General features: G+C 45.7%; 2 protein-coding genes, 1 long non-coding RNA gene and 1 pseudogene across 4 annotated transcripts; 3 read left to right on the top strand and 1 right to left on the bottom strand.

The window, feature by feature from the left end:
* Positions 1 to 284: 284 nt before the first annotated feature.
* On the bottom strand, positions 285 to 61,880 carry LOC120674766. The gene is made up of 4 exons (XM_039955894.1): positions 61,716 to 61,880; positions 28,924 to 28,928; positions 3,065 to 3,145; positions 285 to 1,359 (listed from the first exon to the last, which is right to left on the bottom strand). Exons 1-4 carry the CDS (start codon positions 61,878 to 61,880, stop codon positions 444 to 446), a joined length of 1,167 nt encoding a protein of 388 aa, XP_039811828.1. The 3' UTR covers positions 285 to 443.
* Positions 61,881 to 77,564: 15,684 nt separating this feature from the next.
* Positions 77,565 to 81,578, top strand: LOC120673328 (annotated as a pseudogene). The gene is made up of 5 exons (XR_005674614.1): positions 77,565 to 77,755; positions 79,173 to 79,315; positions 79,454 to 79,583; positions 80,145 to 80,336; positions 81,072 to 81,578. The product of XR_005674614.1 is annotated as a protein usf-like (transcript).
* A 4,838-nt stretch (positions 81,579 to 86,416) lies between these two features.
* On the top strand, positions 86,417 to 142,641 carry LOC120674765 (clumping factor A-like). The gene is made up of 5 exons (XM_039955893.1): positions 86,417 to 86,560; positions 86,666 to 86,958; positions 141,955 to 142,223; positions 142,316 to 142,446; positions 142,516 to 142,641. The coding sequence occupies exons 1-5, from the start codon at positions 86,417 to 86,419 to the stop codon at positions 142,639 to 142,641; spliced, it is 963 nt and encodes a 320-aa protein (XP_039811827.1).
* A 37,506-nt stretch (positions 142,642 to 180,147) lies between these two features.
* Positions 180,148 to 180,525, top strand: LOC120672010. The gene is made up of 3 exons (XR_005673937.1): positions 180,148 to 180,203; positions 180,289 to 180,390; positions 180,471 to 180,525. It is a non-coding gene; the product is annotated as an uncharacterized LOC120672010 (long non-coding RNA).
* The last annotated feature ends 63,268 nt before the right edge of the window (positions 180,526 to 243,793 follow it).

Here is a 243,793-nt window from a genome sequence, read left to right as displayed (position 1 = left end):
ATCTATCCACTGATTGGCTGCGTTTGACAAGTCACGTCCAATACACTGTTCATGTGCAAGACATGTTAGTAATCATTGGGGAAAATTTGAATAAGATAACAATTGTCAATTGACATATATGTCAATTGATGATAGTTTATATGACCACTGCACGCATGACAAAGTATGTACATATGAGCGGTTAGAATGAATGAATGAATGGATTGGATGGAACACCTACGGCAATGAAAAACCAGTCGCACAGGCATCACAAGAAAAACAATTGCTTGCCCTTTTGGCTGGATTCAGACTCTGGGTAACATCATATTTCTTTTATCCCAACTGATCGATACAAAATCTAAAATTCTAAACAGATTGCTTCCACACCAAAATTACTTTGTCGTTCTTAGCAGATCCACCGATGAAGAAACACTACAATGTGGGCAAAAACTGTAACACGTGGCTTATGGCATGAAGAAGGGGATTACAAAGTTACCCATCTTCTCCTTCCTCTCGAGCTCATCCTTTTCAGCTATCTGTTTCAGCGTCGTCCACCCTTTCCTTGCCCGCTTCCTTGAACTACCGGAGACCGGAGCAGAATCACTTGATGCACATTTTGAATTCTTCCGTGAGTCATTTGGGGCAGACTTGATTGAGCTTGAAAGGGTGTTGCCAGTAACTGAGCCAGGATTCTCTCCTTTCTTGCCTGTCTTACTTCCTGTTGAATTCAACGGTTCCGCCGAATGTTTAGTATCAGTCACCTCCGCAAGTTTCTTCTTCTGAGGCGTCACAAATGTCGATGCAACTGGAAGCTCTGCTTGGGAAGTAGCATTGGCTTCACATATTTTAACATTCTCGCAAGAAATAGGCTCATTTTCATGCATCTGTTCATCATTTGTATTTTCTATTACTTGTATGCTACCCTCTTCAGAAGTAGAGGCTGCTAAATGACCAGACTTCACCGTTGACAAGACCACTCCCTCCATTTTGGAACCTATAAGAGAGAGACTACATTTTAGCCTTTCCCCATGTTCACCCCTCTCAGAAGTTGACTGTCTCAACTCAGATGGCGGATCCACTTGCAAACTTGCTGCTTGAGAATGCTCAAGTACTTTTTTCATACCTTGTGTTCTTGTGTTGCTACTGTTTCCTCTCAAAATTCTACGGGATGAGTCCATGGTTGCATGCTCTCTTGATGGTAACAAGCTCTTAACTACACCCTTTCCACTACCCAATATTAGATTCTGATCTCCACAGAAATGGCATGCATAGGAAATGCTGTTCTGACAGCAGTTTGATTTCTTCCGTCGCCTAGCTTTATTTCTCTTATTCCTTATGCGGACAGTGCAGTTGAAGCCTGGCCTTAAAACTGTCTCACACCTGCAATTTTGGAAAAATCTGTTACATATTTTTTTTTGAAAAGAAAATCTGTTACAGATCTGTGTAAGGCTTTAAGCTGAAACAACACCAAAACTTACCAAATAGAAACAATCAAAATAGCATGACTATCATCTAAATCAAATACCACAGTCTACCACAATATACAGATAATTTCACTATTCTTGGGAATTTCTGAATCATTCTGGCCTGGCCACTAGTATTGTATTGCATCATATCTGGGATAGTTTCATTATTTTTATTTCAGTTTCCTTCTAAATGGGGAAAGGATTCTTAGCTATTAACCTACACATCTAATTGTATTGCATCATATCTGGGATAGTTTTATTATTTTTATTTCAGTTTCCTTCTAGCAGAGGAAATGATTCTTAGTTATTAGATACAAATAATTTACGCATGTAATAGATCTGAATTTCAAAAACAATTATTGAACAAGATGAAAATATTATCAGCAGCTCATGCTACATTCAAAAGGAATATAACATTATTGTTATCACAACATTTTCATTTTACTTTGCTGGTTGTAAACTAATGAGGTTTGTGCAGACACATGTTTGTCTCACAGCTGACTAGTTGCAGGACACAAGGAAGAACACCAGGGGCAATGCAACCTTTTGCTTCTACGGTATTATGAATATTAACCAAGAACCATCTTGGCAAGCAGTGAGTTAATAAGCAACAGGATTATAACTACTCATGATCAATCATACATTTGAACCACCCAATCAGAGGTTATCAGCACATGCCACATGGCTAGCATGAAACATTATCAATGAAATATGGATTTGTGAGCAAATCACTGAAATCACTGAAATATATTAATTGTTCCTCCAGATGTATGTCAATAGAAATTGATATCGGTGATTGAGTGGAGTTTAGCACAAAGTTAAGTTGAACATAAGAGTTGAGAAAATTCTATTTGCAAAGACAAATGTTGAGAAAGATAAGTCCCAAGACTTTGCAATAACCCAATTAAACGATGTGATGATTACAGGGGTTCTTTTTATCATTTCCAACCGACATTAAAAATCTTCGCTAACTCTTCATACAAGTGAGTCATACATATTGGTTTGGCTGTTTACAACAAAATACAACCCCTTCACTAGCATATAAACAGTGCACTAATCAAAACATAAAAAAGTCATGAGATATTAATAACAATATATGTAATGAAAAATAAGATCAGCATTCTGACAAAGCAGCCAGTCAGCAGGACGTCTCTGTGGTGCAAAACCTAGAAGAACAGTTATGGTTTGTATACCCCTTAGAGTTATCTAAACAAGGGGGAAAAACGTAGCATAGAACCTACATTTTTCACTAGAATTATCAACTGCATGTTGACTGCCATAAATTATCAACCTACATTTCCCTAAATGCTTTTAGATCAATGATGATTTTGTTCTATCATTGATCTAAAAGCATTTACATTATCGAAGATATGCACATATATACAGACTAACTAGCAGAACAACAATTTGTCTGACAACAATACATTTCCCATTGTACTTTACAGAAGCTAACAGCCAATACAAGTTAATTCGTGGGAAAAGGAGCAAATTGGTTTTGACTATAGTATGCAACAGTAGGAAAGGAAGGAAGATTAGGAAAAAATACACGGGCAAATTATGGTAGCTAAACGTGCTAAGAGGATGAATAAGGCGTAGTAACTAGTAGCAGTAACTCCCACCTCTGGCATAGGAAAGTGACGGCGCCGAGGGGTACTCCAGCGGCCTCGGCGCTCGCGGCGAGGCGGCGCCCCTGCAGTGCACTGTCCGGGTGTCAGACCCGGGGCAGCGGGACTGATTATAGTCATAGAATGTTCTAGAGTAAGGGATATCTCATGGATGTACCTTACCTCTCTTGTAAACTACCCGAATAGGCGTAGAACTAGCTGCAGTACAAAGAAAACTACCCGATCGTGCTGTAGTAGGACTCCATCTGTACTCGGCTAGGACTTTCCATGTAATCCTGTCCCCCCGGATATATAAGAGCGGGAAGGGACCCCCTCGAAACACATCAACACCTAAGGCAATACAAATCACCACACAAGACGTAGGGTATTACGCAACTCGCGGCCCGAACCTGTCTAAATTTTTGTGTTCCTTGTGTTGGAAATATGCCCTAGAGGCAATCATATTTCCTTGTATTCATGGTTAATAAAGTGTACCTTGAATATTCATAGATGACAACTTATATTGATTAATGCTTATGTGAAGTATTTGTGAAACTCTATACTTGTATGAATATTCTAAAATGTTCCTAGTCGGAGTTCATGTGAGGACACACATGAATATTAGACTAGCACATGTATTAGTTGATTGACTACGTTTCACAAGTCATGGACATGAGGATGTCAAACTAATAATGTGGGCTCATGTGAGACATGAGATTGAACTGACCCAACACGAGATGATGACTTCTCATTACACAATATGTACGCTGTGTCCTAAGACCTGAGATCGTCGTATGTATTCAAGATGTGAACCGACTTACTTAGGAGCCATCAAACGCTGCACCGTAACTGGGTAGTTATAAATGTGGTTTTCGGGTCTGTCAAGAAGCATGCCGTGAGACATAGTCGGTCAAGATGGGATTTGCCCCTCTCTACAAGAGAGATATCTCTGGGCCCCTCGAGTGATTCGGATCAAGAAATGCATGGCCATGCTAGGGTTAAGAGTTAACCAAGGATTCTAAATCATAGGATCGAGAAAGAGTGGTCGGCTTCAAGCAAGACCAAATATCGTGAGGCAAAGGGAACAGCATGTATATGATATTGTGGCGGCTCGTCTGATATGATCTTTGTGTGCGTATAGGAGTTGACATGTCTTGCTAGAGGCTACTGTCTACTATTGGGCCGAGTAAGAGTACTCGGGTCATGTCTATTCGCATGTGAGCCCATAGCGTCACACACTTAATGGAAAGAAGCCTGATAAGGATGAGATCCGAATTAGACTGGGCTTAGGTGCACTAATGGGCCTTTTAGGCCCAAAAGGGGCCCCCAAGGTGGGGCCCAAGGCAGCCCACCTAAGGGGCTATATAAACAGAAGGGGGGCGCCTAAAAAACCCTAACTGGTGCTACAGTACCAGCGTGTGAACAGTACCACGCAGGTGACAGTGCGCGCTACAGTAGCCGCCGTGAATAGTGCCGCCCCCTCCTGTGCGCCAAGTCCTAGGTCGCCTTCGCGGATCTAGCAGTCCGGATCGCGACGCTTCTTCCCGTACGTGTGGATGCCTTGGATGTGCCGCATCTGCTGCACAAGGACGAGCCATTCGAGAGGAGGTTCACGCAACTGCACTGCCGGCTTCCATCTGCACTACACCGACGCGCTACAGAAGTTCCGCAACAGCGCGTCTAGTGGTAATCCCGTGATCTATAACTGCAGTAATCCTGGTTTATGTGGTAGAAAATTTTTGTTTCTGCTACCCCATATTCCTACACCTTGCATCATCAAGTTCCAGAGCAGTCGATCCCTACCTACAAACCTTAGTGCTAAGGGTATTCCTGAGCAGGCTTGGCGGTAAACACCGACAGCTGGCGCGCCAGGTAGGGGACTCGGCGAGTTCATCGGCGAGTTCGATGGACACCTTCGCTCTCAGCACCATGACGCTTCCCCGAGGTGCCACCTTCATCTTCAGCTCGTGGGTCTGCGTCGCCAATGGTTTGGGCGGTTTCGACAGCCACCTAACCAACTCTCCCACACTGAAGATCTCTACATCGGAAGATTCCAACAAACTCACTAGATCTCACGATCGTAGCGTTATGTTGCTTCCCGACCTCGCCAAGGAGATCGAGACGGAACTCGAAAACAACTCGAGTTCCACTCGAACTCAGATTGATCTCAAACCGAAATCTACTCGAATTGGGACTCCTCTTGCACAACGCATCTTCGGCTTGCGCAATTCATCATTTGCTTACAAATAGATGATTAAATCCATCTATAAAAATAGCTTGGATCATCTACTCCGCGTCGAAAACTACTCAGTCACCGCTAGTCGGGAGGCACCCGTTTTCGATGTATACCTAGATCCAGTCAAGTCACCTCAAGATAGCCTGGATTTCATCACCAATGCGCTAGCTAAGATGCAACTCAAATCTTGCCAAAGCCATACCCACGCAGAACTACTCGACAACCTGCGAGAAGTCGCCAGCATCGAGGATCTTCCGTTCCAACACGGTACTCCCCTCGCTACCGAGAGGGAAACTGGGTCCGGAGGAACTGTCCTAGCTGACTACGATTCAGACATGGAAAGCTTCTCTACCGAACGACTGGTTCCAGTGATCATCCAACAACCGGAACCTAGCCAGCACGATCCAAAACGAAGCCTTGGATCAGATTTTAGCAGACAATCTGACCCAAGATGCTCCACCAGATGAAGAAGAAGCCACTCGCACGGCCCACAGGACAAGGAATCGACGCAAAGAGGAGCGCAGGGTTAATGTAGCTGAACGCGCCGTCTTCCCCCCCGCAACCTCAACCACGAATTCAACAATGTCGCTGACCCTGTCTTTAGAACACCAACTGCTGCGATGACAGAAGTGACCCTGCGACTCATGCAGTTGTCTCAAAACCCAGAGATAGAGCGTGTCATACACCTTGCCAAGAACGCTGTTGAACAACTCGAGAGACAAAACCCGTTATCCTCACTCCATGGCACCCAGTCAAGGGCCACTGCAACAGTCATACCTCAAGCAAGTCGCACTCCTGGAGGCCATCACCGACAACAACAGTTGGAGGAGCAAAATCAAAGAAACTAGGAGGATCAAGAAGTTGCATGTAACCATCGATCCAGGGCAAACCAAGCCCCTGGGCCTCAGCCAAATCGCAACAACAACAACCGCGGGCCCAACAGGGAGGAAGTAGCCGATTCCATAGTGGACGCACGGGACATCATCAACGCAAGACGCAGATTGCAGCTCGCACACAACTCCGACCGCTTCCAAGCCCTTAGCAAAGTCTTCGACAATGCCTAGTACCCGAAGGATTTCAATCCCATGAACATCCAAAAGTACGATGGTAAGCAAGACCCTACCCAATGGTTACGTTTATATTCGACCGCTGTTAGTGTTGTAGGGGGAGACACCAACACCAAGGTCCTCTACTTCCCGATGGCCCTGGAGCCTGCACCCCTCACGTGGCTCGAAAGCTTGGCGCGCGAATCGATACACTCGTGGGAGGACCTCAAGAAGGCGTTTGTCGACAACTTTCAAGGGTCACAACATCAAGTGGCTACTCGCCATGCCCTGTCCATGTGCAAGCAGGAGCAAGGCGAGTCGATCAGATCCTACGTCAAGCGCTTCTTCGACACAAGGGCCACCGTCCCCAACGTCGCCGATGACGACGTCATCGACTACTTCTAGAGTGGCAACACCGTCCAGTCTTTATACCGTGATTTTGGGCGTAATCGCCCCAAAACGGTAGTGGAGCTACGAGACATGATGCAGCGCTGGGCGGATGAAGAAGAGCAAGAATGCAGCCGCTTCCCGAGTCGCAACAACGACAACAATGGGAAGCACCACATCGACTGTGGAGGGCCTAGCAACTAGCGGGATCCTACACGCAAGCGTAAGCCTGACGATACAGTCGGCACTATGGATCACACCCCGTATGGTAAGAAGGGTGACAAGCCGCAGGACCAGTTCGACAAGATTCTCTACAACAAGAGATGCCCAATTCACCCCAAGAGCAATCACTCGATGTGGGAATGCACGATCCTGCGCAAGTCCTTCCAATCGGCACCAGCAGAAGCTCCTAAGAAAAAACAAGACAAAGATGACGAAGAAGACAAGAAAGACCATGACAGTTTCCAACAGCAACAAAACATCGTCAATGTCATATTCGGAGGAGATCCCAGCTTCTCCAAGTGAGCTCAAAAGCTCCTACTCTGAGAGATCCTCTCAGTCAAGCCAGCAATTCAGAGGCCACTTAAATACAGCGAGGTCCTCATTACCTTCTCCAGGGAAGATCAATGGTCCAGCTTCTCTGAACCTGAAAATTTTCCGCTAGTACTCGATCTAGTCGTCCAGGGCTCCAAACTTACTTGAGTACTCATTGACGGTGGAAGTGGGCTCAACCTGATCTTTGCAAGTACTTTGGCAAAGATGGGTCTCAACTACATGAGGCTGCTTACTCCAAGAAAGGCTCCATTCTACGACATCGTCCCCGGGGATTCCTCTACACCAATCGGCTCGGTTACTCTCCCAGTTACATTTGGTACAGAACAGAACTTCCAGACAGAATACATCAAATTCGAAGTAGCTGACTCCGAATCTTCTTACCATGCTATCTTGGGAAGACCTGCTCTAGCCAAGTTCATGGCAGTACCGCACTATGTCTACCTGCTCCTCAAGATGCCAGGCAACCAGGAGTACTTTCATTATGTGGAGACCTCCTCAAGCCCTTCGAGTGTGACAAGGAAGCAATAGATCATGCTGCCACAATCCGGGTCCCTAGCTCTATCAGTGAAATACTTGCTGCTGCTAAGGAACTCTCACTCAAGGAGTCGATGCCTTCCAAGAAGCCAAGCCAATCATCGGTTAAACCAACTGATGATGTGGGCACCAAGACTATCCAGCTACAAGAGGGAGACGACTCCAAAACAGCAATCATCGGAGCAGGACTGGGCGACAAATAGGAACTCGAGCTCGTCAACTTCCTTAGGACCAACCGAGACGTGTTCGTGTGGAAACCAGAGGATATGCCAGGAGTGCCCCAGGAGTTGATCGAGCATGCCTTGAAGGTCGACCCTAAAGCCACGCCAAAAAAGCAACGGTTGCGGCGTTTCTCACCGGACAAGCGAGAGGCCATTAAGAAAGAACTGGCAAAACTACTCGCAGCAGGGTTTATCAAAGAAGTCTACCATCCCGAATGGCTGGCTAACCCTGTGCTCGTCCAGAAGAAAAACAACAATGAGTGGAGGATGTGCGTCGACTACACCGATCTAAACAAGCACTGCCCAATGGATCCTTTCGGGCTACCACGAATCGATCAAGTAATCGACTCGACAGCAGGATGTGTCCTATTATCCTTCCTCGACTGCTACTCAGGGTATCATCAGATCACCCTGAAAGATGAAGACCAAATCAAGACAGCCTTCATCACACCCTACGGGGCATATGCCTAAAAGACCATGTCCTTCGGGTTGAAGAACGCTGGTGCCTCCTACTAGCGTGCGATACAGCTGTGCTTTGCCGATCAGCTACATCGCAATGTTGAAGCCTATGTTGACGATGTCGTTGTCAAAACCAAGACCCAGGATCAATTCATTACTGACCTGGAAGAGACCTTCGACAGCCTCCGAAAATTCCGCTGGAAGCTCAACCCAACCAAGTGCATCTTTGGCGTACCCTCTGGAAAACTACTCGGATTTATGGTCAGTAACTGAGGAATTGAGGCTAATCCAAAGAAGATCAATGCCATCATGGCCATGGATGCTCCAGCTACCATCAATTACGTTCAGAAGCTTACAGGCTGCATGGCAGCTTTGAATCGATTCTTGTCCAGGCTTGGCGAACGGGCCTTACCCTTCTTCAAGCTCCTAAAGCGACAAGATAAATTCGAGTGGACTACAGAAGCTGCGGCAGCACTCGAGAACTTCAAACATCATCTGCAGTCACTGCCGATTCTAATAGCTCCACTACCCGGTGACGAATTACTCCTCTACATCGCTGCGACTACCCATGTAGTTAGTACGGCGATAATAGTCGAACGCCTGGAGGAAGGCCACGCCTACGGCGTTCAGAGACCGGTCTATTTCATCAGCGAAGTACTCTCTAAATCAAAGATTAGATATCCATCAATTCAGAAACTTCTGTATGGAATTCTAATCACCTCCAGGAAGCTCCGGCATTACTTCGACGAGTACAAGATCTCAGTCATAACTGACTTCCCATTGGGGGATATACTCAACAATCGAGATGCCACTGGACGAATTTCAAAGTGGGCAGTTGAACTGGGAGCCTTGGAAATCAACTTCAAGCCAAGAACATCAATCAAGTCATAGGCACTAGTCGACTTCTTAGCTAAATGGCGGGAAAATCAAATTCCAGCACCCCAGAACGCTCCAGAGCATTGGGTGATGTATTTCGATGGCTCACTTAAGCTCGACGGAGGCGGCACGGGAGTTCTATTCATCTCCCCCAAGGGAGAGTAATTGAAGTATTTGTTTCGAATCCTGTTCAAGGTCTCCAACAATGAAGCTGAATATGAGGCACTACTACATGGTCATCGACTAGCAGTTTGTCTTGGCATCAAGCGACTACTCGTTTACGGTGATTCTCTACTCGTCGTCCAACAAGTCAATAAAGAATGGGACATCAACAAGGATACAATGGATGCATACGTTGAAGAAATCAAAAAGCTCAAAAATAAGTTCTCAGGATTGGAAATCCACCACGTAGACCGAGACAACAATGTGGGAGCCGATAAAAATCCCTCCATCATGGCCGTTCTCCTGTTGGAGTTTGGACATGATCGGACCTTTAACCGTAGCTGAAGGAGGATTCAATCATGTGCTGGTAGCAGTCGACAAGTTCACCAAGTGGATCGAGTACAAGCCCATTGTCAAGATTTCATCCGACAGGGCAGTGGATTTCATCTCTGACATTATCCACCGATTCGGCTTTCCTCACACTATTATCACAGATCTTGGCTCTAATTTCACGTCACAATCTTTTTGGGATTTCTGTGATAACTCCTGCATCGAGGTCAAATTTGCTTCAGTGGCTCATCCTCGAGCAAACGGTCAAGTTAAGCGCATCAATGGTTTAGTACTCGATGGCTTGAAGAAAAGACTATACGACGCCAACACCAAGAAATGTGGCAAGTGGATTCAAGAATTACCTCATGTAGTCTGGGGACTGCGAACCCAGCCAAGCAAAGCAACTGGACAATCTCCTTTTTTCCTCACTTATGGGTCAGAGGCTATACTACCCGCTGATATTATGTGGAAATCTCCAAGAGTAGAAGCCTACCAAGAAGGAGAAGCAGATGAAGCTCGACAACTCGAGCTGGATTCAGTCGAAGAAGCCAGAGTCAATGCTTTAACTCAATCGGCTTGATATCTTCAAGGGATCAGACGCTATCATGACCGCAATGTCCAGTAAAGATCTTTCAATGTCGGAGATCTGGTATTACGAAGGATCCAAGACGAGACGGGACTGCACAAGTTAAATTCCAGATGGGAAGGTCCTTTCATCGTAATCAATGTTACAAGACCAGGATCATACAGAATCACTGATGCAGATGGCAATGAAGTACCGAATTCCTGGAATATTGAGCACTTGCACAAGTTCTATCCTTGATCCAAGCAATATGGTGATGTCAGTTGATTTCTTTAATAAAGCAAGGGTCTTTACCAGCATATCGACTACATTAAAGACAATTTCTCTATCTGACAGCATCACCAGTCTAGGATAGTGTCAGACCCGGGGCAGCGGGACTGCTTATAGGCATAGAATGTTCTAGAGTAAGGGATAGCTTATGGATGTACCTTACCTCTTTTGTAACTACCCGAATAGGCATAGAACTAGCTGCAGTACAAAGGAAACTACCCGATTATGTTGTAGTAGAATTCCAACTGTACTCGGCTAGGACTTTCCATGTAACCCTGTCCCCCCGGATATATAAGGGCGGGCAGGTACCCCCTCCAAACAATCATCAACACCTAAGGCAATACAAACCACCACACAGGACGTAGGGTATTATGCAACTCACGGCCCAAACCTATCTTAATCTTTGTATTCCTTGTACCATCGAGTTCTAGAGCAGTCGATCCCTACCTACAAACCTTACTTCTAAGTGTATCCTTGAGCAGGTTTGGCAGTAAACACCGACAGCTGGCGCGCCAGGTAGGGGATTCGGCGAGTTCATCGGCGAATTCGATGGCCGGATCAAGCGATGCCAATAACGCGCCTAAGGGCACAACTCTCTTTTTTGGTTCCTGGGCAAGCAAAGCTGACGGATCGGGTGGCTTCTCCAGCCACCTTGTCACACCTGACTCGCCTAAATCGAAAACCACTCCCCAACTCGCCGACATCTGCAAGTCCGCGGATCTCGACGAAAAAAGTGTTCTATCCGAACTCGACTCGAACAACTCAGAAAACGTGAAAACTCTAACCCGAACTCTTGGTTCAGTCGAGTTCGACACAAACTCTGATTCCGAAAAACTCCACTTTTCCGAAACCCTTGGAAAATACTTGAGTCATCTCAAAACGATCAAACGCCCCAAGATCAACAACTTAGAACTACTCGGTGGAGTAGGACAAGTTTGACGATCAATCGAGGGCTGCATCAAACTTGCAGAAGCTGCTCTGGGCTCATCTACATCACAGCAGAACCCAGAAGTATCGTACCCGCCACAGAAGAGGCCGGGCGATATACTCTCAGGAATCGATCGAGTGAATTCCAAGCTCGCCGATTGCATTAAAATAGCTGAAGGCACCCTGCAAAACAAGGAGCAGAAAATGGGAGGAGAAAACTGTGGGGGATCTGGTGAGACAAACCCCCGGCTTGTTCGGATGGGACCGTCTATCTCTAGGATACCTCAGAGCCCTTCACCGAAACCTGCTCACATTCGGACTCCTCAACCAGTCGAGTCCCCATTCGATCAAGATTTTGATCAATTCATGAACGGTCTCGACAACTTTGAACCATTCGATGATCTCGAAGACTGGTCTAACAACGTCGACTTGTTCATGGATGCTATGGCCAATCTACCCGAGCATGCTGATGCTCTTTGGGAACTAGCCAAACTTAAAAAGGGAAAATCCAAAGCTCCAGAACAATCTAGCAAGTCAATTTTCGACAAACCCTGGATCAAGGAGCCTGAAGGGCTGACTCCCTATTGACACCATTTTTTGACACGTGTCAAGGAAGGTGATTTCGGTGAAGGAAAGGTGGCCGATTCAAAAGAAACCAAAAGATGCATAGAGTTGGGATCGGCTGATGGGAGTCCGTTCGATGGACCAGAGGAATATGCCGTGAAGATGCTGATTTGTCCGTTCTGGTGTTTGACCGATGGATAGTTGCCAATCAAATCAAAGAAGGAGGAGAGGATCTGGACAAATTGACTGGCACGCTTGGTTGACTTTCCGTGACTCGGCGAACACTTGCCCTCGGATTCCAGTGTGTTGATTTTTGCGTCAATACATCTTTTGGCATGCCCGGTGGGACCCGATAAGCTTCAACATGGTGGAACTTACTGATAAATCTGCAGTTAGTGAAGAAAACTATATTTCTATTCCTGAAGATAAGCTCAAAGAAGAACAAAAGAAGGAAAATGAAGAGCTGGTGGAGAAATTCAAACGTGAATGCCTCAAGTCGTACAGCGTTAACAGATCTGGTGAGGTGATCAAGAAGTTTAATCTTCCATCTTTTCAGCCATTAACAGAGGCTCAATGTGAAAGCAAGATGATAGACACAGTTGGCCAAGTTGTGGCACAAGCCTTCATCAAGAGTGCAACAGTTATGGGCAACACGGTGCATAATACAGTGGTCAAGACTTTTGCTGAAGGCATGTTACCAGGGTGCATGGGTCCTTGCTATATACAACCAGGGGCGGCTGACCTCCTCCGCCGCCCCTGAAAATGGGTGCCATTTTTAGGGGCGGCTCACCCCCATCCGCCCCTAAAAATGCCCTCATTTTTAGGGGCGACTGAGCGTTAACAAATTTGGAGGTGTCTATGGAAGCAGCCTTGTCGGCTCAAAATAGCCAGGCAGGAACAAGCAACAGTCAAACTCCACCCCAGATGACTACTGCAACATCGGCGGGTATGGCAGATCCTATGTACTCGATCACGTCGCCGATTGCTACAACTGTGCAAGGTGTATCTGCGTCCATATTTCCTAAAGGATGGGATCCTTCTACTGGGTATGGTATCCATCCGGATTTATTTTCTACGCCACCAAAGATGCAGTTTAATGCATCGGCTTCTCAGCCGATAGCCTCTCAGCCTGATCCATCGGCCGTTCAGCCGATGGGTGCACAACAGGATGCATTGGCAACACAGCTGAATGCATAAGGAGCATGGAGTCCATAACAGATGGCACAAGCTAATGCATCGGTGCCACCGCCGATGACCCCACAGCAGCGTCTTGCTATCCTGCTCCAACCCCAGTCTCCTTCAGAAGTGTTATTGTCGCAATCTCCGCATCAGAAGGGAATCAAATGGGTATTCCACAATCAAGCAACTGGACAGATACGGTATGCCAATGTGCCGTACATGGATATTACTGGTCAACAATCGGCTAACCCATCAGCTACACAACCGTCGATGACTCAGCAGACACCTAACCGGATGGCTCAGCAAGCACAACAGATGCAATCGGCTGGACAGCCAATGAACCATGTAGCTCAACAACTTGCGATGATGACCAATGCAGCGAGTACGGTTTCCCCTCAGCAAATGCCAATAGTTGAGCCGCAAGTTGATTGGAGCACGAAGATAGCTAAAGTGATGAGGGAGCAGTTTGGTTTGAGGCCAAAGCAACAATCCATTATGTACAGGACTCCCTATCCTCCGGCTTATGATTAGATTTCTCTTCCACACAAGTACAAGATGCCTGACTTCACGAAGTTCTCAGGACAGGAAGAAGTTTCTATACAGTTGGGAGAAGCGGGCAACCAGGATGCACTCAGAGTCCGTTTGTTCTCCTTGTCTTTGTCTAGATCGGCCTTTGCTTGGTTCACCACTTTGCTAGCAAACTCCATATTATATTGGGCCGATCTACAGAGACAATTTCATCAGTTCTTCTTCTCTGGGATTACTGAGTTAAAGTTGACCAATTTGATCGGCTTGAGACAAAGAAATGATGAATCGGTTGTTGGTTTTATCCAAAGATTCAGAGATGTCAAGAACCGATGTTACAATTTGGTTCTGTCCGATCAGCAGTTGGCCGATGCAGTATTTAATGGACTATTGCCGCACATTAAAGATAAATATGCATCACAAGAGTTTGAGAGTATTAGCCAGATTGCAAGTCGAATGAAAGGAGAGACTCGATCCTACGAGTCCAAGAAGCCCTTTCAGAAGAAGATCAACTATGTGGAATATTCTGCTAATGATGAAGAGGAGCAAGAAACGATCGCATCGGCTGAGTGGATACAGAAGAGCAAAAAGCCGGTGACGTGTCCATTTGGGAAGAAAGAGCCTAAGTCGTATGAGTTTGACATCACCAAAGCCGACAAGATCTTTGACTTATTATTGTCGGAAGGGTTGATCAAGTTGAGGCCATATCACAAGATTCCATCGGAGGACGAGCTCAAGAATATAAACTACTGCAAGTGGCACAACACCACATCGCATGATACAAATGAGTGCAAAGTCTTCCGACAGCAGATTCAGATGGCTTTCGAACAAGGGAGATTGAAGTTAGCTCCCAAGAAGACGATGAAGATTGACGGACATCCTTTCGCCATGAACATGGTTGATGTGGCCAGAGATGTAGGTTCTTCTCAAGCTAAGATTCTGACATCATCGGCCAAGAAATCTGGAGCTGTTGATCCTAAAGCGCAGATAGCGGCCAATGAGGTCAAAGGAAAGGGTCCGATGAGGGATGCTGAACGTTCATCAGCACCACGCATACATCTAACATCTCAAATGCTGTTGAACAAGTTTCAGCGTGATCGTGAAAGGCGGCAGCGTAGAGAAGAAGAGGAACGACGCGAGCAAGATCATTAGAGGTGTCCTTTCTTTGTCTACTTCCGGAAAGAAGGGTTGACATTGCCATCGGCATATGATTGTCCCGAATGCAATGGTCAAGGCAGCCGATCACATGAAAGGTCGTGTCATGATCCCTATCAGCGTGAGTGCACTCCTGTACATGATCGGCTAGGAAAAAGGGTATCGATGCATGATTGACTGGGGGGCAGGACAATGCTATGTGATCCTGCTGGGAGAAGAGTGCCTGTATACGATCGGCTAGAACAGGTGGCCGATGACAGAGTACAAGATGATCAACCGATGCAGAGAGATCTAGAATGTGAGCCTGATCGCACGGATCAATCTCAATGGTGCCCAGGAGGTCTGACCAGGTCTCAGAAGCGACGTGTTCAGAGGTTACGACGGCTAGAGATCATTGAAGAAGAGCAAGAACAGACTCTGGACAAGAAAGGAGTCAAATCACAAGTCTGGCGTGTCAAGGCTAAGGCCGATGGTGAATCGACCAGTAACAGTTCCACACCGATCCAAGCAGTCGGTTCTTCAGAAAGTTCCTGATGGATGAGTTCCTAGAGGAAGAAGGGAAGTTGGGGCATGGGTTTACGTCGGCCGATTTACTAGAGGAAATTGACATCGGGGATGGTGATAGACCGAGGCCGACGTTTATTAGCGCCAACTTAGATCCCAAATACAAGCAGGAACTAAAAAGTTTATTAAGAGAGTACAAAGATTGCTTTGCTTGGGAATACTATGAGATGCCTGGCTTGGATAGATCTATTGTGGAACATCGTTTGCCTATAAAACTGGGATATCGGCCATATCAACAAGGAGCGAGCTGATGTAATCCTAAGATTTTGCCAGATATAAAGGCCGAGATTACACAGTTAATTGAAGCTAATTTTATTCTGCAGTGTCGTTATGCCGAATGGATTTCTAATGTGGTTCCTGTTTACAAGAAAAATGGAAAACTACGAGTGTACATTGATTTCAGGGATCTCAACAAAGCTACGCCGATGGATGGTTACCCTATGCCAATAGCTGATATGTTGGTAGATGCTGCTGCTGGGCACAAAGTGATCAGTTTTATGGATAGAAATGCTGGATACAATCAGATTTTTATGGCAAAAGAAGACATTCACAAGACTGCATTCAGATGTCCAGGACATCTCGGTTTATTCGAGTGGGTAGTCATGACCTTCGGATTAAAAAAATGCCGGTGCTACGTACCAGAGAGCCATGAATTATATCTTTCATGAACTCATCGGCAAAATTGTGGAGATATACATTGATGACGTGGTTGTAAAGTCAAAGGGGCACCAAGAACATTTGGTCGATCTTCGTAGAGCTCTGGAATGCACCAGGAGACATGGTTTGAAGATGAATCCAAACAAGTGTGCTTTTGGCGTATCAGCTGGCCAATTCTTGGGTTTTATGGTACATGAACGAGGAATTGAAATTAGTCAGAAGACTATATCAGCTATCGACAATGTTGCAGCCCCTACAACGAAGGTTGAATTTCAGTCATTGATCGGCAAGATTAATTTTATTCGAAGATTTATATCTAATTTTTCAGGAAAAAATTAGCCGTTCAGTTCTTTACTGAAATTGAAGGCCGATCAGGAATTTGTATGGAGAGAGGAACATCAGAAGGCATTGGATGAAATCAAACATTATCTGGTAAATCCTCCGGTGTTGGTTCCTCCTCAAAAGCACAAGCCGTTTAAATTGTATTTATCAGCTGATGAACGTGCTATCGGATCAGCCCTTATTGAAAAATTTGAAGGAAAAGAAAGAGCTATTTATTTTGTGAGCAGAAGGTTGCTGGATACTGAAACCAGGAGGAATAGGGAAATGGATTTTGGCATTGTCAGAATTTGATTTGAGATATGAATCGGTTAAAGCAGTTAAGGGTCAAGCCGTAGCCGATTTTGATATGCAACATTGTGGACCAGAGCTAAACATGGTAGATCTTATTCCTTGGGCTTTATTCTTTGATGGATCTTTATGTGGGAATGGTTCTGGAATTGGTGTGGTGCTGATTTCCCCTCGGGGGTCAAATTTTGAGTTCTCGTTTCCAATTGAAGCATCTGCAACCAATAATCAAGCTGAGTATCGTGCTATTCTCAAGGGAATTCAATTACTTTGAGAGATCAAAGCCGATGCTGTTGAGATTTTTGGAGATTCTATGCTGGTGATTAATTAGTTAGTTGGGGAGTATGAATGCAAAGATGATATTTTACAATTATATCATGAAGAATGTCTCCGGCTGCTGAAAGAATTCAAGAAGGTAACCATCGAGCATGTTCCCAAATTTGATAACAGTGATGCAAATCGGTTGGCTCAGCATGCTTCAGGATATCGGCCGATGGAAAGAATAATGTCATCGGAGTTAACAGCCGATGACTGGAGGAAAGAGATTATTGATTATTTGAAAGATCCATCCAAAAAAGTGAGCAGAAAAATCAGATTCCAGGCAATCAACTATGTATTGTTGGAGGGAGATTTATATTATCGGACGATTGATGGAGTCTTGCTCAAATGCATCGATAAAGAAGAAGATAAGGTATTAATGGGTGAAATTCACGAAGGTGTCTGTGGATCCCATCAATCGGATTATAAGATGAAATGGGTGATCAGGAGGAACATATATTTTTGGCCGACGATGCTGGAAAATTGCTTCACATATTACAGAGGTTGCCAAGAATGTCAGAAGTTTGGAAGCGTGCAAAGAGTTCCTGCGTCAGCCATGAATCCCACAATCAAGCTGTGGCTATTTAGAGGATGGGGAATTGATTTGATCGGCCAGATATATCCTCCATCTAGTAAAAATCATAAGTTTATCTTGGTGGCCACTAATTATTTCACCAAGTGGGTTGAAGCAATTCCTCTGAAGAATGTTACGTCGAAAGAGATGATTGAATTCGTTAGAAAACATATTATCTATCGGTTTGGTATTCCACAAACCATTACTACCGATCAGGGTACTATGTTTATGTCAGATGAATTTGAGGAATTTGCCACTGGAATGGGGATTAAATTGTTGAATTCTTCTCCATATTATGCCCAAGCTAATGGTCAAGCAGAAGCATCTAACAAAGGAGTCATCAAATTGATCAAAAGAAAGATTGATGAATATCCTAGAAAGTGGCATATTGTACTTCATGAAGCTTTATGGGCATACAGAATGGCTTGTCATGGTGCTACAAAGGTGTCTCCATATCATTTGGTATACGGACATGAAGCTGTTCTCCCATGGGAGTTGAAACTTGATTCACGGCGTGTCACGTTTCAGAATCAATTGACAGCTGATGAGTATTCTGCTCTGATGAAAGATGAATTGGAAGATTTGGCTGGTCATTGGCTGGAGGCTCTTGTAAATGTTGTGGCGAATAAAGCCAGAATTAGCCGGTGGTATGATAAAAAGGTAAAAGCCAAAACTTTTGATCAAGGAGAATTGGTTTGGAAGTTGATACTGCCGATAGGAACAAAGAGTTCAAAATTCGGCAAATGGTCGCCAACGTGGGAAGGACCATTCAGAGTAAACAGATGCGTTCATGGCAATGCCTATATTTTAGAGACACTCGAAGGGGAAGAGTATTCTAGAGCTCTTAATGGGAAGTATCTGAAGAAATATTACCCAAGCGTTTGGGTAGATGCATAGCCGATTAAGTAAAAAGATCGGTTGAATTCAAGATAGCCGATGCAGGGAGTGTATCGCCTTTAGCACGAAAAATAAGAAAAGGCTTGATCGTATCGTAATGCGTTCAAGTGTTTTTGTGGCTGATATGACATGTATCGCCCTTAGATCAAAAAATCTAATCCAGAGATTCATGGTTTAGGTTTGACTTGGTTTTGTGGTTCGATTGTGATCGCAACAAGGTATTGGTATATTTGGAGCGACTGCAAGATAGAAATTAATGCAAAATATAATAAAGACAGAAGACAAGAGCCAACGAGAGGAGCCATTCATTGATTACATTTACAAAAGCCAGAATAGGCTATTACATGCTACAACCTAGTCTGACTCTTCCCCGAAGAGGTTGCTAATGACCCCCTCCGAGCTGACGTCACGGGCGATGGCATCAGCAGGGTAGTAGAGGTCCTCAACAAGCTCCTCGAAGGCATCGCGCTGCGGCCCTGGCTCGGGGAAGGTAGGCGCCCATTGCCGGTAGTCCGCCCCAGACATGGTGGAGACGACGGCGATGGCTCTGGCGGTGCCCTCGTGAGCCCTGTACTCGGCGACCTCGGTGATGTGGGCTGGAATGTTCTGGAGGCGTGCGGTGACGGTGTCCCTCTCACATTCATCGAGTCAATGGCGACTCGGGCGGCGTCTAGTAGAGACTGGACTTGTGCCTCCAGCTCTAAGAAAGAGGAAGGGATTAGAGTGGAAGATCTGAAGGTCCTTAAAGAAGACATGGTTCCAAAACTTACTTGCGGCCTTGGTGTCGGCGCTGGTGAGTTGGCTGCGGATGATGACCTGGTCTATCCGTGCCCGGTCGAGGTCACTACGAGCCTCGTTGAGCTGGCGGAGGAGGTCACGGATGTACTCTTGGGTGCCTGCATCCATGATCCGGAAGTTTGGGGGGGGGGGAGTTCCATGGCGGCGTATCTACAGAGAAGAGCAGATGATCAAAAGCAGATCAGAGATGCAGCATTGATAAAGAAGAAAACAATGACTTACCCCAGACGGGGGCGGAGCAGCGGAGGAGCATCGGAGGAGCCCTCACCGATGCGCTTGTTGTTGGCCATCTGTCTTGAAGAAGGAGATGAGGCTAGGGTTTTTTGGGCTGGACGAAGAAGAAGGCAAAGAAAGCTTTGGCCGATGAAAAAAATACAGTGCTGATGGGGTGATTTATAGCCCAAGGCAGGGAAGGTGAATCGGTTGCATGCCCCAGCATAGCCTTTACTCTTGGATCTAATCGAGGGACGCGGGGGGTAAAAAGACGGAAGTTGAATCGGCAGATTCCCATTGTGCGGACGAGAAGATGAAGGGTTGAGGGCAAAGAAGAGATTTTCACTCGCCACCCGCACGGGAAGCGAAGCTGCATGTGTTGACACTGTTTTTTTTGACACGTGTCAAGAAAGGTGATTTCGGTGAAGGAAAGGTGGCCGATTCAAAAGAAACCAAAAGATGCACAGAGTTGGTATCGGCCGATGGGAGTCCGTCCGATGGACCAGAGGAATATGCCGCGAAGATGCTGATTTGCATCTTATAATAAATTTTATAATAAATTTCAGCATTTTATAATAAATTTAATTGGCTTTATTTAAATTTTCTAATGTTTATTGTGCTAGACTTGCATTTAATCTCAATTTTTGTTCTATAAGCAATTAAAATTTTATCATAGGTTTAAATTTTGTTGTTGCATTCATGCTGGTGCATAGTTTTAAATTGTTTTGAGTGTGGTTTGAATTCAAATTTTGATTTGAATTCAAACTTTGTTTGAAGTAGAAATAGAAATTAGAAAAGAAATAGAAAAGGAAAGGAACCCAAAACCCCAGCCCAACCCAACAGCCCAAACCCACTCCTCCCACTCCCTTCCCATGGGCCCAGTTCACCCCTCTCCTTTTTCCCGCGGCCCAGCCCGCAACGGCCCACTCCCTCCCTTGCGCCACCCCTTCTTCCCACACCCCAGGCCCAGCTCGCGCCGGCCTGCTCCCGCTAGCGCCCTCTCTCGCGCGTCGCCACCTGCCAGCGCTGGGCCCACCCGCCAGCGCGCAGCGGCCCCGCGTGCGCGACACGCTCGCCCCGCGCCCCCGCCTTCTCCTCACTGACGTCGCGGCCCCACCTGGCAGCTCCATCTTCTCCGTCGTGACGCCCGCAGCTCTGCTCTTCCCCGCAGCGCCGCGACCCGCTGCCCATGGACCACTCTAGCCCCGCAAGGTCCACTGGCCGGCCTCCTAGAACCCCTCCTCCTTCTAGAAACTTCACCCGAGCCGGAATTCCGCAGAAATCGCGATGAGATCCGCCTTCCCCGTGCTACAACCGCTCGCCGCGATCCCCGCGCTGCGCCAGCCAAGCGGGCACGCCGAGATTAGCGGGCTCTTTTTCTTTAAACCCACCCCGCACCCCTGCGCATCCCATCCACGCCGCCGCCGCTGCCCAAGCCCCGAAAACAGCCCTCTCGCCGTTGTTTTCCGCCCGGAGGGCCGCCGCCGGTAAGACGCGCCGCCCGCTCGATTCCTAGCCGCCGGCGAACCACAGGCCGCACTGACCCCTGTAACATCTCCGCAGGAACCCCGCGCATCGATCCGTGAAGCCTGGGACGCCCGAGGACCCTCTGCTTCGCCTCCTCCACGAGCCCGTAACGACCTCGCCGCCGGTCTTCGCCGTCGGACCCCCTGCACGACTCCCCACGCTCGTTTTGAACCTCGGTGAGCACCCCCGAGACCCCGCCGCACCTTTACGCTAGCTATCCTAGCTTGTAGTACTCCCCAGCAGCCGCGCGAGCGCACGCCGGTGAGTCTCCGCCGCGTGGACCCGCCGCCGCCCATGCTGGCGCCACCCCGAGCCTCCCCGAGCTCCGTTTAGAGCCCAGGTGGACTACACGCGCCCCGTAGGTCACCCCAGACCCAAAAACGGGTCGATTTGACCCCTGGACGGCCAAGTTCGGCCAAGTCCGGCGAGCTTCCGCGCAGCGCCGCCGCAGAGCCTGGTCTCCGGCGACTAGCGCCGCTGACCCGCGCTCTGTTAAATCCCAGCCGCCCGATCTGCCTTGGACGCACGAGATTAGATCCAACTTACCTCTCCGTCCTAGGCCTTTAGATCTAGATCCGACGGATCTGATCTGTCCATACCGGTTCGCCCTGGACATTTTGTTAAAGACCCCCCCCAGCTTTCCTAGAATCCACCCGCCGTCCCAGCCAGTTCAATTTTAATTCCAGTTAAGCCCCTGCTTTTACGATTTAAACCCTGAGCTCTCCAGAAATTGAACCCGCCGTCCACCCTTGGTAGTTTTACGCGTTAGCCCCTGAAACTAAGGTTTAATTGCGTTTAGGCCGTCGGTTTTTGCAGAAAATCCCCTGGAACTTAGTTTTTCTCGCAGATAGGTCCCTGGAACTTGTTTTAGGCCTAGATTATGCGTTTTAGCTCCGTTTTAAGCGTTCTTTATGTCCACGCGATCATTGTAGCGTGTAGAATAGTTTTAGACTAGTTTAGTGTGCTGTTTTTATGTATTGATGTACTGTTTCTTTGTTTTTATTAGTGTTTGCTTGTATGCTTATTATTGTGCTTTGTTTTGGCCATGTGTTCGTGAGTAGATGTTGATCCATCTGAGGAGCCCCAGTACCAGTACCAGGAGCAGCCGTCTTCCGAGCACTTTGAGCAGCAGCCAGAGCAGTATGAGGAAGGCAAGTATAACATGAACAACCTATCATCTTTAAATACAATTTCATACTGCATTTAATACTGTATGCCTATAAGGATTTCCTAGCCACATTTATCCTTTATATAATACCTTGGGTTGCATTTTGGTTAGTTGTGCTAGGTGCCGCGCTATAACACACTCTGGTCCTTTTTAATTAATTTGATTAATGGTTTACTTGAACTTAATTCTGAGAGTGGCCCTCTGTGCTTCGTGCTTGGGTGGCTCACATCTCGTTAAAATATGGTTTTTGTAGAAACATGGTTTAGGGGGCCAGCACGGTGCTTAGTGCTTGGTTGGCCACTCTCCATAAGGACCGGTTCATAGAGCGACAACCTGGGACAACAGCGCTACCACAAGGCTAGAATGGGATAGACTTGGCGTAATAATTAGATCTTTTTGGTTTGGAGTAACTTACCTGCGGGGCAGGGGCGGTAAGCTTCTATGGCCCTCGTGCTGAGTGGCCTCGTCTGTGCTTCGTGTCTTGACGCCCACTAGACCTGCTCCATAGTCGCCGATCCACCCTCGCGGTTACTCCCTACCAACGAGATTCTTTGTAAAGGCCTCGTAGTGAGTCGCTAGTCATCTCACCTAAGGAAGTGTGATGAACATCTGGCGTAGCTCACGACTTGTGGGGTAAAGATGTGCAACCTCTGCAGAGTGTAAAACTGGTATACTAGCCGTGCTCACGGTTATGAGCGGCCCAGATCCTCCTTTTGATTAGTGGGGTTGTCTCCTTCCGACGAGGGAGGTGCCTCTCGGAGTTACCTTGGTGGCTTGGTTTCGGTTTGGTTCTCAGTAGTATCATGATTAAATTTGACTAATTACTATGTAACCGGGTTAATGGTAATTCATCAACTTGTAGTAAATAGTTTTAATAAAATTTTGCCAACACTTAAAAGCTAATGCAGTTGAGTCAGCCAGCCTAGAGCCTCATAGTTTGTGTTATACTTGTTGAGTACAAGTTGTGTACTCACTCTTGCCTCTTCTCTACTTTTTCCTCTTGGCTACGCTACTGCTGCTCAGTTCCTGCCAACACGAGGGAGTTCGTCCAGCGCTACCAGGACTACGAGGACTTCTAGGTGTTCGTCTCCCAGTCGACGTCCCTGTGGCGCCCTGCTTCAGCTTCGGAGAGCTTTATTCGTATTTTGTACTTCGCTTCCGCTGTATCAGACATTTTGTCATTAATGTAATAAATAACATTCGTATTCGCTTTATTATGTCTTTTTACGTGATATGTGCTATGATATACTGTTCATTCTGTTGTATATACGTGTGACTTGATCCTGGCACGTATATGATTGCTCGGTTTATGTTCTTTTATAAACCGGGTGTTACAGAGTGGTATCAGAGCCATATCGACTGTAGGACAAAGCCTAGATAGAACTGGTTGAGTTTTAGGACTTCTTCTCTCCAATCCTTGTCTGCTGAAACTATTTTACTATTATACCCCTTGAATTCTATGACTTTTACCCGTCTTGCCTTGATTTCTCTCTCTGAAGAATAGTTTTCGTAGATTTGGCCTGAATCAGTCATCTGACCACCATGAGTTAGCTAGGTGACCCTTTTATAATAACACGATAGCACGTTCTGCGACGCGTCGTGTTAGTCGAGTCGTATGTTAAACTCGGCTAAGTCGTGAAAATTGACTGCTTGTTATTATGCTATATGTTTGATTTAGATTTTTGAATGATTGCATAGCTTAGTAGTTTAAATTTGTTTAAAGAAAATCACTCTTATGCTAAAGTTAACTAATTAATAAAATGAGTTAGATCGTTGGGGGTAAAACAGTCCACTCTATCCTGTCTACTTTATCATGGCTGAGTCTTTTTCCGCAAAGAGTTATCATATCCATCTGAGTTTATTCCTGCAATATCCTTACTTGTGAAATCTTTTGTCCAAAATCAGATGGTGAACACCAGGCGTGGTTCTGACCAGCAGGGGCAGAACAACCAGGGTCAGAACACCCAGGGGACCGGGATACCGATGCCGCCGCCTTTGACTCCGGAGCAGTACTTCCAGCTCCAGATGCAGATGATGGCTACCCTGAACAACACGGTTCAGGCTCTTCAGCAGGCTCACACTCAGCCTCCGCCTCCTCCACCGCCGCAGCCTCGCGATAGGCGTGCTGAGTTCCTGAGGGGTCACCCGCCGACGTTTTCTCACACGTCCGACCCTCTTCAGGCTGACGACTAGCTCCATGCAGTGGAGCGTCAGCTGGACATCGCCCAGTGCGATGATCGGGAGCGAGTTCTGTACGCAGCAGGACAGCTGCGAGGGGCAGCTTTGGACTGGTGGGAGTCCCACCCAGTTCACGACTGTGAGGCTCTCACTTGGCTCCAGTTCAGGGAGCGTTTCCGCAGTCACAACGTCCCCGCGGGCGTTATGAAGATGAAGCAGAAGGAGTTCCTTGCTCTGAAGCAGGTAATATTAAATATAATCATTCAGCGGTTTCTTTTGAGCTAGTGCCCCTTGTTCTATCCTTATGAATCTTGAGTTAATCTTCCGATATCTATCTGTCTTTGTGAATTCAGGGGACTATGTCGGTCACGGAGTATCGTGATCGCTTTCTGCAGCTTGCTCACTACGCCCCTGCCGATGTTGCGGATGACCGCAAGAAGCAGGAGCACTTCATGGAGGGTCTTGAGGACTACCTCCAGTACGCGCTGCTCAACCTCCGCTTCGACGACTTCAACCATCTAGTTGACAGTGCGCTCAACACTGAGCGCAAGCACCTAGAGATGGAGGACAAGAAGAGGAAGGTTGTCCCCGTTGCTACCGGCAGCAACACTCGTCCTCGCCTCCAGCCGCCCCAGTAGTACCAGCAGCAGTACCGGCCTCCTCAGCAGTACCAGCAGAGACCGCAGCAGTACCCGCCTCGACAGCAGCAGGCAGGTCAGGGCCCGAGGTTACCGGCACCTCCGGCTCATACTGCTCTACCAGCTCCGCCAGCACCTCAGGATCCACGTCCGGCAGCTCCTACCGGACAGCAGGCTTCGACACTTGCACGCGTCTGCTATCACTGCGGCCAGCCGGGGCACTACGCCAACACTTGCCCCCGGAAGGCGCAGGCGGGACAGCAGGGGCGCCCAGCTCAGCCCAGGGCGCCTGCACAGGGTCGGGTGAACCACGTGACGGCCGAGTCAGCGGCCGAGGCTCCTAACGTGGTTATTGGTACGTTCATGGTCAACTCTCACCCCGCTACAGTGCTTTTCGATACCGGTGCTACCCATTCTTTCATTTCCAAGTCATTTGCCGAGCAGCATGGTATACCGGTTTCTTGTATGAGGACAGCTATGGTAGTTACCTCACCTAGGGGGTCAGATTCGTACATGCTCTATATGCTCCAGAGTTAGTATTGTCATAAAGGGGGTAGAATTCCGCACTGGCTTGATAGTTATTGACTCCTCGGGGATAGATGTGATCTTGTGCATGGAGACCCTTACCAGATGGGAGTCCGTATTGATTGTGCTCAGCGGACAGTTCACTTATCGACATCTGATGGCCAAGAGGTGACAGTCAGTGCTTCAGAGCCTTCTGGATTTCTTCATCAGATGGAGGCTAGACCCACGGACGGTATTCGCGTGGTGTCTGAGTTCCCGGATGTCTTTCCGGATGATCTGCCAGGTATGCCGCCTGAACGTGCCATTGAGTTTTGTATTGATCTCTTGCCTGGCACAGCTCCTATTGCAAAGCGGCCCTACCGTATGGCACCTATAGAGCATGAAGAAGTCAAGAAAACTATTGATGAGTTGCTAGCCAAGGGCTATATCCAGTCGCAGCTTCTCTCCTTGGGCTTTCCCATTATTGCTGGTAGATAAGAAGGATGGCTCGAAGAGGATGTGTGTGGATTATCGGGAGCTGAATGCAGTCACTATCAAGAACAAGCATCCACTGCCCCGTATTGAGGATCTCTTTGATTTGCTTCGAGGTGCTCGTATATTCTCGAAGATTGATCTTCGCTCGGGTTATTTTCAGCTGAGGATCCGTCCTGGGGATATTCCGAAGACGGCATTCACATGCAAGTATGGGCTATATGAGTATACGGTCATGTCCTTCGGCTTGACTAATGCCCTGGCTTTCTTCATGCATCTGATGAACATGGTCTTCATGGATTATCTGGATGTCTTCGTGGTGATTTTCATTGATGATATTCTGATCTTTTCCAAGACAGAAGAAGAGCATGAGGAGCATCTGAGACTCAGTATTGCAGAGATTGAGAGAGCATCAGCTGTATGCCAAGTTCAGCAAGTGCGAGTTCTGGATTGACGAGGTTCCATTCCTCGGTCATGTTATCTCTCAGGGAGGCATTGCTGTTGATCCGAGTAAGGTGAAGGATGTACTCGAGTGGGAGACACCACAGACAGTGAAGGAAGTCAGGTCATTCTTGGGCTTAGCTGGATATTATCGGAGGTTCATTGAGAATTTCTCCAAGATCGCGAAGCCTTTGACTTCCTTGCTAGAGAAGAATGTGGCTTTCGTATGGACTGAAGGGCGACAGTTGGCCTTTGATGAGCTGAAGAAAAGGTTGACTACGGCGCTAGTCCTGACTCTGCCAGACCAGACGAAGAGGTTCACGGTATATTGTGATGCTTCGAAGGATGGTCTTGGGTGTGTTCTGATGCAGGAGGGCAGAGTGATTGCTTATGCTTCACGGCAGTTACGTCGGCATGATTTGAATTATCCCACTCATGATCTTGAGTTAGCCGCAGTTGTGCATGCTCTGAAGATTTGGAGGCATTACTTGTATGGACAGTGGTGTGATATCTACACTGATCACAAGAGCCTCAAGTACATTTTCACGCAGAATGAGCTGAACATGCGGAAGAGAAGATGGCTAGAGTTGGTCAAGGATTATGATCTGGAGATTCACTATCATCCGGGCAAGGCCAATGTTGTAGCAGATACTCTGAGCAGAAGAAGTTATGTCAACATGGCCGTGGCATTCCAGATGCCTCCAGAGTTATGCGAGGAGTTCGAGCAGTTGAGTCTGGGCTTCTTGCATCATACTTCCAGTGCAGCATTTGAGGCGGTACCGACTCTAGAGTCAGAGATCCGGCAGCATCAGAAAGATGATGAGAAGCTGCAGGAGATTCGTGAGTTGCTCAAGAAGGGCAAGGCTCCTCATTTCAGAGAGGATGATCAGGGTACTTTGTGGTACAGGAACCGGATCTGCGTGCCTGATGTGCATGATCTTCGGAAGTTGATTCTGAGTGAGGCCCATGATACAGCTTATTCTATTCATCCGGGCAGCACGAAGATGTATTATGATCTGAAGGAACGCTTCTGGTGGTATGGGATGAAGCGTTCAGTGGCAGAGTACGTGGCTATTTGTGACACCTGTCAGCGTGTCAAGGCTGAGCATCAGAGGCCAGCAGGTCTGTTACAGCCTTTGAAGATTCCAGAGTGGAAATGGGAAGAAATCACTATGGACTTCATTGTTGGATTGCCTCGTACTCAGAAAGGGTACAACTCCATTTGGGTAGTAGTGGATCGATTGACGAAGGTTGCTCACTTCATTCCGGTGAACACTACTTACTCCGGTGCTAAACTGGCAGAGTTGTACATCTCTCGGATTGTCTGCTTACATGGTGTGCCCAAGAAGATCATATCTGACAGAGGGTCTCAGTTCACTTCTCGGTTCTGGGAGCAGCTTCATGATTCTTTGGATACGAAGCTGCGTTTCAGTACGGCTTATCACCCTCAGACAGATGGGCAGACAGAGAGAACCAACCAAGTGTTGGAGGATATGCTGAGAGCTTGTGCCATTCAGTACGGTACTAGCTGGGATAAGTGCCTGTCATATGCTGAGTTCTCATACAACAACAGCTATCAGGCTAGTCTGAAGAAGTCCCCCTTTGAGGCATTGTATGGCAGAAAGTGCAGAACTCCTCTCTATTGGGATCAGATTGGTGAGAAGCAGCTCTTTGGCCCTGAGATCATAGATGACGCAGAGCAGATGGTTCAGGCTGTGCGAGAAAATCTGAGGATTGCACAGAGCAGACAGAAGAGCTATGCTAATGGCAAACGGAGGGACCTGACTTTCAGTGTTGGTGATTATGTGTACCTGAAGGTGTCTCCGATGAGAGGAATCCACAGGTTTAATGTCAAGGGGAAGTTAGCACCTCGTTATGTGGGACCATTCAAGGTGCTAGAGTGGAAAGGCGAAGTTGCTTATCGCCTGGAGTTACCTCTCAGCCTCTCAGGAGTTCATGATGTCTTCCATATATCTCAGCTGAAGAGGTGTTTGCGAGTACCCGAGGAGCAGGCACCCCTGGATGGAGTCGATGTGCAGGAAGATCTGACTTTTACTGAGCATCCGGTGAAGATTCTGGAGACATCAGAGAGGGTTACTCGGAACAAGCACATCAAGATGTGCAGAGTTCAGTGGAGTCATCACAATGAAGCTGAGGCTACTTGGGAGCGAGAAGATGAGCTGAAGAAGACCTATCCAGATCTCTTTGCTAGCCAGCCCAGCTAAATCTCGGGGACGAGATTTCTTTAAGGGGGTAGGGTCTGTAACACCCTAGCTTTCAATTTCAGCATTTTATAATAAATTTAATTGGCTTTATTTAAATTTTCTAAGGTTTATTGTGCTAGACTTGCATTTAATCTCAATTTTTGTTCTATAAGCAATTAAAATTTTATCATAGGTTTAAATTTTGTTGTTGCATTCATGCTGGTGCATAGTTTTAAATTGTTTTGAGTGTGGTTTGAATTCAAATTTTGATTTGAATTCAAACTTTGTTTGAAGTAGAAATAGAAATTAGAAAAGAAATAGAAAAGGAAAGGAACCCAAAACCCCAGCCCAACCCAACAGCCCAAACCCACTCCTCCCTCTCCCTTCCCATGGGCCCAGTTCACCCCTCTCCTTTTTCCCGTGGCCCAGCCCGCAACGGCCCACTCCCTCCCTTGCGCCACCCCTTCTTCCAACACCCCAGGCCCAGCTCGCGCCGGCCTGCTCCCGCAGCGCCCTCTCTCGCGCGTCGCCACCTGCCAGCGCTGGGCCCACCCACCAGCGCGCAGCGGCCCCGCGTGCGCGACACGCTCACCGCGCGCCCCCGCCTTCTCCTCACTGACGTCGCGGCCCCACCTGGCAGCTCCATCTTCTCCGCCGTGACGCCCGCAGCTCTGCTCTTCCCCGCAGCACCGCGACCCGCTGCCCATGGACCACTCTAGCCCCGCAAGGTCCACTGGCCGGCCTCCTAGAACCCCTCCTCCTTCTAGAAACTTCACCCGAGCCGGAATTCCGCAGAAATCGCGATGAGATCCGCCTTCCCCGTGCTACAACCGCTCGCCGCGATCCCCGCGCCGCGCCAGCCAAGCGGGCACGCCGAGATTAGCGGGCTCTTTTTCTTTAAACCCACCCCACACCCCTGCGCATCCCATCCACGCCGCCGCCGCTGCCCAAGCCTCGAAAACAGCCCTCTCGCCATCGTTTTCCGCCCGGAGGGCCGCCGCTGGTAAGACGCGCCGCCCGCTCGATTCCTAGCCGCCGGCGAACCACAGGCCGCACTGACCCCTGTAACATCTCCGCAGGAACCCCGCGCATCGATCCGTGAAGCCTGGGACGCCCGAGGACCCTCTGCTTCGCCTCCTCCACGAGCCCGTAACGACCTCGCCGCCGGTCTTCGCCGCCGGACCCCCTGCACGACTCCCCACGTTCGTTTTGAACCTCGGTGAGCACCCCCGAGACCCCGCCGCACCTTTACGCTAGCTATCCTAGCTTGTAGTACTCCCCAGCAGCCGCGCGAGCACACGCCGGTGAGTCTCCGCCGCGCGGACCCGCCGCCGCCCATGCTGGCGCCGCCCCGAGCCTCCTCGAGCTCCGTTTAGAGCCCAGGTGGACTACACGCGCCCCGTAGGTCGCCCCAGACCCAAAAACGGGTCGATTTGACCCCCGGACGGCCAAGTTCGGCCAAGTCCGGTGAGCTTCCGCGCAGCGCCGCCGCAGAGCCTGGTCTCCGGCGACTAGCGCCGCCGACCCGCGCTCTGTTAAATCCCAGCCGCCCGATCTGCCTTGGACGCACGAGATTAGATCCAACTTACCTCTCCGTCCTAGGCCTTTAGATCTAGATCCGACGGATCTGATCTGTCCATACCGGTTCGCCCTGGACATTTTGTTAAAGACCCCCCCAGCTTTCCTAGAATCCACCCGCCGTCCCAGCCAGTTCAATTTTAATTCCAGTTAAGCCCCTGCTTTTACGATTTAAACCCTGAGCTCTCCAGAAATTGAACCCGCCGTCCACCCTTGGTAGTTTTACGCGTTAGCCCTTGAAACTAAGGTTTAATTGCATTTAGGCCCTCGGTTTTTGCAGAAAATCCCCTGGAACTTAGTTTTTCTCGCAGATAGGTCCTTGGAACTTGTTTTAGGCCTAGATTATGCGTTTTAGCTCCGTTTTAAGCGTTCTTTATGTCCACGCGATCGTTGTAGCGCGTAGAATAGTTTTAGACTAGTTTAGTGTGCTGTTTTTATGTATTGATGTACTGTTTCTTTGTTTTTATTAGTGTTTGCTTGTATGCTTATTATTGTGCTTTGTTTTGGCCATGTGTTCGTGAGTAGACGTTGATCCATCTGAGGAGCCCCAGTACCAGTACCAGGAGCAGCCGTCTTCCGAGCACTTTGAGCAGCAGCCAGAGCAGTACGAGGAAGGCAAGTATAACATGAACAACCTATCATCTTTAAATACAATTTCATACTGCATTTAATACTGTATGCCTATAAGGATTTCCTAGCCACATTTATCCTTTATATAATACCTTGGGTTGCATTTTGGTTAGTTGTGCTAGGTGCCGCGCTATAACACACTCTGGTCCTTTTTAATTAATTTGATTAATGGTTTACTTGAACTTAATTCTGAGAGTGGCCCTCTGTGCTTCGTGCTTGGGTGGCTCACATCTCGTTAAAATATGGTTTTTGTAGAAACATGGTTTAGGGGGCCAGCACGGTGCTTAGTGCTTGGTTGGCCACTCTCCATAAGGACCGGTTCATAGAGCGACAACCTGGGACAACAGCGCTACCACAAGGCTAGAATGGGATAGACTTGGCGTAATAATTAGATCTTTTTGGTTTGGAGTAACTTACCTGCGGGGCAGGGGGCGGTAAGCTTCTATGGCCCTCGTGCTGAGTGGCCTCGTCTGTGCTTCGTGTCTTGACGCCCACTAGACCTGCTCCATAGTCGCCGATCCACCCTCGCGGTTACTCCCTACCAACGAGATTCTTTGTAAAGGCCTCGTAGTGAGTCGCTAGTCATCTCACCTAAGGAAGTGTGATGAACATCTGGCGTAGCTCACGACTTGTGGGTAAAGATGTGCAACCTCTGCAGAGTGTAAAACTGGTATACTAGCCATGCTCACGGTTATGAGCGGCCCAGATCCTCCTTTTGATTAGTGGGGTTGTCTCCTTCCGACGAGGGAGGTGCCTCTCGGGGTTACCTTGGTGGCTTGGTTTCGGTTTGGTTCTCAGTAGTATCATGATTAAATTTGACTATTTACTATGTAACCGGGTTAATGGTAATTCATCAACTTGTAGTAAATAGTTTTAATAAAATTTTGCCAACACTTAAAAGCTAATGCAGTTGAGTCAGCCAGCCTAGAGCCTCATAGTTTGTGTTATACTTGTTGAGTACAAGTTGTGTACTCACTCTTGCCTCTTCTCTACTTTTTCCTCTTGGCTACGCTACTGCTGCTCAGTTCCTGCCAACACGAGGGAGTTCGTCCAGCGCTACCAGGACTACGAGGACTTCTAGGTGTTCGTCTCCCAGTCGACGTCCCTGTGGCGCCCTGCTTCAGCTTCGGAGAGCTTTATTCGTATTTTGTACTTCGCTTCCGCTGTATCAGACATTTTGTCATTAATGTAATAAATAACATTCGTATTCGCTTTATTATGTCTTTTTACGTGATATGTGCTATGATATACTGTTCATTCTGTTGTATATACGTGTGACTTGATCCTGGCACGTATATGATTGCTCGGTTTATGTTCTTTTATAAACCGGGTGTTACAGTCTGCTTTACCAAAAACGGGCGTTCAGGTGCCAGCGCCTAGCCAATAGTTAGCAGGAACAGCAGGGCGACAACTACGACTACTCCAACTACGACCTCCGCAACGTGATCAACGTTGGTCGTGACGTGTGCAACGTCATCATCTCAAGGAGAAAGGAACGCGAGAAAGTCGAGGCTTACAACCCTTCATCCAACTACCGCATCCCACCAAAGGCTTCCGCATCCTTCAAGAAGTACAAGCCGTTAAACACCCGTCCTCAGGGTAAACCGCGCACCTCACATCATGGAGAAACATCTCTTAGCGGAGCCAGGGTCAACAAGACTCTACAGCGCAAGTGCTTCATCCACCTGAAGAGCTCTCACATGATCTTTGACTGCGACTCACTCCGCAAGGCCTTTGGGGCACCCCTCCTAAAGGAAACTCTACCTACAATCTAGTCGAACCACCGTATCGACTAGTTTTATCCTCAAATAAGTTTTTCATGTAAACCATTGCTCACGTCTAACGAGCAAGGGGTAGGTCTTAAGAGTCAGAGTCTGTCATTTTACAACTATTGTAATCTCGAGAAATCCAAAATAAAAGTTGATTCCCTCCGTAAATTGACCACTTGGCTCTCGCTCACAAGACAGAATACCCCATATCAAGCACTACCCCGAAAAGCTGCATCAAGGCAGCTATCGAGTAGTTGTCATGGTTTACCCTTGGATATCTTTTCGACATTTACATCTTGGGCAACCTGACGGGGTTCGTACCTAACAGTTCTGTCTTAAGGATTACTCCAGTCCTTGGTTAAAGGACACCTTACTCGCCTCGCTCGAGTAAGTTTTGGATATCACTTCGACATTTATGTCTTGGGCAACCCGACGGGGTTCGTACCTAACAGACTTGTCCGAAGACTTACTCCAGTCCTTGGGTAGGACACCTTACTTGCCTCGCTCGAGTAAGTCTTGGATATCCTTTCCACATTTACGCCTTGGGCAACCCGATGGGGTTCTTACCTAATAGTTCTGTCTTAAGGGTTACTCCAGTCCGTGTTTAGAACACCCTACTCGCTAGCTCGAGTAGGTTTTGGATATCCTTTCGATATTTATGTCTTGGGCAACCCGACGGGATTCGTACCCAACAGTTCTGTCTTAAGGGTTACTCCAGTCCGTGTTTAGGATACCTTACTCGCTGGCTCGAGTAGATTTTGGATATCCTCTCGACATTTACGTCTTGGGCAACCCGACGGGGTTCATACCTAACAGTTCTGTCTTAAGGATTACTCCAGTCTGTGTTTAGGACACCCTACTCGCTGGCTCGAGTAGGTTTTGGATATCCTCTCCACATTTACATCTTGGGCAACCCGACGGGGTTCGTACCTAACAGTTCTGTCTTAAGGATTACTCCAGTCCATGTTTAGGACACCCTACTCGCTGGCTCGAGTAGGTTTTGGATATCCTCTCGACATTTGTGTCTTGGGCAACCCGACGGGGTTCATACCTAACAGTTCTGTCTTAAAGATTACCCCAGTCCTTGGTTAAAAGGACACCCTACTCGCTGGCTCGAGTAGGTTCTGGATACTTTTTCGGCATTTTCATCTTGGGCAACTCGACGGGGTTCGTACCTAACAGACTTGCCCTAAGAGTTACTTCGAGTCCTCGGGTAGGACACCTTACTTGCCTCGCTCGAGTAAGTTTGGGATATTTCTAGAATATTTACGTCTTGGTTAACTCGATGGAGTTCAATCCTAACAGTTCTATTCTAGAAATTAATCCAGTCCATGTATAGGACATACTACTCGATAAGATCGAGTAGTCCGGGATATTTTCACAACAGCTTGTATACTATCTGGGTGACCAAGCAAGGTCCTTCCTAACTGGTCAACTACGAAAATCCCTCAAGGAGTACGAATAAATTCTTGATACTCTAAAATAGGTTGACAAGAGCCTCCTGTTCACCTATCTATCAAGGAACATCTCCAACTCCAAATACTCAACAAGAGTTTTTTCTTGGTGGACAACCAAACCCATATGAGCCTTCCTCAGACAAAGTTTTCCTTACGAAAGGAAATCTACACCAAGCTATGGCTTTTTACACTCTTTCAGTGCTTTTCCCACTTGGTTAATCCTGCGGGATTCATTCCTAATCGGTCAGCACTAGAGTTCTGATTCAGAATCATATAAACTCGACTCTATTCGAGAATACTTTGCTTTCTAAAGGCACTTACGGGTACAAATCCTTGTATCTACTATTATAACTGAGTGGGCGCGATGCTGCCTCCACTCAGGACCTTCGAGTACAACTATTCGACACACCAAAGGATTCCACAATCCTAAAAACACAGTACAAGTACTTGATATTACACAAATATTTAACATTTGTCTCAAAGTACTTCTGGCCTACACGCCAACTCAATTACAACAAAAAGTTCAAGGAGTCTCAGACTTGCTCAAGGACTCTACAATCTGGTCGGCCACAGTGGAAGTTTCTACCAAATATTTACGAAACTGATCGTCTGTACAATCAGCCTTGGCTCCCTTTCCAAGAGCGTCCAGACGAGTAGATGGCCAGTAGGACTTCACCAACCTGAGTACGTGACCCACGTACTGTCGGGTGACGGTGGAAACATACCTCTCGAAGGCCCCGGACACTTTACGAAGTCTCCCCGCCAGCGTGAGCACTTCATCTCCATCCCTCTCTGGGATATCCATGGTCTCGGCTACCTCCAGGGCAGCATCCCTGACTCCTCTCAGCTCCATGAGCTCCTGCTGCATCGAGTCTCGGGACTCTGACAATGTCTTGAGCTGTTGTAGAATCGACGCTGCCTCCAGATCTGAGTCTTCCTTGATCTTCTTGAGCTTCTCTATTTCATCTGTGTTTCGGTACATAAGAATCTTTAGATCCAGTACCAAGCTTTCCTGAATCTTTAAAGATTCTGCACAAGCTATGTACTCGATTGAAAGAAAGTCTTATAAACACCAAGCAGATCTACTAGTCGAATGCACAGCAAATGCTAAGGACTAACCTTTCTTGGACTGGGAGAGCTTTTTAAGCTTCCCCTCGAGAGCAGACTTCTCGGATGAGAGCGTCTTAACCCTCTCCTTCAGAGTATTCAGCTCTGTTTCATCCTGGGACCGGTCATCCTCCCATCCCAATGCCTCCTGCAAATAAAAAGATCAGTATACTACTCGATCTAAGATAAAGTACTCGAAGTATTCGACTACTTACTTCCAGCAGCTTGAAAGCAAGCTTCACCTTCTCACACGACAAGCCACTTCTCGATGTGACTTGGGAAGTACTCACCAGCACCTCAGAAACAGCCCTTTTGGGCACATCTGCAATCTTCCCTACAATATTCCCTGTATTTTGGGAATTTAGAGAAAAAATATGCTACTTAATCAAATTAAGAGTAGTAAAAAGATACCTTTCTTACAAGGTGGTACAAGATTACCTGCAGGAGTCTCCTCGGGCTGATCCTTGCCGCCTCCCCCAGGAAGCTTCACGCCTTCTCCCTCCTCCGGAAGTTTGTCGCTTTCGCCATCCTCTAGGATCTCCTCATTGCCCCTTTCGGAATTCGGCAAGAGAGAATCCAGAAGCATAGCATTGGCCATGGCCTCCGCATCTTGAGCACTCAAATCAGGAGTGTTCGGGGGCTTCTCCTCCACCGATATGGAGATCGAGGATTCAGTCTCCACATTCCCCTCCAGGACTGCATCGCTAAAAAGACAAAGTAGTTAAAGACTACTAGACACAAAAGCAGATCCTATAGCCACAAGTTCTGAGGAACTTACGAAGGAGCTCTTCTCAGAGCAAGACCCTTGAAGCCAAACTTGCGGGCAGGCTTCACAACCATGGCCTGTTTCCCCGCATCGATGATTTTATTTACATCAGAACTACTCGCCGAAGGAGTAGCCCCGGTCCCACTTGACGGGTCCACTGTGGTGGAAGGGACAGTCTGCTGCACCACAGTATCATCCCCAGATGACGATATCCGTGGCATTTTAGCCGCCGGACTTAAAAAAGCAAAACACAAATTAGCAAATCGAAAACAAAGAGTACTCGATTCCAAAATAACTAGCTACTTGTCGCTAGCAGTTTGGGAGGAGCTGCGACGCTTCTTCGCCACGGATCGAGTACTCCTGGGATGCCCAGTTTGGGTATCGGTACTCGAAGTAGGGCTGAGATCCCTATCACTCCTTTCCCCAGCTTCCTCCTCATCTACACAACCAAGACTATACATAAGTACTGTTTGTATGAGACTTTATATGAACATATTTGGACTTGGTTAACAGATCGAAAAGTTTGGAAGAACAAAAGGGCGGATAAATGCCTGGCAATGAAGGACTACTTTTAAAGTGCTCCACGTCCTCCTACAGAAAGCAAAATCCTTTCAGATTTGTACTATGATATAGTACTCTACAGTGCACGCATTCACGAATGCATTCATAGCAGTATTCATGGAGTGATTCACGTGTGTAGTCAAGGACACAATAATTCTCCAAACAGTTATTGACACTCACTAACGACCATTTCTAGGCGTCAACTTGATCAGAAAATCATGAGAGTTTGCATTTGTTACACGCATCCTTATCCAATAAATTACCTAAACCACACTTTACCTTTTAGAATATGCAAGTTGTGTTTTCAAGCTAATATGCAGGTTACAAGCACACTTTGGCCCGACATAAAATCACAGAAATTATTAGAGCACCGATTCAGGCTCAGATGGACCAAAAGTGATGCAAGAACCCAATTCAAACAAGTCAAGACAGGCCAACCCCAACGTGGATCAGACGAGGAGGCCCAAGACAGCCTGCCAAACAAAGTTGGGGGCGGTTGGTGGCCCGGGCATGGTGGGGGCCCCGCATAGGACACTAGAGTATCCCTTACTAGTGTAGACGTGGTGTCTACATTAGCTAAGAGTTGCTAGATGTCAACTATACCCACGGTTTGTAGAGGTAGCCGACAGTTGGTGACAACCCTGTTCGAGCCTTTTAGTAATCCTCCATGTTTGGTATGGGGGGTAGGAGGTACATAAAGTCGCCGGGGTGTACGGGCTCCTCCCGTTACTTCGATAGCGATCTCCCTGTTGTGTTGTTTAATCTCTGACAAGCTAACCAATGAGAAAGTGTAGATATAGCTAGCCTAGCATAGCTGACTCGAGCTCTGACTTTTACCTTGCTCCCGTCCTAAAGCATCGTTTATCTTTTATTTATCCAAGAGGGTAGTTTGTGTGTGTGTCACACTACCTCCTACTATATTATTATCTTACCCCTGTTATGCATGAGAATATCCAATCTAGATAGAGTTCACCAACTAATCTATATATCTTCTCACTCATCGCCTTCCCTGCGGAAATATAAATGATACCCCGGTATACTCCCGGGAAAAATGCTACAGCAGTATTCCGTGCGCTTGCGGATTTATTCGTAGTTTATGAAATACTGCCACCCCAAATTGGCGTCTGCGGGCGTCATCGCTGGTGACATTGGTAGGCGCCAACAAGCATTTTTGGCGCCATTGTCGGGGATGGCACAGAGTGAAATATATAGACAAAGTTGTGAACAAAATCGAAATTGGTATTCGCTTGCTAAACAGGCTAACTTTGCTTTGTTTTCTTGTCTTTGTTGATATGAAAACTGGGTAGTGTATGACCGGTTTCGACTTGCCGCAAAACTTTCATTCCGATCCAGAGTCACTTTTGAGGAGGACGCGAGCTCGTCTCATATCACCTCGGAGATCACTCTCGGCAGTTGATCCAGTCATCGCATCGTCGTCAGCTCCTAGAGCTATGGCCCAGAAGACACTCCGTGATTACTCTGCTCCGTCTTCTAACCAGGTCCCCATCGGGCCCGAGGTTAACACTGGTGGAGAAAATTTCGAGATCAAGACGGGTCTCATTACGATGGTGCAGGCCAACCCATTCTTGTGGCAAGGCCAATGAGGATGCCAGCGCTCATCTCCAGCAGTTCCTGGAGCTCTGCAGTACTTTTGTTATCAAGGGTGTATCGCAAGATGCAATCCGGCACCGTCTATTTCTATTCTCTCTCTTGGGGAGAGCGAAGTAATGGTTTTATGCTAACAAAGCTGCTGTGGATACTTGGGACAAATGTGCCATGGCGTTCCTCTCGAAGTTCTTCCTGACGGTCAAAATCAATGCTCTTCGTGGTCGGATTTCGAACTTCCAGCAGGCATCAAATGAGTCAATTTCGGAAGCTTGGAAGAGGCTTCAAGTATACATTCTGGTGTGTCCGCACCATGGAATGGATAATTGGCTCATTCTACAGAACTTCTACAACGGGTTGACACAGTCATCCCGTGATCTTGTGGATGCCGCTGCGGGTGGAGCTTTCTTCTCGCTGACCATTGAAAGAGCTACATCATTGATCGAGAAGATGGTTTCCAACCAAGGTTGGAGCGATGATCGCCTCCAACCGCGCCAGCGAGGTATGCACTCTGTCAAGGAGGCCGACATGCTCACTATGAAGATTGATCTCCTCCTCAAGAAATTTGAGGAATATTCCCAAGATAAGGCTCAGATGCAAACACTCCAAGCCTTGGAAACTCGCATGATGTGCGATGTCTGCGGGAATGTTGGACATTCGGGCGATAATTGCCTAGAAACCCAAGAAGAAGCTCTATTCCTCAATGGCAGCAATGGGTTTCGTCCGCTATAGACAAATCTATGGAGACTGTCCATGCCAAGATGGATGGATTCTCCACGGCTATGAAGAACCAGCTGAGTTTCAATAAGGCGCTAGAAACTTAATTGGCTCAACTAGCTGCTGCTACACCTGCTGCTGAACTAGGGAAGATTCTGGGGGCAACCCGAGTCTACTCTAGAAAGCGTGAATGTCATCAATGATATGTGGAAAGAGCCCCTTAGCAGGACACCCCTCAGCTATGCAGAGAAGCTCACACGCCCAAGAAGAGGTGCGTGGGGCAAGTTAGCAGCCACAATAAGAGAAGATCCCGGAACCCCAGTGATCAACTGCTCAATCTCTGATTATGAATTTGATCATGCCCTTTGTGACCTTGGAGCCAGCGTCAACATCATGCCCAAGGTAACTTTCGAGAAGCTAGGCTATCCATCAATTTCCCCTACCACTATGTGTGTTCAGCTAGCAGATTCCACGATAAGATATCCAGAAGGAGTTGTAGAAAGGTTAATGGTAAAAGTCAAGAATACTTACATATTGGTGGACTTCATAGTCCTTGATATGGAAGGCGATCTTGGAATTCCGCTCATACTTGGGCGACCATTCCTCAAGGATACAAATGCCAGAATTGATGTGGGGAGAGAAAGAATCAGCCTCCATATCATGGGAAAGACCATGAAATTTAAGTTCCAAAACAAGAGTGAGGTATTCCTGATTCATGAGGATAGTGAGAAATAAGGGCTGTGGGTAGAGCCCGGCTGGGATGATCAAGACTATCACCCCTCTTCCAAGCCAGCTTGGGAGGATTGGGAAATTCATACTCCACCAACCGAGCCAGTGGAAGATGATCAGAAGATCCCTGACTTCATCGCCAATACAGTATGGGAAGATCTGGAAACCGTCTATCCAGCATCCGAGGATCCTGTTCCTGCGTCGCCTACGCTACCAAAGAAGACCAAGAAGGTGTGGCGCAAGAAGAACAAGACGTCATCAACCGCTACTACTTCTCCAGGTACGGACGAAACGACCTCAACCTGATCAGGAATGGAGAAAGGTCCTGCTTTTTGGACCCTAAACCAAGAGCTAGCTTGGGGGAGGCTCCCTCCCCTAAGTCAACTGTATCCCTTTATTTGCTTTCAATAAAATTTGATAAAAACTTTTAAAAACAAAATAAAAATTTACTTTTTTATTTCCCTTTTGCATGAACCGCGATAAGAATGTTTTAACTCCCTTTTGATAAGTTGAAAGGATGAGTTTTGCTTTGCTCTATCATGTCTGTTGCTCTATCATTGGTTATACAAATATCTTGCCAATAAACCAGAAAGTTCTGTGGGTTGCATATGCTTGATCCGAGTATAAGTTGTTGTGAGTTTAGATATGGTAAATAAGGTTACGCAAGCTTGTACTAGTGATGCTTGAAGTATGGAGTTGTTTTTGAAAAAAAATTAAAAGGCAAGTTCCCCAGCGATATGAAATGTCCTACCAGAGCCATATGTCATATTCCATGAAAAAACCCTTATACATATGCTACTTGATGTTCTGTTGAGTTTTGTCAAATTGGGTGACCCTAGTGAGATACTCTTCATGCTTTCTCGATCATAAGCACGTACACGTCCCATCCATTTGCTATATTCCTACACTGGGAAGTAGCACCACCATCCGTTCCACATCAATAAATGTTCCATATCTTGGTGATCTCTCTCGTAGAACATCCCTGAAATAAAATAAAGTCAGATTATGGTTGCCCCAAAAAGATGGCATGCCAAAGAAGCATGACCCAAAAAAAAAGAGAGAGAGAAAAAGGGGTAACCTTGTCTCAAAAAAGAGAGAGAGAGAGAGACATGGATGATTCGAGAGAGCAAAGCCATTACCTCAAGGAGTGTTGACGGTCTCTATCGACCCATTTTGACCGTCAACTATCGTGCAAAAGTCGAGCATCAGAAGGAATAAATGTTAGCATAGGATGATTATTTGACAAATTCCACAAATGCTGGTCTGAGAATTTGTGCAGGTGAATTTGGGCCAAAACTGCATGAAACAAGCATATTATCCAAGGCATAAATTCCTAGGCCAAGCACAAGCAAGCTCAAAGGCCAAAAGGGCCCAATTTGCAGCTGCACATGAGAGAGAGACGCAGCCCATAAGCAAGGCGACACGTCATCGATCCGGGGCAACACCTTCTCAACGAATCAGACGCGTTCACGAGGATCCAAGGGCCCACCAGAGTTACCAAACCAACTTAAGACTGGCCCTCACCCATATACATGACATGGGGGCCCACCTAGTAGCCACCTGACTGAAGACTGAGGCAAACAGAGCCAGCCCACGGTCGGCTGACCAGCTAGGTCGGCCGGCCCAGTGGTGACGGCCCACGGGCCCCACCGCCTCTCAGATGACGCGTGGCGAGGTGTGGTTGATCCCCAATGGCAGTTTGGGGTGATTGTCGGGCGAATGGCTGGTGGTTTCCTCCTGTAAATACAAGGGGAGGGGGTCCAAATGAAGACACACACCACACACTCACACAACACACCACACCATCTCTTCTCGTGAGTTCTCACTTGAGTGAGAGTAGTCTTAGGGATTTTAGGAGTAGAGGTACTCAGGAGGGGCGCCGGTAACGGCGCTCTTCTCCAAATTGTACCTCTACGAGAATGAGGGAGATATTCGGGGGATGTGCCGGGCTTGTCGGCGCTCTTCTCCGCTTGTACCTCGATGGATGCTTATTTGGTTGTAAGTGTTCGAGACATTCTTTGTTTATTTAGAATTAGAGTCTAGATCGTAAGTTATTATCTCTTCCTTATATTAGATGATGTGTATGCTAGCGAGTAGCATTTGACTCTAGAGTGGGCTCCGGATAGAAAAGGATAACCCTGTACGCCTCTAGAGTTAGTAGGAAAAGGCGTAGACGTGGTGTCTAGGCTGGACTATACCACTCAGTTGTCTGATAGTCCCACGGTTTGTAGAGGTAGCCGGCAGGTGGTGACAACCCTGTTTGAGCCTTTTAGTAATCCTCCACGTTTGGATATTGGATAGAGAACATATTGGAGCTATCGGCTTGTATAAGCCTGTCGATACCTTTAGCTCGAAGTATAACGGCGACGTGATCTCTTCTTCTAAACATAGATTCTAGATCTTAGAAAGTCCTCTATTTCCTATCCTCCTACACCAGTGTGTGTGTCATTGGACAGCCTGAACCCGTAGGTAGTGTACTCACGTTCCCTACTGGATACGATACCCTGGAATACTCTTAGGTGAAAGCTACAGCGGTATCCGTGCGCTTGCGGATTTTATTCGTGATGTTACAAAATACCAACAAGGAGTAAGCCATATTCATCCATCCATCCATCCACTCATACACTTGCACCTTTTGATCGAGATTGCATGACTTGTTTCTCCATGGATCCTCTCTTTGACTTTACAATAAATAGAATACAAGTGTGCCCTATTCTTATCCTACCTTGAGCTCCACGAAGGCTTGTAGTAGTAGGGAAGATCAAAGGCAAACACTACCCTGGTAAGGAAATACAAGATGAGTGCCTCGAGAGAGTTATCCCGGGAGCTTTGCCATGTTTTCAAAAATCTTTCAAAAAAGTGTCTCCAGATGGATTGCGGATCTATGAACAAGTAAGTACTACTTTATGCACTGTTCTAACTCTCAACAGCCCAAGACAAGGAGACAGCTAAAAACCCCATGAGGGAGTAAGGTAATTGAGCAAATGTATGCTAACCAACTTATTTAAGCTTATAGATGAATCTCTTTGCTTCAGACTATGACATGACAAGTAAGGTATGAGTCAAAGTGATTTTCTGATCAACAACCTGATTTGTCCTACTTTGCTCGGGATGACCAAAGGACAGCTTGGGGAATCTTGTTGATGCTCACTAACGACCATTTCCAAGCGTCAACTTGATCAGAAAATCATGAGAGTTTGCATTTCTTACACGCATCCTTATCCAATAAAATCCCTAAACCATTCTTTACCTTTTAGAATATGCAAGTTGTGTTTTCAAGCTAATATGCAGGTTACAAGCACACTTTGGCCCAACATAAAATCACAGAAATTATCAGAGCACCGATTCAGGCTCAGATGGACCAAAAGTGATGCAAGAACCCAATTCAAACAAGTCAAGACAGGCCAACCCCAATGTGGATCAGACGAGGAGGCCTAAGAAAGCCTGCCTGTAACACCCGGTTTATAAAAGAACATAAACCGAGCAATCATATACGTGCCAGGATCAAGTCACACGTATATACAACAGAATGAACAGTATATCATAGCACATATCACGTAAAAAGATATAATAAAGCGAATACGAATGTTATTTATTACAATAATGACAAAAATGTCTGATACAGCGGAAGCGAAGTACAAAATACGATAAAGCTCTCCGGAGCTGAAGCAGGGCACCACAGGGACATCGACTGGGAGACGAACACCTAGAAGTCCTCGTAGTCCTGGTAGCGCTGGACGAACTCCCTCGTGTCGGCAGGAACTGAGCAGCAGTAGCGTAGCCAAGAGGAAAAAGTAGAGAAGAGGCAAGAGTGAGTACACAACTTGTACTCAACAAGTATAACACAAACTATGAGGCTCTAGGCTGGCTGACTCAACTGCAATAGCTTTTAAGTGTTGGCAAAATTTTATTAAAACTATTTACTACAAGTTGATGAATTACCATTAACCCAGTTACATAGTAATTAATCAAGTTTAATCATGTATCTACTGAAAAACCAAACCAAAACCAAGCCACCAAGGTAACCCCGAGAAGCACCTCCCTCGTCGGAAAGAGATAACTTCACTAATCAAAAGGAGGATCTGGGCCGCTCATAACCGTGAGCACGGCTAGTATACCAGTTTTACACTCTGCAGAGGTTGCACATCTTTACCCACAAGTCGTGAGCTACGCCAGAGGTTCATCACACTTCCTTAGGTGAGATGACTAGCGACTCACTACGAGGCCGTTACAAAGAATCTCGTTGGTAAGGCGTAACTGCGAGAGATAGGTCAGCGACGATGGGGCCCACCTCCGGGGGTACAAGCACAGGAGCGCAATCCAAGCACAGACCAAGCCGGAGGAGCAGGGACCATTGAAGCTTACTAGTCTTGCCCCGCAGGTAAGTTACTCCAAACCAAAAAGACCTAATTAATAAGCCAAGTCTATCCCATTCTAGCCTTGATGGTAGCGCTGTTGTCCCAGGATGTCGCTCTATGAACCGGTCCTTATGGAGAGTGGCCAACCAGGCAGTAAGCACCGTGCTGGCCCCCTAAACCATGTTTCTACAAAAACCATCTTTTAACGAGACGTGAGCCACTCAAGCCACACAGAGTGCCACTCTCAGAATTAAGTTCAAGTAAACCATTAATCAATTTAATTAAAAAGGACCAAAGTGTGTTATAGCGCAGCAACCTAGCACAACTAACCAAAATGCAACCCAAAGGTATATTTAAAGGATATAAACTAGCTAGGAAATCCTTAAAGGCATACAGTATTAAAATGCAGTATGAAAATGTATTTAAAAGTGATGGGTTGTTCATGTTATACTTGCCTTCCTCGTACTGCTCTGGCTGCTGCTCAAACTGCTCCGAAGACGGCTGCTCCGGGTACTGGTACTGGGGCTCCTCAGATGGATCAACGTCTACTCACGAACACATGGCCCAAAACAATGCACAATAATAAGCATACAAGCAAACACTAGCAAAAACTAAGAAACAGTACAACAATACATAAAAACAGCAAGAAAAACTAAGCTAAAACTATTCTACGCGTTACAACGATCGCGTGGACATAAAGAACGCTAAAAACGGAGCTAAAACGCGTATTCTAGGCCAAAAACAAGTTCTAGGGGCTTATTTGTAAGAAAAACAGGGTTCCAGGGGCTTTTCTGCTAAAACCGAGGGCTAAAACATAATTATCCATTAGTTCCAGGGTCTAACGCATAAAACTGCCAAGGGTGGACGGCGGGTTTGATTTCTGGAAAACTCAGGGGGGTTCGTGCAAAATTTTGGGCTTAACTGCAATTATTTTTCAAAGGCGGTGGACTGCGGGTTAATTCAGCAGAAGACTGAGGCCTCTTTAGCAAAAAGTCAAGGCCAAACCGGTATCTTTGATTCCAGGCCATTGGATCTGGATCTAACGGTTTAGATCTAAGGTCCTCGGGATCTAATCGTGGCCATTCATCCGAGATCGGGCGGCTGGGGGTTTTGGGCGCACGGGGCGGCGGCGCAAACCGCCGGAGACCAAGCTCCGCGGCGGCGCTGCGCGAGAGCTCACTGGACCTGGCCAAACGTGGCCGTCCGGGGGTCAAATCGACCCGTTCTTGGGTCTGGGGTGACCTACAGGGCACGTGTAGTCCACCTGGGCTCTAAACGGAGCTCGGGGAGGCTCGGCTGGGGTTCCTCGACGGCGAGGGCGGCTTGACGGCCACGGAGTTCGCCGGGGTTAACGTGGTCTGGCCCCTACGGTGCGCCAAGGGCGAACCCATCTAGCGCAAAAGGGATGGCGGGGCTTGGGTTGCTTACCAAGGGTTGGTCCGGGTGGGGCGTGACGCAGGTGGCGCCGGCGGCGAGGTCCGGCAGCGGATGCGGGTGGAGCTTCGCGGTCCGAGCGGCGCTGGGCTCCTCCGGGCTTGGATCCCCTCGAATCAAAGTGCCTAGATGCTGCAGAAGTGGAACGGGGTCAGGGAGGGCATGAACGTCAACGGCGGCGAGGAAACCAGCGGCGGCGCAACTCACCGGCGACGATGCGGGTCGAAATTCCGGCCATGGTAGGGGCGGATTCGGGGCAAGCGGGCTTGGGGAAAGCTCCTGGTGGCACGGCGGAGTTGTTGCGGGGTCTTGCGGAGTTGGTGGCGCAGCGGTGTGGCGTGGCCGCGGCGGCGCTGAGGGCTCTGCGCGGCGGAGCGAGTAGAGCGGGATGGAGGCGGCGCTAGGGTTCGTGGGGCGGCGCTCTGTTGGATTGGGAGAGGCGCAGGGGGGTCGTGGGGTGCTAAATAAGGGCCGGCGGGGATCCTGGGGGGGGGTGCGTGCTTGGCGGAGCCACGGCGGAGATCGCGGCGGTTTCCGTTGAGCGCGCGGGGGATGCGGGAGGAGGAAGGCGACTCTGACTAGCGGGCCCGGCGTGTCGGTGGCGGAGCGCGCGGCGTGGGCTGAGCGGGGTGACGCGCGGAGCGGGCCGGGGCGCGTGCGCGCGGAGGAGAGGAGTGGGCCGCGTGCGAGCTGGGCCGAAGCGGAACGCGGGCCAGGCTGAGGTGGAGTTCGGGCCGCGGCGCGAGCTGGCCGAAGTGGGCCCGCGGGAAGGGAGAGGGAGGAGTGGGCTTGGGCGGTTGGGTTCTTGGGCTGGGTTAGTGTGGGGTTTGGGTTTGTTTTTTTTTCTATTTCTATCTCACTTCTATTTCTAATTCAAACAAAGTTTGAATTCAAATACAATTTGAATTCAAACCACACTCCAATAAAAGTATGCACCAGCATGAATGCACAAAAAAATTTAAACCTATGATAAAATTCTAATTACTTATAGAACAAAAATTAGATTAAATGCCAACTAAACACAATAAACCTTAGAAAATTAAATAAAGCAAATTAAATTTATTAATAAATGCTGAAATTTAAATTAGGGTGTTACATACCCTACCCCCTTAAAGAAATCTCGTCCCCGAGATTTAGCTGGGCTGGCTAGCAAAGAGATCTGGATATGTCTTCTTCAGCTCATCTTCTCGCTCCCAAGTAGCCTCAGCTTCACTGTGGTGACTCCACTGAACTCTGCACATCTTGATGCGCTTGTTCCGAGTAACCCTCTCTGATGTCTCCAGAATCTTCACCGGATGCTCAGTATAAGTCAAATCTTCCTGGACATCGACTCCATCCAGGGGTGCCTGCTCCTCGGGTACTCGCAGACACCTCTTCAGCTGAGATATATGGAAGACATCATGAACTCCTGAGAGGCTGAGGGGTAACTCCAGGCGATAAGCAACTTTGCCTTTCCGCTCTAGCACCTTGAATGGCCCCACATACCGAGGTGCTAACTTCCCTTTGACATTGAATCTGCGGATTCCTCTCATCGGAGACACCTTCAGATGCACATAATCACCGACACTGAAAGTCAGGTCTCTCCGTTTGCCATTTGCATAGCTCTTCTGTCTGCTCTCTTGCAATCCTCAGATTTTCTCGCACAGCCTGAACCATCTGCTCTGCATCATCTATGATCTCAGGACTGAAGAGCTGCTTCTCACCAATCTGATCCCAATAGAGAGGAGTCCTGCACTTCCTGCCATACAATGCCTCAAAGGGGGACTTCTTCAGACTGGCCTGATAGCTGTTGTTATATGAGAACTCAGCATATGACAGGCACTTATCCCAACTAGTACCATACTGAATAGCACAAGCTCTCAGCATATCCTCCAACACTTGGTTGGTTCTCTCTGTCTGCCCATCTGTCTGAGGGTGATAAGCCGTACTGAAACGCAGCTTCGTATCCAACGAATCATGGAGCTGCTCCCAGAACCGAGAAGTGAACTGAGACCCTCTGTCAGATATAATCTTCTTGGGCACACCATGCAAGCAGACAATCCGAGAGATGTACAACTCTGCAAGTCTAGCACCGGAGTAAGTAGTGTTCACTGGAATGAAGTGAGCAACCTTCGTCAATCGATCCACTACTACCCAAATGGAGTTGTACCCTTTCTGAGTACGAGGCAAACCAACAATGAAGTCCATAGTGATTTCCTCCCATTTCCACTCTGGAATCTTCAAAGGCTGTAATAGACCTGCTGGCCTCTGATGCTCAGCCTTGACACGCTGGCAGGTGTCACAAATAGCCACATACTCTGCCACTGAACGCTTCATCCCATACCACCAGAAACGTTCCTTCAGATCATAGTACATCTTCGTGCTGCCCGGATGAATAGAGTATGCTGTATCATGGGCCTCACTCAGAATCAACTTCCGGAGATCCTTCACATCTGGCACACAGATCCGGTTCTTGTACCACAAAGTACCCTAATCATCCTCTCTGAAATGAGGAGCCTTGCCCTTCTTGAGCAACTCACGAATCTCCTGCAGCTTCTCATCATCTTTCTGATGCTGCCTTATCTCTGCCTCTAGAGTCGGTACTGCCTCAAAAGCTGCACTAGAGGTATGATGCAAGAAGCCCAGACTCAACTGCTCGAACTCCTCGCATAACTCTGGAGGCATCTGGAAAGCCACGGCCATGTTGACATAACTTCTTCTGCTCAGAGATCTGCTACAACATTGGCCTTGCCCGGATGATAGTGAATCTCCAGGTCATAGTCCTTGACTAACTCTAGCCATCTTCTCTGCCGCATGTTCAGCTCATTCTACGTGAAAATGTACTTGAGGCTCTTGTGATCAGTGTAGATATCACACCGCTGCCCATACAAGTAATGCCTCCAAATCTTCAGAGCATGCACAACTGCGGCTAACTCAAGATCATGAGTAGGATAGTTCAGCTCATGCCGACTGTAACTGCCGTGAAGCATAAGCTATCACTCTGCCCTCCTGCATCAGAACACACCCAAGACCATCCTTCGAAGCATCACAATACACCGTGAACCTCTTCGTCTGGTCTAGCAGAGTCAGGACTGGCGCCGTAGTCAACCTCTTTTTCAGCTCATCAAAGGCCCTCTAACGCTCATCAGTCCATACGAAAGCCACATTTTTCTCCAGCAAAGAAGTCAAAGGCTTCGCGATCTTGGAGAAATTCTCAATGAACCTCCGATAATATCCAGCTAAGCCCAAGAAAGACTTGACTTCCTTTACTGTCTGCGGTGTCTCCCACTCTAGCACATCCTTCACCTTGCTCGGATCAACAGCAATGCCTCCCTGAGAGATAACATGACCGAGGAATGGAACCTCGTCAATCCAGAACTCGCACTTGCTGAACTTGGCATACAACTGATGCTCTCTCAATCTCTGCAATACGAGTCTCAGATGCTCCTCATGCTCTTCTTCTGTCTTGGAGAAGATCAGAATATCATCAATGAAAATCACCACGAAGACATCCAGATAATCCATGAAGACCATGTTCATCAGATGCATGAAGTAAGCCGGGGCATTAGTCAAGCCGAAGGACATGACTGTATACTCATATAGCCCGTACTTGCAGGTGAATGCCGTCTTCGGAATATCCCCAGGACGGATCCTCAGCTGAAAATATCCCGAACGAAGATCAATCTTCGAGAATATACGAGCACCTCGAAGCAGGTCGAAGAGATCCTCAATACAGGGCAGTGGATGCTTGTTCTTGATAGTAACTGCATTCAGCTCCCGATAATCGACACACATCCTCTTCGAGCCATCCTTCTTATCTACCAGCAATAATGGAAAAGCCCAAGGAGAGAAGCTGCGACGGATATAGCCCTTGGCTAGCAACTCATCAATAGTCTTCTTAACTTCTTCATGCTCTATAGGTGCCATACGGTAGGGCCGCTTTGTAATAGGAGCTGTGCCAGACAAGAGATCAATACAAAACTCAATGGCGCGTTCAGGCGGCATACCTGGCAAATCATCCGGAAAGACATCCGGGAATTCAGACACCACGCGAATACCGTCCGTGGATCTAGCCTCCATCTGATGAAGAAATCCCGAAGGCTCTACTGCAGTGATAACAACCTCTTGGCCACTGGAAGCTGATAGCAAGACTGTCCTCTGAGCACAATCTATCCGAACTCCCCATTTGGCCAGAGTCTCCATTCCCAGAATGACATCAATGCCCTTGGTGTCTAGCACCATCAGATCAGTACAGAACTCTACTCCCCTCAAAGAAACACTGACTCTCGGGCAGTAAGTGTGAGACCTCATCTGTCCTCCCGGTGAAGATACTAACAGGCACCTCTTTAATGTGCTAGTATGAATACCATGATGCTCGACAAAAGACTGAGTAATGAAGGAATGCGTAGCACCAGTATAAAAAAGCACTGTAGCTGGATATGAATTAACCATGAACGTACCAATAACCACGTTGGGAGCCTCGGCCGCTGACTCGGCCGTCACGTGGTTCACTCTGCCCTGAAGTGGCGCCCTGGGCTGAGCTGGGCGCCCCTGCTGTCCCGCCTGCGCCTTCCGGGGGCAAGCGTTGGCGTAGTGCCCCGGCTGGCCGCAGTGAAAGCAGGTGCGAGGAGGTCCCTGAGCCTGCTGTCCGGTAGGAGCTGCCGGACGTGGAGCCTGCGGTGCCGGTGGAGCTGGTAGAGCAGTACGAGCCGGAGGTGCCGGTAACCTCTGGCCCTGACCTGCCTGCTGCTGTCGAGGCGGGTACTGCTGCGGTGGCCTCTGCTGGTACTGCTGAGGAGGCCGGTACTGCTGCTGGTACTGCTGGGGCGGCTGGAGGCGTGGACGAGTGTTGCTGCCGGAAGCAACGGGGACAACCTTCCTCTTCTTGTCCTCCATCTCCAGGTGCTTGCGCTCAGTGTTGAGCGCGCTGTCAACCAGATGGTTGAAGTCGTCGAAGCGGAGGTTGAGCAGCGCGTACTGGAGGTAGTCCTCAAGACCCTCCATGAAGTGCTCCTGCTTCTTGCGGTCATCCGCAACATCGGCAGGGGCGTAGCGTGCCAGCTGAAGAAAGCGATCACGATACTCCGTGACCGACATAGTCCCCTGAATTCACAAAGACAGATAGATATCGGAAGATTAACTCAAGATTCATAAGGATAGAACAAGGGGGCATTAGCTCAAAAGAAAACGCTGAATGATTATACTTAAGATTACCTGCTTCAGTGCAAGGAACTCCTTCTGCTTCATCTTCATAACGCCCGCGGGGACGTTGTGGCTGCGGAACCGCTCCCTGAACTGGAGCCAAGTGAGAGTCTCGCGGTCGTGAACTGGGTGGGACTCCCACCAGTCCAAAGCTGCCCCTCGCAGCTGTCCTGCTGCGTACAGAACTCGCTCCCGATCGTCGCACTGGGCGATGTCCAGCTAACGCTCCACTGCACGGAGCCAGTCGTCAGCCTGAAGAGGGTCGGACGTGTGAGAGAACGTCGGCGGGTGACCCCTCAGTAACTCTGCACGCCTGTCGCGAGGCTGCAGCGGAGGAGGAGGCGGGGGCTGAGTGTGAGCCTGCTGAAGAGCCTGAACAGTGTTGTTCAGGGTGGCCATCATCTGCATCTGGAGCTGGAAGTACTGCTCCGGAGTCAAAGGCGGCGGCATCGGGATCCCGGTCCCCTGGGTGTTCTGACCCTGGTTGTTCTGCCCCTGCTGGTCAGAACCACGCCTGGTGTTCACCATCTGATTTTGGACAAAAGATTTCACGAGTAAGGATATAGCAGGAATAAATTCAGATGGATATGATAACTCTTTGCGGAAAAAGACTCAGCCATGATAAAGTAGACAGGATAGAGTGGACTGTTTTACCCCCAACGATCTAACTCATTTTATTAATTAGTTAACTTTAACATCAGAGTGATTTTCTTTAAACAAATTTAAACTCCTAAGCTATGCAATCAGGCAAAAATCCAAATCAAACATGTAGCATAATAACAAGCAGACAATTTTTTTTTCACAACTTAGCCGAGTTTAACAAAAGACTCGACTAACACAACGCGTCGCAGAACGTGCTATCGTATTATTATAAAAGGGTCACCTAGCTAATACTCATGGTGGTCAGATGACTGATTCAGGCCAAAATCTACGAAAACTATTCTTCAGAGAGAGAAATCAAGGCAAGAAGGGTAAAAGTCATAGAAGTCAAGGGGTATAATAGTAAAATAGTTTCAGCAGACAAGGATTGGAGAGAAGAAGTCCTAAAACTTGACCAGTTCTATCTAGGCTTCGTCCTTACAGTCGATACGGCTCTGATACCACTCTGTAACACCCGGTTTATAAAAGAACATAAACCGAGCAATCATATACGTGCCAGGATCAAGTCACACGTATATACAACAGAATGAACAGTATATCATAGCACATATCACGTAAAAAGATATAATAAAGCGAATACGAATGTTATTTATTACAATAATGACAAAAATGTCTGATACAGCGGAAGCGAAGTACAAAATACGATAAAGCTCTCCGGAGCTGAAGCAGGGCACCACAGGGACGTCGACTGGGAGACGAACACCTAGAAGTCCTCGTAGTCCTGGTAGCGCTGGACGAACTCCCTCGTGTCGGCAGGAACTGAGCAGCAGTAGCGTAGCCAAGAGGAAAAAGTAGAGAAGAGGCAAGAGTGAGTACACAACTTGTACTCAACAAGTATAACACAAACTATGAGGCTCTAGGCTGGCTAACTCAACTGCAATAGCTTTTAAGTGTTGGCAAAATTTTATTAAAACTATTTACTACAAGTTGATGAATTACCATTAACCCAGTTACATAGTAATTAATCAAGTTTAATCATGTATCTACTGAAAAACCAAACCAAAACCAAGCCACCAAGGTAACCCCGAGAAGCACCTCCCTCGTCGGAAAGAGATAACTTCACTAATCAAAAGGAGGATCTGGGCCGCTCATAACCGTGAGCACGGCTAGTATACCAGTTTTACACTCTGCAGAGGTTGCACATCTTTACCCACAAGTCGTGAGCTACGCCAGAGGTTCATCACACTTCCTTAGGTGAGATGACTAGCGACTCACTACGAGGCCGTTACAAAGAATCTCGTTGGTAAGGCGTAACCGCGAGAGATAGGTCAGCGACGATGGGGCCCACCTCCGGGGGTACAAGCACAGGAGCGCAATCCAAGCATAGACCAAGCCGGAGGAGCAGGGACCATTGAAGCTTACTACTCTTGTCCCGCAGGTAAGTTACTCCAAACCAAAAAGACCTAATTAATAAGCCAAGTCTATCCCATTCTAGCCTTGTGGTAGCGCTGTTGTCCCAGGATGTCGCTCTATGAACCAGTCCTTATGGAGAGTGGCCAACCAGGCAGTAAGCACCGTGCTGGCCCCTTAAACCATGTTTCTACAAAAACCATCTTTTAATGAGACGTGAGCCACTCAAGCCACACAGAGTGCCACTCTCAGAATTAAGTTCAAGTAAACCATTAATCAATTTAATTAAAAAGGACCAAAGTGTGTTATAGCGCAGCAACCTAGCACAACTAACCAAAATGCAACCCAAAGGTATATTTAAAGGATATAAACTGGCTAGGAAATCCTTAAAGGCATACAGTATTAAAATGCAGTATGAAAATGTATTTAAAAGTGATGGGTTGTTCATGTTATACTTGCCTTCCTCGTACTGCTCTGGCTGCTGCTCAAACTGCTCCGAAGATGGCTGCTCCGGGTACTGGTACTGGGGCTCCTCAGATGGATCAACGTCTACTCACGAACACATGGCCCAAAACAATGCCACAATAATAAGCATACAAGCAAACACTAGCAAAAACTAAGAAACAGTACAACAATACATAAAAACAGCAAGAAAAACTAAGCTAAAACTATTCTACGCATTACAACGATCGCGTGGACATAAAGAACGCTAAAAACGGAGCTAAAACGCGTATTCTAGGCCAAAAACAAGTTCTAGGGGCTTATTTGTAAGAAAAACAGGGTTCCAGGGGCTTTTCTGCTAAAACCGAGGGCTAAAACATAATTATCCATTAGTTCCAGGGTCTAACGCGTAAAACTGCCAAGGGTGGACGGCGGGTTTGATTTCTGGAAAACTCAGGGGGGTTCGTGCAAAATTTTGGGCTTAACTGCAATTATTTTTCAAAGGCGGTGGACTGCGGGTTAATTCAGCAGAAGACTGAGGGCTCTTTAGCAAAAAGTCAAGGCCGAACTGGTATCTTTGATTCCAGGCCATTGGATCTGGATCTAACGGTTTAGATCTAAGGTCCTCGGGATCTAATCGTGGCCATTCATCCGAGATCGGGCGGCTGGGGGTTTTGGGCGCACGGGGCGGCGGCGCAAACCGCCGGAGACCAAGCTCCGCGGCGGCGCTGCGCGAGAGCTCGCCAGACCTGGCCAAACGTGGCCGTCCGGGGGTCAAATCGACCCGTTCTTGGGTCTGGGGTGACCTACAGGGCACGTGTAGTCCACCTGGGCTCTAAACGGAGCTCGGGGAGGCTCGGCTGGGGTTCCTCGACGGTGAGGGCGGCTTGACGGCCACGGAGTTCGCCGGGGTTAACGTGGTCTGGCCCCTACGGTGCGCCAAGGGCGAACCCATCTAGCGCAAAAGGGATGGCGGGGCTTGGGTTGCTTACCAAGGGTTGGTCCGGGTGGGGCGTGACGAAGGTGGCGCCGGCGGCGAGGTCCGGCAGCGGACGCGGGTGGAGCTTCGTGGTCCGAGCGGCGCTGGGCTCCTCCGGGCTTGGATCCCCTCGAATCAAAGTGCCTAGATGCTGCAGAAGTGGAACGGGGTCAGGGAGGGCATGAACGTCAACGGCGGCGAGGAAACCAGCGGCGGCGCAACTCACCGGCGACGATGCGGGTCGAAATTCCGGCCGTGGCAGGGGCGGATTCGGGGCAAGCGGGCTTGGGGAAAGCTCCTGGTGGCACGGCGGAGTTGTTGCGGGGTCTTGCGGAGTTGGTGGCGCAGCGGTGTGGCGTGGCCGCGGCGGCGCTGAGGGCTCTGCGCGGCGGAGCGAGTAGAGCGGGATGGAGGCGGCGCTAGGGTTCGTGGGGCGGCGCTCTGTTGGATTGGGAGAGGCGCAGGGGGGTCGTGGGGTGCTAAATAAGGGCCGGCGGGGATCCTGGGGGGTGCGTGCTTGGTGGAGCCACGGCGGAGATTGCGGCGATTTCCGTTGAGCGCGCGGGGGATGCGGGAGGAGGAAGGCGACTCTGACTAGCGGGCCCGGCGTGTCGGTGGCGGAGCGCGCGGCGTGGGCTGAGCGGGGTGACGCGCGGAGCGGGACGGGGCGCGTGCGCGCGGAGGAGAGGAGTGGGCCGCGTGCGAGCTGGGCCGAAGCGGAACGCGGGCCAGGCTGAGGTGGAGTTCGGGCCGCGGCGCGAGCTGGCCGAAGTGGGCCCGCGGGAAGGGAGAGGGAGGAGTGGGCTTGGGCGGTTGGGTTCTTGGGCTGGGTTAGTGTGGGGTTTGGGTTTGTTTTTTTTTCTATTTCTATCTCACTTCTATTTCTAATTCAAACAAAGTTTGAATTCAAATACAATTTGAATTCAAACCACACTCCAATAAAAGTATGCACCAGCATGAATGCACAAAAAAATTTAAACCTATGATAAAATTTTAATTACTTATAGAACAAAAATTAGATTAAATGCCAACTAAACACAATAAACCTTAGAAAATTAAATAAAGCAAATTAAATTTATTAATAAATGCTGAAATTTAAATTAGGGTGTTACACTGCCAGAAGAAGTTGGGGGCGGTTGGTGGCTCGGGCAGGCCGACCGACCTACCTGGTCGGCCGACCTGGCCCGTGGGCCCCACCACCTCAACCTTGGCACGTGACATCTCCCCATTGGTCCCCTACGTCGGTTGTGAAGGCTTCACCCCGTGGCTCCCTGCTATAAATACAAGGGGGGATGGGGGGTGGAGAATAGGACACATACACACACCTCTCATCTCCTCTCTTGCATTCCTTGCATAGTCTTTAGGCTTAGTGGAGTTTAGGAGAAGTCTTTGAGTCATCGAGTCGCCGGAGTTGCTCGAGAGTCTGGTATGGGTTCATCGCTAGCCCTCTCTTGTAATATTCGGTCGTTTGTAATAGAATTAGACTATGGTTACTGATATCTACTTGAAGTATATTCTAAGTTATCAAGTATATGCTTCTTGTCATGGTTGTGTTATTATTCAATGCTTGCATTGCATGATCGCCCTGTGCTGGAGATGGTTAGTCTTTTGTTCTTAGAACTCTATCAACTGCTCCAGTATTCGTATGATTGCTCTAGTGTGATGTCTGTCCATCCGAAGGGTGGGGGCTCCGCGCGGGACACTAGAGTATCCCTTACTAGCATAGATGTGGTGTCTAGATTAGCTAAGAGTTGCAGGATGTCAACTATACCCACGATTTGTAGAGGTAGCCGGCAGGTGGTGACAGCCCTGTTCGAGCCTTTTAGTAATCCTCCACATTCGGTATGGGGGGTAGGAGGTACATAAAGTCGCCGGGGTGTACGGGCTCCTCCCGTTACTTCCATAGTGATCTCCCTGTTGTGTAGTTTAATCTCTGACGAGCTAACCAATGAGAAAGTGTAGACATAGCTTGACTAGCACAGCTGACTCGAGCTCTGACTTTTACCTTGCTCCCGGCCTAAAGCATCTTTTATCTTTCTTTTATCTTTTATTTATCCAAGAGGGTAGTTTGTGTGTGTGTCACACTACCTCCTACCATGTTATTATCTTACCCCTGTTATGCATGAGAATATCCAATCTAGATAGAGTTCACCAACTAATCTATATATCTTCTCACTCGTCGCCTTCCCTGTGGAAATATAAATGACACCCCGGTATACTCCCGGGTAAAATGCTACAGCGGTATTCTGTGCGCTTGCGGATTTATTCGTGGTTCATGAAATACTGCCACCCCAAATTGGCGTCTGCGGGCGTCATCGCTGGTGACATTGATAGGCGCCAACAATAGTAACATCCCATGTGAGCACTGAATAAAAGCCGTACATCTCGGGTTTTTTTTTCTGAAGTTATTTCAGGTGCAATCAGTGTGGCGTATCCAATTGTATTATTTTTCTGGGATTCTACCCGAAAAAGAGGTCTTTTCAGATACCGGATCTGATCAATCCTACAAATAATCTGAAGGATGAAATCTGATGCCACATCTTAAATCCTTAATTCCAAATCTATGCTCGGGGGCTACTCGCGGCAAAATGGATTTTGATTTAAGGCTCAGGGGCTGCGGGATATGTGCATCAGAGATTTATTTTTCAATTTTTTTTTGAAAAATAAAGAAGGAAAAAGACTGAAGTGACCCTCAGCCTAATTCTGCGATTCAACCTAAGGCTCGGTGTCTACTCCATATGGAGCGCGAGTACTTCGTGCACCATATATGATCAGGATTTCGGGGCTTGAGCACCTCACAGTCTCGGAGCAACCAGAAGTACTTGAAGGACTACTCGACGTATTGGAAGGAAGGCCCAGAAGCAACCAGAAAGGATGTTCTGGCTACTTGAAGTACTCGAAGACGCCCAGCCATGTCTTGACGACTGCAGGACTCGGCTACGAAGAGCTCGGGGGCTTGTCAGATCCGGGGCAGCGGGACTGCTTATAGGCATAGAATGTTCTAGAGTAAGGGATAGTTTATGGATGTACGTTACCTCTTTTGTAACTATCCGAATAGGCGTAGAACTAGCTACAGTACAAAGAAAACTACCCGATTGTGTTGTAGTAGAATTCCAACTGTACTCGGCTAGGACATTCCATGTAACCCTGTCCCCCGGATATATAAGGGCAGGCAGGGACCCCCTCCAAACAATCATCAATACCTAAGGCAATACAAACCACTACACAGGACGTAGGGTATTACGCAACTCGCGGCCTGAACCTGTCTAAATCTTTGTGTTCCTTGGACCATCGAGTTCCAGAGCAGTCGATCCCTACCTACAAACCTTACTGCTAAGGGTATCCCTGAGCAGGCTTGGCGGTAAACACCGACAGATAGCTTACATAGTTTTCCATCAGGAAAACTACACAAGCCGCATCCTTGTCCTTAATATAAGGGCACAACCTACTCGCCTAGCTCGAGAAGGTGTATGGATACCTTTACTAGTTGTCCATCTTGGGTAACTCGACGGAGTTCATCCTCACAGGTCAACTATAAGGAACTCTAGCCTTGCTGTAAAGGCAAAAGTACTCGCTTGCTCGAGTATGTTATGGATACTACTACATTTTGTCCATCTTGGGCAACCCGACGGGGTTCGTCTTAATAGGTCAATCTTTGCAGTTACTCCAGTCTAAAAGTTAGACACCTTACTCGCTCCGCTCGAGTAATTTTTAGATATCTTTCTGGCATTTATGTCTTGGATAGCCCGACGGGGTTCATACCTAACAGTTCTGCCTTAAGGATTACTCCAGTCCTTAGATAAAGGACACCTTACTCGCCTTGCTCGAGTAATTTATGGATATCTCTTCGACATTTACGTCTTGGGCAACCCGACGGGGTTCGTACCTAACAGTTTTGTCTTATGGATTACTCCAGTCCTTGGTCAGGACACACTACTCGCTGGCTCGAGTAGTTTATGGATATCTTTACATGTTTTTTCTATTTGGATAGTCGGACAGGACTCATCCTAACTGATTAACTTTAAAGATTACTCCATACGAGTATTCTACTCGATTGATCGATTAGTTCATACTTATCCTACGATATCAGAACTTACTTCTGAAGACACACCAATAGGATACAAGCTATGAACAGCAACGAAATCTTACTGAAGATTACAAGAGTTGTTACAAGCAATTTACTCTATCATATTCTTCAGAATTTCCTCAGCAATCACATCTGATTCTTTACAATAGTCCCAGAATTTCTCATCAGAGCAATTGGGAGCTATTCCTTTAGCTATCGGAGCTAAATTAAACTGAGACAAGTAAGATTTGACAACTCCTATCATATGGGTCAGATAATTCTTGGAGGTAGCTGTCATAACATCAAAAATCTTCTTGGGAGCTTCTTCTAAGCGCTCCACCAAGGACTTGCTATTTGACGACCCCTCTTCAGAATCAATCGTCTCCACAAGGACTTGAGCTGCTGCTACCAATCGAGCGTGGTCATCTGGAGAACTTGGTGGAAGGATATTTCAGTAATTATTATTGACAAAGCAAATATCAAGACAACAGACCGAGTTCTCACAAGCTTGAGCAGTCTGCAATTGTTCTTGAAGCCTGGAATTTTCTTCTTGAAGCTTTGACCTTTCTTCTTCAAGGCTCTTAATTTATAGCCTCATATCACAAAGTTCTAGATGATGCTATTGGTTTGCTTCATAAAACTTGTTCTGAGCAGCAAGAGATTCATCCAGTCGTTTGGCAATCATGGCATTTTGGTTCTCCAGGGTTTTCCGATTACCTATAGTCTTATACAAAGCCTGAGACTTCAAGAAAGATTGATTGGCAACATCCTATGACATACAAGGCAAGACTGGTCAGATGTCAATAACTACTCGAGAAAAACAAATAGCAACAGAATACTCACCTTGGTATATTTGAAGCTCCATTGCATATAATCAGCAAGCTTCTTCACGTTGTCTATAGACAGCAGTGGATCATCAAACAGTTCTTTCGCCATCTCCTCCTGGGTTGACTGAGGCATAGATTGAAAAGGCACTAGTCGAATGGTAGGACCTCTCGATCCTTCAGCTGCACTACTACCAGTCCCACCGGCAATGGAGGCTCCTTCAGCAGCCGCAGGAGTATGATCAGGTGCTTCAAGGTTTGGCTCCTTTGATTTTCCAGCCATGTCTACATTTGGCAAACCGGCAACTGGGTTCTCGATTAACCCAATTACAGGTGACTCAGGGGCTGATCGACTAGTTCCCTCTGAACTACTCGACACCCAGTTGCGGAAATCTTGAATCTGTTCCTTCTCATGCGCCGGGAGATATTGGATCCTAGCCAAGCAAGATTCTGAATTAAAAACTATGGCAAACAGGATGAAATCAAAAGAATATCAGATCCTTACTGGCCGGCATCGAGACGAGGAACTTTCCTCTGCAACAAAGATCCGGGAGTTGCCTTCCGTTTCTTACTGCCATCAGAGTCAGAATCTATAGACGTCGGAGGCATACAATACCAGGACTTATAATTTTTCTGCAAAAGAAGCAAAGAATTCGTCAGAAGATCAAAAATGTTAACTACAAGTACTAGACATGGTTTTCAATCCACATACCCATGCATTCTCGGGAGGATTGTTTGCCCAGAAGAGCGTTGGAAGCTTTAGAGACTTGTCAAAGTTGTCGAGTACCTTGCAGCACCTCTTGACTACCTCCGACTGAGTCATTGGTTCTGGAGACATTCTGGTAGGGTCTTGTGTGCCTTCATATCTGAACGCGGGATGCTTCCGATGCTGGATAGGCTGGACCCGACGGCTTACAAAAGAAAAGACTACATGATCACCAGTGATTCATTTATTTTTCAAATGAGCAATGGCTTTCAGGATGCAATCAACTTGCTCGCCACTAGGTCCTTTACTCGACCAGCTCTCTTGGACTTGGGGGCCCCAGGAATTCTTTCTGGTAGGGGAGATTCGAAGTTTCCAACATGAAACCAGAATTTTTTCCACTAGACTCCTTTGCCCGATGGATAAGCCAAGTACTCGTCTCGAGTCTCAGGACAGAGTACTAATTCACAACCCCCGACAACGGTGGGTTTGGTGGAATTCGGAATGGGGACAAGGGTGAAAAAGTGTTGGAAAAGGTGAAAATGCAGAAGAATGCCAAGGAATGCTTTGCAGAAATGGGTAAAAATGGAAAGATACAAAATAGAATGAGGAATCAGATGATGCAGTTGGATTCCCCAAAACTGCAGAAGAGCATAGAAAAATTCCGATACGGGAAGCACAAGACCATGTTCCACAAAGTCACGGAATACAATGGTCTCGAGGGTACCTTCCATGGGGTAATCCTCTCCTTCCCCTGCACGCCATTGGATCACACCTTGAGCCTGGAGGACACCCAAATTCTCCAATTCCTGCACTGTTGCTTCAGACATTTTGCTCTTGTACCAAGCGGTTGATATATTGGCGACGGATTCCTCTTCAACCTTGGATTTGTTCTTCTTGGGAGCCATCTCAAAGTCACGAGTTTTGACTCGGGGGCTACGAGAGGGGCTATGAATCTCACTGAGAAGGGACAAGTGTGAATCTAGGTTTGACGGCGGCCACGAGTTCAAGGGGTAAAATCCTCAGAAGTTTTTAGACGGATTTATATGGTCTCTGGTGACAATTCTGTGAATATTTGGAATATCAACGGATGCTTTCCTTTTCAGGAAAGTTTCCATTTTACCACGAGTTTACTTTGATTCTTAAATCTAAATGGAGATATTTAAATTCAAGACTCGGGGGGCTGCGGAATATATGTATCAGAGATTTATTTTTCAAATTTTTTGGGAAATAAAGAAGAGAAACAGACTGAAGTGACCCTCAGCCTAATTCTGTGATTCAACCTAAGGCTCGGGGGCTACTCCATATGGAGCGCGAGTGCTTCGTGCACCATATATGATCAAGATTTCGGGGCTTGAGCACCTCACAGCCTCAAAGCAAACGGAAGTACTTGGAGGATTGCACGACATACCTGGAGGAAGGCCTGGAAGCAGCCAGAAGGATATTCTGACCACTTGAAGTACTCGAAGATGACCAGCCAAGTACTCGACGCCTGCAGGACTCGGCTACGAAGAGCTCGTGGGCTTGTCAGACCCGGGGCAGCAGGACTGTTTATAGGCATAGAATGTTCTAGAGTAAGGAATAGCTCATGGATGTACCTTACCTCTCTTGTAAATTAACCAAACAAGCGTAGAACTAGCTGCAGTACAAAGGAAACTACCCGATCGTTCTGTAGTAGGACTCCATCTGTACTCGGCTAGGACTTTCCATGTAACCCTGTCCCCCCGGATATATAAGGGTGGGAAGGGACCCCTCGAAACACATCAACACCTAAGGCAATACAAACCACCACACATGACGTAGGGTATTACGCAACTCGCGGCCCGAACCTGTCTAAATCTTTGTGTTCCTTGCACCATCGAGTTCTAGAGCAGTCGATCCCTACCTACAAACCTTACTGCTAAGGGTATCCCTGAGCAGGCTTGGCGGTAAACACCGACACCGGGCCCACCCCAACCTCCGTGCCTGCCCAGGCCGCAAGCCGTTGAAGGTGCTTGACCCTCAACATTGAGGCCTCATCGACGCACGTCCTTCTGGAGGTCACCTCGCGAAGCGACACGGCCTGGTTGGCAGCCTTGGCTGAGGCGCCGCTATTCTTCTTGCCCATACCCAATGGCGGACCCAGGAATTGAAACTAGGGTAGTCCTGACAAAAGAAATTCAAAGCACAATCTGTATAGCACTTTGGTAACAATATGGTATATAATGATCAAATCTATAATAACATAAGTAAAAAAATTCCTATAATACATTCAATTCGACAAATTGGTTTAGAACTCGAATAATTTACAATATAAAAGGTTGCAGCATCAATAAGTCTTTACATAAATAGAAGATGACAATACTAGTCTAGCCTAATGCTTTTGCTATATGATTCCTCGTGGCCATGAAAGTGTGAATTATGTCAACCTCACTTACATCAGAGAAAATTTCACCGTCAATAAAAGTGACCAAACAATCATTCATTAACTCATCACTCATGCGATTTCTCATTTAAGTCTTCACTAGATTCAATCCAAAAAATACTCTTTCGACAGTTGCAATTGCCACTGGTAGAATCAATGCCAATTTAAGGATCAAGAACACACAACAACAATTCAAATGGATGCACCAAATATTCAAATAATCACTCAATGTCTGAATTCAGAAACAATACAAATGGAACCAGTACTAAATGGAATCAATGGATTAGAGTGAGAGATAAAGAAGTACGGACCAGCAGTACCATCGGCAGGGGTGGGCCCAGGATTTGGGCGGTGGGTATTCGAAATTTCAAATGTTGGCCAAATTTTTTTTTTGAGTGCTCAAAGTACACACATGCATTCCGCTGTTGCATGTAATTGAGAACCGATAACATAAATTGTTCATAATTTGAAAATTATTCAACACATAGATAATAGATGTACAAAATATTCAACCTATCAAAGTGGGATTATCTGAAATAAATAAAGTAGCAAATGACAATGATAAGGATGCTTACACATCTATACATTTTTCTATTTTTTCACAAATTCATGACCATAAGTAATAAAAAATTGTGAATGGATTTGTCAATCCTCTATTCACCTTGGTTCGCTAGTATGGCTCCTTGACACCTTGCTGTCTTCTCGGGCCGGCCTGTTCGGCTGCTCTCCGCGGCCCGGCCTCCACAGGCGGCCATGCCTGCGCCTCCCCCTGCTGGCTGCAGGCTGCTGCTCCTCCCTGGGGCCTGGGCGTCGCTGCGCAGCAGCTTGGCAGCAGCGCAGGCAGGCAGGCACCCAGGCAGGCACCCGACGGCCGGCAGGAGCGGGGGAGCGGTGCGCCCAGGCAGGGGCCAACGCTCGGCGGGACGCAGGAGTCAAGGGTCGAGACTGCGCGGCGTGGGATTGACGGTGGTGTCCGGCGCTGGTGGTCAGCGGCCGGCAGTGGGACGGGAGTTGGGGAGTTGGACGTCTGGTAGCGCGCACGTGGGCTGAGGTATGAGTGACAGACTCAGAGTTATTTTTCAAAGAAAAAAAGGACTCAGAGTTGGACTAGGTTGATTGTTGGGCTGTTTTATCCAATCTGGACCAAAACATCTCAGTACTAAAAATTTTAGAAGAAAGTTTTTTTCCTTCTTAATTTTGCGCCGAATCTGCTTTTCCTCCCTAAATCATGAAACCATTCGTCCAGCCCTATCAGACTCATGAAAGTGTTCACATAACCTCCCTAAACGGTTTGAGCTGGAGGTGGAAGCAGTTTTTCGCCTTTCCTTTTACTTTTATTTTGACTAAATTTTTAAAAAATCATAGTAAATCATAAAAACATAAAATAGAAAATTCAATTTTGTTGGACTCCACATAAATAGATCTATGCAGTGGTATACTTTAGTACAAATGTTTTGTTGTAGCTTTAGATATATACTTTTCTATAATTAATTTATAGCTACAGTCTCTATCGTTCAATTATTATGAAATTTTATGGTGAGCTAATAATTATATGGTTGAGCTATAGTAAAAATCTTATGATTATTGGATCATGTATGACAGAATTATTGATTTATCTAGATTTATCTATAGATCAGTCTAGATTTATCTATGTTTATATAGATAAATCTATAGCTTAGTCTTCAGCTCAATCATATAATGATTAGCCCACCATATAAATTTCACAATAACCGGACGAATGATACTATAGCTATAAATTAATTATAAAAAAGTATATATCTAAAGCTACAGCAAAACATTTGTATTGGAGTATACCATATAATATGTTCACTGCGTGGATCTATTTATGTGGATTTCAACAAAATTGGATCATGTATGACTGAGTTACTGATTTATCTAGGTTTATCTATAGATCTATCTAGATTTATCTAGATTTATATAAATAAATCTATAGCTTAGTCAAAGATGATCCAATAATTATTAATTTTTTACTATAGCTCAATCATATAATAAAATATTCTTTTATTTATTTTCTTAATTTAGTTTTCTGTTTCTTTGATAGTTGGAAGTTCCCCAAAAGTATGAAAGGCAGCCAAACATGATCCAATAATTATAAATTTTTTACTATAGCTCAATCATATAATGATTAGCCCACCATAAGAATTTTATAATAATTGGATGACAAAAATTGTAGCTATAAATTAATTACAGAAAATCATATATCCAAAACTATAGCAAAAAATTTGTTCTAAAATATACCATATAATATGTTCATTGCGTAGATCTAGTTATGTGGAGTCCAAAAAAATTAAATTTTTAATTTTCTAATATTTTCATTTACTATGATTTTTCAAAGATTCAGTCAAAATAAATATAAAATAAAAGGAGAAAAAGTGCTGCCACCTTAGCCGCAAACCGCTCAAGGAGATTATCTGAACGGTTTCATGAGTCTGAGGAGGCTGGACGAATGGTTTCATGTCTAGAGAGGAAAAGCAGATTCGACCTAAAGTCGAGGGAGGCAAAATAGACTTTTTTTTTTCAAAACTTTCAGATCAAAATTTAGGTTAGTTCTGAGCTTGAGAATCCTATATACTTTTGAAAAGATTTTTTCCTACCCTTCTTTCACTGTTTGAGATTCTTGCAATACTTACTAGCCATCTGATTTAGCTCCACCCCCATCTCGTCTTCCTCCTCTGGCCGCCCCTCCGCTGCCTCGTCTTCGTCCTCTGGCCGCGCGATTCGACTCCCTGCTCCCCGCTGTGCGCTGCTGCCGCGGCCGTCTCCACGCCTAGCTCCCCGCCGCGCGCTCCCGCCCTTCTTCCCATGCGTCCATCTATCCTAACGCGCTGTAGCTGCGCTCGCGCGCCGCCGCCACGGCAGTGCTCCGCCCAAGCATGTTGTCGTTGTGGCCGCGCGCCCCATCCCCTGCGCCTCCGTGGTTTCTTCTCTATGTTGCCGTCGAAAAAGACAAATTAAAAAAATATAAATCTAGATTTTGAGAAATATTGAATCTATTCTATTAAGATGTTGAATATATTATTCTTAAATGTTGAACTATTTTTTTTTTGAAAATATTGAATCTAATTTGGGACTAATGGGGATTATAAATATATAGGTTATACATCTTCCGGAAGTTATACAGGAGCCTGCATCCTGAGCCTACCCAAACTACCTATTGGGTCCGCCACTGCCCATACAGTTGTCGGTGCAGAAGATGTTTCACGCCTACCTGTGATAGCGCGAATGAGTTTGTCGTCCCTGAGCTTGCACATTTGTTGACGACCAAAATTGGCAACAACCGGTCTAACCGGTATTCACAAGCAGTCTGATCGGTCTGGAGTAGTGGACCGCCCGTGACCCACAGGCGGACCGTCCGCAAGTTTGAACATCCGAACGTTTTGGCTTGGTCATAGTGGTGTTCATGTTGGGATGTCTGAATCCGCGGACCATCCATAGGCGGACAGTCCGCCAGAGCAGTGGTGGAGCTCCTCATGCGATTGGGTCGGGCAGTTGCCCCGGCTACCTGCCGTTTCGGTGACACCCCCTCTCCCCTTGCTCATCTCATCCCTAAGTCCCAGCAATTGATGTATGTTCGTGGTGGCCGTCTGCGCATCGTTAACGACTCGCCGAAGGAAGAAGATGAACAGGACCATCAAGTGGTCGGCAGGGCGGCCGATGAATGGTCTGGGCCTTCTGACTAGATGGCCCAACGTAGACAGCAACCCAGGAGTGTAACACTATCCAATAGCCAACAGGGCCCAAGGGCAAAGGCCGAACTAAATAAAAGGCCCAGCAGCCAATCCCCGTTGCTTCTCTTGACCCGATGTCTCGATGATGCCAGACGAACTAGCTACAGTCAGCAGTGGCACACCCGCACATAACTAGCTAGAGCATGGAGAATTTAAGATAGGGAGAAGTGGAGATTACAAGAGGTCAGAGGACGGCTCTACACCTCCGCTTGCATTCGCCCATGGTTACAGCTTGCTTGTGCTGCGTTGGTAGCCTCATGGAGGTGGATGGATCAAAGAGCAGGGGAGCATTACCGTGCTGGAGCCCTAGACGGTGCTACTGCAACCTATAGGCACAGACACGGACGACATTCGGTGACTGAAATTGAGCAGCAACTTTTTGCCGCTTACGAGGTAAGATTAAATCTCGACCCTAGTATTGGCTTGGGTTCTGCCCCACCTAAATTTATGACCGAGCTTCACCACTACGGCAGTGAGATGTTCGGAAATCCAAACGCGTTGGCCTGTTCACAGTAGAGTTCCACGATCAGACATCCGAACCAAGTCGCGGACCATCCATGGTTAGTAGGCAGACAGTCCACCTAAGACCAACCGGTTTGACCAGTGGGTCTGACCGGTCCAATATAGAATCCGAGTATGATTAAAAAATTTCATAGATTTAGATCTATAAAAAAATTTGCAGGGCAATTCCTTCCCACCTATAAATATAAAAGCCATGACCGATTGAAATGATCCAATTGATCAAATACAGAATCTTTTATCCTTTTATTGTTTGCCCAAGCTTTTCCAATCTCTTACTTGATGTCCCTCCTTCGTCTCTGCGTCAATTGAGAGCATTCTAGGTGGCCTGCCTATCCTAGAACAAGCCTGCTGAAAGCATCTAGACCCCTAGTTTGTGTTTTGGTAATTAATGACAATGTTTATGGACTAACGATTTCATTTGAGATGATGAGCATAGGTTAGTCCATATATGAATGAGGTTTTGTTGATATCGTGGAATGTGTTGGTGATGATGTGCAAGGCATAAGCTCAAGGCAAAAGTATAACATCAGGCTTTTCTATTTTTGCCGGTCAAAAGGCAATTAGTGGATGAAATTGACCAGATTAATAGAAAAAATAGTCGTACTATCAAGAGGGGGTCTTTGTGCCTTTGCATGAACGTTCTCTAGTCCCATTTTGCTCAAATATTCTTGTTGCATGCATGAGGGCTAACAACGGTTGACAAAATGGAAACTTAGTTTCAAAAAGTTGTGTTGACTGCCTTGTGCGGACAGTCCGGCCTAGATAGGCGGACGGTCCACCACTCTCTGATATATTCGTCCAGAGACATGTTTGTCTCTGGTGGGCAAAACATTTGTAGAGCAGACGGTACGACCCTACTAGGCGGACGGTTCGCCCCTGTGTTAGAAAGTTCTCTAGAGACCTTGTTGACTCTGTAAGGAGCAAAATGTCAAGGGTGGACGGTCCGGCCCTTGTGGGCGGATGATCCGCCCTTCTAATCTGAAATCTTTACAGAGGCATGGTTGCCTCTATATGCGCTGAGATGTTGAACAGCGGATGGTTCACCCCTAGGGTGCGGACGGTCCGCCGGTCATTTGTCAAAAATGTCCAGAGACGATCGTCTCTGGTGGTCAAAAACTTTGTACTGTGAACGGTCCGCCCCTAGGGCGCGGACGGTCCGCCAGGGCTCCAACGGTCATTTTTGACACGCAATCATTGCACTCTGACTCACGGTTTTTGAACGGCGGACAGTCCGGTTTTTGAACTGTTGATTGTCGGCGATTGCGCAGTTTTCATGAGTTTAGAGTGTAACGACTGGATTTTGTGGGGAGGGCCATATATATCCCATGCCCGGCCTTGAGAGGCTGCTCTTGGCCACTTTGAAAGCTTACTTGATATACTTGGGCTGATTTTTCCCTCTCTCTCCCTCACTCTTTACTTAGGGATTGCATCTTTGTGAGTGTGAGAGCTTCCTAGTGCATTGCATGAAGAGTTTGAGCTTTGTGGTACTAAGAAATCTTCAAGCAAGCGTCATCGACTTGTTACTCTTGGGAGTTGCTGCTCCCTAAAGGGCTTGGAGAATGTGATTTCGTGGAGCCCTCCAAGGAGATTATTGAGGCGCTCCGAAATTGATTGTGAGAGGTTCTTGTGCTCACCTTGCCGGAGCGGTGAAGAGCAACTCTAGTGGAATCGAGGTTTGGAGAAGTTCATTGATTCAAGCCGGCTCAGGATCAAGAGATTTCTTGATAGAGGAGCGGTTGACTCTTTAGATCCACCTCAACGTGGATTAGGGGTGACCGGCAAGTCATCGACACTACGAAAAAAAATTCTTGTGTCAAACTTGGTTACTTCTCTAGCTCATTTCATTTATTGCAATTTACTTGAGCTCTTTACTTTACTAGTACATGAATTGTGCCTTGTCATCCTAGGTTGCAAACCAAACTAGTGATAGTTGTAGCTTGACATAGAGCTCTCTTTTAATTACTAATTAATTTTTTTAGTGTTTGTGATTTTAGTTTAAACCGCCTATTCACCCCCCTTTAGTCGGTGTTCTTGATCCTACACCTGCGTGCGCCTGCCCCAACGGGTCTTCCCGGACGAGCATTCGTTGGTCCTTCGCTTGTCTGCCCGGTGAAACTGGTTTGACCGCTTCCTATAATCGGTCTGACTGGTCTACACAAGAGGTGCTGCAGGAAGCTCCTCCTCGCGCCGCACGAGCGAGTGTGTTCATCTGTTGACCTCCAAAAATGTCAACATACTTTTTGGTGACTCCGCTAGGGAAAAGAAAAAATCAATCGGATACTATAGCCGGTAATATACCTAAACCTAGATGTCGCCAACATCCAGAGGTTGACTTTTGAGCAACTTTCGGCCGAGCATCAGAAAGCTATTGATGACATCTAGAAGAAGATCAGAGAACAAAGTGAGAAGGAGATCCAAAGATGTGAGAAAGAAGCCATGAAGCATTATATATCGCACTTCTCCAGCGATCGACAAGGGAAGGTCATGAAGCTCAAGAATGTCACCTTCGACTCTTCACAATTTGAGGTAAAATTCGATGGGAGTAAATAGCCTATTCTTGATTTAGAAGTAGCTAATATGATCGATAATGTTGTTGCTTCTCATGTGAATAATAAGTTGGAATTTGTGGGTCAGAATATTCATAGTATGTTTGATGATCACATTAGCCAAATAGAAGCTAATCGTGGTATGAAGTCTATCGGTATCAGTAATGGTAAACATGCATCTACATCTAGTACCGATAAGACAACGGGCGGTTCAGCTAGTGAAAAAATTCCAACTACTATTGCTATGGTGACTAATTCGGCTAACCAGCATTCCCGAAATAATGAGCCAATACCACATCATACAACATTGTATAGCTCAACACCTAATGCAAATACGCTATCTGGGTTGGCAAGTTCGTTGCAATATATTCCTGCACCACCGAACTTTTCTCAACCCTATGATACACCTACTGTAAATTGGCCTAGGGCCGAAGATTTTGGATCTGGCAGCACTAAAGATGAAGTTATTAAGATCTTTAGACAAACTTTTGGTGTAGATCCGAAAGGTAAATGCTGATCATATCAGAAACCATACCCTGATGAATATGAGTATGTTGCATATCCTCAGGGGTTTAAAATTTCTAAATTTGTTAAATTTACTGGTGATGATAGTAGAACTACATTAGAGCATATAGGTCAATTTATTATACAATGTGTGAAGCTAGCACTAGTGATATCTACAAATTGAGGTTGTTTTTTTTATCTCTATCGGTGCTGCATTTACTTGGTTTATTTCATTGCCACCCACTTCATTTCACACTTGGGCACATTTAGAGCAAAGATTTCATGATTATTTCTTTATTGATGAAACTAAATTGAAATTGTCACATCTTACATCGGTTAAGCAGAAGTTGCATGATGGTATTTTTGAATATATTAGAAGATTTAGAGATATTTGAAACCGATGCTATAGTTTTACAATTTCTGATAGAGATTTGGTTGATCTAGTTTTTGCTGGTTTACTTGATTTTCATAAAGAGAAGCTATATCGAAAAGAATTTCTAGATGTTAGTCAAGCTTTGCAAAAAGCTCTGGCTAATGAAAGCCGAGCTAATGAAGCTAGAAATTTGCAAAAATCCAATGAAAAGCCTAATCGTCATGTTTATGCACTTGCTTGTGATTCAAATTGTTCAGACAGTGAGGGTAAAGATGTTTATTCTGCTGAGTTTATATGGCCTTCTAGCGATAAACCTTGCACTTGTGGTTCTCTCAAGCTGATTCAGAAAAATCGCCAAGATAATATTAAGTTTACCTTTGATGTGTCCAATTGTGATAGCATATTTGATGAATTATTGAGAGGACACATTAAATTGTCTCATGCTATCCTGTCACCTAATGAGTTTAAGCGGCATGCTTACTGCAAATGACATAATTCATTTTCTCATGCAACTAACAATTGTAATATATTTCGGAGACAAATTCAATCGGCCGTTAATGAAGGTCGATTGGTCGTTCCACAAATGCAAGTTGATCATAATCCTTCCCCATTGCAAACTATTGAATTGCAGAATCCTAAGAAATCAAGGAAGTTCTACAAAGATCTGAACCTACAAAGAGGAAAAATGTAATAGTTGGTGAAGCAAGATCTGTACCTTTGAAACAGGACAAGGAAGTTCTAGTGAAGAAATTCCTTAAAACTTCATCAAAAAAATTTAACGCTCGGGGGGCAAGGACTGAAGAGAAGCTCCAAATCTGCAAAGACCGGTCTGACCGGCCCCTCTAGGGGTTCTGCAAGACTTCTTAGGAACAAGAAGGAGGGAAGGCCGAGTTTTGAGGAACTACTGGCCAAGTATAAGAAGGAAGGAGCCACTCAAAAGCAGAGTAGGCGGCTAAGTCAAGCTAAGAATATGAAGCCATCACCAGGACATCGTGAGCAACCAGATTCTCATTCACGTCAAGGTAATTATGTTGTTGTGCCATATTCATTTGGTGAGCCAGTTGTTCCCTAGTTTTGGTCGTATCCTTGCTATTATACCCCTTTGGTCTATGGTAGCATGTATATGCAGCCATATTTCATTCAATATCCTTCTACATATCCAAATTATGGTACTTCACAAAGACCGATTGTTACTAGCAATAATCTGGTCGAAAGCAATCTTGGTTGCAACAAGGAGGATGAGAAGAACATGAAGCAAGACTTAAAGTATTTACAGCCAAGGTGGCGTCCCTCAGGTTTGTCTCATACTCAAAAAAGAAGGCTGCAACGGATTCACTTGAAAGAGTCAATGGAACAATAAGTGGAGGTTGTGCCAATGAAGTCAGCAACCACAAAGAAAGTATGGCAGCCTAAGCAGATTGTTTCAATATCAACTTCAATAAAGCAAGTCATGGCTGATAGTGTCTATCGTCCTCGGAACGAAATATGGCCGATGAAGTGTTAATCATTGTTCTTAGACAATTTTGGTCCTGAAGATTATTTTTTGGCATGCAAGCATTGCCATAAAAAATATGGGGCGCATATGTTGATGATCAAAATTGGCAGCAACATGTCTAACCTGTATTCACAGGCGATTTGACCAGTCTGGAGTAGCGGACCATCCGCGACCACAAGTTTGGACATCCGAACGTTTTTGCTTGGTCACAGTGGAGTTCATGTTCGGACGTCCGAATCCGCATACCTTACGATTCTTATAGGTAGAAAGTTCGTGATTCTTATAGGCAGAAAGTTCGTGAGAGAGATGTTCGGATATCCAAACGTCTTGGCCTATTCACATTAGAGTTCCACGATCGGACATCCGAACCAAGCCGCGAATCGTCCGCGGTCTGTAGGCGGACAGTCCACCTAAGGCCAACCGGTCTGACAGGTGGGTTTGACCGGTCCAATACAAAATCTGAATATAATTAAGGATTTTCATAGATTTAGATCTGCAAAAGGATTTTTACGGGCCAAGTCCTTCGTACCCTATAAATATGAAGGGCCACGACTGATTGAAGGGATCCTATCGATCAAATACAGAATCTTTTATGTTTTTATCTTTTCTTCTAGCTTATTCAATCTCTTGTTGTTCCTACTTTGTCTCTACGTTGATTGAGGACGTTCTAGATGGCCTGCCGATCCTATAACAACCCTGCATGCGCTTGCCCCGACAGGTCTTCCCAGGCGAGCGAGCGTTCGTTGGTCCTTTGCCGGTCTGCCCGGTGAAACCAGTCTGACCGCTTCTCATAACTGGTCTGACCAGTCTACGCAGGAGGTGTTGCAGCATGCTTCTCGCGCTGCACAAGCAAGTGCATTCGAGTGTTGACCTCCAAAAAATGTCAACACACATCCCCTATCCCCGGTGGCAAGGCGGGGCCACGAGGGCAGCTGTGGTGGAGCTGAGGCCTGAAGTCAAGCGGCGGAGGCACGGCGCGGCGCGGCGCTCTAGTCGGGCCACGGTTGGATCGAGCCGAAGAGAGGTGTGAGATGGATGGCCTAAAAGTTGCGGTTGTTGGACAAGATTTATTTTTTTCTTAATGTTGGTTAGTTAGCATCTGCTGACTATCTTGCCCTTAATATATCATTTAATACTCAACTTCATGAACATAGGGCATGATGTCCGTCCACCAAATTTTAAATTACAACATAATAACAAGTCATATGAAGCGAAGTGATCAAGTTTTGGTAGTTGTGAGGTAAGGTGAGATGTGTTTACAGGTTATCCTGGACCCTTAAAATTTTAGGAATAATATTTTTTTTTTGCGGAGGATGTAATGTGTTTCTGTTCCTCTTCGGCTTGCAGCCTACTTTCTTCTTGACTTTGGCCATAGCATGCTTAGAGACCTCACATGCTCGCACACTGGAGTTCTCACCATACTCTCATTGACCTCTTACCTCAGGCCACAACCATATTGGTGAGACTTTGTCTCTGATGCACAATTGCATACTAGACTACAGTAGGTAATAGCCCGTGTGTTGCCACAGGCATATATTTTAAATGAAACAACAATAATTTACTAAAAAGAAATAATACAAAACACTTGATGATGAGGTCAGCATGGATACGCACAAACATAAGATGCTGGCCAATAGGCTAAAACACACAATCCAAATTGCTAAGACAAATTGTCATCATGTTTTGCCTTGGTCAAAACATATTTACAATCCACTTACAACAAGAAGAACTCCATTTCTAGCCTCATTTTTTTCATGTTATTTTATTAATAAGATATATTTACAAAATTTACCATTTATATGCACTTTCAATTTTCTTAATTATTGGAATAAATGATTTATTTAAAATTTGGAAAAAGTCTATTTTACTCCCATCACCTATTCACTCTGTGCATCCCGCCCCCTCACCAAAACTACAGCTTAATCCCTCCTCCTAAAAATAATGGCCTAATTTACCTCTAAACCGGTTTCCTACCCTGATTTCCCTGCATGGCACAGTTTTGACCGAGTCAATTCTGAATTAGAGGCCAACTAATCTAGCGACTGTTCCGTTCCATCGAGCAAGACAGGCGGCGGCGTTGTGTATCTCCTTATTTTCTCGGGAAAATTGGTCCTGTACTATCAAAAGATCACCACACCCGTAAAAATACCACTAAAAGATGACGACCCTGTAAAATACCACTGAAAGGTGCAACCGTTATCAGAAATTAGCATTCCGTTAGAATTTCTCATGGAAAACTTTGATTTGGCTCGTTTCAGTAGAAAACACAAATATGAAATGACTCTTCTGCCCTTCTCTCATGACCAACAAAAAAACAAGCCCGAGCTGGCTTGTCTTAGGGCATGTACAACCCATAGACAGCAAGTTGTCTATATGATGATGTCACAACATATAAAGATGACTCAATAGACAGCACATACAACCCATCATCTATTTAGTTGTCTGTATACTATTTAATGCTTATATGTGCACATAACATCATGGTGATCAAATGTACCCTTTATCTTCGTATGCTATAATGTTGCTCCCTTGATATAATTGTTACTTGCTTGAGAAAATATATATATATACAATATATATAAGTTTATAGACTTATATAGACTAATAGAAAATATAAAAATAAAAAAAATACGCCTCCAACCTTATCTTTAATGTGCCGGCGCCTCCTCCTCCCATTGTCTCACTCCCAGGCCAGCACCTTCCTCCCCGCGCCCCTCCTCCGGCCTCTGCCACAGCCGCCTACTCCGGCCTCCCCGGCGCAGATGGGGCATCGATGGCTGCGTATCAGGCTGCCCTGCCCCCTCCACCCCCATCCCCTGCTCGCGGGCGGCGCGAACGGCGTGTGATGAGAGGAGCAGGAGGGCGCGGACAGCGTTGGCGGATGAGCGCGAGGGCGGGGTGGGGCAAGCCGGCTGCTCTGCCCCACCAGCTCGCGCGCGCCAGGCGTGGCGACAAAGCTCCTGTCCTGTCTCCCTTTTTACTCCCTCCCTGTCTCTCTCTCCAACGGTGGAGGTTCCGGCTTCTCTTTCCCCATCCGGCGGCCTCCTCTGGTGTCGGCCGCCTCCTCGCCGCACCTCCTTGCTGCCTCCGCATCGCCTCCGCGCTCGCCACCGCCTCCTCTGCTTTCTTTGCCGGTGAGCCGCAGGTCCATGTCGTCCCCCTCCCATGCTCTCTCCGGTGGCGGCGGCGAGTGCGGGGGAGGGCAAGGGCGGCGCCAGCAGCTCCGCAGCAAGATGTGGGGCGCGCTGGTCGTGGCAGCACCGGTTCCTCGGATTCGCGGTCTCCGCGGCCTCGGCGGGAGTCGGTGTCGGTGGGAGCGAGGGGGCGGCTCGCTACAACAAGGTGGAGGGTGGAGGTCGGGCGGTAGGACGCGAGATGTGCGGGGCGGGAGGCGGGGTCGGGAAGGAGGGGGCCCACCATGGTTCTGCCGGCAGAACCAGCCCGTGTGGACAGTACAAGCTTTTTAGTAGTAGAGATAGAGATTTGTATCTTTACTAGATTCATACCCGTGCGATGCTACGGATAGCAAAATATTCATAGTGCATTACAAATAGCATTCAGTGAATCCAATTTCAATACAAACAATCCAGAATGCTTGATTTAAAAATATAGTTTCCAAATTAAATCAAATCTTTGCAACAACCAGAGATTTGATCAAGAACACTAGCAGCTAACCTCATGATAAATCCCTACCAGCACTTCCAACTGCTTAATCACATATTTTTTATATCCCACTGAGTATACAAACAAATGTTCAACAAATTCTATTTTATATCCTAGCCTATGACATGGCTACGATAATTTTTTTTACATCAGTAGGAAATAATAGTTTTCAATAAGCATTCGCTTCTTATGCCAACACATCGATGATGAACTTCTGCCGCATAGTAACACGATCATGCGAACAATTTGGCTACATAAATAAGCATCCCATATGTGATCGATAGTAACAATAATTAAAGATCACAAGATATTTTTTTTACACAAACTAGTATGCTCACCTTATAAATTTTTACTGCAGAACCAAGTAGCCCGTAGAATACCTGCAATACCTTTCCTATCAACTATATTGTATAGGATAGATAAAACATTTTTTTGCCGGAAAAGATAAAACAATTAATGATTACTAATCTATAATAAGTTACCCTTCTTGGACTTCAACAATACCGTCCTCCCGGGTAAACGACCACATGAATATATCATCACCCCTCCTAGGACTATTTACATTCATTGCAGCCATATATTTTAGAAAGAAATATGTCATGGGATATCCATATTTCTTGATGGCATATCTTCACACTACTTCGGAATAGGTGTCTGGTCAATCACGACAAGTTTTTATTAGAATGATAGAAGACATAGAATGACGTTTTCCCCGCTGACCCATGGTTGGAGAAACTACACAAAATATATTGTAGAAAGATATACAGTAACAATATTAAGCTGTTCATACCAGTGGGATGTTCAATGATTATAGGAGCACCGGTGATGGGTGCACGTGTAAAATATGACTGTCAATTATGCTTATTAATAAATGAAAACTATACGTGTTACTCATATATTTGTATCGCTAATCTAGTTTCACAATTATTTTGGATATCTAGCCATTTTAGGGTTATAAACATGGAATAAGAGGAAAATATGACAAAGTTGCAGACAAATTATATAGAAGATCCCGTCCTACGTCCCATTTATAATAAGAACTCATTTGGTAGACCAAACCAATAAAGAAAGATGACAAAAACACCCAAAAGATAAGGGCCTAGCCCATGTGTCAGTGCCCTGTCCAAAAGCGGTGGCCAGCGATGATCGGCAGACCCCGGGCGTCGATTAAAACTATCCTGACTTCAATCCAGGTGCATTTTAGCGGGAAGTTTGATCTGATCCTCTTGAAGTCGGTGGCAAAATGTTTCCCTATAAAAATGGCGGCAACCACCCTTAAAGAGTATAACTTAAAGAGTATAAGAGGAGGAGAAGGACCTCACTCACGTGTATGGACACCGATCTCATCTCACTCCCTGACTCACCCCTTGCCTCCTAAAAAGGAAAAAAAGGAAAACAAAACAAGGACAACCAAAAATTACGGAAGTAGCCTGAATAGGTGCGGTGCGTGTAGGGATGCAAGCGGGGCGGGCTCTGCCACAAATCCGCTGGGCACACCCGCGCCGCATACCCGCGTAGCGCCGCAAATTTGCCCGCATCGCTGACGCGGCACTTCGCGGACAGCCCGCGAGGCCCAGCGGCACCGCGAGCCCGCAAAAAGCGCATCGGGGTACAGGAATAAGAGGAGCACAAGCTGCGATTGAGAGAGGGGGGACGGTGCCGGCGCGCCGCCATGTCGCATGCGTCGGCGGGTCGCACCCATGGCGTCTCCATCGCTGGCTCGTGTGCTGCCACCACCAGTTACCGATGGGTGAACTGCAATCCGTGCTTCCATCTTGCCTCTTCCCTCTCGCTGCCATCCAACCCCCAGCCCCGTCCGCAAGAACAAGGTGGAATCAGTAGCCATGGCAGGGGTCACGCACTCCTCGGCAGGACGGCGGCGCACCCCGTGATAGGCCGGCGGCGCAGCCACGTGCGGCGGAGCGGCGACGCACCCCCGCGCGGACCGCCGGAGCAGCCAGGCAGTGGTCGTGGCCGCCGCTGCCGTTCTTCACCGCTCTGGCACCGCTCACGCTCGATTCACCGGCTTCAATTCCTCCGAACGTTCGAACGGGATCTCGTTTCGTCATAGCTCAAGGTCACAACGGGCTCCGCGCGGCTCGTAGTGACCGATGGTGGAGGTTGCTTGCGCAGCCAGGGCAGCGGAGATTGCAGCTCACGACAGCCCGCGGCAGTGGAGCGCGCACACCTCCCACCCGCTCGCCGGCAGCGGCGGACCTCAGCTCCCTCCCGCAGCGCCCGCAGGAGTCTCCTCCCCGAAACTCGCGGCTCCTACCCAAATCGCCTGGCGACGCCCCCACATGCCGGCGGCTCTGCTAGCTTGCTAGCACGGACATCAATCTCGCGGTCACGGCGGCATGCGCGGGTTGCCGCAAAACCCGCAAAAGCTTGCGGCGCTATGCGGGCTGCCGCAACTGCCCACGTGATAGCTTGCGGCGTGTGCGGACGGGAAGCGGGCAGCCGCGACCCGCCCCGCTTGCATCCATAGGTGCGTGGGAGACACGCGGGCCTGCGCCCTGCGGGCTGCGGGGAAGGAATAAGGAAAAAGGGATGGCCACAGCGCACCTGCTCCGACGCGCCTCTCCGCCTTCCTCTCCAGCACCACCACAGGCCCTTTGAGCTCGCGCTGCCCTCTCCCCCGCCGCCTCCGGCAGCCCCGCGCCGCCATGGCCACTGACTCCTCCGCCGCCCCGTTCCAGAAGATCCAGATCCAGCGCGAGGACACGGTTCGTGGCCCTGCACTCACTCTCTCCCCTCCCCTCCTCTGCCCTCTCGTCCGTCTCCTATCTCTCGACTCACAAAACCCGTCGGCTCGGAAGGGCTTTTCTAGGGTTTTCCGCACTCACCTCCGCTCTGTCCGGGCACTCATGGTTCGAATTTGGCTCGCGTTTCGCGGCGATTGAGAGGGTGTAGCGCCTGTTTGTACGGATTTTCCAATCCTTTGCCCCCCGGATCAATAAGAGGCTGCGTCCTTCGTTCGATAATTTACTTACGAGGATGAAATTACCTACTATGTTGTGGTCGTTGCATATTTCTGGGTGGATTATCTAGTGCAGGAACGCTGCAGTTTCACGAATTCTAAGCCGACAGATGCTCTTGATTTCTTCTCATATCCCTAACTTTTGCTTTTTTCTTCAACTTTGCCTTTCTTCTCTGGGATGCCCTGCTTTGCCACTTTATTTTTGTTCCCTCCGGTTCCCTCTTTTCCATTTTCTTTTATTCATCACAAGGGGGCCCGAGATGAATTTTTGTTTGAAATTGGACAAGAATCAACCACTGCCAAGGGCAATTTATTTTTATCTCATTGACTGCTGTTTACACAGGCTCCTAGACGTTTATAACCTTATGTCAGTATTGGAATTCGCAATGTTTTCTCGTCTAGCTATTTCTCAATAGGATAGACTATGGTAGTACTTTCAACTACATGGATGATTTAGTTGACTAAAAAGTACATGAGATTCCTGTTTGGTGAATTTTACAGAACCGCTATTATTCACTACCATAGCTATGTGTTTTTTTTATCCTATGTGTCTGTTCTTTTACAGATTCCTATTATTGATTAAGGAGTATAAGCATTTTGACGGAGTTGGGTGTCTTAGTTAGAACTAATAACCTTGAGCTTGATATTCACATTGTCATAAAAACAACCAAGTATGTAGTGCATGGCGGATCCAAATATGAATTGTGAATTTGTGATAGTTTGTGGAGGCAGGATGTCAGTCAGATAAGTAGGACAAAATAGTATAACATGTTTTTCCTATTGACATGTGCAGCAGGTTTGCAGTTTTGTGCCTAGTTGTTACTAGAAGGTTTGTGCATTAAAATAATGCTAGATATTGATGATTTAGCTTTCCTCAGACTATGTCATATGGATTGGTATCAAGCAAGTTTCAAGTAATAACTGCATAAGTTACCCTGATAAACAATAACTGCATATACCTTGATACTAACCAAGCTTGTTAATAGAGAAAAAATTTTCTTCCCCTATTTGGAACAGAATATATATGGGATCTACCAATAGCGTATATCAGCCATTACGGAAAGTAACAGGCTTGATGTTTTTTTGTTAATTCTTATGAATATGAATATGATCCCGTCTTTGATCTGTTATCTCATGTTCTAATGCTGCCTTGTGTTTTGTAGACATTTGATGCCTATGTTGTTGGCAAAGAAAATGCTCCTGGAATTGTGGTTTTGCAAGAGTGGTGGGGAGTAGATTATGAGATAAAGAATCATGCAATCCACATCTCCCAACTTGGTGGAGGATACAGAGCACTTATTCCAGAGTAAAATCATTTCCTTTGTTGCTTTCTGTTTAATTGCTTCGGTATAGAATTAGTGTTTCATAAGATGCCAACACTTCCTATAAGATTGTTACTCTGTCAAGCACAGCATTTCTTGATGTCATTTTTTTTCCTTCTCAGTTTGTACCGTGGCAAAGTTGCTCTGGATGTCGCTGAGGCACAGCATCTGATGGAAGGTCTGGATTGGCAAGGCGCAGTTAAGGACATTCAGGCTTCAGTTAAATGGCTCAAGTCAAATGGATCACCCAGGGTAGAACCTTTCGTCTTTGTTCTTGTTTGCTCATTTGTTCTCTGTATTGGTGTATGCATTCAAATTTTTATATAATCTAAGTAGCTGGAAAATCATTTTGATTAACTTTTATGTTTCAAGATGTTTATGTACCCCTGGAAATTATGAGATGTTGTAATCCTATTTGTCTGCATAGAGAAACAATTGAAGTTTCCTAATAAAATGCTGAGGAATGATCTATGTTCTAGATATTTTTGACCAGAGTATTATGTTCTATTGTCTGAATAACTGGTGCATCATCCCTGAGTCACAAATTGCCAAGCAGCAGTAAGGGGTAAGGGCTAAAGGAGAAGTTGCCGACCAGTAACGAAAAATTATGATGCAATTTGTGTAAGCATATTAAACATGTCTAAATAAATTAGATTCACCAGGCTGAACATCCTGCAGGCCTACAAGCATTTATGCTGTGGAGTTGTCTTATATATTAACAAGTTTACATATGTTCTGTTGAAAACAATGCAGTGCAGGTAATCAATTGCTTAATGATAATCTGATAACCTTGTTCATCTTTTTTAAAATTAGGTTGGTGTTACCGGCTATTGCATGGGTGGTGCTTTATCGATTGCAAGTGGAGTTTTAGTCCCAGAGGTTGATGCTGTTGTTGCTTTCTATGGGACACCATCTTCTGAACTTGCCGACCCTTCTAAGGCTAAGGCTCCTATCCAGGCCCATTTTGGAGAGCATGACAGTTTTGTTGGGTTTTCGGATGTCACTGTAAGGCCATCCTTCACACGATACTTATCTCAGTTGTTTCGTTGTTATGATATATGGTGAATACATAATCTCACTTTCTGATTTATTTTTTTCAACGCATGGTTTTCACTGTTTGATACTGCTAGTTTGCCCTTACTGTAATCTTTACTAAGACGTTACCCAGGTTTTTTTTAATTTACAAGGTAGGTTATAATGTGGCAAATGTTGATGAGCTGGTTGTTGGAGCTTGCCCTAACACCATGTAGGACCTTGCCAATTGCCACTAACCGTAAATGTATATAATAGGATCATGACTGCAATGCTAAAATGATTCAGCCTACATAATGCCTGTAACTACAAGAGCAAGAGCAATGCGAACCAGGTTTCACAAATCTGTTTTTCGATACTGTCTAGACCCAAGCTGGAGCAAGGAATTACCATTTTAGTCTTTGTCATCGTTCTATATGTTTTAGCCGTTTTCTTTATGTATACACTTTTCTGACATCATGATCAAAAATGAAGTTAATGTTTGTAACGTTATGTGACTATACCTGGCATTGTTTGATAACAATAAGCCTAACCAAACAGAACTTATGTCTTAGTAATGTGTGAACGTGATTGCAAATGATAGTATCCATATCTATAATCTTGGTGCTCTATATTTATTAATGCTCCATCTATTAAAATTATAAGGAATACCATATTCTGCATATATTGGACATGAGAATCTAACACTGCTCTTACATGATGTTTCAGGCGGCCAAGTCCCTGGAGGAGAAGCTCAAGTCTTCTGGAGTACCATTTGAAGTCCACATATACCCTGGATGTTCGCACGCCTTCATGAACACTTCCCCCGAGGCCCTCAAGAGGAAGAAGGGAATGGGTCTGACTGATGAGAACCAGGAAGCCGTCGACCTGGCCTGGTCTCGCTTCTCTGCTTGGATGGGCCGTTTCCTTGGATCTGCTTGAGTCATTCCCCAGTTCATGTGCTGTGTGATTATGTGTGGAGTCAGGGTCCCATGAATAAAATGTCCAGATCCAGGTTGCTGTATCCAAACCATACAAATGGACTGGGTTGTACTGCGCTCTGGATTTGGTTGTCGTTCTGCAGTTGCACTGTGGTGTCTTGTGATTTCTTTGGATAGATACATATTGTGCAGTAGTTGGAATTCGTTGATGCCGTTTGGTTGGTATCAGCGAGAAGGCAACTTTTACTACTGAACTCGAAGTATAAACTAGTCAAAAACGCCGGATCATTCTCTCCGCCCGTCGTTCTAAGTTCGTGAGGCTCCCGTGAGGCTCCCTCTGGTTTCGATGTCAATAATCGATATCAGCCTAAACTGAGATGTTGGCAAATTTAACCTGTTTCTCAATTCAACAAGGATATATGCACAATATAACTAATCGTCGATAGCTTGTCAAAAACTACAATTTTTATTTTGAAGATTCAGCATTTAGTTCGACTATCAATTATTCAAGCAGTGTTTACTTTGCAATATGGAAAACGTACCATTAAATTTGAAGAAATTTTATGGTTATAATTCATTTTTAAAAAAGATTATAATAATGTAAGCCACATTAATGGTTAAAAACTCCTCTAACTTAGCTTAGCAAAGACTTCGAACAGCAAGTGTGAAAACTTGATTATACATTCAAAGTCTAGTTGTGCTCTTTTTTTTTGTGAAAAGACTAGTTTTGATTTAGTTCAAATTTAAATTATGAGTTCGTACATTGAGTTTTCTCAAATCCAAAGTTGAATAAACTTGGCTGTCTCATGTGAAAAAACAAAACTATGGGTTGAAGCTCAAAGTTCGTGGTTCACTCAGTTCAAAGCTGGGCAGCCACGGGAACCTATGAATTTGAAATTCCGTATCCCGTAATTATAAGTATTCGGATGATAATTCTATCACAATAAGTACTTGTTTAATATCCCCAATTCAAAATCTTTTTTTTTCAAAATATAGTATAGATGTAAACGCTCACATATCTTACATATGCACGCACACTCACTTCTATCAATACATGTGTACAACCCTACCTCGATGAACACTCCGAGAGACTCGGCCGGTAGATCCTTAAACTTGACAAAGTTACCACAGTCTATAGATGGCCAAACGGTCCGTACATGATGGGCCGCACGAGGCATGATACTAATAAAAACACGACACAAACACGACTCGACATCGTGGGCTTAGTGCCAGTTCGGTACGGCCGTTGTGTCACGCATGAGCCGAAGCCCGACCATGTAGTGCCGACACGGCCACGACACGACTAATGACTATCTAGCACGGTTCGACCCATTACAACACATAACTTCCATATAAATATTCCCCTCTAAAGCCTAACCCCATCACTCCCTGCCTCTAACCGTCCGCCGCCATTCTCCTCTCTCACGCGCGTCTGAGCTCCAAGTGTGCAACGACCGATGCCCTCGCCACCCTAGACCTCGGATGGCCTCCCTCGTGTCCGATCGTCGTCGCAGCCGACTCACCTGGCCTCTCGCATCCATGACGCCGCCAGCGGCCTCGGCCTCCACGTCGCCAGTGTCGGGCTCGGGCCAGCACAGAAACGCTGGGCACTGTTCCCACCTTGCCGGCACAGCATGTCCACCCGTGCGTAGTGCCATATCTGGGATGCGGCGGCAGGCATGTCGTGTTGGCATGGCACGACATGACTAGCTAGTTGTGACGCCCATCTAGCCATTTATACCACAGGTGTCTGGTAGTCGATGGGCATGTCACCTAGTTGAAAAAATAAGACTAGTTAAATATTAAAATAAATCCAAAAACATTCGAGCACTTGATGGACATGTACTATATAAGAAGACAACATATCAAGTGGAAACTACTCCACCTGTGCAAACTTTCAAACTTAGTTCCTGTCCACAGGTTGCTCATCCGATGGCTCTCGGCAGAGGTGTGTTCTTTTTGCACTTAAGCTCTCCCACCATTAGCAAAGGTAATCATGTTTTTGCCAAAACCACCCTTCAACCCTACCGCATCGGCTCGTACGTCTCAACGTCCCCAGCGCAGCGCCTTGCGCTCCGCCAGACGCCACCATGGAGACGCGAGCGGGCGCCATGGAGACCGACGCCAATGCCACCTCCTTGGATTCCGCCGCCGCCGCCGCCACCTTGGACCCTACCGGCGCCGCTGCCTCATTTAGGATTTCCGCCGCCATGGTTGATGACGCCGGCACCGCCGCCCTGAAGACCGATTGGGATTCCCTGACTTGCTGAAGGCAAGTCAGGGAACTGTTGTCGGTCAAAACCCACCGGCGAGTAGCGACAGGCAACACGAAGAGCCGGGAGGTCACCGGGGCGCTGGCAGGCACTGCTCCCTCATCAACGGCCCGCAAACCTGGCACACGCCGCGGCTTTCTAAGACGCAGGGCGTGCCACCTGACCTATTGAAAGTGATCGGGTGCTCTAGCCTAAGAGGGGGAGGGGGTGAATTAGGCACTCTAAAAACTTAGACCTATGGCTCCAACTAGTTTGCACAAAACTTAAACTAAAACATGCTATCTAGATGTGCAACTAGGTTGTTCTAGTGTGAAACCCCTATCCCAAAAGAGTTTAGCAACCTATAGCCTTTCCTATCAAGAAACTATTCTTATGAAAGTAAAGGCACACAAATTACTAGTATGAAATACGGAAGCTTAAAGAGCGGGATAGGAGATAGCAAACTCTTGACGCGGGTGTTTATCCCGTGGTTCGGTTAGCCACAAAGGCACACCTACATCCACGTTGTTGTAGCACTCACTAAGAGTATTGCTACTCGGCCACCAAGTCTCTTCTGTGAACACAATCACGGTCATCCTTGGCCCCGGGTTCCACTAAGGAGCTTCTCCATAAAGGATGGGGGTCTCCACGTCCCCCGCACAAAGTGTCATCGCCGCTCCACACCAAGTCGGAGGGTCGATGACTGTTGCCGGTGAGCTTCACGCTCCAAGGTGCCGGCGCACCAAGCTCTTGTTTTGGTTCACTAGAGAACCATAGCACAAAGGCTCAAGGCCTTGCAATCACACTCACTAAGAGCTAATCTAGCACTCACACTTTACAAAGCTAGTGCTATAAGCTAAGGATATGATCTATGAGCTCTTGTATGGCTTGGAGATGTTCTTGGATGTGTATGAGGTGTCTTGGGACTCCAGCAAGCTTCAAATGGCCGGGGTGAGGCGTATATATAGGCCACCAAGTCTTGTAGCCGTTGCTCCAACGGTCAGCTGAAAATCTACGTATCACCGGAAGAACCGATGCCTCTGGCAGGGGTAGCGTCGGTTCTTCCGGTCACTCATAAACCGAAGTATGCCGTTGAAGTCCTGACAGCTGACGCAGTGACCACCGGTTGAACCGATGCTTTGTACCGATGCATCACCGGTTCATCCGGTGCTTAAGAATCTTCTACTGGGCGCTGACGTCATTGCACCGACGCAATACTCCGATGCACCGTCGGTTGAACCGGTGCTGAAGAATCTTCTCCTGGGCGCTTGACATCGTCTCTGGAACATAGGACGCCCAATGCACCGATGCCCCTTTTTGACCTGTCGGTTCAACCGGTGCCTATAGACTGACTTGGCTTCGATTCCCTTCTGCACCAGAATTCTATAGCGTCGGTTCTTCTGACTACCATCAGATGCTCTGATGCTCATGGCGTCGGTTCTCTTTCTCTTTGTCATCACTTGAACCTAAAAGCCTGAGAATGATCATCTTAACAATCATATTAGTCCAAGTGTTGTGTTGTCATTCGATCACCAAAATCACTTGAAATGGCATAAAAGGTGCCATGTTCCTTACACCTATACCTGATCAGGAAGGTGCGGACGTGCTTGCAACGATTTACCTGCATACACAAACACGTGTAAACATTAGTCCGAGCCGTGGTCGGCTCCCCGGGAAGACTCTTGCATCGGCTTTAAAGAGCCGATCGAGTCCCGGTGTCAGATTGGATCTGCATATCTAGATGGTGATGGATAAAGCAAATAACTGCAAAAACTGCTTCAATTAAATCTAGCTAATCTAATCCACGACGGTAAAAGCTTCACTACTAGATCGGAACATCCTACGTGTAATTAGGCCTAACGAGCGTAAAAGATAACCGAACCTTAACCAGAAAAGAGGCCTAAGAACAAGCGAAAGCCGATTCCCGGATCAATCCCTATTAAGATCAAGGCAGAGCATCTAATACGTCGCCGAATCGTCCAACCCGTTTGCAAGGCCTAAACTAGCAGATATTACGCCAATTCTTAAGTATAAGAACAAACCATAACAGATTAGATCTACTAGATAGAAAAGAAGCAGGGTGTTGTTTCCGCGCAACTAATTCTATGCAACGAGAATTAGCATAAGATTAGAACGTGACTGCACAGAAACAACATGATATTCGTAGATGGTAAGTAACAAAAGCATGATAGATCTACTAAAAGTCATGCTACGAACATCAGGATAACTAGCATTACTCGCCATAAAAAACGCTTCAGCACGAGAAATACTAAGGTAAAGGCAAGAACAATGCTGCCCTGATCGCTCATTGCTTGGATGAAACCCTAGAATTAGGGGTGGCGATACGCCGAGAGTTGTTGTTTGCGAAAACGCGATGACGTTCTTCCTTACAAATATCATAAGGTACATATTTATAATCCGGAGACTTGAAAAACAATCTAAACTAACGTGTCCATATCGGACTCTATCTCTAAGTCAAACTGAACTAAATCTAAGGATACATGGCCCACACGGCCCAAATGCTCATGCAGGAGCCGATTCGCAAGCCTCCTTCAATTTCTTCATTAAGCCCAACTCACTTGCGGCCCATTAATTAACCTGATAATTTATGGTGATAACACATGCCCCCCCCTTGTTTTGGCAATGATAATTCTAAAACCACTCCGTCGCTTCACCTTCCTGTTGATGCTCCATTAAAATGCACAACAACCGCCATGGAAGACACAACGTCTCTGCAACTGGCTTCTCGTAGAATGTGAAACTGCCGATCCGTCTTCCACTTTTTTATTATTTAATCTCATCCCGAATCGAATCCTTTCACCACAAACTCATCTTCTTCCCGAAGCCAAACAGCGCAGAAAACCCCAAACCTTCAGAAGCCATGGCGATCTCTTCCTCATCCGGCTCCAACTTCATCGACTATCCTCCTTCCCCTTCTTCTTCAAGCTCCTCCGCCTCCTCCCTTGACTCTATTTCTGAGAGCCGGGAACCGACGCCGGAGTACGACCCGATGGCGGCGTACGAGGCGCTCGCTCCTCTGCACTGGGATGCAGAGGAGTTCGACTTCGGGATCGTCTCCGAAGACGACGAGCCCAAAATCGATGGCGAAGACCTCCGACTCCTGTTCCAGGAGGAACCGGAGAGCGGCAGTGACGAGGGCTTCTCCTGGGATGGAGCCGATTCCTCCTCGGAAGAGGAGATCGGCTCCTCCTCTAGCGACGACGACCTGACGGATGGGAACAACTTCCTGTTCCTCGGGTCCTCCGAAGAGGACAGTGAAGAAGAACGCAGCGGCGGTGGCGGTCGGAGCAGCGACGCCGAGACCGGTGGCGGCAGCAACGCCGCCAACGACGACAACGACAGCGACGGCGACGACAACAACGACGGCGGAGATGCACAGGCGCGAAGCCCAAAGCGCCGTAGGTACTAGGTACCTATGAGCGGTAGATGTAGGTAGTACTGTAGAAGCAGTACTGTAGGAATAGCATTGTAAAGCCGAAGGATTCATCCTTTGTAAGATCGGCTCTTCTGCTTGTAAAAATCCAACTTTTTAATGAAGTCTTTTATCTTTCAACTCGTTTGCTCGGATTCCTCCCAAAAAAGCCGATGGCATCGCACCAGGCTTTACTAATATCCAAGAGCCGATGAAATTCAAAATTGGAAGCAACCCGCATAAGAACAGAACACCATTTCCACTTTGAATCCAACTCGAAATAGACACTCCAAATCCGAGCGTAATTCGAGAATCCTGCTCCATAAGTTCGAGCAAAGACTCGCAAAGCATCCAGAATTCGAACCAGAGCCCGCAAAACGACCAAACCCTAAGTCAGCAGATCTGAACCATGGCGAATTCTGCAGCTCAAACAGCGAATTCTTCAATCGACAATGCGGCAATCTGTAGCCAGAAGGTAATATTCAGCCTGCCCCTTTAACTTTCTTCAGCTCATTAAGCCTCCAACAAATTAAACTCTGAAATATGACACCATATGTAAATTTCTGAATCTCTGAACTCCAGGTATCAGACATCATTCTGTCGCATCCTTCCAATCCCAAATCCTTTTGTCTTGGCCCGCGAACTTATGAAAATCCCACAGATTTAATCTCCTGTGAAACGAATAGAATCGCTTTCATGAGTCAAGGCATTGATTTAAATTCCTAGGCCGACTGCTTAAGAGCCTGACCTAATCCACCCGAAAGCTGGACTACATGGTATAGCAGAGTAGCGAAAGCTCATATGCCCTTGTGGCAGGAATTGAACATAGCTGATGCATTTAGTTTATCACTATCACCCCTTGATAAAGATGAAAACCTTCTGAAAACCATCGGCTATTTTTGGTCCGACGCTATGAACTGCTTCCTCTTTGGTCATGGACACATGACCCCTACCCTGCTGGATGTTACCATGATCACTGGCCTTGACATTGGATCCCCTGATCCTGCAGCTCACAGAATGGTAGAAGTCCCCTTCAAACTTTCATCTAAAACAGACTGCACAAACTGGAGCACTTACATAAACCAGCACATGAAAACGAAAGGTCCAATAAGTAAAAAGGAACACACAGCCTTTCTAAATCTTTGGTTAGAACATTTCATCTTCTGTGGTCCCTCCTTAGCCCCAACCAAGAATTATCTTCCTTTGGCTTACCATCTAGCCCATGGCAACCGCACCAGCCTAGGCAAGCTTTTCCTCGGAGAAACATACAGATGTCTCCATTTGATGACAACTAGCTTGCTCAGCCAAAGGAAACTCAGAACTGGAGGCCCTTGATGGTTCATTCAATTATGGGCACAACTCTACTTCCAGCATCAGATTCCAAACTTCCAAAGCTTAGCCAAGAATTCCTTCCCTGACGAGAATGGCAAACCAATTAGATGCACCAGCTATGGCCAAGCCCTATTCAGCCTCCCTGGCAGTAAACTGAACTCAACAGATGTAGCAAAATGGTTTAGAGTTTTCTACAAAGGCATAGAGAATCCCCTCTTCTTTCCATTCACTGAATCTGAAGCTTTTGAAAATCCATCTACCTTCAGGCTGGATAGCTTTGCCGATGACAACAGCACTCGGCATCTATATTCTCTAATGATCCGACCCGGCTTCCTTCCTGTCGGCACAATCGCTTCCAACAGAATCATCAAACTAGGTTATGAAACCTATCAACCAGTCATAGCAGCTCGGTAATTCGGCCTAGGACAAGTCCCTCCCCACTTCCATATTCTCCACTTGGTGGAGAGTAGAGCCGATCTACCGGACGGTCTTACCAGTTCAAGATGCTACAGCATGTTTGACAATCTCCACATTCCAATACCAGCCGATCTATCCTTTACTCCCTCATCAATCAGTTTTAACACTTGGTGGGAAATGTGGAAAACTCATGTATTCAGAAGAGCTTTAGGCCCTTTACTGCAGCAAATTGATCCTAAATATGCAATCCCCGAGGAAGAGGTACTGAATCCGTGCTCTTATTTTTTCTGAGCCCTCTCCCATTTCTCTTGGCTAACCTTGCCCACCTTGCTTGCAGCAACAAGATGGTCCAGAACCCATGACAAATAACGGGGAGCCATTCCACTTTCTCCCAACCGCCCCTGATATTCTCTTTTGCAAGGGATCACCGCCGCCAATGAAGAAAGTGATAATGACTGTTCAACCAGACTCACCCCAGTCGGCCTCTAAGAGGAGACAAACTTCTGGAAGTACTGCCCCCCGAGTCCCAACTAAGAAAAGGAAGATCTTCACGAGACGGGTCATCAAAAAGACAGCACATCCTTCCTCAAGTCCATCAGACTCCAACACCAACCAGGTAATTCATCTATCTGAAATCTCCCGAATGTTTTTTTATACATGCACATATACTCTGGTTGATTGCAATCCTTTCTCCAGGACGCAGTTGAAGACATCCTTAGCACCGGAAGCCCATCACAACAGGGAACCACTGTTCATGAAGTCAATACCGGAACAACTGAAATCCCTGAACAGCAAGAACCAACCATCGTCCAAGTAGAAATTCGCAGCGAAGAAACTGCAACAGATGACGTGACGATGGAAGCACAACCCGTAACTCCCGATGCTCCAGTAGAGGTGCGTGACGAACAAACTGGCTTAGCCGATGCTACTGTCGCTGCCCCAACTGAGCCGATCACACTAGGACCGACCATCGCTTCTTCCTCACAACAGGTAACATCGCATGAACCGATTCTAAATCAGCCAATAACCCTGTTGATATACCTTACTCCCAAAACTAACTATGGTATCTCCACAGGGCTTCAACATTTCAGATTTACTCTCCTTTGACCCGGCATCAATGGGTCTGATCGCCCCTGGAGCGAAGGTACCGCCACCACAGCAGCCGATTGACCTCGCGGATCAGCTTCAACACATCAAAAATCTGCTATCTGCTCCACTCAGTACCCTGGTCAATGACTCCAGCGAAATACAGAAAGTCTTCAAGCAGATAGAATCCCAACTCCTAGAGTCACTTCGGATCAAACTCTAGCCAGCTGGCCATCTTCCCTTCTTTCGGGCAGAGGTGAAAGCAGCACGACAGAGGATTGCACTAAGACATTCTCAAATCCCTCTGAAAGCCGACATCGCTGAAAAGTGCAAGATGCTAAACCAGAAGAAAGCAACTCTGGATGCCAAAGCCGATATCTCAGCGAATACAAGGCGACTTAGCCTCCTGGAGAAAGAACTGGCAGAACTCGAAGAAAAATGTCCGCACTACACAGAGACTGATCCAAGAGGAAAAAGCCTCGATTGCAAACTCCAAGCAAGAAGCCCAGGAAATAACCGAGCAGATACGAGCAGAGTTTGCAGAAATCAACACCTTGAGTCAACAGATAATAACGGGCGATGACAAAGACGACGAAGCAGCCATAGCAAAAGCCGACACCATACGCGCAGAAGCCATCCATGCCATAGAAAGATTCTTCTCATATAATGTTGGCCAACTCAACGTGTTGGCCTCTCTCACTTTCTTTTTTTTACTGGCCAACTCAACGTGTTGGCCTTTCTCATTGTTTTTTTTCTCTCTGGCCAACTCAACGTGTTGGCCTTTTATAATTCAGCCAGACGGATCTCATCGGCTCTTGTTAGTCGCCTTCCCACATGCTCGAAAAATATTTCTTGAGGTGTTGGCCATTGATGGCTACAGGAAACTTGACATCATCTAATTCTTCAAGCATGTACGCATTTCCAGGCAGGACCTGATCAACCTTGTACAATCCATGCCAAGTAGGAGACCACTTACCATACTTCCTGTCTTTAGATCCCAATGGTAGCACTGCCTCCCAAACTAGGTCTCCAACCTGGAATTCTTTCGGCTTGACCTTTTTGTTGTATGCACGAGCAACTTTAGCCTTGTTTTCCTTGATCTTCTCAAGTGACCAAAGTCTTAGCTCTGTAAGATCCTCCACATTATCGCTCATCAAGGCTGAATACTCTTCAGCCGATAGATCATTCTGAAACTCAACACGCCTTGATCCGGCCGTGATCTCCCATGGTAACATAGCGTCTTGACCGTAGACCAGATGGTATGGTGACGTCTTGATGGATCCGTGACACGAAATACGATATGCCCACAAAGCCTCTGACAACACCTCATGCCAGCGCCTAGGATGTTCATCGATCTTCCTTTTGATCAGCTTGATAAGGCTCTGGTTGGATGCTTCAGCCTGTCCATTAGCCTGGGCATAATATGGGGATGATCTGATCAGCTTGAACCCCGTGTCATCGGCAAACTTTCTAAATTCCTCCGATATAAAGATCGATCCTCCATCGGTCGTAATGGTCTGAGGAATCCCAAACCTATGAATGATGTGCTCTTTAACGAAACTGATCACATCTTTCGATGCCACCGACCTCATGGGTACCGCCTCCACCCATTTTGTGAAATAATCCGTGACAGCTAACACCCATTGGTGACCTTTGCTAGATGGCGGGTTAATCTGGCCAATCATATACATGGCCCAACCCCTGAACGGCCATGGCTTAATGATAGGATTCATTACTGATGCCGGCACCATCTGAATCTTGCCGAATCTCTGACATGCCTGACATCCCTTGTAATATTTAAAGCAATCCTCAAGTATGGTAGGCCAGTAATATCCCGATCGTCTAATCAGCCATTTCATCTTATGAGCCGATTGATGAGTACCGCAGGCTCCTTCATGAACCTCATGCAAGAGGCGATTCAACTCCGAAGGCCCCAAACATTTAAGCAGCAGTCCTTCCAAAGTCCTGTAGAACATGTCGTCCCCTATCAGAACATACTTCATAGCTTTGAGTCTTATTCTTCTGGGTGCCCCCCGAGCCGAATCCTTCCAATAATTGAAGATATCGGCTCTCCAGTCTCCAGGCTCTAGAAACTGAACCTCTACATCGACCCCATCGGCTGTTTCCTTGTATCTAGAAGCCATCTGTGCCAAGTCATTGGCTTCACTGTTCAAAGTCCTTCGTATCCAGTGGAAATTAATGTACCTGAATTGTGACATCAACTCACGGCACTGCATCCATATCGGAAAAAGAGCCTCGCTCTCACATTTATATTCCTCAGTGAGCTGAGAAATCACCAGTTTCGAATCCCCAAATATTTCCACCGCTTTTGTACCAGCTTCCAGGAGTAATTCCATCCCCTTGCGAACGGCCTCATACTCTGCTAAATTATTGGTGCACGGAGTAGTCATCCTGATGGAAAAAGAATAAGTCGCGCCACGAGGCGATACCAAAAGAATTCCTACGCCGCACCCATCATCACAAGCCGATCCATCAAAAAACATGGCCCAGGCACGTACAAAAAGTGCAGACACGTTAGTGTTGACCCTGTCTGCAATGAGATCCGCTAGTGCCTGACCCTTGACTGCCTTTGCAGGTTGATATCGGATATCGAATTCTGACAACGCAAACATCCATTTTCCTAGTCGGACCTTTTAGAATAGGAGCCGACAGCATATGCTTGATGACATCCGATTTACATATGACGATCGTTTCCGCCGAGAGCAAAATATGTCGAAGCTTTGTACATGTAAAGAATAAACAAAGGCAAAGCTTTTCAATCTCAGGATACCTGGTCTCGGCGTCCAACATGCGCCTGCTGAGGTAGAAGACAACCCTCTCCTGATCGTCATGCTTCTGGATCAGAACCGAGGCGATGGAAGTGTCACCCACGGACAGGTACACATAGAAAGGCTTGCCCTGTTGAGGCGGAACCAATACTGGAGGCTTTGACAAATATTCCTTGATTTCATCAAAAGCCTGCTGCTGTTCTGCCCCCCAGTGAAACTCATCCTCAGACTTGGCCTTCACCAGACCCATGAACGGCTCGATATGCCCAGGCAAATTGAAGATAAATCATCTAACAAAGTTGATTTTGCCGATGAGCTTCTATAACTCCTTCGTAGTAGGCGGCTTCATTGTCTTTACCACTTCTTGACTCTTCAAGCCGATCTTGATTCCTCGCTCATGTACTAGGAATCCTAAGAACTGACCGGCCGATACGCCAAAAGCACATTTCTTCGGGTTCATTTTGAGCCCGAACTTCCGAGTCCGCTCCAAAACCTTATGCAAATCTTCCAGATGCCCCCAGCCGATGTGGACTTGACCACGACATCATCAATGTAGATTTCTACCAGTTTGCCGATGAGATCATGAAAAATGTAATTCATGGCGCGTTGATACGTTGCACCGGCGTTTTTCAGTCCAAAGGTCATAACCAAGTACTCGAACAAGCCGACCGCGCCTGGTACTCTGAACGTGGTCTTGCTTATATCCTCTAGGGCCATGAAGATCTGGTTGTAGCCGGCATTACCATCCATAAAACTCAGCATTTTGTGACCGGCAGCGGCGTTGATCAATGTTTCTGCAACGGGCATCGGATATTCGTCCTTTGCCGTTGCTCTGTTGAGGTCTTTTAAATCCACACAGACTCTCCATCGGCCATCCTTCTTCTGTACAGGGACCACACTGGAGATCCATTCTGCATACCTACATGGCCTGATGAACCCTGCGTCTAACATCTTTTGCACCTCTTTCTTGACCTCCTCCAGGACTTCAGCCTTCATCTGCCTTGCTCGTTGTTGAAACGGCTGAAATCCTTTCTTAAGCGGGAGCCGATGTTCGACGATGCTTCTATCCAGACCAGGCATTTCAGTATAATCCCACGCGAAACAATCTCGGTATTCCTTCAACAATGCTATCATCGGCTCACGTAGGCTCGAGTCTAGCTTCTTGCTGATAAATGTTGGTCGCGGCTTATCCCCGAGATCGATATCAACTTCCTCCAAATCGTCAGCTGATGTAAACCCGTACCCCAACTTGCCGTCGCCTGTAAAATCGACTGTGGACGTAGGCGACTCGTCATCATCTGCCACGTCGACAGCAAATAGGGGGAGATGACAAAAGAAAATTTTCGGCCGACCGCACGGGCCGGCCGTCTCTATATTATCCCTCGAAACTGAATGCTCATTAATTAACCAACTGCCAGAGCGGGCTAAAGTCTGTCCGCAATGTAACAGTTTTGACTCTAAACAATGATTGACTATTTTTTGGGGCCGATCGCCGGGACCGGCCTCTCTAAACTTGCTAGGCTCCGTAGCGTGCCAAGATGTATTTATTCTGTGAGGCCAGTGGATAAGACCAGCCTCAATCCATTTTTTGTCGCTTCGATCCGATCACAGTCTTCTAGCGCGATCCATGAGATCGGTTCTTGCCCTTTCGCGTCCCAAGCATTCATGTCTGCGAGCGAAACCTCGCTGGAGTCATCTGCACGGACCACCTCCACTTCATCGCCATCCCATTGGACCAAACACTGGTGCATCGTGGAAGGAACACAACAATTGGCGTGAATCCAATCCCTCCCAAGCAGCACTGTGTACGTACTCTTACTGTTGACGATGAAGAACGAGGTTGGGACGGTCTTGCGGCCAACTGTCAACTCCACATTGAGGACACCCTGTGCCTCCGACGGCTGGCCACTGAAATCATTGAGCATCATGTTGGTCTTGATGAGATCAGCAGCAGAACGACCCAATCGGCGCAGCACTGAGTACGGCATCAGATTGACCGCGGCGCCAGTGTCGACCAACATCCTATTCACGGGCTTGCCATCGATGAGGCCCTTGAGATATAATCCCTTCAGGTGCTTGTAGCTTTTCTCCTTGGGCTTCTCGAAGATGATCGGCTGTGGGCCAAGATCCAGCTGCGCGACGGCCAATTCCTCCGGTTGGGGCGCCCGAAACTCCGACGGGAGTACGAACACCATATTCACATCAGCCGATGGCTTTTCATCGGCTCTTGCCTGCTTGGGGCGCCACTCTCTCCTTGGACGGCGCCTTTCCACCCTTCGCGGGTGCCTGGCTTGCTCCGCGAGATCCGGACGCGCTTTCCTCAGCACGTCGAGGTACCTTGCTTTTGCCTCCTCGAGATTGCGTAAGCACTGCACTCTTCGCTTCTGTGAGCGGCTGAGCCCGTCAGGACACCATCGTGGACGATGATACTTGTCTTCCCCTTCTAGCTCAAGATCATCCCTGGATGGCTGCTCGATATAGTCGGCGTGACGTAGTTTGGGCCCCAAGCGTTGGAACACCGATGTCCCGCCTGGCTGGCGCCCCGATAGTAGGCAATCGGCTCATGCCGGAATTCCAACTGTACTTGAAGAACGGGCAATGCCAGTGGTCGCGTATAGCCTGGTGCCTCCCCAACGTCCTCCATGTATGGTGCTCATACTCCTCCTCTTCCGATTCATATCGGCGGCGCAACTTGTACTGATACTGGTATTTTTCAAGAAGCCGATTGGAAGCTGGGAGTTGATTGCGGATGTGACACACTTGTTCTTCAATAACATGTTGCTGCTCCGGCTCGTCTTCATCCTGGGGCCTTTTGCCAGAAGCGGCCTCTTTCCTCTGCTCGTCACGGTGGCGCATGGGTCCCGCCATGTGTAATCTGGAATGCCAAATTCTGGCCCTTAGGTCCAAAATCCGACAGCTCCACCATGTTAGCTTGTGGGAATCGTTGACTGTCCACCTTCATCGTGTGTTGGGCCAGAATTAATCGGCCTTGCTTGATAGCCGATTGGATCTGCCGACGCAGCTCCTTGCAATCATTCGTGGCATGGGTGAACGAGTGATGCCATTTGCAGTACAGCCTCCCCTGCAGCTCTTGCGTCGTTGGCAGCTTGTGATTCTCTAGGAGCTTCAACTGCTTTTCCTTGAGCAGTAGATCGAATATCTATTCTGCCTTGGCCACGTCAAAGTCAAAGCCCTTCACAAGCCCCTTCTGTTTGACCCACTTGCACGGGACGGGGTTTGCCCCCCAGGTCCATTATGCCACAGCCACTTCTTGTTCCCCGCCAGAATCATCGGAATCATCTGCTTGGGCCATGTTTACATGGCGCTTGAATTTTTCTTGGTACAGCTCCGGGTGATAGTGTTCATATGTCGTGAGCTTCTGCACCATGTGCGCCAGAGAAGTGAATTCCAACTGAAAAGCCAGATCCTTGATCGGCTTAGCGAGCCCCAAACCTGCCAAATCGACTGCCTCCTTTCTCTGTGATGCGCGATGAGTAGAATCGATTCTTAACTTCTCTGAAGCACTGCACGTACTCCGACACACTTTCCCCTCGCTTCTGCTTGACTTGGGTGAGGTTAGCAATCCCGGCTTCAGCAGCCTCTGAATGATACTGGGTGTGGAACTGATCTTCCAGCTGCCTCCAAGTCCGGATCGAATCTGGGGGCAGTGACGTATACCACCCAAAGGCTGAACCCGTGAGAGACTGGGAGAAGAAACGGACCCTTAGAGGATCCGACACTGAGATCATCCCGTGATGCGTTAGGTATCGGCTCACATGCTCGATAGAGCTGGCCCCTTCTGACCCGCTGAACTTGGTGAACTCCGGGAGCCGGTAGTTGGGTGGCAACGGGATCAAGTCGTAATCACTTGGATATGGCTTAGAATAGCCGATCGCCTTTCTCTTGGGCAGGATGCCGAACTGGTCCCTTAATATTGCACTGACCTGCTCCACACTCAGAACTCCTGGGGCCGAGGGCTTAGCACTCGGCCCGGTAGCATACTTCGCTAGCCATGCCTGTTTCTCCGCATCTGCTCCTGAAGCTACTGTACCCACCAGATGTCTCGTGCGCGTTGGACTGATGCTGTCAGGTATGTACACGCACATGTAGCCGTGCGGGATCTCCTTAGGCGGCTCGTAGACGACGATCTTGTAGACGACGTAGATCGGCGAACCTTGCGGTCCTAGGGCCGTGAGCGAGTACGATACTGGTGGCCTAGACTGAAGTGAGGCCTCTCCCCTGTGACTCCCCATGATTGGTCCTGATGGGGAGTACTGGTTCTTGATCACCTCCTGGATGACACGACGTGCCACACGCTCGAGCTCATTCACCAGGCTTTTTGAGTGCCGATGAAGCGTGTGAGCCACCATGTAGTTCATCTCCTGGCGCAGGGCTCTGGTGCGCTCCTCTGATGGTATGGACATGTCAATGTTGTCGAGAGCGCCTTCGGGTGAGAACCCCTTCCACCTGATGCCGTGGTTGCGGGTCCTCTCGAAAGAGCCGATGAGATCGGCTTCGAAGTGAGCTTTGATCTCATCATATTTTTGCTTGTGTTCTGGAGTCAGCTCTTCATACATGACAGGTTTGGTGACTGGCAGAATCGGTGCTTGGTCCTGAGGTCCTGTCATCTCTGCGGCGAGCGTTGTTGCTGATGAGGGTCCTACCAGGCGTGCCAGAATGTGTTGTCGGTCAAAACCCACCGGCGAGTGGCGATAGGCAACACGAAGAGCCGGGAGGTCACCGGGGCGCTGGCAGGCACTGCTCCCTCGTCAACGGCCCGCAATCCTGGCACACGCTGCGGCTTTCTAAGTCGCAGGGCGTGCCACCTGACCTATACCTGATCAGGAAGGTGCGGACGTGCTTGCAACGATTTACCTGCATACACAAACACGTGTAAACATTAGTCCGAGCCGTGGTCGGCTCCCCGGGAAGACTCTTGCATCGGCTTTAAAGAGCCGATCGAGTCCCGGTGTCAGATTGGATCTGCATATCTAGATGGTGATGGATAAAGCAAATAACTGCAAAAACTGCTTCAATTAAATCTAGCTAATCTAATCCACGACGGTAAAAGCTTCCCTACTAGATCGGAACATCCTACACGTAATTAGGCCTAACGAGCGTAAAAGATAACCGAACCTTAACCAGAAAAAAGGTCTAAGAACAAGCGAAAGCCGATTTCCGGATCAATCCCTATTAAGATCAAGGCAGAGCATCTAATACGTCGCCGGATCGTCCAACCCGTTTGCAAGGCCTAAACTAGCAGATATTACGGCAATTCTTAAGTATAAGAACAAACCATAACAGATTAGATCTAGATAGAAAAGAAGCAGGGTGTTGTTTCCGCGCAACTAATTCTATGCAACGAGAATTAGCATAAGATTAGAACGTGACTGCATAGAAACAACATGATATTCGTAGATGGTAATTAACAAAAGCTTGATAGATCTACTAAAAGTCATGCTACGAACATCAGGATAACTAGCATTACTCGCCATCAAAAATGCTTCAGCACGAGTAATACTAAGGTAAAGGCAAGAACAATACTGCCCTGACTGCAATGAGCAATCAGGGCAGCATGGCGCTTACTTGGATGAAACCCTAGAATTAGTGGTGGCGATACGCCGAGAGTTGTTGTTTGCGAAAACGCGATGACGTTCTTCCTTACAAATATCATAAGGTACATATTTATAGTTCGGAGACTTGAAAAACAATCTAACCTAACGTGTCCATATCGGACTCTATCTCTAACTCAAACTGAACTAAATCTAAGGATACATGGCCCACACGGCCTAAATGGTCACGCAGGAGCCGATTCGCAAGACTCCTTCAATTTCTTCATTAAGCCCAACTCACTTGTGGCCCATTAATTAACCTGTTAATTTATGGTGATAATAGGAACACTATTCCCGTGACTTTTGAGCCTTTGTGGGCCGTCCGCTCTGAGATGGATGGATAGGATCGATTGCTACAGTACCATGGCACTACAATCGCGATAGGGAGCACTGTTCAGCCAGACTCAGAACACTGTTCTTCAATGTGACTTCGCTTCATGAAGTAAGAGAAGCTGAATCCCCAGAAGACTGCCCCCGGCGCCTCCGCCTTGGAGTCCCACGTCACCGCCATGGAGTCAGACGCCGCCACCGCGGATATTCAGGTGAAATTGACCTACCGTTATACTGTATTAGCTGTCTCTACTGATTGCATTGTGCTGATGCTAGCCTTGTACTGAAACACGTTTTTTTTTGTAAACAGCTGGTATCCTTGTACTGATTGCATCAGAGTCTCATAGTACTGTTATACTGTATTAGCTAGTATACACTGCTAACTGCCTTGTTGAAGTTGTAATTCTCTAATCTGAAAAGAATCCCTTTCAGTTTAAATCTGAAAAAACAAACCTATCTGTTAGGCCTTTGTTAGGCATGTGTTTAGTTGGTGATAAAGTTTGGGTTTTGGTACTGTAGCACATTTTATTGTTATTTGACAAATGATGTCCAATTATGGACTAATTAGGCTTAAAAGATTCAGTTTGTGCTAATCAGTTAGACTGTATAATTAGTTATTTTTTCAACTACATTTAATGCTCCATGCATGTGTCTGAAAATTCTGTACAAAATTTTTTGGGAACTGAACTGGGCCAGTCATATGAATGGATGGATCTCGGAAAAACCCCATATTGATCCCTTTTGCAGTCATCCCTTTTCATCAGTTTGTTCTCATTTGACACAGCTCTGCTTGCCTGCCTGATGTCCTCATTTTGCTTGTTCAGACGATAGCTCAGCTTAGCCTGAATAAACTGTAACATTACGTTGTGTACTTCTGCTTGCCAGATCATATGCCATATGAAATGGGCCATGCGATCGGGCGCTGGGAACCTTTGTAGCAGTACTGCAGAGTTCAATTTCATCCAATACAAATGTTGTGGACACTTTCTTTGGCAAGAAATATCAGCGCAAGAAGAAGGAAAGTGTGCCTCCAGTCGCAGCATAGTTAGTTTTGCTTTATTTCCTACTCCCTCCGTTTCAAATTATAAGTCATTCTAAGAATCTTGGAGAGTCAAAGTTTTTTAAATTTGACCAAATTTATATAATAAAATGATAATATTTATGATATCAATTAAGTACTGTTAGATTCTTTATTAGCTATATTTTCATAGTGTATCTAATTGATGTCAAAAAATTTTATGTTTCTCTCTATAATTTTGGTCAAATTTTGTGATGGTTTGACTCTCCAAGATTTTTGTAATGACTTATAATTTGGTACGGAGGGTGTATTTATTCGGCTGTAATTTATGAAGTCTTTGGTTATTGTCGAGACTCTATATATTGTAAGGGCTGCGGCTCATTAGGGTTTTAAGCAGAAAGATAATCCTTGTGTGCTCAGAGCCTCTGGCGAGGGCGAGCCAGGGCGTTATCAATCTGCTATCTGTGCCTCCCATCCATAAGCCATATCAACAAAAGCATTCCGTGCTAAGGCATCAGCTACGACATTAATGAATTCAGACCATGCCCATTCACAAGAAGTTCACAGATAACAACATTCATATTCACAAAGCTGCTCACAGATATCTCAATTCACAGAATTTTACTTCTCGTGCTAGGACATAAAACAACACAGAAAACTTGCTACGACAGCAGCAGCAGAATCTTGTCAACATCTTCAATCTTCAGCAGCAGCTCCCAAATGCCTCTTATCTGACTGTGCAGTAGCAGACCGGCGACAGAGGCAACGGCAGGGCTGGGCGTAGTTCGGCACGAGGAGGTCACCACGGCAGGCCTGGAGAATGGCGTCACGCGGAGGTCAACCGAGGAGGCTGCCGCGGCTGGGCTCGGCGGAGGAGGCTGCAGCGGCGAAGGCAGGGGCCGGGGCTGCTGCGGGCGAACGGCGACTCACAGGCGCGCAGGGTTGATTCACGGGCGGCCGTCGACGGCGAATCGCGGGCGAGGTCGGTGGTGTTGACAGTCAAAATTGGCACCAACCGGTTTGACCGGTATGACCGAGCGGTCTGACCGGTCGAGGCACTGTAGCCTGTCCGGTAGGGACTTACCGGTCGGTCTGACCGGTCTAGGTAGAGTCCGAGTACAACTAGGGTTTTGCATAGATTTAGATCTGTAAACAGGATTTCTTGCGGGATAAGTCCACCCCACCTATAAATATAAAGGGTCACGGCCGATTAGGGGATCCAATCGAACAAAATCAATACAAACTCTAATTTTTATCCTCTTCTCCAAACCCTAGCTTTTCCAACCCCCTCTGCTGTTCTTCCTTCGTCTCCGTGACGTTTGAAGGCGTTCTAGGTGGCCCGCCGATCCTAGAACAACCCTACGTGCGCCTACCCTGACGGGGTCCCTCCCGGGTTCGCGTTCGTCGGCCGTCGCCGATTTTCACCAGCGACCGGTCTGACCGGTCCCTTAGACCGGTCTGAGCGCTCCATGCAGGAAGAGCTGCATCGAGCTCTTTCTCGCGCCGCACGATCTAGTGCACGATTAGCCGATGAACCTCCATCTGTTTCTACTTCTGAATTTTATATTCCTGAACCATCGGCAGCATCTCCTACGAGTCAACCTCAATATGGGATGCCGATGAATTATTTTAGTAGTCAAATTGTTACACCCACGTACACCGATCCTATTATGAGTATTCTTGGTTCGGCCAACATTAGCCGAACAAACGAGATTGTTCAGTACACACCACCAGAAATCTCCAGGAATTCAGTGCCACACACCGGTCCTATCTTCGACGAGATGTTCGACCGATATGTGCAGCGTTGGCAAAACTGGCAGAGACCGGTCAGACTGGTATATCAGTCCGGTCAGACCGGTTCCCCCCAACCGGCCCGACTGGTCGTACCAACCGGTCCGACCGGTCAGTTTGTTCCAAACCAGTGTGAGGTATCTACATCCACACAGCCAAATTCTTTAGGTAATTTCGATAAAATGCTTACTGATTATAAGAATGATTTGGCTAATCTATTTAGAGAAAGTTTTGGAGTGGATGTTAGAAGTAAAACCCGCACATACCAAAAGTCGTATCCTACTTCGTTTGATTCGGTTGCATACCCTGCTGGTTTTAGGTTGTCTGAGTTTGTTAAATTCAGTGGGGAAGATACTAGGAGTACTTTTGAGCATATTAGTCAGTATCTTGCCCAATTAGGAGAAGCTGGTTCAATAAACGAGTTAAAAGTGCGTTTATTTTCTTTATCTCTAACTGGAACCGCTTTCTCTTGGTTTTCATCTTTGCCATCTAATTCTATTGGCTCATGAGAATAATTAGAGCAGAAGTTCCATGAGCACTTTTTCTGTGGGCATGATGAGCTTAAATTGTCTCACTTGACATCGGTTAGACAATCGCGTGATGAATCTGTCAATGATTATATAAGATGATTCCGCGATACAAAAAAACCAATGTTTTAGTGTGAATATTGCAGAAAAGAATTTAGCTGATTTGGCTTTTAATGGCTTGCGCTCTCATATTAAAGAAAGATTAGAGGGCTATGATTTCTTTACTGTTACTCAGGTGCATCAAAGAGCTTTGGCTATAGAAAGCCGAAGCAAAGAGTCTCAAGAATCTCATCGGCATCATCGTTCTAGTGTGCATGCTTTAGAATGCAATTCAAATTGTTCGGACAATGAGTCTAATGATGTGTATGCTACTGAGTTTGCTTGGCTATCTCAAGCTAAACCATTTACTTGTTCTGCTCTTAAGCCGATTCAGAAAAATCGGCAAGATGAACGATTTACTTTTGATGTATCCAAGTACGAGAGGATATTTGATGATTTATATAGGATTGTATATGTCAAGATGTCACATACTCCACCGCCGCTTGAAGATTTGAAGCGGTGAGCATATTGCAAATTTTATAATATTTTTTCACATGCTATTAATGATTGCAATGCGTTACGTAGACAAATTCAACCGGCCATTAATAAAGAACGATTGGTTATTCCTAATATGCAGGTTGATCAGAATCCTTTCCCAGTGCATGTGTTGGAATTGAATAATCCTAAAGTGCTAGTTCGGCCGAGTCAAGCCGAATCAACCAAGGGGAAGAATGTAGTTACTGGTGATGAAAGACCTGAAAAGAAGCTGACACAAAAGATCCCTCAAGGCGCAAAAACACTCGGGGGGCAAGACAAGAAGAAGAAGGCCGACAACAAGTCGACCGGTCTGACCGGCCACAACGGCGGTCTGACCGGTTCGACCGGTCTGACCGGTCATGGGACCGGTCTGACCGGTGCGCCTAGTAAATCTGTGAACTCCTCCAAAATCAAGACAAAGCCGAGTTTTAAGGAACTCTTGGCCAAATATGAGAAAGAAGGGAGTGCTTAGAGACATAAGGGGCCACCAAGCGAAGTCAAGGATACGGGATCATCGTCAAGACATCAAGAGCAATCGAGTAAGGTAATTATACTTCATCTAGTGGACCGATTGCTCCATGGTATTGCTGGTATCTTTACTTTTATACACCTATGAATTATAGTAGGATGCATATGCAATCATATTATATTCAATATCCTCCTATGTATCCATATCATGCATTACTACAAAGACCGATTGTTGCTAGCAATAATCCGGTCAAGCAAAATGTTGATTGCAGCAAAGAAAATGAGAAGAGCAAGGAGCAAGATTCAAAGTATTTACAGCCGAGGTGGTGTCCCTCAGGTTTGTCTCATACTCAGAAGCGAAGGCTGCAACGTATGCGCAAGAAGGAGGCAATGGAACAACAAGTGAAGGCTGTGCCAAAGACGTCAGCGACAATGAAGAAGGTTTGGCGGCCCAAACAAGTTGTTTCAACATCGACTTGAGCAAAACATGGCCGATAATTGTTTATCGCCTTTAGTACAAAAAATGGCCGATGTAGTGTTAATCATCGCCCTTAAACAATTTTGGCTCAGAAGAATGTTTTTTGGCAAGCAACCTTTACCAAAAAATAGAGGGGCATATGTTAACAGCCAAAATTGGCACCAACCGGTATGACCGAGTGGTCTGACCGGTCGAGGCACTGTAGCCTGTCCGTTAGGGACCGACCGGTCTGACCGGTCTAGGTAGAGTCCGAGTACAAATAGGGTTTTTCATAGATTTAGATCTGTAAACAGGATTTCTTGCAGGATAAGTCCACACCACCCTATAAATATAAAGGGTCACGGCCGATTAGGGGATCCAATCGAACAAAATCAATACAAACTCTATTTTTTATCCTCTTCTCCAAACCTTAGCTTTTCCAACCCCCTCTGCTGTTCTTCCTTTGTCTCCGCGATGTTTGAAGGCATTCTAGGTGGCCTGCCGATCCTAGAACAACCCTACGTGCGCCTACCCTGACGGGGTGCCTCCCGGGTTCGCGTTCGTCGGCCGTCGCCGATTTTCACCGGCGACCGGTCTGACCGCTCCATGCAGGAAGAGCTGCATCGAGCTCTTTCTCGCGCCGCACGATCTAGTGCGTTTGTGTGTTGACCGAGATTTGCGTTAACAGGCGGTGAATCGCAGGTGAGGGCCGCGAGGACTCGTGAGCGGAGGGCGCCGTTGCAGAAAAGAATCGACGCGGGGCGGGTGGGCGGACTGGAGTTTGGGGTTTGCAGGGGCGATTTGCAAATAATCACGATTAGCATGGCTAATGGCAGGCATTTAAGTGCAAAATTCCCCCACCTCTATCCTAGCCATCAGATTAGCATCCGGTGGTCTTCATTGATAGTTTCCAAATTTGCACATCTTATCAGGTTTCCACAGGATACCTCCCATATAAGAAGGCAACGTATGCTATGGAAACCAGTCTACTGTAAAAACTCGTGCAAACCATAGCAGAAAAGTCGTCTAAATTTACCAAAAGAATCACACATGCAGATGATATGATGATACACAATTTGTAAAATATCTTGTCCAAACTCGACTTCGTTTGTGAGATATAAAAATAACAAATTTCAAGTCAGAAAGTTATCAAATGATTTGTTAGAAATTTATTATTTTTATATCTCACAAACGAAGTCGAGTTTGGACAAGATATTTTACAAAGTTGTGTATCATCATATAATCTGCATGTGTGATTTTTTTGTTAATTTAGATGAATGTTTTATCATGGTTTGCATGGGTTTTCACAGCAGACTGGTTTCCATAGCATATGTACCTTACAAGCTCAGTTCGCACTCCAATATCTTCCTTTGATTCCATCTTGTACTATCTACTAAACACTAGTAAATATTTTTTGGCATTGCAGTGAAGGTCATATTTATATATTATCACATTATAATGCTAACCGGATTTTATATAATGCTAGTGGAATTCCAGTTTAGAAACACTAATATGCAATGGAAGCAATTGCATAATTTTAGGTGTTTAACATTATTTTCCATATGAGTCAAATAATCTTTAATGGTCATAAAATTTCAATGAAAGAAACAGAAACACTTAAACGAGTCAAAGCTAAGATAGCCTCGCGTCGGCCGATACGCAAATTTGGCCCACACTCCCTGCATCCCAACTTCAACGGCCTCAATCTCAACCAGGCAATTGAATCGGACACCTGCGATGCGGCCGACATCGAACAAAGCCCAACATTAGGAGCCTGGTCACTCCGGCACTGCTACCTCGACCTTCAACTTTGGGCTCTCAGGGCCCAATCATCCTCTGCGCGTCTTTTATAGATAATCTTCGTCTGGCTTCCGAGGCCTTTGTTTTTTTTTCTTGTCTTTGGTTCCCTTGGAACCTTTGGTGGCAGGCCCCCTAACAAAATAATTTTTATTAAGTTTCTTTTAATCTTATCTTAATATTAGCTTAAGTTTTACGTATTCTTTAATCTCAGCTTAATCTTAGCTTAAGTTTTCAAATACCCTTTAATCTCAACTTAATCTTAGCTCAAATTTTTTAGTATATCTTAATTTTAACCCACTTCAGCCACAACAAAAGCTCACAATATCAATTGGTTCCTCAAAAGTCCAAAATCCACCCTGATGTCCAGCCTCGGAAGTTCTCTCCGTTCTCCGTGTGTGTTTGCTCGCTAGTCACAGCTCATCAGCGTCTTAATGGATGGTGCCAGCAGATTCACGTCTCATGATTGGCATCGCGCGAATGCACGACAAGATGCCAATAGCAAGCTGTCAGGCAACCACAACTGAAGCAGTCACAACCGAGATGGACAGCAACAACAAACCAACCTGCTCCACTAATGCAATCGCATTAGCATGAAAGTCATGGCTTCTGTCAACTTGCTGTGTTGCATAAATAATTCATGTTGTGTATGACTCACATCAGCCATGGCGAGATTATGACTCACATCAGCCATAGCGACTTAGATCAAGTTTCTAGTACATTTTAGCAAGTTCATTCAGCAAATTAGTAGGGATAATACGGCATAAAAAAATCTTTAACCTATATATGTCCAGTCACCCTCCTAGTTTCAGAACATAAATGCAAAGGAGATTCTCCAATGGTGTCAATGACAAATAAAGGTCATCTACTCTTTCCTCTTTATCCATTTTTGCAAAAAGGAAACCTAGGGTTAACCTAAATAAGTTATAGTAGAACAAATAAGGCAAAGTTACAGGTAGTTACTTGATCAACTCGTCCAAGACCTCGTTTAGTTGTAGCTGTAAAGTTTTTGAAATGAGATCTTTGCACATTTGAAGTATTAAACATAGACTAATCACAAAAATAATTATAGAACTCGTATGTAAATTACGAGACAAATTTATTAAGATCAATTAATCCATCATTAGCATATGTGTACCGTAGCAATTACTGTAGCAATTTAGTGTCTAATCATAGCCTAATTAGGCTCATTAGATTCGTCTCGCAATTTACAAGCAAACTATGCAATTCGTTTTTTTATTTCGTCTAGATTTAATACTCCATGCATGTAAGATTCTCTTTCTGATGTGATAGTTTTGGAATTTTGACTTTTGCAACTAAACAAGGCCCAAGTCATCCATGTTAAGATTACATTCCTTACCCAAGACATCGGTTATAACATATTTTTCAACTCATGTAAAACTAGGGGCGGATCCACGGGTGGGGGCTCCAGCCCCCTACTCCCATGGTCCCATGGAGCCCCCCCCCCCCAAAGTCCCCCACCCTCTCCAAAAATTTTCAACCATGAATGAAGGAGAGAAGAAGAAAATGAGGAGGAAGAAGAAGAAAAAGAGAGAAAGGAGGAAGAAGAAAGGAAAATGAGCCCTCCCTAATTTTACATCCTAGATTCGCCACTGGGTAAAACAACCACAAAATGGGCACCCTCACATTTTGTCTACAAGCAGAAAAGAAGATAGTTCATCTAAAGAAAGGAAAAGAAATTGATCACAGCAAAAATGCAACTATAATTTGATGTAGAGGAAGATCTGATTTACCTGGCTAACACGACCTTTTTGGAGGACTTCCGGGTCCAATTGGCATATTTTAGGAAAGCAGCTGCATGCCCTCGCCAGCAGTTATCACCTTCAATTCAAGTATTGGTCCTCTACAGAAGTAAAGTTCTACAAGCATGATTATGCAACATTCAACATATGAAACATCATTTGGAGCCTCAACTTGTCGGCTCTGATGCAAATGCAAATTCTCTCTCTCTCTCTCTCTCTCTCTCTCTCTCTCTCTCTCTCTCTCTCTCTCTCTCTCTCTCTCTCTCTCTCTCTCTCGTATAGAAGCCGTTTTTTTATGAAACAGGAGGGGATGCCTCTACTGGTTATATTATATTAAAAAGGAACCAAAAGATATAAAGTGTTACAAAAAACAGCTTCAAGAAACAAAGAAAGAAAGGAAGAAAATATGAATGATTACACAAAGGCTTCTAGCCATTCAGACATAGCAGTTTTATATTTTGATTTTGCTTGTAGGATAACTAGAGCAAACTCCTTCCTGAAATTCTGTAGACAATTCGAAGGTGAAGACAAAATTCCTTTGAAAAAGGAGTCATTCTGTTGCATCCAAATACTCCAGCAGAAGAGCATTATAATCTCCATGAAGAATGGTAAATGAAGTTGTTCTCTGATTTCTCCAAGCGCTAGAATGGGATCTGACTCAGTTACAATGATGTTTGCTCTTATCCAGCAAGCCTATCCAAAAGGGCATGTGAAGAAATAATGGGAAAGAGTTTCGTCACTTCCTGTTGAGCAGCAAGCACAATGGTAAGAAGGCAGATGTATATGTCTCCTTAAAAGTTCTCTTGTGCTAATTCTATCTCGAAGCAAAAGCCAGAAGAAAACTTTATGCTTATTCTGACAAGAAGATTTTCAGAGCCATCAAAATAGGGGATTAGTAGGCATGTGACCAGTTAGGTGGATTAAGCCTTTGAAGTTGAAAATATTGGAGATCCCTATATGTAAGACCATATGTCATTTTCCTCTGATAGAGGGAGTGTCAGACCCGGGTCAGCGCGACTGTTTATAGACATAGAATGTTCTAGAGTAAGGGATAGCTCATGGATGTACCTTACCTCTTTAGTAACTACCCGAATAGGTATAGAACTAGCTGCAGTACAAAAAAAACTACTCGATTATGTTGTAGTAGGACTCCAACTGTACTTTCCATGTAACCCTGTCCTCCCGGATATATAAGGGCGGGCAGGGACCCCCTCCAAATAATAATCAACACCTAAGGCAATACAAACCACACAGGACGTAGGGTATTACGCAAACTCGCGGCCCGAACCTGTCTAAATCTTTGTGTTCCTTGTACTATCAAGTTCTAGAGCAGTCGATCCCTACCTACAAACCCTATTGCTAAGGGTATCGCTAAGCAGGCTTGGCGGTAAACACCGACAGCTGGCGCGCCAGGTAGGGGATTCGGCGAGTTCACCAACGAATTCGATGGCCGGATCAAGCAACGCCAACAGCGTGCCAGAGGGCACGACTTTCGTTTTCGGTTCCTGGGCTTGCACGGCTGATGGAACGGGAGGCTTTTCCAGCCACCTTGTCATGCCTAACTCGCCTAAATCGAAAACCCGCTCCCAACTCGCCGACATCCGCGACTCCGCGGATCTCGACGAGAAAAGAGTGCCACTCGAACTCGACTCGGACAACCCAGGAAATGTGACAACTCAAAACCAAACTCTTGGTTTGGTCGAGTTCGACACAAATTCTGATTCCGAAAAGCCTTACTTTTCCAAAAAATCTTGGAAAATACCTGGCCCATCTGAAGACAATCAAACGCCCTAAGATCAAAAACTAAGAACTACTCGCCGGAGTGGATCAAGTTTCACAATCGATAGAGGGCTGCATCAAACTTGCAGAAACCGCTCTCAGCCCATCTGCGCTACAACAGAACCCTAAAGCACTAAACCCACCGCAGAAGAGGTCGGGCGACATGCTCTTAGGGATCGATCGGGTAAATTCAAAGCTTGCTAACTGCATTAAGATGACTGAAAGCACTCTGCAAAACAAAGAGCAGAAGTCGGGAGGTGGAATCTGTGGGGGAGCTGGTGAGACAAACCCCCAGCTTGTTCGGATGGGACCGTCTATCTCCAGGATACCTCAGAGCCCTTCACCGAAACCTGCTCACTCTCGGACTCTGAAATCAGTCGAGTCTAAATTTGATTAGGACTTTGATCGCTTCATGAACGGTCTCGAGAACTTTGAACCGTTCGACGATCTTGAAGAGTGGTCAGACAACGTCGAGCTGTTCATGGACGCTATGGCCAAACCAAATGAGCATGCTGACGCTTTTTGGGAACTAGCCAAGCTTAAAAAAGGAAAAGCCAAGGCTCCAGAACAATCTAGCAACTCAATCTATGACAAACCCTGGATCAAGGAGCCTGAGGGGCTAACTCCTACTCAATCATGGCTACACTGGATGAACGAGAACGCCTCACTGGATGAACGAGAACGCCCTCCATATAGAGATGGGCATACCGCTTCTCGCTCATCCAAAGCATACATACTCAAAAATCGGTGGGCTAACCAATTCCGAATCCGAGTACTCCTCCGATCCGGAGGAACAGCTAGACGACCTAATCCAGTATAATAAACAAGTCGAGTCTAACACGGCTAAGAACTCCAAGTCCGAACAGGACTCCCTCCCTAATTTGATTATATGTGCAACGCCGCAAGGACGGACAGTACACCTCAGGAAGGCACAAGATCCCAATGCTTCTGCCTCACAGCTAGCGGATCTGCCTTACCAACAGAGCACTCCTTTAGACCCGTCCTCAAGCAAACAAGACCAAGAAATTCAAGACCTCTGCCGTGAAATCCTCATGGTTCGTATCGCCGAAGAACCTGAGGGCGATCCCACGGAGCGTCTTAACCTCGACGATTACAATTCTGTTGATTTCAACGAGTACCTTTCCAACAACACGAAAACTACTCCTCCTACAATCACAGAAGCACAAGTTACTACCAAGGAGAATCTACCTGCTCCTCCTCCTCCTCCTCCTCCAGCGGTGACCGTCATCGTCCAACTGGACGAGCAGCATCCAGCAGATGATCTCTATGAACATCGCCGCCATCTCAACCAGAAGAGGGCGTTCAGGCGTCAGCGCCTCGCTAACACCCTACAAGAACAACAAGGCAACAACTACGACTACTCCAACTGCGACCTCCATAGTGTGATCAACGTTGGGAGTGATGCGTGCAACGTCATCATCTCAAGAAGAAAGAAACGGGAGGAAGTCGAGGATACAACCCTTTTTCCAACTACCGCATCCCGCCAATGACTTCCGCATCTTTCAAGAAGTACAAGGCGGCAACTTTCACTACCCGTCCTCAGGGTAAACCACACACCCAGCATCAAGCTGAATCATCTCAGAATGGAAACAGGATCAACAAAGTACAGCTACGCAAGTGCTTTATCCACCCAAAGAGTTCTCATATGATCTTCCAGTGTGACTCACTCCGCAAGGCCCTTGGGGCACCTTTCCTAAAGAAGACCCCACCAATTAATCCAGTCGACCTCCGCATCGACTAGCTCTACCCCAAATCTAGTCGACCTCCATATCGACTAGTACTATCTTCGAATAAGTTTTATTCAGTTATTTAAACCATAGCTCACGTCCAGCGAGCAAGGGGTAGGTCTTAAGAGTAAGAGTCAGAGTCTGTCACTTTACAGTTATTGTAATTTTGACAAATCCAAATAAAGTTGATTTCTCCTATATCGACTACTTGGCTCTCGCTCACACGACTAATACCCCACCTCGAAAGTCTTGCTCAGCATTAGAGCAGCTATCGAGTAGTTTTTATGGTTCTCACTCGAGTGCTTTTTTGACATTTACGTCTTGGGCAACCCGACGGGGTTCGTACCTAACAATTCTGTCCTAAAAGACACTCTAGTCCTCTGGTAGGTCACCCTACTCGCCCTGCTCGAGTAGGTCTTGGATACTCTTTCGGCACCTTCATCTTGGGCAACCCGATGGGGTTAGTACCTAACAGATTTGCCCTAAGAGTTACTCTAGTCCTTGGTTAAAGGACACCTTACTCGTCTTGCTCGAGTAAGTTTTGGATATCTTTCTGACATTTACGTCTTGGGCAACCCGACGGGGTTCGTACGTAATAGTTTTGTCTTAAGGATTACTCCAGTCCTTGGTTAAAGGACACCTTATCGCCTTTCTCGAGTAAGTTTTGGATATCTTTCTGACATTTACGTCTTGGGCAACCCGACGGGGTTCGTACCTAACAGTTCTGTCTTAAGGATTACTCCAGTCCTTGGTTAAAGGACACCTTACTCGCCTTGCTCGAGTAAGTTTTGGATATCTTTCTGACATTTATGTCTTGGGCAACCTGACGGGGTTCGTACCTAACAGTTCTGTCTTAAGGATTACTCCAGTCCTTGTTTAAAGGACACCTTACTCGCCTTGCTCGAGTAAGTTTTGGATATCCCTTTGACATTTACGTCTTGGGCAACCCAATAGGGTTCGTACCTAACAGTTCTATCTTACGGATTACTCCAGTCCTTGGTTAAAGGACATCCTACTCGCTGGCTCGAGTAGGGCTTGGATACTCTTTTGGCACCTTCATCTTGGACAACCCGATGGGGTTATTACCTAACAGACTTGCCTTAGAATCACTCCAGTCCTCAGGTAGGACACCTTACTCGCTCTGCTCGAGTAAGTTTGGGATGTTTCTAGAATATTCACGTCTTGGTTAACTCGACGGAGTTCAATCCTAATAGTCCTATTCTAGAAATCAATCCAGTCCATTAATAGGACATACTACTCGATACGATCGAGTAGTTAGGGCCATTTTTGTAAACAGCTGCCTACTATCTGGGTAACCAAACAAGGTCTACCCTAAATGGTCGACTATGAAAACCCCTCAAAGAGTATAGATAAGCCCTTGATACTCTAAAATAAGTTGACACAAGTTTCCCGCTTGCTTGGATTACTATGGGAATCTCCGTTACAAAATCTTTTTGCCTCGAGTACTTGACGGGTACTACTCGCTTGCTTGAGATACAAAAAGAACTCCTGTTTTTCCTTAGTACTCTGAGTAGTTGTCGAGAGCTGCCTGTCTTCTTATCTATCAAGAAACTTATTATACCTCCTAAAATACTCAATAAGAGTTCTCCCCCCGATTGGACAACAAAGTTGATATTAGCCACGTGCTAATTAAAAAATTTTCCTCCAAAAAGGAAATTCATACTAAGCTACCACTTCTCACACCTTTAAGTGCTATTCCCACTTGGTTATTCCCGCGGGATTCAATCCTAACTGGTCAGCACTATGGTTATGATTCAGAACCATACAAACTCGATTTGATTCGAGAATATGTTGCCTCCTAAGGCACCCACGGATACAATGCATCGTATCTACTATTATGACTAAGCGAGCCCAATGCTGCCTACACTCAGGACCCACAAGTACAACTACTCGACACATTAAGGGATTCCACAATCCTAACAAGTACTTGACTTTACACAAACATCCAGCATTTGTTCAAAGTACTTCTGGCACACGCCAACTCAAATACAAGAAAAGCTTAAGGAGACTCTGCTCTGCTCAAGGCTTCTACAATCTGACCAGCCACCTCGGAAGTTTCCGCCAAATACTGACGGAACTGATCATCAGTACAATCAGCCTTGGCTCCTCATCCAAGAGCATCTAGATGAGTGGTTGGCCAATAAGATTTCATCAACCCAAGTACGTGACCCACGTACTGGCGGGTGATGGTTGAAACAAACCTCTCAAAAGCTCCGGGAACTTTGCGAAGCCTCCTTGCTAGTGTGAGCAGTTCATCTCCATCTCTAACTGGGATATCCATGGCCTCGGCTACCTCCAGGGCGGCATCTCTAATTTCTTTCAGCTCCACGAGCTCACACTGCATCGAGTCTTGAGACTCTGAAGTCTTGAGCTGTTGCAGCACCGTCGCTACCTCACGCTCAGAGTCCTCCTTGATCTTCCTAAATTTCTCTATTTCATCTGTGTTTCGGTATATAAGAATCTTTAAATCCAGTACTAAGCTTTCCTGAATCTTTAAAGATTTGGCACAAGCTGTGTACTCGATTAACAAGAAAATCTTATAAACACCAAGCGGATCTACTAGTCGAGTGCATATCAAATACTAAAGACTAACCTTTCTTAGATTGGGAAAGCTTTTTCAGCTTCCCTTCAAGTGCAGTCTTCTCAGATGAGAGCGTCTTAACCCTCTCCTTGAGAGCATTCAGCTCTGTCTCATCTGGCGACTGGACACCCTTTCGTCCCAGTGCCTCCTGCAAAACAAAAAGATCAGTATACTACTCGATCTACTCTAAAGGTACTCGAAGCATTCGACTACTTACCTCCAGCAGCTTGAAAGCTAGCTCCACCTTCTCTCTTGGCAAGTCACTTCCCGATATGATTTGGGAAGTACTCGCCACAACAACAGCCTTCTTGGGCACTTCTTCAATCCTTCCTACAGTATTCCCCGTGACTTGGGAATCTAAAGGAAGAACATGCTACTTAAATCACACTAAGAGCATACAGAAGGATACCTTTCTGCAAGGCACTACAAGCTTACCTGCAGGGGTCTCTGCAGGCTGTTTATCATCGCCTCCCTCAGGAAGCTTCTCGCCTTCTCCTTCTCCTTCTCCTGTAAGCTTGCTGTTTCCACCATCCTCCGGGATCTCCTCATTGGCCCTCTCAGGATTGGGCAATGGAGAATCCAGAAGCATACTATTGGCCATTACCTCTGCATCATGAGTACTCATCTCAGGAGTACTCGGGGGCTTCTCCAACCCCGGCTGAGAATCCGAGTGGCTCTCAGCCCCCACGTCCTCTCCCAGGATGCATCTCTGCAAAAACAAAGTAGTTACAAACTACTAAATTCAAAACAGATCCTACACATATAAGTTCTAAAGAACTTATGCAGGAGCTCTTATTAGGGCAAACCCCTTGATGCCAAATTTGCGGGCAGGCTTTGCGATTATGGCCAGCTTACCCGCATCGACGGTCTTATTTATATCGGAACTACTCGCTGAATGAGTAGCCCCGATCCCACTTGATGGGTCCACTGTGGTGGAGGGGACAGATTGTCCCACCGCAGTATCATCCCCAGATGGTGAGGTCCGTGGCATCTTAGCCACCGGACTGGGAAAAGCAAAAACACAAATCAAAACTTGCAAATGGACAACTAGAAAGTACTCGATTGCAAAATAACTAGCTACTTACCTGTCGCTAGTGGTATGGGAGGAGTTGCTACGCTTCCTCGCCGTTGACCGAGTACTCCTTGGGCGCTCGGTCTGGGCATCAGCACTTGGAGTGGGGCTGTGCTCCCCATCACTCCTTTCCCCAGACGCTGCCTCATCTGCACAACCAAGTCTGGATATCAGTATTGTTTATATGAAACCTCATATGAGCATACTAAGATTTGATTAACAAATCGAGGAAATTAGAAGAACAAAAGGGCGAATAAATGCCTGGTAACGAAGGACTACTCTTAAAGCAATCCACGTCCTCCTACAAAAAGCAAATCCTATCAGATTTACACTATGGTAAAGTACTCGATTGCTATGAATCGACTACTCTTATCAAGTACCTGCTTCGGTGGATTCGCAGCAGAAAATGTACCAAGAACAACTGGGATTTTATTTACATTCTTCAGAAGTCGTTGTATTCGACTAAAAACTATATCATCCGAGATCTCTTCCTTCGAGTATCTTGACGGATCAGTTGTTCCTTGATACTGGAATCCAAGCGATTCCCGAGCCTGCAATGGCTGAATTCTTCGCTTCATCCAGTCAAACATGACTGTTTCCCCAGTCAACATATTTTGCCTTAGAATGGGAATTTGCGTGAGTAGTTCAGAGATTTGACTCTCGTCGACTGGTTTTTTATTCCACTCGGGCCATTGGATTGGAGGGCCGAGAGTAATAGATGGAAAACTTCTCGACTGGTTCTCGACATGGAACCACTTGGGTTTCCATTCGATTACTTTATTACTAAGGTCATAAGGGATATACACTCTATCCTTCCTTTGCCTAAGTTGGAGACCCGCGCCCCCTACTACATCTAAGATGAATCTGTTGGGCTGCTGTTTCAAATGAAAAAGAAAGTGAAAGAGCTCAAAATGGGGCTCGATGCCCAGAAAAGCTTCGCATAAATGCACGAACATGGAAATATGGACAAAGGAATTTGGGGTCAGATGATGCAATTGGATCCTGTAGTAGCGCAGGAGTCCAGAAAAGAAAGAAGAGCAAGGAAACCCCAATCTTCGTTCCAAGTATGAGGTGAAAGCAATGATTTCCCCCGTATTTTCATATGGATGATCTGAACCCAAGGCAGGATGCCATTGGATAACAGATTTGGGAACTAAAAGACCCTGCGACACCAGAGAATCTAAATCAGATTGAGAACACTTACTTGTGTTCCAACCCTCATCACGGGTTGGCTCTGCAGCCACACCCTTCCCCTTGGTCACTTTCTTGGGGGCCATCCGAAAATCTACGGATCGCTTCACACGCATATACTAGTGGAAACCCTAGGGAGAAAGTGGGGAGCAAATAAAGCAAGAACTTTGGATCTGGGAGCTCGAGAGCAGAAAGACAGATCTAAAGCAGTAAAAACAAGTGGCGGCCAGTTGGGTAAAACCTAAGTTACCGCTCCATTTTATAATGGCGGTGGCAACATGGTAAAAACACCCAATAGGCCAAAAGTCCGTTACAAAACACAGAAAACAGAATTTTTAAAGAGACATTCCTTGTTCTGAGATTACATTCTGGAAAAGAAAACACTCACATCCCTAGTTGATTACTCGACACCCTTTTTCTTAACTGGGATTACATTCCAAAACAAAGATAAGTACTCGACATTACAACTCGAGTACTTTTTATTACATAACTTTACAAATGACTCGGGCTTGCATGCTTGCTGCCTGGATCTCCTAGAGCTTCTAGTCGACGCCTACTGCAGCTAGATTGGCCCGAAGCTATGACAAAGTACAAACTTGTTATTCTCATTTTGGGAATAAAAATATTTGTATTCAGGGAGATAAGCTACAAGAGTATGGAGGCAGATTACAGTAATCACCTCGCAAGTCCTCTTGTAGCATCTTGCAAAGAAATTTCTCCTTCTCCCTGAACACTTTGTGGCAAGATCAAGCTTCCCCGCCAGAGATGTCAGTTCTTTGGGCACCCAGAAATAGGCAACCCCAAGGATGTGACACAACAAGACCCAACCCAACGACCCCAAATCTGCCTCATGGAAGATGCAAGGACATGATGTCCAGCATGGATCCGATGAGAGCTCTAGGGATGCAGGAGGAGGCAGCAGAGACTTCTCTTGTCACTCGCAAGTTCTCTTCTAGCATCTTTTGTTGGAAGGAACTACGTAAAATTCAGGAGGGCGAGAACAAGAACACCAAGGAAAAGCCATGGTCGCTACACTTTGGTGCTTCTGGCAAAAGCCTCTCCCCTGCCTTTTATAGTCACAAGGAGGCTTACTGAAGGAGAACCCGTGAATCAACAGTGCACGTTTCACGTACGCATTCATGGCAGCATTCACGAACGCAGTCAAAGTTGCAATAATGCAGATTCTCCTAACAATAACGTCTCATGTGAGCACTGAATAAAGAGCCGTACATCCCGGGTTTTATTCCTGAAATTATTTTGGGTGCAATCAGTGTGGCGGATCCAATTGTATCATTTTTCTGGGATTTTACCCGAAAAATAGGTCTTTTCAGATTCCGGATCTGACGAATCCTGCAAATAATCTGAAGGATAAAATCTGATGCCACGACTTAAATCTTTAATTCCAAATCTACGCTCGGGGGCTACTCGCAGCAAAGGGCATTTTGATTTAAGGCTCAGGGGCTGCTGGATATAGGCGTCAGAGATTTATTTTTCCATTTTTTTGGAAAATAGTCTGAAGTGACCCTCAGCCTGATTCTGCGATTCAACCTAAGGCTCGGGGCTACTCCATATGGAGCGCGAGTACTTCGCGCACCATATATGATCAAGATTTCAGGGCTTGAGCACCTCACAGCCTCGAAGCAAATGGAAGTACTTGAAGGACTACTCGACGTATCTGAGGAAGGACCAGAAGCAACCAGAAGGATGTTCTGACTACTTGAAGTACTCGAAGACGCCCAGCCAAGTACTCGACGCCTGCAGGACTCGACTATGAAGAGCTCGGGGGCTTGTCAGACCCGGGACAGCGGGACTACTTATAGACATAGAATATTCTAGAGTCAGGGATAACTCATGGATGTACCTTACCTCTTTTGTAACTACCCGAATAGGCATAGAACTAGCTGCAGTACAAAGGAAACTACCCGATTATGTTGTAGTAGAACTCCAACTGTACTCGGCTAGGACTTTCTATGTAAGCCTGTCCCCCCAGATATATAAGGGCGGGCAGGGACCCCCTCCAAACAATAATCAACACCTAAGGCAATTCAAGCCACACAGGACGTAGGGTATTACGCAAACTCGCGGCCCGAACCTGTCTAAATCTTTGTGTTCCTTGTACCATCGAGTTCTAGAGCAGTCGATCCCTACCTACAAACCCTACTGCTAAGGGTATCCCTGAGCAGGCTTGGCGGTAAACACCGACAGGGAGGGAATTTAAATTTTCTGCAAGTTCTATCCATTGAGAAGAAGCAACTTGTGATAGAGGAAGATTAAACAGCTCATCAGGTCTTGCTGCATTTCTTGCCACATTTAGGGAAATGTCTGTTGTCTTTGCAAATGAATAAAGTTGAGGATAATGATGCTTTCGAACCCTATTCAGCCAGATATCATCCCAGAAAAGACATGTCATCCCATTGAATACATTTGTGTACCACCCTAATTTAAATTTTCCTATTTAATAATAAATTTAATTGGCTTTATTTAAATTTCTAGGATTTAATTTGCTTAGCCCTGCATTTATAATTTATTTTTGCTTCATAAAGTAATTAAAATTTATTTTAGTGCTAACATGTTTGTGCATTCATGCTGGAGCATTGTTTTATTTCTTTGAGTGCTAGAGTTGAATTCAAATTCAAATTTGAATTCAAATAGGTAGTGAGAAGTTTGGAAAAGAAAAAGAAGAGAGAAAACTAGAAATAGAAAAGGAAGACCCAAACCCAGTCTAGCCTGAGCCCAGCCCGCGGTCTCTCTCGGCCCGTTCCTCTTTTTCCTTTGCAGGCCAACTCCATCGCCGGCCCACTCCCGCGTTGCCCGTTCCTCTCTTCCCACCCGCACGCGCCCGAATTCCACCCGACACCACCGCCGCAGTAACACACCGCGTCGATCCGTGGGACTTCGGAGACCGGAGGAGCGCCCCACCGTCCGGACCACGAGCTCCGCCTAGCGCCGTCGCCAGTTCTCGCCGCCGGCGCCACCTGCGTCACGCCCCACCCAGACCAAGCCTCGGTAAGCATCTCTAGGCCTTCACGTTTCTGGTGCGCTAGATCTTCGAAGTTGTAGGCCACCTTGGGAACCAGAACACCGCACTCCAGCGAGTTCCCGGCGCCCAGAGCCGCCTTCGCCGTCGAGGGCCATGCTCCCAGCCCCGCACCGCCTCCCTAGGTACCCCAGTGGACCACACACGGCGCACTCGTGCTGCACGGACAAACCACGGCTTGTTTAACCCTGTTTTCGGCGAGTCCCGCCGCCGCCCGTGCCCCCAAATACCTGTAGCCGCCCGATCTGAAACCTAGGGCCCAGATTAGATCGTAGTACGATTAGATCTGACCCGCCAAATCCAAATCCAGCGGCCGAGATCTAAACTTACGCCTTCGGCCTGGTGATTTTGCTAAAGAGCCCCTCCTTTTCTTTGAAATCAACCCGCCGTCCTGGTTAGTTCAAAAATAATTCCAGTTTGATCCTTTTTTTTACACACAGCCCCCTGAGCTTTTCCCTATTTGAACCCGCCGTCCACCCTTGGCAGTTTTGCGCGCTAACCCCTGCAGCTATGGTTTATTTACGTTTAGGCCCTCGGTTTTTGCAGAAAACCCCCAGAAACTTAGTTTTTCTTACAGAAAAGCCCCTGGAACTTGTTTTAGGCCTAGATTTTGCATTTTAATTCAGGTTTAGGCGTTCTTTATGTCCACGCGATCGTTGTAACGTGTAGAACAGTTCTAGCTTAGTTTTAGTTGCTGTTTTTATGTATTGTTGTACTGTTTCTTAGTGTTAGCCTTTGTTTGCATGTATGTTTATGTTGTTGCCTTGTTTTTGGCCATGTGTTCGTGAGTAGACGTCGAGCTACCGGAGGAGCCCCAGTACCAGTACCCGGAGCAGCCGTCTTCCGACCAGTTTGAGCAGCAGCAGGAGCTGTACGAGGAAGGCAAGTATAACATGAACAACACATATCACTTTTAAATACATTTTCATACTGCATTTTAATACCGTATGCCTATAAGGACTTTCCTAGCCACTTTATATCCTTCATATATATCCCTTGGGTTGCATTTTGGTTAGTTGTGCTCGGTGCTGCGCTATAACACACTTGGTCCTTTTTAATTAATTTGATTAATGGTTTATGCAACTTAATTCTGAGAGTGGCCCTCTGTGTTGGCTTGAGTGGCATCACTTCTCGTTAAAATATATTTTGTTAGAAACATGGTTTAGGGGGCCAGCACGGTGCTTACTGCTGGGTTGGCCACTCTCCATAAGGACCGGTTCATAGAGCGACAACCTGGGACAACAGCGCTACCACAAGACTGGAATGGGACGGTCTTGGCGTAATAATTAGGTCTTTTTGGTTTGGAATAACTTACCTGCGGGGCAAGGGTGGTAAGCTTCTATGTCCCTCGTACTGAGTGGCCTCGTCTGTGGTATTCTTGACACCCACTAGATCTGCTCCATAGTCGCCGATCCAACCCTCGCGGTTATTCCTTACCAACGAGATTCTTTGTAAAGGCCTCGTAGTGTGCTTGCTAGCCATCTCACCTAAGGAAGTGTGATGAACAACTAGCGTAGCCCACGACTTGTGGGTAAAGATGTGCAACCTCTGCAGAGTGTAAAACTGGTATACTAGCCGTGCTCACGGTCATGAGCGGCCTAGATCCTCCTTTTGATTAGTGGGGTTATCTCCTTCCGACGAGGGTTGTGCCTCTCGGGGTTACCTTGGTGGTTTCGGTTTGGTTCTCAGTAGTAACATGATTAATCTTGATTAATTACTATGTAACTGGGTTCATTGTAATTCATCAACTTGTAGTAAATAGCTTTAATAAAATTTTGCCAAGACTTAAAAGCTAATGCAGTTGAGTCAGCCAACCTTAGAGCCTCATAGTTTGTGTTATACTTGTTGAGTACAAGTTGTGTACTCACTCTTGCCTACTCTACTCTTTTTCCTCTTGGGGATACTCTACTGCTGCTCAGCTCCTGCCGACGCGAGGGAGTTCGCTCAGCGCTACCAGGACTACGAGGACTTCTAGGCGTTCCGTCTCCCAGTCGACGTCCCTGTGGCGCCCTGTTCAGCTTCGGAGAGTTTTATTCGTATTTGTACTTCGCTTCCGCTGTATCAGACATTTTTGTCATTAATGTAATAAATAACATTCGTATTCGCTTTATTATATCTTTTTATGTGATATGTGCTATGATATACTATTCATTCTGTTGTATATACGTGTGACTTGATCCTGGCATGTATATGATTGCTCGGTTTATGTCCTTTTATAAACCGGGTGTTACAGAGTGGTATCAGTGCCGTATCGACTGTAGGACGAAAGCCTAGATAGAACTGGTCGAGTTTTAGGTCCTTTTCTCTCTAAGCCTTGTCTGCTAAAACTATTTTGCTATTATATTCCTTGAAATTCTAAGACTTTTACTCGTCTTGCCTTGATTTCTCTCTATTAGTTTCCGTAGATTCTGGCCTGAAGAAAATCGTCTGACCATCCTAAGTGTAAGCTAAATGACCCCTTTATAATAATACGATAGCACGTTCTGCGACACGTTGTGTTAGTCGAGTCGTGTGCTAAACTCGACTAAAGTGTGAACTTTTGTCTGCTTGTTATTATGCTACATGTTCGATTTGGATTTTTGAATGATTGCATAGCTTAGTAGTTTAAAGTTGTTTAATAAAAATTAGTCTTAAGCTAAAGTTAATTAATTAATAAAATGAGTTAGATCGTTGGGGGTAAAACAATCCACTCTATCCTCTCTACCTTATCATGCCTTGAGTTTCCCCGGTCTTGTTTGTTGAGAAGAAGGATAATACGAAGAGGATATGATATCCAGGGATTCACTGGCAAGGACGTCACCAACGAGGACGTTGGTTTCTGTAAGGGGGTAGGGATGTGACACCCCGGCCTACAGATAGTACAAGAGAAGTTGAAAATCTCTCAGACAAAACAGAAGAGTTATGCTCTAGTTCGCTGTTCCCGGATTTATGTAACACCTATCTGGAGTTATCAGCAGTAATGCCTGTGCAGTGTTGTCTAAATAGGATAGAACCTTAAATAATGGAGTTTTTCTCTCTTCCTTGACCTTACCAATATGTATTTCCTTTTATCCCATCTCAGATGTCGGCAGAACAAAAAGACCTTGGAGACAGTGCAATGGGTGATGGTGAGAAAACTTGCCCGTGTTGCCAATTCTATGGCGTTTCTTGTCGTCAAGTTCGTGCGACTGAAGATGAAGCCGCAACTAGGAGGAACCAGAGGTTGTTCTCCAGTACAAAGAGGAAGAGGTCTCATCAAGAGCAGCTAACAGAGGATTCCCTTTTCCTTGACTGTCCATCGGTCGACGAGCTACAGACCATCCAGAAGAGAAAGGATTCTGAGTGCTCTAGAGATACACATGTCAAGAACCAAGCACTCTATGATTATGTTGATGGGTTGACTATCACTATGAAGGTGATTCAGCCATGCAGTCGCAAGGAGTCCAAAGAGCAAGCAGCAGAAGTAATGCAAGATGTGATGTTAAGTTCACAGGGAGGTCAACCAAGTAGCGTCATTCACCTCCACCGCAAGTGCTACAAATGCGGACAAAAAGGTCATTATGCCAAAAGTTGTCCTCAGAATCAACTGCCATCAGTATCACCAGTCCAGGACCCTTCACCAATCCCACGTACCAGTGGTGACGAGACCGGCCTTATTTCCGGGAACTACTCCAAGCAAGATACCCAGAATGATCAGGATCAGCAGCAAGTGATACCAGTGTGCAGTGATCTTACAAAGCATGAGCAATCCAAGAAGGGGCCAAAAGAGTACCTCCAGGGTAGAGTTCACCATGTGTCAGCAAAAACCATCCAGGATAATAGTCCAGTCATTCTTAGCATGCTTCTGGTCAACTCTTTCCCAGCCTCAGTGTTGATAGACCCTCGTGCTACACATTCATTCATCAGCACGCAGTTTGCTGCTAAGCACGAGATATTGAAGCTCCCCATGAGGAAGAGAATGGCCGTCAAATCATCAGAAAAAGAACAGATCTCCAGTTACATATGTCCTCGAGTCAGCATAAGGATAGGCGAGGCAACCTTCCCTGAGGACCTTATTGTGATGGAGTCGACAGGGATCGACATTATTCTGGGTCAAAATTGGTCAGCTCGATACAAACTTGTGATGCAGCCTACCAAAAGAGTGGTAAAGGTCCAGACCTTGTTAGGAGAACAAATTGAGCATGAGGTTCAACACCCTGCCAACTCAAGTCATGTGGGTATGAGAATCCGACTCCGAAGTGAGTAGAACTTAATCCCATCCTTGTTTCTCTTTGCTAGCCAGCCTAGAATCTCGGGACGAGATTCCTGTAAGGGGGTAGGATTTGTAACACCCTAATTTAAATTTTCCTATTTAATAATAAATTTAATTGGCTTTATTTAAATTTCTAGGATTTAATTTTCTTAGCCCTGCATTTAAAATTTATTTTTGCTTCATAAAGTAATTAAAATTTATTTTAGTGCTAACATGTTTGTGCATTCATGCTGGAGCATTGTTTTATTTGTTTGAGTGCTAGAGTTGAATTCAAATAGGTAGTGTGAAGTTTGGAAAAGAAAAAGAAGAGAGAAAACTAGAAATAGAAAAGGAAGACCCAAACCCAGTCCAGCCTGAGCCCAGCCCGCGGTCTCCCTCGGCCCGTTCCTCTTTTTCCTTCGCAGGCCAACTCCATCGCCGGCCCACTCCCGCGTCGCCCGTTCCTCTCTTCCCACCCGCACGCGCCCGAATTCCACCCGACACCACCGCCGCAGTAACACACCGCGTCGATCCGTGGGACTTCGGAGACTGGAGGAGCGCCCCACCATCCGGACCACGAGCTCCGCCAAGCGCCGCCGCCAGTTCTCGCCGCCGGCGCCACCTGCGTCACGCCCCGCCCGGACCAAGCCTCGGTAAGCATCTCTAGGTCTTCATGTTTCTGGTGCGCTATATCTTCGAAGTTGTAGGCCAACCTAGGAACCGGAACACCGCACTCCGGCGAGTTCCCGGCGCCCAGAGCCGCCTTCGCCGTTGAGGGCCATGCTCCCAGCCCCGCACCGCCTCCCTAGGTACCCCAGTGGACCACACAAGGCGCACTCGTGCTGCACGGACAAACCACGGCTTGTTTAACCCCCTGGAACGCCGGATTCGCTTACTCCGGCGATTCCTTGCCGCGGAAACCCTGTTTCCGGCGAGTCCCGCCGCCGCCCGCGCCCCCAAATACCTGTAGCCGCCCGATCTGAAACCTAGGGCCCAGATTAGATCGTAGTCCGATTAGATCTGACCCGCCAGATCCAAATCGAGCGGCCGAGATCTAAACTTACCCCTTCGGCCTGGTGATTTTGCTAAAGAGCCCCTCCTTTTCTTTGAAATCAACCCGCCGTCCTAGTTAGTTCAAAAATAATTCCAGTTTGATCCTTTTTTTACACACAGCCCCCTGAGCTTTTCCCTATTTGAACCCGCCGTTCACCCTTGGCAGTTTTGCGCGCTAACCCCTGCAGCTATGGTTTATTTAAGTTTAGGCCCTCGGTTTTTGCAGAAAACCCCCAGAAACTTAGTTTTTTCTTACAAAAAAGCCCCTGGAACTTGGTTTAGGCCTAGATTTTGCGTTTTAACTCCGTTTTAGGCGTTCTTTATGTCCACGCGATCGTTGTAACGCGTAGAACAGTTCTAGCTTAGTTTTAGTTGCTGTTTTTATGTATTTTTGTACTATTTCTTAGTGTTAGCCTTTATTTGCATGTATGTTTATGTTGTTGCCTTGTTTTTGGCCATGTGTTCGTGAGTAGACGTCGAGCTACCGGAGGAGCCTCAGTACCAGTACCCGGAGCAGCCGTCTTCCGACCAGTTTGAGCAGCAGCAGGAGCAGTACGAGGAAGGCAAGTATAACATGAACAACACATATCACTTTTAAATACATTTTCATACTGCATTTTAATACCGTATGCCTATAAGGACTTTCCTAGCCACTTTATATCCTTCATATATATCCCTTGGGTTGCATTTTGGTTAGTTGTGCTAGGTGCCGCGCTATAACACACTTGGTCCTTTTTAATTAATTTGATTAATGGTTTATGCAACTTAATTCTGAGAGTGACCCTCTGTGTTGGCTTGAGTGGCATCACTTCTCGTTAAAATATGTTTTGTTAGAAACATGGTTTAGGGGGCCAGCACGGTGCTTACTGCTGGGTTGGCCACTCTCCATAAGGACCGGGTCATAGAGCGACAACCTGGGACAATAGCACTACCACAAGACTGGAATGGGACGGTCTTGGCGTAATAATTAGGTCTTTTTGGTTTGGAATAACTTACCTGCAGGGTAAGGGTGGTAAGCTTCTATGTCCCTCGTACTGAGTGGCCTCGTCTGTGGTATTCTTGACGCCCACTAGACCTGCTCCATAGTTCGCCGATCCAACCCTCGCGGTTATTCCTTACCAACGAGATTCTTTGTAAAGGCCTCGTAGTGTGCTTGCTAGCCATCTCACCTAAGGAAGTGTGATGAACAACTAGCGTAGCCCACGACTTGTGGGTAAAGATGTGCAACCTCTGCAGAGTGGTTAACGGGTATACTAGCCATTCTCACGGTCATGAGCGGCCCAGGTCCTCCTTTTGATTAGTGGGGTTATCTCCTTCCGACGAGGGGGGTGCCTCTCGGGGTTACCTTGGTGGTTTCGGTTTGGTTCTCAGTAGTAACATGATTAATCTTGATTAATTACAATGTAATTGGGTTTATGGTAATTCATCTACTTGTAGTAAATAGCTTTAATAAAATTTTGCCAAGACTTAAAAGCTAATGCAGTTGAGTCAGCCAACCTTAGAGCCTCATAGTTTGTGTTATACTTGTTGAGTACAAGTTGTGTACTCACTCTTGCCTACTCTACTCTTTTTCCTTTTGGGGATACTCTACTACTGCTCAGTTCCTGCCGACGCGAGGGAGTTCGCTCAGCGCTACCAGGACTACGAGGACTTCTAGGCGTTCCGTCTCCCAGTCGACGTCCCTGTGGCGCCCTGCTCAGCTTCGGAGAGTTTTATTCGTATTTGTACTTCGCTTCCGCTGTATCAGACATTTTTGTCATTAATGTAATAAATAACATTCGTATTCGCTTTATTATATCTTTTTACGTGATATGTGCTATGATATACTGTTCATTCTGTTGTATATACGTGTGACTTGATCCTGGCACGTATATGATTGCTCGGTTTATGTCCTTTTATAAACCGGGTGTTACAATTTGCCATTGCCATGCCTTTGAAAGAGTCCAACAATTTTAAAATATCTCTCCACTAGAAGGATCCATATATTTGTGATGTGGATGGCAAAGAGCCATTACTATAATACCTTTCCCAAATTAAGTTGACCCCTGGGATATCATGTATATTAAAGAATTTATATAGATTCTTCAGCAGAAGAGGTTCATTTTGTGTTTGCAGATTGAGGGCTCCAAGTCCTCCTTCAGCTTTTGGGAGACAAACCAACTCCCAAGCAGCTTTGGATGGTCTTTTATCATTTATGTTTGCGCCACTCCAGAGACTATGTTTTCTGTAACTGTCTACTTGCTGAATCACTTTTTTTGTGTAATCTGAAAGTGCTAATGAAGAACATTGGGAAGGATGTGAAAAAGGAGTTTGTGATCTCAAGTCTACCAGCTTGTGAGAGGAAGGAAGATGTATATGGCAATATTCTTTCACATCTTGACACTAAAGGAAGAAAGTCTACAACTTTGGGTTTCGACAGGCCTAGTGGTAGACCTAAGGATGTGAAAGGAAGAGTACCTATTATGCAACCAAATTGTTGAGCTAGTGAGGTAGCTCTTTCAGCCTCCAGATTGATAGGTACAAGCATGGACTTTGAAAAGTTGACCTTCAGATCAGTGGAAGTGGAGAAATCTTGTACAATATTTTGAAGTGTTGCAATCTGATTAGGACAGACTTCCATAATAACTAAGGTGTCATCAGCATACTGAAGAATAGGAAAACCTTGGCTATGCTGTAGGGGAATTGGGAGATTTAACAATCCTTGAACTCTAGCATTGTTTATCATACTTTGTAAAAGATCTGAAGCCAGCACATACAACAAAGGTGATAGAGGGTCTCCTTGTCTTACACACTCTTCTGCAGTGAAAAGTTTTTCCAGGTATACCATTAAGCAAAAATGAGGAGGTACTAGGTGAAGATTAATTTCATCCACGAATTTCACGCCTTTTGAATCCAACGGAAAAAGTAAGCACAACTCCTATGAGTCATTCTATGCCTTTTCCAATCATAAGTTCACAACACTAAGAAAGCATGTATTATCAAATTTTGCAGAGATTATCAGGCACCATGAAAACATCTCAATCCCTACGGTCGATACAACTTAATCTAATCAGTGCCAGCAAAGTATTTTATGGTGGCACACAATATTTACCTAACTAAAATGAGTCCATGGAGTCAAAACACCTTGCCTATTGAGCTATGCAGAGGGAAACATAATATGATTCCTTCCAAAATCAAGCAGTGGGCCCTGAAAGAAGAATGCCTTCAATGTTGGCTCAAAAACAAAACAAGAAGAATACCTTCAATGTGTCTGGCAAGAACTGAAAAGATGACAGAGCAGGGATGTAGAGAGTAACTATTTGTGGGCATGAGCTGAGAAGAATACCTTGAATGTGTATGGGCATGATTAAACGGGTCGATGGAGGGAAGCTTCCACGAACGGACGTACAATCAAGAGAAGATATTGATTTCTCCTACTCTATAAACCATCTGTACTCCTCAATCAAGAGAATATATTGATTCCACCACTCTAAAAACCATCCGTAAACTACTACAAAAAGCATTTGTAGGGGCGGGTAAAATAACATTTTAGGGGTGGATGGTGCACGTGCCCCCGTCCCTGAAAATTGATTTGTAGGGGCAGGTGACCCCCCTCACCCGCCCCTGAAAATTGATTTGTAGGGGGTGGGTCGATTTCCAGCTCGCCAAAAAAATTCATCGATTTGAATTTAAACTATTCGAATATGTTTCCCACTATTTTTAAAATTTGGATTCCCGCAATTTTATCTTGTCAAGCTAGTTCGCGATTGAATGTCATCGGGATCAACATGGAACATGTTTCATAAATATAAATAATTGCACATGCAAAATTAAATTATGTAGAAATAAAACACACACACACACACATCATTACAAAGCATAATTAGTACATCATTAAAATTGGAGCTTGAATGCATGTCTTTCTCCTATTTACCAACGCTACTAGAGGAGGCACGATGCTTCTTGTTTTCCCACTCACGAAGACCAAGATACTTATGATCCATTGCTAAATCATGGTCTTTGCTACAAAATGTGCCCTTTGGGTTGATCACTTCGTGCTTAATGAAACAACATAAATCAGCGACTACTTCTAGAAGTTCTCTCTCATGGAGTAGCCCGATGTTCCTTGGTGGATTATCCTGCAATTGACGAGAATCCATGAAGAAAGTAAGCAAGTGTTAGATATACACAAAAATAATGTAACACATGTAAATCTATCCCTAATAAAGAGTAGTTCCTTACACGTTCATAATCAGTTGTGTATCGCCCTTGCACCCTAAGATGCCTCCGCAGTACACGGAACAAGCAGATTGCTTGCGGCATGGGAAGTTTGTGCGTAGAGTTATTTTTTTCTTCTCAGAGTCATACGCACACATCCTAATTTAATGTAGTTCTGGTAAGCCCTGTTTGAAAAAGAAAGAAGTGAGAAGTTAGTTTGTAAATGCATAATTTGTATGGAAATATTTGCATGATGTATGTATGGAGGATGATAAGTTCACAAACGTTCTGAGGATGAATAAGAAATCCTTGTAATTGCTCATTGCCCAATCCAAGGATTCAAATATGAGGACTCTTCCATGCTTCAGTTCTAGTGCAAAAGCAGTCCAGTGATTTCTGTAAAAATATTATATATAATTTTAAGGTATGGATCAGAGCAATTATATATTGTATCAAATGATTGAAGCTAGACGTACTTGATGTTGTATGGCGCAAAAATGAAATCGGCCACTTCTTGCCATTCTCACACCATCTTTGCTATGTAGGCCGCAACCAACTTCATGCTCTCTTTGAGCTATTCTTTTCGTTCCTGAGATATCTTCTTAGGCATTTCTCAGTGCTTGAACACATCGTGGTCATTTTCCAACATGTTTGGTCCATTGTGCCTGGCCTTGCAAATAGCTAGAGGATCAAGATACTTGGTCCTTTCACCTACAACATATACATCACTTGTTTGCATCCTGGTGAATAGAATGTATGACAGTTAATTATATATTCATGTATATAGTAATTAAGGTCGTAGCATAGAAGAAATTAAGTATCATCGAGGCACTTACATGCACCAGAGTCTAACCATTTCGATGTCAAGTTCCACGAGGCGGAACATGTTGTGGATGTCTCAAAAATTGAACATGATATTAGTGATACCAACACCTGGAGGTCCAAATACTAGCAGATAGTACGAAGCGCATATGGTATGAAGCCCAAGTCTACATGCCCGCATGTACCAACTATGAAACCTCTGCATTTAACTTGGAACGTCCGCGATTGCCCAATCGGGTAGTAATGGTTTTCCGCACTCAAACATCTTTGGACAATCATCTAAATATGGAATTCCATCAACCCCAAACTACCCATTTGAAGTTCATGTTAGTGCGGGCCTGGAAAAATCCTGATCTTTTGGCGCTAGTGTTTGTCGGTGTTTTACTGGCAAGCCTACCTAGGTATATTCTTAGGTAGTACTTTGTTCATAGGGGATCGCCGTGATCAGGAACATGATTGTGAAAGCAACACAAGGGTTTAGACAGGTTTGGGTCGCAAGTTGCGTAATACCCTATGTCATGTGTGGTGGTTTGTATTGATTGAGGGATGAATGAGAGTCTCTGCGTTGGAGGGGTCCCTGCCCACCCTTATATACGCTGGGAAGAAGGGTTACATGGAACCCTGGGTCGGTTTGGCGCCTAGAGTCCTTCCTGAGTACTACTTGGGTGGTTTCTATCTATCTGACTAGTACAAGATTGGTGCGAGTACTTACATGATGTACAGATACAGAACATGTCGTACTCTACCTCTCGTACAGATCCGCACCACATCAAGAATCTCATGCCCCCGGGTCTGACAAGCCACCGAGTTCCTGAACTTCACATAGAACGTGTCTTCCGAGTACTTCAAGAGCCGCACTGAGGCTGCATGGTAATCATGGTCGAGTAGTAGGGTTTGTAGGTAGGGATCTGCTCTAGAACTCGATGGTACAAGGAACACAAAGATTTAGACAGGTTCGGGCCGCGAGTTTGCGTAATACCCTACGTCCTGTGTGATTTGTATTGCCTTAGGTGTTGATGATTGTTTGGAGGGGGTCCCTGCCCGCCCTTATATATTCGGGGGGGGGGGACAGGGTTACATGGAAAATCCTAGCCAAGTACAGTTGGAGTCCTACTACAACACAATCGGGTAGTTTCCTTTGTACTGCAGCTAGTTCTACGCCTATTCGAGTAGTTACAAAAGAGGTAAGGTACATCCATAGTCTATCCCTTACTCTAGAACATTCTATGCGTATATGCAGTCCCGCTGCCCGGGGTCTGACAAGCCCCCGAGCTCTTCGTAGCCGAGTCATGCAGGCAACAAGTACTTGGCTGGGCGTCTTCGAGTACTTCAAGCAGTCAGAACATCCTTCTGGTTGCTTCTGGTCCTTCCTTCAGATACATCGAGTAGTCCTCCAAGTACTTCCATTTGCTCTGAGGCTGTGAGGTGCTCAAGCCCCGAAATCTTGATCATATATGGTGCGCGAAGTACTCGCGCTCCATATGGAGTAGCCCCCTAGCCTTAGGTTGAATCGCAGAATCAGGCTGAGGGTCACTTCAGTCTTTTTCTTCTTTATTTTCCAAAAAATTTGAAAAATAAATCTCTGGTGCCTATATCCCGCAGCCCCCGAGCCTTAAATCAAAATCCCTTTTGCTGCGAGTAGCTCCCGAGCGTAGATTTTAAATTAAGGATTTAAGACGTGGCATCAGATTTTATCCTTCAAATTATTTGTAGGATTCATCAGATCCGGAACCCGAAAAGACCTGTTTTCGGGTAATATCCCAGAAAAATGATACAATTGGATCCGCCACACTGATTGCACCCGGAATAACTTCAGGAATAAAACCCGGGATGTACGGCTATTTATTCAGTACTCTCATGGGACGTTACTGTTTGGAGAATCTGCATTATTGCATCTTTGACTGCGCCTATGAATGCTGCCATGAATGCGTCCGTGAAACATGCACTGTTAATTCATGGGTTCTCCTTTAGTAAGCTCCCTTGTGGCTATAAAAGGTGGGGGAGAGGCCTTTATCAGAAGCACCAAAGTTTAGCACCCATGGCTTACCCTTGGTGTTCTTGCTCTCGCGCTCCTGAAGTTTGTGTAGTTCCTTCCAACAAAAGATGCTAGAAGAGAACTTGCGAGTGACAAGAGAAGTCCTTGCTATCTCATCCTACCATTCTCATGCTCTCATTGGATCCATTTTGGACATCATGTCCTTGCATCTTCCAATGAGGCAGGTTCTTTGTGGACTGGTTGAGTCTAATTGTGTTATACCCTTGGAGTTCTGTAACACCCGGTTTATAAAAGGGCATAAACCGAGCAATCATATATGTGCCAGGATCAAGTCACACGTATATACAACAGAATGAACAATATATCACAGCACATATCACGTAAAAAGATATAATAAAGCGAGAACGAATGTTATTTATTACGTTAATGACAAAATGTCTGATACAGAGTATGCGGAAGCGTAATGTATAAACGATAACTCTCGTCGGAAGCTGAGCAGGGCGCCACAGGGACGTCGACTGGGAGATGAACGACTATAAGTCCTCGTAGTCCTGGTAGCGCTGAGTGAACTCCCTCGCGTCGGCAGGAACTGAGCAGCAGTAAAGTATCCCCAAGAGGAAAAAGAGTAGAGTAGGCAAGAGTGAGTACACAACTTGTACTCAACAAGTATAACACAAACTATGAGGCTCTAAGGTTGGCTGACTCAACTGCATTAGCTTTTAAGTCTTGGCAAAATTTTATTAAAGCTATTTACTACAAGTTGATGAATTACCATAAACCCAGTTACATAGTAATTAATCAAAATTAATCATGATACTACTGAGAACCATACCAAACCAAACCACCCGGGGAAACCCTCCTAACCAAAGGAAGATAACCCCACTAATCAAAAGGAGGATCTGGGCCGCTCATGACCATAAGCACGGCTAGTATACCAGTTTTACACTCTGCAGAGGTTGCACATCTTTACCCAAAAGTCGTGGGCTACGCTAATTGTTCATCACACTTCCTTAGGTGAGATGGCTAGCAAGCACACTACGAGGCCTTTACAAAGAATCTCGTTGGTAAGGAGTAACTGCGAGGGTGGATCGGCGACTATGGAGCAGGTCTAGTGGGCGTCAAGACACGGAGCACAGACGAGGCCACTCAGTACGAGGGCCATAGAAGCTTACCTCCCCTGCCCCGCAGGTAAGTTACTCCAAACCAAAAAGACCTAATTATTACGCCAAGGCCGTCCCATTCCAGTCTTGTGGTAGCGCTGTTGTCCCAGGTTGTCGCTCTATGAACTGGTCCTTATGGAGAGTGGCCAACCAAGCACTAAGCACCGTGCTGGCCCCCTAAACCATATTTCTAACAAAACATATTTTATCGAGACGTGAGCCACTCAAGCACGGAGCACAGAGGGCCACTCCCAGAATTAAGTTGCAAAAACCATTAATCAAATTAATTAAAAAGGACCAAGTGTGTTATAGCGCGGCACCTAGCACAACTAACCAAAATGCAACCCAAGGTAATTATATAAAGGATAAATGTGGCTAGGAAATCCTTATAGGCATACAGTATTAAAATGCAGTATGAAAATGTATTTAAAAGTGATAGGTGTTGTTTATGTTATACTTGCCTTCCTCAAACTGCTCCTGCTGCTGCTCAAACTGCTCAGAAGATGGCTGCTCTGGGTACTGGTACTAGGCTCCTCAGATGGATCAACGTCTACTCACGAACACATGGCCAAAAACAATACACAACATAAACATACATGCAAACAATAGCATATACTAAGAAACAGTACAACAATACATGAAAACAGTAAACAAAACTATGCTAGAACTATTCTACGCGTTACAACGATCGCGTGGACATAAAGAACGCCTAAAACAGAGCTAGAACGCGAAAACTGGGCCTAAAACAAGATCTAGGGGCTTTTCTGCAAGAAAAAACTAAGTTTCTGGGGGTTTTCTGCAAAAACCAGGGACCTAAACGTAAAAACTGAAAAGATCCGAGGTCTAAAGTGCTAAAACAACTAGGCTGGACTGCGGGTTCGAAATCTAAAATGCTCAGGGGCTTAAACGTTAAAGTCTTGACCTAATTGGAATTAGTTTTGAACTAGCCAGGAGCGCGGGTTGATTCTAAAGAAACGGAGGGGCTCTTTTGCAAAAATGCAAAGGCTGACCGGCATTGACCTGGTCTCTGTGACTGATATCCGTTGGATCGAAATCGGGCGATTGGGGTTAAACGGGGGTTAGGATCTAATCTGGCCCGTCCAGAGCGCATCTGGTGGCCGCAGTTGAAAGGGACAGGGGTGCCTGCGGCGACCACACTCCGCAGTGGAGGTTCGCCGGTGCGCGTGAGAATTCTGCTACGGGGCATAGCCTAGGATTACAGTAGGTCGGGGAGGAAGAGGGGGTTACAGTGGGTCTCACCAGGGGATCAGAAGTGGTGGCAGCTCATCGGAGAGGAATGGCGGCGAGCAGGGGCGGATGGTGGCGACGGGTACACATGGACGAACCCCCCTGGAACCGGCTATGGCCACGGGAACTAGCCGGCGAGCCTCCTGGATGCCCTGCGAAGGCGGCCACTAGGTTAAATTTGGACCAGAGAAGGCCCTGGCGGCGAGATTGAGCGGCGGCATCACGGCGGTGCCCTGCTCCGGTGAGGAATTCGCGCGGACCGCTAGAAAAAGCAGGGGCAAAGGGGCACGAGGAGCTTCCTTACCTGAGTGCGTAGCTTGGCGAGCGCGCAGGTGTCGCAGAGGAACCGCGAGGCTCCGGGTTCACGACGGCACGGCTGGGAATGGAGCTTCGGGGCGGGGCAGTGATAGGGCTTAGCTTGCAAGGCGAGGCGGCGGCTGTGACTAGGGTTTGGGGAAACGGCGGCTGCGGGACGGAGGGTAGGGGGAATGAGGTCGCAGGGGGGTGTTTAAAGGAGGGCGCCGGAGATCCTGGGCGTGCGTGCCCGGCGTGATCCCGGCGTGATTCGCGGTCGGTTGTTGCAACGCGGGCGGAGGACGTGGGCGGAGGAGGGAGACGAGGCTGACCGGTGGGGACGGGCTGTCGGTGGGAGCGCGGTTGAGGGCGGGCCAAGCGGGGTGACACGCGTATGTCGCGGCTAGCTTGCGGGCCCGGGCTGGAGGGAGTTGGAGAGCGCAGGCCAGCGCGGGGAGGAGTCAGCTGGGCCACGGGTGTGGGCCACGCGGGGAGGTGGTCTGGGCTGCTGCGCGTGGGGAAAATTGGGCCGAGCGTGGAGAAAACAGGCCCGGGAGGAGAGGAAACGGGCTGAGCAAAGAGGAGCTGGGCTGGGCCGCCGAAAGAGAAAAAAAGGAGCTGGGCCGCGGGGAAAAGGTTTGGGCCAGGGAAGAAGGTTTGGGCTGGGTTTTCGTTTCCTCATCTTCTTTCCTTTTCTATTTCTAATTCAACCAAACTAAACCTATTTGAATTCAAATGAATTTGAATTCAAACTCCTATGCAAACAAGCAAAATAAAACCATGCATCAGCATGAATGCAACAAACAAGTTAGCCCTAAAATAAATTTTTATTACTTTATGAAGCAAAAATAAATTATAAATGCAAGGCTAAGAAAATTAAATCCTAGAAAATAAAATAAACCAATTAAATTTATTATTAATTACTGAAATTTAAATTAGGGTGTTACAAATCCTACCCCCTTATAGGAATCTCGTCCCAAGATTCTGATAGGCTGGCTAGCAAAGAGATCTGGATAAGTCTTCATCAAGTCCTCTTCCTTCTTCTGGCAATTCCTCCGGAAAGACATCCGGGAATTCAGACACCACGCGAATTCCATTCGTGGGTCTAGCCTCCATCTGATGAAGAAAACTAGAAGGCTCTGTAGCACTGACTGTCACCTCTTGGCCATCAGATGCTGACAAGTGAACTGTCCGTTGAGCACAATCAATGCGGGCTCTCCATCTGGTAAGGGTCTCCATGCCCAAAATCACATCTATCCCCGAGGAATCAATGACGATCAAACCAGTGCGGAACTCTGCCCCCCTTATGACAATACTAATTCTGGAGCATATAGAACATGTGTGTATCTGACCCCCAGGTGAGGTAACTACCATAGCTGTCCTCATACAAGAAACTGGTATACCATGCTTCTCGGCAAATGACTTGGAAATGAAAGAATGAGTAGCACCGGTATCGAAAAGCACTGTAGTGGGGTGAGAGTTGACCATGAACGTACCAATAACCACGTTAGGAGCCTCGGCCGCTGACTCGGCCGTCACGTGGTTCACCCGACTCTGTGCTGGCGCCCTGGGTTGGGCTGGGCGCCCCTGCTGTCCTGCATGCCGTGGAGCCTGAGGTGCTGGTGGAGCCGGTGACAGGTGCTTCTGTGGACAACTTTTGGCATAATGACCTTTTTGCCCGCATTTGTAGCACATGCGGTGGTGGTGAATGGCGCTACTTGGTTGACCTCCCTGTGAACTTAACATCACATCTTGCATCATTTCTGCTGCTTGCTTCTTGGACTCCTTGCGGCGCGTGACTGAATCACATTCATAGTGATAGTCAACCCATCAACATAATCATAGAGTGCTTGGTTCTTGACCTGTGTATCTCTAGAGCACTCAGGATCCTTTCTCTTCTGGATGGTTTGTAGCTCATCGACCGATGGACCATCAAGGAAAAGGGAATCCTCTGCTAGCTGCTCTTCATGAGACCTCTTTCTCTTTGTACTGGAGAACAACCTCTGGTTCCTCCTAATTGTAGCTTCATCTTCAGTCGCACGAACTTGATGACAAGGGACGCCGTAGAATTGGCAACACGGGCAAGCCTTCTCACCATTCTTCGGGTGGTATGTTGTTTGCGAAGATTGATCTTGTACCGTTATCGCCTGCTCCACAGAAACTGTTCCACGATCACCATCACCCATTGCACTATCTCCAAGGCTGTTTTGTTCAGTTGACATCTGAGCTGGGGTAAAGAGGAAACATAGATTGGTAAGGTCAAAGAAGAGAGAAAACCCCACTATGTAAGGTTCTATCTTATTTAGACAATATTGCCATGCATCACTGCTGCTAACTCCAGATATGTGTTACATAAATCCGAAAAAAGGAACTATAGCATAACTCTTCTGCCTCATATGAGAGATTCTCAAGTTCTCCTGTACTATCTGCAGGCCGGGGTGTCACATCCCTATCTCCTTACAAAAACCGACGTCCTCGTCGGTGAATCCTGGAATATCACATCCTCTTCGTGCTATCCTCCTCAACAAGCAAGACAGAAGCCCAAGGCATGATAAGGTAGAGGGAATAGAGTGTATGGTTTTACCCCCAACGATCTAACTCATTTTTTTAATTAATTAACTTTAACTTAAAACTGATTTTCATTAAACTAATTTAACTACTAAGCTATGCAATCAACCAAAGATCCAAATCAAACATGTAGCATAAAGACAAGCATACAAAAGTTCATACTTTAGTCGAGTTTAACACACAACTCGACTAACACAACGCGTCGCAGAACGTCCTATCGTGCTATTATAAAGGGGTCATCTAGCTTACACCTATGATGGTCAGTCGACTTACTTCAGGCCAGAGATCTACGGAAACTAATTCTATAGAGAAGAATCAAGGCAAGACGAGTAAAAATCTTGGAATTTCAAGGAATATAATAGCAAAATAGTTTCAGTAGATAAGGCTAGAGAGAAGAAGACATAAAACTCGACCAGTTCTATCTAGGCTTTCGTCCTACAGTCGATATAGCTCTGATACCACTCTGTAACACCCGGTTTATAAAAGAGCATAAACCGAGCAATCATATGCATGCCAGGATCAAGTCACACGTATATATAACAGAATGAACAATATATCACAGTACATATCACGTAAAAAGATATAATAAAGCGAGTACGAATGTTATTTATTATATTAATGACAAAATGTCTGATACAGAGTATGCGGAAGCGTAATGCATAAATGATAACTCTCGTCAAAAGCCGAGCAGGGCGCCACAGGGACGTCGACTGGGAGACGAACGCCTAGAAGTCCTCGTAGTCCTGGTAGCGCTGAGTGAACTCCCTCGCGTCGGCAGGAACTGAGCAGCAGTAGAGTGTCCCCAAAAGAACAAGAGGAAAAAGTGTAGAGGAGACAAGGGTGAGTACATAACTCGTACTCAACAAGTATAACACAAACTATGAGGCTCTAAGGTTGGCTGACTCAACTGCATTATCTTTTAAGTCTTGGCAAAATTTTATTAAAGCTATTTACTACAAGTTGATAAATTACCATAAACCCAGTTACATAGTAATTAATCAAAATTAATCATGATACTACTGAGAACCATACCAAACCAAGCCACCCGGGGAAACCCTCCTAACCAAAGGAAGATAACCCCACTAATCAAAAGGAGGATCTGGGCCGCTCATGACTGTGAGCACGGCTAGTATACCAGTTTTACACTCTGCAGAGGTTGTACATCTTTACCCACAAGTCGTAGGCTACGCTAGTTGTTCTTCACACTTCCTTAGGTGAGATGGCTAGCAAGCACACTACGAGGCCTTTACAAAGAATCTCGTTGGTAAGGAGTAACCGCGAGGGTGGATCGACGACTATGGAGCAGGTCTAGTGGGCGTCAAGACACGGAGCACAGACGAGGCCACTCAGTATGAGGGCCATAGAAGCTTACCTCCCCTGCCCGGCAGGTAAGTTACTCCAAACCAAAAAGACCTAATTATTACGCCAAGACCGTCCCATTCCAGTCTTGTGGTAGCGCTGTTGCTCCATGTTGTCGCTCTATGAACCGGTCCTTATGGAGAGTGGCCAACCAAGCACTAAGCACCGTGCTGGCAACCTAAACCATGTTTCTAACAAAACATATTTTAACGAAACGTGAGCCACTCAAGCACGGAGCACAGAGGGCCACTCCCAGAATTAAGTTGCAAAAACCATTAATCAAATTAAAACCAAAATGCAACCCAAGGTAATTATATAAAGGATAAATGTGGCTAGGAAATCCTTATAGTCATATAGTATTAAAATGCAGTATGAAAATGTATTTAAAAGTGATAGGTGTTGTTCATGTTATACTTGCCTTCCTCAAACTGCTCCTGCTGCTGCTCAAACTTCTCAGAAGATGGCTGCTCCGAGTACTAGTACTGGGGCTCCTTAGATGGATCAACGTCTACTCACGAACACATGGCCAAAGACAATACACAACATAAACATACATGCAAACAATAGCATATACTAAGAAACAGTACAACAATACATGAAAATAGCAAACAAAACTATGCTAGAACTATTCTACACATTACAACGATCGCGGGGACATAAAGAACGCCTAAAACGGAGCTAGAACGCGAAAACTGGGCCTAAAACAAGATCTAGGGGCTTTTCTGCAAGAAAAACTAAGTTTCTGGGGGTTTTCTGCAAAAACCAGGGACCTAAACATAAAAACTGAAAAGATCCGAGGGTTAAAGTGCTAAAACAACTGGGCTGGACTGCGGGTTCGAAATCTAAAAAGCTCAGGGGCTTAAACATTAAAGTCTGGACCTAACTGGAATTAGTTTTGAACTAGCCAGGAGCGCGGGTTGATTCTAAAGAAACGGAGGGGCTCTTTTGCAAAAATGCAAAGGCTGACCGGCATTGACCTGGTCTCTGTGACTGATATCCGTAGGATCGAAATCGGGCGATTGGGGTTAAACGTGGGTTAGGATCTAATCTGGCCCGTCCAGAGCGCATCTGGCGGCCGCAGTTGAAAGGGACAGGGGTGCCGGCGGCGACCACACTCCGCGGTGGAGGTTTGACCGTGCGCGTGAGGATTCTGCTACGGGGCATAACCTAGCACTACAGTAGGTCGGGGAGGAAGAGAGGGTTACAGTGGGTCTCACCAGGGGATCAGAAGTGGCGGCAGCTCATCGGAGAGGAACGGCGGCGAGCAGGGGCGGACGGTGGCGACGGGTTCACACGGACGGACCCCCTGGAACTAGCTACGGCCGCGGGAACTAGCCGGCGAGCCTCCTGGATGCCCTGCGAAGGCGGCCACTAGGTCAAATTTGGACCAGAGAAGGCCCTGACGGCGAGATTGAGCGGCGGCATCACGGCGGTGCCTTGCTCCGGCGAGGAATTCATGCGGACCGCTAGAAAAAGCAGGGGCAAAGGGGCACGAGGAGCTTCCATACCTGAGTGCGTAGCTTGGCGAGCGCGCAGGTGTCACAGAGGAGCCGCGAGGCTCTGGGTTCACGACGGCACGGCTGGGAACGGAGCTTCGGGGCGGGGCAGTGATATTGCTTAGCTTGCGTGGCGAGGCAGCGGCTGTGGCTAGGGTTTGGGGAAACGGCGGCTGCGGGATGGATGGTAGGGGGAATGAGGTCGCAGGGGGGTGTTTAAAGGAGGGCGCCGGAGATCCTGGGCGTGCGTGCCCGGCGTGATCCCGGCGTGATTCGCGGCCGGTTGTTGCAGCGCAGGCGGAGGATGCGGGCAGAGGAGGGAGACGAGGCTGACCAGTGGGGACGGGCTGTCGGTGGGAGCGCAGTTGAGGGCAGGCCGAGCGGGGTGACGCGCGCGTGTCGTGGCTGGCTTGCGGGCCCGGGCTGGAGGGTGCTGGAGAGCGCAGGCCGGCGCGGGGAGGAGTCAGCTAGGCCGCGGGTGTGGGCCGCGCGGGGAGGTGGTCTGGGCAGCTGCGCGTGGGGAAAACTGGGCCGAGCGCGGAGAAAACAGGCCCGGGAGGAGAGGAAATGGGCTGAGCAAAGAGGAGCTGGGCTGGGCCGCCGAAAGAGAAAAAAAGGAGCTGGGCCGCGGGAAAAAGGGTTGGGCCAGGGAAGAAGGTTTGGGCTGGGTTTTCGTTTCCTCATCTTATTTCCTTTTCTATTTCTAATTCAACCAAACTAAACCTATTTGAATTCAAATGAATTTGATTTCAAACTCCTATGCAAACAAGCAAAATAAAACCATGCATCAGCATGAATGCAATAAACAAGTTAGCCCTAAAATAAATTTTAATTACTTTATGAAGCAAAAATAAATTATAAATGCAAGGCTAAGCAAATTAAATCCTAGAAAATTAAATAAACCAATTAAATTTATTATTAATTGCTGAAATTTAAATTGGGGTGTTACAACTTCCCTGGTTGAGACTGCCCAAGAACTGACATTTCTAGCGGGGAAGCTTAATCTTGCGACAATGTATTCTGGGAGAAGGAGAAGTTTCTCCAGAAGTTGCTACAAGAGTACTTGCGAGGTGATTACTGTATTCTGCGTCCATACTCCTGAAACTTTTCTCCCAGGATACATGTATCATTATTCCCTTAGTGGGAATAACAAGTTTGTACTTTGTCATGGCCTCGGGCCGATCTAGTCTGCAGCAAGTGTTGATTAGAAGCTCCAAGAGATCTAGGCGATGGGCATGCAGGTCCGAGCCATTGTAAAGTTTAGTTAGGAAAAAAGTACTCGAGTTGTATTATCGAGTAGTTGTACTGTGTCGAGTACTTATTCTTGTTCTGGAATGTAATTCCAGATAAGGAAAAGTGTGTCAAGTAGTCGACTAGGGATGTGAGTGTTTTTTTTCCAGAATGTAATCTCAGAAAAAGGAATGTCTCTTTTAAATCCCATTTTTTCCGCGATTTGCAACAGACTGTTGGCCTGTTGGGTGTTTTTACCATGTTGTCACCGCCATTATAAAATGAAACGGTAACTTAGGTTTTACGCCACCGGCCGCCACTTGTTTTTACTGCTTTAGATCTGTCTTTTCGCTCTCGAGCTCCCAGATCCAAAGTTCTTGCTTCCTTTTGCTCCCCACTTTCGCCCTAGGGTTTCCGCCAGTGTATGCGCGTGAAGCGATCCGTAGATTTCCGAATGCCCCCCAAGAAAGGCGACAAAGGGGAAGGGTGCGGTTGCGGAACCAACCCGCGATGAAGGCTGGAACACTAGTAAGTGTTCCCAATTTGACTTGGAATCTTTAGTGAAACAGGGCCTTTTGGTTCCCAGATCTACTGTCCAATGGCGTCCTGCCTTGGGAAGAGATCATCCATATGAAAATACGGGGGAAGTTGTTGCTTTCACCTCATTATTGGAACGGGGATTGGGGTTTCCTTGTTCTTCTTTCTTTTCTAGACTCCTGCGCTACTACAGGATCCAGCTGCATCATCTGACCCCAAATTCCTTGGTTCATATGTCTATCTTCGTGCATTTGTGCGAAGCTTTTCTGGGCATTGAGCCCCATTTTGAGCTTTTCCGATTCTTTTTCCATTTGAAGCCTCAACCCGACTCCTACGTTTTAGATGTAGTAGGCGTTGCGGGTCTCCAGCTTAGACAATAGAAAGATAGAGAGTATATTTCTTATAAACTTAGCAATAAAGTAATCGAGTGGAAGCCCAAGTGGTTCTATGTCAAAAACCAGTTAGGAAATTTTCCACCAATTACTCCAGGCCCTCCAATTCAGTGGCCTGAATGGAATAAAAAACTAGTCGACGAGAGTCAAATCCCACAACTTCTCGAGCGAATTGCCATTTTGAGGCAGAATATGTTGACTGGGGAAGCAATCATATTTGACTGGATGAAGCGAAGAATCCAGCCGTTGCAGGCTCGGGAATCGCTTGGATTTCAATACCAAGGAACAACTGATCCGTCAAGATACTCGAAGGAAGAGATCTCGGATGATGTAGCATTTAGTCGAATACAACGACTGCTAAAGAATGTAAAGAAAATCACAGTTGTTCCTTAGTGTAAACCTGATAGGATTTTGCTTTCTGTAGGAGGATGTGGAGCACTTTAAAACTTCCCGATCTGTTAATCAATCTTAAATATGTTCATATGAAGTTTCATACAAACAATACTTATGTATAATTTTGATTATGCAGATGAGGAGGAAGCTGATGAGAGGAGTGATAAGGAACCCAGCCCTACTCCAAGCACTGATACCCAAACTGGGCAATCAAGGAGTACTCGATCCATGGCGAGGAAGCATCGTAGCTCCTCCCAAACTACTTGCGACAAGTAAGTAGCTAGTTATTTTTGGAATCAAGTACTTTTGTTTTCGGTTTTGCTGATTTGTGTTTTGCTTTTTCAAGTCCCGCGGCTAAAATGCCACGAATATCATCCGGGGATGATACTGCGGTGGGACAGACTGTTTCCTCCACCATAGTGGACCTGTTAAGTGGGACCAGGACTACTCTTTCGGCGAGTAGTTCCGATGTAAATGTTGTCGGCGAGGCGGGTAAGCATGCTATGATTGTAAAGCCTGCTCGCAGATTTGGCATCAAGGGACTTGCTCTGATAAGGGCTCTTACATAAGTTCCTTAGAACTTGTATGTATAGGATCTGCTTTTATGTCTAGTAGTTTTTAACTACTTTGTCTATACAGAGATGCGATCCTGGATGAGGGCGTGGAGGTTGAGAGCCACTCAGTCTCCCAATCAGGGTTGGAGAAACCCCCAAGCACTCCAGATATGAGTTCTCAAGATGCGGAGGCGATGGCCAACTCCATGCTTCGGGATTCTCCTTTGCCCAATCCTGAGAGAGCCAATGAGGAGATCCCAGAGGATGGTGGAAGCGGCAAGCTTCTAGAAGGGGGAGAAGGCGAGAAACTTCTTGAGGGAGGCAATGATAAGCAGCCCGAGATGACCCCTACAGGTAAGCTTGTAACACCATGTAAGAAAGGTATCTTTTTGTTGCTCTTAATGTAATTAAGTAGCGTATTCTTCCTTTAGATTCCCAAATTACAGGGAATACTGTAGGGAGAATTGGAGATGTGCCCAAAAGGGCTGTGGCTAAGGTGTTGGCGAGTACTTCCCAGGTCACATCGGGAAGTGTCTTGCAACGAGAGAAGGTAGAGCTTGCTGTCAAGCTGCTAGAGGTAAGTAGTCGAATATTTCGAGTACTTTTTGTAGTAGATAGAGTAGTATACTGATCTTTTATTTTGCAGGAGGCACTGGAACAGGATCGTAGCCAGTCCCAAGATGAGGCAGAGCTGAATGCTCTGAGAGAGAGGGTTAAGACGCTCTCGTCTGAGAAGACTGCTCTTGAGGGAAAGCTGAAGAGTCTCTCCTAGTCAAAGAAAGGATAGTCTTTAGCATTTGATATGCACTCGACTAGTAGATCTTCTTAGTGTTTATAAGATTTTCTTTCTATCGAGTACACAGCTTGTTCCAAATCTTTAGAGATTCAGGAAAGCTTGGTACTGGATTTAAAGATTCTTATGTACCGAAACACAGATGAAATAGAGAAGCTTAAGATGATCAAGGAGGACTCTGATCGAGAGGCAGCGTCGATGCCGCAACAACTCAAGACTTTGTCAGAGTCTCGAGACTCGATGAAGCGGGAGCTCGTAGAGCTGAAAGAAGTCAGTGATGCAGCCCTAGAGGTGGCCGAGGCCATGGAAATCCCGGAAAGGGACGGAGATGAACCGCTCACGCTGGCGGGTAGACTTTGTAAAGTACCTGGGGCCTTCGAGAGGTTTGTCTCCACTATCACTCGCCAGTACATTGGTCACGTTCTTGGACTTGTGAAATCTTATTGGCTAACCACTTGCTTGGATGCTCTTGGACGAGGAGCCAAGGCTGATTGTACTGATGATCAGTTCCGTCAGTATTTGGCAGAAACTTCCAGAGTGGCTGATCAAATTGTAGGGTCCTTGAGTAGGGCTAAGTCTCCTTGATCTTTTTATTGTAATTGAGTTGGCATGTGAGCCAAGAGTACTACTAAACAAATGTTGGATATTTGTGTAAAGTCAAGTACTTGTTAGGATTGTTGAATCCCTTGATGTGTCGAGTAGTTGTACTCGAGGGTGCTGAGTGTAGGCAGCATCGCACCCACTTAGTTATAATAGTAGATACGATGCATTGTATCCGTGGGTGCCTTAGGAGGCAAAATATTCTCGAATCAAATCGAGTTTGTATGGTTCTGAATCATAACCATAGTGCTAACTGGTTAGGATTGAATCCCGTGAGATTAACCAAGTGGGAATAGCACTAGAAGGTGTAGGAAGCCGTAGCTTAGTATGGATTTCCTTTTTGAAGGAAGTATTTTATTAGCACGGAGCTAATATGGACTTTGTTTTCCAATCAAGGAGAAAACTCTTATTGAGTACTTAGGAGGTATAAGAAGTTTCTTGATAGATAAGAAGACAGGCAGCTCTCGACAACTACTCAGAGTACTAAGGGAAATCAGAACTTCTTTTTGTGTCTCAAGCAAGTGAGTAGCACCCGTCAAGTACTTGAGGCAAAAAGATTCTGCAACGGAGATTCCCATAGTAAACTAAGCAAGCGGGAAACTTGTGTTAACTTATTTTAGAGTATCAAGAACTTGTATGTGCTCCTTGGGGGATTTTAGTAGTTGACCAGTTAGGATAGACCTTGTTTGGTTACCCAGATAGTATGCAACTGTTTTGCGAAAAAATGTCCCAAACTACTCGATCGTATCGAGTAGTATGTCCTATTTAATGGACTGGATTGATTTCTAGAATAGGACTGTTAGGATTGAACTCCGTCGAGTTAACCAAAATGTGAATATTCTAAAAATATCCCAATCTTACTCAAGCAGGGCGAGTAAGGTGTCCTACCTGATGACTGGAGTAACTCTAGGGCAAGTCTGTTAGGTACTAACCCCGTCGGGTTGCCCAAGTCGAAGGTGCCGAAAGAGTATCCAAGACCTACTCGTGCTGGCGAGTAGGGTGTCCTTTAACAAGGACTGGAGTAATCCTTAAGATAGAACTGTTAGGTACGAACCCCGTCGGGTTGCCCAAGATGTAAATGTCGAAGGGATATCCAAAACTTACTCGAGCAAGGCGAGTAAGGTGTCCTTTTGACCAAGGACTGGAGTAACTCTTAGGGCAAGTTTGTTAGGTACTAACCCCGTCGGGTTGCCCAAGATGAAGGTGCCAAAAGAGTGTCCAGGACCTACTCGAGAAGGGCGAGTAGGGTGTCCTACCGGAGGACTAGTGTGTCTTTTAGGATAGAATTGTTAGGTACGAACCCCGTCGGGTTGCCCAAGACGTAAATGTCCAAAAAGCACTCAAGTGTGAACCATAAAGACTACTCGATAGCTACTCTAATGCTGAGCAAGACTTTCGAGATGGGGTTTTGGTCGTGTGAGCGAGAGCCAAGTAGTCGATATAGGAGAAATCAACTTTTTTTGGATTTGTCGAAATTACAATAACTGTAAAGTGACAGACTCTGACTCTTAAGACCTACCCCTTGCTCGTTGGACGTGAACAATGGTTTACATGACTGAATTTATTTGAAGATAAAACTAGTCGATACAGGGGTCGACTAGATTTGTGGAAGGGTCTCCTTCAGGAGAGGTGCCCCAAGGGCCTTGCGGAGTGAGTCACACTGGAAGATCGTGTGAGAGCTCTTTGAGTAGATGAAGCACTTGCATAGCAGTACTTTGTTGATCCTGTTTCTGCCTTGAGACGATTCACCCTGGTGCGGGGTGCGCGGTTTACCCTGAGGACGGGTACTGATGTTTGTCGGCTTGTGCTTCTTGAAGGATGCGGAAGCCTTTGGCGGGATGCGGTAGTTGGAAGAAGGGTTGTACGCCTCGACTTCCTCCCGTTCCTTTCTCCTTGAGATGATGATGTTGCGCGCATCGCGCCCAATGTTGATCACACTGTGGAGGTCATAGTTGGAGTAGTCGTAGTTCTTGTAGGGTGTTAGCAAGGTGCTGACGCCTGAACGCTCTCTTCTAGTTGAGCTGGCGATGACGTTCGTAGAGATCTTCTGTTGGAGGCTGCTCATCCAGTTGGACGGTGATGGTCACCGCTGGAGGAGGAGGAGGAGCGGGTAGATCCTCCTTAGTAGTAACTTAGGCTTCAATGATTATGGGAGGAGTAGTTTCCATGTTGTCGGAAAGGTACTCGTCGAAATCATCAGAATTGTAGCCATCAAGGTTAAGACGCTCTGTGGGATCGCCCTCAGGTTCTTCGGAGATACGAACCATGATGATTTCACGGCAGAGATCTTGAACTTCTTGGTCTTGTTTGCTTGTAGGCGGGTCTAAAGGAGTGCTCTGTTGGTAGGGCAGATCCGCTGGCTGTAAGCCGGAAGCATTGGGATCTTGTGCCTTCCTAATATGCACTGTACGTCCTTGCAGCGTTGCATATATAACCAAGTTAGGTAGGGAGTCCTGATCAGACTTGAGGTTCTTGGCCGAGTTGGACTCGACTTGTTTACTGGACTGGATTAGGTCATCCAGCTCGTCCTCCGAGTGAGAGGAGTACTCGGATTCGGAGTCGGTTAGCCCACCGATTTTGGAGTATGTATGCTTTGGGTGAGCGAGAAGCGGGATGCCCATCTCTATACGGAGGGCGTTCTCGTTCATCCAGTGTAGCCATGATTGAGTGGGAGTCGGCCCCTCTGGCTCCTTGGTCCAGGGTCTGTCATAGATTGAATTGTTGGATTGTTCTGGAGCTTTGGCTTTTCCTTTTTTAAGCTTCGCCAGTTCCCAAAGGGCGTCAGCGTGTTTGGGTGGACTAGCCATAACATCCATAAATAGCTCGACGTTGTCTCACCAATCTTCGAGATCGTCGAATGGTTCAAATTTCTCGACACCATTCATGAAACGATCAAAGTCCTGATCGAACTTGGACTCGACTGGTTTCGGAGTTCGAGTGTGAGCAGATTTCGGTGAAGGGCTCTGAGGTATCCTGGAGATAGACGATCCCATCCGACCAAGCCGGGGGTTTGTCTCACTAGCTCCCCCGCAGATTCCTCCTCCCGCTTTCTACTATTTGTTTTGCAGAGTGCTTTCAGCCACCATAATGCAGTCAGCAAGCTTCGAAGTCACCCGATCGATCCCTGAGAGGATATCACCCGACCTCTTCTGTGGTGGGTTTAATGCTTTAGGGATTTGCTATGATGTAGATGGGCCGAGAGCAGTTTCTGCAAGTTTGATGCAGTCCTTGATTGACTGTGAAACTTGATCTACTCCGGCGAGTAGTTTTGAGTTTTTGATCTTGGGGCGTTTGATCGTCTTGAGATGATTCAAGTATTTTCCAAGAGTTTTGGAAAAGTGGGGTTTTTCAGAGTCAGAGCTTGTTCCGAACTCGACCGAACCGAGAGTTTGGTTTAGAGATGACACATTTTCTGGGTTGTTCGAATCGAGTTCAGGTGGAACTCTTTTCTCATTGAGATCCGCAGACTCGCGGATGCCGGCGAGTTGGGAGCGGGTTTTCGATTTAGGCGAGTTAGGCGTGACAAGGTGGCTAGAGAAGCCTCCCGTTCTGTCAGCCGTGCAAGCCCAGGAACCGAAAACGAGGGTCGTGCCTACTGGCATGTTGTAGGTGTCGCTTGATCCGGCCATCGAATTCGCTGATGAACTCGCCGAATCCCCTACCTGGCGTGCCAGCTGTCGGTGTTTACCGCCAAGCCTGCTCAGGGATACTCTTAGCAGTAGTGTTTGTAGGTAGGGATCGACTGCTCTAGAACTCGATGGTACAAGGAACACAAAGATTTAGACAGGTTCGGGCCGCGAGTTTGTGTAATACCCTACGTCCTGTGTGGTTTGTATTGTCTTAGGTGTTGATGATTCTTTGGAGGGGGTCCCTGCCCGGCCTTATATATCCGGGGGGACAGGGTTACATGGAAAGTCCTAGCCAAGTACAATTGGAGTCCTACGACAACACAATCGGGTAGTTTTCTTTGTACTGCAGCTTGTTCTACGCCTATTCGAGTAGTTACAAAAAGTGGTAAGGTACATCCATGGTCTATCCCTTACTCTAGAACATTCTATGCCCATAAGCAGTCCCGCTGCCTCGGGTCTGACAATGGGTGCGACGAACAGTCGCACTCCATGTGGAGTAGGCCCCGAGCTCTTCATATATATGGGGTGCGACAAACAGTCGCACTCCATATGGAGTAGGCCCCGAGCCTAAGGTTGAATCAAAGAATTAGGCTGAGGGTCAATTTTGAATCTTGAATTAAGTTAATTTATCCTTCAAATATTTTTGAAAAATAAATCCCTGACGACATGTACCCAGTAGCCCCCGAGCCTTATATCCAATTCCATGTTTGGAAAAAGGATCCAAAAAATCGTGGCATACTTAGATTTGTGCATGATTTGGTAAAACATTGAAATACCTCTTTTTTCGGGACCGGTCCCTCAAAAAATGGATAATTGATTGGCTTTCAATACTTATCCTATATTGTCCGGGAAATAGGTTTTCGTTGAAAACTGATTCAACTTCCTTTGTTTTACGGAATTACCCTCCTGCCGGGACCGGTCCCTCAAAAAATGGATAGTTGATTGGCTTTCAATACTTATCCTATATTGTCCGGGAAATAGGTTTTCGTTGAAAACTGATTCAACTTCCTTTGTTTTACGGAATTACCCTCCCGCCGAGTATTTAACCGGACCGTGGGTTAGGGTACCCCTTCATTTTGTTGTTTCTGATTCCTCCTCACATCTACCGTCATTTCTAGATCTAGAACATCCTCCTCTTCTCCGCCGGTTCCTTCTTCCCGATTCCATCACCTCTCCCAGTCTTCGAGCCCTCGAGAACTGTTCAAGAAGCCCACGAGACCCAGGAGATGGCAGGGAAGCAGGGCGCCGGCTGCGGGAAGAGTAGGCAGTCGAAGGATGCATCGACGGATGAGGAGTGGAGCAAAAGTAAGTGCTTGAACTCTGACCTTCTTAGGCTTGTTCGGGAGGGTTTGCTGCAGTTGAAAGAGGTCGTGTAGTGGCATGATCCTGGATCTGACCCCGTGCCCTATGAAAATATTGATGAGTTAGTTTTATTTCAACATTCCGTAGAGCTTATTTCAACATTTCGTAGAGCGCGGTCTTGTTCTTCCCTTTTCTGATTTTCTTCGTGGGTTGCTCCACTTTTATGGCATCTGGATCCACCATATTCCGTTCTCCATATTTCTATATTTGTCCATCTCTGCAAAGCATTTCTCGGTGTTCGGTCGCACTAGATTTTTTATCATTATCTCTTCCATCGCAAGCCACAACTCGACACCAAATCTCCTCGCAGAATTGGGGGGGTGCTGTTTCCAATTCGTGTACCCTTTTTGACTTGATGAATAACCCGCAAAAATGCATTTGACTGCTTGAGGGTCCAACTTTCCAATAGAAGACCTATGATCCTGACAAAGCAAGTGCACCCAAATACCTTAGGTGGAACAATAAATTCACTAACTCCTCTAGCTTCTCATAGAGGCTTTTCCAACCAAGCAATATGGAAGGTGTGTGCTTAATCAAATATACAGCTGTCATCACTGCCTCACTCCACAAAACTTTTGGCACATTCATAGTATACATGAGTGAACGTGCAACTTCCAAAATATGGTGGGTTTTTCTTTCAGCTACTCCATTTTGTGGAGTATCTGGACAAGTGGTTTGATGTAATATCCTCCGAGCTGATATAAAATTAACAAACTCAATATTCACATACTCTATTCCTTTATCTGTACTTAATACCTAAATCTGACCATCATATTGATTCCTGATGAGTGAGCAAGAATATTGAAAACATTTAAGCACTTCACTATTGTGTTTCATGAGATATATCCAAGCACACGTGAATGGCAATCAATAAAGGTAACAAAGTACCTCATTCCACCAACTGAGACAATTGGACAAATCCACACATTAGAGTGGATGAGTGTAAAAGAAGATAGACTTTCTAAGTCCCCTGCTTACATATGTTGCTCTTGTATGCTTCCCATACTCATATGCATCACATATAGTATTCCTCTTGTCTACCTAACTCATCATCTCGCCATAGTGTCAAATGATAAGTGGCCCAATCGACAATGTTGAAGCATCACTTTTGCTTTATCTTCATTTATACCTACTACCAAAGAAGCGTCTATAAGCCGGTCATACTCTTTTCTATCAAGGTACCACAATCCGCCATACCTAACACCGATCCCAATTTCATTTCTTGTCCTTTCTTGAATAATGCAATGCTCTCGATCAAACGTAATTTGACAATCTATTTGATCAACTAGAGCACTCAATGATAACATATTTACAGGAAATGATGGAACGTGTAGAATTGATGTCAAATTAATTGATGGCCTGCAATTAATGGTACCGATACCTATGATGAGTCGATATGTCCCGTCAGTAGTTTGGACGGTCTCCTTATGTGTGGATGGATATTGTTTATAATTCAAAAACTCATTTTGAGCACATGTGACATATTTGGAAGCTCCATATTCCAATATCCATTCAGAGCGATAGATTCACATACATAAAAGTGCTTTACCATGAATACTTTCTATCTTGATGTTATTTGATATTGTTTCCACCTCTTTTCCCTATTCTGAATTCGCCACAACTTGCTTGGTACATGATGCCATCACCTCTATCTGCATAATGAGCAAGCTGATCAGTTTCTCTAGTAGTTGACGCTTGCTAATGACCAATTTCAAGTGTCAATTTGATCAGAAAATCTGTAGATTGAAATATTTCATATGCATTTTTATCCAAAATAAAGTAGAAATCCACTATGTCCCTAAAAATTATGCAAAGATGGAAAATGGGACTCAAGTGCAGGTTTTGAGGACCTTATGATCCACGGGAAAAATCGTCGACCAATCAGAGTGTAGAATTCAAACTCACATGGATCAAAGGGCCCACATGCAGCACCAAACCGACCTACCAAAAGCTTAGACACATGGAAAAGGAACAAGGAGATACGTGGAGGCCTGCCAGAGCAAGGGGGCGGTTGGGCCCACCTGGCAGTCGGCCGACCGGGGTGTCGGTCGAGTGGGCCTAGACGCCACCAACCTCCGCCTTGGACAGGAAGCTTCCTCACACTTTCCTTAAGGTGGTTTGGGGTGCCACGCGTCAAGCAACCAGATGCAAAACACCCATTGAGCTCCCCCTATAAATATGAGAGAAGCACTCCTCTCACTTTCTCTCTTGAGTAGTTCTAAGGTTAGTGGAGCTTAGGTGAAGTAGTTGTCGGGTCGCTGGACATTCTTCAGGGAATAGGTATGAGTTCGCTACTAGATCTCTTTTGTAATGTTCGGTCATGTATACTTGACTTATCTTATAGTTATTTATATTTGCATGATTTATGCCATGCGGTGTCAGACATATATTTCATGATTAATTTAATTTGCTATTACATGCTTTGCCTGGTTAGAGATTTAGTTCTACTTAACTTTTACATGCTCCAGTATTCATATGTTTGCTCTAGTATGATGTCTATCCATCCGAAGGGTAGGGGCTCCACACGGGATACTAGAGTATTGCTTTTTTGATAGAAAAATTGTAAGGGAAGCCCTCGGAGCATAAAGGTGCGGCACCCAGGATTTGAACCCTGGGTGGGAGCACTCCAACCAGTGGCCTTTGCCACTGCGCCGTGAACCCCTCTGTTACTAGAGTATTGCTTACTAGTGTAGACATAGTGTCTGGGTTAGTTAAGTGTTGCTGGATGTCACCCTTTTTCACGGTTTGTAGAGGTAGCCTGCAGGTGGTGACAGCCCTGTTTAGTGCCATCAAAATCCTTCACGTTCGGTTAGGGGGGAGGTACGAGGGTATAAATGTATGTGATTGCTTGACAGTCATATCTGTCAGCCATTTGCATAGTGGACCTTGCATTAGGAATAACTTGATAGTACCTAACCACCCTGTGCAAAGTATATAATTCTAGTAAACGGTATAGATAATTAAAAGAACATTAGATAGACCTTGACTAACTAACTTCTGACTAGCTCCCTGCCTTCTTTTACCCTTTTGTTCGAAACAAGAGTTGCTTGTCTTCTCCCACTATCTTTATGCATAATTATCTTACCCCTGTTTACGCATTTAAATATTCCATCGAGATAAGTTCATGTTGTCTACCTTCACAACTTAGTCGCCTCCTTCCCTGCGGAATTATAAATGACACCTCGGTATACTCACTGGGTAAAATGTCACACCGGTTATTCCTTCCACTTGCGGAATGATTTATGGTTCATTAGTTTGGTTATCAGTTGTAACACCCGGTTTATAAAAGAACATAAACCGAGCAATCATATACGTGCCAGGATCAAGTCACACGTATATACAACAGAATGAACAGTATATCACAGCACATATCACGAATAAGACATAATAAATCGAAATATGAATGTTATTTATTACATTAATGACAAAATGTCTGATACAGCGGAAACGAAGTACAAACACGATAAAAGCTCTCCGAAGCTGAAACAGGGCGCCACAGGGACGTCGACTGGGAGACGAACACCTAGAAGTCCTCATAGTCCTGGTAGCGCTGAGCGAACTCCCTCGTGTTGGCAGGAACTGAGCAGCAGTAGCGTAGACAAGAGGAAAAAGTAGAGAAGAGGCAAGAGTGAGTACACGACTTGTACTCAACAAGTATAACACAAACTACGAGGCTCTAGGCTGGCTGACTGACTGCATTAGCTTTTAAGTCTTGGCAAAATTTTATTAAAGCTATTTACTACGAGTTGATGAATTACCATTAACCCAGTTACATAGTAATTAATCAAGATTAAACATGTTACTACTGAGAACCAACCCGAAACCATGCCACCAAGGTGAACCCCGAGAGGCACCCCCTCGTCGGAAGGGGCTAACCCCACTAATCAAAAGGAGGATCTGGGCCGCTCGTAACCGTGAGCACGGCTAGTATACCAGTTTTACACTCTGCAGAGGTTGCACATCTTTACCCACAAGTCGTGAGCTACGCCAGTTGTTCATCACACTTCCTTAGGTGAGATGACTAGCGACTCACTACGAGGCCTTTACAAAGAATCTCGTTGGTAAGGCGTAACCGCGAGAGTTAGGTCAGCGACGATGGGGCCCACCTCACAGGGGTACAAGCATAGGTACGCAAACCAAGCACAGACCAGCCGGAGGAGCAGGGACCATTGAAGCTTACTACTCTTGCCCCGCAGGTAAGTTACTCCAAACCAAAAAGACCTAATTAGTAAGCCAAGTCTATCCCATTCTAGCCTTGTGGTAGCGCTGTTGTCCCAGGTTGTCGCTCTATGAACCGGTCCTTATGGAGAGTGGCCAACCAAGCACTAAGCACCGTGCTGGCCCCCTAAACCATGTTTCTACAAAAACCATCTTTTAACGAGACGTGAGCTACTCATCCACACAGAGGGCCACTCTCAGAATTAAGTTCAAGTAAACCATTAGTCAAATTAATTAAAAAAGGACCAGAGTGTGTTATAGCGCGGCACCTAGCACAACTAATCATAATGCAACCCAAAGGATATATAAAGGACATAGAGTGGCTAGGAAGGTCCTTATAGGCATACAGAATTAAATGCAGTATGAATTTGTATTTAAAGGTGGTCGGTTGTTCATGTTACACTTGCCTTCCTCATACTGCTCTGGCTGCTGCTCAAACTGCTCCGAAGACGGCTGCTCCTGGTACTGGTACTGGGGCTCCTCAGATGGATCAGCGTCTACTCACGAACACATGGCCAAAACAAAGCACAATAATAAGCATACAAGCAAACACTAACAAAAACTAAGAAACAATACATCAATACAATAAAACAGCACATTAAACTAGTCTAAAACTATTCTACATGTTACAACGAACGCGTGGATATAAAGAATGCTAAAAACGGAGCTAAAACGCGTATTCTAGGCTAAAAACAAGTTCTAGGGGCTTATTTGTAAGAAAACTGAAGTTCCAGGGGGTTTTCTGCAAAAACCGAGGGCTGAAACGTAATTAAACTAAAGCTTCAGGGTCTAACTCGCAAAAACTTTATGCCTGGACTGCGGGTACTAATACTGGAAAATGCAGGGGCCTACGCGCTAAAATCTGGGCCTCAGTGTAAATTTTTTTACACTAAATAGGACTGCGGGTTGAATCAGAGAAAGGGCAGGGGCTCTTTAACAAAACTTCCAGACCGAACCGGTACGCACGTATTAGGGCCGTTGGATCTAGATCTAGTGGCTCAGATCTGAGGGAGACTCGATCTAATCCTAAGCGTCCAAGGCAGATCGGGCGGCTGGGATTTAACAGAGCGCGGGTCGGCGGCGCTAGTCGCCGGAGACCAAGCTCCGCGGCGGCACTGCGCGGGAGCTCGCTGGACTTGGCCAAACTTGGCCGTCTGAGGGTCAAATCGACCCGTTTTTGGGTCTGGGGTGACCTACGGGGCACGTGTAGTCCACCTGGGCTCTAAACGGAGCTCGGGGAGGCTCGGGGCGGCCCGTGCTACGTCGGCGGCGGCTCTGCGCGGCGGACTTCGCTGGCGAGCGGGATTCTAAGGGCGCCAGGGGCTACGGATCACAAAAACTAACGCCAAAAGGGACCGGGGAGGGTTGTGGGTTCTCACCGGGGCTTCTGGTGGCCGGAGACGTCGCGCAGGTGGGTCGTCGGCGAGGTTCGGCGGCGGGATCAGTGCGGTGGCTGTGGACAGGTCACTGCGGGGGTGCTCCGAGACTGCTGACTCGCCGGGAAGACACGAGTGGGCCCTGCGAAGGTGGTCCAGGGGTCAAAGAAGCCCTGAGGTCGACGGCGGCGGGGAATTTCTTGCGAAAGGGCTCACCTGCGGCGGCACCTTCGCGAGCAATTCCGGCGTGGATGGGGTCCGGAGTCGGAGCAGCGGCTCGGTGCGCGTCTGGGCGTCGAGGTTGGTCTAAGGCGGGGAGTTGCAGGGATGGGCTGCAGCGGAGCGGCGCGGCTACGTCGGCGCAGAGGTGCGGCACGGCGGGGCTGCACGGTTGCGGCGGCTAGGGTTGTGTGGGGCGGCACGTGGGTGGATGGGGTGCAGGGGGAGCCGTGGGGGCCAATTAAAGGCCTGCGGGGATCTTGGCATCCGCGCCCGATACGGAAGGCCGGCGAGCATCCCGGGCGGGGATCGCGGCTGGCCGTTGCGCGGCCGGGAGAGGCGGGGAAGACGGGCCTGGCCAGGCGGGCCCGGGCGGTCAGCGAAAGCGGGGTCGGGCGAGCGGGGCGTGCGCTCTGCGGGCGTGAGGCGCCGGCTGGCTGACGGGTGGGCCCGACTGGGACGGTGCGTCGTGTGGAGTGGGCCGCTGCGCGCTAGGCGGCCAAGCGCGAGCGGGGTTTGGGCCGAGCGGTTTGCTGGGCCGGATCAGGTGGAAAGAGGGTTTTGGGCCGAGTGGGGAAGGATAGGCTGGGTTGTTTTGGGTTTGGGCTCCTTTTCTATTTCTTTTCTTTTCCTCTCAACTCAAAATTATTTGAATTCAAATGAATTTGAATTCAAACTCCTATACAAACAAACAAAACAAAACCATGCACCAGCATGAATGCAACACCAAAATTTAAACCTATGATAAAATTTTAATTACTTGTGAAACAAAAATTTAGATTAAATGCCAACTAAACACAATAAACCTTAGAAATTTAAATAAAGCCATTTAAATTTATTAATAAATGCTGAAATTTAAAATTAGGGTGTTACATCAGTAATTGCTACATGAAATGTCGAGGCATTTATTGGTGCCGATGCCGGGCATTTCTGAAGCCTTTACCGAAACCAAGTTAAACGACCCTATTTCTGAAGTATACATTACGAAATACCACTAGCCAATTTCTCAAGAATTTGTTCAATTCTTTGATTTTCACCCCACTTTCTTGCAGCTGGCATCTCCATCTTCATTTCATTGACCGCCAGCTCCAATTTGTTGTTCCTAGATTGCAGAGCCTCCAATTTCCTCAGTGTTTCTTGCAGCTTCTCCTCCCCACCGTTCTCCAGTTCCTGCACATACGCCCTCTTACTTGCCCTAGAGTAGAGCATGGACTCCCTGTTCTTCATCATCCGAATGTTCTTGCAGTCGTCGTTGCTATTGCTGCAGCCGTTGCTATTGCTGCCACCGGCCCAAGTCAGCTGCAGATTAGGCCGCTCAGCATGTCACTACTAGAAAACATACCAAAGATCTAGGTCAAAGGAACCACTTGTTGCTTGAACCGATGCTAATGGGAGACATCAGCACCGGCTGCATCAATAGCCGGTACTCTTGGCCTGCGCAGAGCGCTGGCAAGGCGCGCCACGACACAAACCAGTGCCAATGCACTGACAAAGGCACCGGTTAAATCCATCAGCCGGTACCAAATTAGCCATGCATCAATGGCACCAGGTAGTGGCAAGACCCGGTGCTTATGGAGCAGACATTAGCACCGGGTCATGCCATGACCCGGTGCCTCTGCTGGCCCTAGACATAGGCACTGGTTGGTGCTTTCAACCGGTGATGATCAAGTACTTTTGGCACCTGTTGATTAACACCAACCGGTGCCTTTGTGCTCCTACTATAAATACCCCGCCCCTCCCCCCTCCAAGCTGCCGTGAACTCACTGTTCATGGCAGCTGAGTGAGGGAAGGGGGGGCGAATTTATTCATTTTTTTTAAAAAAGGTTAGTAATACTATTTTCAATACTTTTACAAATTAATTTTGTAGATGTAGTTAGCACTTGATTTAGTTTATACACATAATAAATATTTGTAGATATATTTTTGGACCCGATTTAGTTTATGGTTTCATATTATTGTTATATAAAATATTAGGCATAAGATAACTATTTATTTATATATAGTTAGGATTTGGATTATTTTATTTTTATATTAGGCATGCATAATATATATATTTATAGTATATAATTTTGATGACACTCCAATTTAATTTGTTTCGTAATCAATCATTGTTTAATTCAATATATTATTATTTTAGCTTCCAATGTTTATTTAAGAATGGTTATGTTGACATTAGTTTGATGTTAATATATGAAATGTGAACCCAGATGAGTCAGCAATGGATGTACATGGCCGACCGGCGTTCAAAGGAGTTCATTGATGGCGTGCATGAATTCATAGAGGCGGCCGAGAAACACAAGTATGGCGGTTTCATTCGTTGTCCATGCAAATTCTGTATGAATGAGAAGGATTACTCATCATCAAGAACCATCCACAGTCACTTGTTCAACAGTGGTTTCATGCCGAACTACTATATATGGACGAAGAATGGAGAAAGAGGAATTATGCTGGATAATAATGAAGAAGAGGACAAGATTCCTGACTTTGCAGCCAATTACAGTGCTTTTTTTATGACACTACAATGGGTGAGCCTGAAGAAGATGCTGAAGGACACGTTGTAGAAGATGATCTGGGTCAGATGCTGCGCGAAGCTGAGGAAGTTTGTGAAACATAAAAGGAATCGAGAGATCTGAAGCATATGTTAGAGGACTACAGAACATTGTTGTACCTAGATTGCAAATAAGGCCAAAAGAAGTTGGGTACCACATTGGAATTATTGCAATGGAAGGCATCAAATGGTTTGTCTGACAAGGGATTCGAGGAGTTGCTGAAACTTATAAAAAACTTACTCCCTAAGGGTAACACCTTGCCGGAGACAACATACGAGGCAAAAAAGGTTGTTTGTCCTTTAGGATTAGAGGCACAGAAGATACATGATTGTCCTAATGACTGCATCCTATATCGAGGTGAGTATGAAAATTTAGATTCATGCCCTGTATGCAACGCATGCTGGTATAAGATCCCTCGAGATGATCCAGACTACGTTGAGGGGATGCGTGTCAAGAAGAGGGTGCCTGCCAAGGTGATGTGGTATTTCCCTCTAATACCACGTCTGAAACGTTTGTTCATGAACAAAACGAATGCTAAATTGATGCGATGGCACAAAGAAGAACGTAAGACAATATGTTGAGACACCCCGCTGATGGGTCGCAGTGGAGAAAGGTGGACAGAACATTCCCAACATTTGCAAATGATGCGAGAAATATAAGGTTTGGCTTAAGTACGGATGGAAAGAATCCTTTCGGTGAGCAGAGCAGTGGCCATAGTACCTGGCCTGTGACACTCTGTATATACAACCTTCCTCCCTAGTTGTGTATGAAGCAAAAATTCATTATGATGCCGGTCCTTATCCCCGGCCCGAAGCAACCTGGTAACGATATAGATGTGTATCTAAAACCACTAATTGAGGATCTCCTATTATTGTGGAAAGAAGAGGGTGTTCGTATGTGGGATGCACACACAGAGGAATATTTTAACCTTCGTGCATTGCTTTTCGTAACCACCAATGATTGGCCAGCACTAAGCAACCTCTTCGGACATTCCAATAAGGGTTATAGGGCATGCACCCATTGTTTAGAAGAAACCGACAGCACGTACCTCAAGCACTGTAGGAAGATCATGTATATGGGTCATCGTCGATTTCTTCCGATCAAGCACCCATTAAGGAGGAAGCATGTTCACTACGGTGGAAAGGCAGATCATCGTACCAAGCCTAGGCACCGTTGTGGGAAAATAGTGTTCGAAATGGTCAAAGATATAAAAGTAGTATTCGAAAAAGGACCCGGCAGTAGATCAGTGCAGAGTGATGACGGTCGTGCACCTATGTGGAAGAAGAAGAGTATATTTTGCGAGTTACCTTATTGGGAAATCTTAGAGGCCCGCCACGCAATTGATGTGATGCACCTAACAAAGAATCTTTGTGTGAACCTTCTAGGCTTCCTTGGTATCTACGGTAAGCCAAAGGATACACTGGAAGCACGGCATGATCTTCAACGTATGAAACAACGAGCCACCCTACATCCAGAAAAAGGGATAAAGGACGTCATTACCTAGGTCCTGCATGCTACACTCTTAGTAAGGAAGAGAAGCAAAGTATGTTTGACTGTTTGAACAGTATCAAGGTCCCATCAGGCTACTCTTCGGACATAAAGAGGTACTGAACCTGAAAGAGAAGATATTCACACACGGAAAGTCCCATGACTGTCACGTGTTGATGACGCAATTGATTCCAGTGGCACTTAGAGGTATTCTACTAGCTAATGTTCGGGCAACAATCATAAAGCTATGTGCCTTTCTCAACACAATTTCTCAAAAGGCAATCGATCCATCGAGTTTAAGCAGGCTACAAGAAGATGTTGTCCAAAGTTTAGTCAGTCTTGAGATGATATTTCCTCCATCATTCTTCAATATTATGATTTGTAGTCCTAAAGAAATATGTTCGTAATCGGACTCGTCCAGAAGGAAGCATTGCGAAGGGTTACGTCACAGAGGAGGTCATTGAGTTTTGTATTGACTATGTGGAAGAACTCTGTCCAATTAGGATTACAGTATCACATCATGAGGGGCGGCTGATTGGAAATGACACACTTGGAAGAAAATCAAAAAATGCCACAGATCATGCCACGTTGAGCAAAGCACATCTCACAGTTCTGCAACAATCAGCCTTGGTGGCTCCATACATGGAGGAGCACATGCAAATTGTGCGAAGCATGTACCCTTTGAAGTCCGAGACATGGATTACAAAACATCATAATGATACTTTCGCCACCTGGTTGCAGGAGGAAATCATGGCCAACGATGAAATTCATGAGCAGCTAGCTTGGCTTTCCAGGGGTCCGGCAAATTCAATCCTAATGTACCATGGATATGAAATTAATGGTTTCACATTTTATACAAGAGCCCAAGATAACAAGAGCACCAATCAAAATAGTGGTGTCCGTATTGATGCCACTGACTCTAGTGGCCAAACGAACTCATATTTTGGTTACATTGAAGAGATCTAGGAACTTGACTATGGGTTGTTGAAGATCCCTCTATTTCGTTGCCAATGGGTTAAACTGATAGGAAAAGATGTCGATATCGACGAGTACGGAATGACAACGGTAGACCTCAAAGAGCTTGGCTATCGAGATGAACCATTCGTCCTAGCTAAAGATGTCACTCAAGTTTTCTATGTGCAGGACATGTCTAGCAAACCGAGAAAGGACAAGTCCAGGAATAAATCAAGTTTTCTAGGTGCCGGAGATGAGCCAAAGCGCCATATTGTTCTGGCAGGCAAAATGAAAATTGTGGGAGTCGACGATGTCACAGATGAAGAAGAATACAACAAGATTGAAGATATGACTCCATTCGCAGTGGAGGTTGACACAAGTATACTTTTAGACAAAGAGGAGGCTCCCTACGCACGCCATGATCACAATGAATGGACGATTGTAAAGTGAAACATCGTTAATATTCCATTAGTTGAATGATTATGTCTTGTAATATTTCCCGTGAACATGATATTAATTATTATCTATGATTGTTATGGCAATTATCAGATTTATTATGCAATTATCCGCTATATTGTGCATTTATATGATTTATTATGCAATTAACATATTTATTATGCATTTAAATTATTTATTATGTAACTAATAGAATTATTATGTATTTGTATTATTTATTATGCATTTAAATGATTTATTATGCAATTAACTGATTTATTATGCATTCAAATGATTTATTATGTAATTAAAAGAATTATTATGCAATTATCTGATTTATTATGCATTTAAATCATTTATTATGTAATTATCTGATTTATTATGCATTTAAATGATTTATTATGCACTGAAATGATTTATTATGTAATTAAAAGAATTATTATGTAATTATCTGATTTATTATGCACTTAAATAATTTATTATGCAATTATCTGATTTATTATGCATTTAAATGATTTATTATGCACTGAAATGATTTATTATGTAATTAAAAGAATTATTATACAATTATCTGATTTATTATGCATTTAAATAATTTTTTTTGCAATTATCTGATTTATTATGAATTTAAATGATTTATTATGTAATCAAAAGAATTATTATGCAATTATCTGATTTATTATGTATTTAAATAATTTATTGTGCATTTAAATGATGTATTATGCAATTTTCAGTAAAACCTATTGGCACCGGTTGACATTTTCAACCGGTACCAATGTCTTTGAACAAAAAAAGATGGGTAACCTAGAGTCGAACCCAGGCCGCGGCGAATAAATATCTTTGGCTTTCCATTGAGCTATGTTGTGATTTCAAGTTTCAAGGCGGCAAAACATCTAAAGTACTACTGAAAAGAGCCTAAGGCACCGGTTTTCTGATTCCAACCGATGCCTTAGGCCCTTTTCATTTTCCGCCCGTTGAGGCTTTTGGCACCGGGTGATTGTGGCAGAACCACCTGAATTATCCCGACTCAAGTGCGCAGGCCATCACCATAAAGGCAACACCAGCTCAAACGCACTTCAAACGGAACAATTCTTGGTCTGTCGGGTAACGTCCTGATACAACCACCGGTTCTCGGATCGAACAAGCATACCCCGCACGAAGGCGAGTCCAGAGATATTACAACCACAATTTTACAACACAGGCAAAGTAATGATTACAAACCAGTTCAAACCATTATTACAAAACCAGCTTTAGTAAAACAGTTATACAAGCCTTAAGTGTAAAACTTCAGAGTTAAAACAGCGGAAGATAAAACTCGACGGCTACAACACGTCGCAAAAGTATACCAAGCTAGCCCAAGCAAGGTATCACTCGTCAAGGTCATTGTCGGCCGAAGACGTTTCCCACTCTACAGACCAGCCAGGAGGCAATGAGCAAGGATAGGTCAAGCTAGCGATCTGTTCCTCAAAACTCATACCTGAAAAGGGTTTCAACAGCAAGGCTGAGTATTCTAATACTCAGCAAGACTTAACCGTCAACGGGTATACGTAGCCCACTTTAGCTAGACTATGCAAGGTTCTGTGAGGCTCTGGTTTTCCTTTTGCTGAAAAGCAATAAAGAGTAGGTCCTTACTTTCAAGTTTTAGCTTTCAAGATTCTAGTTGATTAACCATTCTATGTAAGCAACTACTAACCAACCAAAGTAGATCTTTAGTCAAACATCAAGATTGATCATAATACTATTGCTCTTATTACTCTGTGTGGCAAAGGGATCAAGCAGTCCCAAACTGTGAGAAGCAGACGATTCGAATCGAATTTCTTAACCTGGCCAGGCAGACCTAACACACACGTCTAGAACACCGTCGGGTCGTTCCCAAACAACCGTTTACCTTTCTTTCCGGCTTGTGGATAGGGTCACTCTCCCCGACTACAGGGCTCCAAGGTCCAACCTTGTCCCTTGAAGTCGCAGTGTTGCGCAACATAAAAATAAAACCTATCCCTAAGAGAGAGTGAAAGGTATATCCACTCCCCGGTCCAATCGGCTACTAGGCTTGCCGCGTACTATATTTACGGCATGTGGCTAGTACTTTCAAAAACTTAATCACCGCTACCACACACCGCGACCTTAGCAAGTTCATCAACACAGACGGGGTCTCACATAAGGTTATGATATCGAACACAACCCCGTCCGTCGTCCTTATAGAGCTCGCGAGTGACAGAAAATCACTCGACTTTTGCCGGTCCTATAAGCTTAGCAATTAATCGAACTCAGTTCTAGTGTTCAGTACATAGGTTCCTAGGATCATGCATCTAGGGTTTCAATTCAAAACCTAAGAACTGTAAATGCACAAGTAGATAATAACAGTAAATGATAATAATTTGAAATATAGGTTATGTCCGTGGCTTGCCTTCTCGGTAGTCACTAACTATTTCAGCTCTAGGCTCTTCCGAACTTTGGTCCGGGGCTTCAGTTAGTACAGCAGTGTTCGCTTGAGCTTCGAGATCACCTCCTTCGGAATCCGGGATCAGCTCGTACGCCCCGTCCGACAAAACAGTCGTATCTATATGTAATGCAAGAACAGTATTATAAACACACATGGGCAATCATTTATAGAGTAGTTAATTAACAAATCTAACTACACAAGGCATCATGATCAATAGCACAAGAAAGCTATACTAACTTCATAAAGTGAGTGGTGGTTGATTCCTATAGCAATTAAATCAAGGTTTGCTAACAAATTAACAACTCAGAGCACAAACAGTAATCAATTTAGCAAAAATTATCCTAAACAGAATATGAACAGATTAAGCTATCCTGTAAAATACATGCCAAAACATGTAGCCAATTATTCATAACAATTCAATCATTCAGACCACACCTAGAACAAGATTGAATTACACAGGTTAAGCTAAAGCAAAACAGAAGCTCAAATTTAACAGTAGACCTACACAGGTATGAATTAGCTACTGTGAATTTTTCATGATTTTATCTACACAGAATTAATTATGAGAAAAAAATAAACAAAACAGACATTAGATTAACAAGATTCATTTTTAGATCCTGTTCTAGCCATGAACTGGAGCTCAAACTTCATGTACAAGCTAAAATATTCAAAAAGATCACTCATAAATATTTTCATGATTTAACATCAGCATAAACTATTTATCATAATTAAAGTCTACTAAACAAAGATTAAATCAAAGAAATAACTACACATGAGAACTGATCACGAAATTTTTATAGCAATACTAGTTTTATAAGAACAAACCACCATAAAAAATTTCACTGTAAGACATGGTTTCAATCATCAGTTAAGGAAAAGATAAAACAACTAGTCTATATTTACCTAGTGATACAAATCAACTTGTACAGCAAAAACTTGCAACAAACATACACCATATTTTGATTCTACTGCAAAGAGATACTCTCAAGGATTCCAAAACATTAAGATTTGCCTTTTTCTGAATTTCCTATGAATTTCTATAGAATTTCAAAGTTCACTGCAAAAATTTCAAAGGAGCCCTTGCTGCTACTATTCATCTGAGTCTACGGCTATTCAAATAACCCCCTGGGGTTTTGTTTCTTCTCAACCCAAGGCCCTTGGCCGGGTCAGAGAGGGGGGCGTGGGGTTTGACCGGCCGAATCCCGGCGAGGGGATCACCGGCGGCGAGGGTGGAGGGGTGTGGGAGCTTCACTGGTTCAAGGCGCACCTTAGGGTGGTCTTGGGGTGCGGGGAGGGGCTCGGAGGCGGCGGCTCGACGGAGCAGGCGGGTCGGCGGCGAAGGGAACTCTTCGGCGGGGGTGCTCCGGTGGTGGATGGTCGACGAGAAGTGGTCCGGAGCTATGAGCTCCACGGTGAGCAGGTGGCGGCAGAGCTCTGCGCGGCCAGGGAGATGTGCGAGGCTCAAGTGGTGCTAGTTGCGGGGTCAGCGCGGGCGGAGCGGCTGTGGAGGCGCGGTTCGATGGTGGCTTGAGCTCGCCAGCGTTCGAGGTGGAGCAGCGGCGTGTTCTGGGGCATGGGAGTGGGGAGTAACCGAAAGGGCGAGTGGAAAAGATTTCTAGGGTTCTTGTAAGGCTCGTGCGCACGCTAGGAGAAGGCGGCGGCCTCTGCCTTGGCCGGGCCACGGCGACGGCGAGGTGGCGACCAACGGGCTGCTCTGGGCGGCGTGGCACAGCAGGGGGGCACCAGCGCGAGCAAAGGAGGGCGGTGGGGAGCATCAGTGTGACGCGTGGAAGCCAGCGCGAGTCGAGACATGGCCGGGCGGGCTCTCCACGGTGCCGGCGGCGGTGCACTGCACAGCGGCGGCGAGAGACAGAGCAGAGGAGCTGGAGGAAGGGGAAAAGGACTTAAACGAAATTTCCGAAATTTCCAGGGACCAAACTGTAAAGCAGAGATAACTTTTAAAATGGGGCTCAAATGAAAAAGTGCCCAACATGAAAGTTGTTCAACTTTTCAAGATCTACAACTTTGATGTTGTGCAAAAATTTATTTGACCAAAGATTCAAGAGCTAATTTTGAAAACATAAGAGGGATTTTGAATTCCAGGAATTTTGTCTTTTTCAATGCAATATCACTTCAAATTTAGGCTGAATTGAAAAGATTCCTGCCATGTAATGATTACACTACATTTTGCAAAAACACCCTCCACAAAAGCTATAATTTCACAACCTATTCAAATATAACTGCAGAAAGGACCTTGCATAAAATCATAATTACACAAGGGCCCTTATAAATTTAAATTAAGCCCTTGCTCAAACAATTCACACATGAAGCATAGCAAACAAATTCAGTTTTTATTGTGCAAACACCTAGGGTGTCACAGTGATATCTCCACCCGGTGCCTATGGCTTTCCATTGGCACCGGGTGGTCTTCCAACCGGTGTCTTAGGACCTTTTTGGCACCAGGTGGTGTTTTCACCCGGTGCCAAAGGCTCGATAGTATAAAAGGTGTGCCATGTTCTCTCTTCTTCCTCATTTCTCCCTTCTACTGCCGGCCCTCTCGACGCCCCCGATCGTCGACGCAGCCGTCGCCCCCTCCGACGACCGTCCACCGCTGCCGCCCAGTCGTCCTCCGCCGCGCATCCTCGACGCCGCCGCCGCCCACTCCTCCACCGAAGCACCTCCTCCTCGACGCCCCCTCCTCGACGCCCCCGTACAGGTGCGCCGCCGCCCCTCCACCTCAACGCCATCGCCTTCACCTCAACGCCACCGCCCTCTCCGCCTGGAACGACGCGCCCCAGCCGCATTCGACGACCCCGCGCCTCCTCCTCAACGGCGCCGAACCCGCCCTACGCCGCCGCCCCTTCGCAGCCATCTGCCTCGACGCCGCCACCCCCTACCCTGCGCGCCGCCTCGTCGTCGCCGTGAGATCGTCCCCTGCGCGCCACCACCGCCAGGACCCTCGACGCCGACGCCGCCAAGTCGTCCCGACGTGGTACTGGTGGCCTCCGGCCATCTTTTAATTTTATTTAAAATACAATTATGGGTATATTTATTTGAATAGAACTATATAGTGATAATATAGAACTAGAATTATAGTGAATTATAGAGAATTATAGTGAATTATAGAGAATTACAGAACTAGAATTATAGAGAATTATAGAGAATATTTGTTATAGATATATTTCTTATAATTATATAGTGAATTATAGAGAATTATAGAACTAGAATTATAGAGAATATTTCTTATAGAGATATTTCTTAGAATTATATAGTGAATTATAGAGAATTATAGAAATAGAATTATAGAGAATTATAGAGAATATTTCTTATAGAGATATTTCTTAGAATTATATAGTGAATTATAGAGAATTATAGAACTAGAATTATAAAGAATATTTCTTATAGAGATATTTCTTAGAATTCAATTATGGATATTCTTAGAATTGAATTATGGATATAGTTTTTCCTTTAATTACTTTTTCTTTACATGTGTATTTCTATGTCAATTATGAGATGTAAATACCTATGTCCTTATTCAATGTAAATGTCAATTATACAATTCTTAATTCTTAATTCAAATGTGTCATTATGAGATGTACATGTCCTTATATAGTGAATTTTTATACTTTCATTTCAAACTAACTCACGCAAACACGCGCAAACTCTCGCAGTCTCCTTCGATCACACACCCGACCTCTCGCTCCTTCTCTCACACCCAACTTCTCGCTATCTCCTCTCACACACTCGGTCTCTCGCTCTCTCCCTGCTATAAAACACTTGCACCTCTCGTTGTCTCCTTGTCACCGGCGCTCACTCTCTCGCTCACACACACGCGCGCGCGCGCACACACACACACACTTTCTGTCTCACACACACTCACTCTCTCTCTCTATGTCCCACTAATACACACATAGACACACACACACACACACTCCTCACACTCTCTCACACACTCTCTCACACACACACACTCTCTCTCACACACACATTCTCGTGCTGCAGTTAAGGATGGTCACAGACTCTAACACATTCACACTCTTTCAGTTAAGGATGGACCCCTTCGGTGATGACGAGGCCGCCGGGCAATACATGTTGGACGCAATAAACGAAGATATGAGGGCCAACATCACCCAGCCAATTGCTGAAGAAGATGCTCGGACAGCTGATTCGTTCCTGAATATGTCTAGAGATGCCGATGAAGAAGATGATGACTTTGCGCCGCCGCCCAATCATCAGCAGCATGTTCTAGTATGAATCTTAAAACTATATGCATGGTGACTTTGGTAGATTACTTTTGCAATTAATATATCTTTTTTGTAATTTAGTCGACTTCCGCATCGAGCCAGTCAAAAGGGAGATGCCGGCCAACCAAGAAAATGGAGGGAAGACAGGTCGTCACAGAAGTGGACGCGGAGGGCTGTCCAAGTGCTCCAGAGGCTGCTAGCACGAAATTTGTCAACCAATGTTGGGTTATTGTTCGGGCGAGAATTCCGATCACCACAAGACTATGGAAATCAAGCAAACCAGAAGAACAGCAACACGCTGTGCCTCCACATCAAAAGGAAATGCTATGGACAGAACTCAGGGATATGTTCACACTTCCTGAAGGATTTGATGAAGAACTTGTGAAGAAATGTGCCTTGAAAAAGATGGCCCTTGCCTTTGCAGGTTTCAAGAAGAAGTTGTACACCAATTACATCAAGAAGGATAAAGAGCCGAACTGGAATGATATTCCTCAAGTTAAACCATACTGGGAGGAATTCAAACAATACAAACTTTCAGAGGAAGCCCAAGAAAAATCCCAACAGGCCAAGGCGAATGCAGCAAATAAGAAGTACAGCCACCACCTTGGGGCTGGAGAGTACAAGAAGGCAATAAAGAAACGACAGAAGATGGAGCAGGACCTTATGGACAGAGGCATCAGGCCGACGACTTGGGATTGGCCGGATAGATCCAAGTGGTGGTTATTTGCTAATGGCGTGACACTAAACCAGTTGGATGGAACTTTGGTCGTGCCCGAGCATATGTAAGAAGTGTCCCGCGATCTGGTCGCTGCAATAGATGAGGCCCAACAAGGAACATTTCAGTCTCAAAGGGAGAATGATGAGTTGACAAGGGCATTAGAGAATCCGGAACACCCTGGACAAGCCCGCGGCATCGGTGTGGTTCCATAGAAAATTGCTTGGGCCGAAGATTCCTCTTACAAGACTCACCGAAAGAGCAAAGCCGAACATGAAGAGAAACTCCGTGCCATACAAGAAGAGATGAACAGGAAGGTTGCGTCCTTGGAATCTCAGATGGACGCCAAGGTCAATGAGGCAATTGCACTAGCTTTGAGCCAAAGGGGCATTGCTGGGTCGCACCCGGATGTTGTGATAAGCCCGACCTCTCAGCGACGCAGCAGTTGTGCATCCACGGCCGCGCCCGACGTACAAGCTGAACAGCAACCCCAGATTGAGCCAACGGCAGTATTACCAGAGGTATCCATTGGATGATGTCACCATGCCGACACCGTGCGAGCTTCATGTGCGAGCAAAGAATATATCCATTCATGTCGCATACGGGTCAGTCCTACCCCTGAATCCTTGTACTACAATTCATGGAAGGCCGATACCCCCTGGCTACACCTCCGTCTCAGTCGAGCAGATAGTTGGAAACAATGAGGATCTTGAGTTCGACTTCGTTGGAGGAGATGGAGAGAAGACATTGGGAGACGCAATGCACGTGATCGTTCTATGGCGCAAAGCCGACATCAAACTTACTACAAGCACAACGGCTACCGAGCAGACCGATTGACCATCTCCGCGGCCTCCCTCACCGCCGTCCCCACAACCAGCTCCCTCACCACCGTCTCCGCCGGCACAAAGGGCCACGAGTACTCCAACTCCTCCTGCACCAGAAAAAGGAAAGAAAAAGACAACATCCCTCCCAGCGGATGGACCCTCAAAGAAGAAGCAAAAAACGGTCGAAAGAAAATTGACCTACGAGAAGACCGCTGAGGAGTTGGAAGAGGAGACAACTCAATATATAAAAGAACAGTTGAAGCCTAAAGTCCCCCTGCTGAGGGAAAAGGTACCTCTAGAATTAGGGAAAAAACTTCTCGCGAGCCTAGACAACCCACCACAACCGAAAAGCTTACCCTCGGACTATGAACGTACTCTGACAAAGGCACACAAGGTGAGAAATGTGAAGAAAAAATGTGTCAAGACCATTCCTCAGCTTGGCACACAACAAAAAGAACTCGAGTCCCTCTGGGTGCCAGGGTTGCCACTCCTACACCCGATGGATGTACATATCTAGGCGGACCTACAGACCGCGATATTTCTTTCTGAAACAGGATTAACGCTAGAGCAGGCAACGGGGCAAGTGGAGGCGGAAATCCCTGTCGCTCCCGTTCTTACTCCATTCCAGCATGGAAAACCTTTTGTCACTAAGGAAGAGGAGAAAAGTCTAGGCACGCAGATGTTCAATTTGCATAGATGGTACCTGCGAATGTCGAATGGCGAAGGGAAAATGTTTGGAGTCAAGTATCGTGATCATGATTTCTTCCGCGGGGAGGACGACTTCTGGGTGTACTTCGAAGATTTATATCACATTTACCATCGACAAGCCCTCGATGCCTCTATCATCACCATTTGGGTTTGGTAAGTATCACTTACCTCTACATTAATACTTTTTGTTAATAAGAACATAATTATATGTGTGCATTATAAAATTTCTATTGTATCGTTTAGACAGGAGACCAAAAGAAGCCTAAAACATGGATGGCACCATCAGATCGGCTTCATGTCTCCTTTTCTAGTCAACCAGAAAATGCTCAACGAAAATTACACGGAAACATGCCAAAACATGTACGATTCGTTGACTAGGCAAAATTACAAATCCTATATATTCATACCATACAACTTTGGGTAAGCCTTGGTCGACTCAATCCTATGTTATATTACTAAATAAATACTAAGTCGTCTAATGCATGTATGTATATATTATATCTAAATCTGCAGTTATCATTGGATTTTACTCATATTTTCTGTAGAGACCGGCAATCTTATACTCTTTGACTCAATGAGAAATCCAAAGTTCGCAATCCAACATATCATAGACCCCTTGAACAGGTAAGTTCAGTTTGCACAATCAAATCTTTTTTCTGTTAATAACAATTCCTGAATATCAAATTTAACTTTGAGCCTAGGGTTTTGAAAAAATTTGTGAAAAATAACAAAGGACGTGGTCAATGGAGGCCCAAACTGAACGTTAAAATGGATTATCCGGTATGTTGATTCACAAAGATTTGTCTAGTTAAGTAATGCCAAATTGTTCTAAATCGAGTAATTTATTTGTTTCTCCTTAAGTGTGCGAGACAACAACAAGGAACTGATTGGTGCGGGTACTACATATGCGACTACTTGCATATCATGACTCCATGCGAAAGCCTACTACAGAGGACATGAGAGTACGTCCAAACCATTCACTAGTATATTTTCATAATTATAATAATGCACATGATATTAATATATCAGTTCTTTTTTCCTAAATGATAGATGTCTCAAATGGGGGATGAATGTTACTCAGATCAATGCCGTATGCGAGCAGCTCGCCGGATTCTTTTTGAACGAGAACCTGGATCCTAGAGGCGAGTTCTACCACGTCGGTCACATCCATAGAGGACTTCCATTGAGCTCCTGAGGGGCCCAGTAGTTGGACTACAAACATGACTTGTATATTTGTAAATATTTCTAAACGTGATGTCTTGATGTTTGTATATTTGTAAATATATTAGTTCATCTAATTAGCCTAATTATATGCTCGCATTTCACTTTTAGTTAGTTTCAGATATTCTCTGAAAATGAACACATACATACGACCAATGAATGTATACTATTGTAGAGCTCAAGTGCGTTTAGCAATTATAAAAGAATAAACAGTAATAAATAAATCAAACAAAACTGGAATACGAAAAAAAAAGGAAAAAGGTCATTGGCACCGGTTGGAAAGACCAACCGGTACCAAAGGAGTTGACACCTTGCGTCAGCGTGGCAGCCGCTTTGGCACCGGTTGGTCTTTCCAACCGGTGCCAATGAAAGCCTAAGACACCGGGTTAAATACCCGGGGTCTTAGGGAGACGCCATTGGTCTCAGTTTGGGTGAACCGGTTGGAAAATCGGTGCCTAAGGGTGTTTCCAACCGGTTCCCATGACGTGTTTTCTAGTAGTGGGTACTCTAGTGCCACACGCTCCACCTGCGCGTCCCAGAGTAGCAGCGCGAGCAGCACGTGCTCCCCGCCATCCACACCCCCGGCACCGTCCTCCTTGTGCTCGCCACAGATCACCAACGTGTCGTCCTCCACCATCACCTTCACCCCATCACGCGCTAGTCCCGGTATGTCGAACCACATCTTCACCTCCTTCTCATTCTCCACAATGTCCCACGGCAGGCGCACCTCGCCGACCGCCGCTAGGGACCTCCACATCGCCGCCGTCTCCGCCAGAACCACCATCGGCTGATTTTCTTAGAAGAACTCTAGAACTTCTCACATCATTGCTTGTCATGCAGTATATACATTGTTATGGGCTGGGTCTATTACACATACATGGCCCAACTATAATCTACTCAAAATCTACTGCAATAAATGCTAAGTACACTAGACAAATGTCATAGGACCTTGATATCGTCATATGACCTGAAGGCTGAAGTGAAAAGCCAGTGGCAGACAAGAAATCAATAATAAATGCAACCGCACACTACTAGAAAACGGGCCATCGGTCCTGACCATCGGTACCAGCTACTATTGCAGCCGGTACCGATGGTACCCATCGGTACCGGCTGCAACGGCAGCTGGTACCTTCGGCCGTCGACCGAACATGTGGAGGGCAATTGGCACCGGTTGGTGGTTCCAACCGGTTCCAATGCGTCACCATAGGAACCGGTTTCATCCACCACCCGGTACCAAATGAAGTCTGCGCTAAAGGCACCGGTTTATAGGAATAACCGGTTCCTATGATAATGAAACGTGGCAGCTGCCAGGAGCTCGGGCCTAAGGCACCGGTTGGTGCCTTGACCCGGTGCTATTGAATTAATTTTAGCACCGGGTCATTGAATTCAACCGGTGCCTTTGGCCCGAGCCTATAAATACCCCATCTCCTCCCCCTCTCAAGCTGCCGTGAACTCACTGTTCATGGCAGCTGAGTGGGGTGAGGGGAGGCGAATTTTTACTATTTTTTTTAAAAAAGATTAGTTATTTTTTTTATAACTTAGCAATTAATTTTTAGAAACAGTTATTACTTGATTTAGTTTATATATGTGATAATTATTTATATTTGTAACATCTTATTTAAGTTATATACGTTATTAATTTATTTGATATTTGAATACTATCAAATTATTGTATTTATATGTTTTTTCAATTTATTTGATAAGTGAATAGTATTTATTTATTATAGTTATATGCATTATCAATTATATAAATATATTGTTATAAATTGGTATTATGAATGAACTATTTGTACAGTACAATGATGTATATAAATGTATTGTATGTGGACCCAGATGAGTCGGCAATGGATGTACATGGCCGACCGGCGTTCAAAGGAGTTCATGGATGGCGTGCATGAATTCATAGAAGCGGCCGAGAATCACAAGTATGGCGGTTTCGTTCGTTGTCCATGCAAATTTTGTAAGAATGAGAAGGATTACTCATCATCAAGAACCATCCATAGTCACTTGTTCAATAGTGGTTTCATGCCGAACTACTATGTTTGGACCAAGCATGGCGAAAGAGGAATTGTGATGGATAATAATGTAGAAGAAGAGGACAGGATTCCTGACTTTGCAGCCAATTATAATTCCTTTTTCAACGACACTGCAATGGGTGAGCCTGAAGAAGATACTGAAGGATACATTGCAGAAGATGATCTTGGTCAGATGCTGCGCGAAGCTGAGGAAGGTTGCGAAACAGAAAAGGAATCGAGAGATCTGAAGCGTATGTTGGAGGACTACAGAACATTATTGTACCCTGATTGCAAACAAGACCAAAAGAAGTTGGGTACCACATTGGAATTATTGCAATGGAAGGCATCAAATGGTTTGTCTGACAAGGGATTCGAGGAGTTGCTGAAACTTATAAAAAACTTACTCCCTGAGGGTAACACCTTGCCGGAGACAACATACGAGGCAAAAAAAGTTGTTTGTCCTTTAGGATTAGAGCCACAGAAGATACATGCTTGTCCTAATGACTGCATCCTATATCGAGGTGAGTATGAAAATTTGGATTCATGCCCTGTATGCAACGCATGCTGGTACAAGATCCCTCGAGATGATCCAGGCGACGTTGAGGGGCTGCGTGTCAAGAAGAGAGTGCCTGCCAAGGTGATGTGGTATTTTCCTCTAATACCACGTCTGAAACGTTTGTTCATGAACAAAACGAATGCTAAATTGATGCGATGGCACAAAGAAGAACGTAAACAAGATAATATGTTGAGACACCCCGCTGATGGGTCACAGTGGAGAAAAGTGGACAGAGCATTCCCAACATTTGCAAATGATGCGAGGAATATAAGGTTCGGCTTAAGTACAGATGGCATGAATCCTTTCGGTGAGCAGAGCAGTGGCCATAGTACCTGGCCTGTGACACTCTGTATATACAACCTTCCTCCCTGGTTGTGTATGAAGCGGAAATTCATTATGATGCCGGTGCTTATCCCCGGCCCGAAGCAACCCGGTAACGATATAGATGTGTATCTGAAACCACTGATTGAGGATCTTCTATTGTTGTGGAAAGATGAGGGTGTTCGTATGTGGGATGCGCACGCAGAGGATCATTTTAACCTGCATGCATTGCTTTTCGTAACCACCAACGATTGGCCAGCACTAAGTAACCTCTCCGGACAATCCAATAAGGGTTATAGGGCATGCACCCATTGTTTAGAAGAAACCGACAGCATGTACCTCAAGCACTGTAGGAAGATCGTGTATATGGGTCATCGTCGATTTCTTCCGATCAAGCACCCATTAAGGAGGAGGCATGCTCACTACGATGGAAAGGCAGATCATCGTACCAAGCCTAGGCACCGTTGTGGGAAAATGGTGTTTGAAATGGTCAAAGATATAAAAGTAGTATTCGGAAAAGGACCCAACAGCAGATCAGTGCAGAGTGATGACGGACGTGCACCTATGTGGAAGAAGAAGAGTATATTTTGGGAGTTACCTTATTGGGATGTCTTAGATGTCCGCCATGCAATTGATGTGATGCACCTAACAAAAAATCTTTGTGTGAACCTTCTAGGCTTCCTTGGTGTCTACGGTAAGCCAAAGGATACATTGGAAGCGCGGCAAGATCTTCAACGTCTGAAACAACGGGCCTCCCTACATCTAGAAAAAAAAGGATAAAGGACGTCATTATCTAGGTCCTGCGTGCTACACTCTTAGTAAGGAAGAGAAGCAAAGTATGTTCGACTGTTTGAACAGTATCAAGGTGCCATCAGGCTACTCTTCGAATATAAAGAGGCTACTGAAATTGAAAGAGAAGAAATTCGCACACAGTAAAGTCCCATGACTGTCACGTGTTGATGACGCAATTGATTCCAATTGCACTTAGAGGTATTCTACCAGCTAATGTTCGAGCAACAATCATAAAGCTATGCGCATTTCTCAACACAATTTCTCAGAAGGCAATCGATCCATCGAGTTTAAGCAGGCTACAAGAGGATGTTGTCCAAAGTTTAGTCAGTCTTGAAATGATATTTCCTCCATCATTCTTCAATATTATGACAGCATCTTCTAGTTCACCTGGTCAAAGAGATTGGTATTCTCGGTCCTGTTTTCCTTCATAATATGTTCCCTTTTGAACGATACTTTGCAGTACTAAAAAAATACGTTCGTAATCGGGCTCGTCCAGAAGGAAGCATTGCGAAGGGTTACGTCACAGAGGAGGTCATTGAATTTTGTGTTGACTATGTGGAAGAACTCTGCCCAATTGGGATTCCAGTATCACATTATGAGGGGCGGCTGATTGGAAAGGGCACACTTGGAAGAAAATCAGTAAATGCCACAGATCATGCCACGTTGAGCAAAGCACATCTAACAATTCTGCAACAATCAGCATTGGTGGCTCCATACATGGAGGAGCACATGCAAATTGTGCGAAGTATATACCCTTTGATGTCTGAGACATGGATTACAAAACATCATAATGATACATTCGCCACCTGGTTGCAGAAGGAAGTCATGGCCAACGATCAAATTCATGAGCAGCTAGCTTGGCTGGCCAGGGGTCCGGCAAATTCAATCCTGATGTACCAAGGATATGAAATTAATGGTTACACATTTATACAAGAGCCCAAGATAACAAGAGCACCAATCAAAATAGTGGTGTCCGTATAGATGCCACCGACTCTAGTGGCCAAACGAACTCATATTTTGGTTACATTGAAGAGATCTGGGAACTCGACTATGGGCCGTTGAAGATACCTCTATTTCGTTGTCAATGGGTTAAACTCACAGGAAAAGGTGTCGATATCGACGAGTACGGAATGACATCGGTAGACCTCAAAGAGCTTGGCTATCGAGACGAACCATTCGTCCTAGCTAAAGATGTCACTCAAGTTTTCTATGTGCAGGACATGTCTAGCAAAACGAGAAAGGACAAGTTCAGGAATAAATCAAGTTTTGTAGGTGCCGGAGATGAGGCAAAGCGCCATATTGTTCTGGCAGGAAAAAGAAAAATTATGGGAGTCGACGATGTCACAGATGAAGAAGAATACAATAAGGTTGAAGATATGACTCCGTTCGCAGTGGAGGTTGACACAAGTATTCTTTTAGCCGAAGAGGAGGCTCCGTACGCACGTCATGATCATAATGAAGGGACGATTGTAAAGCGAACCATCGTTAATATTCCCTTAGTTGAATGATTATGTCTTGTAATATTTTCTGTGAACATTATTAGATTTCTTATGCAATGAATTGATTTATTAGACAATTAAATAATTTATTATGCAATTATTTGATTTATTATGATTTATTATGCAATTAAAATGATTAGTTATGCACCTAAATGATTTATCATGTAGTAATTAGAAATATTGTGAATTTAAATGATTTGTTATGTAATTATTTGATTTAATATGCATCTTATTATGTAGTAATTAAAATTATCGTGCATTTAAATGATGTAGTAATATTTTCTTAGCGAAATGATTATATCTTGTAATATTTTTCGTGAATATTATCAAATTTATTCGGCAATTAAATGATTTACTAGGCATATATCAGATTTATTATTCAATTAACTAATTTATTAGATGATTAAATGATTAATCAGATGATTAATATAATTATTGGGTAATTAATAGATTTACAAGAGAAAAACAAATGGGAAAAGAAAAGAGAACCTTTGGTACCGGTTGGAAATTACAACCGGTACCTTAGGGTCCAATTTGGGATTTTGGTAGAAAAAAAAAGTGGGCCGTCCAGCGGGGGAGTCGAACCGTGTCAGCGGAGTTTTCATTTCCCGCCCGTTGCCATTGAGATACTAAGGAGATTCGTCCTCCTGGGTCAAAGAATTTATAAAATTAAAGTTTTCAAAGCCTTAGGTACCGGTTTTATGAAACCACCCGGTACCTTAGGGTTTTCATTTCCCGCCTTTGGAGGCCTAAGGAACCGGGTACACGAAAACTGGTACCTTAGTATTTACAATGGTACCGGGTGGAAATTACAACTGGTACCTTAGGGAAGCTTAGGTACCGGTTTTACTTTTCACCCGGTACCTTAGGCTCTCCCTATATATCGAAGGACGCGCCGGTTCTTCTTCTTTCTCGCCTTCACTGCGCGCCGCTCCCAGCTCGGCCACCCTCTCCGACGATCGTCCGCCTCGCCGCCGCCGCCCCGTCCCGCCTCCCTGCGCGTCCCGCTGCCCCAGCAGGCCTCTCTGCGCGCCGCCGCCTCCCATTGGCCCGGCCCGCGCCGTCCTCGGTGGCCGCGCCTCCTCCTCTGTGCCCGCGCCGCCGCCCCGTCCCGCCTCCCACGCCGACGCCACCGCCCAACGCCGACGCCAGCGCCCCCGGCCGCCGCCGCCCTCCATCGCCACTGCCGTCGTCCCACGTGCGGCGCCCGGCCGGCCTCACTGCAGCAAGCGCCGCCCCCCCCCCCCCCCCACCCCTCCTCTGCGTATGGATTTTTTTTCTTAATTGTTTTATTTATTTACGTATTCTGTATAATTACTTTGTATAATTATAGTATAATTAGTTTATGTATAATTAGTTTGTATAATTATTGTATAATTAGTTTGTATAATTAAATAGAATTTAGTTTGTATTATATATGTATATATATAATAATTAGTTTATGTATAATTAGTTTGTATAATTATTGTATAATTAGTTTGTATAATTAGATAGAATTTAGTTTGTATTATATATGTATATATAATAATTAGTTTGTGTATAATTAGTTTGTATAATTATTGTATAATTAGTTTGTATAATTAGATAGAATTTAGTTTGTATTATATATGTATATATAATAATTAGTTTATGTATAATTATTGTATAATTAGTTTGTATAATTAGATAGAATGTATAATACTATAGAGATATGTATTGCACTGTATAATGTAATGACGACAATGAGTAATGACGACGACGAGTAACGACGACGAGTAATGACAAGTAACGAAGACGAGTAATAACGAGTAACGACGACGAGTAACGACGACGAGTAATTTTGTATTCGCTCTCTAACTCATACATTCGCCATCCCTCGACCCTCAACTCTAGACCTCGACCCTCAACCCCGTTCCTCGACCCGGTTCCACGACACACACACACACTCTCTCTCTCTCTGACTAATACACTCTAACACACACATACACTCACACTAACACACACACACACACTCACTCACTAACTCTCTCTCTTTCTCTGTCCCTCTAACATACACACACACTCTCTCTCAAACATGCATATTCATTCAAAGAATTGAATTCTCCTGCTTCATTTAAGGATGGACACATACTCTAACACATTTTTACGGTTTCAGTTAAGGATGGACCCCTTCGGTGATGAGCAGGCTGCCGGGCAATACATGTTGGACGCAATAAACGAAGATACGAGGGCTAATACCACCCAGCCAATCGCTGAAGAAGATGCTCGGACAGCTGATTCGTTCCTGAATATGTCTGGAGATGCCGATGAAGAAGATGATGACTTTGCGCCGCCGCCCAATCAACAACAATATGTTCCAGTACGAATCTTAAAACTATATGCATGGTGACTTCGGTAGATTAGTTTTGCGATTAACATATCTTTTCTGTAATTTAGTCGACCTCCGCATCGACTTCGTTGAGCCAATCAAAAGGGAGACGCCGGCCAACCAAGAAAATGGAGGGAAGACAGGTCGTCACAGAAGTGGACGCAGAGGGCTGTCCAAGTGCTCCAGAGGCTGCTAGCACAAAATTTGTCAACCAATGTGGGGTTATTGTTCGGGCAAGAATTCCGATCACCACAAGACTATGGAAAACGTGCAAACCCGAAGAACAGCAACACGCCATACCTGCACATCAGAAGGAAATGCTATGGGCAGAACTCAAGGATATGTTCACTCTTCCTGAAGGAGTTGACCAAGAACTGGTGAAAAAATGTGCCTTGAAAAAGATGGCCCTTGCCTTTGCAACTTTCAAGAAGAAGTTGTACACCAATTACATCAAGAAGGATAAGGAGCCGAACTGGGACGATCTTCCTCAGGTTAAACCATACTGGGAGGAGTTCAAACAATACAAACTATCAGAGGAAGCCCAAGAAAAATCCGAACAGGCCAAGGTGAATGCAGCAAATAAGAAGTACAGCCACCACCTTGGGGCTGCCGGGTACAAGAAGTCATTTAAAAAATGGCAGAAGATGGAGCAGGACCTTATGGATAGAGGCATCAGGCCGACGACTTGGGATTGGCCGGATAGATCCAAGTGGTGGTTATTTGCTAATGGCGTGACACTAAACCAGTTGGATGGAAGTTTGGTCGTGCCCGAGCATATGCAAGAAGTGTCCCGCGATCTAGTCGCTGCAATAGATGAGACTCAACAAGGAACATTCCATCCTCAAAGGGAGAATGATGAGCTGACAAGGGCATTAAAGAATCTGGAACACCCTGGACGAGCCCGCGGCATCGGCGTGATCCCATGGAAAGTTGCTTGGGCCGGAGATCCCTCTTACAAGACTCACCGAAAGAGCAGAGCCGAACAGGAAGAGAAACTTCAGTGCCATAGAAGAAAAGATGAACAAGAAGGTTGCGTCCTTGGAATCTCAGATGGACGCCAGGGTCAATGAGGCGGTGCAGCTAGCTCTGAGCCAAAGGGGCACTGCTGGGTCGCACCCGGATGTTGTGATAAGCCCGGCCTCTCAGCGACGCAGCAGCTGTGCATCCACAGCGGCGCCCGACGTACAAGCGGAAAAGCAACCCCAGATTGAGCCAACGGCGGTAGATGACCAGAGGTATCCAGTGGATGATGTCACCATGCCGACACCGTGCGAGCTTCATGTGCGAGCAAGAAATATATCCATTCATGTCGCATACGGGTCAGCCCTGCCCCTGAATCCTTCTACTACAATTCATGGAAGGCCGATACCCCCTGGCTACACCTCCGTCACAGTCGAGCAGATAGTTGGAAACAATGACGATCTTGAGCTCGACTTCGTTGGAGGGGATGGAGAGAAGACATTGGGAGACGCACTGCACGGGGTCGTTCTATGGCGCAAGTCCGACATCAAACTTACTGAAAGACAAACGGCTCCCGGGCAGACTGATCGCCCGTCTCCGCGGCCTACCTCACCGCCGTCCCCACTGCCACCTCCTTCACCACCGTCTCCGCCGGCGCAAAGGGCCACGAGTACTCCAACTCCTCCTGCACCAGAAAAGGGAAAGAAAAAGACATCATCCCTCCCAGCGGCTGGACCCTCAAAGAAGAAGCAGAAAACGGTCGAAAGACAATTAACCTACGAGAAAACCGCTGAGGAGTTGGAAGAGGAGACTGCTCGATATATAAAAGAACAATTGAAGCCTAAAGTCCCCCCGCCGAGGGAAAAGGTACCTCTAGAACTAGGGAAAAAGCTTCTCGCAAACCTAGACAACCCACCAAAACCGAAAAGTTTACCCTCGGACTATGATCGTACTCTGACAAAGGCACACAAGGTGAGAAATCTGAAGAAAAAATGTGGCAAGACCATTCCTCAGCTTGGCACACAACAAAAAGAACTCGAGCCCCTCCGGATGCCAGGGTTGCCACTCCTACACCCGACGGACGTACAACTCCAAGCGGACCTACAGGCCGCAATATTTCTTTATGAAACTGGATTAACGCTAGAGGAGGCAACGGGGCATGTGGAAGCAAAAATCCCTATCGCTCGCACTATTACTCTATTCTATCATGGAAAACCTTTTGTCACTGAGGAAGAGGAGAAAAGTCTAGGTACGCAGATGTTCAATTTGCATAGATGGTACCTGCGAATGGCGAAAGACGAAGGGAAAATGTTTGGAGTCAAGTATCGTGACCATGATTTCTTCCGCGGGGAGGACGACTTCTGGGTGTACTTCCAAAATTTATATGAAATTTACCATCGACAAGCCCTCGACGCCTCTATCATCACCATTTGGGTTTTGTAAGTATCATTTACCTCTACATTAATACTTTTTGTTAACAAGAACATAATTATATGTGTGCATTATAAAATTTCTATTGCATCGTTTAGACAGGAGATCCAAAGAAGCCGAAAACATGGATGGCACCATCAGATCGGCTTCATGTCTCCTTTGCTAGTCAACCAGAAATTGATCAACGAAAGTTACAAGGAAACGTGCGAAAACATGTACGATTCGTTGACTAGGCAAAGTTACAAATCCTATATATTCATACCATACAACTTTGGGTAAGCCTTGATCGACTCAAACCTCTGTTATATTACTAAATAAATACTAAGTTGTCTAATATATTTATGTATATATCATATCTATATCTGCAGTTATCATTGGATTTTACTCATACTTTCCGTAGAGACCGGCAATCTTATAGTCTTTGACTCAATGAGAAATCCAAAGTCCGCAATCCAACATATCCTAGACCCCTTGAACAGGTAAGTTCAGTTTGCACAATTAAATCCTTTTTCTGTTAATAACAATTCCTTAATATCAAACTTAACTTTGGGCGCAGAGTTTGGAAAAAATTTGTGAAAAATAACAAAGGACGTGGTCAATGGAGGCCCGAACTGAACGTTAACATGGATTATCCGGTATGTTCATTCATAAAGATTTGTCTAGTTAAGTATATAATCCCAAATTGTTCTAAATTGAGTAATTTATTTGTTTCTCCTTAAGTGTGCGAGACAACAACAAGGAACTGATTGGTGCGGGTACTACGTATGCGACTACTTGCACATCATGACTCCATGTGGGAAGACTACTGATGAAGAAATGAGAGTACGTCCAAACCGTTGACTAGTATATTTTCATAATTGTACTAACACATATGATGTTAATCCTTTTTTTCTAAATAATAGATGTCTCAAATGGGTGATGAATGTTACTCTACTGATCGGATCAACGCCGTGTGCGAGCAGCTCGCCGGATTCATTTTGAACGAGATCTTGGATCCTAGAGGCGAGTTCTACCACGACGGTCACATCGATAGAGGATTTCCATCGACCTCCTGAGGGGACTAGTAGTTGGAATAACATGACTTGTACATTTGTAAATATTTTTAAAGATTATGCCTTGATGTTTGTAAATTTGTAAATATATTAGTTCATCTAATTAGCTTAATTATATGTTCGTATTTCACTTTTATTTAGTTTCAAATATTCTCTGAAAACGAACACGAACGACCAATGAACGTATAGTATTGTAGAGTTTGAGTGCGTTTAGCAAATATAAAAGAATAAACAGTAATAAATATAACAAACAAACCTGGATTTGGAAAAAAAAGGGAAAAGGTAATTGGTACCCGTTGGAAATACCAACCGGTACCAAAGGGGCTGCCACCTTACGTCAGCGTGGCAGCCTCTTTGGTACCGGCTGGTCTTTCCAACCAGTACCAATGGAGGCCTAAGGCACCGGTTGAGAAACCCGGTGTCTTAAGGCGAGGCCATTGGTCGCGGTTGCGGGGCACCGGTTGGGAAACCGGTGCCTTAGGCCCTTCTCAGCCGGTGCCCAAGACCCGTTTTCTAGTAGTGGCGGCACTCTAAACAGGATGTTTTGTAGCGATAGGTACAACCCTAGCAAGTCACAACCGCAATGAAGTTTCCAATTGGATTTATATCTGTCACGCCTCATAAGTATGAAAAGCTCGAGGAACGAGAAGATGTGTACCTTCGTAATCCCATCCTAAGCCGAATGTTACGATATTTGCCACATTGTAATCGTTTCATCATTTGTGTATCTTTTAAAAACAACAATGTATATAATCTTTTTACAATTTTTGGCAGCAAGACTGAGGAAAAAGTAGTTCAACAGCCAAGAGTACCTGAAGGCAAGATACAGACCAAAGCAGAGCCTATGCAATGCCCGAGGTGACATACTCCTTGTGTTTTGAACCATAAGAAAGCGCCAACTTTATTTGAAGGTAGTTTGGAGGATTATAAATATGAATTACTGCTTTCCAATTAGGAATTTTGAATTAGTTGCAACTTCTTGGTAGCTATTTTGCATTAGTTGCGACTTCTTGGCAGACTTGCCCTTGCCCAGCAGTTAAGCAAAACATGCAATCCGATTCGAAATTTCTGACCACGACAAACAAGATAACAACCCAACAGCACCCAGCCCTCCCGGGAAAGCAAATTGAACTGAATAATTAGTTTATATTACAAAAGCTGGCTGGACCCTGCTGGAGTTGTGTTTCTTAAGCCAAAAAAAAAGCATCTTTAGTTGCTCAACAAAGAAACATCACTTCACGAATAAAAACTGAATCAACTGCAGCGTGTCTTCAGCCTTACTTCACGCTTTACGACTGAAGATCTTTTGTTCTCTCACCATCTTTGGAAGTTCTACTTATAATTATACAGATCCTTCATTTGCTTTCACTCCCTGCAACAATCGCGAGATCTTTGTTAGTGATTCAACCTTCCTAAATTTTGAAGTCATAACAAAAATATAAAGAAACAGATTGTCAAGTTCTGAAGTACGAATAAGCCTACACTCTTTACAACCTGGTCTTTTACGAGAGCTGTCTTTGGGAAGTTTTGGTATTTAGTTCAAATCAAAAGAAATATTGACCAGTGAATCACCCTATGTGCAGAGCTCTCCGTATTTACATTGTTATGCAACAAGCCTGAATTGAACATAGCAAAAAGTTTATAGCATGAGTAAAAACATAGCATCCCAGGAAAATCTAAGCTGATAACCCTTTTTGATGGATGGTTAGATTTCTCAGCATTCCTCATCCCCTTCCCCAGAGCACGGGGACATTTTCGTTCCCGCCTTGTAAAAAACTCTCATGAGTAGTGTACTACATTCCTTGACCCCATCAATCCGTTAACTTTGTGACCATGATCTAATTAACATGGGAATTTTCTCAGGGTCTGTGAAAATATTATTGTAGCATAGTAAAAGGTATTAAGAGTCGATTTTTGTAGGGACATGCAAATCTTACCATACACTTTCTTAATGGTGTACATCTGTGGCTGGAGAAGAGGCTCTGCAGAAAAATGTTGATGTGCCATTCGTTGAGGCGGCGATGAGTATCTGTTGTCAATTCAAGAGGCAGTTCAAAACAATTAACGCAACTCAACACTTTGTTTGCCTGGACCAGATTTCCAAACCCTACTTTTACTACAAGTCACTAAAAATCGTTGTTTTCTGATAGTTGCAGTCAATAAATTTGAATTATAGAATCTATATATGTTCAGATTTATCATATGTAACTGGAACATATAGTTCCATATCAGAAGGTAGTTTCATAATATTATCCCCAGGTTTTGAACACATATTTCAATAGAAATCAATGGTCAAAGTTATATACTGAAGACCACTTATGATCCTAGTAAAGTATAATGCTAATGAAAATACAAGACAAACAAGTATTTAACTCACCTGATTGAACTTGTTGACTAGATATGCATCAAGTTTCTCTGAGAATGCAATGTTACTGTCACTTAAGCTCTCGTTGCAATCAATAAAATCATTGCAGATTATAGATCCTTCAGGCAAATTCATTACAGCCAGATCATTTCCCATTGCTGTAAGCCCATCAGCAAAAACAGTCATGAAACCTATGACAGTCCAAGAATTCATTTTCATTGTGTGCCAGATCTTTTCAGAGAAACCCTGAGGTAAGACATCGAGAACTCCATGCCTCAATAAGAAATCTGAAACATCAGAAACATCTTCCAGATGATGAATTATTGCATTCATATACATCGCAGCAACCAATCTGAGAAGAATAGGAAGATGGAAACAAGCTGAAGTCTTATGCATCCATTTATGGAGCATTGATCTTTTTGATAGAAGATTTTTAATCAAAGAAATAATGGGCCATTGTTCTGGTCTGTATACATCTGAAGCATAGACTAGGTGCAAACACTGGCAGTTAGTCTGGCAGCCGCCAAGATATTTCTTTAGCATCTCAACAAATAGAGACTTTATGTATGAGGAAGCCCAAACACTGAACCATTTAATGAGGTATTCAGTGTGCACAGATTTATAATCCATTTCAAATGTCCACATCATGATGGAACAAAATTCTAGCATGCTCCCCAACCGCATCAGCAACCTTGCTCCACCACTGCCACCATCAAGGAAGCTCCTCAAAGCTCCAAAAAACTGTTTCCATTGGGAATTTTGGTTGAGGTACGGCATGAAACTCGAAATTATCTTGTCATCTAATCTTCCAGAGAGGAGTAGAAGAGTGGTTACTTTCCTGAGCTGCTCACATGTGAACCTCCTATTCAGGAGTTTGACATTTGTATTTAGGGAGTGAATAAATAAGTCAATTGCTGTTTGCGAGTTGAATATATGTAAGAGACTAAATTCTGTTCTGTCCTCGCAGTCAGGAAAGACTAATTCAAAAATTAGACACTCACTGAGAACAAAGAAGTTTTTGAACTTGTCCTTTCCGCTATGAAGACGCTCATCGAGAATGAAGAAATCTCGACATGCCTACATTTTTTGGCTGACTGACCTTTGGATCTCTAAAGAACTTTGCGGTCTCATATATTGCAAGAGCAATTATCCCCTTGACATATGGATGTACTGCTTGCTTTGAAGAAATTCTAGCAAGAGATTCCAGTTTGTTGAGTACTCTTATACCAACAGCGTACAATTCATTGGTCCAATAATTCCGAATTTGTAAATCAACCATGTTAACATTGAGTCTACACCTATTTCTTCCCCGCTGCAAAGAGTCCCTGCTTGTTGTTCGAGATGGCATCTTCTGCGATAACACTTCCAGAACCATTAACTTCCAGTTGTTCCAAATACATATTAGACTTTCAGGCGATATCTGGTTACGGAATAGTATGCCATTTGAACATCTTACATTTTCTAATTCAAAAGTATATCCAGAGGATCCGAACAGAAGGTGGATGTCAAGAATTGAACGAACTGAACAAAGCATCACCAAAAGAATTCCCTGTTTACCACATGCTGGCAGGTTCCTTGACAAGCTGGCAAGGGATTTACGTGGGTCAAATAGTGCATCTTCTTCCAAAGAGGCAGAATGGTACAAATTTGACACCTGCTGCACAATCTCTCTTGCTTTCTTCAGCAATTGCTCCTTGGCGACATATCCTTTGCGGTACCTCCTTTTGGCATGTGAATTCCACAAGCTATTCATGATGACATGGAGGAGAACGAGCTGTGCCATATTCCCAAAGTTAATTGTATCCTCCCACATAAAAACGCTCCCTATATGTTCTGCAGCGTCTGCAGATTCAGTGAAGTTGCCCATTTCTACCTCAAAATTTAGAAGCTCATTGAAAAGAGTCCTAGAAGTTAAGTATTCCCGGATGTTACCTACCGAGCTAAAAGCCTTCACAAACTGCATCATACGAGTCATGTCTTTGCGACGAAAATAGTATGAAGCACAATCGTCAAGATACTTGTTTCTGGTGGCATTAAGCTCCGAGGAGTTAGATCCTTCAAAGGAAGATGTCTCCTCCAGTTGACGTACAAACTTCAGACCAATGTCAAAAAGTTCTCCTTTCAAACATGTTGAGAAACACTTGGTGTAACATTTAGCCTCAAAGTATGCATTAGCTGCCTGAAACCAGCATTTAGCCATAGCAAAGCATTCCCCGGCATTTTCAAGCTTTGAAGCACCGCTTTTTTCCAGATACATTAAACCTGTATGTTAACGAACTACGTTATATATGATTTCCAATGATATATGAAGTGATTGCGTAGCATCTAGTGGTCCAAAAAACACTTATATACCTACTAAGACTATTACTATGTATTAATTTTTGATGATCTCATATGGGGAAAGGCACAAATTGTGAGTTCGAGTTCAGAAGTGACATTCTAGAATACATGCAGTCAGATATTTTGAATTTTTTCAATGTCAAAATGCTAGTCAATACTCTCTGGATGAAGATAAATGTTATTTTAGAATTAGGCACAAGAACTAAGGAGACAGATCAAATTATCATCTTGCCTTCATTTGATCCTTTGTAAAGTGTGCCTATTTATTGATGCATGCATCCGTTCTTAGATTCAGTGTAATTAGAAATGACACATGCATGAAAAACTAGTTAAGAGTAAGGATGAAAAAAAATGGACTAAACCTGCCAGAAGTCAAGGAACAACTATTTTGACAGTAGAAGAGATTAAAAGGACATCTATTTTGAACTGGAGGGAGAATTGCTGTATCAACAAGACCAACCTGCTTTCTTGAAGTCCCTTGATTTGATAAGACAACTGGCAGCTTTCTCATGCTTGCCAATAGAACCATAGATTTCAGATGCCTGGACAAAAAAATTTTGGGCCCTCCTCCAATTTCCCGAAAAAAGACGCTCACCATTAGCTACAAGGTCAGCTGCTCTTGCCCACTTCTCTCTGTGTTCATCACCAGCCTTTTGAAAGCACAATGAGGCCATTCCAAATTGCCTCTCATTGAAAAGCTGCAAGGGAAAAAGAAAGAACTCGGTTAACAACTCTCAGTAGACTAAGTGACTAATACATGAGTTAAGCCAAGAACTCTGCTGCCAGAACACTGGAATGTATGTGCCAGCTCAAAACAGGCTTACTCAGTAGTTCTTGTCTCAACATCAAACAAATGTCCTAACCTTGATGCCTCGTAGCCTCCAGTCATCTGTGCTGCTTTCTTTCTGCATTTCTTCAGAACATAAAGAATCCTTTTTTTTTGGGGAACCAGAACATAAAGAATCGAGTTGCCTAACTTGTACCAAACCCATCTGTTTCCAGTAATCAAATACCGGATGGCTTAAATCATAATTATCTTCGCATATCCAAAGCCTTTGCCTTGTTCGTGTAATAGCAACTTAGAGCAGTTTCAGCTCTGAACAAATAAGGAAGTGCTTGTTTCCATCAAATTCAGGGTATGATATTTCTTCAGGAAGTACAATAGTACCATTTTCTTTCATATAGCCATATATTACTCTCCATTTGTTTCTTAAAGGAGATGAACTGAAAAGGTTATAGATCAGTACATCCTGCACAAAATATTACTTAAAGTAAGTTTCATAAAAGCTGTTTCAACAAACTCAGTAATCAGGATCATACGAAGATAGTAGCTACAACAGTGCACAACAGATGGTGCTGTGTACCTCAAACTCGAGGCCCTTGGACTCAAGAATTGTCAAGACAAGAGCTTGATTCCCCACAAGACCAACAACTTGTTGCTTTGTAGCATCATCCCGAACCAAAATAACTTGATCAGCACCGAAATCAATCCCTTTCCTCTGCTGACTTCTGTTTCCTCTAAAAATAGTTACCAGACTATTCTCACCATTGTAGGACTTAAGTAGCACAGGAGTTTCTCCATGTACCATGCTACTTTCCGGGTTTAACCTGTCTACAGACATTGGGAAAAAATAGTACAAAAGGTTCATTATACTTTGAGCCAACAAAAGAATACCACAATGTGTGCGGAAGTTTTGACTAAGCTGGAAAATATCACTGCCATTTTATTTTCCATGTTTCACTTTCGAGAGAAACTCTGTATAGAAGAAAGAACGGATATCCTCAAATCTGAAATCAATACCCCTAGCTATTGTTTGGGCAGTGTCACCAGCAAAAACGAAACCCTCCTTGAAGTTAGAGCATACATACTTGAGTAGTGCTATTTGGTTCATGCTCAAATCCTGAACCTCATCTATGTAAACGAAATCCAACATATCACTATTGTAGCCATCAGTGCTTGGACGGCAGTGAAGGCTATTGACAAAATCAGAAAGATCAAATTCCCTAGCAATACATTTCTTTTTCTCATAACAAATATATATGTCGAATATCTTATCCCTAATCTCAGCACTCAGAGATGGAATTCTTCTATCATAAAGCATGATGTAATCCGTCTTTTCAAGTTTTCTACCAGGAGACTTGCCTGCTTGATGTCCACCTTTTATATGAGAAATTATTTGTGTAAAAACAGTGGATGGATCGAGATTGTTAGTCAGCTTTGCATTGAAATGAGGCCAATAGGAATTAGAGAATTTCTCATAGTCAACCTCCTTTGTTTCAATAAAAGCTTGCAACATATGAGATTGTAACTTTCCATCCTTAATGCAAGTTCTCAATTCACCACGAAACCTATCAAAAAATTAAGTACTCATTGTTCCATCAAGCATCATCAGGAATTTCCGGAATGTGATAACAAGAGGATAGTTCTTCTGAGGTCATCATTGATGTCATACATTTGAAGACTGCTTGGATGAACAGAGAAGTCATCGGAGGCAAATCTGTAAATGGATAACGAAGAGATGTGTTAGAACTAAAGCTACACACGTATGAACATCTATCTTATAAAAAGACTTCATATGGCCAACTCCTAGTTATCAAAAGAAATAGAAATCTCATCATTTTGGTTAGGTAAGCAGACAGACTTTCCATAATTTTGAATGTGGCTTGAAAGTTAATCACTTCAAATTTTATGAGTTAGGATTCTAAATATTTTGTCAGAATTCCTCCAGTACTGTTTCTAAAAATTAGCAAAAATACTAAAGCACTAATAAATAACTGGACTAACTATTAGTGATTTAGTTTGTGGTACAACTAGCCCAACCCTGGCCCTGACTCCTTGTGATTAAAGCAAGAAATAAAAAGGTAATTCCCTCGGTCCATTTGGTGGCACATTTCTTTGCATGAGGAAACGATGGCGGGTTCCAGTGGGCATATGACATGAGCCACCACTACCAACAGATCGAAGTTACGGCAACCTAAACAGAGAACTAACATTGCCTGCCTTCGTCGTATGCAAAACGAGCATGAATCATAGCAGTTTTGCAGCCGTGCGGAGCTGATCAGCGACACCGATGCGGCAGTCGCTGCCGCTCTGCATGCCACAAAACTACCATCGTTCTCCAGGTGAATCTTCTCGATTAGATTGAATGGGATTTCAGATGGGCTGGGCTCAGATTGGTAGGGGCCAGCAGTGCCAGGCCCAGGCGGTATTTAAAAGTAAAAGCCAATACTATGACTTCATTATTTTAGTGCTTTTATGTTTATGCTTAGTTTTTGAAAATGGTGTACCAGAGCACTTCTCATATTTCATGATTGTACAATGATAAATATTAAAGAAAGGCTAATGCAATACATTCAACCCGTATAGAAACACCTACATGGATAGAATATCAAAAGCAATTTTCTTTCCTGTGTAGAATCATATGTACAGAACAAGCAAACCAAATACAAGTACCTTACCTTTTAAGTCTGGAAATATGATTCTTTACAACCGAGCATAATTTGGAGCTTACAGTGAGAAAAATTTGCCTTACAAAATCTTGTCCAGTCTTCATGTCCCCAAGTGCAATAAGGTTATTGTTGTCGTTCGTGCCAGATAAATCAGTTTCCTCAAAATTCAGTCCTTGGTATGCAATCAAAGATTGCTGTTCCTTTTGGATCAGCTTCATAGTTAACACAGTTGTTTTCCCTGTGCCTGATCGCCAAGTATAAAACTACTGAGGAATGTTGAGTACTCTATCCTGCTTGTGATGAGTGAATTGTCAACCGTGCGGTGTGATCGTGCGCTTGGTCTTTGGATTGCAGGTACACGGACGTCGAGTGTCGACGGTGAGCTGCCGTGGAGGTGCTGTGGCCGATAGACCGTGCGGTGGACGGCGGTGAAGGGCAGCTGGGACCGGAGCTCGAGCCGGGCGGCAGCTGTGGCGTCCACTCCTAGATCGAGGGCGCAAGCGGCGACGGAAGGCGGGTTTCTTGGTTTGCGCCACAAAACCAAGCAGGCGGACGGCGGTTGAAGACGCCAAGTCGTGGAGGCACGGGCGTCGGTCTCGGGACTGACGGAGGCGACGGGCGTCGACGGCGTCTAGGGCCTCGCTGCGGGCGAGGAGGTGACGGGCGTCGGATGGCGTCTAGGGCCGTCAGAAGGCCGAGGCGGGAATGGCATCTAGGGCCACGGCGTGGAGGCGGAAATCTTCCCGTGCGTGGAGTTTTTGCGGTTTTCTCAAAACCGGCCACCTACCTGGGTTTCGCGGACCCTCCAAAACCGTGGACCGAATCTTCATCCACACGGTGGCATCGCGGAGAAGATTTTGACTCGAAGAAAGAACCTCGACCGTCGGATGAGTCCTTGTATCTTTTTCCGGTTTTGACCCTACGGGCTTTCTAGTGTCTAATTGAGTCTAGGGGTATTTTAGTCTTTAGTCTAGAGAGTTAGTGGGGTTAAAAGGGAGAGGAGGACAGCCAACTCACCTGCCCTTGGAGCCTGGAACCCAGACGCACGCCTTCCTCCTCCCTGGCGCCACCTCCCTGTTCTTCCTCCTTCTCTCTAGGGTAGGTTTTAGCCATGGATTATTGAGGATTTTGTACTGAGATTGATCGGGAAAGAAGGCCCTTCCCTCCTTGTGCCCTCCGGGGTTTTGAATTCATCTCGTTCTTGTTCATCTTGTATCTCGTTTGATTGAATTTCGATTTTCTTTTGTCGATTCATGAGCACGAGTTGATGGTTTGATTTTTGATGATTTCGTGACTCTTTGTAGTGATTCAAAACCATCTAGCCTAGTGCTGTACCCTCCGGAATCACGAGTCCCCCCGAATCAAAGTTATTGTGTTCTTGAGAAAACCCCAATCTTGCTTGGAATTTCTTCGATTCCTCCCAAACCATGGAGTGATTCGTCAATTCCTTCCGTGGACAAGTTCACAAGTCCTTTGTGATCATGCCTACGAAGTTTGGTGAGATTTGGACTTGATTTTTCCTCGATCATCTAGTTTTTGGGCGAGGCGCGGACTGGAAAATCGTTTATGGACTCGAACAGAGGTTTTACCTATCACCGGTTAAACCGGCGCTTGTGGTCATGTTGCGTCGGTTCAACCGGTGAGTAGGCTGTTCTGTGTTAGGGTTTTCGACCTAGGTTTTTAGTTGCACCGGTGCATTAGTAACTACATGCATCGGATCAACCGACGATACTAAGGTGCTTGCTGTTTTGCCCGTTCAACCGACGTGAAGATTTTCCCTAACATCGGTTTAACCGGTGTTCAACCCTTTTCGTTTTGACGCTCCTCTGGACAACTGCACCGGCGTTACATTTGGATTTTGTCGGATCATCCGGTGCGTATCGCCTGTTGAACCGACGGTGTTCAAACCTGAACGTCGGATCAACCGGTGAACGTTTCTCAAGTGCTGCCGGCTCTGTGCGTCGGTTTAACCGACGAGGTGCTCCTGTGCACGTCGGTTCAACCGGTGTATATACCGTGTGTGTTTTTCAGCAGCTTTGTCTCGCTGTTTGCTTCCGCATTACTTCGCACTTGTTCCTAGGTCTGTTTTATGTCAGTGTAGCTCCTCTATAGCTACTCTACACTTTACCTAGGACTTGAGGGTTGTGTACGAACTTGGGATCTTAGGCCGATCTTCCGATTGCAAGAATTTTCAATCGGCTCCCATTCACCCCTCTCTGGTCGCCTTTTCGGTCTCTCAACTACTGTACGGGGATTGTATTATTTCATTTTCTTCTCCAATCAGTTCAAACGGGATATCAACTTTAGACCCATCAGTGGCAGCAAGTAAATGCTTTGCTACTCAAGATGATAACGAGTAGAATTTCATAAGCAAAAAGCTCTCACTAACTTTTGAGTGATCCAGAGCAGATGGCACATCCACATGATCACCAACTCCCTCAGTATCTTCTCTGCAATCCTTCTTAAGACGGGTAACATCATGCCCAGCTCTCCATACCATAGGCACTTCCCACTTTCTGTCATAAACAAATGAATAAAAGATAATCAGAACAGAAGTTTGATACAGACCAAAAGTATCTGGAAGTAATTCATCTGTAAGAGGATAACTGTTTGCAAAACTATTAGAAAAATCCTTTTTCTTTATATCCAGAAACAACAAAATAGATCCTGAAGATTTAGCATGTCAGGTGTTACTACAGAACATACCCTTCCATGTGAACTCTGCTGCAGTGTTCCATGTAATCATCACTGTACATCGAAAATAAATTTTGAAGCCGTCGTATAGTTCTTTCAATATGTTGCGATGCCACTAGGTCCCATATTTTTATTATCTGAAAAAGTCTAGCACCTTTTTCCAAATCAGTACTCCAGACAAGACAGAGGTCATCGACCTCGTATACATACACAAAACCAAATTTATCAGTCATGACCAAGTTCCTCACTTTACTCCGCCAACCACATCCAAGCCACACAAGCTTTTGCAGTACTTCCCATCGGAGCTTTGCTGATTTTAATTTCATGGAAGCATTTCTAAATTCACTGCTGAAAATGATCTGTTACATTAAGCAAAATACTGATTAGATCAGAACATAAGGATGTACATGAAAAGTAGCAATTATTATAAATTCATCAAGGTCAAGTTGTTGAAGACCAGCATGATTTTCAATGGTCAACAGCATTGACCAAAGAAGTTATATGTACTCATATACACAATGGGCTACTCTTAATTTGCGAATTCATCCACTAAACAAATGAATTTGTAAAAGGTACACTATCCATTATTATTTCTTTATGATCCTGTAGTATTTAGGGCAATTTTCATCCATACTGCTACTTGATGTGTACCTTTCTTTTATGGTCAGTGTAGTCAATGACAGGTGGTGTCTGATCCAACCTGTCATTGACGTAGGCTGGTCCTCTTGATGAAAAATGGCCCATCAAATGGTGGCAAAGATGAAATTAACCATTTATTTAAGGTGCTGACCTTACACCATTAGTAGTTAATGTCAGAGTATACTTGGTAGTATAGTAATATCTTGGTGGTGTGTCTATACTTGGTAGTACAAGTAATATCTTGGTGATGTGTCTTGCCCCCAACTCTTGTACGTACCCCTATATAATCGCCTCGAGGCTGCATGAAAAATTATCAACAAAACCCGCACAATATATCCTTCCTCCCAAGCTTCAGTGCCAACACTCGTTGTCAGGCCATCCTCTCAGGTGTTGCCGCCTATCAAAGCGGTGGTGCCACCCATGCTGTTGGTCCTCGTAATGCTGGCTCTTGGTCTGAGTCCGCGCCTACTGCCACTACCTCTAGGACACCACTGCAGATGTTGCTGAAGGAAGATGCATGCGCGCTTGTTGACATGGCTTGGGGATGTGTCTTGTGCCCCTAATCCCCTATATATTCTCCCCTCAGGCTCAATGCGATATTATCGACGAATCTCATACAATCTATCCTTCCTACAGTTAACAAGCAGGGTTCACCTAACTGGTGGGAACCGGTCCGGCCCGGTTCCGGTTTGGGCCGGTACCAAACCGGCCTAAATTCAAAATTCAAATTTAAATTCAAAAAAATAAAAAATTCTCAAAAAATTCCTAAAAAAACTTCATGGTGCGACGAATCTAATGGTGTCAAATTTTCTCAAAAATTCGTTCATTTAGTATAGTTTGCGGGGATTTGAAGTTAAATAAAAAAAAACGTGCATACAGAAGTATACAAATACAATGTAAAAGTAGTAAAAAAAAGATTGGAGGGTTTATTTAGACTAAAATATGTTATACAAACATTCATTTAGTATACTTTGCGGGCATTTGAATTTAAACCAAAAAAGAAAAAAAATTGAATTTGGCCGGTTACCAGTCAAATCGACCGGTAAACCGGTCAAACCGGCCGGTATACCGGTACGAACCGGTTGAACTGCAAAATTTGAATTCAAATTTGAATTCCACCAGTACCGCTACCGGACCGCGCCGGTTTGGCCGGACCGGTCGGTAAGGTTAACCTGTTAACAAGTCGTTACCTCTCCTAATAAAATTAAAATAATACAAAACCAATAATTGATGTGCCAACACGAGTTATCCCGCATTGCGCCTGCATGCATGAAAGAATTAAATTTTCCATAGAGACTTTATGAGCATGGATATTGGAGCATTCAATTCGCTGCCAAATTGACAACAAAATTTCAAGATGTTTTGGTCAGATCCAATAAATTGCTCTAGGACTGTAGTACACCAACCAACAGGCTTAGCAGATCCTGGCGCAAGCAACATTGCAAGGTACAAAATCAGCTGCCCTCTACTATATCTGTCGATGTGTGCATGAATTGGAGGGATCTGCTGCCTATGTGCGTGAACTCCTGTACATATCGTGAAATTTTATTCATATTCCTTTGTCATCAGTAAACTGTTAAAGCTATCATTTTAGTTGGTGAAATTCATTTTATTTGGATTCCAATGAGCAGATACCAGTAAATATTAGTCAACAGTGATGGTGAAATTCATTTCACTTGTAACCCATTTAGATGAGCATCTTCTGGCAAATGAGTTTCAGGAGCATGCTAAGAACCTTCAGAGTTTCGTGGGCATTTCACCGCTCTGATTTTGTGACTACCTTTGCTATGTCTAGTGCAGTTACAGAACCAAATTTCACAAATTTAGTTATGCTATGCTTTCTATATTCTCATTATAGATGCAAAAGGAGACATAACTGTTGGAGTATATTGAGCCCATGTGTATAGAGGCCCATCTAGAGGCCCATGTATAGGTATTATATATACCCACTCTTCTAGGGTTGGAGGAATACAATCATTATTCTCTCCTACATGGTATCTTTAGCCTAGATTTTCTCTCTCTCCTCTCTCTACCCTCCAGCCCACCGCCGCTGCCGCCGGCCCCTCCTCCTCCTCCCCCTCCCTCTTTTCCCTTCCTTCCCCTCTCTCTGCGCCGGCGCCATGGCCCGCTCGGCCTACCAGGCCCGCCGCCTCCCTGGCCCTGCTCGATCCCGAGCAGGGCAGGGCCGCCGCCGCCGCCGGCAGGGGCCTGGGGGCCGCCGGATCCGCCGCCCCCGGGGCCGCCGCCGCCGGATCTGCCGCTGGAGCGGCCGCAGCCCTCCCCTCCTCTGCTCCGGCTCCCGTCGCCGCCTAGGGCCGCGCCCCCGCCGCCTGGGCCCTCCCTGACGCCGCCGCCGCTGAGGCCGCCACTGGTGCGGGCGCGGCCCCCCTGTAGCCGGGCGCGAGCGCCGCCGCCGGGCCCGCTGGCCCCCTGCAGCAGGGCGCGGGCATCGCCGCCGGGGCCTGCGCAGGTGCCGCCGTCGGGCCCGCGGGTCCCCTGCAGCCGGGCCTGCCGAGGCCTGCGCGGGTGCCTGCCGCTGCTGACGCCGCTGCTGCTCCTCTCCTAGCGTCTGGTGGCGCGCATCTGGCTGGAGCAGACTCGAGCGCGCGGACGGCCCTGTCGAGTGCCTCCGTGAGCTCCTGCAGCCTCGCGCCGGCGCGCGCCTCCTCCGTCGTGCGGCTCTTCGACGCGTACTGCCACCTCCAGGACCCCTGCGTCGCGGCCGTCGCGCCCACCCTCATGCGCGCCGCGACGCCGCCATCGCGCCCGCCGCGCAAGTTCAGGCCGTCGCGCCCGCAGACCTGGCCGCCGCCGCCGCCTTTGTGGCCGCCGTCGCGCCCGCCGCGCACGCCGCGCAGGCCGTACGGGCCGCAGCCTCCCTCACCGCTGCACACGCCGTCGCGCCTGCCGCGCATGACGCCCAGGCCGTCGCGCACAGGGACCCCGCGCGGGCCGCTGTCTCCCTCGCCGTTGCGCAGGTTGTCGCGCCCGCCGCACACGCCGCGCAGGTCTAGGCCGTCTCGGGCCCTCGTCCTCAGCCCCACCCGGCGGCCATGCTCACCGCTGCTGCTCCCCTGTTCGCGCCGTTCTGGACACTGCCCGCTCCACCCAGCCAGCAGCCGACCTGGCCTGGGGGGTGGGACCAGGCCGCACTAGCGCAATCCTTCAGCGCCATAGGGCGGACGTCACCGGTCTGCACCGAGTGGATCGCCGACTCGGGTGCCTCCTTCCACACCACCCCACATGTCGGTATCCTCTCGTCTGTCCGACCCCCACACCTCTCTTGTCCTTCTTCCATCATGGTTGGTGACGGGTCTTGCCTTCCTGTCACCGCTGTGGGTTCTGCTCCTGGCTCTTTTCGTCTTCCCAATGTCCTTGTTGCTCCTCAGATGGTTCATAACCTTCTTTCCATTCGTCAGTTTACAACTGACAATTCTTGTTCCATAGAGTTTGATTCTTCTGGCCTCACTGTAAAGGATTCGGCCTCCCAGCGTCCGCTACTCTGGTGTGACAGCACGGGGCCCCTTTACACCCTTCGCCTTCCTTCTTCTGCTGCACCACTCTCCCCTTCTTCTTCGCCCTGGCCGTCTTGGTCTAACGCTTTTGCCGCGACGCCGTCTTCCACCATCTGGCACTAACGTCTTGGTCACCCTGGCCACGACGTTCTGGCTCAGCTCAGTCGTAGTGCCGATGTTCCTGGTACTAGGGCTCCTGCTGAGCCCCTCTGCCATGCGTGCCAGCTCGGTCGTCATGTTCAGCTCCCTTTTTCTTCTTCTTCTTCGCATGCGACGCATGCATTTGACCTTGTTCACTGTGACCTGTGGACCTCTCCTGTACTTAGCCTTTCTGGTTATAAGTACTATCTGGTGGTGGTCGACGACTTTTCGCACTACTCTTGGACGTTTCCTTTGCACGCCAAGTCTGAGACCTTCCCCACCCTCCTCCACTTCTTTGCCTGGGTGACCACTCAGTTCGGCCTCACCGTTAAGGCCGTCCAGTGTGACAACGGGCGGGAGTTCGACAACTCCACCTCCCGTTTTTTCTTCCTCTCTCGGGGTGTTCAGCTGCGTATGTCTTGTCCGTATACCTCTCCTCAGAACGGCAAGGCTGAGCGGATGATTCACACGACGAACGATGTCGTGCGCACCCTTCTGATCCAGGCTTCTCTGCCCCCGCACTTCTAGGCTGAGAGCCTCCACACCGCCACCTACTTGCTCAACCGTCTTCCGTCCACTGCTTCTCCTGCTCCCACTCCACACCACACTCTTTTCGGTACCCCTCCTCGCTACGACCATCTTCGGGTTTTCGCGTGTGCGTGTTACCCTAACACCTCCGCCATTGCTCCTCACAAGCTGGCGCCCCGCTCGACTCGTTTTCCTTTGTTACTCCCCTGACCACAAGGGGTACCGATGCTTTGACCTCACCTCTCTTCGCGTCCTGATCTCCCGACATGTCGTCTTTGACGAGTCGGATTTACCCTACTCTACCTCCTCTACACCTTCTCCTGACCCCGAGCTAGAGTCTCTATTTCTGACTGATCCGGTGGTTCAGCCACCGTTACCTGTCTGTCCTTTTCCTGCAGGATTTCCCGGCACGCCGGCACCGTTTTCGGTGATCCCTGCTGCGCCGAGCGCGGCTCCGGTGCCCGTGGTCGCGCCACGCGCGGTCCCCGGACCTCCGGTCGTGCCGCGCGCAGACCCGGTGTCTCCCGCTGTGCCACGCACGGCTCCGGTGCCTTCACCTGTACCTGCGCGGTACGCTCAGCCGGTGCTGGTGTACCGGCGTCGCTCGGTGCCGACCCCGACACCGCAGCGGTACGCGGAGCCGGTGCAGGTGTACCGGCGTCGTTCGGCGCCGACACTGGCGCCGCCTCCTGCTCCAGAGGCTCTTGCGACGCCGACGCCGGAGCCGTCGCCGCCGCCGCCTCCTCCGGCTCCCTCTCGAGTCAAGCCGCAGGTATACCACCCGCCAGTCATCCATCGGGATCATCGGCATATCCATCCCATGGTGACCCGGTGGATGTCGTCTCAGGCCGCGACTCTCTCCGCCACCGAGGGAGAGCCGCGGGTCTCTCCGGTACCCTCCTCTGTCCGCGACGCCTTGGCGGATCCTCACTGGCGTCGCACGATGGAAGAGGAGTACGCAACTCTTCTTGCCAACCAGACGTGGGACCTCGTGCCGCATCCGTCTGGTTGCAATGTGGTGACTGGTAAGTGGATCTGAACGCATAAGCGTCGGACTGATGGCACACTGGAGCGCTACAAGGCTCGCTGGGTTCTCCGGGGGTTTACTTAGTGGCCTAGTGTGGACTATGATGAGACCTTCAGCCCAGTCGTGAAGCCCGCTACGGTGTGCACGCTCCTCTCGCTTGCGCTCTCGCGCTCTTGGCCTGTGCACCAACTGGACGTGAAGAATGCGTTTCTTCACGGCACTCTGTCAGAGACTGTCTACTGCTCTCAGCCAGTGGGATTTGTGGATTCGAGTCGTCCGGATATGGTCTGCCGGCTCAACAAGTCTCTCTATGGACTGAAGCAGGCTCCTCGGGCTTGGTACTCTCGGTTCGCCACGTTCTTGCTGACATTGGGGTTCACCGAGGCCAAGTCTGACACGTCTCTCTTCGTCTACCGCAGTGGGGATGAGACTTCCTATCTGCTGCTCTACGTTGATGACATTGTGCTCAAAGCCTCTAGTCAGCGGTTGCTTCAGAGTGTCATCTCCTCTCTGCAGCAGGAGTTTGCTATGAAGGATCTCGGTCAGCTCCACCACTTCTTGGGCGTCACTGTTGAGCCTCGCCCGTCTGGTCTTCTCCTGGACCAGCGGCAGTACGCACTCGATATCCTGGAGCGGGCTAGGGATGACTGATTGCAAGCCCTGCTCCACTCCTGTCGACACTCAAGCAAAGCTGTCCGCTGATCTGGGTGATCCGGTGGCTGATCCTACTGCCTACCGGAGTCTGGCTGGTGCTTTGCAGTACCTCACCTTCACCAGGCCGGACCTCACCTACGCTGTCCAGCAGGTCTGTCTCCATATGCATGATCCCCGGGAGTCACACCTTGCTGCGCTGAAGCGTCTCCTCCGCTACGTCCGTGGCACTGTGGACCTCGGCCTGGTGCTTCACCGCTCGTCCTCTGCTGAGCTGGTGGTCTACACCGACGCTGACTGGGCTGGCTGCCCGGACACTCGTCGTTCCACTTCCGGCTACGCCGTCTTCCTGGGTGGCAACCTGGTCTCCTGGTCGTCCAAGCGGCAGCCGGTTGTCTCCCGCTCCAGTGCCGAGGCGGAGTACCGTGCTGTCGCTAACGGCGTAGCGGAGGTGTCCTGGCTACGACTGCTCTTGGCGGAGCTCCATAGCCCGCTCGCCAAGAGCACGCTCGTCTACTGCGACAACATCAGCGCCGTGTATCTCTCCACCAACCCCGTCCAGCATCAGCGGACGAAGCACGTGGAGATCGACCTACACTTCATGCGTGACAGAGTCGCAATCGGCGATGTTCGGGTACTCCATGTCCCGACTACCTCCCAGTTTGCTGACATCTTCACCAAGGGGCTGCCCTCCTCGACCTTCTCGGAGTTTCGATCCAGCCTCAACGTAGTGCGGGGGGGGGGGGGGGGTATTTGCCCTTTGTACTCTATTTGTACTCTCCTCTTGTCCAGTCTTGAACACCGCTGCGTCGGTAGTTCAGACTGCGGGGGGGGTGTTAGCTTTCTTGTTGTCCAGTCTTGAACACCGCTGCGCCGGTAGTTCAGACTGCGGGGGGGGGGGGGGGTGTTGGAGTATATTGAGCCCATGTGTATAGAGGCCCATCTAGAGGCCCATGTATAGGTATTATATATACCCACCCTTCTAGGGTTGGAGGAATACAAGCATTATTCTCTCCTAAAATAACAACTTTGCAGAATTGGTCTTGTTAGAGATTGATAGCACTCTGCATAGATGATTGATGATATGATAGGTATTATTGCTGTCCTAGGATAGCTGTACATTGTTGAAGTTTGTTCTTGTTGGATTGGGGCTGGCTTACGAATCAATAGACGTTTCTACATCTGATATGTTTTGAAAAGGGAGCTGCTCGGTTGTGTAGTCAACATCTGATCTTATAATCAATAAATCATAAATGGTCTTGTTGTTGATCTGCTAATGCAACATCAGTGATGTATTTTCATTGCCTGTTGTGCGTTTTAGATTTAACTGTACTCCTGTCTTCACCACTTGAAAACATAGTGGTTTTCTAGAAATGAAGAACTTTTATCAGGAACTGTGCTGACAATGATTCCTCACCCTGTTTGCTTTTTAAAGTGTTCTGTTTAGTTATCACATCAATGCTAAGATGCTACTTTAATTCATAACTACTTTTCCTATGCCCTTCTAAATTTAGGTTAACAAATCAACTTGAATAAGTAGTCCTGGTCTTTGCAGATAATTTATTGTTGCATCATAAATGTTTGCCTTTGCACGTACAGGTTGGTGATGAGCTTATGGATTTCATCACCAAACCTTCTGCATGCATGAGATTGTAACATGGGAGATGGTACATACTGCTACCAAATTTTGGCTGTTTCATTGTCCCTAGAATCTGTGAATAATATTATTTTATTTTGGCCCATGGGAGGTTACATTTTAGTCTGCCTGGGACCTAGGAGCTTTCTATGCCAAATGTATTTTTTGTATGGAAATGGGCTTTAAATGTTATCTCATTACAACGGCTTCGCCCAGATATAATTTGGGATAAAATTATTCTGTAAAAATGTGCTTGTCACAACCAACACTAGGTTTCTAAAAGAATCACGCTTAGCCTAAGTTATGCTACAAAATGGGTTTTGGGCCAAAAATATGGAATAGGCCGAACTAATTAGGGCTATTGATGGGCTTTGGTTGGTCCTCATGAAAAACTACAGGGACCTTCCCGACATCAGTGCAATGCCAAAGCCACATAGATTCTTGTCCACATGGCACCACCATGGATAGCAGTTTATGACAATTTTAGTGATGTTTTGTTGTCATCATAAACTTTTTAAGAAAATCCATCATAAATTCATCATTAAATATCTTTATAAACGTACTATATGCTATGAATGATTTTTCTTCATATGGCCGTCACAAATCATGCATAATAACGAATATTCCGTGACCTATGACAAATGCATCGTCACATAACACCATTTTTTTTTGGGTAGTGTGATGTAAAGCACCTCTTCATCAAGCTACATGTGAGAACTTAATAGTCCACCTCACCTCTAGGAGCGTAAGAGAACTCATAAGTCCTAATAAACAAATGAAACATTAATTCATGTGTCACAAGTTTATCAGCCAACTAAATTTTCTGAAACCATGTAGACCAGGTACTTTAGAAATCAGAAGTAACTGGCATTCTTACCTTCCATCTAGTATTGCAAAAGGCTGCAGAATCAAAATTAAGTAGATCGCCAAGTTGATCGAGCTCAGCCTTTACTTTTAAAACCAACTTAGCCAAGGCTGGATTGTCAGTGGCATTGAACAGACATTCACGCTGTCTAGCATCATGAACTATAGCTGCCCAGATTGTTCCATTTTTAGATAGTATATTTGCATTTCCAAGAATCCACAAACAATGCCTGCATTAATGGTAGATATAATAAACGGGTAAAAAGATTGAACCAAAAACTAATTCAGGAAGACTTAGGCAAAAAGCAGTGGCACAGACCTTGCTCTTGTAAGGGCAACATTTGTTCTGTGGTTGTCAGAAAGAAATCCAATATTACCTTTCGAGTTGGATCGAACTGTTGATAGTATGATTATATCATCCTCTTCACCTTGGAACCCATCAATAGATGTTACCCGTACATCAAAATTAAGACAGTTATCATATTCTGTGCCTATTCTGGCTTTAATAGCATTCACCTGAGAATTATATGGTGAGACCACGCCAATTGTGATCTTTCCCATTGCATTTTTCCAAGCTGCAATCATAAAAGGAAATAATAAAGTATTCCTCTAATATATTGTAACATGTTGCCTAGTTAGTAACACCAAAATGATTGTTGTAAAATTAACAAAGAAATCTGATGAACAAATAATCTATTTTATGATGTAGTGTTACATATTGCGCTACTTTGCGGTTTATCTGTACAGCAAAGAGTTGTGATGTAATCAGAGTTCACAATGCAACATGAGAAGGTAAAAAAGTAACCAAACGTAAAAGCCTAGGTACATACATTTGAAGATTGATTTAATCAGTTGCAGAATCACAGCAACTTCGACCATATTCCGCCAACTGCTTCCACTAACTTCCCTCTCTTCCTTTCCATCAACTATATTTAGAAAAGTATAAGTTCCAGAAGGGAGGTCTAAATAATCCTTGTTGTATGAGGGGGATTTAACATTTGAACTATCAGTTATCATTCTGTCATAAAACCAAGCATTTGGAAATAAACTGATACGAGGATTCATCCGGTACTACACATTCAGAAGATGCTTTTTAAAACCCAACAAGGACAATCTCTTGAACAAGCTCACACCAAATCCAGCTTCTTTGCAAACCTGATAGTAAAGAGTGACGAATAAAAAATTTGGAAGCACCACAGCGGCAAGCAAAAAAAGGTAGGATGCATGCATACTATACTAAAATCTTTAAAGGCCATCCAACTGGACATGAGCCATCTTGCGAATTAAACACAAAGAACTGAAAAGAACTAATATGAATGTTGTTTCAAAACACTGCATGGCTTTTGTGTTGAAGAAAACACATTACATGGCTTTGAACGATAGGTTGCAACTGACAGTCATCTCCAACCAGGATAGCGTGTCTCAACCCATGCAGGCGTAGTGGAATTACTGATTCACATTCTCGTACTTGAGCAGCCTCATCAATGATTAAAACATCAACTGGAGTAGTTTCCATGTCATGCAAGTGGTAAGAACTTGAGACTGTGCAAAAAGTAAGATTTGCATTGTGTACGCAATAGTTCCTAATCCAACTTCTGCTTACGTTAACAGGTAAATCCAATGAGTTCTGAAGAAATTTTTGTGGGACCGAAGCCGGCGACCAGAGGGGGGGTGAATGGGAGCCGATCAAAATTTCTTCGAAATTCGAATTGTCGGCCTATATCCCAAAACCACCGCAAACCCTTGAACCTAGGTCAGCGAGAATAGCTATGAACAAGCTATCTCGAAGCAAAAGACCCGAGTCGCAAAGCGGAAGCAAAAGCGAGAGAAATTTCTCAAATCGCAGCACTGCCCACACAGACCGGTCTGACCTGTTCCCTGGACCGATCTGACCGGTCAAGCAGTTCAAAAACAGGCAGACCGGTCTGACCGGTCTCGCCAACCGGTGGCGTCCAGAAAACCCCGAAAATTCAGTTCCAAAACCGTGAATCAAGAGCAAATCACGTCCAAATTGGATGAAACTTGGAGGATAGCTTCGTTCCTACCCCAAGAGTGTATCCACAAGAAATCTCACCCTAAAGGGGGTGGGGTTTTCTCTAGTCTCCAAGAAATCGAATTTGAACGAGCTAGTGATTCCAGAGGGTTCAAGAACAAAGTAGAGGCATGGGAATCACAGCAAAGAACTCGTGGACTCCTCGCAATCAAGTGCACCAAAAACGAAAACGAAATTTCATCAAACAAGGCACAAAACAAGGAGATGGATTGATTCAAACCGCCCAGAGGGCATGAGGAGGTTAGGGCCTCCTTTTCCAAACAAATCCACAAGAGTTCTCACACAAACAACATTCAAATCTACCCTAAAGAGATGAACAGGGGGAGAGGAACACAGGGGCGGTGGCCTGGAGAACAGAACAATTCACGGACACAATACAAAAGCCGCACAAGACCTAACACAAGTGAAGGGGTATTTATACCCGCGGGACCGGTCAGACCGGTATGCTGGACCGGTCAGACCGGTTGGCCTGCAGCACCCCGTGTACACGATCTCATCCGACGGCCGAGGTTCTTTCTTCGAAACGAAGTCTTCTCCGCGATGCCATCGTCTTGATGAAGATCCAGTCCGCGGTTTTGGAGAGTCCGCGAAACTCGGGTAGGTGGCTGGTTTTGAGAAAACCACCAAAACCTCACGCGCGGGAAGATTCCCGCCTCCACGCCGTGGCCCTAGATGTCGTTCCCGCCTCGGCCTTCTGACGGCCCTAGACGCCGCCCGACGCCCGTCACCTCCTCGCCCGCAGCGAGGCCCTAGACGCCGTCGACGTCCGTTGCCTCCGTCAGTCCCGAGACCGACGCCCGTGCCTCCACGACTCGGCGTCTTCAACCACCGTCCGCCTCCTTGGTTTTGTGGCGCAAACCAAGAAACCCGCCTTCCGTCGCCGCTTGTGCCCTCGATCCAGGAGTGGACGCCACAACTGCCGCCCGGTCCGAGCTCCGGTCCCGGCTGCCCTTCACCGCCGTCCACCGCACGGTCCATCGGCCACAGCACCTCCACGGTAGCTCCCCGTCGACACTCGACGCCCGTGTACCTGCAATCCAAAGACCAAGCGCACGATCACACCGCACGGTTGACAATTCACTCATCACAAGCAGGATAGAGTACTCAAAATTCCTCAATCTCCCCCTTGATGAGTGCATTGTCAACACACCACCTGAAACCAGAGAAGTGATAAAAAGAGAAGCAAAAAAGGTGAAGAACTCAAGCAAGTGACACAAAGCTCAGAAAAGCAGAAACAGTCACTTGCCCAAGCAGAGATCGATCCCCTAAGACAAGGGCAACGACTCGACGCAATCGATCAAAAACCAAAACATGACTCCTCAAAGACAGAGGTAACGCTCAACGCAGTCATGCAAGAAGCAGAGGGAAAGCGAGGAAAACCAGGAGCCAAGAACAAAGCAGAAACTCCCCAAGCAAAGCTTTTCCCTCTCACAAATGCAACTCTCCCAAAATGATGCACTCTCAAAGCCCTGTGCACAATAAGTTTTTCAAAAATCAAACAAGTCTCCCCCTTGTTCGATCACTTCTCCCAAAATTCTCCCCCTTGTTGGCACATGCACACACTAAGTCTAAAAATACCCAAAGCTCCCCCTGAAGCTGAGACTCCCCCTGACCAGATGCTATGCAATGAATGCAATGCAGGAGGTGTAAGTGAAAGCATTCAGGGATACAATGATATGAGCAACATCTAGTCACAAGCACGTGTGCATCCATAAACAAGACCTGCATCTGGCTCAACAGGGTATATCAAATCAGTCTAGAGCTAGGCAAGTTCAATTTAGGAGAAATAAAAGCATCACCCATGATGTAGCACTAACAAGTAGGGAATGGAAAGCTGTGATAATCAAACTTATACAGGTGAGCCAAACCAGCCAAAACAAGTTGCCAACATTCCTTTTTCAATCAAATTTATCTCAATCAATTCTTAATGCCAGGGGTTGAAAGCTTGTCATGCTTTACTTAGCAACGAGGCCAAGCCTATGCCAAAAAACAATCAGAAGCTTAAAGCACTCATTTCAGTCATGCACCGCCTTGCCCGGGTTCTCACATGTGCAAAGTGAGCCGTCCTAAAAGCTCGATCAGTGCGACAAGCAATCCCACCTGGATCTTTTCAATCCATTTCAAGAACAGTTCAAGCAATTTTATCAGATTTAGATTATTTCAAGTATGAATTGCTGAACGAGAAGGCTACACTAGTATGAATAAGATAGCAAAGCATATCAACACGCTCTACCATGCTAGTAGCCAAGACAGGGTGATCATGTTTTCAGATTTTCAAAACAAAATAGCTTAACTCAGATGATGTCATATACACAATGGAGCAAGCTATACATGATCAAGTTTATCAACTCACACTAACAGGCACTAGAAGATCATAGCAATGTATACAAGAATGCTAGTGCAAGTGAGACAATGCAAAATGCAAACATGTACAATGCATATGCACAATGCAACTACCCTAGCTAAAACTTAAGAGAAAGACACCGAAAAGCCAAAAGCTAAGCAACTGAAGAATTCAGCAAATACAACGGCTCAAAGACACACAGGACTAGACCAATGAATCCAACTTAGTACCATGGAAAAGGCAACAATCAGAAAACCACCAGTCCATCTTAAGAGGAAAACGTACAAGCCAAACGCACACATACCTTGATGAAGATCCCGCTGGACCTAGAGCATAGCAAGCTCGAGGTCACCTCCCCTGCGTCCTCAGCGGGTCCACCTTCTGCTCGAACAGGTTCTTGTAGAGGTGAACGATCGAAGTGGAAGTAGTGGTACTGGATCGTCCTCCTGAGCTGAGGTAGTCGAAGCAGAAAGGGGCCGGAGCCTGCAGCCGGCGCAGTAACTCCGGATCATCATCGGCACCTGAGGTAGAGCTCCCCCTCAACAAGTGATACCTAGCACAAGAGAAGCTAGGACACAAGAAAATAGCAAACACCAAAGATCCAGAGCAAAACTCAAGCAAACGGTTAGGTGTTAGTCAAGCTACATGCAAAAGTATACCAAAAGACACTCTAGAACATATCAAGACAGAAGATATCCCTAGAATAATCTAAAGGCACTCAACAACATGAACCAAGGCAACAAGACTATATGAAGAAGATACTTGAGCTAGGAACCAGACCTAAGGAGCAAAAGCTACACAAGCATGAGGGGACTGGACAAAGCACACACCCTGAGCTAGCAAGAGTCATGACAATATGGAAACCACAAAAACTAGCATACAGAGTGGCTAGTCCACCATAGCACAAGTACGGACCTAGCAAGCAGAGCAAGTATGAGATAAAGAATCTACAACAAGTCACAAGCAGAAAAGTGTACAAAGAACTCAAAGAGCAAACTCAAATGTACATATGATACACAAACCACCACGGGCTATCCATCAGCCTTGGAGAACCATCAAGTCTTGATCAAACCTGCATAAGACCAAGATCCATGGAGCACTTGTTCTCCAAGCCACCAACCTGCATCACCAACGAGAAATAGGGGGAGCAAATGTCTCGACACTGGGGTTAGCAAAGTGAGAAGCAAACCAGTGACGAGCCATTTGCTCTACAGAAGGATAACCAAAGTCAGGCAAAGCATATCCCCTGTCCCGTCTACTGAGAGGCTGACGATCACCACCGCGAGGAAAGCGTGGAGCATCGAAACCTCCTCCAAAGCCTCGATCCCGTGGTCCATAGCCGTACTGAAAATGACCAGGAGCACGGCCGGCAAAGCGACCACCCGCTGGAGCACGGTAACCACCACCGTCTCCCTGACCTCCACCTACACAGCGCGCCCTAGCATCTCGCCTATCACCACGCCGAGAAGGACCATGTACCCGAGCAGAGTACATGTCCGCGTTCCGTCTCTCCTGCTCTCTCCTCACAGCCCGTTTCCTCCTGAAGCAAAACTCCTCCAGGTGACCTTCCCTGTCACAGAACTCGCAGTGGTACCTCACCTCATGCTTGGGAGGTGGAGGCCTAGCCTGCGGACGGGGAGGAGCAGCCCTCTTCTTCTGGGCAACCTGGGCTGTGGCAGCAGGGAGTGTGTCGAGGGAGTTCCTCAGCTCATTGGGCTTTGGAACCCAAACCTGCTTCTGCGGAGGTGCTTTAGGTGGTTCTTTAAGCACACCATCCGCGGGGTCAACAAGCGAAGGCTGTATGCTCATGCTAGCAGTGTTTCCAGCAGCCTTGCCAATCTTACCATACAACCTGTCAAAGTCTGACTTCGTGTATGTGTAACCGACCCCAAACCCGTCACCACGCTTGAACTGCTTGATCATCATGCCTAACTGCGGCTCACTAGCAGAAACCCAACTAAGAATCGCCCTAAGATAGGTATTCTCATTCTCCAGGTTGGCTTTCTCTACCGCAAGATTATCCAAATCAGAGATCAAATCAGGGCAAACAGAGCAGTCAATAGGTGGGCTAGACTCTATGACCTTAGTCTTTCCAAAAGACTTGATCAAAGCGTTCTTCTCCTCTAGCTCCGACCTAAGCGTGGGACAAAGCTTACAAGCGCCAAGCAAAACTGGCCTAGACTTCATCTCCTCTAGCTCGCACACAACAGTAGCAAACTTAGACTGCAACGAAGCTAGATCAGACTTAAAGATAGGACACTCCTCGCATTCAAGCACATCGCTAACAATAGGAGCATCCTTAACCAGTTCTAGTTCATGCTTGGCCTTAGCGAGCTCATGAGACACGTCAGCAAGCGAAATCTTATCAACATCTAAGTTCGCGACGTTCTCATCATGCTTGGCACAGAGAGCAACATGATCGTTCATGTGAGATATGCAGCCAGCGCACTCATCCTCACTAGATTTCTCCCTAGCACAAGCCAGCTCAGCCCTAAGCTTTCTACGCTCTCTAGCTGCTTCCTTAAGCAGCCTCTTCTGGTTGTCGAGAGCGGCGTACAACTCCCTAACCTCTGTATCAAGCAGGTCGATCGTGGAGTTTACCTCTGAATCGCTCTCGGATCCAGGAGAAGAGCCGGAGTGCATCAGTGTAGCGTGTCCACCCGAAGACGCACGAGCACCATTGGCTTCGCCCGCCATGGTGCAGAAGCTCTTGTGCCGACCGGCCGCCAAGCAAAGGCCGATGAAGCCGGTGGCTTCCTTGTCCCGCTTCTTCTTCTTGTCGTCGTCGTCGGAGGTCGGTGAAGAAGAGCGGTCGGTGTCGGAGCTCTTATCGAGGTCGCTAAGCTGCGGCAGGAAGGCCTTCTCCCGCTTCTTGGCCTTGTACTGGAAGCGCTTCTTGAGTGACTCCTTGACGAAACATCCTCCCCGGTCACAACTGCGGTGCTTGTGGCGCCGACGCTCCTTGTTGGAGCCTCCCTCATCGCGGTGGCGGTGGTGGTAGTAGTGGAAGGAGTAGTTCTGGCCACCGCCGGACTTCTTGGGGCAATCGGCGATGAAGTGGTTCAGATCGCCGCAGTTGTAGCACCCGGGGTTCTTCTTCCTCTGCCTGTTGTGGTAGACGCGCTGGAACTTGCTGATGAGGAGGCACAAGTCGTCGTCGCCCAGCGTCTCCAGCTGCTCATCTGAAACAGAAGGCAAAGAGGCAAGAGAAAAGCCAAGAGCAGAGTTAGCGTTAGAGCTCGATCCACCTGGGCCAGTCATAAGAGCGACGCTCTTGGAAGGAGGGGCACCATTGAGCTTGGCTCGTGTCTGGTTATCCACCTCCGTGGCCTTGAGCTTGCTGAAAAACTCATTCACGGTCAGAGTCTCATAGCCTGCCGACTCAATGATCGTCTTCACCTTGAGATCCCATACAGAGCGGTCAAGTGCGTAGAGCAACTTGAGAGCCTTCTCGTGCTCTGTGTACTCAAGGGCACTAGCAGATCTGTTCGCATTGACCTTGTTCACAATCGACTGAAAACGACTGAACATCAGGTCAATCCTCTCACCCGGCTCCTGTGTGAAGTTCTCATACTCACGCCGGTTAGTCTCGAACAGTCTGGCCTTCACCTGAGGTGTACCCTCGTGGTAGTTCTCAAGGCACGTCCAAATTTTGTGGGCTTCCTGAAAACCTTAGACGCGTGAGAACTCCGCATGAGAAACGCCAGCGAACAAGACATTGACGGCCTTGGCGTTAGCCTCGTGCTGGGTCACCTGAAGAGGCGTGGTCCGAACAGCCAGCACTTCGTAAAGCTGGTTCTTGGTAATCTCCCAGACCTCGGCTCCCATGCTCTGCAAGAAGGCTCTCATGCGAACCTTCCAGTAGGCATAGTCCTCGCCGGAAAACACCGGGATCTTACCAAGACTCGCCATGGTCGCCAAGTGGTTTTCGAACCGATTAAGGTATTGAAAACCTCAACCAAGCTCTGATACCAATTGTGAGACCGAAGCCGGCGACCAGAGGGGGGTGAATGGGAGCCGATCAAAATTTCTTCGAAATTCGAATTGTCGGCCTATATCCCAAAACCATCGCAAACCCTCGAACCTAGGTCAGCGAGAATAGCTATGAACAAGCTATCTCGAAGCAAAAGACCCGAGTCGCAAAGCGGAAGCAAAAGCGAGAGAAACTTCTCAAATCGCAGCACTGCCCACACAGACCGGTCTGACCGGTTCTCTGGACCGGTCTGACCGGTCAAGCAGTTCAAAAACAGGCAGACCGGTCTGACCGGTCTCGCCAACCGGTCTGACCGGTGGCGTCCAGAAAACCCCGAAAACTCAGTTCCAAAACCGTGAATCGAGAGCAAATCACGTCCAAATTGGATGAAACTTGGAGGATAGCTTCGTTCCTACCCCAAGAGTGTATCCCCAAGAAATCTCACTCTAAAGATATCCATAGCACGAGAATTTCGGGATGAGATCAAAGGGGGTGGGGTTTTCTCTAGTCTCCAAGAAATCGAATTTGAACGAGCTAGTGATTCCAGAGGGTTCAAGAACAAAGTAGAGGTTTGGGAATCACAGCAAAGAACTCGTGGACTCCTCGCAATCAAGTGCACCAAAAACGAAAATGAAATTTCATCAAACAAGGCACAAAATGAGGAGATGGATTGATTCAAACCGCCCAGAGGGCATGAGGAGGTTAGGGCCTCCTTTTCCAAACAAATCCACAAGAGTTCTCACACAAACAACATTCAAATCTACCCTAAAGAGATGAACAAGGGGGAGAGGAACACAGGGGCGGCGGCCTGGAGAACAGAACAATTCACGGACACAATACAAAAGCCGCACAAGACCTAACACAAGTGAAGGGGAATTTATACCCGCGGGACCGGTCAGACCGGTACGCTGGACCGGTCAGACCGGTTGGTTAGACCGGTCAGACCGGTGCCAGGGACCGGTCAGACCGGTTGGCCTGCAGCACCCCTTGTACACGATCTCATCCGATGGCCGAGGTTTTTTCTTCGAAACGAAGTCTTCTCCGCGATGCCGTCGTCTTGATGAAGATCCAGTCCGCGGTTTTGGAGGGTTCGCGAAACCCGGGTAGGTGGCTGGTTTTGAGAAAACCGCCAAAACCTCACGTGCGGGAAGATTGCCGTCTCCACGCCGTGGCCCTAGATGCCGTTCCCGCCTCGGCCTTCTGATGGCCCTAGACGCCGCCCGACGCCCGTCACCTCCTCGCCCGTAGTGAGGCCCTAGACGCCGTCGACGCCCGTCGCCTCCGTCAGTCCCGAGACCGACGCTCGTGCCTCCACGACTCGGCATCTTCAACCGCCATCCGCCTCCTTGGTTTTGTGGCGCAAACCAATAAACCCGCCTTCTGTCGCCGCTTGCGCCCTCGATCCAGGAGTGGACGCCACAGCTGCCGCCCGGTCCGAGCTCCGGTCCCGGCTGCCCTTCACCGCCGTCCACCGCACGGTCCATCGGCCACAGCACCTCCATGACAGCTCCCATCGACACTCGACGCCCGTGTACCTGCAATCCAAAGACCAAGCGCTTGATCACACCGCACGGTTGACAATTCACTCATCACAAGCAGGATAGAGTACTCAACATTCCTCAATTTTAGCAATTCAAGGCATCTGAACCTGAATTTATCCCACTTGGAATATACAGGATTTGAGGACTCAATTTTCTCAGCTGATAGCAAACAAAACCCTCTCCTGGCATAATCATAACTAACTTCACCCGACATAATGTCCCACATTGTTTTCAACAGGTTCAATAGATCCAATATGTTGCTCACAACTTCAGAGGAAAAACACTTTTTGGGAAGATGAGTCCATAGATTCAGCATGCACACCTTTACATTGTTTGCTACAGTATAAAATTGCTTATCAAAATCCAGCAAGGGCAAAGGATCACTACATCCAGTATCATCAGGAAGGATGTTATGTTGAAGATTGTAGTTCTCAAGTAAAGATATCATTGAACCTATTCTTTGTTTCCATCCAGATGATGGTGAAAAGCATTTGAAAAGTTCATCCACACGATAATCCAAGAGAACTACCTGAATCTCCTCGGTGATATCCATTTTATACTTGTTTCCAAATAATACAATGTCCCCCAGGGAGCATGGTAATCCATCTGTATCAGCTTGTCAACTGAAATGCTTCAAAGCTTGCAGAAATCGATGACATACACCAATAACAGAGATGTTTGTTGGCGAACACATAAGTATTCTGCACTTCAAACTTTTCAAAGCCCAGAGTGTAGTGCTTACTGTTTTGGTCTTCCCTGTGCCTGGAGGACCCCATATAAGTTTCACAAGATTGGAATGCTTACAATGCACAGCCGAAATGATTGATATAACTGCATTCATTTGTGATTGATTAAGGCTGGTTTGTCTTAGTTTCTCAACCAAATTTTGAATTTTGTCTCCCACTTGCATAGCACAGAGGCTACAACTATTGTCATCCTGCGACAGAGTCATCATAAATAAGATCAAATGCTCGCATCCATCAAATGCTCGTGATATGAACAAAATATGCATTGAAAAAAAAAGCATCCTTACCATATTTTGGGGAGATAAGAGTGACTGAATTAAGGTGAAGTTATTGTTGATCCCTTTTTGAGAACAAATTGCATTCCATATCCGTAGATTTGTCATGATATTTTTAGCAAACAGTGCATGCTTGAATTTTGTTTTATTCTCTTTTGTAATAACATCCCTCAGAACCTTGATCCTCAATTCTTTCTGGTGATGAATAACTGTGGAAACCACCATAACCAAACTAGCTCCATGGTGTAGCAAGTCCTCAATTACTTCAGGTTTGAAGCTTGATAAAATCAATATATCTCCATTTCTTGCCACATAATTGTCACTCATATAGGTAACATCAACATCCATGTTGTAAAGTAACTGTGAATCTCCTACTGCCTCAATAGAAATTATTTTTGAAGAAGGAGCTTCATGTATTGCTTCCAGAGATGTGCGTAATTGTGATCTGGTCTCCTCTACCAAAGGTGCAACAAATGATTTGAAATAATTATCAAGTGAATCGAACTTGCAAGGAATTTTATCCACCTGACATGAGAAAAAAATACATGTGAGACTTTTAGAAAAAAATAACCCCAAGAAAAGAAAAGATCATGAAAGTAGTTATTAGCAAGTCAATTTCAACATATAGTTCATTTCATTGCATTAAAATTCAGGTTGCGTATTATTTAAGTAACATTGACCATGAGCACAGGCAGATGCACGGTTTAATTATTACTGTAAATTCTCGAACATAATTGAAATGGGAACTAAGCAAAACCCTGTATCAAACTAAATCCATAATTAACACTAATGTTCAATGTACAATATTGTTCAAAATGGAGCTAATGAAACCACGGTGACAAAAACAGAAAGTTGGATGAAAACAAAATTTTCAGTTTAGGATTAAGAAATTGACGTAGCAACATCATAAATCTATTCAAATTTGAAAGTAAAAAGATAAGATCATAATAAAATAAAAACTAAGCAAATTTGTCATCTTTATGAAACTCATTCTCACCAAATAATCTATATGTTCCCGATAGCATTTGCCTAGAAGAAATAATAGTGTAAATTGGAAAACAAGATAAAATCTGTACCCACGAGAACCTAAACGTTAGGTAACTAGTCCCCCAGTAGAACGAATAAGAATACGGAAACAATAGTTTCGAATCCAATGGAGCACAACGCCTGAATCATGAAATTGTTTGAGTGTAAGTGGAGGATCCAATGGTTGATACTACCTGCTGCTCGCCTCCCAGGATTTCTTGGATCGACCAAGAAAGCACCACGTCGCTGAGGTCTTCTGCATCCTCCTCCATGACGCTCAGCTTGCACAAGTGCAGATGCTTGTGCGAATGAACTGCGGAAGAATGGAGTTGAGCAGCAGGAGGCGAAGAGTTTAAGCAGCGGCAAGGCAGGGAGTGGGACGGGAAGGGCCGACGGGGCATTGATGAGTCGTGGAGCGGTTTTTACGATGAGTGGGATTGGTTGTGTTTATTTCGTGGGGAGGTGGAAGGACGGAACGGGCCCGAGAAGGGAAGAGGGACAGTCGTCTGCAAAATTCTCAATGCCAACACTAGTACTAGCCCCATAAAAAAAAAACTAGTACTAGCCGCTATACAAAAGGAATTGAATGCCAACAGTCGTGTATTTTAGTCATCAGCACTGCAGGAACTGTATATCTACGCAATACATTGGCATCATCACCCTTTATGTTACGAATTTTAGTCATGCAACGTGACATTGTTTCTTTTTTATCGTACTATATAAACTTGCCGCGAACTTCGAAGAAAAGCCATCGTTAGCTTCAAACAACAAGATATCCTCCGTCCCTTGTCTCTTGCAATTACATTACAGTACATTTAAATAACCTTCTACGACAATTAAGAGTAATATTTATGGTGTTTTTGCAAATGTGGTAAATAAGTGCCACAAGTGTCCGACCTATCTGAATTCCCATAATTTTTTAGCCTCCCACCCTCCACCGCCAAGCCTCCTCGACTACCTTTGGATTTTTTTTTGTAATTAACACTACCACAGAAAGAATTTGCAGGCAAAATGATATTTTTAGAGTCGAACTCCGGATCCGTTGTTAGTTTTCGTAGCTAAAAATGATATTTACAGAGGTGAGTAGCGTACCCACCCTTAAAAATCTATTTCAAAGAGCGGACAACCGCCGCCCGCCCCCTACAAATCGATTTTCAAGGGCGGGTGGGGTGACCTGCCCCTACAAATGCATTTCTAGGGTGGGTGAGAGCGTAGCCCGTCCCATTTTCAGCTCGTCAAAAATTCACCGATTCGAACTTAAAATTTCTGGTTCTATTTCCTGCTATTTTTCAAAATTTAAATTCTCGCTAATTTTGATCTATAAATGTAGTCTACGATCAAGACATAGAATATGTTAGATAAAAATAATAAAACATCATTAGAGCAACTCCTAGAGCCTCTCTAAAATAAGTTGTCTAGCTAAAAGTAGCAAAATTAGAATAATAATGGGATCCAACAGCCTCTCCAAATGCCTCCCAGCGCTATCTGGCTCAGTTCCGAGTCCCATCCGCTCGCTACTTCTTCCCCTCGCTCGCCTCCTCCGCTAATGCGCCTCATGGTGGCGGCCTTCCGTGATGGCGGCCCACGGCAGTGATGGCCACCAAAGGGAGTCGAGCTCGGTGTCGAGCTCTGCCCGTGGAGCCGTGCTCTGCATCAACCTCCGCCTACGGCACGATGTCGAGGTCAGTCGTGGCATCAAGCTCTGCATGTGGCGCGGCGTCGAGCTCGGCCGCGATGACAGCACCTCTACCCTGCTGCTCAATGCCGGGGCCTCCTCGCTGTCTCCGTCGCCGGCCTCTTGCGGAGCCTCATCGCGGCCATGAGGATGTGCCACTTGTGGACGTCAACCATCAGCTTCGACGATGCGGTGACCGCTAGAGAGACACCTGTGGAGATGGAGCGGCGGCGCATGCATGTGGTTCTGGCCAATGAGCTCGCCTCGAGGCTGGGCAGGGATGTGGCGGCGGAGTTCGGGATATCCATGCCCTGTCCTCGCTGCAAGCCGACCTCCGGGAACGGGGAGATGCCCTGGACCATGTCATCCGCGACCTGGAAGAGGAGAGGATGCGGCAGGAGCACGCCGTGGCGGCCAGCCTCACCCACCGCGGCTACCTGTGGCTCGGAGTCGAGCTTCGCCGGCGGCTCAGTATCGAGCAGGGCAGGGGATGGAGTATGCAGACTCCATGTTAGAGATACTGTTGGTTGCCCACCCTTTGAAAAAGCTAAACAACTAGCTAAATAGGAATTTAGCTAGTCTGATTTAGCTAAGCTCTTGAAGATGCTCTTAGAGTATATTATTAAAGAGCACATTGAATACATGGTTTCCCCTATTCCCTAGGAGCGCTACTAGAGGCGGCATGGTGCTGTTGGTTGTGCCGCTCACAAAGTCCAATGTATGTTTATACTCCGTTGTTAATTCCTGTGCTCCGTAAAAGAATTTACCCTCCACATGGACCACTTCATGTAGAATGAAGTTTTGAAAGAACCCTCCGAAATAAACCAGGTTAAGTGTGCCAACCATCCTCGCAAAGGCAATTCTAGGCTTAACTCCCACATCAGACGGAAATCTCGGCAGTCCCACGAGTAAATTCCCGATGAAAACCACATAAAATCTGGATCGAACAAGCAACAACTCACACGAAGGCGAGCCAAGAGATTACAATAATTCAACATTTCTTACATCACAGAGTCTTGGTACTGAAATTATTATTACAAACCAGTTCTGAAATTTAAACAAGTATCTTGCAAAGTCTAACTTAAACAAAGTTCATCAGAGTTCTTTATTGCAGTAGAAATATAAAACATGCTAACTAACGATGATTAGGATGTCAAGATGAAGCCCGTACGTGACATCACTCGGCACAGGTAGAGTCATTGTTGGCCAGGGACGCATCCCATTCCACTGACCGACTAGGAGGCTAGGTATAAGGCCAAGTCAAACCAACGATCATATCTTCAAAAGACTCACATGAAAACAATGCCACAAGCAAAGATGAGTATACTAATACTCAGCGAGATTTACTCGACAATGAATATACTTATTCCACGTAACTAGACATGCAAGGCTTTTTGGTTCGAGGGGTTCTGTTGCTGAAAAGCAACAAAAGTATGTCCTAATTTTCAAATTTTATCTTCAAAATTCTAGTTTGATTTAACTATTCTAAGTGAGCAACTATATCTAAACAACCATGGTGGAAAAACATTACTTAACTATCCATATTACTCGTCATCATGTTTCACTTGTTACTCTATATGGCAGAAGTATTAAGCAGTCTTAAAGACAGTGAGAAGCGGGCAATTCAAATCAAATTTCTTAACCCTGCAAAGCAAACCTAACATACACGCATGGGGACCCAGTCACCCACACGACTTTTCCCCTTTCTTTCCGGGTTGTGGATCAGGGTCACCCCCCTCGACTACAGAGTACGCACTCGCATGTTGCGGTCATCCAAACAAAAGTTCAAAGAGGGCGAGGGACAAGTCCACTCGTTGGGCCAATTAGATACTTAAGCTTACCGATTGCCATATTTCTCAGATTGTGATTAGTACATTCAAATGCTTAACCACTACTACCACACACTGCGGTGTTAGCATCTTTTCTCTAAACAGACGGGTCTCAACAATGAACATCGTACCATGACCCTGCCCATAGACCTTATAGTTGCAGTATGTAGTAGACAATCAACTCCTACAATCTCGCGAGTGACAGGAAATCACACGAGTTTTACCGGTCCTATTAGTAGAGCGACTATTCGAACTTTACCACTAGTATTCAGATCAGTGGGTACCTAAGATCATGCAACTAAGGTTCCATTCAACTCTTAAATGCACAGAGATATATATGGGAACCTAATTTGCATATAATTGAAAATAGTAGGATTGCTGCACCGGGGCTTGCCTTCTTTGGCAGTGTTAGTCAGATGCTCATCCGAACTTTGGTTCGGGTGCTCGATGGCTGCAGTCAACTTCACAAGATTTAATTCCACAGAGACTTCCAGGGAGTTTTTGAGTCTCAAACTTTTTCTACAACATTCTCGAATGAAAAGTGCCCACGAGTAAAACTATTAGCAGTTAATCCTGGCAGAATCTGTCTACTTTCACCTAAGTTAATTAAATCATGAATAAATAATCTAACCAGTTTCTGTAAAGAAACAAGCATCGACTTTTTCTATAGCATCTAGATAACAACGTCATGACTGCGCAAGTTTCATATTCAGAAACATAGTAGAACAATAAGAACCAAATATACATATTCTAGATCTAGGATAACAAGGAATTTCATGTATCTCCTGTTTTACTTAGGATTTGGTTCTCAAACATTGTTTGCAGGTTCATATACCCAAGAACAGCCACTGGTCCAAGTTTCATAATTTTCCAATAATTAGAACTATTTATCATGACATAGTACCATTATTCATGGATTAATTCATAAACTTAGCTGGACAATTGCAAATGATTCCAGACTTGCACATTACTGTTCTTTTAGCATTTCAAGTGCACTGAAAAAGTTTCATATAAAAATATATAGTAGAACATCAAGAACAAAAATATCATGTTTAACCCTAGATCTAAACAAGATTCAATGGAACATCTAGTTAGAGTTGGTTTTTGGTCATGAAATTTTTATGTAAGACTCTACTCAATCAAGTGTAACTACCATTCAAAAATCTCCCTTAGTTCATGTGTTGAACTCCTAGAACAATTATGGACCATTTAAACTAGATTTAAATGTCGAGCTAAAAATGTTGAAAGTCAGTTCATGGCCATGCATGTTGACAAAGTCGAAGATCTTGTTTTCAGATACCAGGAAAATTTAAGGATTTTTCTATGAATTGTTACAAATTTTACAAGTTCACTGATTTGGATTCAAGAGTTCATGTTGTTCTTACATTTGAGTCCCCGGAATCAAGTTTTTAAATTACGAACAAGCCCTGGCCTCGTTTGTGGAAATAGGGCCGTCGTCGCCTGCGATGTTTCAGTGAGGGGGCTCACCGGCAGCGAGGGCTAGGGAATGGAGGAGGTAGAGGAGGTCGCGACGCACCAGTGGGTGCTTGCGGGTGGGCCTGGGGCTGTTGGAGGAGGCTTGTCGGCAGAGAATCAGAGGCAGCGGCGAGGTGTCCGTCGATGAGGGTGCTCCGGCGGCGCTAGGAGGGAGGGGTTGGTCCGATGAGTTGCGCAGGGACTAGGGGAAAGTTTTGGGCTGCTGGGTTTTAAGAAATGCGGGGACGGAGTGGCGGCTCCACGACGAGCTCAAGCTCGCCGGAGCTAGGGAAGGAGGGGTGGTGGTTTGAGCGGCAGAAGGGCTCCGGGGTCCTTATAGGTGCCAAGGGAGAGAGGTGAGGCGAGATGTCGATTACTTCGACCGAGGAGGGTCGATTTGGCCGGGGAAGGCGAAGGCGTGTCGCGCGGCCAGTTGGCCCGGATGCATGGCATGCACGAGAGGGTGCTAGGGAGGGCGGTTTTAGCGAACCTAGGGGTGCGCTGGCCCACTTGGCTGGGCTCCCGCCTGGGTGTGCCATCCTAGGGCTGCTGGTTGTTGGGTATTTTAACGATGCGAAATAAATCCGTAAGCGTATGGATACTGTTGTAGCTTTCACCCATGAGTATTCAAGGGTATCGTATCCACAGGAAATGTGTGTGCACTAACTCCTAACTTAGTCGGTCCAAGGACACACCAGGATATGAGTGGCGAGGATGGAGAGGATTCCTGCGGTAGCACTAAAGACGAGTAAATGGTCGATCCCTCGGGCAGAATACTTGCTTCGGGCACCGGCTTACCCCTGAAATGGTCAGGAGACTTCGGCCAATGGCTCTACGCTATATCCGAAAGTGAAGGATTACAGAGGACCGACAGGGTTGTCACCACCTGCGGCCTACCTCACAGACCGTGGGATATAAGGCAAACGAAGGTAACCCTTAGCCCAGACACCATGCTTGCGCTACTGGTTACTACTGCAGTCTAACTACATAAGACGTCCCGTAGCAAACTACAACACTCTGTATAAATACGGAGCAACGAACCCACGAGTAAGAGAACTGATCTCACTCATATAAAAGTACTATGCAAGACAGGAATCATAAATACTAACTTAATCATACCAGAGGAAGCCAGCATCCGTAAAGGTACAAGACCAGAGAAGACCGCCGACAGGCCCGACGCTTCCCCGAACTACTCCTCACCCTCCCCTACTCTAAGCACTAGCCTAAGCAGTGCTTCGCCTTTGGAATGGAGCACAAGTCTACATCTCGGTGGTGTGTAGAACACTTGGTGGTGTGTGTTGAGAGGGGTGAGGGAGGCCCTTTTTATAGTCCTTAATAGGTCGGTTCCCGGGTGAGATAAGGGTGCAAACACTGATAACCACCTTCTAGAGGAGAAGATCGATCTTCCCGCCAAAGATGAGGCTGAACCGCCTCAGTAGGGGGTCGGCCCATCCATGGGTTCGGCCAAACCCCGTTTGAGGTAGTTTGGGCCCATCTTTGGGTGGTGCACTCCTTGTGGGCCCCTTGTTTAGGATTCGTGGTGCCCGGTCTTGGTTGGTCCGTTTGCTCTGTCAAATGGGCCTCTTTTGGATGTGTAACGCAGGCAGCGATGTTCTGTGTATTTCTGTTGTGTCTTCTGCGTGTTTTCATGTTATTCCCGACTTGTGTCCCTGCAATCAACAATTCACCAACACTCGTGGAATTCGTTAGTAATAACTCCTACCACTACTGTTGATGTTCATTCTTCATGTCTTTATGCAGGAGTTGACGGCATATATTTTGCACTTAAGGACCATCAACAACACCCCCACACTTAGCCCTTTGCTTGTCCTCGAGTAAAGATTGAAGGACTAAGGTGGATGCATCTCCCTTGATATAACCTGCATACCAGTTATTCCAAGTTTCTTCCAATTCTTATGAAACTTTTTGAGTGGATACCATGATTTCCTGGGTAATTGAATAATGGAACGATGTAGATTTCAGGTTCCTAGCTCTTCCTGCTCAAAAACTTGGGTTTTTATTTTTGAAAAAAAAGAATAGACTTGCTCCTCAAATTAAACTCTCGAATCAGTCTTTTTTTGTGTAGTTCCTTACCATGGCAAAGTCGTTGCCTTCTTTTCTCCTATCATTTAATCAGGCTTATGTGGAGCTCAGGGTAGGAGTAAAGACGCATGCTTGCTTTGTTTATGTTGCTAAGTCAAAGACTAGATCCGTGAATAAACAAGTCATAAACCTTGATCAAGATGTGCAAGTGTGTGGTGATATATATATATATATATATATATATATATATATATATATATATATATATATATATTTGGGTGGATGGTGTATGAACTCCTTTTCATGAACCATCTCTCTCCTTTATTTTTCCTGGATGTGGGCTATCTTTTTCTCTTCTTTTCTTCTTTTTTTTTTGACATGCCTTGTGGGCATGTGGCATACCTTCTTTGGGTATGCATCTTTTTTTTCTTTTTTTTTGCATTGCACACATCCCTGATGGTAACTGTGGAGAGTGAGGGAGTCATGGTATGACTTGGAGTTTTATTTTGTGGTGGATGGAAATGCTTGCTATCTTCCATTGAAGAAGTATAGCATATGAGTGGACATGTACGTGATCTTGATCATGAGAGTATGAAAAGTTTCTAACACGGGTCATAGAATTTTGACAAAGCTCAAAATAAAGACAAGCTGCATAAACATAAGGTTTTTCATGATGTTCGATCTTTGGCTCTGGTAGGAATTTATATTAATTTGAGGAGACAAGCTATTGCATTTATTTTGTTTTCTTTGAAAAGAAATCCCATGTACTTTGCAGGGAAGAGCATGGTTCCATTCATCTAATCATATCACATTATTCAATCACTTAGAGAGCATGGGGTCCCTATGAAAATAATTGTTCACAAGAAGTAGAAAGAATGCAAGGAATAAAGATTATGCAAGTTTATTCGTGGAAGTTCGATGAGTGCATAGAGTGATAGGCAAGGTTCATTGAGTTTATTTTTAGTGATTTGCATGAATTCGTTTAAACTCAAGAACTTAGGGAGTAAGAGGAGTGTGTTTGCACAAACCATTGTTTGAAGAGGAAGAAGATGGAATTGAGGAAAATCAGAGTTGGTTTGGTCGAACCAGAGGTTCGGCCATCCTTCCCTGGTTCCCATCTGTCATGTTCTTCAGCGTGTTGGGCCTCGATGTTGTGCAACATATTCGGGGAAAGATCTCAAGTGAGCTTGCAGTTGGTTATTTTTAGAGATCTCCCCCACACTTATTTTTGTACCTGTCTTTATTCAGACCAAGAAAAACAAAGGTGGAAACACAAAAAAAAGGACTCTGCCGGTTTTGAACACCGGGGAGTCTAAACTTTATTTAATCAAATTATGGTTTTATTTGGAGCAATAATTTTTTTATTTAGTTTTTTTTGTTTTTTTACATGGCAAGCTGGTATGACGGGTAACTTAGCAGGAGAAGCGTGAGCAAGGATGCTTGAGGCATGTGGGATACTTACCTTAATAACTCACCTAACATGGAACAAAAATGCAAGAGTTAAACTTCATATACATGAAGCAAAGCTTTGCATTTGTTCAGCTTGGCTCCTCATGCATCTGTCTTCCTTAAGGAGCGTTGTGTGGATGATGGAGTTATTGTATGCTGTTCCTTATTTCTTTTTCTGCAAAAGGTTAGCGGACAACAAATACTCTAGGAATGTTTAAAGAATATTGAAATGTTTTTTTTTGAGATTTGTTGTTCATGTCCAAAAATCAAGTTCAAATATGTAAAGAGCATGGATCCCAAAATGCTTGCCATCATTTTATTTCATTTTTTTTCCGAGAGAGTTTTTTTTAAATGAAGAATTTTTTTTAATTTTCTTGTTCACCAATTTTTTATCATTTCAGCATAACTCAAACAAGGCTGAGATAAAATTACACAAATCATAAACATAGAGGCATTTTCAGAAATACTCAAGGTGAGCCCTAGAAAGCTAACATGTGCCTCTTTTCTATGTTGAGTAAATTTTATCATTTGAAGCTCATAAAGGGCCTTGCCTTATCTCCAACATGAATTTAAGGACTTTACCCATCAAATGTTATTTTTTCAGGGTTAGTCCACAAAAGATTTGCATCCAAAGTTCTTGAAAACATTAACTCTTGAGTTCATTAATCAAATTTTGACACCATGTCTAATTTTGATTGAAGAAGGCTGTTTAACCTAAGCACCATGCTTAATTTAAAAAAACCTATGGTTGTACTAACTAAATATAACCCAACCAGAGCATATTTTCAAAGACAAAGGAAGCATGAATTTGCTAGACATCACTTTGTTCATATGGAGATAAGTATGAGTAATTGATTGATGAACCTTAACTTTGCTTACCCGAATATACTTACCGCCAGCATATAGGATGGATATCTCGGAGTTGCTGCGGCGATGATATGTGGTACTCTTGCCTCGTGTGTGGGATCCATATTCATTGGAGGCATGATCTGTTGGCACAATGCTTTATGATTGGGGACGCAAGGTACGTCTCCCTTTGTGCATGTGAGCTAGTGCCAATCTGAGTGGAGCAGCAAAGGCTTGGAAAAGAAGAGGAGCAGCCTCTTGATTGTTTGTGTGCATGAGCTGCTTGAGTGTGTGGAGCTATGGCTCTCTCTCACTCTTTCCTTCTTCATTTCTCTCTCTTTTTTCTCTCTCTTTGTTTTTTTGTATCTCTCTCCTTGTGTTTCTTTTTTTTTCTCTTTTTTTATCTCACTCTTTTTTTTTCAAGCAAGCCAGGGCTGACATCTTCTTGTAACAATGATACTCCTTTGGATGGCTGGAACTTGCAGCGAGACGCTCAACGATTTCCCCCACACTTGGAGTGCAATGTCAGGGTCTCCTTTCGAGTGTGTTCCAACTTCAAAGAGCATCAAAGTGTTTAGCTGATGCAACCCTCATGTTCTTGGGCATCGTATGTCCCCTGTTCCTCTTAATCGTCACCTGAAATGGTTAGGACCAAGAATACCCGAAGGTGCATACTATGCTGAAAAACATGTTCTTACTCTTTTTTTTGGAGAAAGATTTCTTTTTAAGTTGCTCCGGACTATCTCCCGGTTGTGCTTTGTTTATGGTCGTAAGCTCGACCATGAGGATTCCTCCTGCAATTGTCAATGGTGATGATGTTCCTAGTTTCACCACCCCACCACTTGTTGAATCATCGTCGTTCAAGCTGCAAGATTAGTGCACAATACAACTACGAGCCCTGCAAAGATGTTAAGATAAGAAGAACCAAACACAACCATCCTAAAGGGCATCTATGATGGGAAACCCTGAGATGATCGTAAGACTCGCAGTGACTTGGCACACCGGATGAAAGATCTCGGAGATATCTAGGGTGAGCATAACTTTTGTGAAGAATCAGAACGGAACTTCATGCTCATGGAGTGAGTGTCTTGATCTCTAGATATAGCAACTCAAGAATGTTCATGACCCCATAATAAAAGAGGATGTGTAACTATGTGGGCCATTGGAACGATTCTGAGTTTGGATCATGAGGGGAGTGAGTATTCTTCAGCTCAACCCCTCCTTAGGATGAAAGACTTGCATGGAGGCAAAGCAATCCATCCTAAGCTTCCAATAGAAGTTCATTTTGATTGGAAAGGTGAACATAACTTCTATTGGGCCTCAATCAAAATCAAGGAACAAGATGTGAGTTTTGAATCACATGATTTGATTGGCATCGATCGGTAATCAAGGATTTGAATGTGAATTTATTTCTCTCCATTCGATCGGTATGTACTTATGATCCCTTGACCAAAAGATGAGTCCTATGGACTTACAACACGGTGGTCAATGTCGAGACATATTCCTCGGTGAAAACACCTTGGAGATTGCCTTGACATGGGAACATTTCAGGGATGAATCTCGTAGCTGGATGAGGAACTTAGTCCAGAGAGGATGGCTCTAAAGACTCATCCCAAAAGGTTCGAAAGGTGTGTACGAGGATAACCTTCCAAGGGTAGTGGGGGTAGAAGTAGAGATAAGAAAAGCAGAAAGGTACGAAGATGAAGTGGGTAGCGAGGGTCAAGGTAGAGATAAGCAAAGGATAAGATTTTTTTTGAAAGATAAAGATACGAGGACCAACTAGGTTCGAAGTTAGAACAACAACCGTTCCCCGGCGACAGCGTCAGGAAGCTTGTTGGGTATTTTAACGATGCGAAATAAATCCGCAAGTGCACGGATACCGTCATAGCTTTCACCAGTGAGTATTCAATGGTATCGTATCCACAGGGAACGTGTGTGCACTAACTCCTAACTTAGTCGGTCCAAGGACACACCAGGATATGAGTGGCAATGGTGAGGATTCCTGCGGTAGCACTAAAGACGAGTTAAAGGTCGATCTCTCGGGCATAATACTCGCTTCGGGCACCGGCTTACCCCTAAAATGGTCAGGAGACTCCGCCCAACGGCTCTACGCTATATCCGAACACGGAGGATAATGAAGGACCAACAGGGCTGTCACCACCTGCGGCCTACCTCACAGACCGTGGGATATAAGGCAAATGAAAGTAACCCTTAGCCCAGACACACTGGCAATGCTACTGGTTACTACTGCAGTCTAACTACGTAAGACGTCCTGTAACAAACTACAGTACTCCGTATAAATAAGGTGCGATGAACCCGCGAGTAAGAGAACTGATCTCACTCATATAAAAGTACTATGCAAGACAGGAATCATAAATACTAACTTACTCATACTAGAGGAAGCCAGCATCCGTAAATGTACAAGACCGGAGAAGACTGCCGACAGGCGTGGCGCTTCCCCGAACTAATCCTCATCCTCCTCCTACTCTAAGCACTAGCCTAAGCAGTGCTTCGCCTTTGGAATGGAGCACAAGTCTACATTTTGGTGGTGTGTAGAACAATTGGTGGTGTGTGTTGAGAGGGGTGAGGGAGGCCCCTTTTATAGTCCTTAATAGGTCGGTTCCCGGGTGAGATAAGGGCGGGAACGCTGATAACTGCCTTCTAGAGGATAAGATTGATCTTCCCGCCAAAGATGAGGCTGAACCGCCTTAGTAGGGGTCGGCCCATCCATGGGTTCGGCCGAACCCCGTTTGAGGCGGTTTGGGCCCATCTTTGGCCGGCTCACTCCTTGTGGTCCCCTTGTTCAGGATTCGTGGTGCCCGGCCTTGGTTGGTCTGTTTGCTCTGTCAAATGGGCCCCTTTTGGATGTGTAACACAGGCAGCAATGTTCTGGGTATTTCTTTTGTATCTTCTGCGTATTTTCATGTTATTCCCGATTTGTGTCCTTACAATCAACAATTCACCAACACTTGTGGAATTCGTTAGTAATAACTCCTACCACTCCTGTTGAAGTTCATTCTTCATGTCTTTATACAGGAGTTGACGACATATATTTTGCACTTAAGGACCGTCAACGCCGGCTACGAACGGCGCACCGTGAGGTAGAGAGAGGCAGTGGAGGGAGGGAGAAAGAGGGACTTGGTTGCAAATAGGAAAAAGTTCAGAGACTGTTGTACAAATCTAAAATTTTCTCACCCTTCCCGAGGTCAAATAAAAAACTTTTGAATACCAATTTTGTTCAGTTTTTTAAGATCTACAATTTTTTTTTCAGGAACAAATTCATTTGAGCACTGGTTTAAGGGTTAATTTAAATTTCCAACACTACGATTTAAGGACTTGTCATTTCATGTGAATTTCATCACCTTTATTCCTTGAGTTCAATTAGGCTTTTATTACTCTTACCATTACGAATATGCCTATAGAGTTTCATGGGCAGTTTTGACATGGATTAAAAGTTACAAGAATTTTCCATATGCACCCATATATTTGCACAAATTCATTTGTTCAAATTTTGTCTGATGAAAAACTACCAATAGACATAAATAAGGCAGTAACAATTGCCAGAAGAAGCAAAGGCTATGTCCTAGTGGGAGGCAAACTCTATAAAAGTGGTTCCCATTCTGGTGTACTCATGAAGTGCATCCCATGAGAAGAGGGAAAAAGTCTACTCGAGGAAATCAACTCTGGAGTATGTGGAAACCATGCAGCGTCAAGAACGGTAAGGCATTCAGAGCTGGCTTCTACTGGCCGACAGCCCTGAAAGATGCGGAAATCCTTGTCAAGCAATGCAAACAATGCCAGTTCTTTGGGAAACAGGCAAGGGTACCAGCACACAACCTGATCACCATCCCCCCATCATGGCATTTTGCATTCTGGGGTCTTGACATGATCGACCCCCTAGCAAAGGCCCTGGGAGGCTTCACCTATGTGCTGGTCGTCATCGACAAGTTCACAAAGTAGATCGAGTACAAGCCAGTGACCACACAGAGTGCAGATAGAGTCGTAGATTTCATATGCGACATATTGTATCAATTCTGCTTCCCAAACACCATCATCACTGACCTGGGATCAAACTTCACATCAGAAACCTTTTGGGACTTCTATGAGCAAAGTGCCATCGATGTCAAGTACGTCTTAGTGTCCCACCCAAGAGCTAATGGCCAAGTAGAGCGTGAGAATGGAATGATCCTAGATGGCCTGAAAAGGAGACTCTATGAGTCAAACTGCAAAAAGGGAGAAAAGTGGATCTCTGAGCTACCTCATGTTGTCTGGGACTCCGAACTCAGCGATGCAAGTCAGCAGGGCAGACTCCCTTCTTCCTAGTCTACGGCTCGGAAGCAATCCTTTCGGCATATATCATGTGGCAGTCTTCAAGAGTCGAGATGTATGAAGAAGGAGAGGTAGACAACGCTAGAAGATTAGAGCTGGACTCAGTTGACACTATGTGGTTTTCCCCCTATTGCCACGAAATGTTTAGGCATCACCACTAATTTGGGTGCAATAGGGGGGTTCTATGGCACCGAAACAGTGATTCGGTTGTAATATGTGTGCCTATTACTACACATAAATTGTGTTGCGATATTTATGTTTTGTGTTACCACAGGGTGATGCTAATGTAGCCATATTTAGGTTTTGTGTTGCAATTGGTTGGGAATTGTTGGCGCTCCTCAAGTACCCATTTTATCCCTTGTTTATCCTTGATAATGGCATGAATTTAATATCAAAATCACAAACCGTCCTAACCCCGGCCTAATTATTGGTCATTTTCACATTTGCACATATATTTTGGAGGAACTTCGTTTTTGCAGGTTTTTGGCCTATTTTGGAGCATGAAATGACGAGGCCCATGATCGAGCGCTAACAAGGAGAAAGACGAAGGCCAAAGCCCAAAGAAGGACCAAAGCCCATGTTGATTCGAAGTCCATTCATGCACATCCATCCTCCAAGAGAGCCCAAAGGAACAAGCCCACGAAGATGAGATCAAGATACTTCGGGATTAAGTAAAGCAAATGAAGATTTAAGGAAGTATTCCCAATCCTATCCTATCCTCGAAGATATCTCCAAGATAACGACATCCAAAGGGGTGCAATCGTGAAGGACATAAACTCTAGAAGATGCGAGGAGTTTACACGCGAAAGATGAGACCGAGGCGGGCCCGAAAGAGGGTAGGCCGGCAGGCCTAGACCCATGAGCCAGCCGGCCTAGCCCGTTTCCGAGGCGGTTCGGCCTCCCCTTCGACCGGTGGCTTCCTCGGCTTATAAATAGCTCACACCTTATTCAACTCATTGCATCCATCCACCCAGAACTCGACGAAAACCTAGGGCCAAGACCGGAGGGAGACGACGGCCGCTGCAAGTCTTCGAAGTTGTCTAGGAGAGGCTTAGGCCGCCCCTAGCTGCCATGGCCTCCCTGCGTGGTTGTGCCATGGTGGAGTTCATGAGCTAGTTGGAGTCGTCAATGGTATGTACTCAGTGGTGACGATCCAAACGAATCTATTATGTGAGTAATGATAATCATGTCTTCCGAATCTTTTAGCAACCATGTTCTCTCTTTCGATTTCTTTCTTTTCTTTGGGTTTGCTTCATCCTAGATCTATTATCGAGATAGATCGCTTAGCATGATCTTGTAGTCATGGTGGCTATAGGTTCATGGCAGAACTACCAAAGGGGGTTCGACTTGCTTCAGGGTGCTTTCGTCCAAAAGGGGGGCGTCGTGACAGGGCGTTGCTTTAAGTAGATGGGGTATCGAAGGATCGGATTGGAGATTTTGGGTTTAAAGATGCCATTGATTGAGATGCATGATTTATTTGCTCGTTAGCTTGAACTACAACTAGATGACAATAGGCCTAGTCATGTCTTTGGTTTTGCTATGGTTACGCCTATGTTCATAGATGAGATCAACCTTTACACAACACACATATCTATTAAAGGTTACTCTATATGTGCAATTCATGCTTCATGTTAGGATAGATCCGTTAGATTAGATGGAAAACCTTGGGTAGTTCTTTGTCGATCCACGGATTGATAAACCTTGGGGGAATACTCTAAGGGTCTATTTGGATGTCAGTATTGGAGCTCGGTATTGGGAAATGGAATTTGATCTAGTGAATACAAGTTGTTTGGATGTCAACAAAATTTGGAATTGGTATTGGGGACCAATACCGAAGAATTGAACCTGAACTAAAATAGCCCTTCGTGAATGCGGAGCCTCACCCCTCCGTATTGGGATGAATTGGATCATCGCTTCTCTTCTTCCATCGCAGAACTCCGCCCCAACTACCGCCACCGGAACTCCACCCCTGACCACTCCCATGCCTCCTCTCCGGCGAGTCGTGCTCACCTTTCCCTGTCTGCCTCTCCGACCAGCGGGCCGTCCCGCCTCTTCCCCTTCCCTCTTCGACACAGCAAGCTGCGCCACCCCCTCCTTGCCTCTTCTCCGGCTAGTGGGCTGCCGCCCTTCCCCTGCCCTATCTGCACTGTGAGCAGCCGCGCCCTACCCGTGCCTCCTCTCCGACCAGCGAGCCAAGCCGTCTCTCCCCTGCCCTTTCGGCACGGCGAGCTGTTCCGCCCCTCCCATGCCCACCTTCGCAAGACGAGCGAGGTGCGGAGGGGGACAGTGAGCTGCAGGCGCACGGCGGAGGATGACAAGGTCCACCCCAGCCACTTGAGATTTGCCATTGCCATGCTAGAGGAGGAGGATGACGGGGTGAGGGCTGCGCATAGGAGGATGCCGAGGCCATGGCCATGCTGGGGGTGGAGGAGGATGCCAATTTCAATTTCTGGAGATGCACATCCAAACGAGAATTGATGTTAGCTGACTCATTCAATTCCATCTAAAAATTCTATCTACATCCAAACAATAGCTTTGGTATTGAGTCTATTTCAATACCTAGCCTGATTTGGTATTGAAACCAATACAATGCCAAGCTCTCCAATATCAACATCCAAACGGAGCCTAAGGGAAAAGCTATACGATCCCGTGCGCTTGTGGTATATAAATTGGGGCGCTAAGCAGCGTCAACAAGCTTTTCTAGCGCCGTTGCCAGGGATCGGCAACTCGAACCCTAGGGCGATCTATCTAGTTTTTTGGACTAACCCTAATTTTTATTATTGCATATACCCTTGTTTTCTTGGTTGTGTCCTTGAAAGCAGGTGGAAAAAGATAGACACCAAACTTGGACTTCGAGAAGTCCATAATCCACTTCAACATATTTCAACAATCGGCAACAAGATGATCGAGGAGCCTCGACATGGAACATCAACAATGTCCACATCGACATGACGGCAACAACATCAAGATTCGCTCTTTAGTGGTAGGTGCTAACTTTTGTTAGTGGCCCAGCATCCGTTATCGAGTCCCCACTCCCCAAAGAAAAAGATGATAAATAAGGTACGCTGCCGTGTCAATTAATTTTAAAGACTAATGTTTTTGGGAAGAATTGTTTGTTCAAGCAATAGGTATGCAGCATGCCCGCGAAGAAAATCGTGCGATCATCATCATCTATGAAGTGTTACTGTTGTGATGAGTTTTTCATCCAAGATCAGAGAAGTACCATGAGAAAATAATAGATTATTTTGAAGCTCCATCAAGTCTTCTTTCCAACGGATCAAGAACCGTCAACTTTGGAGATCGGTGTGAAGAGTTATGATAAAATCTTTCAACGCTGCGCGTTCTGAAATCCCTCTGGACAGATTACAGCGCCGTAATAAAACAAGCATAACTTCTTTATCCGGAGTCCAATTGGGGCGAATGACCAATTGTTGAAAAGATAATTTGATGCACCTTGCAATGGAGCAGAAGTTTGGTACATGTTCTGCACTGGATGAAGGGGAATTCAATGAGGACAGAGGTAGTAGCAACCGACGAAGAAGGTGATGACGATGTCAAAGGATGATTTGAAGGCTGTGTACGCAAAAGATGATGATTTGAAGTTGACAAAAGCTAGAGGCAAAAAGATTAGAAGAACCACGACACCACCTATCTTCTCTAGTTGGATGCTCGATATACTTCTAATTGAGTGATGCTATCAAGGAAGGAAACCGTTCGGATCATCAACACGAAGCACATGAGCATCTTCCAATCCCGACACCTTGGGTAGAGCAAGAACAGTGGAGAAGACACATCATTGAAGCCGTGATATTTTCTGGTAATCAATGGTGATGACCTTGAAGCCTAGGGACGCACGACACTACGTTCCAAAGACCACATGATCGAGATCATTGACATCTTCGGATGAATTCACAAGAAGATATTGTTCTCATCAATGTCCAGCTCAACCTCAGAAGCAAATAGCAGAATATTTTTGGATATTCAAAAGCTCCACGAAGTTCCCGTTCCAACGAATCAAGAACCAAGTCAATCGAAGATTCCTACAAGTGGTTATGGCCAAAACATTGAAGGTTGTGCACTCTGAAAATTTCTGGACAGCACGCAGCGCCAAAAGTGAAACGGGCATAACTCCCTCGTTTGGACTCGGTTTAAGATGAATGACCACTTGTTGGAAAGGTAATTTCATAAACATTTCAATAGATCTATATTTTGGTATATGTTCTGTTGAGTATACAAGAGATATTCCACGAAGAAGAGGCAGGAGCAACGAGATGAGAACAAGATAGAGAAGATGACGATGACAACAATGAAGGGGAGCTTGGGCGATGCTTTCATCAAGCGTACATGATAAAATTCAGAGGCTTGGAGCAGAGGAAGAACCCCAATGACATTAGCAAATGAAGGCACAAGCGGTCGACCTTCGACAAACGAAGATGTTGCAAACAAACCACGACGGATTACAAGAGCGCAACATTCAACACATGGAGACGTGAGAAGCAAACCACGACGGACCACGAAGAGTGCATCAAGATGACATCTCGTACAAAGCACCATGACAGCAATGAGTATGAAAAAGCTCCGAGGCTAAGGTATACATTGAATTCTCAAGCTTCTATTGGTTTTGTTGACAATCTTTAAAAATCTCATGCTCGAACCGATAGTCGGAATGAAAGTTTAAATTCTATGCCTTGTTCTTTTGATGATAGGCTAGAGTTTCTTGAGAATGTTGATTTCATGCTTAAAGAACCTCTGCCTAATAATGAGCTCTGCGCTATGCAAGAAACACATGCTGCATTTAATTACACCATGCCTTGTTGATGAAATTTAATTGAGGATGTGATTATGTTGCATATGTTTACAAATAATTACAAATTTCGATCTTGCTTTGCGCTTGGTCAAGCTCATGACCCTAAAAGAGCACATGTCGGGAGAAGCCCCGAATTTCACTAACCATGCAGGACATGAAACTCAAATGATGAGGAGGAAAACCGTGCCCAAAATTTTGAACACCATCATCAACATCTTCAAGTTTCAAGAACGGACGTCGCTAAGCCTCATCAATTTTGTGCACAAGTCCAGGGATTTACAATGCAAAAAAGTTGAATATTTAGGATTTCCATCAAGTCCTTGGTTCAACACATCCATGATCGATACAATTGAAGACCCACGGGAGGAGCTATGTCTCAAACATCGGAGATGCACGTGCTGAAATCAGCACGTGGCAGATTGCAGTGACGGGGAAAAATGGGCATAACTCCCTCAATTGGAATGCGTTTTGGGCAAATGAAGACTTATTGGAAAGAAGATTTCGTGCACCTTGCATTGGATCAATTGGTTGGTGCAACTCCCAATCTGGACAGAGAGGAAAATCCATGAAAAGAAAGGTAGCGATGAAGGACAACAAAGAAGGAGGTGACGATGATGTGAGAGACGATTGGGCAAGTTTTCCATTAAGCGTGATTGATCATGTCCAACATGGGAAGTGGAATAAGAGCTGCATGGAACACCTTCACCTCTTGCATGAAGGACCATGGCTTCGCATCAATTTGAAGGTAAGAAAGTCGAGCACTATGACTTTAAATGAAGAGCTTTGCGGGAGGCAACCCGATCTTTTATTTTATATATATTAATATGACCGTCTACATTGCACTCTTTAATCGGAATATCAAGTAACATTGTACCATTGCTCTAACAAAAACCACAACTTCATGTTGTACATTCTAAATGTTATTGAGGGAGCACTTTGTTATTTGATCTTGGGAAACTTGTAGACCTTTTTGTGTGCCTATTAGTGTTTAGAGTCTTTTTATTTGTGTCCTTTTAGAGGGAAATATGAAGTGTTGCACCACCCTATGATTCTAAACTTGTGGCTAGTTAACTTAGGCTAACTTTTTGTTTTGTTTTAGACCACCTCATCATGTCATATCATTTTGTTCACCCACCCCGTGTTGCATTGCATACCATGTTGTTCGCCTCATCCTTGCATTGCATTGCACATTGCATGTTGCATTAAAAAAAACTTTTTCTAAAAACATTGACTAGCCTCGCTTTTGAGATCCTAAAACCCTTAGGAAAACCACTCATAGAGCAATCCTAAAACCATAGGTTATGTTTTTCATTCAAAAAAAAAATCTAACTTTTGTTTCTCTCTAGTTTTTTAAAAACCACCTTAGATAGAATTTCTATACCCAACACTCTCTCTTCAAAATTTTTGTTTTAAACCAAAAAAATATAGGAAACCCATAAACCTACTTCTAAAACCTTGTTAGCTCGGTTGCTTGGTCCTTTTCGATAAATAACCTTTTCATTGACAAAAGCCTCACTTCTTATGAAGTGTCGCGAAGGTTTTTTGTCACTCTTAGCAATTGTTTTTGAATAAGCTAGTTGCGGAACAACATCGAAAGGTCTTTTCAACCTTGCTAACACTTGTTTTTGCTAACTTTGCATTTGCACTTTGCATCCATTCCACTGTTCATGCCACAAGTTGAGTCTAGGGATGCTTGGTTTGTTGGATTTTGTCTCTACTCCCGACCGTCACCCCGGGGGTAGTGTGTGCACTTGATTGTTTTGCAGGCATGACAAAGCGTTCCCATGAATTCGTGATCAAAGAAGAAATCAAATTCGTCAACATCTCCAAAGTTTGAGAGCAAGCCCCGCTGTTTTCATCAAATTTTGCACATGGACAGAGATGTACAAGGAAGAAAAAGTTGATATTCATAAGCTCCATGAAATTCCCGTTCCAACGCATCCAAGATCAATGAATTTGAAGACCGGTACAAGGAGATATGGCAAGAACATTGGACGTTGCGCGTTCTGAAATTCGTCGGGACAGATTATAGCGCTGGGATGAAATGGATTTAACTCTCTTGTTCGGAATCAATTTTGGGCGAATGAGGACTCGTTGGAAAGGAAAATTCGTGCACTTCGCAATGGAGCAATGTTTCAGTATACGTTCTGTTCTGGAAATTGAAGGAAAAATTCATGAAGATGAGGCAGCAATGGGACAACGAGGAATTGAAGGAGGCGACAACGACGTGAAGCAATGATTGAGACCATGACTTTGTACAAGAAGAAGTTGAAGGAAAATTGAGGCAACAAAAGTGAAGATACATTGAAGATGATATTCATACACATGAGGGAAGGACTTCAAGAATTGCAAGATGGTCCATCTTCTCCTTCCACGCCTAGCATCATGCTAAGCATGGGGGAGGATTTCGTGGACAAGGAAGAAAGATCCAATGAAGTAAGATAATCACGGTTGCCACAAGATGCTCATGATTTTTCTTCCATGCTTAGCACAATGCTTAAGTATGGGGGAGGCCGCGCTACACTTCATTACGAGCATCGAGACGGACGGTAATTCTTCCTCAACTCTCTCTTTTTCTAAATGCTTGTACATATATGCCTTCAACCATGGATGCAACCTTTGTATATCTCTCCCTATAATAACATGGCTACTAGGAGTACAACCTAGATTTGTTTTTGTTTTCAATGAATGATAACCACTGTCACCTTGAGCTCACCACGATGATATTCTTATATGCTCTTGCTTATGGAAAAGTGATGAAAGTTGCTGCTTTGTTTTACCTACGCTATGTTGTATATGACTTGACCATTTGCTCTCAATTAAATGGAATTAAAATGATTAAATACCGGCTCTTTTATTTGTGGAGGTTAAATAACTAAATTCTAGACCCACATATTCTATGTTGCTCTTTGATTTAAGTCTACCGATGACCTTACACCTTGTGTTGTTTAATTTGAAAACTTAATTCCTATGCTATCTACATTTGTGAATCTCTTACAAAGTTCTACCTACCAAAGCCTATACATACATATTCTTTCATGATGAAACCTTTAGATTGCAAACTTATATTTTGATGAGTTGGATTAAGATTGATTTCTTTGGTATGAGACTAAGAAGCTGGTCATTCCGTTTTTTTTTTGTGTAAACTTCTTTCTGCTAGCCTATTTATCCATGCATTGTGAGTTTCTACTTCGGGAATTTTGCAAACCTCGCTGGATATCCACCCTAAACTAAAAATATCTTTTTGTGATTACCTCCTTGACCACAACCCAATTTGAGTATGGATAATCATTTCGACGGAATCAAAAGAATCAAGGGCACCATATAAAGAAAAGTTTTGGGAGACAAGGCTCCCCAGAGATTCAAGAGGTTCTACGAAGAAGGAGAATTTGAGATACTTACCCTAGCTAGTTGGTTCTTCCACTGTTCATACTCTAGGACGAGCATTCGTTCAAGCATGGGGGGATGGCTGGGTAAGTATTCTATGTTATCAAAAGTTCTAAGGAGCAAAAAGAAAAAAAAGAAAGAAAGAGAAAAATAGAAAAATGAAAAAAAGGAGAAAAGAAAAGAAAAATGAAAGAAAAAAGAGAAGAATAAAATGCTCCTTAGCTCTTTTTGGCTTCATTAATTTTCCAAGTTACTTTGAAGAACTATTCCATACTCAAATCTTCCAACCATGTGCAATCCAATAACGAGAACTTCATTTGCGTCTCGGGATCATCCATTTGCCACTTGCACATGTCCACCTATCTAAATGTGTGTGTTTCATCTTTCTCCCTCTCCAACATTATTCTCCAATGGCCGTTTTGACTAGTCTCGGTAATTCCATTAGATCTCTCTCTTAGTTTGATAATATTTCAAGTATAATGTTTTGCTAGGATTGTTTTATATATGAGTAGAATAGGTTGAAGACAATCTAATGTAGGCTTGAGTGACTTGATGAGATGAGTGTTTCCATGATCTTTTGCAAGAGAACCTCACTTATGTTTGATATGCATTCTTTTGAAAATTCTTCACGATGAAACAAGGTAAAGGTTTGAAGTTCGCTTAAGTTTGAGAGCATGTCATTTATTTATTATTGTGGCTTGTTCTTTAATTGATAGTCTATCTTCTATAATGAAAAAGTAGCCGGTCACAACATGAACTTAAATGCTAAATACTTGAGAGAGCAATATGCCTTGTTATGTATGACTAAGTGCAGAGAGGACATTGAGGGGCAACGCAGATTTCTTTATAAGCAAAGCTCCTGGACTTACTCGAGGACGAGCAAGGTTTAAGCATGGGGGGAATGTTGGCGCTCCTTAAGTACCCATTTTATCCCTTGTTTATCCTTGATAATGGCATGAATTTAATATCAAAATCACTAACCGTCCTAACCCCAGCCTAATTATTGGTCATTTTCACATTTGCACATATATTTTGGAGGAACTTCGTTTTTGCAGGTTTTTGGCCTATTTTGGAGCATGAAATGACGAGGCCCGTGATCGAGCGCTAACAGGGAGAAAGACGAAGGATAAAGCCCAAAGAAGGACCAAAGCCCATGTTGATTCAAAGTCCATTCATACACATCCATCCTCCAAGAGAGCCCCAAGGACCAAGCCCACGAAGATGAGATCAAGATACTTCGGGATTAAGCAAAGCAAATGAAGATTTAAGGAAGGATTCCCAATCCTATTTTTTCCTCGAAGATATCTCCAAGATAACGACGTCCAAAGGGGTGCAATCGTGAAGGACATAAACTCTAGAAGATGCGAGGAGTTTACACGCGAAAGATGAAACTGAGGCGGGCCCGAAAGAGGGTAGGCCAGCCGGCCTAGACCCACGAGCTAGCCGCCCTAGCCCGTTTCTGAGGCGGTTCGGCCTCCCCTTCGACCGGTGGCTTCCTCGGCTTATAAATAGCTCGCACCTTATTCAACTCGCGGCATCCATCCACCCAGAACTCGACGAAAACCTAGGGCCAAGACCGGAGGGAGACGACGGCCGCCGCAAGTCTTCGAAGTTGTCTAGGAGATGGCTTAGGCCGCCCCGAGCTGCCATGGCCTCCCTGCGTGGTTGTGCCATGGTGGAGTTCATGAGCTAGTTGGAGTCGTCAATGGTATGTACTCAGTGGTGACGATCCAAACGAATCTATTATGTGAGTAATGATAATCATGTCTTCCGAATCTTTTAGCAACTATGTTCTCTCTTTCGATTTCTTTCTTTTCTTTGGGTTTGCTTCATCCTAGATCTATTATCGAGATAGATCGCTTAGCATGATCTTGTAGTCATGGTGGCTATAGGTTCATGGCAGAACTACCAAAGGGGGTTCGACTTGCTTCAGGGTGCTTTCGTCCAAAAGGGGGGCGTCGTGACAGGGCGTTGCTTTAAGTAGATGGGGTATCGAAGGATCGGATTGGAGATTTTGGGTTTAAAGATGCCATTGATTGAGATGCATGATTTATTTGCTCGTTAGCTTGAACTACAACTAGATGACAATAGGCCTAGTCATGTCTTTGGTTTTGCTATGGTTACGCCTATGTTCATAGATGAGATCAACCTTTACACAACACACATATCTATTAAAGGTTACTCTATATGTGCAATTCATGCTTCATGTTAGGATAGATCCGTTAGATTAGATGGAAAACCTTGGGTAGTTCTTTGTCGATCCACGGATTGATAAACCTTGGGGGAATACTCTAAGGGAAAAGCTAAACGATCCCGTGCGCTTGCGGTATATAAATTGGGGCGCTTGCGGTATATAAATTGGGGCGCTAAGGAGCGTCAACAGGAATACTGCTACACCATTTCTGAGTTGCATTAGCATGCTGTGCGTTGGTTGCTTCTGAACGGTAATATAGCAACTTCTGATTTGGGTTGCAAATTTCTTGGTGCGTTGTCGCAATACATAAGGGGCTATTGCTTCCTTTCTTTCCTCGAGATGCAATAGCATGTACGTATTGCCACAAAATTTAGTGGTTGCACTAGTTGTTGTAGTCATTGCAACTGTATCAGACTTTTTGCAACCAGGTCTTCCTTGGTTGCACTTAAAATTGTCTATCACCACGCTTTTTGTTCCTACTATACAGGAGAGCAACGATCAGATCGGGACTCCAACTTGATCGGGACCCGATCTAATTCCAAGTCTTCGATATCCATCAGGGGGCAGCGCAGGTCCTCCACAGCGTCTAGATCTCCATCTAGATCTCCACGACTTCTAGATCTCCATGATGTCTAGATCTGCAGGACATCAATCAACATCTGCGGTGCCACCGGTATGGTTGTCTTGATCTCGTATATATCTCCCCTGCAAATATATGCATATTGCTACATCATGATCTCTAGCTCGTTTCAAACATGCAGGCAGATTAATGGCATCATGTGAAGATAGGAGTTGGATGCGCTTGCCTCGACATTCAGAAGTGTGGAAGAGGAATTTCCGATCTTTTATTGAAACCTTTGGCACATCATCGCGAGGTCTTGCATCTGTTGCGTGCCCATGTACTACATGTCAATGCATGATCAGATATCATAACGTGTTTGAGATTCAACTTCATTTAGTGAATAGAGGGTTTGCTGATTGTTTCATCAATAATGAAATCGAATGCCAAACTAGTTCATCAGCTGAGGGTCGTGTGAATCATGATGTCAGTCCTGATCTCAATAATCACGATGCACAACCTATAGCTGATACAAAACCTTATTTTGGAGAAGACGATGAAGAAGACGCATGTTATAACCCTGCTGCCACTAATAGTCTGATTAGAAACATTATCATTGGCTCTATACATGAAAAAATCATAGATGCTGAGGAGCCAAATAAGAATGCAGAGATATTTTTGAAACTATTAGAGCAGGCAAAGAAGGAATTGCACCCATGATGCAAAAATGCAACTAAGGTCTCTTTTATCGTGGAACTTTTTCAGATAAAGTGCTTGTATGGAATTAGTAACGCAGCGTTGGAGGCCATACTTAATCTATTTTCAAAGGTTCTCCCTGAAGGCCATTGTCTTCCTGACTCCTTGGATAAAGTGCAAAGGGTGGTTCGAGACCTAGGCTTGGACTATGTCAAGATACACGCATGTAAGAATGATTGTGTATTATTTTTTAAGGAATACGCAAGTCTGGAGACATGTCCCATTTGTAAGGAGTCAAGGTGGAGAGTTGTAGAGAAAACCTATGATAATGACAGTGCATGTGGTGCTTCTACTGTTAAGAAGCAGTTACCAGTTAAGATCCTGCGCTACTTTCCTCTTATTCCTCGGCTACAGAGAATGTATATGTCGAAGCGCACATCAGAGGAATTGCAGTGGCACAAGAAAGAATTGGTCAATGATGGAAAAATGCATCACCCTGCTGACTCATTGGCATGGAAGCACGTGGATAAAGAATATAGCTGGTTTGCAGAGGAAGGTCGTAATATTAGGCTGGGTCTTGCTTCTGATGGCTTCAATCCCTTTGGGATGCAAAATGTTACATACTCCATATGGCCTGTTATCCTAATACCTTACAATTTGCCTCCATGGTTGTGTCAGAAACAATCTAACTGGTTGTTGTCAATGTTGATACCTGGTCCAAAATCTCCTGGAATGGATATTGATGTATATTTGAGGCCCCTTATATTGGAGCTCAAGGAGCTTTGGGAAAAGGGTGTTACAACATGGGATGCAGGGACTAGGAAGAATTTTAAATTGCATGCTCTTCTTCTTTGGACAATTAATGACTTCCCAGCTTATGCTATGCTTTCTGGTTGGAGCACGAAAGGAAAGTTTGCATGTCCATACTGCCACAAAGATACTGAGTATTTGTGGTTGAAACTTGGGAGGAAGCACTGCTACATGGGACATCGACGTTTCTTGCCCCCGGACCATCCATGGCGCAACAACAAGGTCAGCTTCAACAACACGGTCGAAACCAGGGAGGCACCAGTACCACTGACTGTTGCACAGGTACTTGAGCAGTTTGAAAGTTTTTAACAAGTGAAATTTGGAAAGACGACAGCATCAAAAAAAGGAAGCGCGATGAAGACAAAAGATGGCACAACTGGAGGAAGAAGTGTATTTTTTTTGAGCTCCCTTACTGGTCTTCTTTGCTCATCAGGCATAATTTGGACGTCATGCACATTGAGAAAAATATATGCGAGAGCATATTAGGCACTCTGCTTGAATTGGAAGGTAAATGTAAGGACGGGGAGAAGGCCCGGCTTGACATGGAGCATCTAAGGATACGACCAGATCAGCATCCTGTGATTAATAATGCTGAGTATACCTTGCCACCATCCTTGTACAAGTTAGATAAGGAGGACAAGGAAAGTTTGTGTGCATTTCTATATGGAGTGAAGATGCCTGATGGGGTTTCCTCCAATATAAGAAGATGTGTTGACGTAAAGTCATTTAAGGTGTCTGGCTTGAAAACTCATGATTACCATCTAATTCTACAGAAACTGTTACCCTTAGTGGTGCGTAGGATTTTGCCAGAAGCTGTCATCATCGCATTGATTCAGCTTAGTAATTTCTTCGATGCACTATGTTCCAAGGAGCTGGTGGAAGCAGACTTGAACAGACTTAGCAGTTCAATTAGGGAGGCTATTTGTCGACTTGAGATGCTAGTCCCACCTTCATTTTTTGATATCATGATGCATTTGCCTGTTCATCTAGCTGAAGAAGCTAAACTTGGCGGGCCCGTGTGTTACAGATGGATGTATCCAGTGGAGCGGTACCTACGTACTGCGAAAGGATATGTGAGGAACAAGGCGTACCCTGAAGGTTCAATAGCCGAGGGATACATACTCGAGGAGTGCCTTACATTCTGCTCAAAATTCTTGGCCGTGGACACCAAACTGAATCGTGTTGATCGACATGAAAGAATTGCTGTGAATGAGCCACCATCTGGTCTGAGCATATTTGCTGAAATGGATTACAAGAGGAGAGGACAGACTATCGAGATCATTGAAGCAAATGAGATGCTGAAGATGAGGCACTACATAGTTTCAAATTGTGATGAAGCTAGACCATGGATCGAGTAAGATACGTTACTCAACATCATTACTTTTAAATTTTATATTTTAAACTAACAGTAATATTCATTTCTATGTAGTGCGCATTTGGAAGAATTGAAGAAATATGGATCACGAAATCTTAATAAGTGACACGAGGATCAATTTGTTAGATGGTTCGAAGGTAAGATCAGAGATCTATATGCGAAAGGGGAAGTAAGTTCAGAGATGTTTGCACTTGCTCAAGGACCGGATAGTTGAGCTCGTACATTGCATAGATGTCATATCAATAATTGGCTGTTTCGAACCGCTGACGTTGAGAAAAGCCTCGTAACACAAAACAGTGGTGTGCTTGTCAAGGGCGACGGTACTAGTGGCAACATGAACTGGTATAGGGTGATTAAAAGAATGATCTCACTAGAATTTCCTAGACAAAAAGAAGTTATTTTGTTCCAGTGTGACTAGTTTGATGTGCCTGCTGCCACTACCAACAGAGGCAGAGGATACAATAAGGATCAATTTGGGGTTATTGATATCGATACTACTCGATACAGGTATAAGAATGAACCCTATATTCTGGCGGCACAGGCAGAACTGGTGTTTTATGTGAATCTGGTAAACAAACCTAGTTGGAGCAGTGTTATTGTGTTGAAACCTAGGGACTTGTTTGCCATGCCTGAATTAGAACTTGAGGACTCAATTGATGTGGGTATCGAAGGTATTAATTTACTCGGTGGACAGCAGGATTTGACGAATTGGACAAGATCGGACAAGGAAGGAACAACCGGGGATGTCTCAGTTATTACTCAGGTGCAGGCCCAAGCAGTTGATGAACCAGACGATGCGGTCTTTGATGTTGATGATAAAGATGATGAAGATGACACGTACATTGATGATGGAGTTGTTGCACCAGTTGCTTCTGCGGTACAAGGCCAAGATGATGACTTTTTTATTTGATACTTGCACGATTTTGTTTGGCGTCTCAAGAGACAATGAGCCATTTAATTTGTTTGGCATCCTCATGGAGAGTCTACAAATTTTTTAAATTTTGTTCATGAATGTGGTTGTAGGGTGACCACACAAATTCAGCCGCGTAATGATCCACACTTATTTTTAATATTCTTATTTTTATCGCGTAATGATCCGCACTTATTTTTAATATTCTTATTTTTATCAATGAATAAGTGATGTTTAATAGCTTAGTAATAGTTTCAAATCAAATTCTACAAATTTTTTTGAAATAATTTGAATTTTTTTTGAATTTGGTCCGATATTTCCGATATATCTTGTTTATCCTATTTATCTATGACCTCCGATAAATTTTTATTTCCGATAAAGAAAACCTTAGTCCGGCCGTCAAATTTCCGTTAAGGCTTGACCATTGCCCAACGTATGTATACTAATTTGTGGGCCATGTGTGAGCCAAGACGTGGCTGGGTCCACGCGTCAGGGACAAGGGGATTAGTGAATTTATTACTGAATTTACATTTGATGCTATTCTGAAATTGGATATGGCGACAAGGGGATTAGTGAATTTATTACTGAATTTACATTTGATTCTTTTCTGAAATTGGATGTGGGGACAAGAGGACAAGTTTCTGAACCATCCAAAGTAGTAGTTCATACATATACATAGGAAATTGGATGCTATTCTGAAACATAAACATTCACTGCAATACAACATAAACCAAAGTAGGAGTTCATAAACCAAACCCTTTTTTGTTGCCTGGTGTGGCAAAGGAAAGGGTAGCAAAAGATTCAAACGTTTCCAAAAGAAGAAGAAACGACCCCAAACAACATTAGCCGTCGCCCTCCTCGCTGGTATCATCAGAGAAATAATCGTACTCAGCTTCAGCAGCCTCCTCCTCGTCACCATGAAGGTGTTGGCTAGCAAGCCTACGATGTTGCTCGGCGAGGGGGTCATCCGGGTTGAAGTTGAGGGTGTGGTCGATCAAGCGATACATGTTGTTCGTCTCCATAGCGTCGGGGTAGAATGGGCATCATAACCACACCTTGCCGCTAGCCATGGTCCTTTCAGAGAACCGCAGGGGCTCCTCGGCATGTCCCTGCGGCGGCGGCGAGGGAGCCCGATGGCTGGGGCCATCGCCACCGGAACCCTGCGGTGGCGGTGGCGGCAGCTGGGGAACCACCGAGGCCGCTGGGTCGATGCCAGGGCAATGCCGCTTCGCTGCGGCGAAGGATACACACTGCACCGGACAGATGATGCTGGCGGCGTGTTGGAACCACCGCTGGACTGCAACATGCAATGGATAGAAATCTAGAACACAAAATCCAAATCGATCTCACCAATCAAGATTAACAGCAGGGTTTTTTTGCCAAAAGCTTACCGACGACGAGGAGCGAGGAGGGGAGCTTGCTGACGGGTTGCTTGCCTTTCGCTTCACCTTGGGGTCCATGGCGTCGGTCGATGGCGGTGGAGCATGCACAGGAAGCGAGGAGAAGGCAGAGAAGTTGCCGATGAAGATGAAGCGTGGCTTTGGAATTAATTGAAGTGATGGGACGGTTTGGGGGAGAAAGGGGAGTAGGAGGTAGAGAGAGGCTCCCCCCGGCAGTTAATCGTTTCCCTCCAAAAGAGAAACACCTTTTGTCCCCGACATGCGGGAACCACCGTCCCAGGCCAGGCCCACTTGTCGGTGCAAGGTTCATGGCGTAATCCTCCTGTGCGCTTTCGTATGTGTGACTGAAACGCAGGCCCCACCTGTCGGCGCCGGGTTCATGGCCAAGTCTTCATCAGTTCTTCATTGATCTATGTATTTTGTGTTTTGATTCATAACAAAAACTTAAAATGTGGTTAGATTTCTCATTTCTTGTCCGATTCAGTTCGTTCTTTTATCTAACTTCCTATATAATCAATATCTATGTCATGGGTTCCACTGTGCACATAGACTCTAGTTTGATTTTGTACCTTACTAGCATTGCAGACACTAAGTCCTAATAACTATCCAATCTAGGTGTATTTATCAATGAAATTTGGTGTATAGGCCAATATGTCACTCATGTACATACAGAATTATATGATGGACTGTTTAAATGCACCATTTAAACTACATGCTCCACTCTCATTGGATTTGGTCTATAAGGACCATATAGCATAGGTCACATGCACGTAGTCATCTGACACGAATGTAGGTTCAATTTTAAACGTGTCGTATGTGGGTTCAATTTTTTAAAATAGCATTTGATGACAAACCATAAGATTGAAAAATCCTAAAGTTTGCAAAATACACAGTGAGGTACGTACAATGGAGATTTCACTTTGCAATTGAAAATGTTTTCTCTGTTTGAAAATGTAAACTATTGTGTCCCCGACATGTGGGAACGCCCACCCACTGTAATCCTAGCGTGCGGTTTCATATGTGCGACTGCAAAGCGGGGTCCACCTGTCGGTGCCGGAATCTAGGCATAATCGTGGCGTGTGCGTTAATATGTGCGACTGAAACATTGGTCCCACCAGTCGGCGCGGGGTTGTTGGCGTAATCCTCCTGTGCGTGTTCGTATGTGTGACTGAACACTAGTCCCACCTGTCGGCGCCGGGTTCTGCACCTGTTCTTCGTCTGTTCTTTATCAGTTCTTAACGGCGCTTATTATATTTTGGATTGAATCCAAAGCAAAAACTTTAAACAAGTATAGATTTCCCATACGTAGGCCAAAATCATGTGTTTTTTTCTAACTTCATAGAATTACATTATCCACCAGGTGCACTAGATTTTATAGTAGAATATGAGTTTGATTTCTAACATTCTATGACAAACATGATCTTTGTTCACCATAGTCTCCAATATAGATGTTAATTGACAAGTACCTTTCGGGAATATGGACATCTTATATATCCCACTACACATTTTAGTTGTCATTAACCTTGTCAAAGAAGCAAGACTTGGATGCATGGTCAAGTATCCTAGCACAACACCATAAA

The sequence above is a fragment of the Panicum virgatum genome, chromosome 5N, assembly GCF_016808335.1.
Source record: "Panicum virgatum strain AP13 chromosome 5N, P.virgatum_v5, whole genome shotgun sequence".
NCBI lineage: Eukaryota > Viridiplantae > Streptophyta > Magnoliopsida > Poales > Poaceae > Panicum > Panicum virgatum.
This window is presented reverse-complemented; position numbering and strand designations above follow the sequence as displayed.

Coding starts and splice junctions, on each gene's coding strand:
- LOC120674765 (XM_039955893.1), top strand. CDS start 86,417: ATGGCGATCTCTTCCTCATCCGGCTCCAACTTCATCGACTATCCTCCT. Junction 86,561..86,665: donor ACCCGATGGCGGCGTACGAG/GCGCTCGCTCCT, acceptor CTCCTGTTCCAG/GAGGAACCGGAGAGCGGCAG. Junction 142,224..142,315: donor GCCCGAGATGACCCCTACAG/GTAAGCTTGTAA, acceptor CCCAAATTACAG/GGAATACTGTAGGGAGAATT.
- LOC120674766 (XM_039955894.1), bottom strand. CDS start 61,880: ATGGGCAAGAAGAATAGCGGCGCCTCAGCCAAGGCTGCCAACCAGGCC. Junction 1,360..3,064: donor GTCACTTTCCTATGCCAGAG/GTGGGAGTTACT, acceptor CCAAAATTGCAG/GTGTGAGACAGTTTTAAGGC.